This window comes from Oxyura jamaicensis, chromosome 9 (assembly GCF_011077185.1).
Source record: "Oxyura jamaicensis isolate SHBP4307 breed ruddy duck chromosome 9, BPBGC_Ojam_1.0, whole genome shotgun sequence".
Lineage (NCBI taxonomy): Eukaryota > Metazoa > Chordata > Aves > Anseriformes > Anatidae > Oxyura > Oxyura jamaicensis.
The window spans coordinates 18,322,203-18,549,904 of NC_048901.1; the positions used below are offsets into that span (position 1 = coordinate 18,322,203).

At 41.2% G+C, this 227,702-nt stretch overlaps 9 protein-coding genes across 16 annotated transcripts in view; 3 read left to right on the forward strand and 6 right to left on the reverse strand.

Moving 5' to 3' along the window:
• USP13 (ubiquitin specific peptidase 13) overlaps positions 1 to 32,542 on the reverse strand; it is a 46,423-nt gene extending 13,881 nt beyond the window's left edge. The window contains exons 1-10 of the mRNA XM_035334955.1: positions 32,280 to 32,542; positions 22,837 to 22,962; positions 18,680 to 18,740; positions 10,739 to 10,860; positions 10,175 to 10,317; positions 9,768 to 9,952; positions 5,388 to 5,482; positions 4,106 to 4,293; positions 2,638 to 2,709; positions 2,277 to 2,370 (exon numbers count right to left, since the gene is read on the reverse strand). Coding sequence (XP_035190846.1) covers positions 2,277 to 2,370; positions 2,638 to 2,709; positions 4,106 to 4,293; positions 5,388 to 5,482; positions 9,768 to 9,952; positions 10,175 to 10,317; positions 10,739 to 10,860; positions 18,680 to 18,740; positions 22,837 to 22,962; positions 32,280 to 32,432 — 1,239 coding nt within the window. The 5' untranslated portion in view covers positions 32,433 to 32,542. The remainder of the gene's footprint in view (positions 1 to 2,276; positions 2,371 to 2,637; positions 2,710 to 4,105; positions 4,294 to 5,387; positions 5,483 to 9,767; positions 9,953 to 10,174; positions 10,318 to 10,738; positions 10,861 to 18,679; positions 18,741 to 22,836; positions 22,963 to 32,279) is intronic.
• A 2,235-nt stretch (positions 32,543 to 34,777) lies between these two features.
• NDUFB5 (NADH:ubiquinone oxidoreductase subunit B5) lies at positions 34,778 to 39,604 on the reverse strand. The gene is made up of 6 exons (XM_035334972.1): positions 39,446 to 39,604; positions 38,780 to 38,865; positions 37,830 to 37,896; positions 36,975 to 37,036; positions 35,851 to 35,957; positions 34,778 to 35,017 (listed from the first exon to the last, which is right to left on the reverse strand). Exons 1-6 carry the CDS (start codon positions 39,561 to 39,563, stop codon positions 34,897 to 34,899), a joined length of 561 nt encoding a protein of 186 aa, XP_035190863.1. The 5' UTR covers positions 39,564 to 39,604; the 3' UTR covers positions 34,778 to 34,896.
• A 50-nt stretch (positions 39,605 to 39,654) lies between these two features.
• Positions 39,655 to 43,484, forward strand: MRPL47 (mitochondrial ribosomal protein L47). The gene is made up of 7 exons (XM_035334970.1): positions 39,655 to 39,793; positions 40,402 to 40,547; positions 40,817 to 40,877; positions 41,358 to 41,454; positions 41,768 to 41,898; positions 42,666 to 42,761; positions 43,179 to 43,484. The coding sequence occupies exons 1-7, from the start codon at positions 39,693 to 39,695 to the stop codon at positions 43,294 to 43,296; spliced, it is 750 nt and encodes a 249-aa protein (XP_035190861.1). The 5' UTR covers positions 39,655 to 39,692; the 3' UTR covers positions 43,297 to 43,484.
• A 1,247-nt stretch (positions 43,485 to 44,731) lies between these two features.
• On the reverse strand, positions 44,732 to 54,091 carry ACTL6A (actin like 6A). The gene is made up of 14 exons (XM_035334965.1): positions 53,984 to 54,091; positions 53,282 to 53,358; positions 52,916 to 53,090; positions 52,235 to 52,335; positions 50,795 to 50,892; positions 50,040 to 50,134; positions 49,677 to 49,783; positions 49,508 to 49,597; positions 49,265 to 49,326; positions 48,844 to 48,958; positions 48,405 to 48,485; positions 47,368 to 47,463; positions 46,532 to 46,618; positions 44,732 to 46,034 (listed from the first exon to the last, which is right to left on the reverse strand). The coding sequence occupies exons 1-14, from the start codon at positions 54,006 to 54,008 to the stop codon at positions 45,954 to 45,956; spliced, it is 1,290 nt and encodes a 429-aa protein (XP_035190856.1). The 5' UTR covers positions 54,009 to 54,091; the 3' UTR covers positions 44,732 to 45,953.
• A 10,267-nt stretch (positions 54,092 to 64,358) lies between these two features.
• Positions 64,359 to 121,975, forward strand: GNB4 (G protein subunit beta 4). 4 transcript variants are annotated; one of them, XM_035334969.1, is made up of 10 exons: positions 64,359 to 64,504; positions 109,303 to 109,403; positions 111,522 to 111,560; positions 112,277 to 112,383; positions 113,713 to 113,776; positions 114,575 to 114,737; positions 114,920 to 114,986; positions 115,101 to 115,302; positions 116,474 to 116,690; positions 117,026 to 121,975. In XM_035334969.1, the coding sequence occupies exons 2-10, from the start codon at positions 109,347 to 109,349 to the stop codon at positions 117,130 to 117,132; spliced, it is 1,023 nt and encodes a 340-aa protein (XP_035190860.1). In that variant the 5' UTR covers positions 64,359 to 64,504; positions 109,303 to 109,346; the 3' UTR covers positions 117,133 to 121,975. The 4 variants fall into 4 exon arrangements, with proteins under 4 accessions (XP_035190860.1, XP_035190857.1, XP_035190858.1 ...); XM_035334966.1 differs by lacking the exon at positions 64,359 to 64,504 and adding an exon at positions 93,396 to 93,532 and having other exon boundaries at positions 117,026 to 117,169; XM_035334967.1 differs by lacking the exon at positions 64,359 to 64,504 and adding an exon at positions 93,795 to 93,927 and having other exon boundaries at positions 117,026 to 117,169.
• Positions 121,976 to 123,852: 1,877 nt separating this feature from the next.
• MFN1 (mitofusin 1) lies at positions 123,853 to 146,215 on the reverse strand. 2 transcript variants are annotated; one of them, XM_035334958.1, is made up of 18 exons: positions 146,102 to 146,215; positions 145,671 to 145,792; positions 144,699 to 144,834; positions 142,142 to 142,304; positions 141,355 to 141,479; positions 139,950 to 140,058; positions 137,119 to 137,226; positions 136,575 to 136,728; positions 136,379 to 136,446; positions 132,225 to 132,346; positions 130,649 to 130,775; positions 130,238 to 130,342; positions 129,159 to 129,261; positions 127,929 to 128,158; positions 127,265 to 127,420; positions 126,531 to 126,727; positions 125,023 to 125,157; positions 123,853 to 124,210 (listed from the first exon to the last, which is right to left on the reverse strand). In XM_035334958.1, the coding sequence occupies exons 2-18, from the start codon at positions 145,783 to 145,785 to the stop codon at positions 124,141 to 124,143; spliced, it is 2,223 nt and encodes a 740-aa protein (XP_035190849.1). In that variant the 5' UTR covers positions 145,786 to 145,792; positions 146,102 to 146,215; the 3' UTR covers positions 123,853 to 124,140. The 2 variants fall into 2 exon arrangements, with proteins under 2 accessions (XP_035190849.1, XP_035190850.1); XM_035334959.1 differs by lacking the exon at positions 146,102 to 146,215 and adding an exon at positions 145,916 to 146,075 and having other exon boundaries at positions 145,671 to 145,790.
• Positions 146,216 to 147,877: 1,662 nt separating this feature from the next.
• ZNF639 (zinc finger protein 639) lies at positions 147,878 to 161,347 on the reverse strand. 3 transcript variants are annotated; one of them, XM_035334066.1, is made up of 6 exons: positions 154,261 to 154,335; positions 153,374 to 153,477; positions 152,769 to 152,836; positions 152,107 to 152,214; positions 151,100 to 151,237; positions 147,878 to 150,788 (listed from the first exon to the last, which is right to left on the reverse strand). In XM_035334066.1, exons 3-6 carry the CDS (start codon positions 152,824 to 152,826, stop codon positions 149,641 to 149,643), a joined length of 1,452 nt encoding a protein of 483 aa, XP_035189957.1. In that variant the 5' UTR covers positions 152,827 to 152,836; positions 153,374 to 153,477; positions 154,261 to 154,335; the 3' UTR covers positions 147,878 to 149,640. The 3 variants fall into 3 exon arrangements, with proteins under 3 accessions (XP_035189957.1, XP_035189955.1, XP_035189956.1); XM_035334064.1 differs by having other exon boundaries at positions 151,094 to 151,237; XM_035334065.1 differs by lacking the exons at positions 153,374 to 153,477; positions 154,261 to 154,335 and adding an exon at positions 161,343 to 161,347 and having other exon boundaries at positions 151,094 to 151,237.
• PIK3CA (phosphatidylinositol-4,5-bisphosphate 3-kinase catalytic subunit alpha) lies at positions 157,496 to 199,968 on the reverse strand. 2 transcript variants are annotated; one of them, XM_035334062.1, is made up of 21 exons: positions 199,802 to 199,968; positions 184,835 to 185,248; positions 183,074 to 183,283; positions 182,229 to 182,479; positions 180,709 to 180,954; positions 179,890 to 179,975; positions 176,722 to 176,827; positions 175,225 to 175,377; positions 174,981 to 175,115; positions 171,130 to 171,254; positions 170,694 to 170,775; positions 170,069 to 170,233; positions 169,422 to 169,525; positions 168,405 to 168,576; positions 167,942 to 168,048; positions 167,376 to 167,497; positions 166,764 to 166,842; positions 165,956 to 166,126; positions 165,375 to 165,492; positions 165,067 to 165,218; positions 157,496 to 164,379 (listed from the first exon to the last, which is right to left on the reverse strand). In XM_035334062.1, exons 2-21 carry the CDS (start codon positions 185,184 to 185,186, stop codon positions 164,109 to 164,111), a joined length of 3,207 nt encoding a protein of 1,068 aa, XP_035189953.1. In that variant the 5' UTR covers positions 185,187 to 185,248; positions 199,802 to 199,968; the 3' UTR covers positions 157,496 to 164,108. The 2 variants fall into 2 exon arrangements, with proteins under 2 accessions (XP_035189953.1, XP_035189954.1); XM_035334063.1 differs by lacking the exon at positions 199,802 to 199,968 and adding an exon at positions 189,459 to 189,677.
• Positions 199,969 to 201,266: 1,298 nt separating this feature from the next.
• On the forward strand, positions 201,267 to 215,506 carry ZMAT3 (zinc finger matrin-type 3). Its single transcript, XM_035334294.1, has 6 exons — positions 201,267 to 201,409; positions 205,508 to 205,833; positions 207,234 to 207,353; positions 208,894 to 209,060; positions 209,173 to 209,273; positions 210,277 to 215,506. Exons 2-6 carry the CDS (start codon positions 205,564 to 205,566, stop codon positions 210,486 to 210,488), a joined length of 870 nt encoding a protein of 289 aa, XP_035190185.1. The 5' UTR covers positions 201,267 to 201,409; positions 205,508 to 205,563; the 3' UTR covers positions 210,489 to 215,506.
• Positions 215,507 to 227,702: the final 12,196 nt, after the last annotated feature.

Here is a 227,702-nt window from a genome sequence, read left to right on the forward strand (position 1 = left end):
AAGCACTTGAAAATGTTGAGGGCCTAAAATCCTCTGCAATCATATTAGTTTATTTTAAATATCAGTACAGCTATCTGGATGAGAAATATCATCTGTACGTATACTGGTATTTTGGGGGAAAGCTGGCAGGGCAGGAAAACACCCCCAAATCCACAAAACCTACATTTGTACATCCAGAGCAAGAAAACAGAGAAAACAGCTATATTTATTTTTTCTAAATAACTCTTCAGTACAAAGAATAAAAGAAATAAAAAAATATTCAATAAAAAGAATAAATAAAGGCTGACTCAAATACCGGTAACTGCTAGGATTTGCTTGATAAGGACCTCATCTGATGCATGTAACTACAATTTTATTTAACTGACCTTACGAATAATACAGATATTCTTAAAAATGCATGGCTACTACTAACTACCTGACAGAAATGTATAATATTTGTCATTAAAAAGTTCTCAACACCTCATTGCCAGTAGTGGCCGCTGGCCTAAACATGCAGATGTAGGTTTATTCTAAAGGTCCTGAACTTCCAGCACATAATTCCTCATTCATATCCTGTATGCATTTTAAAAAGTGGGTCATCAGTGTATGGAATTGAAGGTGAGGAGTCTGTTGAACTTATTCTACTATTTCTTAGTTATAGTGATGCATTGACAGATTTTAACTTTATTTAACGGAAACATAATCCACATTATTGGTTGCACCAAAACAATGACTAACTATTGTACAAAACAATTGCTTTGAGACATGAGGCTTTCAAATCCCACAAACTACTGTGTACCAGATGTTCTGTCTTTGTCCAGTATCTCCCTGACATTCTTATTTTAGGAGAAATTCCTGTATCAATAACTGATAGAGGAAGGTAGAGGAAAAAAATCTATTTCCATGGAAAACATCATCATGCTTCTGTGACAGAAGCACACATGATTTCTATTGTCTGTGAAATTATGACCTGGTAAGAGAACTTTTCCTCCATAAAGAAAGTTCTTTCCTACGCTATTGGCTGCTAGATCACCATTTGTTTCTAAATATCCCATCTATGGAGTCCGCAATTTGGCTCCACGTGCTGCTCGGAATCACAATAAGAGAGGTTGGCAGGGACACAAACACATTCCAGACAGTTTTCCTAGCATCACTCTGAAGATGTTTCAAAGTAGATAATTTGAATAGTAAAACAAATCTAAACTTCAACAGATTCACTTGGATAGATAACACTGACCAAATAACTAGGATTTTGCTCCAGGTAGTTATTAAATTGGATGACTGTAGGGAAAACAGGCAAATCCAAAAGCATCAGAGTTCAAAGAGACGAAATCTGAACTGGTGTTATTCTCACTCTGAAATGTTGAGGGAAATTACACTAACCTGGACAAAGAAAATAATCTTTCCCAACTCACCACTAAGCTGCTGACAGTTTTTCTTCACAAAAGTAAGAACAGGTACAAAGATTAAAAGGTGAATCAGGCAGTGTCCATGAACCTTGCTGACACAAATACGTCAGTCAGGCCTTGGTCAAAAATTATCCTTACTGCTAAACAATCAAAAGACTGTCAGAAAAAGAATATGAAGAGGCTTTCTAATTATTGTGAAAGTATTCATTGCTGAATGATGAAAGCATTCACAGATAAAGATATAGGTGTATGGATGCCACTATATGCCTTGATGCTTGGCTGTCCAGTGGTTACAGTTTCAATTTATATACAAAATCACATCTACTGTTCAATTTCTAGGAGAGACCCCACTGGCACAGGCGTGCTTCCACATGTTTTCTGTAACCATAAAATACTCGAACCAAGCCTCAGTGGACATAGCTCTGCATGACACCTCTTTCATATAAATGAAAGCCTCCAGCACCACTAAATCTTGCATTACATAGACAGGTTCTCCTAAAATCAGGTGGAATATCGTCACACACTTCTCAGAAACAACTCTTTAGTTCTTTATCCTTCTTTCTGCAATTTAGAGAGGACTTAAAAAATTTCTTTTAAATACTTTGGACTCTCTAAATAACATTTTTTTGTCCCTCAGAAAAGGTAAACCTAAGCTCTGCACTCATTAGTGGAGCAGTACAATGCGTTATTGGCAGAACCAACGGTATCTTTAATGCTTTGCACAAATAGTCCCTGACTAATATATTCCTGACAAGAATCCTGCTCATTCCACCTTGCTAAGCATCCCTTTCTGGATCCACCCGTGCTCTCCAATGCCCAGCACCTGTTCCCTTTTCTCAGGGTATCATTTTTACCTAGTTACCAGGCTGCACAAGCTCAGTCAAATACCTTGTGTTCTTCTTTCATCACCTGTTCAATAAGCTCAGATTTCATGGGTGGCTTAGAGTACTGGCCTGAAAGGAGGCCATGTCCCAGTTTAGCCCTGTAGGGAAGAAAATGGGGAGGAAAAAAAAAAGAAAAACGTGATAAAACAGGTAAAGCACAGACAAATTTCTTCCAAGGAAAAAAGAAACTGTGTTTTTGAACCCCTGAGGAAACATTATCTGTAATTAAGCAGAGAAGTCTTCACATTCTACCCTGTGCCATGTTTCATTTTCAAGCCCATGCAGACATGCTCTTCTGTCCTGCCATTAAATTATTCAGATTCTATATAAATTGACAAAGTAAATAATTGAAAAGTGTCACTTACATCTGAGTGTTGAAATCTTGTGTTGGATCAAGAGGGGAGTAGTCATATATTCTTGGAAGGTTTCCCACATACCTGAGCAGCAAGAACAAAACAAAAACATTCAAATATCACAGCTAGATTTACTCAGAGATATACTAACAGATACTCGGTCCTCAGCAGTGATACATCTGCAAGCTTCCTCTGTGCTAGTAAGTCAAATTTTGCATCATAGCAATGACTTAATCTGTCCCTGGTGAGTGTTTCTATCATGGAAGAAAATGTCCATTTCATAATTTCTTTACTATTAAGTTTTGCTTAGAAGCTTCTAGCTAGAGAGAAGGATACAGCACTGTTGTTCAGTAAGAATTTAAGTTCTATTCCTTGGTTGTGAAGTAGCTACTGGATGGTGTTACTCAAAACCACAGAGGAACAACATACTTCCTAGTCCTCACCAACACTGCTGAATAAATTCCAAGATTCTTTTATTTTTTTATTTTTTTTTTAAGTCAGGCAGGACCTAAACAAGTAAAATAATGGTTCTGTTGAGTTTTCTCAGAGAAACAAATGCTAACTCCTGACAATAAACACTGAAGTATATATTGTTGTAACCAGTTTGTTGAAAAGTGCAGCATTTTGTAGCATGTTATCTGACTATTGCTTCACTTGAAAACAGATGAAATAACAGGCTACATAGGCAGGGCCACACTGAAAGAACACGCCTAATTTCTGCCCGGTCCATCTTTCAAAGATCTTCACTGCTTTGTTAATACTGCATGCTTCAGGCAACTCCAAGGACAATGCTGTGGAAAACCACTTCCCTTAGTAAAGACCATTCTTATGTTTTTCAAAAATGGAGATAGAAAAGCTGTCAATTAGTCTACAGACTCTACTCCATACGGCTAACAAAGTAAACAAACACAAGTTCTCTCCCTCTTCTTCTCCTGAAGGCAGTTGCTACTTGTAAACCTGGGAGGTGTTCCAAAATCTAAAAGCCTTACTTCCGGAGCACACGCTGCCATAGATGTGCATGGAAAATGCACCCTGAACTTATTGCAAACCATAGACTGTATACTTGTATATATATATATACACATATATACATATATATAAATATATATATATGTATATATGTGTGTATATATATATATATATATATATATATAAAGGCTTATCTCCTTGGAGTGATGTGGCCTGTTTTGGTTGGTCAGGAGTATTTCACATTCTTCTGTTGTGCTAATTTTGTATGACAGGCAGACCCAAACAAAAACACTGAATCCAAAGCAAGTTCCAATTTCAAAGGCAGATTAGGTCTGGGGTTCCAACCTTATCCAGAATAGAACAATACAATCACTAAATCCTCTAACTGGCCACTGAACTGACTGAAAGACCTGCTTGCATGTAAGACATTAAAATACCATTTTGCAGAGAAAAAAAAAAAAAAAAAAGAGAGATTGGGGAATGAAACAAGAGCTAACTTGGAGCTACTTACGCTCTCTGGAACTCTGGGATGCTGAAAATGGTTTGCATGACAGCATTGAGGTAGCAACTATTTCCCAGGTTCTTCATGCCGGTATATCCTGGACCATACATGGGCTTGAGTTTCACTCCAGATTCCTGAATCACTTCCCATTCTGAGACTCTTGGTTTTATATCATTATCTCTTAGTCCATTCTCTGTCTGAAAACAACAAGATTTTTTTTCCTTTTAATTTCTACCACTATTATATTGTTGTTGTCATCATCACCAAATTTGTCATCTAATACAGAAAAGAAGAGCCAAACCATGGAAATGGGAAAATGAAGGTAACTTATGCATGCTGGGGAAGAGATCAGGGTCAAAAGTCTAGCAGCTTGCTTATCCAATCCTTTGCAACATCTGAGACTATACCTAAGTTTTGAAGGTTGCTAAATAAAACAGGTTTCCCAGAAAGACCATTGAATAAGAGAGATTTTTTATTCATAATATTGATAAGGAAATCAGTAAACTAAAAATATCATTTATTAGTTACATGAAGTCTTTTGAAACTGGTTTAACTCTTCTCTGTTGCTTTATAGCCTATTTTTAATTTTGTCTTCATTTGGACAATGAAATACCTGTCTTTAAAACCATATTCCATTCAGACTTCTTAGATTATTTAAACAGAACTGGAATCAACATCCATCAAGATACAAATTAGTAAAGAGGAATTTTCTACTGCCAGCCACAGGAAGAGGACCCTGTTTGCCCCAGTCCCTTTCTGGTATACCACATTATAATCCATACTGCCTTCTACACTTGAGTGAAAGTATGGATTTATTCATTTTTAATGTCTGTATTAACAAGACCTAGACTGAAATTTATAGCTTTACATAAAGACCCTTTCAATCACGTTTTACTTGCTATTAATTTATTTTTGCTTAATATTTTTATCTACTTACACAATTAACAGGCTTTCCTCCACTCATTGTAATTAAATATTCAAGATATTGTTATCTAATTGAATGATGTTTTTCATCTTGAAGAAAATGGTACAGAATAAGAGAAGTGACACATATAAACTGCTGACTACAAAGGAACTTTTGGATAGGCGATTCTCAGATCTGAGAGTAACTATTCACTCATCTCAGACCTCAGAAAATAGAACATGGACTGGCTGACTAAACTTCACAAAATTAAACATTATCATAACAGTCTGAAGCAATCACACAAATATAAGCTACAAGAATCTTTTTTCTGTTTCTTCCTGCCCCCATCTAGAAGAGAAAAAGAAACCAAGAAGATTCATTTCCTACCATTTGCATCTGCAGCATATCAATCCCAAAGTGTGCCAAATGCTTTGCTATGTGCGGATCTAAAACTGGCTCCTCTTCATCAAAGGAATAGACATCTAGAAAAGCAAAGAGAACAGATGACCTATTGTATCAAATGTTATTCCTTCTCTTTGTTTACTAACATTGCATTCTCGGTACAGGCATGCCTACGCAAGATGCCTTATTCGTATTCTCTGGGTTTGGTTAGGACCAACAGACAGATGTACACATACAGACCCACATAGCTTAGTAAATGCCTTAAATGTTTTCAACACAATCACTTCAACTCTTCTCCTTAAAACAAATTACATGCCCTCACGGTATTAAAACCTAAGAATATTTATAGCAATTACAGTATTTCCCCCCCAGAGTAAGTAATCTATAGGGAAAAGAAGGAACAGGGAACATGAAATTTTCAGGTTCATAGACAGTCTACATTTTGAGCATGACAGCAAGAGATTTTGATTTTTTTGTGGAGTTATTAGATACAGGCAATCGCATTAAAACTGAGCATGTGGAGCCCACTGACTACTGCCACTGGTGTTCCTAGTACAGTTCAAGGAATCCACTGATTTCCTTTTCCTGTGGAGATGTAGGAAAAACTGTGAAAGTCTTTATTAGAAAAAACTTGGATGGACTTAGAAGATTAATCTTGTGGTTAGGGAGAAAGGCTGCTTTTATTATTGGGGTGTCTGGCTTTATTGTATGAGAGATTTAAATTTCAGTTCTAGCTCTAAAATAAGTCCTTATGGCCGATAAACATTTAGGAAGGGCAAATTTCAAACTGAGGAAGAAAGCAGTATGTCTAGTGATATTTTCTTTATGAAACCAAGTTTAACAAATCCAACAAGAGGGACAAAATGGAGATAAGAACTCATTTTTAGCATTTACCAAGCAAGACTTGTAATGAAACTGAGTATTAACTACTTGAGCAAAAAACAAAGCTGCAGGCATCATATAAAGATAGGAGTTATAAGACACCCACTAGAAAGACTTGAACAGGCCTTCCATCTTCTTTCTCTCTTTTCTACCCTATTCCTCTGTAGTTTATGAATACTTCCCTGTTCTGTCTCTACATCACACCGAACCCCAGAATCCCCTGGCCAATCTGCCTGCACTCCTCTCAGCCAAGTGTCCTTCACACCCAGCAGAGTTTCTCTCAGTAACCTTGCTCCATGTGACTAGATCCAGGCTGACAGAGAAATCTGAACCAGAAGAAAACAGAAATAAACTTAGGAGGAGAGAGCAGGAATCCAGATAAAGGCTGTTCACAGCACAAATACCACCTCTGAAGGGTCGTTATCCTGCTCTCTCCTGGCAGCTACAGACCTTGGCTTTGCCTCAGCCCATCACATGTGTAAGAATTATAAAAGAAGGCAGTCTCCTTGAGGACTGCTAGTAGGAAACTCAAGCTGAAATGACAAGTTGAAGGCTAGCCACCATTCTAAGACCTAAATACAACTTATAAATTTGGCAGCCCTACAAAAAACATTAACTCTCTCAAACTGAGGAATGGTGGTTTTGGGTCGTGCTGCCTTCAGTTGATCAGCCTTCACACCATTGGTTCTCGTGACCCCTCTGGCATGCGTGGGGCTGTAGCTGCCCATCTGCTTGAATTCCACAGCATGGTAGCAAGCGTGCCCAGAAGACATGACACTTCATCCACACACATGAGATCACAACATTCCCATAGTCTCCTGGCCAAGTCGTAGAACAGCCAAAATATCCTGTAAAGCTCAAACACCTTACCCAAGCAAGATTACACATCAACTGATCTCAGGTGACTTCTTTCAACATGGAAGCTTTGATTTTGTTTTTCCTCATTTCTGGTGAACGAAGAGAGAGACTCCCTCTGGGACTGCCGACCCAGAGAAACAGAAATGGAACATGTAACAATCTTCCCTCAGGTTCAGCTCGTCTCATATACTTCAGTACTTTCTGTTGTGCAGCCAACTTAAATTCATGAGACAAAAATAATTCACTTATTTCAAAAAATCAGAGGGCAGCAAATTATAGAAAGAAGATAAGAGCCCCCAAACACAGGTCTGTAGTGCTCTCCTGCAAGAGTCTGTATAGAAGTCAGCAAGTGTGACACACAAAGGCTGATGTCAGAGTAAGAAAGTAAGAGGAATACAAGGAAAAAGCAAGAAAACAGGAAAAATCTGAGATAGGCACCACAAAGCATTATTAAACAGAGAATAATCATTGTAATTTGTACTACAGTAAGAAAAGTGGCCATGCTACCTGTATTTCCTTTACTTCTCGAGCTCAAGATTTATGCCTGTTCTGGCTGTGTGGACATCACACTTTCCTACTTAAAGCATAAAGGGGAATGGTCCATGAAGAAACAAGTTGCACAGGATTCCCCAGAGAAGTATCTGACAATTATTGAGACTGGGATCCACAAAGCACTTCATTCAAGAACCTGTCAGATAGGGCCTCCCACTGCTGAACACCTATTCCAGTCCTCAGAGCAGTTTCAAACACGTTACGTCATAAATACTTCAAATCAAACCTAATGACCTTGTCAAGACAGGTAGCAGGTAGCTCAGACTGCCAAGAAGTACTCAGCCTAGAGAAGCAAACTTTTTCTGTGCATCCCATCCAAGGTCCTACGGTGGAATTTCTGACCTGATCCCAAATCTGTTTGTTGACAGAACACTACAAAAGGGGGCTAATGCCCCAGAAATCCCTCAAAATGCATGCAACAGATTTCTCAAGAAAAGACGGAGCTGCTCTCCTCTGCTCCCTCTGTGTACAAATAGGGTAGATATAAGTGGAGTACTGGCACCACCTCTTTCTCCTTCTTACTGGTGTGAAAAACGATTAAGTTATGTCAGCAGAGGGACCAACACTTATTACTCCTCTACCATTACCTCTTCACCTCCAGCCCAGGGAAGCAGAAACCAGACAGACTTTACGTCACGATTAGCCATGGGGCCTCTTTCCTGAAGCTCATCTGTCATCCAGCCCTACAGAGAGGTTATGATTACCATTGCAATATAGATCAGAGAGAATGATTACTGAAAAGGAAACAAGGAAGGTTGGGGGAGGGAAGTCTTTTCTATAGGGACACCAAGTTAACATCATCCAGAAGAACAAAGGTCTGTGGAGAACAGCTGCTGCCCCTTATTCAGAGGGAAAGATGATAGCCTGTCCTTTGTTATCCCAAAGGCCACATGAGAGAAGAAGCAGCTGATCAGTGGGACGCAGAAGTACAGCAGCTGTAGGAAAGAAGTACTGCTGGTAAAGATGCCAAAAAAGAAAACATTGAAACAAACACTAAAGAATATCGTTTATTTTGTAGATGCAGTTGTAACCTACATCCAGGAAAATCCTAACCACCTTCAGTATTTGAGATATTCAGATAGGAATCATCTGAGACCAGATTCACCCAAGGAAAAATCATTCCATCTGGGAGAGAACTAATTTTGCTCAGTGTTTCTGTGGCATAGCTGGTAGAATCTGACTACAGTCTCCTTTCCCTGAAACTGAATAGGACTTACAGATGAAAAATTCTCAACTATGTGTGTAAATAAATAAATAAATGGGGAGTTGCTGTTCTAAAAAGCTGTTTTTCATCCATATGGCCTCCAGCACTAAAAAACAAACATAATCATGCTGTCTGATATTCCTTTTTTTCTCCCTCCTTACATCTGCAGCAAACGATCTCTTTGCTTATGACTTTTTCTGCTTCTCATGGTTTTATTCCTTGCACTCCTCACACCCCATAACCCTCTCCACAGCAACAGTGCGGAATGTCACACAATGAGAATATGCAAACAAGGATACTCCTATAGCTTTTCCCCCTACCAAGCATGCATCACAGCAGCCCCATGAAGATGAGCATTCATTGCACAGAACAAAATGTTACTAAATGACAGAAAAATATAACACTTCCCAGTAGATTAAAAAATGCATGTTTATAAGAATGGACTTTTATGATTTGATAATCATTACTTTGTTATTGTTTCTATGTTATAAAGAAACGAACCATTTGCCGTATACTATACAATAAACTTAGCTGAACTAAAAATACTGTTTCTCAGGACTATGCTGTCTCCAAAGAACACCATTCTTCCCAATCTATTATGAATATATTATTATACAAAACCAAAGTATTATTTATATCAAACACAAAACAGGAAGAGAAGAACAGATAAAAAAAATCAAGAGCTCTCTCCAAATGGAGTGTGTCATTCTCATCAAATTGATCAAGATTCACAGATTCACAGGGTCTCCCTTTCCATACCAGTTTAACAAACATTTGCACTGGAGGCACAAACCCACTTGGTAATAGATTTACACTGTTAGTCCCATGCACAAAAGACTCCCCATCTCAGAACCTGCCAAGCGGCTGACCTGCTCCATCAGGAGTGATGGTTCCCAACTTCACTGCCAGGGGATACCCCGTCTCCTTGTAGTGCTCCACTGCATGTCCATTCCCTCCACTGCCATCAAAGAACCACTTCCCACACAACACCGAACCATCTGTCAGGTTTAGCCACAGATTCTCCCGCAGGTCACATTTTGAGCACTTCCAACCACTGCGAGAGAAACAAGAAATGACAGAAATGAGTAAGGCAGAAAGCAGTTCTGGATTCCCTGAATGATTCCCCGTTTGAGCTGGTAGGACAAACCAAACATACACACCCAGCCGGGAGCTATGCAAGAGAATTGCTGGCTGAGTTACTGGTTTTAATTTTTATTTATTTATTTTTAACTCTGGACTGTATTAGCCTAAAATGAATAAACCTTGCTATTCTCACCTGGGGGGAATTCTAACACCATTGTCTAACTGTACAAGTGTTTTGGCGTGTTTAGATGCCTGTAGCTCTTCTTCCCAGGAGTCAGGGTCCTGCTTCCTGTAGGGCGATTTTGCGCTGAGGAGTGCATCACAAGCTATCGTCACCTAGAAGGCAAAGGAAGATCAAACTCAAAACCTAACATGGTTCAGTGACTGGTGAGAACTTGACATCCAGCCTAATTGCTAACCACATATGGAACTGGGTATCAGTAACACTATTTATATGTTTAGATACACCAGTATTTTTCTGGATTGCAGTTCTTATTTTAGCAGGAGACTAAGAGCAACATATAATACATGAACTTCCTTGGGACAAGCTGGCATCACAACAAGAGAAGGAATACAGCAGGTAAAAAGAAATCCAAGAAACGAGGACAAAACAGCTTTTAAAAATGCCTGCCTCTCCTAGAGCTGGTGAATATCTATATGTAAAAAAGAAGCACCATAAGTAAGAAAACAAAACTCCATCTTGATAAAAATGGAAACAGGAGAAAATTCCTATCACCATTTGCACACACTCACTGACCAGTGCTGGTAACTCTTCTATGTTTGGTAATGAGATTTCATAGTGATCAGGAAATAGAACAAGCTTTGCTTCATCTTCGTATTCAAAGTCGTCACCGTTCAGATCACCGTTTGTCTCTAGATCTGGAAGAAAAAGATGGGGAACGTTAGGAAATTGTTCCAAGATCCAAGTTCCTAAACTGTGACAGCAGTACTCTATGAAGCATTGCCTGCCTGGCATCAACCTAGAAATTTACACTGTCGGGAGTTTCTTCTGGCTAAAAATATTTGTGAAATCCTCATCTAAACTGAAATCTCACCATCCTGCAAGAGGATGTGCTGAAGACCAACATTTCCAAATTAATCTGATCCCCAGTCACAATCACAGTTGATCTGGCCCCTCTCCAAACAGTCTGCTATTGCAGACACCTCATTCTGGGAGGCAGCTAACAAAATTTTGCTCACTTTGGACAAAATCAGCATATAATAGTGATGTGCATTTCACCTAGAATCTTAAAACACTGTCACAGTAGCTACGTCTAAACTGCACAGCAGAAACAATGCACCTCTGTTTCAGCACCCCATGTTTTCTGGATCACAGACCCAGCTGAAACACACTGTGGCAGTCATTCATCTTGTATCTATGGTCTTTCCTCCCATGAAGATGTCCATGGCTGGAAGTACTCCCACATCTCATCCCTAGCCTCAAACAGCTAAAAACAAGTGCAGTTTATTTCTTACTGCAGCGTAATACAGATAACCACCAACCTCACTTAACTCTGGGCTCCCTTCACAGTTTGTACTACAAGCTTGTGTTTTGATGAAGGAGAAAATCTCAACAGATGCAGTCTGCAACTCTAAGCTCTTCTTTACAAAGCAAAGAAACTGAGCATCTCCAAGCTGATGATCCATATGGCAACACATCACCAATAAATTTCATATAATGCCCATATATGAAACTTGATTGTGGCCACCATGGCAAAAACAAAAGTGTTGACCACCTCCTAAACACTACACAGATTTCAACCTGTGCAGGTTCCTCAAAGATAAAAATCTGGTGGATGCTCATGTAGCTAAAGGCAGCAAACACCTCTTCCATGGCTTGCAGTCACACACACTTCCCTCTGCCACCAGAGGGAACCTGAGGACAGCTCACATCAGCCGGTAACAGTTATCTCAAGACGTGTAAGGCCTGCTGGTATTTCCATTTCTTTATGAGACCAACATTAAAAGCTTGTAGTATTTACAGTCCACTACACAGAAACAGCAGTGATGTGCCTGCCTGGGTTCAGAATTCAGGCACACTCTTCAGCTCACCTCACCAGCCAGACCGGCAGGCAGCAGCTTCTGCTTCTGACCGCAGCTGAACTAGGGATCCAGAGATGAAAGACTGAGTATCCTATTAGCAACCATCCCCTGCCATCTAAGGACATCACATACTTAGGAGCATCAGCCTTTTGCTTGCATTGGAAGAGAAAAAGTTCCTTTTTACCTTTTTAGGCTTCACAGCATTCACATTACTAGAAAAGCAAAACACGACACCCTGTCAGTGTGGCATTCTGAATGTCTGACACAGCAGACATTGCTCTTCTTATTTTACGGAAAGACATACACAGCATCGTAACAATTTCAGGGAAAATAAACAAATAAATAAATAATGAAGATTTAACTTGCAACTCCACTTTTAATGGTGACCATGTAAAGCTGGTACACTTCCATTCCACTTATCTACTACTTCTGAACAAGGATGACAAGGACTGCTAATGATTTTAACTCTGAAGCCAGTTTCTCAGTGTTCATGTCCAGCACGTAAGGGTGGAAAGGACTTCCAAGGTCACATGCTCAAAGCTCTTGACACAGCAGACTACCTCATAAACTAATCCCTTACGTTCACTGTCAGGCAGGCCCCTTAATGATGTCAAGTTGAAAATCCCCAAATAACTACTTACGCTTTCAAATCTTGGCTTGTATGCAGAGAGCCACAGCTGCTAAGTTTGGTAAGAAGTTCCACCTGCATTATATTTTCTGTGTCAATGCAAAGGCCAATGTAGCTAAGAAAGCATGAGCTTAGCTATAATAAAAGCAGGTGACGACTACATTAGGAGGCAGTGGAGCTCACACTAAGTGAGGCTGACCCCGTAGCCACTGGGCATCATGCATAGCCTGCAGGACACTTCTAATGTGGATTTTAAAACCAGTGCAGAATTTGACAAAGAAAAAAGAGTAACTGGGGGAAAGAGGAGTGGGGGAATTCTATTTGCAGATTTGAGCATATTTGACTATAAGATAGATATTTATAACAATAAAGGCATTAAGTAGGACAAACTTTGAAGTTCTATGCTTCATACAAGGCTGTTTCTTAGACAACAATGATCTTCCAGGATACACTGTGTGTAGAAGAATTTCTGGGCAATAAAAGGTTTACTCCAGCCCTATGACTGCCACAACACAACCAAACAGTACACTTTCTAAGGAGCTGACAACTTGGTGGTGAATGTCCACATGACAAAGTTCCTATTCCAGTAGATGAACAGCTTTACAGAGCCCAGTCAGAGCCCCAGTTAAACACTGTGGTCACTAAAGCAGAGCGCACATAGGTCACAAGTGTTGTGCTGGGAGGCCAGGACAACAGCGAAAGCAAAATAACAGACACATTAAAACAGAGGCTCGACTGACGTTATTTTGGGCAAGCAGTCAGTAGAGTAAATTTACTCCAGCTCCCAGGCGTCATTTCAGTGACAGTGAGAAATGCATTGCTGCTGGGCTGACTGACAACAGCAGCTGCAGGTGGAAGATGGGGTACTGTAAACCAACCCACCGCAGGGGAAGGAGTGGACTTGCCCAGATCAGATTTAGACAAGTTACCAACTGATGGCACTAATAATAGGGGCATAAGGAGATTCCAGGCAGGACCTCTAAACAGGATATCCTGTGCGTATGGATGTGTCTGTGTGTGTGTATGAAGGGGAACACAAATGTGAAAATTGAATGAAGGTGTTGACTAATGAGACTGCAATTAATTTTGAAACCCCAGAAAGACATATTAGGAATCTGGGCATAACCCTGCTCTCACTGAAATCAGTGGATAAATTTGTGTCAACTTGGAAGTGGAGGATTAAGTCTTTAAATCAAATAATTTCTTCCTGAAGCCTCTAAATAATAATGAATTGCAGCAGTGCTTTGCAAACTACAAGCTATTCAGTTCATTTGTCTTCAGGCACGTCTCAAAAACACCAGCCTCATCAAATGAACTAATTAAAAATGAAGAAACAAAAAGAAATATTTTACAGCCATAGCATTCTCCTTCATATGAAAAAGAAAAGCAAAACTTTCTACTAGAATCATTTCCATCATTTGCTATATGTAAAAATCACATTCACATTGTTTGCTACATCTCCAAAGCATTAATACCTCATTCTTGTTTCAAGATACAGACCTCACCCATGGGATTTCTGATACAGACATGAGTTAAACAAGCAAAGCTCGTCCACCAAAATTAAAATTCTGGACTACTTTGCTAACACCATTAGCCTCTGTTAAGCTAACGTAATTTCCACAATTCCACCTAAAACAGCAGACTAAGACTTGGTAAGTGTAAGGTATGTGTTCACCGTTCTATACTCAAGCCAGAAGGCAACAGGTTTAACTCATGGTCTGATCAGTTTCCCTGTTACTGCTCAGAAGCTGGTACAATTTTACTGGGCTAAAAATTAAAAAATATTGTCAGGACATAGTAAAATCTTCCTAAGATACTTTTTTCCATTCATGAGTTTGTATATATCTATACGTGTTTACTTACATAAGCATAAACCTCTAGTGGTTAAAGTCCCCTTCAGAAGCTTATAAAACAGAAGCATCCTTACTGAAAACAGGGTCCTGCCATGGCTGCTATGAGAAATTGGAGAGCTAAGTGGAGCTGTGCTCAAACCCAGCATGGCCACTCTTACAAATGGTCTTTACACTTGGAAACCCCAGCTTTTAGTATTACCACTGCCATTCACGGGCAGGTGCCAGGCAGTTTACACATTCTCCCTGACTCCCTAAGTGAAAGTTTTCCCTTCCTTTCCAATGCCTTCTCAGAGACCAGCTGCATGCCATGGATACTCCTCCCCAGCGAGGCTCCTCTCATCAGCAATTACCGTCCTCACAGATTGCTGACAGAGCTGTTCATTTCAGTATTTGGAAACTGTTTTAATTGATGGTCTAAGTCAGCCCTGACTTTGCTCAAAACAGAGCTCTCACAAATTGCTGCACTGGCAGATACAGTTATGGTAACCAATCTGGAAGAGGATATCTGTCTATGGACAAATTTTATGACAGCCACTCTGGCAGCTCTCTTCAGACGGCAGTTTGGTGTCTGACACAGGCCAACAGACACCCACGAAGAATGCACCAGAACATGGCAGAAATGCAGAGATACCCTCCTCAGAGTAGATATCTAGAAACTAGGAGGTGTAACTGGTTGGGTTTTTGGTTGGTTGGTTGGTTTTTGGACAGGGGTCGCCTTGGGGCAGGAGGAAAGAGGGGAAAGTACTGCATGCAGATCTGGTTTCTTGGTTCAAAACAGAGGTTCACTTCTGATTCATAAACTGAGATATAACAGAGAACAAAGTATAAACTATCACTCCCGATTTTTCACTTGATAACTGTGCTGACATTTGCACTGAACCATCCATGCCACCTCCCAGCCCTACCTTTCTGAAGAGCAGGAGCTAATTTAGGCCACCTCGCTGCACACATGCGGTTAAAGCACTTCTCGTCTTTGCATTTTTCAACATCTACTTCTTCTATTGTTTAGTTACTCAGTAACGCATTAAAAATCACTTTTAGATTTGATCTACTGCCTAATTTTAAATCAAGCAGCATATTATTTCTTCATTTTTCAGTTCATTTCCAGATCATTTACAATCACATTAATTCTTCATAATTAGAAAGTTATTAAGGACTCTGCTGATAACTTTCTCCTGTGAAAACTGAGTCTCCAATCCCTTCAATACGAGGATCTTCCCTCTTACTCCATTCAGCCTTTTGACCAAGATCTTGCCGGGAAGATCACAGCACATTCTGTTAATCAACCTGCTCTTATGCATGTAGTGTCTGACTCTCCCCAACTTTTCTGGCAGACCCATAAGCATTATTTCACTTCGGAAAAAACAGTGCTTTTTTTCCTATTATATTTATATGATTTTTTATTAATTCTGATTCTTTTTTTCTTCCACATTGGCTAATGTAAAAATTAAATTTAGTAATTATATTTTTCCTGGTCCCATCATGCCATTTTTGTTTCTCTCTTCCTCAAAACTGGTGTCACACTGACGGTATCATGGCCATTTTAAGCAGGAGGTCAAAGCGCCTTCAGACTTGCTAGCCTGGATAGTACTGCAATGAGGACACTAGTCCACGCACCATGATGTACACAGTCTGCTTCACATATCACCCCAAACCCCCAGACAGCTGGCAGCATCTGAGCCAAAGTTAGCATATCCGCACTGCCTAGCAATACCTAAACAAGCTGGATTGAAGGCAGTTCACACGTTTTTATGCACCACATTGTTGTGCTTCCTGGTCACAACACAGAACTCTCACAACTTACACCCTCCAGCCTCCTCCATAAGAAAAAAAACAAACAAACAAAAAAAACCAATGCACACACACACGTTTTGCTATGGACCTTTCAATGTCCAAGGGAAGATAAAGCTTCCAGTGGATTGAGCCAACCAGTCTGTTTCTGTTGCATTTGCTGGATAGCAGCAGTGCTAGACAGTAATCAATGAGCATCCAAAATATGTTTTCCTAATACTAAGGAGATTGAAAAGGGTTTAATATCCTTAATAGACTTACATCAAAGAGGCTTATTAGAAGCAATGCAGCAAATGCCAAAACTGGACTGGCTTTGTACACAAAGCTTAATTCTCTGGGCCTTTGGGGAATTACTCAGACAGATACACCTAGAAACACAGTGATGTTAGAGTTACCACTGAGCATTCTCCATCCTTGCCTCACAGGATAAACCCGAAATGGCAGGGTACATATATATATGGGCTGATTATAGCCTCTTTGGTGCAGACCACTATCACAGGTGTCCTAGGTCACCATAAGAAAGAGAAAACCAAAACATTCTTTTAAGGCAAGAAGACTGGGAGCTCCACACCAGTGAGGAAAATGATGGGTTAAAAAGAAAAGATGCCAAATTTTGCTAACCACCTCTGCTGCTACCACATGTAGAATGATCAAACTAGCTGACCTCTCTGTGCTTCTGCTTCCTCAGAAATGAAATGTCCTATGAACAAGGACAGGAATAATTTCTGTTTTTTTTAAGTATGGCAATAAATAAATAAATAAATAAATAAATAAACTGCTAAGCCAAAGAAGTTGATACAAAGCATTTGGATGCATGGAAGTACTATCTCAACGATCAGAGCAGAGAGTTGATATGACTTTACTCCCAGGCAGCAGGGACTGCAAAGAGGACTGCAGCAGAACAACAGACAACACGAGATACATTTTCACAACTGCATTAGATTACAGAAGCACTGAAAAAAAGAAAGTGATAGTTCAGTGGGCTAAATCCACCCCAGTGAACCTGCTTTGCCTTCAGAAGTTCACCAGGACCGAGGCAGTTGGAACTGCTGCACCAGATCTATTCAGTGGGAACAAAATGCTCATGCACATGGATGGAATTTAAGGACTCCTCCAACATGGCACATCATTATGCCATGTACACTGTGTGCCAGCATTCCACAGTGACAGGAGCCTCAAAGAGTTATGCAGTACATCAGCAAGAATAAAGTTAGACCACGTTTTTGCACCTCTTGTTTACGCGTACATTTCTGGTGCTGTACAACCACTGCTGCATTGCAGCCAGCTTTGGTTCTGAACCAATCATTATAATCATCCAGTGGTAAGCATTATTTTTGATGTAAAATGACTGTAAATGGCATCTGCAGCCTAACAGTTTCTTCCTATAAAAGAAATTTCATTTGTTTATGACTTATATTAGACTTTTTTGCTCTCTAAGCCCTCCTTGCAAAACTTACTCTAGACATTAACAGCAACAATTTAATTGATCATAATCTGCAAAGGCCTCATAGGGACACATTCCACAGATCAAAGCAATTCAAATGGAGAACCATGCTACTGTTTCCACTTAGCCATAAGAGGTAGAAATTGTAATGAAAACACTTAACCTCTTCATTACCAGGAGAAAAATTCACTATTTCCTATTAATAACAGAGAGAATAAATAATAGATGAAACAGAAAAGTACCACAAGTAGTGGGAGGAGAGAGAATATAAGCATTGCATCAAATTTCCCTCATCCATATTTATGGAGCCCTCAGGTTTTCTGGGTAATCTGAATCAAAGGATATAAAAGATTACATGTTTCTGTCAAAAGGGGTGTGGTAAGAAAACTGCTTTCCATGGAACAAGGGAATGTAATTGTGGGCACAATGGAATAAGAACTGTTAAAAGATGCTCATGATGTACGTACTGCAGCATTTACTACAGGAGAGACCACAACAATCACTTAAAAGCATTTACCTGTTTTTTGAAACGTAAACAACCCTTCCCATGAACAGATGAGCAGAAAAATGCCATGCAAAGCCTTGTTGTATCTAAGCATTAAGTGTAGATAAACATTTTAAGAAGAGGGCATTGTGTGTATATCACAAAGAGCGAGAAGGGACAGAATTGGTCAAAAATGCCTATTAAACCCTATGCTGTTTGTCAATAAAGGGGCTACTTTAGATTAAAATGTTTCATTTATGTATATGACCTATTGCCAAATACGCACCAGAATTGCTAAGCATTACTTGTCTGGACCACCTTTAAAAACTAGAGCCAAAACAGAAAAAGAAAATCCCATTTTGAGCCCCAAAACCAGACACAATGGTGGACAGAACCCAACTACACATGCAGATAGGATCAGGAAAGGATTGTGCAAAAACAGCTGTTCACAATACCTAAAAATAGCTTAGCATTCCTCCTTTTTGGTAAAGCTCCACCAGATGCCCCTGGTACCTTCTGGAAAGAGAAACAAACAATTAAAAACGCATCGAGTGAAACAACAGTAAATCAGCACATACCATCGTAATTTCTGACATGCGTGTATTTGTTCACGGTCCTTCTATCAAACCATAGCCCTTGTTCAGCAAGAATGCAATTTTTTTCACTCACATCTGACAACAGGCCAGCTCAGCACTCCTTACCATCCTCACAGAGTGAGGAAGCAACGTCTGAATCCTTCCTTTGCTCTGTTAGCCATCAAGCAGAGCATGTCTCACCATTCTCATGGGTGACTGCTGTCCTATCAACAAGATGGGGACATCTAGCATCACCCAGACGTCTCAACACTAGATTCCCACTGGTATTTCTGAATGACTAAAGCTGAATTAGAGCAGATATTATTTGCATAGAAGACTCAGTCTTTCATAACTAATTCCAGTACGACCACTTCGATGTGAATTATTAGCTCAGCTAATTTTCTTCTATTAAAAAATAAATAAATAAATGTCCTTTCCATCAGGAACTAAGAGTGCTTACATCAAAGTCAATCCAAGTCACCACCATGTTCTCTTAGTATTAGATAGGAAACCTGATAATGCTCAAGCAATTATTTAGGAGGGATTTTTATTATTATTTTTTTAATTAAACTCCACAGCAAAGAATAGTAATTTCCTGATAACATCCACTTTCAAGCACTACTTTCCCAGTTCAAGAATCTTCAGACTACTGGGGAAAATGCTAGTGGCTAAGGAAACTAGTAAGTTAATGCACTTGCTTCTTAAGCCATTTTTTACCAGGCACCATTAAATGAAATCAAATGAAATCAAATAAGCCTCTGCAACCATAATGCCAACATGCTGTATTATGTAGTGTATGACATTAGTGTAATTGGTGAGGTTGTTAGGTTACTTTTTTGTTTATTTATTTATTTTAAATAATATTGGGATGCAACAGGTGGACAAAAAGCAGCCAAGAACCTGTCAGCCTAGGAAAAGCTCATGTTTGCCTCCCGTGCCTTGGTAGGTGAAAGGGTCGCATATTTTGGGTGGTTCCCTTCACCATGTAAATAAAGCTTTGACCAAAGCAAAGGCTCGAGTCATCAGCTAGATCCTGTACATCATAGATAAGTTTTCCATTCTTACTACCAACTAACAGCCATTGGCTGCACTTCAGAACCAAACATATTATTCATATACATGAACCTTAGGGAAAGGGAGTCACAGATGCAACTCCAGGATTTTTAAAAAAAAGATAAATTAAAAAAGAAATTCCTCAATGAATTAAAAATAACAAGCAGAGCAGTTTTTTTCTTCATACACTGGCATTTAACAAGTAGAAAGGAAGTAGCCAAGAATCTATTTTACAATAGCAGCAGCAAGATACAGAGTAACCTGATTATAAATATATTGAGAAGCTATTGCACATATTCCCAGGATCACAGCTTCAGAACTGAAAAATGTTTCCAATACTGGAAAGCTCCATTTGAATTCAGATGCCTCCAAGTGGAATGTTGTGATAATCATTAAGGCTAGAGATTTCAAAGAGGAAGAATTCATGTACCACATTTCTATTACTGCCAGTCTAACATCTAGCGCTTCAGCTCGATTTTCCCAAGCTGTAGATTACATCTAAACTGGAATTGTACTCGCTCAGTACTCCTGCAAAACTCAGAAGCTGGCAGTATCTGACTTCACTTCTCCACCTGTCAGAAACTACTGAAAAGTTCCCCGTTCACAAAACAACTTTGTCTTCTAACAGATGTGATCCCAGCAAATGGGAGCCCAGGCAATGCACCAGCAGTGGCATTAAATTCCATTTGCAGTGTTTCTCATACCGAGCGTCAACTGGCCTGCTCCGCATTTCCTTTAACTGCACCACTGCTAGATTTATTATTTTTTATTTTATAACAGGACTGTCCTGAATAATATCCAGGAACCCCTCACTGTAAGAAATTTCATGCTTCTCTGCCCAGTGTTTTCAGCAGGGCTGAGGTATTGCCTTAGCACCAAGCTAAAGCTCTGCCCTGTGCTACATATTACCCAGGCAGACCAATGCAACAGTTACGTGCTACGGAAGAGCTGCTAGTTTCAGAATTCTGAAAAGCTGAGTTCTGGAGGAAATAAAGAAAAGAAAAAAGAAATCAACCTTGGTGAATTAATCAAAATTTTCCTGATGATTCATCAGATGCCTCGGCTGCTGCTCTGCCACTGGCAGATATTTGACCTCTACTTAAGCCAATAGGTTAAAGATCTGGCCCTTGTCCTCTAATTGAATTATGAGGAGATACATGACTGATTCTTATTCCAAACACTTTTGGAAGCAAACAAGGATTTCTGCAGCAATGCAGTACATTCTGCAAGGACAATGCCAAGGGAACCACAGGCAAGAATAGCAATCTCCCTAAAAGAAATCTTAAGATAGTATAACCAGTGCCTTTGGCTTTACTGTATCACACACTATCAAAAGCTTGGCTTAAAAACCAAAACCACAATGCAGCATGTGCCAGACACTTCATAAAACTGTTCCAGTGAAGGCCTGATGTTTCACATTGCTCAAAGGAAAATGTGCATAGCACATAAAAATCAAACAGCCATGGTAAACAAAATCCCCAGCTAATGCATGAGGAATCCTATTTATGAGCCTTGTGTTAGGTTACAAAGTCTTCACCTGTACAGTATGGTCAGACACGGTTTCTTACGGCATGATCCAGAGTGTCACCACCTTCAAACACAGATGTCATGGCCCTCTGCTACTCCATGAGTCACAAGGAGAAAAACAGGAACCTCTGAACTACTGAAGGTGTATGCAACACCAAATAACAATCTCACTAGCTATTTCTCCCTTTTGAAGTTCTTCAGCCAAATCCTTATCCAGGGAAGGAACCTGAGGCCTCATTTTAACCCTAGTGTACCTTAATATTGAAAATTCCCAGGTCAAGTGCTGAAAGAAAGTTACATACAAGCAATACTAACATATCATCTGCTCACTTTTCTCTAGTCATAGACAGCATGTTTCAAGAGCACAAAATTCACTCCGAACTGTTGCTAAAACTAGACTAGGTTGTCCATAAATTAACAGTTAACAGTATGAGGGAAAATGTAGTGATCGGCCTCACAAGAAAGGACAGTTCTAAAATATAGCAAACATCATTAACAATCTCCACATGGGAGACATGCAATCCGCCTCTATAATTCTGATAAAACATGAACAGTTTTCTACAGGAAATAAAATAAGCAGTCAGAACATTTTACGTAACTCAGGGCCTTCATCACCCAGGGGAAACATTACTGTAGAATGAGAAAAATGAAATATTCTGTCCCACTCAAAGCAGCTATTTTAGGCCCTCTAACTGGCTGGAAGAGACCAAAAGCTATAAGCAAAGCCAGTGCCTTCCATATAGCTCATGTCAGAAGTCATCAATGGCCCTTCAAAGACAAACCACACAAAAACAGATGTTATGGAGGACAGTTATAAATTACTGTTGATACAAAGCGATATGGAAGTAGAGCAAACAGGAAGTTTGTAAGTACACATCCATATGTGTGGGGGTGTAGGACTGAACAGTGTGCAAGAGCTAAGAACCAGCATTAATTTAAGCTAAGCTTTAGATCACATGCCAGCTCAGGATTAAGGCTCGTGATTTAATTGCACAGAGATCTTTGGATGAAAAGACGTTGTGTCACCCTAAGCTAAAAACTTGTAAAAAATTCTCAGAAGCTTCCAGACAAAGCTGAGCTTAAACCAGGCATTTGACATTTCAAAGGCACCTTTCTAAAAATAATTTAGTTACCCACAATATGTATGTAATACCCACACAATACATATGCAATATGTAGAAGCGTGTAGCAAAAGATCAGTGAAAGCCAGGCAACTACATCCATCTTTGGGCAACAAGCTGCCTTTAAGATTTGACCCTCTGGGGCTCCTCATTCACCTTAGAACAGAAACAATATGATAGTTTGGGATCCAAGCACCTGAATTTGATATTCAGCCCCAAATATGAACAGCTTTACTTTTGTCATTCTAGGTTTGGCCTAGGCCTAAAATGTGTTATCTAAACAAGCAAGAGACCCGAGGACTGCCAGGCTAGTTGGTTGGGAAGCACAAGTCTCACCTCTCTCACATGTCGCTTCAGGTGCAAATAGACACACTGTCCTGTTTTCCGGTAATGCCTTTCAATGTGTTCCCTTCCAAATCCCAGAAACGTGTTCATGCACACATAGAGACCTCCTTCTGAATCCTAAAAGGAATGACACAAACAGTTACAGCACAGAAGGAACTGAACAGGACAGCAAGGACTCAGCAAGCAGAAAAAGCAAAGAATTACAAACCCTTTCTGTTATCAAGCGAGCGCTGAAAATGTGGTTTTCATACCACGTAATAGCATTTACATTACCACCCTCTAAGAGCCTTCCACACCATATCACATACAGAAACCCACTGAAACAGTTTACATTACAATTACAGGTTGGTGAGTGTCCAAATTGGAGGCCTAGAAGTCTGTCCAAAAAAAAAAAAATCCACTTGATTGCCCAATCCACAGGGATTTGTAGGCATAGAAATTTGTAAGGCATAGAAATAGTGAAGCATTTTTGGTTTTGTTTTTTTGGTGCGGTGGGGCATTTGACTGCAAGAACATTCTGAACCAGAAGTGTGGCAGAGCTGGTAGTGCAGGGATTCAGACAAAACTTCCGCTGTTGATCACAATCTTGTCTGATGGAAACATCTCAAGTGATCTTACAGCTCTTAGAAGCGGCTAACAAGAAATTCGACAAGTGTTTTGTGAACACTGGTCAGCACCTGTAAGGGATTCTCTCTAACCATGCAATTAGAGTGCTTGGAGATGAAAGCACTACAAAGGAAATGTAAAGACATATTCCTGGTGGTGATTACAAACACTAGCACTTCTGTTACAGAGCCTGGCAGGAGTCCCATCACCTTTGGCTCTCCCAAAAGCTTGGTATTGACTCCAGTTGATATCAGGAACTCACTCCATTGTATCACGGCTGCCAGCTCTCTGCTACGTCATTCAAAGTACCAGGAGGACTTCTAGTCACCTGGCTCACTGGTGCTGGATCAATTTTTCAAGCCCTCTCCAGCTGACATTGTTTTGAATAGGTGGTGCATAACAAAGATTGAGCCTTTCAGAAGCACTGCGACCTTCCTTCTATTGTGAATGTGTTTGTGCTATTGGATGGTACAGAACATCTCGTGTTAAATTCCCCAAGAAAAACCTGAACTAAATTCATCCATAGGCACCTCGGAGTGAAAAAATAAATAAATAAATAAGTAAAAATCAGTATCTCTAGAAGCAAGTCACCAATCATTCCTAAAAGTCACATTAGGCTTATACATACAATCAGTATTGACTGAAAACCTTTATGGCAACCACTGCTTTGACAGCTACCTGCCTCCAGTCCTGCGGGCTGCTACGAGCCCCGGAGGGCTGATCCCTACTACTTTCCTAGCCAGCACCAGGTGGCTTATTCTCTTCTAGAAAAGGAAGCTGAAGGGCTAGCAGTGCTAAGTAGTTCTTACTCATTTAATACCTGGCACAGAGCAGCTGGGGCCCAACAAGTCTCTCCCCTCCCACCACTGCCTCAAAGTCAGGCTTGAACGTGCCACTCTAAACCCTATCAGCTCTCCCCAGCCCCTTTCAAAGGCTAGTACTGAGTATTTCCGTGAGACTTAAAGGAATTTAAACATCCAGCTAACCTGCAGCCCTCATCCATGAATGAAGTTTTAGCCCAAGACTTTAGAAAATACCTTTCTGCTTCTCTTAATGTGAAGCGAAATAAACAAGCTTTGGCCTTTCAGATTTACCTGAAAGATGAATGTACAGCAAATTCTCCTGCCCTCTCTTTGCCTGCCTCAAAGGTGCAGGAATTTGAATTGAGTACTCCAGGATTAAAATCTGTGATCTGAGGCAGGGGTTTAAGCCATCTGCCGTTCAAACCTAACATGTACCATGAAGTCACTCATTCAGCATCTAGATACCACAATGATGGGCTCTCTGCACTGGAAATAGTAAGCTGGTTAGCCATCTCGCTTCAGAACTGCGTAAACACTACCTGAGATTTCATTTAAAATTAAAAAAAAAAGTTCATTGAATTTGGAAATCTTCTCAGCCAAGGCAAATATCTACAATCGGCCAAGGGAAAAAAAAAAAAAAAAAAAAAAAAAAAAGTTGAAGAAAAAGAAAATTCAATATCTAGTTTTCAAAATATTCATAAAATGCAATTATATTTAAGATGTAATGCACTGATTTTTAAATTCCACATACTCATTCACAGATTCATCTACTTCCAGGCCCATTAAATTTCGGCTGTCTGGTTTTATTGCCTGTTTTCCAAATCCTTTTGTATTATCTCCTCCTGTGAAAAAGTCAAGCATGTCCTCTATAAGAGAACCCTATATGCAGCCAGCCTAAATAAAAATATATTCTAATGTCAAATCCACAGTTTCTGGAACTTAGTTTCCAATTTTGTTTTCTTGGAGACCGCTCTCCCTTTTTCTCGAGGGAACCCACAAGACTGCAGACCCTTTGCTGATAAGCTGCCTATGACAACAATGTGACACTTTCAGCAGCTGAGCTAAATGTAGAACCTGCGTAAGCTGGCTGTGGTTACTGACAAAACAGCCCTTTCTCCTGGAGAACGCTGGCAGGCTATTCCCTCGTGGAACTTGGAAAAAAGATGACAGGATGTACAAAAGCCTAAAAGGCCACAGGAGAAGAGGGACACGGGCAAAAAAGCCACCTTTGCAGAGTGCTGTGTAAAGGATTAGGCCCCTGCTTGGTGCTCAAAGCACACTAGATTGCTATAAGCCAGGCTTTGTGCTGGTGAATTAACCCTACTGAAAACACAACCAGTGCTAGAGGAACGATGTTTTACATAGCTGTGGCACGTAAATCCCTGTAACTGACATTTAGCTTAGACATGTGTGAAAGTTCATGCTGGGGAAAGGCTCTAGCCTCTGGTACTGAAGACATTATTTAAGACTCCATACACACTCATGGCACCAGACACCAACAGCTTTCAAACACCACTAAACCTGATTAGGATTTGAACTAATGAGCTGTATCCCATTACCAAACTCTCTGAAATCCATGGTTTAGCAATTTTAGCTCCTGAATAAGGAATTTATAAAAGCACAGTTGGTGTGGTGGCTCTCCTGACTCGGCAAGCAGTTACATGCTTGGGCACAACATCTACTGCACAGCCGCTCGCTTCAGACCCACTAGGACAACGGCAACGCTCGCTATGAAGGGTGTCAGAGAAGGGAGTAAAATGGCAACTGTATTCCTTCCAAGTCTCCATATCCCAAACACAAAGAACAAAAAGTTTGTTCACCCTATTGCCTATGAAGTCCCGATCGCAACAGACCGTGTGTTCCGCCATGTCTCCATCAGTGTTTCCCTACAAAAAACATGACTCTGTAGGACATTTTTAGGTTCTGTTCAGAGTGTCTGTTCATCAGTAATTGCCATAATTAATCTGGCTGTGTCTGCAAGACTCCTGTTAGACAATGGCAATCCAACCTCTAATATATCTGGAATGGTTACAGCAACATTCCTTGCATGCACATGTTGCACTGAGTCCCACAACAGCACAACTAAATGACACATCTTTCATTTCAGGACAGGCTGAAAAAGAATAACAGAAGTTTCAGTCCTTAATATTCATCTAAACACAGTAAGTTACAATGAAGAGTAAAAAGTGCATGTCTCTGTCATGCACCGGTACTACCAACATCAAAACAAGAAAAAACAAAGTGGCCAACCAGCTGAATACAATGGCACAGAGAGAGGGCTCCAGCAAAACAAAAAATCCACTTCTGAATTTCCACTGCAATAAATATGGCAACTGCCTTGGGGTTGGGGAGGGGTGTGCTGAAGGCAAGGAATATGGCAAGTCACTTTCAAAAGGAATATGGGGTATGAACACTGCATCAGTCTGCCTGTTAGGCAACTGTCCTCTACCGCCCACAGATAAGAAGCAAGCAGTGGTGACAAAAGGAAAGCAGAAAGTGAACAACAAGAAGAGAACAAAATTAGGCATCTGGTAAAGAGGAGGAGGGAGAGGGAACCAACAATTAGAAAAGAATGATCAGAACAGCACAGACAATCAAGCACTGATCGTGAACAAGGAGTGGAGAGGAGCTGTGTACTGCTGGAACTGCGGAAAGATGAGAGAGACGGGAAAAGAGCTGGGTCAGCCAGAAAAAAAAGGACCAGAAAAATCATCCAAGAGTAGGAAATAAAGAGCAGGGCTTGTAATAACTGCACTTTTAGCTTCAAGCATGAAAGAAATCCCTCCCCTCTCTACCTTGAAAAAAAAAGGAGAAAAATATTGAAGTTGTTATTTTATCCCACTTTGAGAGCAACATGCGAAACACTGATCAGCTTGAAGAAAGTACATGCCACTGAAATCAAAACAGTATCAGGACACTGGGGTTCTCTTGTGACATGGACAACTAGCTAAGGTTGTACTAACAAACACTGCAGCTTTGGGGCATTTAAAATTCTCACTATACTGAATGCTATCTCTCAGGCACGATGTGCTACTTCCCTGTGGGCAGATTATTTCAGACTGAACAAAGATTTTTGGTACCTCTCTCCTAGCTTCTGCTGGACACAAACATGGGCACATGGGCACGAGACCAACCCCGGACTTCGAACATTTCCTGGGTAGAGAAAGCTATGCGGGCAAATCAGACCTTAAATGAAACCACACCACCCTTCTAAGAGGTGGGTCTAAGTGCCCACTCACGTGCATAACGCATAGGGGCCTGGGCCAGGGCGTACATAATTCTGAAGCAGCATCACAGTCGAGTCACCTTCATTACTCCATGTAGCAGGAAGTCATCTCAGGTTGTCAGTCATTAATTTAGAGGGAAATGCTAGACACAAACGTAATTAAAATCAAATCCTCAGCAACACAAAGCACATACACATTGGCTGTTCCCCAGTGCTGCATAGTTATTTCTCATTTGTGTACAACCCGCACTGGTTTTACCGTTCTCCAGCTTGGAGGACCATTTAGTCAGCCCGACGAAGCCTTGCCCACCAGATGGATCTCCCTGGGATGCAGCAGTACAACACTGCTCTGATTTTTCAGATTACCACCCGCCACAAACCAATTCGCTGCCTCCATAATTTGGAGGCAGTGAATAGCAATAATTTGCAATAAATAATAACTTACAACTAGGCCAAAGTCATGATAAAGTCTGTTAAAGTCTGATAAATTCTTTGGGAATTGTCCTAACATTACCATTAGAATTCCCAAGCCACAACAATGTCAGCAAGATTCACAAAGGAAAATGCTGTCAGCAGCAAGGTTTTCCAGTGGAGCGAAGCCAAGTTTTAAGCTGCTCAAAAATACACAATACAGCACCTACATCTAAAGGACAGAGCCATCTACAGAACCAGCCAGCCTGGCCCTGTAGCTGTGTTGGACTCAATGGCCTGGGCTGCAGCTGTAACCAATGCCCCTTGTGGAGAATGCCTCTGAGCACATCCATCTAGGACATGCACAGTCTGTGTGTAAGCCTTTCTTACAATCCTGTTTACATCCCTTTTCCAGCAGTCATCTCCCCCTCTGTCATCTCTGGTCTAAAATGATCAGAGGTAGTTGAGACAGGGATCCGATTAAAAGGTGGAATTTCCAGCTGAATACTACACTTCTATTCAAGTAAAAATAAGTAAGAGGACAAACGATTATGCAAACATAACCTTTCTGTCTCCTGTGTTCTACTGAACAGCATAAAGTCAAGTTAATCTGCCAGAAGAGGAAGAGAGAGAACTGCAGAGAAAGTGAGAGAGAAGAAGCCTTCATCACAGCAGCATGGACACAGAAAAATAGTCACCAGAAAGGGCTGTGCATCAGGTCTGGAGACTGTGAAGTACAGGATTTCATCCTTCCAATTGTTTGAAAGGGGTATGAAAGGCTATTGCAGCTTCTGGGCCAGTCACTGGAGGGAGCGATACTCACACTGGGCCTCGCTCGTATTTTGTAGGCAGCCTTCCTTCCTGTCTCAATTCCTGTACAAAGAATCAAAGGCTAACTCGAATAGGAGCCTTCATGAGGGAAACGTTTTTTCTAGAAGCTGCCAAAAAAAAAAAAAAAAAGTAATTACCAGTTACGTCAAAAAGGTATAGTTTCTCATCTTTTGAGACTAGCAGGCTAAGTGTCACTAGTGCTCTTAAGTGCACAGATATTTCCCTTGTGCTTCTGCTGACTTTCCTGGAAACTAACCCTCGTGCATTCTATTGGAAATAGGCCAAATCTAAAGATGTGAATTTAGACTTCAGGAAAGCATCAGGCTGAACTTCTCACCCATCTGGTGATCTTTCTACCAATAGTACCTGAGACCATCATCACGCTAGGGTTAATTCGCAAGGCAAAAGTACACTGAATATCCACTTGTAGCTCTCCTGTGCTCACACTTCTGAAATCTCTAAACTAATGACTCTCTCTGTAGCACAAAAACTCCATTGTTCTCAGATCTTCACCCAGGGAAATAAGATTTAAAACTCAAGAAAAGAGAACAGTGAGTTAACAGATTTTGAGAACAGTCAGTGAAGAGACTGCACCCACTAGAACATGCTCTTCAGTGAGACTACAGTGCTTGAATTCAGACTGTAAGACACGACCAACAGACTGACAAACAGGTTTCTGAAAGCCTGGTCTTGCAGCCATATTAAACTTTGCACAGCTGGAACAATAAGGTTCCCCAGCACCTCATTTTCTTTGGCAGCCCCTGCCACAAACAGCTCTGGTTTTGACCATCCCTCCCCTCCTGGTCCTTCTCATAATTGCTGGAGAACCTTCCTCTATAATAATAATGGTTTGTATCCTGGTGCTCATAGATCTGATGGTGTTTAAAAATCGTATTTCCTTGCAGGGATGGTGACAGTAATCAATTAATATGGAAGAATACTGAAGAAACTTGAATATAGAGATGTCAGATAACTGTGTGTGCTGCTTTAAAAGACACATACAAATACACAGGAAATTTACTTCTTTAGAGGAGGAAAAAAAACACAGATAAAGCTTGAGACAGTCTTATGGCATTAACTGCTGAAATAGATCTGGTATTGATGAAGAGTGACAGAAGAAAACATTTTGCATTGAGTTAACTCCAAACAGAGGCATGCTCGAGTTGAAAGTGTAACAAGAAGCATATTAGAAATGGCAAAGTGAGAAGGTATGAGGAAATACCAGGAAATTACAAGAGGAAAACACCTCCCCCATCAAAAATGTAACCTGAAATCAATCTTACCATAGATAATAAAACCCAGAGGACATGTTTTTAAGCATTGACTATTTGCTTTAACGTTATAGAAAAAAAACACCTGTGTACCATCTTTCAAAAAAGAGGCAGACATCAACAGGGAGATGCTCACATAGGTCATCTGAAGCTGACCTAAGAAAATTAGTCCCTGGCCAACCCAATACAACGCGTACAGAGATCAGCGCCTTCCTTCAGCCAAGTCAGCAAGCTATCTGCATCCTTCGTACACCGTGAAATAAAAGACTAAGAACAAAGTCTTGATACTTTTCTCAAACTTTGTGCATGAGAGTATTTTTCCTGAGAAGTTACACATTTGCTCTTTATAATTGTCATCCTAGAAATAATATCCAAGTATCTGGCAGAGTTAAAAAAAAAAAAAAAAAAGTACAAAATAAAATCTGAAACAAGTCTTTGGCCCAACTAAGTTGAGGAGCAGTATGAGCTGAAAAGCTGTGGAAAACAACAGAAACTGAGCCCAATTGTATTTTTACTAGTACTGCACAGGCTCAGTCTCGCCTTTTGCCCAGTGAATGCCTATAATCCATTTTAAACCAAAAGACTCTAATGGCTGAGGGCAACATTTTCACAAATCTGAAATCTCTTCCCAATGAAGTCAAAAGGACGAAGCATTTTGGAAAAAATAATAATAATAATAATAAAATCACACTGTCACTCTGACCCCCTTTTGGTTAGGTTTATACATAGCTTTTGTTAAGCATACCTAGGTCTTGCTCAAGTGTCTCATTTTGTTCAGGCATTGTTTTTAAACCCAATTTTTGTTGTGTTTGTTGTGGGATCGATTGTTTTAGTTTTTTTGATCTGTAGCAGTATTTGACATCCCTTCCTACTGGTTAATGGAAACTTTATAAACCATAACATTCACCTGAAAGTGACATGAAACATGTGCTCACCTGAGCAGAAACTTGAAAGAAAGATTGTGGTAGACTGATTCCACCCCCCCGCCTCCTGCCCCCCCTGCCCTCCCCCCCCCCCCAAAAAAAAAAAAAAAAACTTATTAAGCATATAATGTAATTAGTGCCTGTGCAGCAGAGTCTGATTTGGCAGTTTTAATCAGACCGCCTCCTGGTACAGTCAGCGCTGCTGGGTGACACTTGAGATCTGAAGTGCGCGGGTAAAAATAACCTGCGTACAACAAGACGTGATGAACACCAGACAGCTGAGTCACCTTTAAAACCGATTTCGATTTTCTGCGTTAGAAGGAATTATCAAAAAGAGGTGGATAAAGGATTCAAAAATCTGTCTGAAATGTGTCTTTAGTTGAATGCTCCGTCATGTAAACCCCAAGCTTCCCTGAGGTTGCTCCCGATGACTTGGACATCAACATGGAGCGCTCAGTCGCCACTGGGAAACCTCAGCTTCACGTGGAGAAGCAAATTTGGATATAACTTCAGCTCCATTTTAAAAGTGTAATTTTTAAACGCGCTCCTCACACGGCATCAACTATTATCATTTATGAAGGCTTCCAGTGGTTTCAACAAAGGGGGAAAAAAACAACTTCAGCCCCAAATCTGCCACCGAACGCGTGCAATCTGTGGAGCTGGTGGATGAGTTGCAAGACAGCTGAAACATGACAGAAAGTGAAAGCCTGCGACACACCAAACATTGACCGAACAGCCGCTGTAGGGGCCTGCGGGGGCACGCAGCGAGCCTTCAAAGCCCAGTGGTGCGATGAAACAAACCCTGGGAGAGGAAGCAAAGAAGCACCTCCTCAGGAGGACTTCCCTGCTGATTTTGAGGTTGACCATGTACTTTGGAAGCTTTCTTAGATCTTAAACGTGAGGATGGAGACAGCGGGTGAGCAAAACGATCAGCGTTTGCCAGCCAAAACGTTCGAGCGAGAAGGCGGCCCACTGCCCCTTTCACCACCTCGCTGTGAGGAAAACGACGGCTCCCGGGGGCTGCCCGCGGCCCGTTTCCCTGACAAAAACCGCCAAGCGCCGGTTTCCAACAGCCTGCCCGGAGGAGAAGGCTGCGGAACGAGCAGCGCTACCGCAGCCACGGCCGCCGGGGAGCGGGAAGGGACTGAGGGGGAGCCGGGGCAGGTGGCGGCGGCCGGGGAAGGGACGGGGGCGACCACGGAGCCTGAGGAGGGGGAATGCGGGAGGCCGAGGCCTGGCGAGGGGCAGCGGGGCCGGGCTGGGGCCGGCTCGCCGCAGGGAGCCGGCGGGGGGCAGCTCGGCAGCGGGGCAGGGTGGGGGGGAGTGGGGGGAACGGGGAGCGGCGGCTTCGCGCTGCACTCACGGGCGAGTCGTAGGAGAAGGCACACTCCGTCTTGTAGACCCGGTCCCCTGACTTGGGCACCCGGATCGTAGGCATGTAGGGGACGAGCAGCTCGCCCAGGTCGCCGGCGGCCATCTGCGCATCGCCGCCGCCGAAGAGCGCGGCCCGCTGCATGCTCGCTGCCTGCCTCCGGCCGGCCGAGGGCAATGGAGGCGGAGGGCACCGGGCCGGGGCAGGGCGCGGCGGTGGCGGTGGCGGTGGCGGCGGGAGCCGGGCCCGGGGGAGGGGAGGAGGAGGAGGAGGAGGGAAGCTGCTATTTTTAACCCAATGGCAGCGGCACCAGCTGCGGCGGCACCGGGGGGTCCCCTCGGGCCGGCCCTCGGCCGGGGAGCGCCGCCAGGTGCCTGAGGCGGGGGCCGCCGTTCGTGAGGCGATGCCGGGTCCCCGGAGCTGTCCGCGGCCCTGACGGGACCGCCCGCGCCGCGCTGCCCCCCTGCGGGGTCCGTTTGCGAAACGGGGGGAAATAGGAGCACGGGTGGGTTTGGGGTGGGGTTGGTTTTTATCAGAAAGCCGTGATTTCCAGGAGGTGGGGATGGAGACTTCACCTCCTGATGTCCCTGGGGGGGAAGATCATCATCGGTAGCCTGAAGCAGGTTTCTTTTTGACCAGTAACGTATTTTTTTTAAGCATGGAAATGCTATATACATATATATATATATAAAAACAGTACCTATTTATTAATTTCATGTGCCTAAATACAAGGCTTTTGACTTGCAAGTCCCCAGCCTATAATTAACTGCATCCATCCAATACAGGTTTCTCTCCGCATGGACAAGCGCACCTGTGACCACCCCGCTACAGGAGGTGTCAGAGGCAGTGTGTTTGAGCACAGCCCCTGCCAGGAGGTGATGAAGGTGCTATGGTTCAGCACGGCCCCTGCCCTCAGTTTGTAATCATCCTGTCCTGCGCATGGTAGGTTGGAGAGCAGGCTCTGGTTCTTGGGGTGCTGGAACAGTAATGATGCTGTGGGAAAGTCTGTGGCAGCAGCAGAAGTCAAACCTAGATTCTCTGTATTGTATCATAGAGATATACTTGAAATAGTATCTTTTTTTTTTTTTTTTTCAAACATTATCTAATAACTATTGCATATGCTTGACAGCAGCAGGATTAAAGATATGGCTGATTCATTTAAAATGAAGACATGAATAGTTCTTCACTTGGAGTCCACGTAATACCCAAGGATGCACAGATCACTTCCAAGTAAGTGATGTGACCCTTTATGGATTTTTTTTTTACCTCAAAATCAAAAGGTTCAAAAGGTGGTTCTATGAAGAAGCAATTTTTCAAGGAAAATTAAAAAAAAAAAAAAAGGACTAGGAACCATGTGAAATACCAAGGGCAGAATATGATCTCAGTAGAAGGGGTTTAGACAAGAATAAAATTTACATCAAAGAACCATACCCATCATTGGATGCTGGATAGAAAACAAAAGTAATAAAGGGTAACCAGACAGATTTATTTTACCTGGAAAGGCTTTGTGCTTTTTAATGGCCTCTCTTATAATTAACATAGCATTTATAAACAATGAGAGCCGCAATGAGAAATACACACTAACCTGAAAGATCAATGCAAACAAAAAGAACAAGTCAAAGCATTGATGAGAAATCAATCCAAGTCTTTCTAATGTTTGGCAGTGCTCAGAAGCAGCTAATGAGGCTGTCTTTGTTTAAGATAGCCTGTGAAACACTGCTTAATGTAAATAAATTGGTTTTCAGTTTTAACAGTTTGAAATCACAAGATGATCAGGATTTACTAATGGATTTGGGCTTGTTTCCGTTAAAAATTGGACACTGCATATGGACAGGTTAGTTCAGGGTTGCAGACTGTAACATACATTATCCTTCAACCTCTTGAGGTATTTAAAACTAGAGGAATACCTTTGCCATTAGAACCAGAGGAAACATATCCCTCTAGTGGCAAAAGTCTGCCAGATAAAAAGAGCACCGTCTTTACTACCCATTTATTTCTTAGAAGTGGTATAGAGGAAAATAGAAAACAACAAACAAACAAAAAAGATCCATGTAGAAATATGTTCTAGAGCGGCCATCTTTTCAGTGATCTGCACGCATAAGGGTCCAGTTTGAAAGGTGAAAGATGAGTCTAGCTACAGACACTGAGAAAGAAAATACTTGTTTAAAGTGATAGATATAACTCCAATATTCCAAAGATCTAAAGGTATTTTTCCACAAGTCATCTGACACAAGGTACTGTGAAAGAAAGAAGCCATACAGTTTCTTGTACCTTTATTTTAAAACTACTAGAAATCACATGATAAAGACTAACATTACCAACTTGTTTCGCATATACTAGGTCACAGAGGCCATTCTACATTGATGCCCTGGAGAAAAAGGGTAAATGTTGGCCACTGACAAAAGGCATTTTATCTGATTAGTAGCTTTAAAAGCTATGAGATAAACTGTCACACAGTTTCTTTCAAGTTATCAGAATCAACACAAGCAGTGTTTTTTATGTTTTTTATTTTATTATTTCCAACAGTACACAGCAGGATGTATATTCCATAGTTAAGCCACAATTTGTTGGGATGCAATTAAAACTGTGCATACTACCTTCAAACTGTTCAATTGTCAGGTGTGGATTTCACAGAATTGTCAGTAAGATTTTTATCAGGCGTTTCATAATGATACCATGGTCCATCTCCCCTCTGCCTCATCAGTCTGCGTGCCTCCAATTCCATCATCCTAGAAAAAAAAAGAAAAAAAAAGCACCATAAACATGAAGTCTCTTGGTTTTGATCAGACTGTTTAACATCTGGGCATTGCTGACAGCAGCAATGAGTTTAGCATCTACTGTTTATTCATACTATTGAAACATAGGTAATACCAAAATACAAAGGGCTCAACTAAAACATGAACTATTCAATCCTTCTATTTCATTTTTTTAGCAAGTCATCTCACAGGAAAGTCATAAAAGTATTCGAAGGAGTTCTGTTATAGGTCCTTGCTTAGTAAGGAGTTCAACAGTTTTTAATACAGCTTTCAGCTAAAAAGAAAAAATAAATAGAACAATGTGATGGTCGAAGGTGCTATGCTGCCTTGGTCCCAGTAGCAATGGCTTGTGAAACTCAAGACTTTCTTCTGTTACCACAGTTTACTCAGAGTAAGTCTAGAATAAACCTAGAACATTGCCATTGCTTCCCACAAAAAATTCAACAGCAGCAAGGAACGCAACCAGTCCTGTAAATTGTGTCATTAAGCTTCTCAAGCCAGAAGCATTAGCAGAGGCAAAAAGAGCTGTCCATTTCCTGACTCAGGAAGACGTACCTATAACTTTATAAATATGAACTGTTTTGAAGAGATACTGCTGTTTCACAAGACTGCCCTTGGATTGTGCCAGATCTGGTAATCTTAATACTGAGAAGGCAGGGATTACAACTTCCAGTGGGGCACCAGCCAGTACAGCAAGCACTAGGGCGATGTAGAAGCAATCAAGCACACTATGTCAGCATTCAACTCACCAATACTCAGCTACAGTATGTACGAACATTTAAATACACCTTAACAATAGAACATACCTCAGGTCAGTTTTCTTTGCTTCAATATCGAGCAAAGCCATATGCTTCTCATAGTTCTTTTCAGGGGGGTCAAAGAAGTAACGAGCTATCCAGCGACTTATAGGGTGCTGGAAAACACAAAAGCAGAAATTATTCATTGAATTTCAAGTAGAAATGCCATCATACTTAAATCATATAACATGTTCCCAGTCCTGAAGACACAATCAACACTACTATTATTGATAGAATGACAACACCCATAAAGTTAAAAGCATGCTCAACTATTTGTAAGATCGGAACCCTAAAATGTTAGATTTCATTTGCTGTTTCTGTTATCTAATGCCAAAATAAGCTACAGAAGAATATTCTGTAGCAAAATGAAAAACAAGTTAACAGAAGACATTCAATTCATTTTCTTTCTGTTGAAGGAAAGTTCTTTAAACTGCCACTGTCATCACAGAAGTGGATTCCAAACCTCTTACTATAATCAGTAGCATTTTGAAGTATTGCTTCCACGTAGAAGTCATTTTAATAGGAACAGAAGGTACATGAGTGGAAAAAGTCATAACAGTATTGCTGGGTTCAGTTGCTTTCTAAGAAAAACAATAAAGTTCTTGCAGTAAGAATGTTGAGCTTTCCGATCATAAAAATCTTCAATTCCAAATTTAAAAGCACAAGAGATGGTGGACTTTGAAACACTAGCAAGTAATACAGAAGAAAGTAACACAGCTTTAAACTCCAGTTTCTTAAGAGTTGTAGCTCAAAAGCTATAAACAAAGACAAAAACTGGATGCTAAGTATAAAAAGTTCTGTATGTGAGATAGTCAGACCATTCTTACTATTTGGGAATGTTATAAAAGAATTTTGGCAGATAGCGTCAGCAGTTTACTTGCATAAAGTTAGAAATCATTTGCATCTACCTATGTCAACAACCAGAGTTCCTACAGCAACATGCACGTTCCATAAAACTGAAGAAAAGCAAGTTTGCCAAAATTGTAACTGGACAATTCAAATTCTATTACTCTGATACCCAGTAGCAAGGATGTATCCATTCTCACTACCAGACCCCATGCAGTTTACTCCCAAAACTAGCATCAAGAGGAAAGGTGTCCCTAACGCATCACCCCTTTCCACGTTACACTCACTTTGTAGTATTCCCAGTATTCTGGAACATAACCTTCAGGAATCTCTGCAAGTTCAGCTTCACCTGATAAGGAATGATCATTTCATTATTACTTCATTTATTTCAAATATTTCATATGCTGCCTTTCACATTAAAACAAGCAAAATCCAGCAACAACAAAAACCAACACTATTTCACATGGAGAGTACCTAATCCCTCATCTTGAACTCTACTGAGAAAAAATGGACTTCTTGTGATTTTCCCCAGACACGGGTCTAGCTCATAGATTTTAAGCCATGCACCAGAAGGGTGAAATGGGCAGACATAAACAGCCATACAGAAGAAATCATTAAGATCAAGTCCACAGAAATGCCCTTTAAAGTATATGAGCTGAAAGCATGTTTTTTCTAATTTCTCTGTTCAATTAATTCCATATTATTACAGTAGATTAAAACAAGTATAGCCAAGCAGAATTTGGATTTTTTTCAAGATACAAAGCTACAATTGCAGCTACAAATTCAGCTTTCTTAAAGAAGTATGCAAAACAAAGTAAGAAAGACTCCTTATTTGGATACAGAAGAACTGTTCTCTAAACCTCGCAGATGTCTGAACTACCAAAATATGGAGCTTGTCAGTTTTTAAAAAGGTGGAAAGCTTTTTAGAAAAACCAACAACTACAAAAAGAAAAAAAAATACTGAGAACGTCTTTTATGAAAATACACAAAATAACAGTAATTCTTAGACCTATTTCATGGTCTTCCAAAGAAGAAGCCTCAAACATTTGTGTATTTTTTTTTCTATCCAGCATGCTTAGCTTCCATTTGTCCATTTAATGATCATGACTGTGTACTTAGCTCAGTCATAACAGCGCACTCACCAATGAAGATGTTGACGTACGTTATGAATAGCGCCACTGGTATCCCTGTCAGAAATACATAGAATCTCTGTAAAAGGCATAAGGAGAAAAAGAATCAGTGTGGAAACTCAGAAGCCTGAAAAATTTTAGATGAAGTTATTTTGAAAATTCAGTAACAGAGACAGTAATTCATAGTCTCGCACTCATAGTTCATATACAAATGTTGCATGTAAGTTACATTGCTGATTAAAATGAGTTAATTAACAAACTAGAGTACAGGAACTGTGATGCTCTATCAGTCCATGGGCCCATTTACTTCAGCACTCAGTCTCCCAGATAGGTCAGTGTCTGCAGAAGCGTTTCCCTGAATGCCGCCTCAGCACCTCGTGATGACTGGCTTCAGCATCTAACTGTAATGAGGCACTCATAGCAACGCAATATAATCCAAGTGAGCATAACCACTGCTAGCTTCGGTAGCTGTGGAAGACAGGTAAAGGCAGCCTGATCGCACAAAACGAGTAGGATCAGGTTAGCTGTTACCCAGCGTAAGGGGTGCTTGTCACGCGTCGAACTCAGATCAGGCTTTCTAAGTCTAAATCTCTGGTGTTATTGGTCTAGATAATTGAAGGCAAACCCAGCAGAAGAGTAACCTAATATGTTTTAAAGAGGATGAATTAGAAAGCATTTGCCGATTATGCATATATGAACACAGACACATAAGAACGCTAATTCAGCGTTAACTTAATTACTGTCTCAGTCTTTGCTCTGATGCCAACCTTGTATCTTCTTACTTCATCATGCTTTTATGACATAAAACAATTTTTTAGAAGGACTGAAAATTCTTGTTTATATGAATAGCACTAACATGTTTCAGATGCTTCACATAAAAAAGGAAAAATAAGATTTTAGAGACTCTTAGACACATTCAGAATAACAAATCTGCTTGTGTATTATGTTTGTTTTAAACTCACCAGCAAACTCAGAAATCGAGTATCATAAAAGCTTGTTGCCTTGATAATAAACATTCTCTTCCCATGGCTGCTGTGTCGGACAGGAGCTGAAAATTGAACCAAACCACGGTTTTTAATCAACTTGTCGGCTGGACCGGGACAAAGTCAGCAATGCAGGCAGAGGACAGAGGAGGGCACGGCAGTGACCGAGCAGCTGCGCGCTGGTTTGCTGGAGCATAACGATGCTCCTAAAGCTTGCCTCAACTAATTTACTATTTGGATAGAATTAACCTGTTTCTCCTCCAACTTCATACACGGATCCATCCCTATGCGTACGTCCCTACAAACACATTACCAAGCCCAATTATTTCTACACAGGGACAATTATAGGATCACAGGATCATTTCTCTTGGAGAAGACCTGCTACCTGTAACTTGGCATTATGGACTAGGAGACAAACCCGCCAGCAGCCCGGCACGACAGGCGCTTTGCCCACCGCCACTTCTGGCTCAGGGGCCGAGCCCCTCGGGCAGGGCCTGGCCGGGCCGTGCCAAGCGCCCCCCGCAGCCGCTCGCTGGCCCCGCGGCCTCCCGCTCCTCACTCGTGTCACCTCCGCTCCCCAAGGTCACCTCGCCGCCGGGTCCCTCCCCTCCATTCCCTCTGTCCCTGCAGCCCCCGAGGCCCTACCGACGGTGCCGGGCAGGCGGGCGGCCCCGGCGACCCAGGGGAGCCGAGCGCTGCCCGCCGCCGCCCGCCGGGCTCCCCAGGCAGCCGCCGCCCGCAGCAGCAGGCTCATGGCCGCCATAGCTGGTGCTGGCAGCGGGGCGGGGCCGGCGGGCGGGCGCGAAGCCGGGCGGGCGCCATTTTGAGGAAGGGCAGAGGGCTCCCTGTGCTTCCGGCGCTTTCGTGCGCGACGTCCGCGGCGCCGGGGAAAATGGCGGCCGCCGCCGCAATGGCCGCCCTGGGCCGGCGCCTCACGGGTGTGCTGCGGCTCGCAGGAGCGCGGCCGGGCTGGGCGGCTGCCGGCCTCCCCGGGTAGGCACCGGCGGGACCGGGGGCTGCGGGGCTGTCTGAAGGTGGGGGAGCGGCGGGGAGCCCGGGAAGCCGCCCGTGAGCTTTCTCGGTGGGCGCTGGGCAGGGGGTGCGGGGGTCCGCGTTCTGGGGCCTGTGCTGAGGTGCGGGGCTGTGGGGCAGCGTGAGGGGAAGGAGCCTGGACGTGTAACGTTGGGAGCTTCCAGCTCTGTGCCACTATTTTTTGCATCCCTTATTACGTTTTTAGTGTGTGTTTCCTTATTCGTGCTTCTACTAGGCATTTACATAAGCTCAGTGTACTTAAACACACGTTCTGCTTATACTAGGTATTTACTTAAACTCACCATCCTGAATGGTGTTGCTCATTTATTTATTCTTAATTTTAAAATCGATATTTGTTTCTTGAGTATAAATAAATGATAATGAAGTGAGACAAGGGGAACACAACACCAAGATGACACCTTCATGAAGAACTGAACCCATGTCTTCTGCCCCTAGACCCTGGTGTTTCTCAGCCTTTGGGGCCTGTGCCTTCATGAAAGAAACATTCCCATCTATCTGGATGGTTTTCTTGTGTATAATATGTAGTTGTTTCTTTAATTGTTATTAAGATTAACACGGAACCTATTCCACAAGAACCTGGCAAAAGTTGAGCCCCCCCATCAGTTGAAGTTTCTGCATACTACTCTGTCTCGGAATGGTCTGGAGGAGTTTTTTGATGATCCAAAAAACTGGGGAGAAAAAACAGTAAAGTCTGGTGAGTTATATTTAGCATTTCTGATAGCAGCCTTAGAGTCACTTAAGCTTAGCTGAAATTTGTCCTGTTCCTTTGAATTGTAGAAAGCTATGTAATGATGACTAAAAGCATAGCTAAATATCCATAAGGATTGCTTTGCAAGAGGTATTATGTTTTTATAACAAAGTATTTGTTCTGTTGATCAGCTGAGCCTGAAAAAGCACACTTTCAGAACAAGAAAACTTTATTAATTTTTGATATATTTTTTTATTTTTTTATTTTTTTTACAGGGGATGCATGGAATATAAAACAGCTAAGGGCCAAGAGTAGCGAAGACTTGCACAAACTTTGGTAAGTTTTAGTGAAGTAGCTTTTCTGCAGTCAGAGCAGCTCTGCTTTTTTTTTCTTTAAATAAAATATGTCTGTATTAGCCAGTAAATCTGTTCTGCCAGCCAACTCTGCATACATTAAGTGTGCTTTGGCCTTGAAGGAACAGAAATCCTGATACTGCTCAGAACATGGAAGCTGTTCTGCAGATAGTTGTATTGTAAATGTGTCCAATACGAAGGGTTCAAGTTCAGTACAGAGGTTAAGTCTGAACCCTGTGGGGGTTATTTGAACGGCAGAAAAGATTTGATTGGAAGTGGCCTGTGCTGGAGCTGACCACAAAATCAGATCAGGCTGCTCAAGTCTGTATCTGTTCAGAGTTTGAAAATCTCCGAGACTGGAGATTGCATTGTCACTCAAGGCAACCTGTGCATGGACTGAACTAGTGAATAATTGCTGGTGTATCTAGAAATTATTTTTGAAGTACTGTGCTTTCTGATCTAGGTATGTCCTACTGAAGGAAAAAAACATGCTTTTGACTTTAGAACAAGAATCAAAGAGACAGCAAAAGCCCATGCCAAGCCCAGAACGGTTAGAAAAGGTAACTTTTTCATATTAGCTAAGAACTTAAGCAAAATGGCTGAGTGAAAGGTGAAGCATTCTCAAGCTTGTTAAAATAACATTTTTTTAGATTTCTCTTTTTTTTAGTACAAGCACAAACAGTGTGCTCAAGTGACATGGGGGAATGGCCTCTTTACCTGTTAATCCACAGGTGTGAGAATACTCATGATGGAATTCCTAGTACATTTGACCTATCATTTTCCTTTAAGTTTAGTCAGGATCTTCATTGGAAGTCTTTAAGTTGTCAGCGTTACGTTTTGTTGGCCCATCGTGAAACTATTTCTTATTTCCAGGTACAAAAATCTATGAAAAATATTGACTTGGTAGTCAAAGAAAGAGAAACTGCTTTGAGACTTTTACAAACTGGCCAAGAAAAACCAGTACCTGGCGAGTGGAGAAATGACTTCTTAGGACGCACCTACTGGTATGGAAAAGAGAAGTTTTCTTGCATATGTTTGAAGTTTTCTTATGGTATTTATCTTGGTCAGAAAAACATTCTGTTCTAATCATTAAAGGACACATACTCCATAGAAGGAAGCAAGTTTTCTAGTCAGCATTCAAGGGCTTCTTGAGTTATTTATTTTTTAATGTGGTTGTAATTGCTCGAAATAATTCTGTGGTTAAACTCAACCATTAACTAACAAAACTAGTTCTGTGTCACTGATAAAATTTCTGCAGTGGAAAAATGTCTGCTGCTGTAGATGAGTCTACACAGGCCATCTGTGCAGCCCATATGCAAGAGAAACCCCAAAGAGAAATAATAGTCTATATTTAGAGGGCAAGACTTAGGTTGCTCAGGCAGATTTGCACTTGACACAGCACTCACAGGCATTCAGAAGAAAACTGTAGTAGAAACAAAGCTCTCTTCACGCACTCTGTTTACATTGGCTTTTGAGAATTCTCTTACGAAGGAGCAACACTTTAAACTATCAATGGAAAGAATCACTATCCGTTTTGGGCCTGCTATTCAGGTGTTTACAATTTTTAAAGTAAGACTACTTCCTACAGAAAGATACTGAGCTATGTTTGAAACGTAGTTACAAACCAAGCCAGCACAGCTGAAAGTAAATACACAAATACAAAGTTCTGTGGTCTACTGATCAGACCATGCTAGCACCCAAGAAGTCTGGTAGAGTTCAAGAATGGAGATAAAGTATACGTTCTATAATCACCTTTATCAATCTTTAACAGGTATACGTACAAGGAATGGCCAATACCATGGTACCTGAACAAAAAATACAAGAAGAGGAGATTCTTCTACTTACCTCATGTGAATCACTTCATCAGGTAAAGTGAAGTTTTTGACACAGAAGAGTATTTTCATATGTTCCTCAGTTTTCCTTCTTCCACTGTGCAGGAAAAGCGTTTTGTTCTTTTTTTTTAAACCATGAGTAGACTGAAAACAAGGCTTTTGTAAATTACACTTTGCTGTTTCTTGTTGCTGTTCTCATCTTAATTATTAGGAGACTTAGCTATCTATCAGGTTGTCCTTTTCATGTAATTTAAACAATTCCTCCCAGAGACTAATTTTTATAGCATTCAAAAGCAGAAGACAATGAGTCTGCTTTGCAGGCATTTTTACCTATCAGAAGCAAATTAATACTGAAATCTTGACACAGTGGGAGCATCTACTTGATCAGGGTGGTGGGCTCATCAAGGATGTTACACACTGCCTAGAAACTAACTATGCTTTTTTTATTTCAGGCTCAGACTTGAAAAATATTTACATGCAAGGGCAAGACAACAAAACCTAGAGAAGAAGAGGCAGAAGGTCTTACAGATGAAGTTTCCTCATCTTGCTGTAAAATCTCAGAGCCAATAATGTTTTCAAAGTGAGCTGCAAGCACTTGGTTGAGCGTCTTTGACTGGAACATGGGAGCAAGTTCTGAAACCAGTGGACAACTTGACTGACTGTTCCTGATGGTTTTCCATCTTTATTTTATCCCACATTTGGACCTAAATTAAATTTGTGATTTGAAATTAAAGAGCAGCTTTAGTATGTAACTCAAATTAATCCTACCATTTTTCATTTTTTTTCTAGAAACATTTGAGAAGTGACACTAACCAGCCATTATAAAAGTGAAACATTACAAACAGTGATGAGCAGCCAGATGAAGGCATAAAGCACAGGGGTGTTTACCTGCTTTAGTTTAACAAATATGTATTGAAACATGAAACATGAGAACCTCTAAAGCTCACATACCATGTTTTGTTCCCAGATCATTTGAGATAGTCATATGTCATCTGAGTTATGCGTGCATTTTACATAAATACAGGGGGAATGGGGCTGCTAGTGAGTTCTGTTCATGCTGTTACTCAGTAAGTGCTGTGAGGAAGTTCAGCAGTCTGCTGCAAGGAACTCTTTCCCTACTTTGAGTCTGGTTTGCTAAAAAGCATTAAGTATTTAACAAATGAACTTTTAACAATGCAGTCTTAATACCTTAACAGGCATACGACAAATTCAAATACTTGCACAGTGTTTTGTGCAGTGCACAATGTTTGTAGGAAGACTGGTAATAGTCTTCTGTAGAATTAAAAAGGAAGGCAATGAACATTTTACTCATTATTCCTGTTCTCACTTGGTGGTAAACACCTACTTCATGAAAGCTTTTAACCTTCAAAGGAGGTTATGTAGAAATTTAGAATGAAGTCCCCCTTTACACAAATATCCTGTCAGGAAGCAGATGTGCTATGCTATGTAATCTGATAAGACACCAGAAACTCCAAGAAAACCTTCATTAGGTACATTCATCTTCATCATCTTGACCTGCTCTGCATCACATGAAATCTTTCCCTCATAGATGAAGGCTCTTTACAATGGTGACAAAACCCCAGAACTTGGTTTAGTACTAGATGAAGAGCAAAACACTCACAGCTATTACCATTGCACCATAATTCTTTTGTTTGATGAAGATAAACAGAAGAAAAGAGTTGATAGTCCACAAAATTTAAGTGCCTGGTGTAGAAGGAAAACTTTGAATTTACAGTCAATTCTCAAAGAGAAACAAGTTAAAAGCCTGCTTTATCTCTTCACCTCTAGCTCCAAGCTGTCCCATCACTTCACTGATGCCACAGTAACTTCATGCTTGAACACAAACTAACTTAAGTCTTTCTTCCAGTGTAACAACAGCAGGTGATTGTATCATGTAGCTGACTTAAGTTTGCCTCCTTTTGAGAGAGAAGCATGGTTTGTCAACAACTTTGAAAGCAACTTGGTCTCAAGAGCCACCTGATTATTATTGTATGACAAAAACAGGTTGTTTTGATAAATTACTTTATTGCTTGGAGGTAACGTGAAACTGTTTTCAACTAGAGGCCCTAGCATTATTTACCCACAAGGTCTTTTAGGATACTGAAAACAGAGCAGTATTGTTTATATATTTTTTTAAATCAGTTAAATGCTATTTGGTTTTCCACAGCTTTTAAGATAAGGAGCAAAACTTCACTATGTCACAATATAGAACATGATACAGTTGTAAATTTGAGTTGCTTCACAGGAGTGCAGAGCTGCATTTTAATAGCCAGTTCCTGCTGAAAAAGTCATCCCACTTCCTTTGCCCCTGAGTGCACGCTCCCCATGCAAAACGCGGGCACTTACTGACCTCGCTATGAGTCAGCCAGAGCTAAACCAGCAATAAACAAACAGCGACTGCCCCTCTGAGTTACAGCTCACTGAAAAATGTCAAGCCACATCCTGATGTCTTTTATGACTATTCCCCTAGTCTTGGAAAGACAATTCTCTGCTTAACTTTCCCTGTCTCTAAGAGGTTTTGCTTCTCACCTCCAAAGGCATTCAGCATATTATATACATTCTTTAGAAATCTAGTGGAAAGAAATGATTGTTTACTGAAACAAAATTGCTCCATAATAGAAAATTAGCAACCAGTGCATAATATAACATTCACTAAATGGAATGTAACACTCCATTCGACAGTAAAAGTTTACCCTGAACTGACTGCCCTATAGTAGATTAGTAAATACAAACTTTCTGTTTTAAAACAGAAGAGCAACTGTTTCTCTGCAAGTACTCACAAAGTTGCTCAAATAAAAAAGAGCAAGTTTTATTAGGAGAGAAGTTAAGCAATTTAAGGCCAAAGTACTAGCAAAGGAAGACTAATATATGAAAGTAGACTAGCCGTTTTTAATAAATTTGTGCAGGCATTTGCAAGGTTATGCCTCTTTCTATTAGCTAACCTGTAAAGCTGTTCCCAGGAAAAGATACTAGAGAAAATAGACATTTATACAAAATTATAAAATGCTCGTTATATGAATTATTGCTTTACAAAGGACAAACATCCTTTTTCTATGATAGTACCACTTAGGTCTCAAAATTTCTAAAGGTTTGTTAAAAATGGAGTTTGAATTATGCAAAAAATCCAATATAAATTTTCTACAAAAGAGTCCATCCCATTCCTGAGTATGCTAAAGCTATAAATCAGAAGAAGCACTGAGGAGGCAGCAGTTTTCACAGTAAGAGGTTTAAGGGCATTTTCTTTCTACGCACTGTTTCCCTCCTTCTTCATATTCTTGTTTAGAAATCCACATCTGTTGAAAAGTACCCTACAAAAACAAAACAGAAAAAAAGAAAAAATGTTAAGTGAAATGTTAAGTTTTCATAGAAGTGAAAACAAGCAAGTCAACTGATGTAAGACTGACTCCACATGCTTCATAATCTTTTTCCTTTCACTTTGATAGCACTATTAAACTAAAGATAGGAATTTGCAGTACCGCAAGCTGATTTCAGTTGCCCTTTCTGATACTGCTAAATGAATCCCCACAAACCTTTCCAATACTCAGTAACTTGGACAATGAAGTTCATGCATGTGATGAAGGAACAGGTTTGCAACTTTCATGATATACTATATACGTGCCATTTTTACGTACCATATTTCAAGCCTGCACTCGCCATTAGAAATGGGAAGCAAATTAAGTTTGGATTGATCAGAAATGCTTATATAGTTATTGCTCCAGTAGCACAAACTCCTAAATTCACGCGTATATGGAATTAAGTTTTTGGGTAACAGTGCTACATAACATAGTAACAGAGGTTTACTAACCAAAGAAGCCAAAATTGAACCGCCAATCCACGAGCTGAATCGCCGCTCCACTGTGGTGTTGTTTGCTATCAATTTCAGGCGCATGCTCTGAATAGAAAAGGAGGTAAAATGAAAGAATAATCAGGTCCAAATTGTAGGCTGGTGCCCTTTGGTCACATGAGAAGGGCAGCACAAAGAACTTGGTGTATATACCAACATGCAGGTGGAAAATACCAATTTTATTCATCTTGCGGTAGGGCTCATCCGCCCTGCATTTAGAATCCCAGAATAGCCACATTGCAACAGAACAGAAGTATAGCTGGCTTTTATCATGTCTCCAACAGGGAGCAGCAGCAAATGCTCGAGACTAAAAACATAGCAGGTAAAGAGCAACACTGCTCACAGGACTACTTAAAATGTATATTGGGTCTAAAATGTCTAACATCATAGACCCTAATTCATTAATCAGTTTTGAACTGACAAGTGACAAGACCTCAGGAAGAAAGACTGTATGTGCCTCAAGCTAGCCAGCAACACTTCAGGAGAGAGGCCACTGAGGGAAAGAGCGAGCAACTATTGCTTAGGGACAATTACAGAACTTGGAATCACAATCTGAAAGTGTAAATGGAAGAGCATACTATTAAAAAAAACAGCTATTTGCTGCAACTCATATTTCACGTTTCCAAGACTTCATGTTTGTTTGTTTTTGTTTGTCTTTAGAGAGGCAGATCTTTTACCCTGCAGAAATCCCTTCAGCTGCTGGGTTCCTAACAAAGTCAAAGGTACAATATATACTTGTGTATTTATGCAGCAGAAAAGTAAAGTGATAAATACAGTGATTTAAAGAGGTGTTTTACCGGTGGAGTTTTCTGAGACAGCTCTCTGTTCAATCTATCTGTGAAACTCTGTATTAGAGTGTTTCCTCCTGCTACAATCACGCTGCCATAGAGGCCCTAAAAAGACAATAAGCAACATATGTTAATCCTGAAATCATTCTGAAAACAACTTTCCCAGAACGTATTATCACCAGCAATAATCCATCACTTGCTATCAACAATACTATATCTCCCAATCCAATTAATTGTAATAATGTGAAAAATATTTCAAGAGATCTTAATGATGAACTATGCAAGGACGACAGAAGCTGTGTGATTAAAGGTTCTAAGTGATTTCACCGAGTATTTTCTGCTGTAGAGAGCCCTACACCTACAGATACCTTCTCTATCCAAGCTGATGGCTTCCTTTCAGCTAGATGTTCCAATCACAAACAAAATGCTCATGGCACTGGAACAGTTTTCCATCTCATTAATGCTGCAGTTAGTGAATGCAAGTCATGGTCTGCCCTACGCAGTCAGCCTGACTCTCCATTTAAGAGGAAAAAAATTTAAACTAACCCCCATGCAGTCCACATCAAATTGGAATCTTTTCAAACTGACACCCAAAAATGGGAGAACACTGTTTTAAGTTTTCCTCTAAAACCCCCTCCTTCTACTTGCCCCAAACGTCCCATACGATTGGTTATGTTTAAGTAGTACATTTCAAAAAGCCCAGAAATCTGAAGATAACACTCAAAAGTTATGAGTACAAAACGCTCATCTCATCTGTAGCTAACAAACATTATGCACTTCTAGCCACAAAACGTAGATGTTAGCTACTTACTCAGTGTTTCTACCTCTATATAGAAGTCAAAAATCCCAATTGAGCGTTATGTAAAACAAAATGGGAATCCTACATGCTCTTATATACAAGCATGTAATATTTAGAGAATTATTCAAATGTGTTCATCATTATCCTAGGAAGTCTGTATTTCTTTATCAACCACTTTCTACCCCCCCCATAACTCTATCAGTACAAGAAGCATCTATGCCTTAACCAGTACACATCTAACACTTACCGGCCTGATGTCTATATCACACATTCCAACGCTTGTTGTGACAACATGGCTCACACCCAGCATCGTGTTACCAGACAGACCCTAGAATTAAAATTAGTAATTCACACATCATCACTTCAAAAGAGCAAGGCATATCAAAGGCCTGAATGAGCTGAATGAACAAACATTATTGAAGAGGGAGCAAAACATTTTTAGGGAAAGAAAGAAAGAGTATTTCGATTTTTCCATTCAGCTAGCTCAGCAATGCCCATTTTGAACTACATTTCTTCCTTTGCTATCCTGACCCTACTAAAACAACACAGGCTAATTTTACTGCCCCAGGAACCACATGAAATATGCACATACAAATCAGGAAATTAGGAACATCATACAAAAGGAAGCCATGTGATAAACTAGTGATTTAAAGCCTTCCAATTATTACACATCACAGTTGTTTTACCTTTACATTAGAAGGGTCAAATAATCCCTCAGGGATTTTTAGACGCTCGGCACCAAAGTCACAGTTATAGCCATTAGGGAACTCATAATGAACCGTTGGCATCTGTGCTGCTACCCTGGAGCAGTCAGAAAATGACACATTAAAGTACAATGCAAAGTACAATGTCACCTAGGTAGCATTATAAACTAAGGTTTCAATGAGAGTATTCTGATTGGTATGAATTACACTTTGGATAATATTATGATGTCATGCATCTTCGAATATTAAATAAACTATCACCTGAGCGTATATTGCATTTCTACTTTCAGAAATAAACAGATTTATCTAATTGCCTTCTGTAATAAAAGAAGCTAACAGCAATGAACAAGCAAAGTTCATTGAACAACTGATAATTTTACAAGGATGAAAAATAGTGACGTACTGTTCATCATAGGTTGAATCTGATACTTGGAGGACAGAAGCTTGGAAGTCCTGAATGACACACTATGGAGATAAGAATTAAATGGTTACAAGAATCTCAGTCTGTATTTCAACAGAATTTATAGGATCAATACTGTCCTTTTTAACATTTTCTAGTTCTTTAAGAGGAAAATCTGATGCACTTGTAAACAAGACTTCTTTATGGGATGCCCAGGGGAGTTTGAGAGTTGGAGAAATGACTTACATTACACATGTAGTTGTGCCACGATCTAGTGACCTGGGGTAACTTCTCTTTTCTCTTCCAATTTGCTGGCGACCCCTCACGAACTGCCTCCTGAGATTGTAGGGAATATGATCATCAGTTCACCGTTTGAGCCCAGACAAACACTTAGTAACAGAAGTTCCTTTCCTACCTTTGAAGCAATCATATATGGAGGAATTATCTCAATATTCATTTCCTGGAACAGTTCTCGGCACTGCATAGTAATAAAGTCTCCTGCAAGTGGTGATTTTACAATACCTAAAAGAAGAGAGGAAAAAAAAAACCTGAAAACATCCCACCAAGCTGGAATGAACTGAAATCAGGATGAACTCTTCCAACACACTCTTACTTGTCAGAAGGTACTGTTGGGTGGTGTTTATTGTTGTTGGTTTTTTTTTACCCCACATTTAAGGGGATAGATACACATTTAAAAATAATTTTAAAAAACTTAAAAGCAGCAAGCAAGCCAACTTGACTTCGATGCTGCTGTGCTATTATCCATGGAAGTTTTTACCTTGTTGAAGTACATATCCATCATGCACTGGAATAGCAGTGGTGTGTGTTGCCCCGCTATCCAAGATGAGACCTGTAGATCTCCCATTAGCAAAACTAGCCACAACGATTAAAGAAAATATTGTAATTTTCATCTTAGACAAAAAAGCCATACAACTGGGGCATAACCAGGAATAAGGACTCTAAAGTTTCATTACTTGGCTCTACAAGTTTTCCCAGACACATCAACTTTCTATGAAGTGCACAACCTCATAGAGACAACATTTAACTTTGACCTATGAACTAACCTGAGCTTTGGATGCACAAAGATGACAACTCAAGTCAATACTATGAGCAGTGAGCTCAAAGTACATCCAACTTACTTAGATTCTAAAGGTAAAAACCTGTTATTAGTTTAAAATAATTACAAATATTCATCTTAAGGCCATGGGAACTTCAAACTCTGTATTACTGTACCTCGTCATCCGGACAACACCGTTTCAGTTCTGTAACATTTTTACCAATACAATGAGAACCCAAAAATAATAATAATAATCATTGCCTGCATGTACAACAGTCAGAGATTGGGAGAACTTCAAAACTGAGATCTAAAGTTAAGAAATGGAAGTTGTTTACTTCCTCCCAAGATGTTCATGGAAAAAATAATTTGAAGAAGAAAATTTAGACATGCTGTTAAACTAGGAGTTGCCTAGAATAGCTTTACTGTAACTTTCCAGGGGAAAAAAAAAAAAGGCAGCACAAATTTCCAAAGGATACGCTGTTAGGACAGCGGTTTTACACAAGAAAAATGCAGGGATGTTGTAGTGTTCAAACATCAATTCAGTCAGTTTTTCTCGCTTTGCTCTGGTATTCCACTAGAAGAAAAAAAAAACACAATCATGTAAAGAAAAAGAAGATATGCTCATTGTGCAGATCATTAGAGCACACTAAAAGAATGCTGGCAAAATGAGGAAATTAGGAGTTACAAAACATTAATGCTTATCTATCACTTAGAATTTAAAAAAGTATCAATGTAAAAATACAGAAAAGTAAAGGGCAGAAGTGATACAATATTTCACTATTATAATAAAGAGTTTTTTGCACTTGTATGGGTCTTCCAGTATCAGTCCTTCAAATAGCTTTCCAAAATAAGTGACACGTCCGTTTACAGGGGAAAACAGTAAATGAAGTAACTTGCCCAGCTGAAAGAAAAATAAATCTAGGTTTTCCTGTTTTTGAAACATCTTTCTACAGTTCTACTTTACCTGTGATTAAGTCCAGATATATCTCAAATAATCTACACATTACTGAAAAAGTGCCTTTTTTCCCTAAGTTGATAATTAATATTAGGACTGTAAGGAAAATTACAATGGAAGCCTCTATACAGACATCACTGAGCCGCCAAACAGGAAATAGCAACTGCAAACTCATCCATACTCCACCATGTACAATCGCCTTCTCAGAGGGTGCATGAAGGCAGTTCTGTTTCCCTGTTAATTTAGGGATTCTTAAAGCTATTACAGAGGAAGCAAGAAATCCAAGACTTCACCTCACAAACATCAGCTAGCTACAATTCAACCCAAGGGAAAAATGGAAGAGAAATCTTACTCAGAAAGACTTTACTGAAAGTATGCAAAACTTTTTTACGGTCATCTACCTTATGTCTTCAGATTTTAAGATCTGCCCTTTGAATACTGAACATTACTAACTGAAAGAAACTGTGTCAATATTTTATTCTAGAAATTTGCATTCATCCACCTCTCTTACCCTACACAACCATTTGCAGAAAGGAAGACAAAAAAAACAAAACTTCTCTCCTCTACGTATTATTCTGTCACATAAATATTAGATAGAAGACTGAATGCACTGACAAGTTCTTATTAAGTGTCAAGTATAATGTAAGACATCCATATATCTTTTTGCTCTTACTTTAGGCAGTAAAGTAAGATTTTTAATTTTTTTAAATTTTCAATAATTGAAAAACAGTAGTGCACTCTAAGTACTTTCTAACTCATGCAAGTATTTCAAATTGTTGTCTTTTTAAGACATTTTTAGTAATGCAATTATTTTCCAGAACCCACAAGGTATTTTTAAGTTTGTTACTTCTGTAATTAAATTTTAACACTTCCTAGCTACCAGCCAGTATCAAATTTCTCTAAGACTAATGTTTGTAGATTCAGTTAAAACTTCTCAAAATGCAAAGCTGCTTTTACTCACTGGTGCTTCAGACATAAGGACAGGATGCAGACTTGCTTCAGATTTAATATGCATCTTGTAAGTGTGATCCAAAATTGCCTGGAAACTATCCCAGTCTTCAACTGTAATGACATTGAAGCAAGCAGATTAGTTACTTCTAAGTTCTGATCCACTTCATAAATACATAAAGGTTTCCTGATGCCTTTTTTTTTTTTTTTTTTGCATAGAGCTCTTCAGTCCAAAGCTGTCCTCAGCACACCTACACCTCCTGTAGCACCTTCTGCTTTGCAGAATTCTATCATAACTCTGAACTGCAATCATAACACTTAGAGAAGAAGTCCACCAACATTATAAGTTACCTGCACTTTATTTTGTAAATCAAGTATCCGTTCTTATGGCCTATAGCTTCTGTTCATATATATTACAGGAACAAGGTTAAGAACCATTTCCAAAGAAGATGTCTAAATCAAAGCCATCAAATAAGGAAGAACTCTACAAGTTTTCTCTTAAGACAGGAAAACGCCCAATATCATATTAAGATTTATTTAGCGAAAGCAAATCATTTTCTTTATGGTCCTGTTCTCTAACCCCCAGATGAAAATAAAGTTAACTTGTATAGCATCTGTGCAAGTGAAAGCTATGACTTTCTGCAGCCTAGCAATGCAACATTAAAAACATGTAGAAAAATACAGAGCACCATACTCATTCCATTTTTTAAAGGTGAAATGGCCTCCATATTTTCCCTTGGAACTCTCAGGGCATTGGTGTCTATGTAGTAAGTCGGGCCCCCTTGTTTGCCCTTGTCACCATCTATCTCCATCAGAGTGCTGCCATTGTCCCTTTCCAGCACCACACCAATCGCTGTTGGAAAATCAACCTGCAATGCAAAAGATAAGCCATTATATGAAAACGTGTCATGTTCTGCTTCGATTTTTTGCTAACAGAATTCAGAGCTTAACTTATTGGATACAGTAAGAATAAAATATATATGTATATTCTGAAAACTCATAACTAATAATTAAGTTCTAAGTCCACATTACACCCCCGCTGGGCCACGCAGCTCCTCACCTTTGGACAGTCCTCGCCTGCATAGCCTGCCCTCACTGTGTATGAGCCGATGTCAAAAACAAGAGCGCCGACTTCATCTGAAAAGATTGTTAAAGACGAGGCAGTGAATGGTTATTGCACTCCACTACAGTCCTGCCTTGAGCTTTCTCTGCCCTGCTTTGCTTGCAAGGAAAGAAAAGCAAGTTGAAGCATCTTTTCCAAGGCGCAAAGAAAGTTCTGTGTTGGAGGGACTGGACAGCCACCTGAAGGATGCTGAGCGGCTCTAATTGGGATGGATGAGGACAGGTTTGAGCCGGGACACCGCTACACCTTAACTATATATAAGCAGAAGGATGATTTTAGGAGGAGAGGAGCACAGTGTCACCCAAACAGGACACCACACACAGCCTTTGCCTTCTCTTGACGGCGAGGCGAGCCCGGGACAGCTCAGACCCCGAGGGCCGGCCAGGACCACCGAGCAGAGAGCAGGGCCCGCAACCACCCCCAGCGCCCCTCAAGGCTCCCTTGGGCCCCAGCCCTCAGTGGGGCGCCCCACACACCCCAAAAAAACCCAAACCCCCAAGGGGCCACCCGGCGGCCGCCTTCCTCTGCCTCAGGAAGTAGCGGGGGAGGTCGGGAGGGCTCGGGTCGGGCCGCGGCCCCTGAGGTGCGGCCTAGAGGGGGGGAGCCGGGCCGGGGGAAGGGGGAAGGCCAGGGACTCACCGCCCCCGTACACGCCGCCGCTCATGGCTGCCGCTGGGCCCGCACCGCGCCGCTCCTCGCCTCACCGCGCCGCCCGGCAACAAAAGCGCCCCGGGCCCGCGCCCCGCCCGCCAATGGCAGCGCCGCTCCCGCCCGCCCTGCCCAACGGCCCCGCTCGACGGCCAATCGGAAGAGGGGGAAGGAGGGGTTTAGGTGGGGAGTAGCCAATCCTGAGGAGGGATGGGAGGGATGGGGAGGGGAGCGTGAGGGGAGGGGCGAGGCGTGAGGGGCTGAGAGGCTGAGGGCGCGGAGGGGGCGTTGCTGCGTGAGGGGGCGATGGCGGGTTGGGGGGCTTGGCCGGGGCGGGCTGGCTGTGGAAAGGAGCGATGGGTGCTGCAGCTGGCCCTTCACACAGACACAGAGTCATTAAATCATTAATCATGGAATCATTAAGGTTGGAAAAGGCCTCCAAGATCACCTGGTCCAACCAAAGGCACCCACTGAGCCATGTCCCCAGCAGCACGTCCAACCTTCCCTTGAACACCCCCAGGGACGGGGGGACGCCACCACCTCCCTGGGCAACCCGTCTCAACGCCTGGCTGCTCTTTCTGAGAAGAAATGTCTCCTCATTTCCAACCTGAACCTCCCCTGGCACAACTTGAGGACGCTCCCTCGAGTCCTTTCATCAAGTTGTTCTATGCCTCTCCGTTGGGTGCCCCCACTGAGAATAAAATGTGGGTTTGTTTCTTTTATCAAGTGTCTCTTGGTAGCCCAGCCTTATCTCGGGACGCTCCTTTGCACGTCAGTGACTTCAGGATGGCTCAGTGGTGATGTGAAGTCATGTAATCAAAGGGCATGCTACGTGTCTTTGTAGTGTGCTGACTGACATTAATAGCGAATAATGAGTGGAATTAGAAGTATAAGAGAAAAAGTACAGACTTTTGCCTTAAGACAAAAAATAGTGCTAGCAGTCTCACTTCATCTTGTTTCTGTAGGTATTTCAGTACTTCCTACAAAGCTTTGTTTCTAAGTTGTGACCGAGTTTCAATTATATCTTTATTTACACTGAGTTTAATCAGTGAAGTAAGAAGAGAGAGAGAAATAATGTTTGGTGCACCCAATAGTTTTATTCAGCAGGTTCTGTAAAACCGTTGTGAGTAGAACAAAGACTACAGCAAGTATAAGAGGCTTCAGCAAACATTATGCTAGTGAACGAGAGAAGCAGGCTAGATGTGTTCATTTGGACTACAGCTCCGAAGATACTGCAATTAAAGTTAGACCGATCACCGGCAGTCTTCCCGTGAGTTTCATCCTGGACCAAAGCACTGAAGAATAGTGAACTCCAAGAATAATGGACAACCAGTTGGGTGGTTTTATTTTAAGCATAGTTATGAGAATGTCAGGACATGGTTGGACGTATTAGCTCTCAAGGGTAAGGAGTTTAATTTACACATAGTCTGATTCTCTGTTTCATGAATGAGAACTTCATAATTCTATCCTGTAATTGAGAAATTTGTAGTTTTTACATAAGTTATAATGCAGTAAAACTACAAAACATAGATGCTAGTATTAAGAGAATAAATATAAATCTTGCTTTTTCACTACCACATAAAGTCAGTGCACTTTTGTGTTAAGAATTTTTTTAATGTTAATGTGTTATCATGATTTCCAGTATGTGGCACTAATACTCAAGGCAGAGTTGTCCAAGAAGGAGGAAATAGTTGCAGTTGGGAAAAGCAGTTCAGCAAATTTGGAATTAGAATTCCAGAGGACCTTGATTTAGCTTGTGCTTGTACTTAGGTTTTGTTGTAGTAATGGTTCATCATATTCATACAGTAATTGACACTTTGGGCCAGATCTTGCTTTCTCCACAACAGCTGCTCATGATTCATCCGCTTGCCAGAAACAAAGACAACCTTGTGCTGCTTTATTTTTCTGTAGTATTCAAAATAGAAGAATTCCCAGTGATGCCAGGAGAACACGTGACGGAGTAAAGAGGTGCACGGATGTGTGAGGACATTCCTGTGCTTGACTGCTCCAGTGGCTGCTCAGGACCAATGGTAGGAGTTGCAAGGTAATGCACACTGGAAATCACACTGATACCTAAAAGCCTTGGGTTTTGATAGGCATAAATCTGTGTACAGAGCCAAAAGAAAAACCAAGTCTGTATACAATAAGTCCAGAGGATGTGGGGAGGGAAATTTAGGCTGTCAACTGCCTTGGTCTTTCTTTTTGCTGTCTTGCATTTTTATAGGAATTTACATCATTGAAAAGTGTGCAGACCATCATCACTCTCTTTTGATAACATTTTATGTGACTTTGCATCTACTTTACAGCAGTGTGGATAGCCTCACAAAATGTACTGATTTACTGCATGTGACCTATTTAATAACTCTAGAGTTGGACGTTAACATAAATTGTCATCAAGAATAAATGGAAGAATCATTTTAAAAGTCAGGCACAAATCAAGACACCAAATGATGATACTTACTAGTAAGCAAAAGTTCATTTTATCAGTGATAGTCAGGAGAACGTGGAGCTTCCTGATTCATGCCCTGAGTGCTTTAAAACTTCATTAAGATGTAATTGGTTCAAGCAAGTGCATTCACCACATACTCACCATGTATAAAGCAATGTAGATAGTGATGTATATGTGAAGCCAGACCTGAACAGAATGGTACTTTGTTTCTCAACAAGCTGTATTTCCCCACTGGGTTGTTGGTGGCCTGTTTTTGAACAGCACCATACAACTGATGGTGAATCTCCCAGACTGCAGTGCCAACTTTCAGACTGTGGCAGCAAACTGCCTGTGACAATGGTTTATTCATAATGTCTGTCCTTCTTCGTTGATTGCAAAATGCGTGTTAAAGGTTTTATTCTTCTTATTTTCAGAAGAGGTCTTAAATGTTTATGTGAGCTGAAAAAGTATCTGTAGATGAAAAAGCAAAACAATTGTTAATACTCATTCACTCAAGAATTTGTGTGACCTCTCAACTTTCCGCTTTTGTTGCGGGTACTTTGTTAGTTTTATCAACATCCCTGTAAGAAAGGGAAGTATGAGAATAAATATGCTATCATCCTCCTGCAGAGAAAGAGCTAGGACACAAACTAAATGCTATGTCTCACTAAGGGGCCTCAACGTTGCCACACTTTACCTTTAGGTTCTTACCTGAGACTGGAATCTGAGCACTGAGTTATGTTTCATATAAAATGTACTACGGGCAGACACTTAAAAACTGTGAGAGCGTAGCTACTGTACAGGATCTTTGGGCTTAACAGTTGAAAATACTGAGGAGAGGAGCTATGTCTGAAATCTGTTAACCCCACCAAGGGAGTCACAGGAATATATGTCCTAGAATCCTCTTTTGGAGCTGGTGTGTCCAACTTGGTCATTTGCAAAAAAAAAAGATTTATGACTCACTCTCACTGTAGAACGTGATTGAAGGAAAAGATGATGGTACTTGCTGTTAGTATACCATTAAATTTCCATCACCGATAGATGGCCTGACTAATTTTTGAGGGGGGGGAAAGGGTAGAAAAAAAAAAAAAAAAAAAAAAGAGGAGGCATGCTAAGATGCCATCTGATTTTGGCTGGAATAATAGGAGCTAAGATGCACTAGAGAATAGAGGAGAAAATAATTATATTATTGCTGATTTATTCTTCTGAACATGAAGTGTTTTATGTGAAACCAAACTGGAAGACTCTTTCCTTGTTCTCAACATGGTACAAATTCACAGAGACAGCTTAAATGTGAAGCAACACTTGCCTGGAACTGCTCCTGAGATAAAAGGTCTGCTGTGCTAAGCCAGTTCCGGCCAGAACCATCTTAACTGTACCTGTATTGCCTTTCTCAAATGAGTCCCTTGTGTATGGATGTCTCATTTGGCTCAGATCTGGCAGCACTTTCTGTTTCAGGCTTAGCACTTGGTCTATATTCACTTTGGATTCTTGTTGGGCTTATTAGCTTGGCAGCTGGGCCAAACCTGAGCTGGCTTAGTATATCTCATCTACACAAACAAAGCTACTTAAAATTGGGTAGCCAGCTCCGGCTGGTAAACAGCAGATCTTTGTATCAGCTGAGTCTTACCATTATATGGGGCATTTTGATCCCCTGGGCTTCCCATTGGCAGAGTGGAGGTTTGGCTATAACCAAACGGGTAGTGTGGCGTGCAGGTCTCCTGTTTCTTGAGCAGGTGTTCTGTCTTCTGCCTCACAAGGTTCAAATTCCCAGTGTCCCAGGAGGGTGCTGGGTTGCCTCACAAGTAGTTTTGAACCGTGATGCTGTGCAGCTAAGAATCATGGCTTTGTGCAGCCAGAGGCAAGGAATCCAAAAGGAGAGAGTGGTAATAAATCTACTCCTTTTCAAGAGAAGGGCCCTATTTCTGCATATACATTCTTCATTGAGTGAAATAAGGCAGTCCTGGGAGTAAGGGTGTATGGATGTACCAATCGAAGATCTCATAGGAGTTACAGCACTTTATACGTTACCTTTCTGGAGCCAGTTAAGTGTGGATTTTTGGCCTGTTTTACTGTCGAAAGCTTGATTTTCAACTGACATCTGAAAACAGTTCTTGTGAGGGGGATCTTTTGGTGTAACCATGTCTGCTCTGTGCTACATCGGTTCTGTCACCAGAAGAGGGCATAGTCAAAGCAGGGGGCAGAGACTCAAGCAATCAACATCAACGTGGCAGGTTTTGGAATACAGATCAGGATTGCATTATTTATAATGGGTCTCAGAAAACAAGTTGTTGGCTTCATTTTCTAGATCTACGTATTTCATCACAGAGAAGATATTATTATGAACTTAATTATTGGACAGTATTTCAGAGAGGAAAAAATAACAGTGTATTTACTGTATTTACTGAATAGACATATTTTCAAGAGTTTATCACTTTTTTTTTCCCCCTAACTTCATTCAGGTAATTTCTATGACAAGTATGTACTTCATTGCACCAGTCATCCAAACTAAGTATATAGAACTATGCAATTGCACTGCATAGAAATCTGACGCAGAATAGGGTGTGCTTTTTTTTTTTTCTTCAGGAGACACTGATCTATACAGGGAAGCTTAGGATTGCAGTTCTTTGTCCATTTATTACAGAAAATCTGTATTCTAGGGCAGTCATGCTCCTACTGTTTGAAAGTATCAGCTGCTAAATTACAGATCAGCAGACCCCTGTATTAATATGTTCCATTTTTAAAAGACTTTGGGGTGTTAGATAAGATCTGTGCATTATTTGATGATGTTTATTGAAATCACTGTAACATATATGTTCATGGCATTTTTAATAACTATGAGAACTCTGATTGTTACATCACGTGCAAATTCTTAGTTCTTTTTTCTTCCGTTTATGTGGTTATCGTGGAGCCTGATTCTCCTCTCACCACTTTTACACTGGCACATTGTACACAGCAGAAAGTACAGCAGAATTGTAGCCAAGGGGTGCATCAAGCCCAAGACATCTTCATTGCAAGTGAAATTGAGAGGAATCTGTTTCCAAATGTTGTCAGGAAAAGGTGTGGCACAGTGCAGAACTTGACAAGATCTGCAGATGGTGAGCTTTCCTTGAGCTCTGAACGTCAGTTTATGCATGTGGGTAGCATTCACATTTACTCCTTTATATGAAAATTAGCTAGGGCTTAGGGCATACTGGCTAGGAGGGTGGTCAGGGATGTTATTTCTGGCACGACATAAGCAGCATATAAGATCACCATTCCATGACAGTCTTGGTATTTTATATTCATTTTTTGCACCTTTTCATTATAGAGGGATTGGGGTGAGGGAGAGAGAGCTTTGCTATCAGTCAGTACTTGTTGGTTGTTTGTGTTTTGTTTTTTTTTTTTTGATCAACCAAGAAAAATTAGAAGTAGAAAACTGTCTAGCACTGTGGATTGCTGATAGTAGGGCAAATCTCATGTATTTTTAAACAAGTGCCTTTAGGAAACTGGCCTTATGGTACCTTTTTGACTGCTTCCACACTTGATAAGGTTGCAGCATAAGCTATATTATATGACAACAGATAATCCACCTAGAACACACAGTATGAATATCTCTATCCTAGTAAGAGCTCTGATCAGATTTTGCTTTTTGAGACACATCTGCCTTAAAGCTGTAAACATGGTTTCTCATGGCGTATACCACTGCTTTCATGCTCACTGGTGGAAGCACAGGGACAGCCAGTCCTAGGTGCTTAAAATATATGTTTATTGCTAGTAGTTCAAGGGCTGTATGGATCCTGAGGCTGTGTCATGGATCAAATGTGTGGCTGGGCCGACTTGGTAGCTGCTGGTTAGTCTAAACTACCAGCTCTGAAAGGAAGTCAGCAGCGATTGCAGGTGTCACCATCACTGGTGGCCTGTATGACCTTCCCCTGTCTTGTGTTGGAACGATTGGACTTGCCACTGTCCTCTCTTCTTGGAACTTCTCAGTTTGCCTTCCCTAGGGTTCCCCAGCTAAGGTTGTTGTCACCTCTTGGAATAGTTTGGTACATAGACCAGTCTCCAGTGACCCCATAAACTGAGTGGCAAAATTGCAGGACTAAAAATGGTGGAAGTGGGAAAAAAAATGGAAGGAGAACAATGAATTACTAGTTTTGAATTCATCTGTGTTAAAGGGCAGACTGTGTCTGTGAATTTCATTAAAACTGAATAGTAACTGGTGCTAACAGCAGTGTATTCATATTCAGATGTTCGCATTTTCTGAGTGTTGGTACTTTCTATTCTTCAGTTTATCTCACTGATTTTCACTGTAATGTTCTGAGTTAAAGCCAAATCATGGGAAGGCCAGAGAATAATGAAAGCCCATAGTTCCTGCTACTGAAAAACGTTGTTATCTTTCGACATGGGCATCCTTGACATCAGCCAGTCTGGCTGCAATATGGCTAACCAGGAAGCACAAGAATACTAGTACAGGGTTTGGAGTCATCTGACAAGGCAAACCTCAGTCTTACAGAAGAACATAAAAACAGAAGAGATTTTTATTCTTCTTACTCAACAGTGTATTTTTCGGAGTCGCATCAACTTAGGAAAGAAAAAAACATCCTTCACCCCTTCTTGATGTTCTAATGATTAAATAAATTGTTTGATATGGTTTTTATTTCCTGTAAGCCTCTGGCATATAGTGTGTTGGGCTTGCTAAAAACCATAATATTACTTGAGCTAATTTTCCCAAGCTAAAAATCAGATCAGAGTAGACACACATAAGAGGAAGGACAGAACTCAGAAAGCATAGAGAAGGTTGTGTGCGATGGCCTTTTATACCAGGTAACTATAAGCATGTTAACATGGCTGGATTCTGCAACATGATGCATTTTACAAGCATTTAAGTGGTTGGTTCAGAACGATGATGATGAAGACTTCCAACTCCCACAGGTTTGAGTGAGCTGATTGTTTCCTAGGACGACCTACTTGGAATAAAATCACTAATAACTTATCAGACTGTTTGTCTCTCTCTTTTTTTTTTTTTTTTTTAAATGTACTGACCATCTTTAATTTAATTTTCTAATGTATTGTCAAGTTTTATCAGTGCATGGGAAGGACTGCTCAAGGCCTGGCAAACCAGTGTTCTCTCAGGTACGACGTATGTTAGACTTAGCAGCATGGCTGACACACAGTCATGAAACGTGCGTAGGAGTCTGTGACTGTGCCTCCTTCGAAGACTCCATTAGAAACCGTGTTCCCTGACTGCAGCTCTGCACTGGTGTCTTCCCCTTTTTCTCATTCTCATGCTGCCCAGAACATTCACTTGAGCCAATCTCACGTGTTGAGTCAAAAGCTAGTTGGTATGGGTAAGCTGGGATTTGGACCCTCCAAGAAAAGATTTATGGGAAGCACGGGGTATGTATTGGCCATCTACATAGTGGTGAACTTTGCCTTCTGTGGTTTATAAACATGAAATAATGCTTACTTTCCTCATCAGGAAAATGTAATAGCAAAGATAATGTTATACTGAGGCTTCACTTTGCTCAGATCAAGATATTTCTGTAAATTTTAACCCAGTAGAACATTTGCTAGTATAATGTCAGCATTTTAAATAATTAAAAATGAATTGCATTTAGCAAGTAAATAAAGTACTTGTAATGGACCATTATCATTTTTTGAATATCCTTTATTTCATTATTGTTTTGTCATAAAGTTCACTCACTTGCAATGGCTCATTCAGCCTTTTTTGTAAATTGTCATGGTACAAGTGTACTGTCATCTCCCTGACTGCAGGGGGATAGCTGATTTTGAAAATAATAAAAATGAAGCCCATTTTTGTATAATGCTTTAAAAAGCACTTTTTAAAGGAATTAGTGTCTTCACTCACAAACTGTTTGCCAATCTGTGCAAGGTATCAGCTCAGCCATCGAGCCAGTAGTAGAGCTAAGAATTGAACTTGAGTCGCCTTAAATCTTAGCTCACTGCCTGCTCATGGGGACAGCCATGGGCCCTGCTGCTTATCTGGTCACATTTTCTCTCAGATAGGTGGTAATTGTGTATCAGGCTAACACTGATTAGGAACAAGTGAAAAAGGAATGAATGAAGACAGTTGCCTTCCCTCTTGTTACTCTGCTTTTACATTGTGGAGCTGGACAAGATTCAGTCAGTTCTCCTGTCTAACCAGCAGAGAGGATCAGATTAATATTAATTCATGTCAGTCAACTTTCCAGGTGCAGAGCAGAGGTGCAGCAATGTCCTGCCTTTGCCACATCCTAAAACTGAGGGCTGTCCCTGTTATGTCCAGAGCAGTTGATCTGGTAAAGATTTTTCTTTTACATCAACTTCAGTATTTGGTGAAGTAGTGCATGTGCTTCTTGGTACAAGTATCAATTCAGAGTTTTCAATCTTTTGCACTTAGAAATCCTGTTAAAAAAGTGAATTTCTATTTTAGAAATGTATATGCTCTGCTTAACATGCTGATTTTTCGTGCCTTTATAGTTTGTTTGCTTGTGGAAGGACCTGGACATATTTTTTTTAACTGAACTGCTGGTAAAATTTCTTGCCTTCACTCTTGTATGAACAAGCTGGAATTCTAAAGCCTGTCTATTCTCTTCTTCAAAGACACCTAGACTTGTATCCATCTAAATTTCAATTAGTGCTAAATTTTACTCCAGAAAGTATTAATTAATTGAATTTAGGCAGCTAGGTACAGAAATATCCTAGTTGTAGCTGCTAGCTACTTAGATTTGTCTCATTTCAGGGTTGGAGTAGGGCAGAGTTCAAGTATATCTAACATGTTTTCATCGGTTCATCACAAAATTCAGTTGTCATGGTAGAGCTGTTCCCATCCAACTTCTACGTAATAGCTAAGTGGTTAGAGCAGCTACCTCAGTTCACTTACTGCTTCAGCTCTTATTTCATCTCAGAGAAGTGTGCCCTTTCCTTGAGGTTATAAAATGATCTGAGTGCTAACGCTTTCCAGTATGCTCTTTGAAAATTGGCTTATGTGCATTTAGGAATCCAGAAATTCTCACGTCTAGAGAAGAGCAAGTAAAAGGATGCCTGATCCTGCATTGTAGTTGGTAAGATATTCATGCAGGGGTGGAAGATGCTTTTCTTCAATCTTCTATCCAAAATTCCTCCAGTTTTATTTAACATAAAGAAGAGTGGTGCAGATGTTAAAGAATCTCCAAGCAGATACTTTCTTACCTTGAGATTTTTTTTTTTTTTTCCATCTAGCTGTGGAAGGATTAGCCACACCCAAATTTCTCTAGCTCTGTGATGTACACATCGCAGTGATCACAAATTCACTGTGATCATTCTGTGCAAAAATAACAAAATGCCTCTTCATTTATTTTGTGATGCTTGGCTGGAATCAGAAGCATGTCATCTTTAGGCAGAATGTGTTGAATAACACTAAATGTAATTGCTAATGTGTTTATTTCTAATGGCATAAACACGAGATCTCTTGTACAATTTGTACAAATGCATTATTAGGGAAAAATTAGGGTATGAGAGCTAATGTGAGCAAATGCAATAATAAGTAACTACACATAACAGTAAATAAAGTGAAAAGGAATTGTGAAAAATACATCCAGTTGTCTGAATTCTACTGTGAGCTATTTTAATAGGAAATTTTAACAGAACTGAAAAAGAGAATAAAAAACAGTGTCTGAATTATTAAAGTCACCAGCAACCAATTTGCTTCAATTAAAGACTGGAAGATGTTCCCAATGCTTTGATTAAGAAAAAATTAGAAAGTTTCTTATTCACATCGGCAGGCATCTTTGCAAAATGGAAGGTCCCTTGTGCTCCTCTGAAGCCATTTAATGCATATATGAGCATGGATTCTCAGAACTATCTATAATGCATATAGTGCTTTCTGCTCTCAGTGGCTTTTTTCCCACTCTCTTTACGTCATTTGCCATTTGTGAGGGTTGCCAGGGTAATGACCAATCATCCCTGGAGAGATGCCTGCTAGTAAGGACAACATAGGCTTTCTCTTTTTTGGTATTCTGCAGTATGTATTTGAGAGCTATTCTAGCATCAAGATCGCAGAACTTTAGTTAGTAGGGAGTGAAAGTTTACAGAGCATGAAATAACAGCTTACAACCATTGAGGTAAGTGAGGATTTTTCTTCTTTTCTCTTTCATTAACATCTCTGTCTGGATTCATTCAAAACACTGAGCATCATTACAGGGTTTTTTTCCCTATATGTACAGCTGACTTTGAAATTAGTTATAGCAATGGGGTTTTGCCTGATTTGAACAATGAAATCTTAGTAGTGCTATGTATACAACAGGTCTTGATTTTATTCTTTTTAATTATGAATCTCACAGCCTTTCCCACCTCTACATTCACCAAAGGCATCCAGTCATCCCAGAAATATTTTCAGAAGAATTAATTAAAAACAAACAAATAAAAAAAAATCCCACGTGTTGTAATACAAATTACACAGCACTAACTGTGGTTGCCTCTAAGGCAAGTGGCAATTTCTGAATAGGCTTCACTGTACTGAATGCATATATGTACATATAGAAAACATAGAACAGGACACATTAACTGGAAAACTGAAAACCCAGAGTCGAGCCATGTCCTGTAAGATGTTGAGGACATTCAACTCTTGTTTTTATTTTTATTTTTCTATTAGACACTTGAAAATGTATAGACTAACTCTTTGCTCACCCGTGGGCAATAAAAAAACAGAGCCTCCAGACTGCAGGTATTTTTCTGATGCTACCAGTGGAAGATGGTGATAAATGCTTCACAGACTGGGTTCAAATGTTGTTGTTTTGCAGGTGAGGGTACATAAAAATAATAATAAAAAAATCTGTTTGGAAGTTCCCAGTGACCTCAGAAGCTTCTGTGAAGCATTTGTGTGATCTGAGTAATGACACACATGACTCTAGTGGTTGGTTTGGGGTGGTTGTTTTTGTTTGGGTTTTAAATGAACTACACTGAAATTATCTTGAGTCAAGTGCATGTATGTTGGTGCAGCCACCTGTTTGCGTGCTGGCTTCCTGGGAGAGAGGGACACTTGGAGAGGCTGTGTTGTTTTTCTGTAGAATTACTAAGGTATTGAAGCTCAAAATAGTAATTCTCATCAAAATCTCTATCTGCTGCTTAATGTATTCATAGCTACACATAGCTGCCATGTGTTTTTACATCCTGACATTTTTACATGTCATGATGGGCACGACATATGTAGTAAACAGAAGAAAGCATGGATATTTATTTCACTCTGTTTTGTGCTTATTACAGATACATACGGAGTGTGAGCTTGACTCATGTGGTCCCCCAATGGAAATATACATTCAGGACATTTCATTTAGCATGATATGTTCCAGTTGGTAAATTTTAGATGTTACTAAGGATTCAGATGTGTTTATGATAGCTTTGTAGTACCACGACGACTGGTGCATAGCAGTGAGTCTGTATGTTTGTATATCAGAGAGAAGAAAATTGAGTAACAATTTTAGTCTGAGATGAAAATGATCTTTTCATCAGGCTATACAGGAAATACTTTTATTCAGAAAGGAGATCCGTTTCCTCTTTCTAAAACTATTACTATTTTTGTTTTCTTGTTTGTTTTTGTTTTTGACATCTCTTTTCTGGTTATCACTTTTAAACAGTTTAAAATGTGTAGTCGTTAAATAGTTACACTGAAAGAAAAAAAAAAAAATCAGTAAGTCCAGAGACAGTGCAATATTATCTATATCTCTGTTTTAGCAGCATTCCGTACAATTCCACCATTCTTTAGTAATCTAGGAAACAAAACCACAAATGTATATATAATATATTATTCTAGGTGGTATCTTATAACAGAAAAGTGACATGATTACAATTAGATAATGTTAATTAGTAAAGTAGGTTGTCAAATGAGAGATTCAGAGAGAAACCCATCTGGAGAAGATGGTGGGTACCAAACCTCAGCTTTTGTCTTTGTTTGCCTTTTTCATGTCTATCTGCTTCTTTCTCTGCCTCTCTCTAACTTGAAAATGCTCCGTGACTGTGCTATGCAGAGAACAGCATTCACTTTCAGACAGTGTGATAGAGAAATACAACGTGAAAGGAGAAGGGAATAGTCTGTGATGTGAGTTATTCACAGTGTAATGTCTTTCAACAACTTGGGCAGGATATTTGTGGCTCTGAGGAGCTGCATGAGGCAGAAGACAGGAAATTCTGCAGCAACAAGTCTGAGAAAACCTGTGGCAAATATACTGGGAGTAATGAAGGAAAGCCACAAGGGCGGGTGGAACTAAATGGTTTAGTTGTGCTTGAACTGGAAGCACAGTAAGCTAAGCAAGTAGCAGAGAGCTCTAGGAGGCAGGCTGGGAAGAGACCTCATTCCTAGAGCATGCTGATAAAACTGGGGTGCAGGATTTGTGGTGGAAAGCTGAGGACAACAGGCTGAATAGAGCCAGACACTACAGCTTGGGATACGGGATTTACCCACCATCTGGTATAAGTGCTATTGAGCCGTTTGCCCCTTTTAGTGCCATGTCTATTGCTGGAAGCTTTGGAGAGGTAAATTTCAGTTGTTTCTTCATCTTCTACTTTTGAATACAGAGCAAAGAGGAAGAATAATTAACAGCGCATTGATCCGCTGTTGAAAAATCAGGCCTCAGACCAGGATGGAAAAAATATGGCACAGGCTAGAAAATGAGTAGATGCTTACAAATGGGAAAACAAGTTAGGATGACAAAAGGAAAGCAGGGCTTATCCTAGAAAGATTGAGACATGCTGAATAAGTGCAAGAATATCTGAAAACATCCAGTAACCCAAATTCATCATCCCATGAGAAAAAGAAGGCAGAAAATAAATGAAGGTGAATAAATCAGTTGACAATAGTTTCCAAACATTGTGTACAATAATACAAATCATTATTGATAATATGGCATCACTGCAGTGGACAAATCAGACTAAACTGTAGCTTTTGCTGTTAGAGGTTAATTATCCTGAGACCTGGTAGATTATTTTTTTTCTGATAGGCATCAGCTATAAATGATCTGTCATTAAGTTTTTTGTTGTTGTTGTTGTTTCTGATGAAAAGTTTACTAATTCATTTTTATCTAACCAAAGTCGTATGGTTCTGCATTTTGTTGCTGTTGTTTGGAATCCAACTTCTTATTGCATTACCTGACCCTGACTATCCACTGCTATGAATAAGCATAGCTCTATTACTTCGGGGATCTGGTGACATAACTCCAAATTTCTGATGTGCAATCATAAAATGCATGTATTCAGGGCATTAGAGAAATAATTTAATTGTGTGGACTTAGTTAAAGTGGCACCAGAAGGGATAGGAATAATTACAGGAGAAATGTCTGATTTTAAATTGCCATTTACTGGCATTTTTTGAAAGAGAGTGGTGAAAATGTGCTTTATCATCCAAAGCTGCAATCATGTTCTTACATAGGCACAATAAAGGCGTGGAGAAGCAAGGTTACTGTTATTTGACCAGAAGTATGCATGGTTAGGAAATTTTGAAATTTAGGATGTATTACAGTGCTTTTCAAATTCTCTTTTAAATTGCATTTTAAGGTTCAATTTGAACAAGTAATTAGAGAGAAAGTGTCTTGTGGTTTAAAACAAGCAGTTGTTAGAAGATGGGCATCTTTAAACCTTTTACTAAAAGCTTCCAATTCATATTTACAGTATTATTTCCAAAAGATTTAGCTTGAGTTTCATTGCAAGTTTGTAGGTTTCAGGTTTCAGAGAGACACACATGCTTCTGAATATAGGATCACCTATTCCAGAATTGTCCTGTGTTTACTGCATGATGCTGGATGAGTTCATTAAACGCTTCAGCGCTTGCTTCTCCCATAGCTGGTAGTATTTACCTCATAAGACTAGGGATGTTATCTATGATTCTTTGTGTAGGGTTATGAGTAGCCATGGTGTTCAGGGCCTAACTACTTAGATATGCAAAGTATTACACAGCCCTCAGAGATCCCCCAGTTCATCTTGTTTTTCTATTGTAGTTACAAGGTCAAGTTGAAATAATCCGTATGATTATAAGAGCCTGCATGACAAACTTTCCTGGAGAGCAACATCTGTTATCTGGTGATAACAGTGACTCAAAGGAGCTCTCTGGGAGGAGAGCACTGTCTGTCGCACATGAGCAGGATGATTCAGTTCACATTTGGAAAGAGAAACGTTTTCCAGGCCTTGCGAACATGGTTCTGGAGGCTTGTTACATATGCTGATCCATGCTCTGGTGAAGCTCTCGGGCACTGCGTGGAGCGAGTGCTCCTGGTGGCCATGGTCCCGTTTTCCCCAGCAGCACAAGTGACGCTGAAGCAGCTGGCTGCCACTCGCCCACCCAAGTTTCCTCCTCAGCACGTGGCTCCCACTGCACGTGCCTGCTGATACAGCCAGGTGAGGGTGCAACATGAAGGACTCCAACAACTGCCAAAGTCCGAGGCCTTGTGTATCCTGACACAGGTTTCCTTCATAGAAACCACCTTGTGACAGGACAGGACTCTGCATGTGTGTGTTCATGGGTGTTTAACAGCTGAGGGTGTAGCTTGTGTTAATGTGTTTAGAGAAATTATACTGTGATGACTCAGAGCTGTGGATATACACATCAAATCTCTCAGGGATTCAAATTTATTTCCCATTTTATCTAAAGTTTGAATCAAATTCAGCCCCACTGTAAGATGGTTGACTTTGCTGCGTCAGGCCTTCAAGGCACAGCAGCCTTTGAGCTTCATTTGCATCGCTGCATAGGCCTCCTGCCCTGGCGTGCTGCTGCCTTATGGCAGTTCAGCTGCGCTGACACTAAACCAACTAAATGTGGGTGATCCAGGCCAGGCTACTTGCACAGAGCCTTGCACCTTGCAGACATTGCCTCCTACAAATAAAACTGCTCATAGGTGCTATGTGGTAACTTTATGTGAAATGCTATAGACCTGAAATACTGTACAGCTTAATTGAGTGCAATTCCTATTGACTTCAATGGGTGTTTTATTCAATTAGGGCCTGCAGAATTTAGATCATTGCCTTTGGCTTACATCATTGCAAATATTATTGATGGTTATAAAGCTTTCAGGGCTCTTTCAGGCTTTTAGTCCACAAATTGACTGCAATGTGAAGTCTTGCTTGGGGGTGAGTACTTATATCCATCTCATCTTTCATGTACTTATTCCTGAGTCTTTTTCTGCTATTCCTTTGGGAGTGCTCATATAAAATATGCAATTTAACAAAGAGGGGGAAAGGAAGGTTGTCTCAATATAGTCAGATTCAAATTTCAATTTGGCACATTAGATGTGTGCCTTTCTTATTTTTTGTCTAAAATGTAGAAGTGAATCTGATTAATTTTAATTCTCATAGAATGATAAAATTAAGGCACAGTAAATTTGTAATGGATATTGAGGAAAATTAAGTTTCCCAGCGGCAAGGATGGATACAGTTCTTGAAACTTTACAACTACCTTCCATGGAGCAACAGAAATTTTAACCAAAAAAAAATAACCTCTGTTGGCAGGAGGAGGAGCTGGATGGTTTAAAATATTTTTTACCCTTATAATCTGCTTGCAATATACTAGTACTGCAAACACTATCCCTCAAGACACTGCCTGAATTGCTCCATGTGAGTATCACAAGCAGGGCTCATATCACATAGCTGCGACCACTCAGCCTCTGTTTGCCTTAGAAGACAGGCAGTGTGGAAATCAGTGTACTGGCTCTGCATTAGGCACTGAGAGAAACAGGATGCAGTTTCTACTCTTTTTCCATTCATGCTTTGGGGAAAAGTGGTGAATAAGCCTCTTGGTGTACCGTACATGTAACTGCATTTCATTGCTGATTCTAAATCAGCATATATAAATATATATATAACTTCACTAAATGAAAATAAGAGATGTTAATAGAGATGGGCACAAGCAGTTTTAGGAGATTTATTGTTGAAATCTGACTGCATTTCAGGTAATAGATTCTTTCTATTGATCTTTCCAAAATCATCTGTAGAAAGAGGTAAGAAAAGTCACACACATACACATGAATATTTTTAGGTCTAATTAGTAAAATTTGATAAATGTATCCATGGGAAAATTGATATGTGTACTGGCTAGAACAGTGACTTTTTATTTAATTCTGTCTTAGGTGAAATGAAATCAAAATAAAATAAAAAAGTATCCTCCCTATACAAGGCATTTTTTTCGAGCAGAGAGCACAATAAATGTTATCTGTCAGGGAAAGAAACAGGCTGTTTAAATTCAGGCAGCGTAGCATCTTCAGGCAGAAGGGCTATTTTTAACTTCAGATGTAGCTTAATTTAGAAACTGAGCAGTTGAAGTCCCTTTTTTTTTTCCCTACTCCTCTGACTGGAGATTTTTTATAACGATTGTAGATATCCTTGTGTGAAGATACTGAATAGAATAAAAAATCCATTATCCTGAGCTTCAAGGTCATGAAAATACACAGCTAAAGAAAGCAGCTGTATGGCAATATTGTCACGCGTGTACACACAGAGCTCAGATTGATGCACTGGTTTGTAAGCATACGGGCCACTTTGGCAATTTGCCAAGAGGTTGCATATAATTTTTATATCACTTTATGCAAGATTTTACCCAGGTTTGTATTTTATATAGGAAGTAGTGTAATTGCATATAACCATATACAACACGTGGTAGAGAGTAAATTTCAGTGGTTTCTAAGGGAGAAATATTTATGAGGGAAGAACTGGCACTGCTTCCCTGCATTGATTTTTCTGAACCAGCTTCTTCTGTTTGGCTTTGTTTGTAAGTTAATCACAAGAACTAAGAAGCTCATCTTGCCAAGGAAGATATTCAAAATTTAGAATTGCAGACTTGACTCTATTAACTGATTACAGGCTTTTTAATGTATTCAGTTTCAGAATATGAAAAAAATCCTCTCACAAATGGAAGTACTTCCAAGATGGCTTGTTGCAAACAGTCTTCTTGCATAATTGCATACTCTATGTCACTCAACAGTAATCTACTGAATTTCAATAGCATTTCAGCATAGAACTTGATTCTTGCTGAATTTTATAGTTTACCTCTTCAAGCTCAGCCGAAAGTGATTCTGAAAGCTATTCTAGTTGCATAATAATAACAAAAAGCAAAGAGAGAGATGTGCCACTGCGACAGAAGTAATTGGGTTATTAATAAGCTGAATGTGACATGGAAAGTCGTTTCTGTTTCTGAGCATAGTGACACCTTCACCATCAACTCTTAAATACCCACAGGCACACACAACTTTCTTAAAGTCCCTGAAATTTTGCTTAAATGTTTGAGCAATTGTTCAAATACAGAATAGTTAACATTTTTTGTAGCTACCTAAAATCCTGCAATTATAAAGGAAAGCTTCTGCTGCCATTTATTCTTTAGCTTATGACAGCTAAAATTAGAGGGTTTCATTCCATTGTTTTTATACACAGGGTAGCATGACATAATGTAGTAAGAACATCTTAAAACAAGGTAAAAATTTAGAGTTATTAATATTCAATAGAGGTTAAAAAGAAATGTCCTCTTCTAAAGCTGGACTGTTCCTTAAGTGCATACATTGGATGGGGATTCTTTCATCTTCCATCAGAGTATTTGTTTTGGAGGAATGCTCCTTTCCCTGGCTACTTTCTGTGTGGAATATAGGAGTAAGCATAGAAGCTGTTAGAGCTGTTAGGCTCTGCTAAGGGGTTTCCCTAATCCTCTGCTGGCCAAACAAATCAGAATTTATGCTGAATTTGGTCTCTGGGAGGTATTTTAATGGTGCTATCAGACTAGGAAATTCAGACTATGACGCACAGTTTGGACTGGGAATTTGAATCAGAGTCTTTCCTGAAAAAGGATTTCTTTGCAATAAAGCAGATATATTGCACCAATATTTGCTGAAATGTTTCAGCTTTATAGGGAAGATGTTTTTTTCACATCAAAGGCTTGATCTGAAGCTTGTAGCAAAAGAAACATTCAGAACACATTATAATTTCTTGTTTTGGGTATCTTGGTATGCTGTCAGGAGACAGGATTCAGTTTGCCTATTAAAGTGGTTTAAAAAAAGACTAAAAGGAGCCATGGAGTTGTCAAGAAAAAGTTGAAATCTTATGGAATTGAGGGTAATATTTTTGTTCTTACAGAAACACAGGATATATTTGAAATAATTTTCCAAATGGCTTTATAAAATCTAATCAGCTTGAAATGATAGATGTCTATTTGTATCTGATTTGTTTTCACGCAGTCTGTAGTGAAGAGAAAAGCAATTGTTTTGAGAGCAAATGGGATTTCTATTTTCAGCTATTCTTGCTTTTAAATAGCAAAACACAGCCATGACGAATGGTGGTGACATGTAGGTAAGGCTAAACTTTGAAACTTGTGCTTGAAGTCAAGCTAGGGGTTCTAATATAGCAGCATTAAAATGCTCTGAATTTTTCTTAGGAGATTTCTGCCATTTTAGGCCAAACGCTTCTGATGATATTAAAGTTGCAAGTAAGGCTGAACTAGAAAACTGACTTCTTTTGGTTTTGGATCCAGCCTAATGATAAGTAGTTCTTATTTAGAATCATAGAATCATAGAATATCCCGAGTTGGAAGGGACCCATAAGGATCATCATTTAGTCCTTTTCATCCACAGATCTCTGTGTTTTGTAATTAAGGACAATATTGTGGCCTTATTTTACAGAAGTGAAAGCATAGAAAAGCAATTTGAGTACCTAAGATTCACAATTAGATTAGTAACAGACCTAGGAACAGACCCAGATCTTATAACCCTGGTCTGGTCTTGTGTTGTCCCCATTAATCAAACCAAAGCAGTATTTATATTTTCATCTGAGCATCTGAAACCAGCTTTGTCATGGCTTGAACTTTAATTTCCAGTAGTGTTTCAGGTGGTGGGGATATAATCGAGAAAGGAAATGTAAAGAAAAACAAACAATGACAAACAACAACAAAACAACAAAAATACCTTTTTTTTTTTTTTTTTTTTTTTTCTCTACCTTGTGATTTCCTGCTAAATCTCTGCATAAATGTCCAGGTAGGTTTGTGTCCCAGAAGGATGAGTAATCAGAGCAGGGATTCAGGTACCACCCCACAAAGAAAGACAGAAACCCTTCCATAGGAGGATGGCTGGATAGAATTGGAAGCCCCAGGGTTCCATGTGCAGTCCCCTAGGACCTGCTCAGTACCTGTGCAAATTCTTCACTTCATCTCTAGAGGGACTTAGTTAATGATATTCATAAATAGGTGTTATTCAGCTGTATATTGTGTGCCTTTACCTTGTTACAAATCCTTAGCATGACACCACGTTTCCCTGTACTAAAGAGACTGCAGTGGAGCTGGGAATGTTTTCTGCAGCCATTTACTTCTCTGACCTCCCTGAGGGGCACTGACATCTGCTCCATGACAAAGCAACCTTGGTTTCCCTCTGGTGGAAATCTGCAGGCTGGATCCAGAGCTGATGTGTCCAGTGGGGTCTGTGAGAGAGGTAGAACCCAGCTGCTGGAGCCTCCTGACTTATATTTGTCCGATCCCAAAACGGTGATTACAGTCGTGATCTCCACCCTTTCTTGCCAATCTATACAGTTTGTGTTTTTATTGGCAGAGAATCACGTGTAGTGGCTGTTCCATAAGAATTTTATTACAATTTTCATGCTTCAAGAAATTTAATCCTTCTATTTCATGTGACTTGTTCTTACAGAATTTGTCACTCAGCACAGAAAACACATTAATGCTTTCCATGCCCGCAAATCACAAGAGGACATGTAGATGATGAGTTTTTATTAATCAGCATGCTGTCTTCTCAGAAATGGGAAATTGATTTTACCAAAGTGTGACAAACTACAAGAAGTAAATGAATTGATATTCAGGTGAAATGCAGGAGACTGTAACAAACATGTTATATTTCTAATTAATTATAAAAATACAATATGCTATGCCTGCGTAGGGGTTTTCACACACCAGTATGTAAGCAGTTCACAAACATGTAGGCATCGTTATTCCATGTTGTACAGGCTGGGACAGTTTTCATCTTGGAGAAGACAGTCATAGATGAGGTACTAAAAATAGACAGATTTAAGAGTGCGTGCTCACTAGAGGGGATGAAAGACCAAGATGTGTTGAGATATGCGAAGAATCAGAAGTATCAGAGCAGGAAAGAGTGTGGTCGAACCAGTTAGTGCACTGATAAAATCTGCTACTTCTAGCTTCAGCAAAATTTGAAAATGTGATAGAAATGGAGTGCAGAAACACAAGGAAGGAGATGTGTAAGTAGATGTGTTCCTTTTGCCTACCCTTGCATACCTAACTTAGGTGCCTAGATGAGGAAGCCAATTTTCTTGGGCTACGGAGAGTTTAAATGAGGAAGTTGTTTCATAAAGTAATTCAGAATCCACAGATAAGGCTCCACCTCTGAGGCACCTCCACAGGAGCCCAACGTGCTTCAATGTCTGTATCAGAGACTTCAGTTAACTAACCGCCTGCCTTAAGCACCTGAGATAGCTATGAAACTTAGGCAGTGGTAAAACCCAGTCCCTGTAGGGTCACTGCAAAGACAACTTTGTACCTAGGACCTCAAACCTATTACTGACAAGGTATGCCTTGTATGCCGTCCCCTTGGGAAAACTCAGATTTCCCCTCAGTCTTCTCTTTCTGGTCTTTATGTGACGTTCAGGTCCCATGTGTGGAGGCTGAATAGTTTGTCTGAAAGGAACAGAAAGTCAGTGAAAGGGAGTGCCTTAGACCTGTGCGTTGCATTTGTAACAGAACCTGAAGTCAGGTAGACCCAAGGACTCTCTTCTATGTTCTTTCCTAGAGATGGGAGGTTATTTCCGTAATCAGGACCGGCTTCTGTAAAGTCCCTGACAGAATCATAAATTGTGCTGTTTAATTCAACAAGATCTATTAAAAAAAATAAATAAAATGAAAAACAGAGAAAAGTTCATAATCAAAGTGGTACTTTTTGTGCTGAATTTGATGTACTAGGAAAGCAGCATTTACCTGACAAGAAATGTAAGTAAAATCTGGCTGTTCATTCAAATGAATGAAAAAAAAAAAACAACTCAAAAGGATTCAAATTTATTATTTATGGTTAGAAATATTTTTCTTCAAGTGTTGTTACCAAATTTTTTTTGGCTAAGGCCTAGCTTCCAAAGATCTTTTGAATTCTCCGTCCCTTGCATCTGACTCGCAGCACTATTAACACTTTTCATGTTTCCCTGTCGCACTTGTGTTGTTTTAATAGAAGACACGAAGGCATGCTGGTGACAGCTCTATACCAACAAATCCTGGCAGGCAGATGCTACGATTTGATCCGGATACTCCCTGTATGTTTTACGCGCTGCTGTAATATTTGAAATACAAGCCTTGGCTTTTTTTCCTGTATATATCTCCATAAGAATCCTGGTCTGATTTAATGTAGCATTAATAGGAAACTATTTTAGCCTACATAAGGCAGGGGGACAATGACATTAATATGTTTCATGGTGCAAAAGAAAGGATTTCTTCTTTTTGGCCGACATTCCACAGGTTCTTGTATGAGCTTTCACCATACCTACAGAAATTTTCTTCTTAAGAGAAACTTCCTCCTCCAACTTAGTAGACCTTTATGTAGAAAAGATAAAATGTCGTCAGAAAATTTCTCTCCCCCCAGTGCTTATTGATAAACAACAAATTAATCCAAGCCCTTGAAAAGCACGCAGCCTATCTGTGTTGGTGCTAAACTCTTCTGATGACAGAAAATACATGCACATAGAAACCTACTGATTGCACCGTTGTTAAGCTTTAATACTCTTTTGAGTGTTTTCTTGAAGTACTTTTTGACTGTGAGGAGAGAATGAACAATGGCAGCTACAAACATGTTCTTCTCCAGGCAAAGCCCTTGGTGAGCAGCGTGCTCCCACATCCCCGGTCTCATCGCGCTATTTCAGGAGCCGGCGTTCCCCTGGACGTGTCTGATGTGGGTGCTCCTGCGCGGCGGCTTGGAAGCCTTTCAGCTGCGTTTAGACAGACCCTTTAAATGTCCCTCTTTGATGTCCGCCCAGCTTTGGGGAGTATTTGGTGTTTTTCATGTGACTCATAACAGGAGGCTTCCTGATATAGCCTTTCAAAGGAGTGGGCAAGAGAAGCACAGCGTGATTCTCCAGGGGACATCAACTTTGATAGTTGAAAGGGACCTTTTCATCTTGGGCTTGAAGAGACAGCGCACCCAACATGCTAAGGAGATTTAAAACATCCTTGTTTAGATTTTTTTGCCTCGGGAGATTACTGTTGGATAATTAAGAATGAACAAAATCCAAGGTAAATTCAAAGTAGTTAATTGTTCATGGAGGAAAAAAAAATACATGAATTTGAGCAATCTGCATGAGATTCCGGGTGCTCAAGGTGTCAAGTGCACTTAGGAAAAAAGTAAGACTGTTAAGGAGGTATTCCTGAATGAAAATATCACACAGAGTTTCTTCAGTAATTATACTCCTGGCTAGCTCGTTGTATTAATGCTTGTCATTTACATAAGCAATGATTACAACTTCTGTGCACATACGAAACAAAGTGGATTACACTGCATGTAAACTTTATATAAAATCTAAGGTAAGAAGGTGGGGTGTATCCCATGAATGCCAGGACACAGATTAACAGTTTGCTAGCTGTGACCCACACATCAGATCAATGTTCTGCCCCAGTTATCAGCAATGTTCATGGTAGTGGTAAGTAGTGGGGTTATTCTTGGGACTTGTATTTAGTATATTTGCTGATACGTTGAGATGAAATTCCTACATAAGAAAATGTTGGGAGGTATTGCCAATACTGAAAATAAGTAGGTTGTCATTCATGAAGAATTAGACTAACTTTTTGACTAGCTTGCTGGTAAATTGATGTGAACAAGTAGCATACAGTGCAAAGCCATACAATTTGGGCTTAATAATAACAACTCAGTAATAACCTATAAGGTGAGGGTTTATGAACTGGAAGTAACAGAAGAGGAAACAAATTTGAGCATACTTGTCAGTGGAAGGATGGATATAACTAGCCAAAGGGATATTAATTATGGTAGCAAATGCAGTGATTACGGTAGAAATGTATGATGCAATCCTGGAAGGTGAGAGCTTTTTAACTGAGAGAAGGAAATATGAGTACCATCTTGCAAGGAGTGCTAATTCTAACTCCTTGTGACTATTTCTACAGTTGCATTTTGGTATATTCAGACAAATGAACTGTGAGAGGTGCAAAGAAGAGCTACTAGGAAGAGCAAGGGAAGGAAGCTCTATCTTGTGAAGGGAAATTAGAAATGCCTCGTTATATCCAACCAAGCGGAGGTTGCTAGGGAGAAGGATCATTAAATATGATGAGAGCAAATATTGGTACGAGGATAGGTTCAGTTTCCAGGCTCACGGCATGCATAGCCTCTGCTGAGATCGCTGGCAAGGCTGCCGGTGGCTGCCTGTTCAGAAGGTTACAGGTGTGATGGGAAGAGCTGACCGGCGTAAAGTCCAAAAGAGCCCAGGCCTCCTGCCTGTGACACTGGCAGAAGGATTGCCACTAAAGCTGTGTTTTTATTAGTACTGTAAAAAGCATTCAGCAACCTTTAAAGAAAAAAAAAACACATGCAATTTTAAAAACCCTGGCTGCAAATTGCTTGCCAAAGGGAGAGCTCTCCTTCATTTGAGATCTTACTGAAATTCCTCCCGGTTGGTCTTTTGAACTCGGCTCTGGCGGTGCCACTGCCTTACCTCGCCTAATGAGCTGGCTCAGCGCCGTGACAGCCGCTGGCTTTGCGAGCCCCGCAAGTGCGAAGTGCGGTGACATCACGCTCCCGAGGGTGTCAGCTATTAGCTGCTAAAAATAGTTGCAGGCAAACACAGAATAGAAAAATCAAATGTCTGTTGAAGCCACGAGTGAATGGGAAGGTGAGGAGGGAGAGCTCAGCTGAGGGGCTTTTTGCTTAACCACGAGGGCAGCGGCGCTGTGCTGCGATCCCGGCTGCTGTCGCGGATGACGCTTCAGGACTGGTGAGCTGGGGAAGCCCACAGAGACAGGCTCATCCCTGGTGTAATTCCAGCACTGTAATGGTAAGTGAGTTTTTGTGTCGATTTCCCACTGGTTAGGTTATCTGATCTGAGTAATCTGTGTTCTGCGGTTCTTAATGAAAGTGCGGCTATGGGATGCACAGCGCTAGGATGATGTCAGCGTTACTGCCAATGCAATCACTGCTCTATGCAAAAATGAAGCACGAATCAATATTAATATTGTAAAGTGAAGCGTTCGGAGGTTAAGACAGAAATAACACACAATGCAAACCATATGCAGGCATAAATGCCTGTGCATCCAGTTTCCAAGTTCAGGTAAATATCCTGCTCAGTGTGTGTTCTGGGGCTCCTCAGTGCAAGTTTTTCAAGACTACTTGCAACCTTTAGGCCTTGATTACAGTCTGTGAGCTAAGACGTGCTTAAAGACAGAGGCCGCGCTTTCAGGCTCTGGTTTTGTAATGAAGACTTCTGTTTAATGTTTCTGTGTTTCTTAGAAACACAGCAAGCAAGGTGCTTCAGATAAAATAAAGCTTAAGCTGCTCTAAATTAAAACCGATCTAATAAAGCACATATAAATACAGGAGCAATGTAACATGAAAGTTAAGATTAAAGTCAGGCTGGGTGTCACACAACCTTTGAAAATTGCATCCTGGAGTTTTGATACTAATTAGACCGTGAACAGACATGTTCATCTAGGCTCATCAGTGTGGTCAGAGTTTTTCACACCTGAGCTACTCATTGCAGTCTTTTCTATGCTTCTTAACTTACTGTCTAAGGGCAGGACGTATTTAGAAATATGAAGACTGGGACTCCAGCTTTACACCAGAGATACTCATTCCAAGTTACAAAAGCTAACCCATGGGCCTGAAACTCCCTTGGCCAAAGTATAATCCTTTTCTCACTTGTTTGGAGTCACCTACAACAGCTTCATGGTGATTCACAAACATCAGCATCTGCTTGTAAGTAGCTCGGGTCCCTTTTTCAGGGAGAACAGCTTGTTCTCCATCCAGCGTTTGCACCCTGGCCCCCAAACTGCTTGGTGTTCTTATTTGCAGCCGGTACAGTGGCTGAAAACACAAGTCTGCTGATCCTGAGCCTGACTCACGTCTCTGACAACCACTGGCAGCAACCTTCCCCAGAGGGACTGAAGAGCTTGATGGATGTTGTACTGCGGGTTATCAGAGCGCGTGCTAATGAAGCAACAGATCCATTACAGTATTTATCCATTTTGCAAGATCCAATTATGTGAACTTTGCAAGGAATGGAATAGTTTGATTTTACCCTGTGTTCATCCTGTAATGATGTCTCTAAAAGATATTTCCATCCTATCATTATTTCCTGGTGCCGATTCTTCTGTGTTCAAGATTGCTTAGAGCCTGGATTTGATTCTGCTTTGTTTCTGATAATGTTTTTTTGGAAATCTGTTTGATAATTGTCATGGATAAAACCGAAGAATCCCTGGGTCCTTCACTTGCTTGGTGAGAAATGGAAAGTAGAAGTTCCTGCTATTACAGATCAGAAGGCAGGGGACTGACGTCTGATTTATTGTGTTAAATTACATTGTCTCTGTTACGTAGGAATTAGACCATGATTGTCATAGTCCCTTTTGCTCTTTCAAAATGGGAATTTATGACTTAAATGATGCTCCTCTGTCAGCCACAGAATTTTTACGATTATAGTGAATCTTATTTTTAATTGTCTGGTTTTTAGTTGCAAGTTTGGTGTTTTGGATTCAAACAGATTACCGTCATTTTCTTCAGTCTGCAAACAAACCAGAAAAAAAGATGGAAGAAAATCTATATTTGGTGGTGGTGGCTGGAGGGTCAAAACAAAGTAATAATAATAGACTGTTATTGAAGAATTTTTCCTCTTTGCATGAGTTTGTCCTTTTATTATTATTTTACGAGGACTATTTTTGGCTACTTAAAAATTACTGGAAGAGTAGAGTCTGAAAGATATCGTCAATAAGGAATAGAAATGCAGGGAAGTTTTTAAAACACAAAATACATTTTTTAGCAAGTGGCTGCCTTCTTGTTTAGCAAGATTTTCTGCTGCATTATATTTTCCTTGCTCTATCCCCCAGAAGGCTGAACGTTGCTATCTCCTGCAGACAATGCAGCAACGCCCTTATTTTGTACCAGCAAAAGATTTTTCCATTCACAAGCTACTTCAGTATTCCAGAGCGTCTCACCGCTCTAGCATGCATTTATCTGAATTTAAAGTAATTTTATTCATAAAAAGATTATTCTCTCTTGGTTTGGGGGATGCTGTCAGGGATAAAGGCACATGCAGTAGCACAAATAACTGAGATCTTCTGGCAGACTTTTTGTCTGCTTAATGCTTTCACTGGTGGCCTTGATGCTGATAATAATGACCATAGAATAAAATATCCTCTACAAAATATAATTTCCTGTTGGAATGCTGACTCAGTAATGCTGATGTGACATACACTTACTGCATCATCTGGGGGGGTGATGGTACCGTATCTGACATGTTCTTTTCTCAAGGTTAAACAAAGATTTCTACACAATATTCTTGGCAAGAGGTAGAACTACCTGGGCCTTAGATTTGATTGTAGCTGAGCCTTCAAATCCTTGTGCTATGCTTTTTGGATTTACCTGCTTTTTGCAGAAAACCTAAGGAGGAAGGACCTAAATCATCATAAAAATTAGGGTAAAAGTCTTTTGAAAATGCCTGTGGAAGTACATATTTACCAGTTTTACATATCCCGAGCTAAACCACATGGAAATGATGGACAACAAGATTTAGTGGTAGACTTGGCAATGCTAAGTTAACGGTTGGACTTGATGATCTTGGAGGTCTTTTCCAACCAAAGTGATTCTACGATTCTAAGATATGTGCCTGGAATATATTTAGATCCAATAGCAGGAAGCTGAGTTCAGATAGATTCAGACTGGAAACAAAGCACTTGTATTTATTAGCGTGGGTCATTAAGCATTGGCATATCTAGACAACAAACATGGGGTATTTCACGTGCACAGTAAATTGAGTGTTTGTCTACATGAGGCTACACACGTAGTCCAAATTAACTAACGCTGACAAGCTAAAGGATCTGATGTAGAAACTCCTTAGGGAATGAAGTTGACTCTTTTGCTGTAAAATGTCAGACTGAAAAATTAGTATAGTCTATCTGGCTGGAAAACAGATGAGCCTACATCATTAGCTCTGGCCTGTTTGTGCACAGCAGACAGAGAACAAGAAAAGTTTTTTCTTGTTGCATAAGAAGATATTAATGGCAGTGTCTAACCACGAATTTTCACACAATTAGTGTTGAATGTTGGCTCGTCACTGAGACTACTTGCCATAAAATTTCTGACTTCAGAAGAAGGACATCCACATTAAAAAGAAATGTGAAGATTGTCTAATGTGTGAGTTTGTGAGACAGAGTCCTTACCCACAGAAACAGTGTTGTCAGCAGCACTGTTTGTTTGAATTAAAGCTGCAGATTGGATCTAGTCATTCATGCTGATCTCAACTTTTATGTAGGACATAAATTGAATACATTACATTTTCTAACACGCCAGGCCAGCACTCTCTGACGCAGATACCAAAGCTGAAGTAAATAGGAGCTGGCAGTGTTTTCCAGCTCGAGGTGTCAGACCATTAGAGATTTCAGGTGCCTAAATGTAAATGCAGTATAAATGTCCAAGTTGGAGGATGTCTCGAGAATATATCCAAAGATATTATTAATCTGAGAATTTCTTCTGGAATCAGCAATTACTGCTGGCACTGGGCCAAGCCAGTGAAGAAGTCTTTTGATGTATTTTAAGAAGCATGCAAGTTCAGTGCCCTGTAACTGTGTCTTAACTACCAGACTCTCACGAAAAAGCTAGAGAAGGCTTTTTTTTTTCTTTCTTTTTTTTTTTTTTTTTTTTTCTCTCTCTCTAGTCGTTAACTTTGCACTCTTGTGCCTTCCTTCCTCTCTAAGCTTCCTTTTTGTGAAGATGAAACCTAGTGATGCAGTGTTTGCCTACAGGCGTCCTTTTTCCTGTGAACACAGAGAACCCTGAAGAACAAATAAACTTTTTAAGTTGCTGATGCTGCACGTTTGCAAATTCATTGGGAGATTTGGCTCACATATAAGGACAGAAGGATCCCGCTCCTAGGGAATAAACGTCAAAGAACATGAAAAGAAAAGTCTTAGCCGGCATTGGGACTATAAGAACAAAGAGTGCTTCCAAACTGCACTAGTGAAAACCACTGGGAAATGTGGAATAGTCTGACAGAAGCAGCAAGAATCATGGTACTGAGTCAGGCACTGAATCAGAAAAAAAAAAAAAAAAAAAAAAAAAAAAAAAAAAAAAAAAAGGCTTGATCCAAGTGAATTAAAGCCACTTATATTCCTGGAAATGAATTATTTCCTCTTTATCAAAAAGGAAAAAAAGCCAAAGAGGTTAAGAATGTAATTATATGTTGCAGAAAGAATTATATGGCAATTTCTGTCTCCCAGGCTCGCAGTCAGGGTACTAACCGATACTCTGACACGCTGACTGACTTTTTGTAGTGAGTCTCAGCAGCACTGCTTGCACTGCCTATTTACTTTTCAGTACTTCCTCTTGGAGGCTTTCTTTTACTTTACGCTCTCAGCAGGCTGTTAGAGGAAGCTCTGGGTATTATTTTGTGTCCAGAGTAAACAGAAGGCGCAGTAGTGTCTTCTGTGCATAAGCTCTCTCCTTTCTTTGTGAGTTTACAAACATTGTACAAAAACAAAACGATCACAGAAATAGTGTTTTGATACACGATCATTTGAAACTGGTGCTGAGGACTTGATTCTTTCTTTGTCAGTGAGTTCAAGTGTATCAGTTACATAATTTACTATTTATGTCACGAAGGCCTTCAGTGAAGTACTGGAGCCTATGAGCCATCTCCCCCCTTTCCTACCTGAGGCTGAGAATATTTTCATTCCATTCATCTCTGCTTGGATGTGGAGTGTCTGTAGACCATTGCAGAGCATCTGTTTTCAATGCACGCTGACGTTTTGCCAGTCATATGTCATGAGGGAACATCCTCCCATCGGTATGAACAATATGACCATGAAAGAAGGCGAACAATAACTGCATTATGTCCTCCAGAAGATGGAGAGAAGTTGGAAGGAATATGTTTTCGTGCACTGTATTTCAGGGCCTTGCTCATCCGTTGCACAACACTGCTGAATTTGTTTCCTAGCATTTACAAATGAAATTAAATCAAGGTTGTAAAACAGAAAATTGTATTCATATCCTTTGTGGATTGACGATGACAGACAGCAAAAAATGCTAAAAAAAAAAGAGGTCAGCTGAAATTATTTGATAACCTAATCACCAATACAACCAAGATGCCAAATAATTAACTTGATTCTGTCCTGTGTACTTACTAAGATTCTCTTTTTGTGGGTTTTCTTGATGGATGGAAGTTGGAAATAATTATATTAAGATTCAGTTATTCATAAACCTCTATCATTTAATAATAAAAATCAATTTGCTTATGAATGCATTTTGGTTGCTGTACTGAACATCAACGTACCCAGACTCCTGTCCTCCAGCCTCTGAAGAGGGTCTCTGTCATTGGTAATTGGTAGAAAAGGGCTGGGGCAGTGTCCTACAGACTTTTTTCTGACTCTTCTGGTATGATGCCCTGATGTAGATGAGACACTGCTGCATCACGCAAACCACCAGGTTAAATTAACCAGAATCTAATTAAGATTACAGAAACAACCCCAGAAGTTTTATGGGGTTGCAATTAGTGTTATCCCTCCTTATCCCAAAGAAAGAGTTTATTTCTGCTGTTTCCCTTAAGAGAAGAGTTAAAAGTTGTCCTGTTCAGGATGAGGGCTGCTCAACAGATAACTAGAAAAAGCAATCTTGGAACGAGCAAGGCCAGCTGGAGCCCAGCCAGCATGGCTGTGAGCAGTGATCCCCTGAAAGAGGAGTGTGCTGCAGAAAGTGGGCTGCCCGCTGCAGAAAGCATAGCCCCTCGGGTGCCGCCTAGAGCCGGTGGCAGCCTGGCCCAGGACAAACCGAAACAGTCAAAGACAAAGCAAGGTGAATGTGAGTGAAAGAAGAACAGGAACAGTGGGAAAAAGAATTAGCCTTTGTATTGTGTGTGCTTGAGCATAGAATTGTAGAATGGCTCAGGTTGGAAGGGACCTTAAAGATCGTCTGGTTCCAACCCCCTGCCATGGGCAGGGATGCCAGATCAAACAGCATAGCTCTGTTCCAGTGTTTTGAAGTACATTTTGTCTTTGGACCTGGCTCTCCTGATGCCAATTTAAGTCATCAGTTTAATACACGGTGATGCAAACAAAAGCATCAGCCACTTGCTTGTCGACTTGTACAGACAAACATTTATGTTGGATGGTTGCTTTTTAGCACAGTAGTGAACCAACAATGCTAAAATACCATTTGTTTTGCTGTGTCAAAAGAACCAGCTATCACGGTAGCCGCGTCACTAAATCACATTACAACCCTTGGTCTAATGACATTTGTATAGATCTCCAGCTCCCTACTATTTGTCACTAATCACAGTAGTCTGAAGATAATCATGCAGGGACATTATCCCATTCGATGCTCTTTACCTCTACCTTGGCTAATAGCTTCTAAAATACACACACAAACCAGCATATTCTGGCTTCTCCGATTGCTTTTGCTATCTTTAATTTTCTTTCTTTTAGCAGAATAATTGAGAGATCAATGGGGTTATTGTGCCAGCTCTATTGCTCAACTCCCCAGCTCCCCGTTGCGGTGGGATCTAGCAGGAAACTTCAAGAAATCCAAACAACAGCCAAACTCCTTGGCGTACTTCATCTCAGAGGCCTACCCTCTGAGAGCTGAACAAGAGTTAGTCTCAAAGGATTAAGTATCTTTTAATTACAGCATGCCTTGTCCCAATGGACATACTGTTATGGTTCATATTAGCATTGTTGGGTGTTCTTGTTTTCTTTTACTGCTTTAGTAATGGGAAAAAAAATCTCTTGCTTGCTACAGGTGCTCCAAACTGCGACAAGTTTCATGAAGTGAATGGAATGGTTTAGGATGTTAATCAATGTCACTGCACAATTCAAACAAGTATCTTAAAATCAATGTTTTTTTTTTAAGATTCAAAATGTTATATTGGTAATTTAAACAATTGTAGGGAATATCTTGTTATATTGACCTTGAAAATGTTGTTAAACAGAAATACAACATTTGCTTGCTAAAGTGGAAAGACTAGAAGCTCAGTCACTTAGTGCTTCATATGGTAATCATCAGGAAAACAGCTCCTTCCTTAATGGAGCTGTCAGACTGATGGGTTACAAAAGAAACATTCCCAGCTATTCGGTAGTTATAAAAGATCAAATGATCTGGTTTCATCAGACCATCAAAGAGGGAGACTCAAATTCATTGCATTCATTTTTATTTTTATTTTTTTTCTGTTTGCTCACTTAGGCTGGTCCTAACCACAGGTTCATAATAAATTTGTAATTAACTCTTGAGCTGTTACTCATTCCAGGATGGCACTGAGCATCAAATAGCTGTCACCTATAAGGCAGCAGAGACTTGAATAAAAATGCAACTGCCTTTTCTGAGAAATGCTTTAGGTTCATTAAAACACATTGACAGGAGATATAATTCTCTCTAAATGCAGACAGCAACTGATTCTGGCATTTTCCCTATGGATTTTTTTTTTTTCCAGGGGTATTTGATGTAAGCAAATGACTGAAAATCAGCTATGGATGCACCAGGATTTTGTCTGAAGTCTTGTCTGCAAAAAGCACCTGTGTGTGTGCTGTGGCTTAGATAAGATGGTGTAACTTTGCCGATTCCTGACCCTTTGTCCCTGTCTGTCTCTCAGCCTCCACCACTCTAAACCAGTCTTTTCTTCTTCGGAGCTCTGGGAACTGTGGTTTTCCAGCTTGCCAAGATACTGGGGGCTTCTCTGCAGAGGTGCCCCTGCTCCACTGATTGGCATGGGCAGGCAGAGTGGGCCAAGGAAAGAAGCAAGCAGCCAGAAAGGAACAAAACCCTTCATTTTTTTTGAGTTCTTATTCCAAATGTCTTTGAATCAGCAGCTCTGGGCCCTCCCCAGCTCTTGAAGGAATGCCAGTTCAGTACTGTGAGTGAATAAGGTGTGTGCGGGGGCGACTGCTTCTCTGTCACTTGTGAGAAGCTTTATTTAAAAAAAAATGCCTTTTATTTTTTTTTTTTTTTTCCCGTTTCTTTTGCTGGTATTACAGAGATTTGAATGGGTCAAAGGAGCTGATAATGCTTTAGGGAGGTTTTCTTGTCTGTGGCCTCTCGCCCAGGCAAATCCAGCCCAGGTCATTAGTGACTAGAAACTGTTACCATGTTAACACAGGCAGATGGATGATGCAAACCGTGCCCGAGTCCAGTTTCTAGCAGAAGAAGCGTCACAGACACCGGTGCTGCTGCTGTCCCTAAGTGACACTTGTGCAAGCACAGGGGACGGGGCTGTGCCAGCAGGCTCATCGGGGCAGAGCAGAGCTGAGGCATGCAGCTGCCGTATCGTGTCCTGCGCACCGCGCATCCTTCCCTTCTCTGTGAAGAGAGAATACGAGCCTGCGAAGCTGTCAGGCTCATGCTTTCAGCAGCACTGAAATGACACGCAGCAAAAACAAGCAGGCAAAATGAACAAAAGTAAGGAACACCTTGGCTAAGGAACACCGATATCTCCTGGTAAAAGACACACAGAAGAGCGCGAATGGTTTCATTCAGAGTTTTGGACCGAAGCCCTACGTATATGAGGAAAATCATTAGCACACAATTAGCAGTTGTGCATTAAAAATGGGAATTACTTCTTTATTGTAATCCCTAATTTATTTTATAATTCTTTTATAATTTGCTCTTACTGTTTATTTTTTCACATTTTGCTTATTTGGAATCTCATACAGGTCATTTTCACTTGGCTTATATTTAATGTCACTCCTTCATTTGCTCATTTGTTCTGCGGTCTGTAAAGCTCTTGTGGTGGGTAATTTGCTCAGCAGCAAGGGGAACGGGAAGGCAGGTGGGCTGGCAATCTGAATTCTGATTTTGGCTCTGCCACTGCTTCCTTGGCAAGCTGTGTATGCCACTCCATGCCTTACCTTCCCACAGAAAGAGACTCATAGCTGAAGAACAGTTTACAGTCTTCAACTAAATCACTGCATCCACCAGTGCTATTTACTAAAGGAAAACACAAATGAAAACAAGCATTTTATGCCATGTGCTCCTTGAAGTGTGTGTGAGTTCATTAAGCCCAGTAAGCCTCCGTTCTCCATTTTCTGTTCCTAAATTAGACCTAAATATTGACTCATCATTGATGTACACATCCAAACTGCTATAGACATCTCAGCCTTTGAGTTCTAAAAAACCTGAAATGATCTAGCTTCTTCAGCCCATTTAACAGATGTGATATGCAAGTAGCGAATCTGGTGACTCGTGAAACGGAGTTAGCATTCAGATCTGAACCAGTGCTGCAGTGAGCAGGTGCTGCTCCCTCCCTCAGCGTCAGCCTTCTCTCTGTCCTCCCCTTCCCCTGCTCCTGATTTAATTTGGATAAAGTATCCATCACCAGGGTACAGTAGTTTGTTGAGGGCATAGTTGTATAATTTCATATCATTTGCATTTTCTTTAAGGCTGTTGCCGCTGACAATAGAAACAGTGTAGTTTCTCCGTCTAGGCCACAGTGGCATTTCCAGCATCATTAATTCACTGTATCTGAAACGCTTTTGTCTCAGGAATGACTAGGGTTATAGCAACAACGTCGATGCAGATGCAGGTTAAGGGCCAGTAGCAGCAACATGCTGAAAAGCTTATTAAAATGGTCTCTGTCTCTCTGTAGACCTGGAAACCCACCCTCTTGTATCAGACTTTCTCATTTATGGCCACAAAACTCTTCAGCTACCAAAGATTCTGTAAGTTAAATGGCAAGACTTAAAAATTGCAAGGTTGAGTAATATTCCTGACAAGTCAGTGTAAGCTCAGCTTCTTAAAGTTCACGGGAAGGTGAAATACATCTGTATGCAACACTTAACTGCAGCGAAAACGTGCTTACTGCACCTGGAGCTTACATTTCAAAACTGAAAAATAAATGGCCTTGGCCATCTTCATGCAACTGCAGCTCAGAGAGTTCAATATTTGGTTCATTTCGTGATCTCCTCCAAAGCCTTTGCCGACGTGACACCTGATAGCTTGCTATTCTGCAGCCTGCAATTAGCAGCTGTGTTCAGTGGGACACTGTTGCAGTCGTGTACAGTAGGCTCTGGCTGTGTCAATGCTTTCATTTATTGGCGGCATTGTGTGAATACGCACACTGATAAATGTTACACCTATTATTTTCTAAGAGGCTGGACAGCAGTGGAATGCAAGAATCTCTCATTGTAAATCTGAAAAGGAGTTTGATTTTGTTGTGATTGGAAACTAGTTCATATGTGTACGAATTTCTAAAGCTAATTAATGAACATGATTATGCTTCTTCAGTTGGCTTCCTGTCTTCTTCCACACAGGGGCCAAACACTGAACAAAACAAACAAAATGCTACTCTAATACTTCTTTCTTTCTAATTCTACATGCTTTTACTACCCAAGTCATTACTGAATGTTCTGTTAAGCTCCTTTCATGACTTTTCACATCTTCTTTTTTGTCTCCATTTATTCCACTTTATACCTGGAACACAACATTAATGCACATTACACTCTTGCTTGTTGAAGTAAGAGAAAACTCACAAAAAAGTGATCACCTGCTGTTCTGCGTGCAGCTAACCAGTCCTTGCTTGTTCCCTGTTGCACACATTGTGAAATCTTTGGGGAATTATGCTAGGTATAAGATAAAGTAATTGTAATTTCCAAAACAGGATCTCGAAAATACCATTCATAATAGTCAGAAGTACCGTTTGACTGAAAAGAGTTGGGAGATTTTTCAATCTGAGAGTTAAAAAGGGATCTTCATTGTTTCTGCCCCTCCCATCTGCTGTTCTCTGCAGCTGAAAATGGGGCAGAAAGCCAACATCATGACATTTGAGCAGACAGCAGTTTATGGAAGCGTCTATTACAATTCCACACCCACACCCTTGGTAGAGTGGAGCCTTCTCCCCGGCCATTTCAAGCAGAGCTGCTGCCAGCGAGTTACAGCTGATTGAGGCTTCATCCCGACTCTGGGATTTGTAGGCACGTTCATAAATTTCTCTGTGTAGGTTTTAAATACAGATTCCCCTTCCTCTGCTTGCCTACTCTTCTCCCCGCCCAAGAAGAAATCAAAAGAATTTCCAAAACATGCTATCAAAGTTTCTCAGCCCTCACGTGCCAGCATTGCTAGTGGCAGGACTGCAACATCAGAGAACAGGCAGAAACACAGGGATGAATGTGAGCCCTGCCTTTTGCCTCACTCGGTGATCTTAAACACTGGTGAAATACCTCACAAATTACAGCAAACCCGTGAAACCTGCTAGTGATCTATCAGTGTTGCAGCTGGTCTCAGAAGGGAACAGTATCATTTGAATGGCTTTTCCAGCCCATTTGTTTGTTTGTTTGTTTTTCTTTTTATTTTTTTCTGTTCTTTTATGATGAGCATTTTCAGCAGTTCTACAAGTATCCTTCATCCTTCCATCTGAAATAAATATTAATAGATATTTTTTCTAGATACACACATACATCTAGGCCATATGTAAAGCAGCTATGCATATGTATCCACTCTCCTTTCTTCTATTTAAATTGTGTTCAGTGACTGTTCAGTTCTCTCTAAAGGATGAGTCACCTGGCTCACGCTGGAGTCAGGAATCTAGGCTCCAAATCGTAGCTGCAAAATGATCCAACTGTGTAGCTTGATCAGTTGTTTTAAGAAAGTAAACCAAATCTCTGTCCTCTACATCTGCGTAAATCTCTGTCTTCAGTCTCCTAAATAACAAGAAAAATGTTATTACTGTTTCTCCATACATTCTTTTTCCTTGTTTTTGTATTTGAATTAAAAAATAGAGAATAAACATGCGGGTACAAGAGGAGCTGAACTATTTTGGATCGAAAGCTCTAGAAACTGAAGTTTACTGTTTCTTGGTAGCACACAGATGCTAATAAAAGAGCAGAGGTGCTCCCCTCCCTCCACCCAGTTCAGCAGCGATCCAGGACCAGAGCTGGTGGCGAGCCCCTTGCGCAGTCGCTGTCCTCATTCCTTCTTGGGCTCCTGGAGAGACTGGTGGGACACAGAGGCAGCGTGAACTAAGCTGATGCCTTAGATGCATGTCACGGAGAGCATCAGCTGGTGTGCAGGGAGGGCACGGCTCCATGGTGCTGTGAAAGGTCACCCGTATGTAAGCAGAGTCTCTGACAGGGTGACAAAGGATGGTCAGTCATGCTCCAGTTGTGCAGCTGAGCAACTGAAGGGGTCTTGACATGAGTGAACGCTAGACGTCAGTAAGAGTTAAAAGAGTAAGTTGTAGGTAAAGCAATGAAACTTTTGCTTTCATATTTAGGCAGACATTGAGGAAGGGATATCTGAAGGTGGACATGTTTTCCCTTCATGATATAGAATGCAAATATAATACGTGTAATCCTGCTTAACAGAGTAATTAAATTTTATCGGTAAATCATGTGAGCTTTCAAGTCCCTGGATCTTCATAAGACTTGAATAAAAACTGTCATGAGATGACTTACTTATTAGTAAGGGGTTAATCATTCTAATTCCTAGGTCTGAAGGGAAAGATGTAAGGGGAAAAAGATGTGGATTGGCATCTCACCTGAACAGCATGGGCTGCAGAAGTGCTGCCAGAGATAAAGCATGAGGACAGAGTACATACATACTGTGGGAGAGTTCTGATTTAACCAATAAATAATAATATTAAAAAAGATGAAAGATAAAGATAAATAATTTTGCTATTACTGAGGTGTCAAGAAAGTGGATTGCTACACTGATAAGTTAATTCTGAAGTTGGAAGGGGCATTTTTTTTTCTGTTTGTTTTCCTATATTCAGTCAAAAGGGTTGTGTGATTCAGTCACACCAGTGGAGGGGATTCCCTCTGGATCTTTGTCTCTCGGTTACCTGGGGTTTATTGTTTTTTTGTTTTTGTTTTTGTTTTTTTTTGCTTTAACTTGCCTCTTGAAGAAACATGATTACTTCTTGTATATCCTGAAATGTTCTGGGAAAGAATTAGATAATGAGCTGAAGAAAGGTGGGGACTTTCTGGAACACGGAAAGTACCAAGCTGATGATGAATTCTGTGTTTTTCTGGAACTGAGAAAAGATGTACATGGACTGTAGTGGTATTTTTAGCTATTTAGAGTATATGTGTGCCTGTCTGTCTTCTGGTCTCAGGCTCTGCCAAGGCTGGGGAGTATTAGAAAACATCTATCACTTCCTAATACCAAATCACAGTGTTTCACAAAAATTGCATCAAAGGGGTGTTTAGGGTGCTGCTGGAGCTTTCTTGGCAGATGCTTTTAGTTACAGCTGAATCAGCAGGATCTCTGAACAGGTTCCCTTTCTCTACCTTCCCATCCAAGATATCTCAGACTCATCAGGCAGGAGTCCAAGCAGTGGGGACCTCCAGTAGGGCTTAATCTATCAGAAACTGAATTGCTGTATTGGCTCAAGTAACTCATAATTCAAAGAGAATGCGTTAGAGAAAGTGATCTAGAGATTGATTTTAAAAACTCATCTGGCATTGTATCTCAACATTTCTTGATCACCGCAGAACAAATTGATTCCTTTTATAAATTCTGAAATAATACAAAGCATATTGCTGAACTGAACTGGCATAAGAAAAGCTCCATTGGGGTAGCTCCATTTTGCAGAGTAGGGTTTGGCATCTGAAACCAGTGCTGAGAAACAAAAATGGATAAAGGCTGGATGTAAAATATTGCCACTAGCTGGACTGGGGATTTCTGTTTCATTAGGAATTCATAACTTCTTTCTATAATAAATGACTAAGCAGACTTCTCAATAGGTGAGATGAGTTTTATAGGGAGAGGCAATTTCTTTTATTTGTACCAGTTTGTCTAAGAAAGGATATTCCTTCTTGCAAACCTTGCTTTGCTTTCAGCCTTGGACCATCACAGCTGCAGTGATGCCACTCCTGCAAGATTGAGTTCCCCTGCTGAGACCCATGTCCTGTGTGCTTCATTTTCCCAGTCTGGTAAGGAAGAAACTTCCCCGTCTCCCAAATGAGTCATGAAGATAAATTATGTAATTTTTATAAAATGTTTTAATTTGCTCTACTGGAAGGACAAAGACTGATAATTTCATAATATGTAACTACCTAAATACCATCTGAACTTTTCAGGGGCTTTGTTTACTGCCTGTGATTTTCCAGAGCAGTTTCAAAAGAAAAGATGAGGAATCATATGCTCATTCTGGGACCGCATCTTGTCAGTAATCACTACTTTGAGATCTGAAGATTGAATTAAGAAAAACGTAAGGGAACAAGCTTAGTTTAAGGGAGAGCTATCTTTGTACCAATTTATCCCTTTTATGAAAAGTTAAGCAACTTTTAGCGATACAGCGACTTCGAAATAAGATTTTTTTTCCTCTTCAGCCGTGGTGCAACAACATAAAGCCCATTCCTCGTTGATTTTTGCTATGTGAGCACCCACTAAAAGCAAACACGTTGCTGACTGACAGCTGTCCTTCGAGCAAACGGAGGCCAGATGCGGTGCCGTGGGGGAAAGCGGGACCTCACAACCAGGACAAAGTCACAGAGATACTTAGAGATAATTAATTTTGGGCTTTCGGGGGAGGTTGGTGGGTGATTTAAGGCACTATGTGAGGTAAGCAGCGGGCTGTTTTATTGCAGTGTTACGGCGTGTGCGGCCATGGGCTGCTCGGTGTACGTACGGCCATTAGCGGTGAGCCGTTTAGTGGTCACACTAATATTTCGGCGGGTGCTTTGCCACAGTATTTGTGATAAAAATATAAGGTCTGCCGCTGCACCGCGGCTGTGGCGATGTAAATTCTGCCACAGGGGGATGTCGAGGCCTACAGGCCCTCAGCTCCAGAGGGAGCAGCCGCCTGGCTGCCGGGGCGCTGTCCCTTTAAGCGCTCTGACGTCAGCGTAGCGCAGCCATGGCAACGGCCCGTCCCGGCGGCCGGGGCCATGCGGGCGGGGGAGGAGCTCCGGGCGCCGCGACCGAGCGCCATGGAGGCGGCGGCGGCAGCTCGGTGACACCCGCGGGCCCGCACCGGCACCGGCACCGGCACCGCCCGGCCCGCAGGTACGGCCCCGCGGGGCGCGCCCGGCCGCCGGGGCGCGGAGCTCCGGCGCCCTCAGAGCCCTCAGGGCGGCGGCGGCCGCCACCCCCCGTTCGGTCTCTCCCGGGCCCACGGAGAGGGGCAGCGGAGGCCACCCGGGAGTCGCCCGTGCCGGTGGTGGTGCTGGGGGAAGCCCCGACCCCGCCCGGGAGCCCCGCGGGAGCCCCGCGGCCGCCGCTGCCCCGCCCCTGGCGGGCGGCTCCGTGCTGCGGGCGGGGCGCGGGGAGGATGGGGGGGGAGGGAGGAAGAGGAGGGGGAGGACGGGGAGGAAGAGGAGGAGGCGGCAGGGCCCGGCCCCGGGGGGGAGCGCGCAGCCGGGCGTCGCCGCCAGCAGCGGCCCCAGCGCCGCCGCCAGCAGGTAACGCCCCGGGGGGGCCCGGCCCGAGGGGCTGGGGAGGGGGCCGGGGGGCACCGGCTCCGCCTGGGGGGGTCCCGGGGCTGTGGGCGGGGGAAGGCGCCCCCCTGCTGCTCGCTGCTTGTTCCCCTTCTCGGCCCAGCGCCTGGCGGGGTCGGGGCCCTGGCACCTCGCCCTGCCCTGCCCTGATGAGGAGCGGCCGTGGGGCGGCACGGGGGGACCCGCGGGTGCTGCCCGGCCCCGGGAAAAATGCAAAAAAAAAAAATGCAAAGTCACGAGGGGCGAGCCGGCACCCGCTGCCTGGCACCTCGTTTTTTCCACCGCCAGATTTTTTTTTTTTTTTTTCGCAAAATCTGCTTTTTTTTGCCTGCACTTATTACAGAGGTCATCGCCTTCTTAAATTTTTATTTTCCTCTCTGCCAGAAACTGAAAAGCGCCTGAATTGCTTCGAGCCAACAAGTTTGGTTGGCGTAACGCTACGCGAGCGTAACAAGCTCCCGTCGCTTCCTCGTGCTGCCTGTACAGGCGGGCGATAGAGGCCGTGTCCTTTATTAGGCCAGTTGTTGCAGCCTGGAAAATAGGTGCTTTTCCAGGCTCGTTTTCAGTCCTGAAGTAGGAGCGTGGCACATCTCAAAACTAAGGATGAGCTGAGGAAAAAATTGCTTAGAGTTTAATCTGATTATCTGGCATCAATTTGTGACATACTCTGAGAGCAGCTCCTGCCCTGTCATTGGGAAGGGGAGGGAAGCGGTCGGCAGAGCGCTCCGGAGGGACCAGGCAGGTAACCAGCCTCTGAAACCCCGGGAAGGCGTTGGGAGAGGTGAGAGGCAGAGCCTCCGAGTCCAGTGGGTTATCTGCGTGCAGTCCAGTTCTGTGCTCTACTTCAGTCTCTTCCTTAAAAAATCTTGGTCTGTTTTCTGCCGAGAATCTGGGCTGGGAGACGAGGGCAGCTGCGTGGCACCAAGTGCTCCCCGGTGGTCGCTGCGTCGGTGCCGGTTTGCAGGGCCCCTCGCTGCACCGCGGAGCTGCTGTCAGCGGGCTCGGTGTGCCCGCCAGACCTGCCTGGGCTTTGCCTATGAACGGGGGCTCCGGAGATGCCAGTAGTTGTGGCAGGGAGTCGGTGGCGGTGGGAATACGTGGGGACGTGCGCCTGCAAAGTCATCTCGGCTCGCAGGGGAAAACCGAAAACTGCACTGACTGCTGGTGGAAACGGCAGTGATGTAAAAGGTGATCGCTCATCTGACCGTCAGATGACAGGCGCGATAGATGGAGCTACCTGTTAAAAATGGGAGAACTCAGGAATAATGTTAATAGTAATATCAACAATTTTTTTTTTAAAAAAAAAAGAACACCTTAAATTATGAAGTCTTCTAGCGGGATGGCAGCCTTCAGTGCTTTTTCTGCAGTGTTTGTGATTTTTGTGTGTGATAACAGCGGTGAAGTTAACTTGTGCTTCCACAGGACAGGCTGATTTTTATCTTGGAAGACGAGGGCTAGGAAAAAGAGGGAGATCTTATATTTATATATATATAAAACTTACACAAATATAAAATCTCATTGTGTCTAATACAGTAAATATAGGCAATATTCAATTATGTATTCTTCAAAATAGTTTTTACAGTAGGTAGTGGAGATGAGTTAAACTCATCTTTGAGAGTTAGGGCTATGTGATACCTCTTCTCTGTTAGGCAGGAAACCCACATTTTCGTGATGCAGGGATGAATTTCGCTGTGTTCTGTGAGTTGGCATGGTCGAAGTGGCCCAGCAAGTAACTGGTGCTCTGAATGTTTAGCCCTTCCCGAGCACTTGAAAGGTTGGTCTTGACTGACCGTCAGGCCATTTAAATCTGAAGTGGAAGATAGTTGGCCTCGAATGTAATCTGTTATATTTATGTTGGATAATGGAAGTTTCAACTGTCTTAGTGTTCCTCAGTCGAGCACTAACATAGCTAGTGTTTAATTTGTTCAAGTAGTTCAGTTTTCCACACAGTTTCTAAAGAAAAACCTGGGATTCAAAAACATCATTAGAAAACCTTGCAAAATATTTTTGAATACTGAATAGTGCCTAGTTCCATCCTAGAACATTACGCAACCTTTAAAATGCCACAGAATTTATGAATATAGGATCTTGAAGGTGAAACAAGGAATAAAAAAACACAACTATGCAGTGTATCGTAAATCTTCCTCAGTTACTGTCTTCTCTGCCACAGCCATAAATTAAGACTGCATGTCACTGAAGACAGGGTCACTTGATTTATTGTTTCTAATCTCAGGAGTCACTTTAAAAAGTCTCATCAAGCTGGTAAGAAATCCAGAGTCTCCGAGCTTGCCACGCAGCGCTTGCTCATGGAATGTAGATGCTTGCGGACAGTGATAATGCAGTGATCGTGGTTTTTCCTTAACAGTGTCTGAGAACATCGATCCGCAGATTAATGCAATTCCTGAGTGCCTTGAGCATGCTTTTTAGAAAATAAGCATAATGTTGCTAATGAAGAAAAATGCTTAGTTCCAACATTTTTCTTCCCTTTAATTGGGTGCAGACCTGTCGCTTATTTCATCTGCCGAAGTGGGTAATTAAGGTTGTTGTCGTGTTCTTGTGTGAAACTTCTGTATTTTGTAACCTGGTGTTTTGTAATAGAATTTATGTGAAAGATGCTAAACAGAACTAACTAAAGCGAATGATCATGAAAACCAAGAACATATGCAGTTCTCTTGAGGTTGTGGTTTGATATCTGATCCTAGGCCAGAGAGCTCCATAGAGCTTTCTAGATAACAAGAGGCACTGCTATACAAAGCTGCAACTTGTAATTTTAAAAAAAAATCTCTACTGTTTAGGGTTGTGCTGATATGCTCAGCAGTGTTTGAACAACAAAATGTTCCAGGTTTGAAGAGAGCCTGAAAGAAAAGACCAAGAGGTGAACTCCTCCAGGTTTCGGACGGATCCCAGCTTGGAGGCCATCTATGTTACTTAAAGGTCTGATCGTTGGGAGTTGCTGCAGTTAGTGTGGGGAAATGCAGATGAACGAGAGCTGATCTGAAGGCTTAACTAATAAATAAATAAATAAAAATATATAGATGGCCATCTAATAGCAAGCAGCTTTGTCAGTGAAGACAGTTTCACTTCCTTTAAGATGTCTCAGCTTCCAAAAGCATGTGAAATGCTGACATACAGTAAAGCAAATTCTGGGTCAGTTAGTATAACTCTTGCAGGCTGTCGCCACGTGAAAGGACTTCCCCTGGAAAGGAGGGGAGAGAAAGAAGCACCTGGCTGCAATGTAGAGCAGAAGTCCTGTTCAGGTCCCACCTATCACATAAAATTAGTTACTTTGAGGTAAGATAGGTTTGCTAATTTGGACAAACTCTAGTTTTTCCTTCTTCTTGAGTTGGATGTCAGACAAATATTAATCATATGGACCTTCAACATAAGCCAAGTGTTTGAGTCATAGCGAGTGCTGCTGTTCTGAAACACTATTAAAAGAGCTGAGTAATGTTAAGATTTAAATTATATTTGTATGACTTTCATTTTAAACAACATCATAAATCTTAGGATTGAATGTTTCTCAAATGGGACTGAAGATCTTGGAGCTGCTCTTGATGACTGGCTTGGCATCTTTGAAAAGAACAAATAACCTCCTTGCAGCTGGCTCTGAGAACAGCCCCTGGTGGCATTAGGTTTGCTTTCGCAGTGCAGTTACCAGTTCAGGTGGGCAGCATCTCTGCTCACTGGTCTGTGTGGAGGGCTCCTGCAGGTGAAATTGTATTTAATTGTTACTGCCCGAAAAAGCCAGACCCGCCACACTGGCATCAGAGCACGCACTCTGAGGCAGTTAGCACTGAGATTCTCCTTTGAAACCAACAGGTAAAGCATCCTAGAGTTCACTCCTTTGGGGAATGCCATGTGAATTTCAGTAGGCGCTGTGGGGTGCCTCTTGGCACTTGGAAGTCCCGATGTCCCGGAGCGGGAGCTGTGCCGCCTGCGCTGCCAGCGCTTGAGTAGAGCACCTAAGCAGCTTCAGGATAACTTGCTTTGATTCTTAGAATCACAGAATATCCCGAGTTGGAAGAGACCCACAAGGATCAACTCCTGGCATCCACACAGGTCTACCCAAAAATTCAGACCATTCTTGCTGGGTTAATGTGTGCATATGTTTTTTGCTGCCCTCTATTATTATTTTTTTCCTGCTGCACTAATCACTGCTCCTGTAAGTTGTATTTGTGTCATTTTCTGTTTGGATGGAAATTAAAAAGCAATTTTTGACCTACTTGTATGAATTTAAAATCATGCATTAAAATAGAAGATGCTTATTCAAGATGTATAAAATGGTTAAACACATTTAGTATCTAAAGTTGATTTAATTAAAAGAAGTAATATTGGATTGGAGTCTTCTTCTGGTGGCCCTTTCTGTCGACTAATGGCTTTAGGTGATTGTTCATATAAACCAATTTTATCCCTAGCTTAGAAAAGGAAGACATTTTCTTTCAGATTCTTGATTTAAATTGAGCTTAGTTGATTCTGAGCTGAAACAAATATTCAGACCACATATATAGATGCGATGCTTGTCAAAATCTCATTTAACACATTGTATATTTGGAGCCTTAGTGTGTATCTAGTGACTTTGATCAGTTATGGTGATTTTGACAGCACAATATAATGTACTAAAAATTAATAAACCTACAGTAAATTAGCTTTTAAGTAGGGTTATTCTGTTAAAGCTTCCCTATTCCCTCCACCAAAAAAAAAAAAAAAAAAGGTTAAGCTTCCCTATCCTATCCACCAAAAAAAATATAAAGTAGGTTTAAGCAAAGATGTTCATCTTGTATATTAGAATGTGAGTCCTTTCCTTTCCACGTGCGTTTTGGCGGTGGGAAGCAAAGGAAGTAGAACATCTCCAGGAAGACATTAGGTCTAGATGATCTAGAATGTCAAGAAACTGCTAGTGTTGGTGACGGTTTCCTTCCGCTGCAGAGGTAGGAAGGAGTTGGCAGGGTGCTGGCTGCCCCTAGCCGTGCCAGAGCAGAAAAGCAGCGGTGCCCACGGCGGTGTCGGTGTGCTGTATAGGGCATTACTTGCCTTTAAGTACCGCTGCTCGCTGCTGCTTCTAGGGCAAGGAACTTCTCCTTTGTGGTTGCTCTTTCTGGAGTCTTCTGTTAGCCTGGAAGCAAGGTATCTAAGCAAAAAACAATCCAAAGCACAGCGAATGAGGTGGCCAGGAAGTACGACTACAGTGCTGGGCCCTGCAAGCACAGTCTTTATCTCCAAGATATGCAACAGAAAAGGGGAAACTCTTTTATCTAGGGAGCAGCCCAAAAGAGGGAGCTGGATTGTTTTAGCGCAGCAAGGTAAGGTGCACTACAAATCCAAAGCAAAAGCCCTGCAAATGACTACCCCGCTATGGCAGCTCGTCAGCACGGCTCCCCTGGCTTCAGTAGGAAGCAGCTCAGGTAGCAGGGGACAGGAAGTCGTTTAAAACTGCTTTTTTTTTCCACTGTCATCCATTATATTTCATTGCAAATGCTAATAGAGGGCATCAAAAGCAAAACATGCACTTTAAAAAGGGATGAATGGAAGAAAAGAAAATTGACTTTTGCCAGTGGTGCTAATTCAGGAGCTGGAGCAATTTTCTGCTCTCAGTCTCTGCAGAAGCAGTGTGGCCCTGCATCGCAGGCTTTCACAGTAACTTTCACAAGATGACAGGTGAAAGGCGAAGGTCCTAAGCAAACAGTTAAATTACTCAGGAGTTTCATCGGTACTGCTAATGTTTGCTTTTTCATTGAGTCACGGAGCATTTTTGCTTTCCACTCAGCTTCTGGAACTGTGAGTTTAAGAACGTTTAGCCACTTCTACTGATCTTTGGGCCACAAATGCTGAAAAAAAATCGAAAATGATCGAGCGTGCATCCCAGATTGTAGAATGAGAAGATTTGTGGGAACAGGGCCTGCTTCTTGGGGAGGGTTAGAAGCCGAGGCAGCGTGCTTCACCAGGTTGTTGTGGACCCAGCTCTCTTTTACTGAGATACGTGGAAAGTATTTATGAGAGCAGAAGTTTCAGTGGGTTGGAAAGATAACCTCTGGCAAAGCACGCTGCGGACCCAGGGGCTCTTCTGTGGCAACAGTGCCTGGCAAATACATTCCTGTCTGTAACCGTAGGCTTTGCCTCCGCAGGGGAATCCTGCTATTTATAACCTAAGGAGTGTCATGCTTCCGTAAAAAAGTAGTTCTCTATTTTTTCTTTTTTTCTTTTTAACTGTTACACTTTTAAGAAGATTGCTCCTAGTGGGAGTGTTGTACTTCCTTCCTTCCATTTTTTTCTTCCATCCTCTTCTGTTGGAAACTTCATCTAGGACCATTTTCCTTCTGATAACCAGTTAGGTAATCTCCGACTTTTGGCAACTACACTCTGTAAATTAATATTACCTAAGCATATCTGTTCTTTTTTCTTGCATCTTGGGATAGGGACTCTAAAAATACATTTGGATTTTAATGCATCACAAAAGCGTGAAAAAGAATGAATTACAAGCTTGATTTACAACTTCCTTTTAGTATAATGCCAGCTTTCTCTAGATAGTTTTTTTTTTATAAGAAAGGTTTTTATCTTGCCTAGAAGTTTTCTGCTAGATATAATCAGTGCGTTAAAAATACTCTTACTATAAAGACAGGCGTTATTTTGAGAACCCTGTGATTGTGAAGATAGTTCAAAAGCACAGTGATACATAGCATCTTCCTTAAGTATTCAGTGTAGTTTCTTTTTTTTTTGGAGTGGCAACACTGCATGAGACACATCAAGAGTAGTTCCAAAGAGGATACATTCAGTATATGAAATTGCGTCTCATCACAAGTGGTACGGGAGGAGCTACACAGTCTGCGTACTCTTAATCCCATATGTGCAATAGGAAGGGTGAAAAACACCCTTCATTTTCTAGTATGGGTTTTCCAGTCATTCAGTGATGCTGTGTAAAGCTGAGGCTATGGTTAGATTTTAAAGGCCTATGGTAGTAGTCATGTCTTAAAAAAATATTTATATATATACAAACTACTAAAGTAGCCTCAGCTCTAGTCTGGGAGACAGCTTAATTTCTGTGGCTTTGAATCACAAATTGTTGACCAGAAATGTGTTGTGAACCAAAAGCAAACTCAAAATTAGACGTGAGGGCAATAGCTTTATCTGATCTATGGATAATCAGTATAAAACCCAAATGTTTATATTCCCTTGTTTTCCTCTGAAAGAGTACAGCTGTATGCTAAACATTACAGCTGCGTAATTATGAGCGCTGCATAATGCCTCGCTGTAACTCCGGTACCAAGGGAGCGTGTGTGTCGGGCTGAATGGTGAGGAGGAGGGAAGGGTGCAGAAGCCTATCTATAGATCAAATGCGTTTTTCTCCAAGCTGGTTGATGCGTTTGAAAGGAAGCAATGTGTATGTGTAGCTGGTACTGCTGGGCTTTCTGCTCCTGAAGTGTGCGAGAACGCGCTGCTTTGAAAAGCTGTCAGCCAGGAATTAGTTGAGTCAAGTGAACAATCTGGTGGAACCCAGGCACTTCTCTTGTTGACAGCATTTGTTTCTCTAAGCGTGCATCTTCACTGACTTTGAGCCTTAAATCTGCTGTGTGCTTAGTGCCTGTTGTGTGTCTGTGCAGCCTGCACACCCTTAAAAAATGGGGCTGCTCGGGTGGTGCTTTGTGCCTGGGGGTACAGCACCAGATTTTGTGTGCCCAGCGCTGCTCGGCCCTACAGAGTGAAAGGGTCCTGTGCCACTCGAGTAAGTATCAGCGCACCAGCCTCTTAAAGTCCCAAATCCAGCTTGTTGAGATGGATTTAAGTGTAAGTAATTTCAAACGACTTTGAACTGGCCTCTCTTTGCTAGGGAAAGTGCACTGGACAAGTTGATGGAGTAGTGTCTGGGTATAGCTGAATATTTGAAGAGGGAAGTAAACTCATGGCATACATGGTTCACTCTGTGCGTCCACTTGTCTTTCCAAGGAAAAAGTTGGCCTGGAACCGTCTCTGTCTCGTTACTAAGCGTTGTATCTTATTGCTTCGGTCTTAGACATTTTGAATTGCAAACCCAATGACACTTCATCGAGCAGGGGAGTGCTCTGGGGTCACTGCACTAGATTTTCACGGGTCATTATTTTTGTCACAAGGGAGCATAACGTGAATTTCATGTGAAATTCTGGTTGTGGGGAGTGTGATTAAAGAAATTTTGCTTACATGCGGAAATGTTTTGACCTGGAAGTGACATCATGAATATAAGATGCAAGAATTCTACTTTTAGAAAAATCACTATTTTGGACTGACGTTTAAAAATTCCTTCTTCCTGTGCTTTCGTCAGCCTTGTGCTTAACACTGAATTTCTTGTTGTTTTTTTTTTTTTTTTCTTCTAGAATCTAGCTTGTGTTGGCAAAGAAGAGTAAGGGATTTGGGGCTGTTTTACAAATGAACTTGGCTTAGACCTTAAGTTGGGTTTTAGGAATAAACTCTCATGTCTCTCAGCCTAAGACACTGCTCTAGTAAGCCGGCAACCTGTTGTATGTAAAAGGCTAAAAGTCTGCAGCCACTGATCATTTTTTATTTCACACTAATGTCTACCCTATGACTTCCTTTGCACATTTGGTGGCTGCTGTCAACGAGCTCTGTATTGTCAATCTATTTGTACTCCATGGAGACTGTAATCGAGGCGGAGGTCGGTGGAGGAGGCGCGGCGGGAGCTCGGCAGGCTGGGTGTGCGCCGTGTGCCCGCGCGGCTCGGCTGGCGGCGGCTGAAACCCACGAGCACGGCGTGAGGCGTGTTCGGGCTGCCGCTTCCTCTGCTCTCCTGTAGTAGTGACAACTGCTGTGGGCTGATACAGTACTGGATTCTGAAGGTGAACTTTCACGTATTTGTCTGACTGAAGTTGCTCCTGTTAATGTTTCCGGGCAGTTATTGCAGTAAATAGGAACTCTTTCTTGTGCCAGGCTTTGCTCCAAACGTACATGAAAACCACAAGCTGAGTAGCTGTGTGTGTGCAACGACAGAGGCTGACGTTCCTCCTGATGTGGAGGGGCTGGAGTGTGTGGCTGCAGGAAGGAGAGCACCCAACATCTCCAGCCCCACGCGGCTGGTGGCGGCCTTGTGCCCCGGACGTCGCTGCGTGCCGCCTGCTGGAGTCGCACCCAAAGAGACCAGGCTGTTGTCTTACCCTGCTGATTTTTTGGTTGCTCGTGGGTCTCTTTTGTAGCCTGTGCTTTCCAGCTGTACACCAAGCGTTGAGCACATACGTTCAACAGTTCCTTCAAATTCAGCATGGTATCTGGTAGAGAAATGGCTGTTTAAATAAGTTCTGCTAGTCCTCTTCCTCTTAGAGGCGTTGGTTGATTATTTCCTGTTTTTGTACCAAAGCTATAATGGAGACATATCGCTTTAAAACACTTCCAAAATGTGCAGAAGTGCAACAATAGCGGTGACCTCAGAGAACAAGGTCACACCCAGGCCCGTTTCCTGTTTTGTTCTTGGGGAAACCGGAGGGCTGTGAAACACTGGAGAGCCCCGCTTTACACCTATGTGTGCGCTCCGACAGCTGGGCAGCAGCTCGCCGGGGCTACAGAATGAAAACACAAAGACGTAGGCTTAAGGAAGGGATTTGGTTAGGATTTGCAGACTTACTTTTTGAATGTTATTTATTTTAATTGATCATTATTCTGCTTCTCTACTGAACTACCTGAGATGGTACGCTGCAGCTAACGTGAAGTATTTGTTAGAGGTACAGAAGGGAAGGAAATGCGCTGAGGAGGTTTGGGCGGAGAGGACAAAGCACACAGTGACAGGCCTCGGGTACTGCGATGTCAGGCCTCTCTCTGCTTGCATGTCAGAGTATTTAGCTTTAGCACAAACTGGAGCACGGGAGGTTCTGTCTAAGCACCAGGCAGCACTTCCGTGCTGTGTCTGTGACGGAGCTCCGGCACTGGCTGCCCAGAGAAGCTGCGGAGTCTCCTCCTTGGAGACCTTCAGAACCTCCTGGACATGGTCCTGGGCAGCCTGCTCTGGGTGTCACTGCTTGAGTGGGGGCTGGAGCAGACAAATTCCAGAGGTGCCAACCTCAGCCATTCTGTGAGTCTTAGTGACAACATACAGCCAACAAACAGTGCCAAACAAACAAAAACAAACAACCCCAAACCTTAAATAGTTAATTTTACTCGGTGGAGAGCATGTGATTTTCAAACAGCTCTATAATAGTAATTATAATATATAAAACTCAAACTAAAATACTTTTTATATGTGAATATAAGAATACTTTTTATATGTTTATATGTAATTACAGGATAACATCGATGCATTTATTTTGAATGGCTGTTACGCAGCCAGAGATTTTACTTCATGTAAGGCTTTGTCCACTGTGTCAAAGTCTATAGAAGTTGAGCAGTTCTTAAATATGTCAAATCTGTTCCATTCAGAGTATAGGAAACAAAACCTGTGGAGTTTTCTTCTCCATTCGTGGCTTTGGGGGGATATAAATGAATGGGCAGAGCTGCCAAAGTCTCGAATAGTGTCACCAGATGAGGAAATGTTTTATCAAATTCTTCTTCGGCACGTCCTGAATATATAAACTATTACTCTATATGCTGCCAGAACTCAGCTTTGGAGACAGAATCCCGTCGCCTAACACTGTTGAGACAGCAAAACGTGTGTGCGCTGTCATCTGTTCCAGCAGAGGGGCAGGTAGCTTGATCCAGGCAACTTCAGCGTGCAGAGGTTTTGTGAAGCTTGAATTTGAGTTACCAATATAGCTCGCTTGAGAGAGATGCGGAGTATTTCTGGTGCAGTTTTCCTATATTTAGTGAAGTGCTATAGTTAGCATTCCTTATGTTTAGCCACCTGTGTGATCACTGGTAGGGATGATCACATGAAAGCTATGTGAAACCTCCTGTCTTACTTTCTGCTGCTGCTGTGTTTACCACTTGTGAGATCTTGCTGCATATGCCTTGAAAAGTTGAGAGCTGGTATGTATAGCTAAGCACTTATTTAAATTCTAAAAGACTGTTTTTTTGATCCAGAATCCAGTTATTGCCTGAATAATCCTTCAGTGGATAGCTTTTAAGACTCCAGGCAGCCAGACTGTTCTTTTTTCTGTCTCGTTAGTCTCTTTATATTTGGTACAAAAATAGCAGTGCTTTGTTGTGGGGAGGAGCGTATTTACACTCCTCTAGCTGTTTTTTTTTTTTTGCCTTGTCTGTATGTTTTTTTTACATGGGAACAAGCTAAGCTTACTGTGGCAACTGAAAAAGTCCATTTTAAGTCCATCTTTTTCAGAAACCAAATTACTTAACATCTTAGTTTGTAAACTGTAATCTTCTCTGAGACAGAAATAGCTCTACTTTGTAGAACTAAAGGTTCTTATCCTCACACGCCTGACTATTCTTCCAGCAATCTGCCAAGGATCAGCCCATTTCCTGGCTCTCCGGAGCTGAGTCTGTTCCCTGCCCCTGACTCAGCTCCCCAGCTCGGAGCACGGGGGGGTTCCCTTTTGGCCCCCAGTTGAGACCCCGCAGCCCCGCTTGTGCAGGTGCGTGCACAAGCAGCCCCATGCAGCGCGTCCTCGAGTGCGTTTGGAGTGAGCATTGCAGAGAGAAGAGCTTTGCTTGAATCCATGTGTTACAGAGAAAGTGCCTTCAGGATGAGAACTTCGGGTAATTTGCCACTGCCTGCCCGTATAACGAAGAATTAAACCATTAGCAAGTGATGCAGGTGCTGAATCAGGAACAGGGCAAGGAATAATTCATCTTTGGAGCGCTCAGCCTGGCCGTGGCTGTCACGCCTCTAGACGAGCTGTGGAATCCTTAGTTAACTAGATTGCCTCGAGGAGGGGGAATTTATTTTGGTGTGACTGAATTAACTGATCCTTGCCCACTGAGGAGGAATCGCACAGAGGCACAGGGCAGCCTGCCAGTGACGCCACATTACGGAGGCCAAGATGTGCCGCCGTGGTTACACGTAGCTGCTCCTCGCAACGCTCCCGCTGTCGGTTCTGATGGGAAGCGCGGTAAGCCCTTGACCCCATTTCCTGATTGCTCTGGATATTAGCAGCAGTGCACCCCCTGCTAGCGGTGTTATTAAAAAGTTCTTCCACTTCCTGTTGCTCATCCCCTCAAGGCCTCTTCACCGTAGCAGATGCCATTATTCAGAGTGCATCGTGGGCTGCATGCGAAGGGAAGCATCTGGCTTTTTTGTAAGCGTTTCTACCTGCAAGTGCTGAAAAGCAGCTTCCACTGGTCTTTTGCATTTCATTTAACTCAGAATATTCTTTCTCTGTCTGGACATTTATTAAAAATTTAATAAGTTAGGGAAGTAGACGTCCTGCTCCCCTCTGTCCCTTGAGATGACGACAGGAATCCATTCCTGCTTGTGGTGAGGGCGCTGATGGCTTCGTTGAGTGCACATCAGAGCATGGTACGGCTTGGAAGTTCATGTCTGCAATAATGAGTGCACTAGGCTGTGGAGCAGTACTCCTTCCTGGCTGGTAGCATTTCATTTTCTGGGAGGGGAAGAAGAACAGACATGTCCGATGTAACCTTTGTCCAGGTTAGATCTGAATCCGAGGAGGTTTTCACTAATCCCTTGTGTGAAGAAGAATTTGTGATACCGATCACCTCTGCTCTTTGCAATCCCTCAGAAAGCAGTCACAGCATTTAATCTGATAAAAAAACAAATGGTTTTTATCTGATGGCTGGCAGCATTTGGAAATAGTCTACTTGAAGATTGTGGTGATGGCATGCTTCTTCACGCAGCAGAGAGATTTACAGGAGCCTGCCTTTACCACTGGGCAGCTCAGCTCGTCTTCTTGCCGTGGCTGGCTGGTCACCTCGCTGATGTGCTCAGAAACAAGATCACAGCACGTACATCTCGTCTGGGTGGTGGTCTGCACGCACAGCTACGCCATGGCTCTGGTTTCCTGTCATTTTCTGTCTTCAAGCATATCTCTAGCACCAGTAGCATCAAAGCAGACACAAACCCACGTGTGCGTGGATCTTCGTACCGTGCCGTCGGGATCGTGGCACCGGTCAGGAGAGCTGCTCGTGGAGATTGCCTGCGTCTGGGGAGGAGTCTGAGAGCCTCCTCCCTGCCCACTCCATTTCTGTAATTTCCTCCGGGCATCTTGAAATAGTGGATATAAAAAAAAAATCCCAAGTGGAAGCATTGTGCTCGCAGTCCTGGTAAATATTTGGTGGTGGGTGATCATTTGAACATGTGTGCAGCTCAGTGGGAGCTGCAGCCAGCCCGGCCAGCAGAGAGCTCTGGGTACGCTTCAGGTCAGTGGTTGCACTGAGCTCTGAGTGCGTGCTGCAGTGTCCCTGTGTTTGTATATGGCTTAAGAGGTTGCTGTTCAGCTGCTGCGAACTGGAAAGGAACTTTAAAACCAGGTTATTCTAGCTTAAGTTAATCTAGATTCCGTACTAATTCGTGTGACTTGGAGCGGCTGTATTCGTCGAGGTGCAGACTGGCCTCGAAGCACCGACACGTTCCCGCTGAGCAGTAGCACTAGCGACCTTGCAGACTTCAGAACATGCTGACACTGCCAGGGCTTCTCAACTTTAACCATGGTTTTGTAAATAAAATAAAAAAGTCGTTGTCCTTTAATTTGCTTAGGGATCAATTCTTAAGCTTGATACAGGTGAGTGAGAAGGGGTCAGAAGTTGGAGTATGCCCACGTGGCAATGCATGTGTACAGGAAACACCATCTGAAGCTGGCCAGCTGCTGGTGCAGCTTCATACAGAAGTGGCGCTGGGGATGAACAGTACTGATACTAATGACATTAAAGTCATTAACGCTGCCTTTATGGTTGAAGTGCCGAACGTGCATGCTAAAGTGATTGCGGTTTTTAACATTTCAGTTTTGAAACTGGACATCAGCGTATTGATTAACTTTATTTTATGCCTGCTGTGAACTAAGCATCATTAAATAGCCTGGGCTTCTGAAATAGGACATCTGTGGTAAATAAAATAGTCTCCTAGAATATTCACACGTGGGCGATAGTGTCTTCTTGGTGGGCATAGGCTTAAGGAAGGGGAAGGTAGGGTTCACAGTTTGCTTAGGTATAGCTGAAAGTATTGGTTAGACCGAAGTCACCGCTGCGCTCTTGGTGTAGGGTGTTTTGGATTTGGAGGTGATCTGGTTTTACGTGTCGGTGGGTTTATTTGGAAAAAGACTTTATTTCCGTCACTTTTCAGTGAATTAAATTGGGTGGGCACTACTGTATTCTCTCTCATGTTTAAATTAAAACACTTAGAACAACGTTTGGAGTAGCTTCTCTTTCCTCCCTCAGTTTGCATTTTGTGAGTAGTGGCTTGGCTTTCTTCTTTCTTTTGTAGGCTAGAAGTGTGCTCGGTTTACTTTAAAGATAACGCAGTGGGAGACCTGGCCCCACCACCTCCCAGCCTTTCTGGTGTCCTTTTGCTGTCATGGAAAAAGAGACAACCACGTGCTTGGCTTGCTCCCCAGCAAGAGTCTGGCTGGGTCCCCTGTCACTGGGAGGTTATTGGAGTGCATGTGGGTAGGCTTGGGAGGTCTCCCTTGTGTTGCTTGGTTGCGCTGCTGTACTGAGGGTAAAGAGGAAAATGGGTCTGAGGAAATTGTTCAGCATACTGCAACGTACCACATGCAAAATGTGATTAAAAAAATAAAAAAAAAATCTAACCTGAAATTGTGCTTGCATCTGGTCTTACTGTTTTTTGGCCTTTTCTCGTAAGGTTACTTTATGTCCCTGTTGAGATGAGAACTGGTGTTGGCTGTACCCCACAGCATGAAGCTGCTTTTATGGATGTTTCCCTCTTTATTTTCCCTTTTCACTATGTGTGTGCTTTTGAAATGAAACCTACGTTGTGTCTTGCCCAAGAAAATACGGTGAAAATTGTAGAAAACCTGTTTCAGCTGTAATCTAAGGTTCAAGATTTTCACCTTTAACATGAAAACTGCCTTGGATGCCATGTAGAAGGGTGCTTGTATCACAGCACTGCTGAGCTTAAAGTTAAATGTTTTAAAGCCACCGCCTCAGCCTTTGCTCTCTGTTGCCATCTTGGGGTGAAGCCTGACGTTCCTGGAGATTTCAGGGTGGGTGAAGGCTGAAATGCAAATGCATTCCGTAATGTTTTCATAAAGTACTACGGGTGTTTCTGTTCACAGTTCCTTCTGTATTCAAAATGCATGTAATTTAATTGTACTTTTCACAGTAATTCGGCAATAGCAGTACCTTGGGTCTCACTGAATTCACTGGACACTGCACTAAAGGGAATATCTGTTTGGAGCCTTCTTATAGGCACAATAAATACAGGCCTGTAGTTTTGTTCTGCTTTTTTAAAAACAATAAACAGCGTGATACTGAAAATTTTCTCCTCCTCCTTACTGGCAGGTTTTCTTCACCAGTGGAGTGCGAGGAATAGAGACTGAAGCAAGATGAGTGAGCTGGAACAGTTGCGGCAGGAGGCGGAGCAGCTGCGAAATCAGATCAGAGTAAGAATTGCTAATTTCTTATTTTTTATGATAACGTTCCTGCTTTTAAAGGAATAAAGTGTAAAGATCATCTCTATTACTTGCTCCCGTTTAAATTATGCAGAGTTTAAATACTTTCAGAATATTTGTTTAATAAAGAAATCAGAAAGTAAGCCATTGGTGTAACGGAACTCATTCCTAGCATCTCCTTGAACAAAATGTTTAGTTTCCTATGGAAGTGTACTACGTTCTGTTGGGTTCTGTAGGGGTGTGTGCCTCTTTGCAAATTTTGTGGTTATGATTTAAAAAAAAAAAAAAAAAGAAGTGAGCAGCAAACTTCTAGAACTCCGACATAACAAGTTGGGGTGAAGGGTATTAGAAGATCTTCTGCGCTAAAAGTGAGAGACATCTTGATAGACATGCAGATCAAAGCACAGAGAGTGAGAGAGAACCTTCCAGGAGTGGATGGCATTTTTATTTTTGGTGCTATGAAACCAATGATTCTATCCAAATTTAAAAAAAAAAATCTGTAAAAACAAATCTGTAAAAGTCTAAATCTGATGATGCATATATAGAATAGACATTTAAAATGTGAGAATTAAAATGGCCTGTTAAAACTTCGTTTTACGTGCAAATTTGCCAATCATTTGGCAAGTACTGGTCTCAGTACAGGTGTTGCTAATAGTTCTCTTTAAGAAAAGTTGCTATGTTGAGTTAAGATCACATTCAGAATTAATTTCATGTTGAACATCTTCAAGTGTTTTAGCTAAAGTAAACAATTAAAGTTGTTTAAAATCCAGCATGTTTCTTCCTGTGAGCGAAGTAAGTCCCGTGTGCTAGGGGATTTACTGCTCTGGTATTTTAAACCCCTCCTGATTCCAGACGTCAACATTTTATAAATATTTCCACAGTTCAGACATTTTAAAAATAAGTTGAGATGACTTAATCCACTCTCAAGCTTGCTTTCTGGGAGAAAAGCTATAAAGGGTAGTCAAAGTAAACACTAAAAGTTATTAAAGTTGCCATATCAAGGAACTCTCAAGCTAGATATTTTAAAGTTTTAAGAGTCTAGTTTGAGTGCATTAATTCAGTTCCAAAATGTCTAAGCAAATGTTTCTGTTCCTCCTCTCAAAGATGACGTTACCGTTAGCGTACAAGTAGGACACTTGTTTGGGGTGAGGGCCACACGAAGTGGTAAAGGCAGCCGTGCATGCTTCGTTGGTTGCAGAAGTTGAATGGTATTCAGGGAAATTACAGGGAATTAGGATGGTTCTTGTGGCTGATCCTTCAGTACTGCTGTTGATAGTTTTATTTCTAAATGGCACTATAGAGTTTGTCTCTGATTTTAAGCCAGTTATTTTAAACCATGCTTCTCAGAAGAGGTTGCTGACTGTGTCTCTGTATTTTGTTTTGCAAAGACTGAAGTCTGAGTTGCAGGAGTGCTGTGCGTTAGCAGTTGTAACCAAAATCTGGTTTTGCGAAATCTGGGCATCGCAGGCTAGGCCCAGAAGTGCTCGCCTGTTTCAGGTGTCCAATCTGTTACTGTGCAAACAAAAATAAAGTCTGTCTCTGGGTAGGGTTGAATAATACGCAGAAAGTAAGCCTGAAGTAAAGAAAAAAAGCCAAGTATCTGTATGGAGATCTGAGCACCATCCTTTCCAGGAAATTACTGAAATTGTAGAATAATTTTTCTTCATTTAGTATGAAATACATCAGCAGCTTAAGCTTCTGTGAGCCCGCTGTCTGTCCCACTCCCCAGATCCTGCCCTTCATAACTGGCGTCGTCACACCTGCGATGCCAAGGGGGGTGAATACAAGGGCCTCATCTAGCACAAAGACTGCTAAATATGTAGAGCAAGTGGTTGTTTTTTCAGCTGGACCAGTTCCTTCCCTGGGTGCTCAGTGCACCCTGAGCAGGCAGAGCAGCACCAGGGAAGGGATACAGGGAAGGGGGTAGGCACTGGAACATTAGGAACAACACAGAACTTCAAATGCTGTTGAATCATGTATTCTGTAGAAAGGGAGACTCAAAGGTTACTGGGACATGGCTCTTTGTAAGTCCCTCTTCTTCTCCTACTCTTCAGTTTGATGCTCAGTGTTGTGTTTTAGATTCAAATTGTTTCTGTTCTTTTGTTTCAGGATGCAAGGAAAGCATGTAGTGACACAACTCTTGCTCAGGTATGTTCTTGATTCGGTGTACAGGCTGTTCCTTGACATTTAAAGAAGAAAAAAGGACATGAAAACCACACAACCCTACAGTTTGTGACTGTAATATGTTCTTGTTTGGTAACTGAAAGAATAAGGTGGAACAAGAACTGGGAGATGTACCGTATATTTATATAGTTAATTAAAAAACAAACAGCCACACCAGAAAATCCAAGTCAATCAAAAAAACACCACCCCACCACCTTACTATGTCCTGCTTCCAAGTTACCTTCTCAATAGAGTGTGTTAATTGTATTTACTATATTTAGAAAACTTGGAAAATTGTCTTTTTGCTTTATTTTGCAAACAAATGTACTTGGTGTTTGAAGTTTGGCCGTGCTTGAAAAAGTAACAATGCAGTAAGTATTGGAGGATTTTCTTCACTTGGTTTTAATAAAAAAAAAAAAAATCAGATTTGATAATCTGAATTAGGCTCAGTATAGCATAGTAACATCTTCAAAAGATTTCTGAAGCTCTGGTTACAGCCATTAGGAAGAATGGTATTTTTGTAAAAATCTGTTTCCCCATTGTTACATGGAACTAATCCTGGGTTGTACACTAGCATGCTTCTTTTTATATTGCATTCCAAGATAGCTTTTATTTTTTTAATCAAAGTTCAAATGCATTCAGTTATCTTGTATATTAAAAATAGTCCTCAGTATCTCAGGGGTTGTTTTATTTATTTTTAGATCACAACAAGTCTGGACTCAGTGGGTCGAATTCAAATGCGAACGAGGCGTACGCTTAGAGGTCACTTAGCCAAAATCTATGCTATGCACTGGGGATCTGACTCAAGGTTTGTACAATTGATCTGTAAACCCGTGACTTCAGTGTTAGAAATAAGATGTCTACTTGAAACAGTGTCAGGTTTTGTGAGCCACATGGTACAGTCTTGATGCATTTTGGGGAGGGATCATAGGCCTGGACTGTGGGATTTTTGTGGGTTTGTTCATTTGTTTGGTTTTGGCTATGTTATAGAATGGCTTGGGTTGGACAGGACCTTAAAGATCACCCAATCCCAAGCCCCTGCCATAGGGGGTTGCCACCCACCAGCCCAGGCTGCCCAAAGCCCCATCCAACCTGGCCTTGAGCACCTCCAGGGATGGGGCATCCACAGCTTCTCTGGGTGGCCCGTCCCAGTGCCTCACCACCCTCTGAGTGAAGAATTTCCTCCTAACATCCAATCTAAATCTCCCATCTTTTACTTTAAAACCATTCCCCCTTGTCCTGTCCTTGTCTGCCTGAGCAAAAAGCTTTTTTATGAGCCCCCTTTAAGCACTGAGAAGGTGCAGTGAGGTCACCCCAGACCCTTCTCTTCTTCAGGGTGAAATCCCCAACACTCTCATTCTTTATTCTATAGTTTGCCTTTATAAAGCTGATGAGGATCGTGTAGTAATTATAGAAAAACATAGAGTGAAAGGAGAGGTGCCTTGCTAGTTCTTAACACAGACATTTTGCCTTTTCCTTTAGTTTTGGCTGAATTCTTTGAATCTATTTAAGCAGAGAAGGGTATGTGATGAGGCGTATTTCTGGAATGATCAATATTGCGTTTTCCATGATGTTAGATAATAACGTAACTTCTGTCATAAGAGTTCCAAGACTGTACAAGCTAACTGAAAAAACCCTTTTTATTAGCAAGGAGAAGGTACAAAGCTTTGAGGATGGAGTTATGTTACTCTGCCTTAGAGTAACTGGTAGTCAGATGTTCACAGAGCCGTGGGCTCTGTTCTCCCACGTATAGTCCGGAAAGAGACATCCAGAATCTGCTTCCAGAATAAGGCTTCTTTTCTGCTAAATTTATTTATGTTTATTTTTTAGCTTTATAGTTAAAATACTTGTATGCAAAAAACAAAAGCAGCGGTAGAGAGAGTTTCTAAAATGTATTTTAAGTTGTTTTTGTCCATCGTTAATCATGAGCCCCTTTGGATGTGGGTTTCTTTAGTGATGTAATACATAGTTCTTTGCAGATTATCCAACAAACATTGTACTTAAAAAAAAAGGAAAAGGCAAATGTCAATAGTGAAAGTCTTTCTGAATCACTTGATAATCATGCATGATATACGTCTATTTTGAGAAATTGTTTTTTGTTTTATATTAACTTATTTTACTTTGTGTTTATGTTTAGGCTACTAGTCAGTGCTTCACAAGATGGAAAATTAATTATCTGGGATAGTTATACAACAAATAAGGTAGAGTTATTTATAATTCACATCAATAATTCATGCATAATTTGCGTGTTTTAGGGAGGTTGTGACTATTTTTTCCATGTTTGCAAGTCAAAAACGAAATGAAGCAGTCTACATGAGAAAAACAATCCTTTTTCTGCTCTTCGTGACTAGCTGCTTGCTAGAGATACGCTGTAGGCTGTTCCTCAGAAGTAGTACTTCTTGGTAATAAGCAAGGTCTTTACTCTAGTTTGCTATTCTTATCTGTCCCTGAGTTGTTGCTTACAAAACTAATTTGGTTTTAAATCGTAGAAATATACAACCTCAGAATTTACATTAATGCTTTGCTTGTGGGGTCAGAGAAAGGGGGAGGGAAAAAAAAGGCTATTCAAGGAGGAAAGCTTAGGTAGAGGGTGGGGAGATGATCTGTTGCTGTAAACTGACTGCCTCCCTGGACACAACCATCCCATTTTACCATCCCATTTTATAACCTGCAGTTCAGAGACAGAAGAATTGGGTAAAGAAATAAAAGTAGAATAAACACATTTTGTAAATGTTTAAGTTTAGAGTAGCTTTGCTATTAAATAATGTCGTACACAAGTTCTGTATATGTTCACAGGAGACTTACCGGTATTTCTCCTCCTTGTATGTGTACGAACGTAGGTTGTTGTATATAATCCTAGAATCAAGTCGCTGAACTTTACGGTACACAGTCTGATCGGTGTGTTTAATCTGCTGTAATTCATGAAATGACTGAATGAACTCAGTAAAACGTGAGAGCAAAGGTGTGATGTAGCACTCATGTGCTCTTTCTTTCTGAAGATGCATGCCATTCCTTTGAGATCCTCCTGGGTGATGACTTGTGCGTACGCACCGTCTGGCAACTACGTGGCCTGTGGTGGGTTGGACAACATCTGCTCCATATACAACTTGAAAACCAGAGAGGGCAATGTGAGAGTGAGCCGAGAGCTGCCCGGGCACACAGGTCAGCCTTATTCTTGCTTCAGATTTTTACTATTGGATCAAATGAAGCAGTCTTGCCTTGAGATGTGCTGGAGTGTGAAATGTTTTTTCTGGCCCACAGACCAGCTGTGGGAGAACTGCAATAACTACTCCTGGATTTTAATCTTCAGTTTAACTGAGTCTGAATCTTTCTTCTGTTTTTAGGATATTTGTCCTGTTGTCGCTTCTTAGATGACAACCAAATTGTCACTAGCTCAGGAGACACCACTTGGTGAGTTTTGGGGCTTTTGTTAATTTTTGTTTTCTCAGTGCCTTAATTTGCATTTAAAACTTAAGCTCTCAAATAAACAACAACCTTGTGTTAATGCTGTCACTTTATCTGCAGCGCTTTGTGGGACATTGAAACTGGTCAGCAGACCACCACGTTCACTGGGCATACTGGTGATGTGATGAGTCTCTCTCTAAGCCCAGATATGAGGACTTTTGTTTCGGGTGCCTGTGATGCCTCCTCAAAGCTCTGGGACATTCGAGATGGAATGTGCAGGCAGTCGTTCACAGGGCACGTGTCAGACATCAATGCGGTTTGTGTAAGTGATCATTTGTACTTCTGCATGGGAATCGGGGGAGGATAAAAGTTATAGTGTCAGGAATCTAACTCACAGTCTGTTGAGGTGCCTTGATTTAAAATCAGTTATCTTGATAGGGTAAAGATGGTTAAATTGTATGTAACTATTACCATTATCTGTGATGCAGTGAAGTGTTCTTGGAATAGTGTCAGCTACATTCTTGTTCAGCAGCTGAGACCTTACTTTTTTAAGACACACAGAACAGAGGACAGGAAGTTTTAGCCATGTGACAAAGTGTTAAAACTGAAATTGTAGATAAATGTGATATGCCGGGAGGGAGCGGAATAGCCAAGCATCCTCCTCTTAAACCTTTTTGTTAAAGAAAAATGTACTTGATATTTTCTGTTGAAAAGAGCTTTCAGTGAAATGTGTTCAAGGCAAAGTTAAAATCAGTGCTTATGTTGAATATTCATCCTTGGAATCAGTCTGTAATATTTATAAACTGGATTATGTTTCTCCCCTGTCATAGTAACACTATGTTCTGATCTGCAAGATACAAGCTGTGACAAATAGGGAATGAAATCTAAGTCTTAGCTGCATCTGTTTTTGATAAACATGAAAAATTATTAAGGCTGAGAGAATACCAAAGGCATGACCTGTAGAAACATGCAGTTCCTATACTTAGACCTGAATCCTGAGATGCGTTGAGCTCTTTTCATTCCAATTTCAATCAATATGGCTGTTGTAAGACTGACTGATTTGGAGTAGATTTTGGAAATTGAATTGCTTACTTGCAATCTTCTGTCTCGGCTCAGCCAACCTGGCTGACCATCTCACGATGGAACATTGTGCACCGCTTTGCCCAGGTCTTCCCGGCCCACAGCCAGGACACCAATAACTACGTTTTGCTTCGTTGTACAGGAGTTGGTTACATCCCCTTTGACTCCCCTTGCACTGCATGCAGGAGCTGTCTGGGTAGGATTCCAGTCATTCAGGTGTTACAGTGCTAGTCTAGAAGTGTGTTGTTGCATAGCTGTGTATGTGCAGCTTTCAACAAGCACATCTTTTCTAATACATCATTCGGCCTTTGTCAGGTCAGCCTGGCAAAATAATATTGTGATGTTTCTGAAATAACGCATGAGCAATGTGTTTTTCTGATGTCAAACTCCCGTCTCTCAATTAAAACTTTCAGTTTTTTCCCAATGGACATGCGTTTGCCACTGGGTCTGACGATGCCACTTGCCGACTCTTTGACCTGCGTGCAGACCAGGAGCTAATGATGTACTCGCACGACAACATCATCTGCGGAATCACTTCTGTAGCCTTCTCAAAAAGCGGTCGCCTCTTGCTAGCAGGTTACGATGACTTCAACTGCAATGTGTGGGATACTCTGAAAGGGGAGAGAGCAGGTGAGTGCATGGAGCTGCAAGGAGCTGAAGCTTTTCATTTCCTGAGCAGGAGGTGGATAGTCAAAATCTATGCAAAATGCAGGGGCAGCTCACTGTCAGGGCTTACTGCTGGTGTAACGGGTTCTGCTTGGCTCCTTTTAGCACTGTGACACCTCGTTGCTGTGTTCCCTGATACGGCTGCTCTGGTTATGGTTCCTGAGAGTAAAGGAAATAGCATGCTTGGATGTTGAGTTACGTCTTTTAGCATGTGTGAAGATTTATCTGGGAGGGCAGAGCAGCAGCTGAAGTCATGGACATCCCATCAATGTTAACTTTTAATACTTCTTCTTTTCCAGGTGTCCTTGCTGGCCATGACAACCGTGTCAGCTGTTTAGGTGTAACCGATGATGGCATGGCTGTAGCTACAGGGTCTTGGGACAGTTTTCTCAGAATCTGGAATTAACTGGGAGCCAAACATGTACATTCTCCATTTGAGATCTGGAGAGATCAATGCTGCAGCCTATAGCTGTGAAATAACATTTCTACCTTGTATTTGCAGGTGAAGTTTTTCTATTCACTGATTATTACACAAAAAGGCTTTCTGTAAACTAGAAAAAAAATCAAGTGAAGAAATAGGGGAGGGGGGAAGAAATCACTGACTTTTTAAAAGGGGCCAGCACACATAATCATGGTGACCGACAAACTAAGAGCCAGTCTTTTTGTTTTTGGTGGTTTGGTTAGATTGTCCTTGAAGGGTTTTTGCTTGTGCTCAGTCTGCTAATCCTGTACTTTTTTTGTACATAACAGAATATACACATTATAGCAGCCGATCATGTAACATTTGTCTGTATGTAAAGAAATATGTTTGCATTTTTTAAAGAACTACATTTATAGCTTTGCTTTAACCTGAGATGTCACTTCTGAGTTTTGTAGTGGATAAACTAGATTGCTGTTTTAAATGTTTTTGTGAATTTACTGTAGATAAAGTGAAGCCAATGGTATGTATGTGTTTTTATAATGGAAGGCATTTGAATTTTTTTTAGAGGCCCTGGAGACTCCCAGTTAATACCTACCGCCTTATTCACTCACTTCTTGACCTGCTTGCCTATTTTTAATCGTGGGGGTTCTTCCTTAAGCCAGTGGTTCCTGGTTCATCCATTGGCAGTCATGGCCTCCAAACACCAAGGAGTTAATGCCAGGCAGACTTGCAACAACAGAGAAAATATATCTATAAAAAAAAAAAAAAGTCGAGTTCCAGAAGTGTTAGCTTCCTTACTGCAGCTTTCCACATCAGTTATGCCACCCAGGCCTTGGGTATGGAAACCAAGTGACCTGCATTGCTGTTGTTAAGTGGCTGAGTGCTTTTCCTTTTGACAGTTCAGCTCTAACTAACTGAGGTAGTTTTGGCCCGTCACAAGCTCTAGCTGATTTGTGCTAGCGAAATGATTTGGCGTGACACTCGGTGTGCAGAAAGCAGCGTGTTAGCAGAGCCTGCTCAGTCACCACCGTGAGCTGAGAAATTCAAGAGGACTTTGCTTAGAATCCTAAGGAAGATTTCAATGTGCAGTTAATCCCCTGTAATTCCCCTCCAAACTAGGGAGGTGCCAAAGCATACCACAACCAAAAGCGCTTGTTGTCAGTTATGTGCGGTGTGAATTACAAAAGGAGTTGTGTAACTTAAACCAAATAACCTTACTTACCTGCGTGACCCTTCGGAGCTCGGTACTCTGAAGTTAGTGACTCGCTTGTTCCGCTGTGGTCGCAGCGGTCTGCGCCACGGTGGCCTCTTAGATGCCAATCGTTCTGCAGTTCTGCTGCTGTAAGGAGCCATTGCCTCTCCTCCTGATTTATTCTGATTTTGGTGTCAGTTGCTTATAAATGATGGGTTCTGGCCAAGTACAGCTGAGTGTAGGTGCAGGAAAATCGGGTGACTGACGTCCATCTGAAACTACCCAGGAAGGGCGTTTAACTTTTTGGTGCCTGGCAGCGTGTCTGCGCTTGCAATGGATGTTCTCTGGGGAATCTAAAAGTCTGTTGGCTTTTTTCAAGTGACTTATTTTAAATATATGTGAATTTTAAATTACCAGGTTGGAAGGTAATGTTCATCTGCCCTCATCTGAAGATACGGGGAGTCTGGGTATCTCTGGGTCAGGTAGTAAATATAAGTGCCCAGTATTTTGTAATATACCAAAACAGATTTTTGGCTGAGGTGACTATTTGTCAAGCTTCTGACGTTTGTAATCCTAAATTTCAGTACTTCCAAACTGTGCCTGTAAACTTGCCATGTCTGTAATGGTGAAGGTGCCAATAAATGTACCAATCACAGTAAATTCACTTAAAAAATAAATTAAAAAGAAAAAAAGCACATCTTGTGCTGAAAAAGTGTACATTTACTAACAGCAGATTGTGGTGTAGGACCAAAGTCACACTATATTGTATGTCACAGGAATTCCTCAGCATTTTGCTTTATGATTTGTCTGCAGTACCAGAACTACTGCAGATACTTGTTCCTCTTTTAAGTGAGCATCTCTTTGGGATCATGCAGATTTGGTTTAATTTTTAGTGGTGCATTTAATTATTATTTTATTTTTTTTTTACTCACAGCTGCCTTGAGTGAACTTTGAAAATTTGTTACTATGGAATTTTAAGGAAATATTCTTTTTCTAAAAAAAGTGTTTTCCATAGAAGTGTGTTTTGAACTAATTTCCTAGTCAACACTGTTGCCAAGACAGGTGCCATTTTTACATTCAGGTGTTAGAACTAGTTTCTATTTGTGAAGCTCCAAGCCCAATTTTCCAAATGTATATAACTTTTCTTACAAGTTTGGGTAGACTGTAAACACGGTAATGGCTCTTGTACAGGTATTACTGCAAGTAAGTTCACTATCGGCGTCTGATGAATTGTCTGTTGGATTCAGCTGCTTTTAAAATAGCTCATAAGGACTGCCAGCCACTTGCTGATGAGGTTTCCAAAAGCGTCATATGAATATCTGCCAGCTTTTGCTATTTGCTTAACCAGTTTCTGTAGTGCTGCAGGTCCCGAGGTGCCTCTTGTATTGGCGCACAAGGAAGGGTGGAAGAAGCCTCAGCACAGCTGTGGAAACAGGATCTGGGATGCTGCTTGGGAACTTGTAGAGCGCTTGTGATAGATCCTGCCAAGGTGATGTTTGCTGTTTAATAACCGTCCTGTTCATCATTTAGAACTTAAACAAAAGCCTCCAGGCTCGGTGTAACACATTGTTACCGTATGAGGCCAAATCATGACCTTGCACAAGCTGTGGTACTTCCTTTTTTAAATGGTTATCATGGGTGACCTTGTAAGGTGGGTGCACTCCCTGAAATAGATGTGGCTTAATGGTAAAAGCTCAAACTGCCTCTAACAAGAGCAAGTTAAGAAAATGACCCCTGGTAGGTTTTACTTAAAAGATGTAATTCTGAGCTTTGCATCTCACAGAAAATGGTATATATACGCCTGTAGTTTAGTGTAAGCTCAAGAATGCAGCTTGTGCCATTTCAGCCGTGACAGCCAACTCCACGTACAACAGATAACTGCAGCACTGGTGGGTTCATCTTAGGCTGTAAAAGTTTGTTGCCAAACTGCATCATTAGCTGAATTTCAAATACCTTGTGTAATTACAGAAGTGTAGTGACTGAGACCATTGTGCCAAACGGTAGCAAAGTAACTTGTTCCCAGCCTCCCTTCTATCTAAGTCTGTCGGTTATGGCTTGGAAGTGGAACTACCTGCTTTGTGTAGCAGGATTGATTTTGTTCAGGTACAGTTATTTTTTGTTGGCATATTCTAATGTTGATTTAACTTTGCACCAGAGAATACTAATTTGGCAAGCACCCAACTTGGGCTTGTTGTCATGTAAGTCAGACATCTATTTATTGGTGGGGATGTTGCTGGTTGAGAGTCTGGAAACCACAAAAAGCTTTTACATGGCATCTTGCTGATGTACACTCACTCACTAGTGATGTGGGCCTGTTTCCATCTGTATCCAGACCTTTTTTCTTCCAAGCACTGCTCTCATCTGCCTTGCTAAATTGCAGATACGCACGGTATCTGGCAGAACCGATAGTTACTAAGTTGACACCGATACAGACCATTGGAAATGGAACGCGGAGTCAATAGGCTTTTCCCCAGCCTAAGGAGGGCCTGACCTTGACTTGGCAAAGCTGAATCGCTGTACCAGCTGGTCCTCGTGTGCTTACTGTAATGCATGGATTGGAACTAGTTAACTCTTCAGTTAGTGTAACCGCGTGTCCCACGATGACGTTCACGTTACTTTAAGGTGGAATGAAAACATTGTGAAAACATTCCAGGCGTGCTTAGTCTTTCCTCTTTGAGGACACTGTCACCTCCACTAGGTTTAGTGCTGTGCTTTAAGATGTTGGTGAGAATAAGTATTGGCTAATTCAAATAGTTGGTATAAATGGTTGTGTAGCAGAATGACTGATTTTTGAGATAGCATTTCCTGTAAAAGTAATTAAGCATGGGTTGATGGTGCACTTTGTATACAGTAATCTGGCATGCATGCTGGTAAACTACTTCCTACACTTCAGAGGCACCACAAGCCTTTTTATCCAATTGCTGGTTATGTAAAATACATGCAGAATGTTAATGCAGTGTTGTTATGGTAAATGTGTGAACAGTGTTACTAATTGATATAACTGATAACAGATTACATGTGCCTGACATTCTTATACCACACAGTATGTTTAGGTTTAACTAATATGGACTTCGGTGGAATAGTCTTAGATATTTCAAGCCTTTGTTTTACTTACACAATGGTGCTCTATTTGTGTTTTTCTCCTTTTTTTTCTCTTAAAAAATAAAAGCATCTGAACACTTGTAGTACATATTACATCCAAAGGAGTCCAAAACAACAAAAAAATGCTTCTAATCATGCTTGATTTTAATTTGCCTTTAGTTTCCAGCATTTCTCATCAGCTAGGTTTCTTTTTTTTTCTTTTAACTTGTTGCTGACTACTTTGGAAAACTTCAGTAATGTTACCAATTATGAAGTGATTCTGCACTGCCTTTGGATCGTGTATGTATACAGAAACAGTCTTAAAGCTTTTATTTAAGCTATTAAAAAAACCAGGGACTTGTGCCATTTGTTCTTTAACAGTGCTGTTGTAAAAAGACTTCCCTGTGAAAAAAATCACTTGCTATGAACTCTGTTTATAGCTTTTTTTTTTTTTTTTTCCACAATGGATCTTTTCTTTGTATTTGTACAGTGGCTCAGTGAAAGATGTTGCCATGAGTTGATATTGTAACCAATAAACAAGTGCTTTTAACCAGACTGTGTCACAGGCAAATGCTTTATTTAATGGCAATTGTCACCTGTCCTAAAAATTAAGATTCTTGCAGTGGCCGTGATGTGGATAGATCAACGACATCGACTGTTCTTGCTTTTGGTGAGCTTGCTGCAGTGACCTGTTGTGTATGCATGTTGAGCAGAAGAATCTTACGCAAGTAATTTGCCCTTATGAACAACTGATTAAGGTGATTTTTTTCCCCTCAAAGGACTGTGGCTTTTTTTTTTCTTCAGCCCAAGAAAGAGGCTGAATAAACTCAAGGGCCTGATAATAGTACAACAAAGGGAGCTGGAAGTTAGCCACCAGTCCTGGAGTGGAAAAAGTAGGCTTTACTACATTTACTCATTCTTAATATCAGAATTCCTATTTCACAGCACTGCTCTCTTAATGAGCAGCCACTTTCTGGTTCTGCATTTTGTCAAGGCTGTAACGCTAATTATTTTCTCCAAACCCCCAAGTACAATGCACAGCTTGCTTGTCTGCTAGATGAAAAAAACAACATAAAACTTAACCTCAAAAGTTCTAGGTTTTGTCCTATACTGTGCACATGGAAACAGTGGCATCAATTTTCATATTTGAGACAGCCGTCAAATAATTTTACTAGAGCAAAGAGGGACAGTATTTTTTTAATAAATAGTTGTAGAACACATGCAGTTAAAGTTTTACCTTCATACAATGTCCATTAAAAAAAATGCTCCAGAAAAGAGCATTAATACAGATCTGTAACATACAAGAAGGCTGGGCTGGTAATCATTTTCATATTTCACAATTTCCCTCAGAGAACCTGAGACACTTCATGCATACTGCTAAAGACGGTTTCAAAACAGCCATGCTTCTGCTAGCACAGTCAAAAACAAACACCAAAATACATCATGGTGGAAACAGTGTTTTTAGTCTTCAAATTACTAATAGTCTACCTCTCTAGCATTAGATTTTAAAAACATATTTCCTTTGAGGATAGCCCTTTTAACCAGAAAATAGCAAATCCCTACCTCTTAGTTTTGAAGTGCTATTACTCATTTGTAAGTATTTCATTTAGTCACATATTACTACTTCCATAAAAATATATAAATATTCTGAAAAGGCTTTCTCTTTCAAAATAAGTTATTTTTAAAAAGTCTGGTTAGAAAAAATGAAGGTGTTAAGTGACTGCCGATGGCAGCAGCAATTTTAAGAGGCTTTGCACTGCTGGGGGTGAGCAACAGTAAAACCACTCGAACGTACCTGTCACAGGTCTCACCTAGAAGACCTCTGCGCTACAGCAGAGCCAAGGAGCTGTTCAGGACACTACATGAGTAAAAACCATCGAGCCCAGCCTCCACCTGCTCTGTGCCCAGCACCTGAGGCTTCCCTACCCAACACTCACAAGTTGAGCCCAGACCCCTGGCTACGCTACCTCTGCGTGGTGGTGCCACCACCGACCTGCAGCTCACCTGAATGCGGGTTCCAGTAGTGCTCAAAGAGGCAAGTGACTCTTCCACCCCTTAACCAAGTACGTTTACTCCTACTTAATCAAGGCCACCTTACCTAAATGCAGTAGCCAGCAGGGAAACTGGAGCCCACTGCATTGCATTAGTGAGTGCTCTACAGTTTATCTTTCATTTCCATTCAAAGAAGAGGAACTGCTTCACAACAAAATTCCACTCGCTTTTAGAACAGTCAAGAGTCCTTTCCCCATGCTAGACTTTGTACTTCCCTCCAATAAAACACAAAACCTAAACAACCGTAAGTGAAAGAGCAGCATCCTTCCTCCCTGGCTATTCCTCACCAACTGGGAACAGGATACAGCGATAACAGCAAAAAGTTCTCTCCCTGCAGAAACCCCTCCTGGATGCCAGGAAGTGAGTGCCACCGCTAAATGTTAATGAAAACCAAAAGGGATATGAGTTTTTATTGACAAGTGCCCAAAGGAATTTAGTGTTTAAAGATCATTTTTAACCCAAAATCTGCAAAAACAAACAACACTCTAAGTCCCACAGCTCTTCCGTTTGGTTCACCATCAGAGTTCAAAACAAGTTTTATAATACTTAAGTGTAATCAAAGTAACATTAAAAATAGAATCATTCCATGCAACTCCACAGAGAAGTGTCATCTGTAAAATTTCTACTTTGTCCTACAAAGGATCACCAGGAAAGTTACCAATGATACTTTATTTACTCTTTTGAAGAAAGTGTTTTGTAAAGCGATCTAGTTCATTCTCAAGGTGAATGGCTTTATTTCTGTAAAACAAACAAGAGCAGTGAATTTAGGTCAGTGCAGCACCATCACAAGATATATCAAGTGTTTGATTTCTATTCCTGAAAGCCACAGCGCTGAGAAAACCTGGTCAGAGCCCTGCATGTTGCAAGTGCAGGTCCAGGCCAGGCAGCAGAAGGCCGCCAGCTGTCTGCCACAGGTGGTTTCTTCCCCCAGGCCTACCCTGGTACCGGGACCTTTCCCACCCTCAGCATTTAACCTGGTAGAGGTTCTGCAGCGTCAGGGAGGTGCTCAGCACTGTTCCTCACACCACCCCCTCAGGCCATTCTTGCAGCACTAGGCATTGATCTGCTAAGCATTGATCTGATCGAGCTCTTCAATGCCCAAGATCCAAGGGGCAGCCCACAGCGGGGACAGGTTACAGCAGGGAGAAAACAACGTGAGATTAGGAGTGAGGCTGCTCCTGAGTCCCTGAACCACTCATTGTGGGAAATTTCTGTACTCTAAACACCTGCTGCTGGTAATAAAAGAAAAACGGTATCGAACTGAATGGCTCCATGCAGCGTGGCTGCTCCTATGGGACGAGTTCTTGGGGAAGGTGCCACAGCACTCTACCCGCAGAAGACACATTCCTGCTGTCTCCCATACAATACAGTAGGGTAAAGATTGTCTAAGAGAGCATTTTGGGAGCTCTACACAGCCACCTAGCTACAGGGCGCATGCCCTTCAGCCCCGGTGATGACCTCACTTTTCAGGCTGAAGTAAAGCAAGCCCCAGCCTCACAGAGACCAGCAGGGCTAGGAATCGGCTCCCGGCCAGTCACACCCAGACTTACCGTAGATGCTTGGAGTTGCTCTGTATGTTCTCCAGCTGATCTATTTCTTTGGAAAGCCTATCGATTTCTTTTTCCAGGTTTTTCTGGGTAATATCCACCTGCTGACAGAGCCGAGCAAAAGTAGTTGCCATTTCCCTAAAAGAAAAAGAAGTTTGTAATCAGAGTTTAGAGATGCCTGCCACCAAAATAATACATGACAAATCGCAGCACTGCAGCGTGCGTAGAACACAGCAATCAAAGTCTCCAGCTGCCAGGAAGATTACAGTACAGCAGAAATCAGGAGAATTATGTATTTTTCAAATTTAAAATCAACCTTGAACATAAAAATGTACCTCAGTCTACGCCAACATCACGCCTGGCAATTTTGCATTGAGAATCTACAGGTATTGAGGCTGAGACTGGGACTCTGCCAGGAACACGTGCTGGAGCAGCCAAGTGCTCTCTCATGCAACAGCCCGTGCCACGCCGAGCACCCTGCTCACGAGGGGCATGTGAGCACTTTGCAGGGCGAGGTGAGTACGAGAAGTGCCCCAGACGCGCAGAGACACTCCGTCCTACTCTCCTCTTTGGTCCCGTGTTCCCAAGCTAGGTCCCAAGACACAAACAAAGGAAAAAACAAAACAACAACAAAACACCGACACCACCCCAGGACAGCAAGTAGGCTCTCCCACAGAGGAGACGTTATCTTCTGATCTCTACTTCACCTCACTGGTGCATTGGTTTGAGTCCAGCTCGTCCATGTCCTCACAGAGACACAATGCTGCTGGACACGGAGATGATTCTCTTTCCTCATCTGAAGCTGAGCTTTGTATTAGTAAAGCATTGCCTGGGCTACACAGGAGAGGTGTTCTGCACCCTGCTGGTTAGAGGTCTCATTTAGCAGGCCTACTCTGCTGAAATAACAACTGCATCAAAACAAACTCTTTCAACAGGGGAGGCTGAGGGAGCCAATCACCCAACATTACTCTGCAGACAGGTGGAAAAGCATTTGGCAAAGGCACAAAAAACTTTGAACAGTTCAGAAGGTCTCTTAAGTTCCTTTTATGCGGAGCAGAAGAGCCAGGACCAGCTGCTTAAAACCTGGCCATACCAACGTTTGAGGCAGAGAACAGAACAAATGCTCACAATTAAACCGACTCGGGGCTCACAGTCTTAAGTGATTCAGTGCTAATCTCAAAGCAGACAAATTCAGCCTCCACTAGAACCGAGCTAAGTCCCATGTCTTTGCAGTAAAGTGTTGCACAGAGCCAAAGACTAATTCTCACGTGTAAACATACACACGAAGAGGCATGCGCTACCCTTTTCAGGCACTAAAATTTCACACTCTAGAAACTCCCTCCTAACAACATTGTGGGTGTCCCTCATGATGAACGCCAAGGGACCCTAAAGCTGCAAGGACATTCTGCTGCCTCCCCACACCACGTACAGCCAGTGCCCACCCTGGGGCCAACCCCTCAGCACCGACAGTTTCCTACCTGGGTGACCGACAGCACCGCTCTCATACTTACTGCTGCACCTGATGGCTGCAGTTTGCACTCGTAAGACTGACGATCATCTGCAGCTTTTCAGTAGCATAGTTCACAAACTGCTGCTTAAAGGCTCTCTCCTTTGCTTTAGTGGTCCAAGTTAGCCTCTCGTAGAGATACAATAACCCATACATACTTAGGGAAAGAGAGATGAGCTTCCATCCTACTGTTCTCCAGATCTGAAAAAGAAGACTCAGTGTAAGTAAGAGTTGCCCTATAGAATGCAATCAGTATCAGGACTATAAAGAAATCTATTTCCACCCCTTTTTTTTTTTTTGTCATCTTCATGCTGCTTTCACCAGATTAGTCTGGGAAATGTCTTACCGTAGAGCAATACAGCTATACCCAAATAAGCTGATACCCTGCTGGCACGGGGCATATTCAGGTCACAGAAGCCTCACTGCTTTCTAATGAAGGAGGAAGGAGAAAGTAAAGCTCCCACCAATTCCGAACTATATAAGGCACCATCAAATCATCCTGCAATTCAGACGCTAACACAGGGAGATGGAATACAGCATGTGTCCAACTACACTCAGAGTAATTAGAGCAATTTTCTCACTACAAACCGATTCCTCATATCCAGTGTACTCATCTGGCCCAGCTGTCAATAAGCCATTACGTGCTTCGTGCTGCACACTACAAAACCCCACACAGAAGAGAATGGCCTGATCTTTGCCATCACTTCCAGGACAGTGAATGGTACTAAGACTACTTGCCACTCCGCCAACAACGATGATGCTCATAGAGGTCCGTGATGTCAGTGAAGCTAAACTCATTACCAAAGGAACCATAAAATCATCCTGTGGTGCGTTCTCTGGAGTTAGGGCAGGAAGGCTGGCAGCAGACGGGGTGGTAGCTAAAGGACGAGGGATCTAGAAGAGTGGAATACAGCAGCCTGAGTAAAAAGCATCATGGAACTACGCAGCAGATTGCTTTTACTTTGTTTTCATATATTCAGGGTTTGATTTATTTAAAGGGAACTTTTCAGCACAAAAGTCTGCTCCTGATAAGCAGAAGAGGTTCTGAGAGTTCCTTGCCAAATGGGGACCAGGTTGGAATACTATTTCTGTCTAGGACTGCCTCTGCTGTTAGAATGTCCAAGTTACAAATAAAAAGGTTAATCAGAGGGTTCAATCCCAAGGAAAACAGAACTCGGTTAACATCTGCAGAAAGTTTAGGAAAGGTTTTTTGTTCCCTTTTAACCCTGAATATAATCAAATAAAAACAACCCTCATCAAAAGTATTTCACACAACAGGGCTAGGGGGAAGTAGCAGCAAGCAGGTAAACAGTAGAAGCAAATAAAGTTAAAAAAAAAAAATCAATATATTCTCATTAAGGTAAAACAAGGCACTTGTAAGTCTGGTCTCTGAAACACTCACTGGTAAGTTTGGATCTGCTAGTCCCAGTAGTACTCTCTGAGCATGTTTAGGACCCAAGAAACGGTTTACAAGTGAAGTCCACCCCAAGGAAAAGTGGAACATGATATCCTCTTGGAAATCCGCACAAAGACTATGACAGTTTAGGTCATAGCTAAGGTCAAACCTCCTGCATGGAATTAGCAAGTGGAGCTGATTCTGAGTACCAGAAGGCAACAACGGTTTCAGGTTTTCTAAAAATGAAATAGAAGAGTAAAGGTGAGGTACCACTGAAAGCTTCAGCATATTCACAAGTCCTGCTGACTCGCACTGCTGACTAGCTTAGTGAACTACCAAGAATCTAAACTGACTTTTTAAACAAAACAAAACAAGGAAAAAAAACATCAGTGGGAATTGTAGCGTCTTGATCCTAACAGAGCAGGCAATTTATTACTCTGATAAAACAGCCACATAAAATCAATGTGCAGAGGAAGCACCATGGGAAAAAAAAGGACAAATTAACTAAAAGACCTCTAACTCTGGGCAAAAGATAAGGACGGACTAAGCCCGTTGGTGGCACCATACAGAAAATGCATTGTTATGGAGTAAGATGGCTTCGTGTTACTGTTATTGAGTAAGAAGGCTTCAAGTAATTCAATGATCTTGCTCTGAGTCTTTTATTACCAGAAACACATCAGAGCAGAAGAAGTGGGTATGCAATAAAGTTCTTACTGAAACAAACCCAACACCTCAGAAACACAGAGTGCCACATATAGGACTCTACCACAAAGGTTTTGTGAAACTACCCTGTTTTGAACTCAGAATCCGGAGGGACCCGGAGAGAAGACTACTGTAAAAACATTATCTGTTAATTAGCATATTTCATAAATCTGTTGTGGAAGCCAGAAGTATAAATGGGTTTACATGAGGATTAGGCGAGTTCCCAGAGGACAGGTTTATTATTACTTGCTAAAACCCTTAATTCAGATGCAGTATTCTGGTTCAGAAGTCCCTCAGCTGGGGATGGATTACTCTATTTACCCTGGCTCATTATTTTTCTCCCCAGGGAGCTGTGCTGGTTAATACCAGAGACAAAGTACTGAGCTAAATACACAGTCTTCATCTACAATGGCTTTTCCTTTACCATATTTTAGTGTTTACGTTAAATCATGATCAGAAAGATTTTTTAAAGCACATTTTCTTAAATCGTCTTCCTCTAAACAAAAAGTCAACATCTTGTCTTCCTCCTATTACCAATCATCTCCTGCTGTGACTGATGCATGGACTGATTGACTTCACTGGAGCAACGATCAGCCAGGTTCTTTCCCAAACCATCTTCTATATGTTTGTTGAGTTCCTGAAGTTTGAGAAAGAACACATGCTCATCAATTTCTGTTTAGCTAATTAATTACGTTATACAGTTCAGAAACATGTTAAACACTACGTGTTATTATTATTTGCAGTGGCAAGAAAAGCAGGTTACCATGAAAATACCCTACTTTTAAATAGCACACCGTGACTCAAAATCTAATTAAAGTGACACAAGGAAGATTTCTCTAGGCCTGTAATCATTAAAAGGCCTATGGAAAAGCTTATGTTTTCAACACAAATGTGCCAATGAAGAGCACACCACTACTGTATGTCAGAGCATTTCCTGTCGTCATTTGATGGGAGGCGACTTCACACAGAGACAAGCCAAACCCATCAATGACTACAAAGCTCTGCTCTGGGCATTTTGCAGAGCCAGGACAGGGCAGACCACCTTAGAAACACAGCATTTCCAGTTGATCAACAAGGTTGAAACAGGTGGGAGTTATGACGTTCACTGGCAGCAAAGTCTGAGCAAAAGAGGCAAAAGACTAAACTTAGAGGTGTGTGCTTTTTTAAAACACTACGTTTGAGCAGGAAATTTTAAATTAATATTTAATAAAAACTCTTTTTTTTTTTCTTTTTACAAAGCTTTTTGAAAAAAATAAAGCATCAGGTATTTGCAAACTCCTTTTATTTTTTGATCTATTTCATTTTAGGAGTGCTGAAAATTGTTTATGTAAGGTCTTAATTTAATACAAGTGAAGACAAAATCAGCATTTCAGTGAAATAGTTTCAGTAACAACTCTAGTAAAAAGATGGTTGAAAAAATCTTTCTATAGACAAAGCAGAAAATATTTTCAACCTGTTGTAGCTTTAAGTAAACAAATATGGGTGTCAAAGTAAAAATCATGTAGTGCTTAAATGAAGCATCACATAGAATGATATGCAAATTATGAAAATACAGAAGTAAAAATTAGAAGACAGATGAAGAGCCTGGCTTCAAGCCATGCAAGAGAACTTACTGTCTTATAGAGCTTCAACACGTGAGGAGATGGGTGAAAATCTGAACAAAATTCATCAACTAAAACTGAAAGTCTGCAGATCTCATCGGTCATGGCAGAGGAAACCTGAAAGACAAAACAACAGTGTTTCTCCTACCTTTTCCAGCCAGAGTGAAAAAATACAATTCAGTTACCTGATATTCAGGAAGGACTGTCATTTTCTTTCCTTTTTTTTTTTTTTTTTTTTCTTTTGAAAAGGCACATGCTACAGATCTGATTAGTGTTAGTAGAAGACCGGATGTATAATTCACTCCCCCTTATGGAAACAAACCCACCTGATCAACCAGGTTTCCTACCAATTAAACTAGAAGTTGAAGGGAAATAAATCTCTTCCTTGCTTGACCAGAAAAGTGTCCTCTTTGTATTACTTACTTTATTTTCTACTTCCTCAGTCACACGCTTGATTTTTTCCTTAGTATCTTCCGTCAAAACGTTCAGCTGATTACGAACAAAGTCCAACCGATCCTTCTGATCTTCTCGCTCTTCCATTGAATGGACTCTTAACAGAGCAGAAAGGAAATCACCATCACAGCAGCTATTCTCCCCCAAATGAAACAAGCATGTATCATCAGGCACGAACCATCTAGTTTATGGTTTACTGACAGCCAAAGAGAATCCAAAGCGACAGTGGCTGAACAAAGCAAAGACACTATTTCAGAACGACTGAAATTTGGATATTAAATTTACAGGTGCATTTAAAGGCCGCATTGATTGAGTAACGCTGATGGCTGGGTTTTGATACACCTTAGAAAGCAGCATTTGGAGTTGGAATCATTGCCATTGTATGTAATTACAACTAAATAAAGAGGGAGGAGAAATCAGGGCCTTTAATGATTAGCCTTTCCTGATCTTAAAAAAAAGAGAGAAATCTATCAAACTTCTAACTGTCCTACTGCTGCTCACCAGCATCACTCAGCTATTCCTTAGCAATGATGTGAGGGGAGGCAGCAGAAACTAACCTTGTCACAAACAACTCTCTTCAGAAGTCCTGGACCTATCATTTAAGTGAAAATTGCTTAAAATCTAGAGCAGCTACATCTTGAAGGATGATCAGTAACATCAATTGACAATTCAAACTAAGAGGGGTCACTACGCAGGTTTTGGCACGTCAACTGACAGATTTAAGTAGGTATCAGAATATTTTCCAACAGTCTCACAGCATGTTTTCATAGCATCTGACAACGTGAAACAAGCTAATATGTAAACACGCCATTTGTAGATGCTGATACACTCAGGAAGATGAATGTTTGACAGGCACAGTGGAGTCTGTTGGAACAAAGACACTCCATTAACAGACAGCAAGGAGGTAGATGGAAAGGATTAAACACAACAGCACAGCAAGTTCTCTGTCTACATGAGAGATGAGAGGTAGCAACAAAAGTGAGGAAAAAACGTGCTCATGAAAATCTAAAAGCACACATGAAAATACTTGAGAGATGAGCTACTATCATAAGCACTAAAAGGATTACATAAGCAAAGAGAGAAAAAAAGAGATATTTAAGGATACAATCTGACAAGGGCCAGAGGCAAGGCCCAAACTGTTAGCATGGGCTCTTCCCATCCCTTACAGTATTTTTACCACTTGAAAATTAGAGCCTCCCATATAGCTGCTCACTATTACTGTAAAGAAAAATCTATAGGTAATGCAGGCCCAAACAAATTTCAAATAGTTTTGAAAAAAAAATGGAAAACCACCAGACTGCAAATCAGTAACAAGGAATAATAAAGTAAACCAAGAGCCCTACACAGAAGTCGCAGACACAGGGCAAGACGGAGCACTGCAGGTGAACAGTAGTGAGACTGACACACCAGAGAAATTCTTTATTTCTTACCAACAGAGAAAAGGGAATTTTACAGTCCATAACGGCCCAGGAAAAACACCAGCATAGAAATGGCTCCTTAGAGGATCTGGAGAAACCACAACCAACCAGCCCTCCAACCCACCTACCTTTTCTCTGCTGCTGCTACGTTTATGGCGTCCATAATGTTTTTCACAGTATCTATTATCTGTTTAGCTCTGATAGTGTGCTGTTCAAACTTGGTTTTCACGGCTGACTGCGAGATACACTCCTGCGAGGGGCCCAAGCCACAACACATTACTGCAATTCCATACCAACACTTTCTGGAATTTCTCTGTCAGAAAGCACTTGCTGCTACTACCACGAACTTAAACCCACGGCAAATAAAAAGAGAGAAAGTGTATAGAAATCAAAAGAGAACAGAACTGAAATCTCAAATTAATCTACAGCAGCAAGTCTGTACCTTCATGTTCATTCACAGTAATGTGCATAGGTGTTTTTTTTTTGTTTAAAATAAATAAATAATGGAAACAAACAAACAAAAAAAAAAAACAACAAACTTAGATGTCTACATAAGATAAACCTAGCTCTTCTGAAAAAAAAATCCAAACTATCTCTTTAGAGTTATGAATCTCTAACACAAATGCTGGCAGTATTGCCTAGCTTGAGCTTTTGTGTTTTTTTGGCAATAAATATTCTTAGCTTCCAGTAGCACTTCAGTGTCAATACAAATTTTACATGCTCATGTCATACTGACTCTCCAGGCAAAAATACACAATTAGGAATAGGAAACAAAGATTATCTCCCAAGTTGCTAAGTAGTCCTTAAAATATTAGCTCCTTCCCAGATTATTGACGTGCTAAGCATATCAGCAGATAATGCTCTGAAGTGAGAATTTCTAACTGATCTGCAACCGTGAATATTGTTCAGCAACAGTTACAGAACACCGATTGAAAAGATATGCAAATGTTCAATCTGGGCAAAAGCAAATCAATTGTTGTAAACCATAAATTAAGACGTCTTAGACCGTTTTAAAGCAACTGCACATCATGAGTTATGTAGGCAATAAATGGTGTTGGAGCTCAAGCTGCTCTAGGTCACAAAATAGCAGCATCTTCTGTATTCAGGGGAAGGAAAGCAAGCATCTAGTTTCTTTGCATCAGATCTGTTGTTGGTGGTGCTGGTGTTATGCTTTTTGTTTGTTAATTGCTCTTAATCTGTGGGTGCACCTTTCAGAGCAGCATTTAGGCTGCTTTGAAAAGATTTGCCTATGACCTTAGCATATGCTGTGAAAACAAATTTCAGCTAACTACAAATAATAGATCAAAGCAAAATAAACAAAGTGGGTGAAATACATTCCCTGTTCCTCGATGAAGCAGATCTAGAAATCAGCAATGAAAGGCCAGTTTCAGAAATATCAGCACATTGTTAGAGCTAGACTAGACACAGAGGAAAGTCTTCCCGACATTAGTATGTGGTAGATAAAAGGACGACAGTCACTCACAACACAACCAGAAAATCCAAGTTAGAGCACTAGGAAAAACACAGAGGTTAATTATATGACTGGGAAAGATAAGAGGAGGACAGTAACATTTCTGCTGATAGTCTGTAAATAAACATTTACTGAAATAAAGATAGAAGCTGTGCTTCAATAGCATAATCAAAACCAGCTACCTTCCAGCCAACATCCAGTACAGCAACAGAGTCTTTTAGCACGCAGCCTGCTATAATCCCACACAGTGTTAGGGAAGGATTCAGCAGCAGCACGCTAATTCGGGCTGTGTTATTCACTCCAAATTACAGCTGGAATTACTATTCTGCCCTGTCTCCCTATTTCCCACACCATTTCTGTTAGCAGGTTTGTGAAGCAACTTGACAAACACCACAACCTGAGGTACCGTGGGCTTTGTTTCTACGCAGAATAGCCAATAAAGACTACTATGTACAGTGAACTATACATGCACTTTTGTCATTTTGATATGGCATTTCTACATATCTCATTGTAAAATTTCAGAAGAAATATACACAAATCACTTTCCATTATTCCACAGCATAAGACTTCAGAATCTCCTAATGTGGTCCAAAGCTTAAGACTGCATCCTTCCCTTCTTTGTTGTGTGTAATACAACCGGGATTCAGTAACAGCACTTCGTAAAGCTGCTAAATTAATATCTAAAATCTTAATTTCATTTCTGCTTCCAACAGGTATTTCCAGTATTGCCTGGACCACATTAAATTCTGGCCACTTTTTCTTTTAGCAAGTTTAACCACCCCATGCTTTGCAGAAAAATGTTACAGTTATTTTTTGAGATGCCTTTTGCCTTCACACACAAGTCTATATAAAGGTAGTTAGAAGCCTTTCAAAAATGGTCCAAATTTTCCTAGTAACATAGCAGGCTTGCACTGAAGGGTTGCTTCTAGACTCTTTGATTCTGGCAATATTAAGCTCCTACCAGTCTTGGGATGGACAGGCTTTCCCACTGGGGAACTGGTACTGAAATCCTGCATGTGGGAGTACTGGCGAAGTAACAGTTCCTCCTCTCAGCACACGTGGAAAAGAGGAAGAAGCTGGCCAGTTTTTAATGCAGTGAAGACAAAAATCAGGGTGAGAAAACCCAGGAGCAAACCCAGCAGACAGTCAGTGGGAACAAGCGGACAGGTGCATAAATGAAGCAAGGAGACAGCTTGGAGATATGAGCTGGATCAACAAGTGCAAGAGATGCGGGAAGTCTGAGCAGGGCACCCGAACAGGGGTAAGGAGCAAAGGGCAAAAAAGATAGACTGAGGCAGAGAAGGGTTAATTGTTGACAAGAGACAGAAGCATTCTCGCTCTCGCCCTTTCCCTTTTCACCAATCGTAAGCCGCGATTCTTGGGACCTACAGCTCCTCTGTCAGGAAACACAAGTAAATCCAAAAGGCTTTAGCCAGAAGCGCTTAGGCTGTACTCCCAGCTAAACACCATCGAAATTTTGTCTAGCAATGCATAAAGCATGGTATCGAGCAGGATTTTGTTCCCAGACTGAACACAGAAAATTCTACCAGACGTACAACATTTCTGTTAATACATGACCTAGTGCTGGTAAACATCAGCACATTTTTGTTATCAGTGACCTAATCAGCTCAAATGCCAGTAATTTGAGAGTTAGATCTGAAGATTTCAGAGCTGGTAAACCACTTACGTATCAGCCTTGCTTGAAAAGCAAATGAAATGCCATTATAACTTAGGAAACTGCCCACATAACTGTAACTATATGAGACTGTAGAAAAAAAAGTGCAAAAATACATGGCAGTAATTGGGTTATAAGCTTCATTTCCACTTTTTTTCCTACTGGTTTGAAGTTTCCTACTATAATTCTTTGGGACTAAAATTGCAAACAGAAACGCATGCTTGGCTACAACTAGCAGTTGCATTACAAAACCAAGAAATGTTTGGCTACAACTAGTAGCTGCACTACAAAACCAAGAAATGTCATGTTAGAGCAATCTCTAGCATTTGCTGGATAGAAAGTGCAGTCATACCTTTCGAGCTCATGTTGCATTACATATGCTAACCCCCCCCTCCCCCCCGAAACAATCGAGGCATATCCAAGATGCCACCTTCAGATAACTAAGAATGGCTTTAGAGTTACCACATTCCACAAGACAAACGGGGTCTATCACACAGAAATCAACTGATTGTCTGGCGAGACCTACTTCTGAAGAAAGTATAAACTATGAATGCGGCTAAACTGAGGGTGAAGGATGGATTCTGAAGAGCAACAATGATGCAAAAATAGTGTTAGTGTTCAGAGTATCAGAACTAAGAGGTGGATAATGATGATAATTTCAAAACTCTGGCTTTAAAAATTTATAAATAAAAATAAAAATGTAGTTTTACATTAGTGAAACACAATACCTTACACTGTTTGAGTCCTGAATTACAGTAATTAATTACACAGCAACAAATTAAGAATAAGGCTTACTGTGAGGCAGAAACTTCTACCAGCTACTGGCCACAAGCCATTAAGAGCACAGTCTCTTTTTATATCTTTTAGACTATATTGGTATTGAGATCTCCAAACTTGAGCTTAAAGTCCAGTTTTGATCCCTTCTCTCATGAAAAAATACTTCTTTCTAACCTGCTATTCGAGGTGAGAACTCATGAACAGAGATGAAAGATAAAGCAAAGCTGTCACACGGCTTCAAAACCTGACACTCCTCCACTTGTTCACACTGGTAACGTTCAGTAAAATTAAGCTAAGCATAAACAAAAGTTACCTTTGCATCAATAAAAGAGGTAGTCTAAAAAGCCCATCATAAATACCTCAAATATCTGCTCAAAATTTTGAAATTCCTGGAATCTGGTTTGAAATCCCTCAGCAAGCGCTCCACCTGTGAAACAACAGAGACCATAAGGAAGAGAACGATACAGCATAACAATGACTGTATCTTAAATATTTATCAGGTTTTATGATTTATTTTTTTTTTGCATTTGAGGAAAAGTGAGAGTTCCTACATACCACCCTCTGGCATCCCTTGGGCCTTCTGTCTCCTGGCACTCAGAACTTCTTTTGCTGAAACAAAAAAGATGCGATTCCTTGCTTCTACGGGATCAATAACTTTGAGCTCATCAACTAGAAAAGTCAGGCAGCGCTCCATGTGCTGCCTACGCACCTGAGGAAAAGGTAAAAAGCTCATGAGAAAAAGGCAAAAATTGAGCCACTGTCAAATCAAAACGTCAGAGCTGCACTACCATTACAAAACTTAAAGGCAATACAAAGAAGATTTTTTTAAAAATAGCTTACTGTGGAAAACAAAGGTTCTAAACAAGATTCTCATTGTATTACCTGTGTGCATATGCTGCAGTTTGAATTGGACCAGCACGTTATTTCCATTTTCTGATCTAATAACTTATCCTGTTCCCACAACACAAAGCTGGTGTTTTCATTTTAATAGCTGTATTACATAGGCAATTTAGCATGCTTATTGCCTGTGCATGTCTTTTTTTTTTTTTTTTTTTAATATACAAAAAGCATTCCAAATAAGAGCCATCAAGTCACTTACATCTTCCATATATTCTGGTTCTGACGCAGAGGCATCCCATCTATTATTCAGGATGAAGATGTTTGGTTTAGAAAGTCGTTCGTTCACTTTATGGAAAAAATGTTTTTCCTAAGAATTAAAACACAAATAGAAAACTTCCCAGACATCCAAAACAGTCGTGCATTTTTCTGTAACAGATTCTGAATATAAGCAAGCTTTTTTTAGAGATTCATATTAAAAATAATTCATTAGCATTAAAATCCACAGATAATCAGCACAAAGAAGGCTTATGTTAGTTCAAAAGTCATTAAGTATCTTAAAACTGATGCCAATGCTAAGAATTGACATCAATTAGCTGCAGTTAGTTTCTCTAAAAGTAGGTACAATTAATTAAATTTCCAAAACAAATATTTTAGAAAACACTGGAACCAAAAATATCTATTGTTCTATAAATCTGTCACATCACTTGCTTTCTCTTTTTTTCCTTCTGCTTTCACTCTTACAAAACTTTATCTCTTTCAATTCTTATAGCTTTCTGTTAAATTTGTTAGCAATTGTGTGATACACTCACAATATTTGTTGGGGAAGAGAAAGGGAAAAAGCACACAAAAACATGACTGTATTTCCTTTTTTTTTTAATATATATATATATAAGTAAGGTGCCTGGATAAAACTGATGTCTTCCTTTTCTGTATGTACTACCAACATGCTCTTCTCCATCCCACCAAATTTTGTTTCTACACCCATAAACTATATTCTTCATCTCTAATTATAATCTAGTTGAAGAACATATTAGCTTGAACTACAGGTTAGATTTCCTGTTTGAATTGCATTTTATGGCTTGAGCCACAGGAAAAAGCCATTTTTAAAATGGAAACATTCAGCAAGAAAACACGCATGTGCTTGAAAACATAATTTAGGTCATAATTTAGGTACCTACCACCCATCATTGCTATTTGCATGGTAAAAACCATGATGGAGCGAATCCACACTCAGCACAGCTCAAGCAGAAAAGATCTCTGCTGTCGTAAGAGTTTTGAACCTGCAGCAGTACACCACCACATGATCTGGACACCGTGCTGGAAATATGCCAGTCTCCATCATTTGGGGATTAAGTGTGTGCAAACAAGATTACTGATGCAGAAACGAGAACTTAGTTTAAAGAAAATTTATGAGGGAATATCAGAAAAATCATGTTTATGCAGAGAACGTGTGGCTGTATGGCAGCTGCCAAATATTCTCAAACCTCTTACAGCAAGAGGTAAAAATAATGCCTAAGCAGGATGAGAACATAATTACCATATGTTTCACCTGAAGGATAAACTTGTGTAGGCAAAGAAAGAAATTACCGCTTGCCACAATGCAAAGCAAAATGCAAATGCTTTAGAGCAGTTATACAACTGTTAAAGGCAACTTTGTGTCTACCAAGCTGAGAAATGAAAATTTAAAAAAGGAGAAAAAGAGCTGTTTGCTCAGTCAAAGCCTCACAACCACAACTAAGATCTACTTCCTTCCCCTCCAATATACACCCTGGACACCAGTCACCTCTGGGTTCTACTGGCAACAAGGTGCTCTGTATTAAATGAGGGTTTAGAGGCATGGCAATTGTAAAAGAGTTTTATGCTTCAAAGAAATTGCAAGACTATAGGCCAAAAAGTGCCCTTCGTGTAGCATAATAGAAAAGATACAGCCACAGTTGTGCCAAACCCTGTCTTTGCCTTGGATATTGCCAAAATTCTCTTTTTTTTTCCTTTTTAAGTCAGATCTCTTTTGTATTTAAGTCTTTGTGGATTCAGATCAGAAACTGGAATTGGTTTTCTTTAAACTCACGTTCTCAGATTTCTACTCAACTGTTCTAATTTGCTGGAACGCAAGGAAACACTGTCTGCACATTCAGATCCTTATTGCATTAAAACGGCCTCAATAATTAGAGAGCTCAAAACACTAACTGCTAGAACTATGCTCAGAACAATGATGAGCATTTTATTTATCTACAGTAAGCTTAATAAAAGTCTAAGATTTCCCAATAGCGTTGCACAACTTCTTGGCAGTCACACTATCAACACAGAAACCAATAACACAGAAACCATATACTGAAATTGTTCGCATTCATAATACTTATAAAAGTTTAGTCAAAACTGGAGATCACTATAAAATTAAAGCAAATCCCTGGACATGTGTTTTGAATATCACAGCAGCTCATTTGGTCACCTAATACGCTCTCTTTCTACAAGTCATATAATATTCAGGCTGCAAGGTGTACAGAGGTCCTCTCTATCTTGAAGCAAGGCTTTATAAAATAAAGGTGTTAAAACATCATCAGCTATTCCATGCAACATGACTGCTTATGGCTAGCATCTTCCTGTGAAAAAGCACACAAGGCAACCTGTAGCACTTCTCCTCAACACAAGGTATATTGAGGGAATTCCCCCTCTTCTGAGGCAAGAACATGAGGAACAAGAAAGAAATTTCCTTAATCTACTTTGTGTATATTCATGAACTTCTGGATGTGAAATACTTTGCAATTAATTTATTTGATTACACATACGAATGTCTTTAGCTGATAAATATGGACAAGCTGGAAAACAAAAGAAGTGCTGCAGCCATTTACCAAAAGGGAAACTGAAAGGACAAATTTCATGCTCAAGTCAGAGCAAGCAAAGCTGGTAAAAACCAGCTTTTCCCTAAGGAGGGATACACGTTGTTTCCTGCCTCGCACTCCCACATCTTATTCACACGATCCACCTGCAGTGCTCCATGGAGCTTCTGTAAAGGACTAACAGAAGCCTTTCAGTTGTGGAATTGCTGAAAATTTAAACGAAGAACTACTGTAAAATCATTGCACACCATACCGTGTTCATGAGAGTCGATTCAGAATTGGCAACCAAGACAAACACATCAGCATCTAAGCAGAATTTGTCGATCCAACTGTCGAGCTCTGTAGTGACATCTGTGCCAGGGCTGTTGAGAAGGAATAGAGACCACAAACTTGTATTCATCCAGCAAAGGAGTAATTCATTTTTAGAAACTGATGAAAATAGATTGGGATTGCCTAAGAACCTTAGTGTAAGTTATGAATTTTTATATCTTTAGTCTAATGCTTAACTCAAGCTTAAGGCAAACAAATAAAAAAATTCATTACCATTTTTCAAAACTAAATAGAATATGATCATTATATCATGTTGGCAACAGCTCAATTATTTCTGGTTCAAATTTGCTTTATTTAAAAGGCAATTTTCTTCTTACAAGTACCTGTTCTTTTAGATTTCCAGCTGTTTTAACATTTCACCTTTAGCAACCAAGACTGTGCAGATCAAATCATGTCTTGTATCATACCTAAGCAAGGATCACTTCTGGGCTTCCAGCACACCTCTGCTATGCAGATGTCCCCAAGGAAACAGCACAACTGCATAAGCTCTGAAGTCCATCAGTATGCCAAACAAAGCAGCACCACCCTGTGCCAACCAGGCTGGCGTTATTACTGGCACAAGATCTGAGTTTGCACCCAAGAAGCACTGGCAACCTCCAGTGATTTCAAAGGTGCAAGTTTAGAGATGCAACAAAAAGCACTACTTACAAATTCCCTCCTAAGAATAGAATCTCTATTACATTCACATAGTAGGTATAAATCACCTGGCAGTTTGAAAAAAGTATTTTTTTTTACCAGTTTATAGCTCAGAGAGGCCTGGAATGCTGACATTTGACATGGGAAATCAAGTCTCTCAGAATTCTTTTATACACAAACAACGGTAAACATAATCCCAACACGTGGGCACACAGAACTGACAACAATTCTGTTTTGAGGGCACTCATTACTGTGATATGTAGGTACTGCAACTCTTCAAAGAAGCTTTAAGATACGAAGTCCAGACTGCTTACACTTCATGTGATCAGTCTGAAGCACTTAAGGACAGGGAATGCGCAAAAGGTTTACAGCTGCTGCAGCAACCCTATTCATGCTCCCATAGCGTTTGTTTTAAAAGTGGCAGCATGCTCAGCCACAAGCTAGTCCTTTATACAGCTGATCACAAGACACCTGTGTGTTCCAACTGCTGCAATGCCAAGAGCAGCGGGGTGATGACAGGCAGCACTATATACAGAAGAACAAACTCTCGACTCTTCCAATAAAAAAAAAAGCCTCTCAGTAATTTTGCAGCCTAATAACCATACCACAAGCCATCAGTAAACCAGTCTCTTTTATAAATATTACAGTGGGTTATTTATCTGAGAAAGTCTTTATTAAAACAGAGAACATACCTGTCCACTAAAACCAAATCGTCTCTCAGCAGGGCACACTTCGACTTGGGCCAAAAGACATGGACAAGACAGCCAGCTTTCAAATCTTTATCCATGTGAAGCGCATGAGCAAGCTGGTTGACTGTCTATAAAGAGCATAGAGAGAGAAGACCCACATGCAATATGCACTACAAATGAGTCTGTAAACAACCCTAATTTGGTTCTCAAGCAAACCTGTCAAGCAGGGTAACAGAGTTCATACTTGGGGTGAATATTTGTTAATTTATTTTTTTTAAACCTCTTCAGACTCACTGCCACCTAAAGAATGAGCTGTGTTTTGAAAACCAAACAGGAGTTTCACTGCAGCCATCAAGTGGTATTCCTTACAGGGCTAGAATTTGCAATACTGAGAGTTGGCATAAATTTGCCTCAGAGGTTTAACACATCAACGTGAGCAATTAAATAAGGTAAGCGCCGTAAGGCCAAATGAGAGCAATGTTCCTAATCTTTAGCAAGTACCAGAACTTACTGTCAGTCTATAAAAATAGATCTCTCAAAATAAGCTATGCCACAAGGAGACACACGCTCGTTGTTTCCCTTGAAATTTCCAGGAAAAATTTTGAAGTAGAACAGTTTCATTTATTAGTTATTCCTTCCTGATAAAAACTTAAAAATATGTCGTGAGTTAGCTTTATACTTTTATTAGACTCGAAACTGTTATTAACAGACAGGTCTTTGGAGAAATGGTTACCATGATAAGTACTGAAATAATTCAAAACCATTCACAAAAGTCATTCAAAAACTCTACCTTGACACTCTTCTTTTCGTCGGATCCTTCTGTCATAAGATAAGCCTTGTCTCCATCAGTCCCCTCCACGCTGAGGAAGCAGTTAGTTGTATGGCCAATCCCACTGGGAAGCACCTTATCCCACAGCATGGCGTTAATGACCGAACTTTTTCCACTGCTTGTTCTAGAGGGAAAGAAAATAGCAGCACTTGGAGCAGAGTACAGCAGCATTAAACGTACCTTTGTTTTGTACTGAATGCACCCCCATTTAACCACGTTGCAACCACATTTTGCAAGCTGTTTGGAGCAATTCGGCATCAAGCCAGTACAGCACAGCTTGCCAGAAAAGAGTAGAAAGCGCAGGAAAACTTCAACTGAAAGCAATTTGAAAAATCTTTCTTGATATCAACTTGCCTACCCAAGCAAGAAAGTGAATTGCCATTTGCATAACTCACACGAGCTGAACAAGCCCAACCTGTACGGGGAAGCATGCCTTCATCTGGCATACCTGAATCTACATAAGGCATTTGTAAAAACAAACAGAATGTTGGTTCATCTTTGCTGCACCAGAAGCATCTAGTCTAAAATGATGCCTTTGATCAATTTAAAGCAACTGTTAAACAACAGCTCCCTGTCCCACATCAGGGGGCAGCCTGCCCGTTTCTTTGTGCCAGCACTGGCAGTCCTGACTGAAAACCTGCGTAGCGTTTTGGGCAGAATCGTGTTTTGATCAGGTAACTATTGCACATCCCTCGCACAGCAAAGCTAAGGGAATTCCAGGGATGCCAGAGAGGGACATGAGGAAAAGGTTGCATGACAGGGGCGAGAAGGACCACGCTCTACGGTGACTCCTTAAAATGTCCGTGCCATTACCACCTCAGTAACTTTACCCACTGCCTTCAGGAAACATTTGTTCTGTACCACTCAGGAAGGAACCACTGCTTCTCATGTTGCCTTCTAAGCATTAGATATGGTGCAAAAGTATCACTGTCTGGGAAGTCTCCTCACAGCCAACAGGGACAACTCAGAACAATTTAACTGACAATAACCTCAGCCTAATGAGGATCTCCAAAGGACGACGTGAAGCAACGTGCAAAAAATAAAAATTCAAGTTTATTTCTCACTTGTAACCCTTATAATGCAAACACTGTTTCTAATCACAAAACTTAAGTCTTGTCCTTAGTTCAGAAGGAAAGAGAAGCTAAATTAACCGAAATCTTACTGATCAAAAGGAACCATTCACCAACTCATCAACTCTGCTAGAACCTGAAGTTCTCAGCAGTGCCCTACTTTGCACTAACCCCGTACCCCTCACCCACAGAGACTTGAGGCTTAACTCTTACACAACAGTACGAAGCAAGCAAGGACTGTAATTCATTTCTGGAGCTACTTCAGCGCTCATTGTACAACAGCTTACAAATGTATTCAAAATGCTGGGGAGGGGGGTTAAGGTTACGTTAATTCTCTCTTTCCTGCACTGAACTTGCAAAAGCATCTTTTAACAAGCATCACAACCTGTAAATGTATTCAGCTTTTAACTTTGTGAAATCTCAAGGCTCAGATAAAAAACATTTTTTTATCCCAGATCCTTTTATTGTTTTTCTTTAAATAGCTGAACCCTTTTTAGCAAGGTGAGGGTACAACCACTGCTGTACACATTTTTTCCAACACTATTACAAATTTTTAAAAATTAGAACATGGGGAGTCATATTCCAGAAAATACACGTAACCTCATGTTAAATTTAAGCACAGGAAAAAATAAATAAATCCTGAAGCAAACTGGGCTAACAGACACCAGGCTAATCAGTCACACAAAGGCATTTGAAAACACTGGAACCTTAATCTCTTAGAAGGATTTCACTCTCTAACATATGACTTTGCATTCAGTAAGGCCGATTTTCAGCCTATTTCTACGCATCAAAAAGATTTGATACGCTGTTTGTAATAACAGCGCCAAGGACTCTGAACTAGAACTTGTTCTGGTTAGTAATTGAGGACAGCAGAAATCTGTATTATGTTCAGATTGATCTGTGAGCCATATAACGCACTGCTGCTATTATTCCTAATGATCATCACTCAGACCTACCAAACCAATGACACAACCAGCAAGGCACGTCTCTAACAGTCTGTTTTTCTTCAGTTGCTCATATGTAGAAACATAAACAGCTCAAAGTTTAGCTTTCAGTACTTACAATAAACATAAACAAAAGTTGTTAACAACAATAATCCAGTAAACAAACAAAACCACCATGTTAAAAAAAAAAGGCCATTGTGAAGCAATCCCCTCACATCTTCTTAAGTCAAATAATGGCTCTAAAAAAATAATTTTTAAATAGTTTATCAATAAAAACATGTAACAAGACACACCCAATTCAGTTACACAAATGACACAAGACTGCATCAAAGAAACCTTTAGCACCAGTTAGGTAAGAACGAGCATGTTCTCATGTATTGTGTTTCAAACGATAATCCTGTAATGAAGAACTAATTCCAATGCATATAACCTACAAATAAGAACATTAAGCTCTGAAAGAGAAGGAGAGAGATCAAATTAAGTTCTAGTAATTTCATTCATTACCTGCCAAAAAATGCCACTTTCATGTGTCTCCGTGAAAGCACCTCACCGATGACTGCTAGCTTCTTTTTATATGCCTGTATTTTGGCTAGTTCATCTTCTGTTGCTACATGTTCAAGCTCAGAGTTCCTGTATGTTGCTGCTCACAGAAAAAAAATAACAGATTACATGCTTTTGGACACAAGATCGAGATTATCACCTTACATGCCAAAGATCTGTCTAATTTTTTATTGTACAGTGGTAAAACAAATTGAACAAAACCCTTTTACAGAACCTGCTATTAGACCCTGTCATTTGACAGGTCCACACAGCACCTGTGAAATCACAACAAACCGCTTCAAGTGAATCTACCGTCTAACTGCTGAAAATAAAACTGATCATGACAGCATCTCATGATCTGAACGACCCTTTCAGCACACCAGGCCACGTTCACAGGCTTTCTGACTTGCCCCGCTTTGTGACGCCTGCCTCCAGAAATCAAGGCCAGGACCTGTCACCCAGTGAGTTGGGGCTGTCCTCTCGCCACAGAGCTCACTGGGGCCATGAGCAACCAGATGTGTGTGGCAACACATGTGCCTCCACGCTGCTAAAACTTTAGAGGGCGTAACCACGGGTTCTTTGTGCCATATCGTGTCAATCTACCTTCCTTCTGAATAATGGAAAAGCCTGTTTGTCCTTTTTTCCTAAATAAAAGAAACTGAAAGAAGGCTGTAAGTGCAGAGGTGGTTCCGCTTTGACCCTCATGGAAGGCTGGCCAAGCTACCTGCCACATGGTGCAGTCAGATTTTATTAGATGTAACCATCCTAAGTGCAGCTGCTAGCACGAGATGAAAACATCAAGTGAAAACGTGATCATTTCTGAAGGTGCACGTTTACCCAAACAGCACACGGAGGTGTACGGTAACACACACTGCAGTACTGTAAAGTAAATTCAAGGCAATAGACTAGGTCACTGTGTCAAAGATGGAAACTAACCTTCCACGAAAGTCGCTCCTTCGGTGACATAGTCCAGCAGCTGGTCGAAGATGGCAGTAATGGTCTTCTTCGCCAGCACGAAGTGCTTCAGCGGAGACACAGCAGCTTCTGCCATCGTGTAACTGGGGGAAAGTCACATGAAAGTGACCAAACACCCAGGAGCACCCGTGTCGGTGCGAAACCACGCGTGTTCTCACCAATAATTAAAAAAAGACACGACCAAAGGAGCGCACCGAGGGGCACTGGCCGCTCGCTCACGCCGTCCCCGTGACGAGCCCTTACCCCCGGGCACTGCCACAGCAAGGACAGCCCCAACGCGGAGCGGTGTCCCGGAGCCCAGCGGTCACCCCGCGGCACGGCGCTGCCGCCCCCGGCCGCCTGCAGGCCGCAGCCTCCGCCCGCCCTCAGGCCCAGCCCGGCCCCGCCGTTACCTGGCAACCGCCGCGCCGCCGGCGGGGCCCCCGCGCCGCCACCGCCTCCCGCCCCGCCGCCACCGGGCCGCGCGCGGGCACCGCTTCCGCTTCCGCCCGCTCCCGGATCCGCCGGTGGGGGCGTGGCGGCCATCTTTAGTGAGGGGCCGCGGGCGGGGCGGCGGCCGCCATCTTCGGGCAGGGCGGCGGGGGGCGGCTGGGCGCGAAATGGAGACGGGGCTGGGCTGAGGGGACGGCCCGCAGCGCTCCTCGCGGCTGACGGGATTTTTTTTCCATTTTATTCCATTCCATTTTATTTCATTTCTTTCTTTAGTGTTGTGATCAGAGCCCAGCCTCAGTTTGGGACTTTTGCACCCAAAAGGTGTCTGTGCTCTAGCCCCGAGTTACAAACCAGGTCCCCTGAAAAGCACGATAGGAATCCAAGGCAAAGGAAAGGAGCTGTGACTGTGGGCCCTGCATTCTGTCAGCACCGTGGTTTAATCAGTCAGCCGCCAGCTAAAATGACAAACGCCAGAGTTGTTCCGAGAGTTTCAAGCACTGGAAATTTATACACGTGATACATCGCCGTAAGCGCACAGGAAAATGTGAACAGCCACGAACAACAACAAACATCAGTGACACTTAATAAGCGTTGTGGAAAACACATTAGAGAACTAGTCATCCATTGTATTTATATTCCTGCAATAATTCACGGGATTTCAGTTTTGAAGTCCCTAGAATCGTCTGCATAAAGAACTTGCCCCATTTGGTACCCAACATGGTCCCAGAAGCTGAGATGCTCGACGTACCTTTAAACTAAAGGCTCAAGCGCAAAAAGCAAATAAAAATTACTTCCAAAACCTGTGCTGTAATTTTGGGTAACTGCTAGTTAGTTGCCACTGAAGCAGAGGAAGCTTGCAGGTATCGGTATAAAAAACTGCTGAATTTGACACACACTGAGCATCCCAAAGGAAAACATGCATTGACATACATATTACTACAGTTGATGTCTCTAATCCAGGACTCAGACTAACTGCTCAAACCATAAGGTTTAGGAGAAGACTCTCTGGCAGTGCTCCTGTGCTCCAAGTTCACGCCGACGCACCACGCCTGACCTTCCACCTGCACACTTCACATAAATAAGCCCAACTCTTCTAATTCACAGCTACCACGTAGTGCCCTTATTGGGTACAATGTGCCTTCCCTACACATACAGTCCTTCCTTTCAGCATTCCAACTTCTAGACACACTCCACTCAATACCTATTTTTTCTTCTACTGCATGCCTTTCTTGTTTCAGCCCACTGCTCACGTGGAAGCAAGTATTCTTCGTATTTGCATTCCTGTTAAGGTAAAATGAGACCAGCTGCCCACATAAATTTCCATCTACTTTCTGATAGATTAAAGAAGCAAACCTAACATTAGTCCCTAATTTGTAAAATCCACGCTAAGTCAAACTTGAATATATTTCCTACCTAGACACTGTGTGCATTTTAGTTAGGAGTTTGTCTTCATACCATTCCTATGGCATGTTCTTTTAATCCCCCTTTTAGAGATCAGAAATTGACACAACTTAAAAGTTGACATGAAACAACCGAGGAGTCAAAACACAAATTTTCTGTCCTAAGTTCCATACCTTAACAAAAGAGCCTTTTCTGTGAGAAAAATACACCTTTCCTGCATGGGACACTGCTGGTCTGCACAAACACACATCTCTTCAGCCTGCTTTTAGAAGAACCAGCATTCCCCAGCCCTTTATCCCCATATGAGCAAAATTAACCTTCCATATTTAAAATCATTCTCGTTAGCATTTTGTTAACTATATTATTGCTACCATATTAAGCCAGCCATGATGAATGAGCTCAAAATAGGAAATTAGCAATTCTACTACAGACAGTGTCATCCTCTATACAATGACCTAAAATACAATTAGGATACAATCAGGTTGTCCTTTTCAACAGTTACATGTAAGATTTGGTACTAAATCAGCATTTCAAATGATGAAAATGGCCTTGCTCTTACAAAGCAACAAGTGCTAACTGGCTAATTTTGGGAATTTCTAGAAATACTTCTCTAGAAATCAGGACTTCCATAAACTGACTACATAGCCAATTTTTATAGCTTTAAAAATTCTGTGCGAAAGCCCTTGCACACCTGGAAGCTGATAACACCAAATCTCACCAATCAAGAAACGTTTTATACATTAATTATATCTATACAACACTCGCATTAGACAATCTTACATTACAAATTTACAAGCAATACAGCAATCTAAACTGCACCACTATTTTATGGGTTATTTCACTCCAATAACTAGCACAATCTAGATGACCTCACCCTTATTATCTGTCCAACTATCAGTCACTCAAAAATGCAGCTACGGAATGAAGCTTAAAAATTCATTTGTGAAGCCTGTAACACCTGAACAGCACTATCTAATCAGAACAGCTGTGTTAAATCATTTGAAAGTGATTCAATAAACTTTTATACCATACCAGTATTTTAAAGCAGAACATAGTTTAAAATTTACTGATTTAGAATAACTTTCATCAAATTACTATTGGTGGAAAACTTATTTTTAGTCTACAAAATAATTATGTAGTTATAAACTAATTTATAGAGGCTTTCTCCAAATGAGGTTGGTAACGTATTTCAGTGAGAGAGAAATTATGAAAATCATGCTCTTTAGACATTCTCATCTGGATTACTTGACAAATTCCCTTACAATTGGCTCCTTAAAACATGACCCAATCCACACACAACCAACGCCTGTCATAGAACCATAGAATGGCCTGGGCTGAAAAGGATCTTAGAGATCATCTAGTTTAAACCCCCCTGCTCTGGACAGGCTTGCATCAAGAGGAATACAGGAAATTAATATAAATAAAGGAGATAGAAATGATGTGGGAGGTCTGTAGTAATGTGTGGATGAGAGCGTTGTTGGGTGGTTCCACAGACAGGAGCTAAAACAGAACACTGAACAAAGACAGGAAGCAAATAATGATAGGGCAGGTACCCCAAGAGAAAAACAGGTCACTTTTAGAAGCTTATCAGGAGTACAAGGTGGTAAATGCAGGCTGACATATGGAGACTTGCATGCCTGGGAAGTTTTGGAACGCACTTATCTTTGGCTGGTTGATGCAACGTGAGCTCAGTGACCTGCTGCTGCTGGGGGTAAGATGAATAGGATATGCAACTGAGGTCAGTGCGGTGTTTAAGCATGGACCTAGATGTTGGCCTTCTCTTTGCCCCTTTTAAAACCCTAAAGAGCTGCTCTCGTACATGAAATGTGTAAAGTACAGGGTGAGCATCAGAACTGCTATTATAACATGCACCTACTCCCACCGTCCCTCCCCCCAGAATGTGACCCATCACCTGTAAATGTGATCATTTCTACCGAACCTCTAGGTAAGGAAATTCATAACACCAAGTTGTTATACATGCTTTGTTGATACAAAAACATTAGAATTGTACAAGTGCTGTTAAAACTGTATTTAATACATTTTAGTGACTGAAAATTAATTTGGGTTCTAACAAACTGATTACAGGGAATGAAGGTAATCAAGCTGTCTCATGTATCTGAAGATGACTTAGAAGATCTTTCTCATTTCCAAACCTCATTAAGCAATCAGTACATTTATGAGGTAAATCTGCCGAATGCCTGAAATCCAAATGGGTTTTAAGGTCTTCAATCTGTCCCGTTGAATATTCACAGTACTGACACAAATAAATCCCTTCAGATAAATGAGAGCTTAAATGCTTGCAATACTCCAACATACCTGAAAAGCCCTTCCCACAGTCATCACAAACATGAGGGAATATTTTGGTGTGTTCAATAGCAACATGCCTGTTGACATTGGTATGCAGCCTGCTCCTAAAGCCACACACTTGGCATACAAAAAAGTTTTTGCATTTGTCAAAACTAATTTTGTTTATGAGACTGTACTGTCCACGCTCCTTGTTATTATAGCTGTCGCTTAACTCTATCAGCCGACACGCATGTTCGTTCACCACGTGGCTGTGCAGATCTTCTGGATCGTTTGTTTCATGCTCACAGAACTGACACAAGTACTGTTCGTCACAGCTGTGCTCCTGGAAGTGCAGGTACAGCTCACTGCTCGAGGAGAACTGCATATCACACTGCTCACACCAATAAAGGTGGTCGTTGAAGTGCGTGTCTGCTATGTGCTGACTCAGGTTCTCAAATATCACTGTTTTGTAATCACAGTATTTGCAGATGTACGGATCTTCCTCATGTAGCTTTACATGTTCAATTAGCTGCATTTTGCTGGAGAAGCTTTCTTTACAAACTTTACAGACATGAGTGTCTGTACATGTCTTGTGCTTCAGGATCATGTGCTGCTTTAAATCAGAGAAGTACTTGCTATTAAACTCACAGAGCTCACACTTGTACAGGCCACTGCTGTTGGCTCTCAGCAAAGGCCATTTCTGTTGAGCTGTGATGTTCAAAGCCTGGTTCTTCTCGAAGATTTTACAGGTTTCAAGAGGGATCTCCTCTAGATCCTCAGCTTCTAGCTTCTCAGGTGACACAGTTTGTGTTTCTATATCATGAACTTCTACAGCATTAACTTCCGTTGTAGAAATTTCTACAGTTTGAATATCAAGAGGTTTCTCCTCTTCTGTAGGGATGTCACTGAATATCGGTGAATCACATATGTCTTTACACATTCCATTATTAGTAGCTTTATCTACAGAAACAAACAGGTAATACAAGCAGAAGGTTAAAAACAAATCCAGAAAAAAATCTGGGTCCGTATTTAACTTTTCAGTTAGCTGTAGTAGCTAATAAATACAAAAAGCAGCTATTGTTCCCCAGCCACTAGGGCTACATATTAACTAACTCATAAATAACGTAAACTACAACTTTTTGTTGTAAACTACTACTATTTTTCATCTCTTATGTCAAACCAAAGAAGGAAAATAACAGCTATATTAAAAGCCAACATCCACGCTCTCCAGCTTCCCAGCATCCCAGCTGCAAATACACATTTACCTTTACCTTTATCCTTCTTTTTAGGTTCGGTATAGTGCAACCCCACGACGTTTGAATGTGACGTACTCCAGTGAGAAGTGCCAGCATGCACTGGACTCCCATCATCATCTGTGTCTATGCTCTGCACGGGACTGTGGTATCTACCTGCAAAGATCAAAGATTTTCTTGTCATTATTCATGCTTTCAAGCATCATCCTGACTCCCTTGATTTAACCTAGATCTTACTATTTACTGATTCCAGCTGCATAAATTGATCTTTACATACCCCTTACGTTGTAACCTACATTGAAGAAAGTTAACAGTAAACACTGCAGAAATTATTTCCATACATACAAAAGTCAACAGAATAATTCAAAAGGTGGCAATGCTGTCTTTACAATTTCAGAAGAAAAAAAAAAACAAAAAAAAAAACCAGTCAGTTGATTATGCTGGGGAAAAAAATAAAATTCTTAAATGAAGCTTTATGTATGAAAGATGCACCTTTTTAATATCCTTAAATATTTCTGGTCATCAGATTTTAAGGTATAATACTTTGTGAGACTTCTGGATACTTGTTGGACAACTTATTAGAGTGAAAGGAAAAATAAATATAATAAAAATCCATCCTCAAATTTACTCTGCCCAGTGTGTTAAACTCTACATCAGTTAGTGGATGCTGCATTAAAAAGGCATTTTCCTGAGGTACAGGTTACTATTGCTGGTGTATTTCCTCTCAACTCATAGATTATTTACATCAGATTTATGTCACCTAGCCAGTGGATATTTAAAGATTAAAAAATTCATTCTAAGTGCTATAAAATTGAAGTATCTTTTTGTTGTTGCCACTTTTTACTTTGAAAATTATATTTGAATTATAATGAGTAAACAACCTTCCACTAGTCTAAGGCATAGCAGATGAGAACGATGCACAGAAGTCTGCCACTACATATTTCGTATTCTACTTACTTCTATGAATACGAGTATAATGCTTTTAGTTAAGGATTATAGAACAAGATTTCAAAGTGCGCTCTTACCTCTGTTTTCAGAATATTTTATGTCTGGTTGTTTCATAGAACAGACACTATAGCAGTGGTCAGAAAGAATCCCACTATTATCTATGTATTTGGTCGCACCGGAAGAATCTAGATTAGAAATAAAAATAAAAATGAGTATTTACACTAACAAACTGATGTAGCAACATATGGATTTAACATTCACCAGAGTTCTTCTCACTGGCCGCATTTTTACTTCTCATGTTGTGACGATTCTGTGCCAGCTCTGATAACACCACTGTTTTGATTTGCAGATTTCAGCTGCTGTCCTGATGTTCCGAGCATCAGATGCAGTTGTTATCAAAATCTGCTTCCACTGAAGACAGTGATGGGAGCACAGTTAATTATGGACACCCCCAACCCAACTTTAATGAAATTTCTCCCCTTGTTTGTTAGTAAAACCTTCACCTCATGGTTTGTGTAAGCTTTCTGATGTGCAGGGAGTACAGAACAAAACCAGTCAGATGCAGTGACCAAAAGTGGCTTGACAACGGAGCATGCGTAGCGGTTATACATTCAGAACAAGGCTCCTTATCCTACCCTTTAAGTTACTGATTTCCTGATATAAGTACCCTTTTCGTAATAATTATCTGAAACAAATTAAACTAATTGAAGTGTGTACATAACTCAAGCTCTAGACTGACCTGAATATCGAGAAGGGTGTAGAGTCTTCCGTTTTCTCTTTTTAGGGTGTTCATTCATTTTGAATAGTCTAAAATAATAATGAAGTGAAAAGGTTCAAGAGTTAGCTTGACTTACTTTTAACTAATTCGTAATTTTCACGAGTTTATGAAATAACTCAAACATTTTGAAAATCCAAACACCACATGTAAGATTGCTCTTCATAGAATCCTAGAATGGCTAGGGTTGGCAGGAACCTTAAAACCCATCTAACCCCAACCCACCTCCATACGCAGGGACACCTCCCACTACATCAGGTTGCCCAGGGCCTCATCCAGCCTGGTCCTGAACACCTCCAGGGATGGGGCATCCACAGCTTCTCTTGGCAACTTTTTCTATCCCCTTGTCCCATCCAGCCCATTCTGTTACAGTTAAGAACACAACAAATGCACATGGTTCATATTCCTGCCTTGGAACAAAATAATAAGGAGGTTTACTATAAAGACAGGCAGGTCGAGACTCCAGTCACTCACGTACTCATTAGAAGCAGTTCTGCATTCTGTGGCCTTTTGTCAGACATGGGATATTCTGAAGCACATTGAAAATATTAACTGAAATGTTATCTTACCAAAAATCCTAGACTCTTCAGTATCAGCAAGTAGAGCAGCCAGGAAGCTGACGGCTGCACAGCTCCCAGATGTAGTGAACGCATCAGCACGGGAAGATTTACATCTACAGAATGACAGAATTTAAAACACTTTAAACCAAAAATAAAAAAACACATCAGAATCAAATACAGAAGCATTACTAACTGTGAGGCTACAGAAACTGACACGAGAAAACAATATACGAAGTTTAGATCCACATTAGTGTAAAAATTCACAAAGTGTGTGCTGTTTATTCTCCTTTTGTGCTGGGTTTGCTGACTTTTGCTGTGCTTGGCTGCTCCTGGGGTCAGGAAAATAAATGGAGGTGGCAGCAGAAACACTCGGGTGCTTGGCTGCCAAGCAGCCTGAAGGAGAGCTGAAAGCGCAGGCTCCAGTATGCTCTGCTGCGTTAAAGCACTTACAGGCCCAGCACCTTGTCGAGCCAATGCTGCCCATCAGAACCCTCAGCAGAGGCACCACGGCCCCGCACCACACTGACGCCGTCCCAGAGACCGGCCTGGATCCCGGCCCTGCTCCAGCGGCACAACAACGGGGCCAGCGCTCCTCCAGCACCACATCGCAGCCGGGCACCGCCGGACACCCGCCTTCTCCTCTGTCCCCCCCAGACTTTTATCCCGACGGCCTCGCGGCTCCGCCCGGTGCCCGAGAACGGGGGCACGGACACGGGCTCGGGCTTCAAATGGCGCCGGGGCAGCGCTAAGATGGGGGCGGGCGGCAGGCGGCGGCGAGCGGGCGCCGGGCCCGGCGAGGCCAACGGCAGGCGGGAGGCGGGCGGGAGCCACCCCGCTCCCCGGGCGATGCCGCCGGCCGCTCCCCCGCCCGTGCAGCCGCCGCCTCCGGGACTCACCTCCCGCTCGGCTCCGCTCCGCGCCCAGCCCGGGCCGCCGCCGCCCCCGGACGCGGCGCTCCCCGCGGGGGAAGGGGCGGAGCGGGGCCGGCGGCCGCCGCCATGGCGCCCCCTGAGGGACGCGGCGGGAAATGGCGGCTGTGAGGGGCTCCGCCGGTGCGAGGCCTCGGCCCCGAGCCTTTCGCTGCGGGAGGGCTCGTTGGTACAGGGGCCGTTTTCTCAGCCCTGAAATGTGCTCCCAGGGCCCTTTTTGGCCGCTTCACAGCATGGTTTCACCTGCAGGCAATAACCCCTGGCACTACTGAATCCCCCCCCAGGACTGACAGAGTCATCACCGTAGGGTTAGGCCTTGGTCCTGTTTTACACAAGAGGCAGAGTACGATTTTCATAAAGCACAAAGCTTTTTGTATCAGCTGTTAAAGCTGCTCTGAAGAAGAATGAGTAAGAGTCCTTTTTGCTCACTTAATCTTTTCTTTTTTATGTCACAATGAGGTAAAAATAAAAGAACAGTGACAGCCTGCCCTGGCATCTTTACAGGTGATCTTTAAGGTGCTGTTCTGTGATTCTGTATCTCCCCACAAAGCTGGATAGTTCAAATGTCACCTTTTTGCTTTGGAAAATAAAGAGTCATTATTTATTTTGAAGAGACAAGGCAGACTATGACAGTCACTCAGTTTGATTACTTAAAACAGATCATGGGGATTTTGCCAAACCTTCCCTTTAATGAGCTATTATGCTCTGGGTTAGGCTGAAGCTACTAATTTTAATATCAAACTTTCAATGAGCAGACAATCCACAACATCCCTAATGCTACTGTTCCAGTGATTAATTAAAAGTTATCTCACATTTCATCTGTTTTATTAACCAGGAGGTGGAAGTGGACATCCTCCGTTTATAAAATCCTACCTTTAGCCTTTGTCTTGAAAGTTGGAAAACATGTCTTTAGGGCGATCTGGTTTGGTTACAGCCACATAAGAAGAGCTCCATCATATGATCACACAAAAGTTTTGATGGCAAGCAGCATGAATACAAGCAGACCGATCCTTTTGAAGACATACTGCTGAGTCCTCAGAAATTAAATAAATGTGATGCATCTAATATCTCCTAAGCTAACTTACTAATGAAGCAAGGTACTAGCATCCCAGTTCAGTTTGTTCTCTACTGCTTATTCCAGATACAGAACCTGAGCTTACTCCAAGATAGTTTGTGATAGAGTTCTTATAATTGGCTATAGCCACCCAAAGGTGTAGTTGCCCACATATTTCTACCTTTAGCCACTAAAAAGTTTTCTATGTAAGTATTTGGGAAAGAAAGAAAAAAAAAAAAAGCACTTTTCCCAGTGGAGGGCAGTAATGGGAATTGATACTTTGTAAAGGGAAAAAGAGAGAAAAAAAAAAAAAACCTCCTTTGTTTGAAGTAGTCCTGCTCAGTGAGACAAAACCAGCTAACCAAGTCACTGTCACAAAGCACAATACATCGTCTGTACCTTTTGACTGATTTCCTCTCCACACAGAGCAGCACAGCCCAAACACACACCTGTCAGCTAGGAAGCCAAGACTGAGTCAAAGAAAAACGTCTGAGGAGAATCCCCTTTGAAGCCGTAGATCCAGTTCAAAGTCACAGGCACCAGACACGCTCATCAGACAGAAAAGTCTAAATTAATCTCACTTGCAAAACCCCCACGTGCTTGGGATGTTCAGACAGATCTGGGTCAGCTTTTAAACATTCAGAACCCATTCTGACCAGATATATAAAGAAACTCATGGGTAGTCACCTTGTGGTTTAAACAGGCAACACAGATGATGTTTGTTTTCATTAGCAGGGATGTATCCATACTGAAATAAGGAAGAATGGGATAAACTTTTTCTCAATGAAAGCAGGATGTGTTGCTCACAGGGACAACTTTTACCCACCAGTGAAGGTGAGGCTGCTGTTGGGACTCAGAGACACACTTCAGCTTCAACCTTGCAAACTACAGAGGCAGAATATCTTGTTTTGCAGCCAAGGAGGTGACAAATCCAGGTGACTTAGCTACTTGTAACAAGACTTGATTTCCTTCCTGGAAGGCCTCAGCCTCACCCACATTTCACAGAGTGAGGGAGCTGCAGAGCATGGGGATTTTGGGGCTTCCCTTAAGAGCTGCAGTGAGAGGACAATGAGAGTGCTCTCCAGATTAGAGCTCAACTTGAATTTCAAAATAACTAAGGATGATGAATGTCCATCTTTAATTAAGAGTTCAGATCCGGGGTAGACTGAGCATTTGCTGGCCCACAGCCCTTTGCAAAACTAGGCAGAGGTCATCTGAAACAGAACTGACCAGTGCACCAAATTTAAAACTTACGGAGGGCATCAAAGATGCTTAGCAGTGATCTGATTACATCTTGATACTTTTCTCATCCCTTCAAAAAAAGTGAAATTCTCATCAGAACTCACATACCTCCCACAATAACAATTTGTTGGAAATTGAAGTCTAAAATAGACCAGCCTTTCCACAGATGAACTTAAGCAATTCTATTACAGCCTCATGGTCTTATTCTTGCCAATGAGTAATTTCCCAAATATGTTTCTCAATCTTTCAAAATCAGTACTGGATACAAAAATACAACCTAGTCTTCATTTTAAATATAGTTTTGGTGATGAAACGCCAAGGATATTTTTCAGAACCAAACCAGATTGACTTAGCAGAGGCTTTACAACCATTCAGCTGAAACACTTAAATATTGTCTGCTCTCTTCTCACAGCTTTGACAGACCACATCTAAAATAAGTTACTTATTTTGAGGATCGACATGTACAAGAATGAATGCCATGTGCCGTTAAGACCTCTCACTTGGCCATACCCATAAATAATGCAAATTCTATTTCAGTATTTTTCACCCCACCTAAATTAACAGATGCACAAAATTTCTGTCTCCTTTTCAGAAGGGATGAAACATCAAATCACACCTCCAAGACTCAAGTTTCCTTACATTCTCACTTCAGGATTCACAAGTGTACCAACCATATTATTTTAATTTAGTTGTTAGTATATACATTAACACTCAAAAGTGTGATAAAAACCAAACAAAAGTAGTTTTTTTTTAATAAACAGCATGTGATACAGACCGCGAAGATAAATAAAAAGCAGACTTTTTACAGTTTCCCATGAACATGAACTACAATAAGTGTCATAGGCCAAACTTGTCTTTAGCACAGCAGAAGGGAAAAAGTTTTTTTTTTTATTTTCTATTTTTTTTCTTAAATGTACTGCAAGACTATTCTCAGTACGACAACACATGCATCTTGCTGCATCTTAAATATTTTTTTGGCCCATTATTACTAAAAATGTCTTGCTTCCTAACTATTATACCACAGGACCTTTATTACAGAATGACATACACATTGCAACATTCCCCCCCGCCCCCAGTAGTGGTTATTTCAAAGATAATTGTCTCATTTTTAAAAAGGTATTTCAAGCACTGGTGGGTGTTCATACTCCCTTTTCTGATGCAGACATGTAACTGCCACTAAATTCAACAAAGTAAGATAAGCATCAAGAGAATGCACCCTCCCGGGCTCTATCCATGCAAAATGCCAGCAAGATCCTGGTTAAGGGAGGTGATCCTTGATCCTTCCCCTCTGCTCAGCGCTGGAGGGACCAAGCCAGCGGTGCTGGCCTCCCCAGTATGAAAGACACACCGGGACACTGGAGCAGGTCCAGCGAAGGGCCATAAAGACAGGAAAGGGATATGAGGGGAGGCTCAGAGAGTGAGGATTTTGTACACCTGGTGAAGGGAAAGCTCAAGGGGCATCTTGTCAACATATACAAATACCTGATGGAGAGGTGTAAAACAGACAGGCAAGGCTTCTCAGTGCTGCCCTGCAAAAGGACTTTAGGCAATGACATAGATGGAATTTCATTCAAACATCGAAAAAAAAAATTAACTGTGGATTCTCCTTCCCTAGAGATTCTCTGAGCCCAGCTGGTGGATGTGCTGGGCAGCCTGCTCCTGCAAACAGGGTGGTTGGACCAGAAGATCCCGAGGCCCCGCGAACCGCAGCCGTCCGTGTGATTCTGTGACAGCTCCTGCCATCATGCTGCCACTTGCAACAACACTTTCAAAACTTCAACCCTGAGAATCCAGGACAGACCGCAGCCATATATTCATTTTTCAGAACCCTTTTCTCCACAAGGCAAGTGGATTTTGATAGTGTATGTGGCTATTCACACTTAAAACTTTCAGAGGTGAGAGGGGGCAAGGAGAAAGGATGATACTTCCAGCTGATGAAATCATGTTTATCTTCACAAGAGGTGATGAATAATTTGGGTCACAATGGCTCTATGATAAGAAGGATTCATCTCTTTCTCCCTTCCTCTTCCCCGTGTCCCAAATCAAACACGAAGACAACTTTGGACAGCCTGGAACAGCTGATAATTTAGGCTATAGAACACTATTAATAAAGCCTGAGAACAGATTAAATATACATAGACCAGAGAAACAAACAGAACTGGATTCCAGCTGTGAATATCCACATTTTGGCCTTCACAGATTAACTACAGCAGACAAAAGATTTGTAGGAGAAAGTTTCTGCTTGAGTTAGGCTTTCTGTAACTTCAGCAATACAACTATCAGGTTTAACTGTGATTAATTCTAATACTGGAACAGGTTCCTAACCACGTTGCTATGGTTCCTAAACCAGTTTACAGCTACCGAGAAATTGGCACCAGTATTTCAGGAGTCAAGATAGGGTAGAATATTTTTTTTGGCCTTCTTCATGCTGAAAACATTTTGTGTCACATACAGAAGTGACAGTAAGGGCACTTAAAACACATTTATGCAAACCAATGGGAAAGCCAACAGACAGAGCATTGCTTCAATTAATCTTCTCTTACAAATAGTTCAAGTTGCCCTTATGCCATGGGCATGTCGCTTTTTGGGGAGGTGGGTGTTGGAAAGGGAAAAGAAGAGAGATGGTGGGAGGGATCCACCTCTGGATTCGAGTCAGGAATGCTAACATAGTAAGATCTCATCCTTTTACAAGTCTACCCCATAAAGCTCACAAGTCAAGAAGACGACTTGCAGATATTGTACTAACTACTGCAGATAATGTATTAACTACTGTGTTTTTCCTGAGTGTGGGTTTGCAAGTCTTAATACAATGGAGTAGAAAGAGGAAATATTTAAGAGTTTTCTCTAAGCTAGTAAGCAATAAAAATCCTGGAGGTCTCACAAGCAAAGGCAACTACAGACAAGACTACTGTAGCTATGAATTAGAGAGCTAAAGGCTAGTTAATAAAGAAAGTATTTCAAAATAAAATTGCCAAGGGTTTAATTGAGCAGCTAGAAAACATCCCTCATGAAGAGAACAGCTCTCACACTGAATCATATGATTAAGCAATCTGGGGCTTTAATACCCATGGAGCCTAATTCTGATTTCATATGCTATTGTGAATCCAGAGTGATTCTCACGAAATCAGTGTTGTATCAGCATAAAGTGAAATCAGATTTTCTCCAACACCAGAGCACCTATAGATTTGGTTGGCATATGCAGACAGAAAACCTCTATAGCCAGTTTCCAGTTGGCTTCTTTCATTAACACAGATTAAAAAAACAACCCACGCGTGATCAGCTGCAGGGGTGCATGCAGGGTCCACAACATTTTGGACAGATAGAGCCTTAGCTGAACTGAGACAACTTTCAGCATGAAAAAAGGTAGAAAAAACATTTGTATGGAACATGTATTGCAGAACTAAAATGGAGATTCAACCATCTGCAACAACAGATAAACAACAAAAAATAAACCCAACAAAAGTGTGGTTCTTCCATTCAAGTAAAACTAGAACAAGAGAAAGAAGCATGGAAGTTTAAAAAAACTTAGAAGCAGCAAATTACAGTTCTCTGTAATTCCACACCATTTTCATTAACTTGAAGATTTTAAAGATGTCAAAGGCTTCAACAAAATAGTAATTTAAGTGGCGTTTGTTTTGAATGGGTCCAGCCCAGGTCTGCAACCTGTACAGACATGCAAAACAAGAAGAATTCACAATTATGAACAGACGCTGGAACATGCCAGTTATAAAATGACAAAGCAAAGAAAATGCCTTCAAACTGTCCATGAACATGGGCTACTGACTGCTAAAGGGCTTATAACATTTTACATAAAAAGCAAAGTTGGAAACAAAAACAACCCTCCAAAACACCACCAGCAGGGTCATCACATACAAAGTTCTCTACAAGCTTGGTTATTTCTATATTGCCCTTATTACGCAGGCTTACATCTTCCCCACAAGATACTAAACCACTAACAGCTTGGGTTTTATTTAAATGCTTAAGAGTTTTTTTTTTTTCTTTCAAATTATACTGAACGCATGTCTGAAGAAACTACTAATGCACTCCTTCAGAACAGAAAGGCGTGCATAAGTCAGAGGTGCTTTTTCAGCTACCTTCAGGAAAGCAAATAATATAATTTACAAAAAACTAATCAGCAGCAACCTGTTTTGTCACTAAACCAAACATGAATAGCTTCACAGTTGAAAAGGTTAGTCTTTACATTTCACTAAATCGCCATTTCCTAATGCTTTGCAATAAATTGGATGGCCCAGTCCTGGGCTCCTTGCTCCAGCAGTCCTCCTATGAAATTTTGCAGGAGCAAGGTGTTCAGATTCAATTCAAGCTCAAAATAAGCTACTTGGCGTTTTGTGCAGCTGATTCTCAGAATAAAGGGAACATTTTTAAATCTCCATCGTGTGGGAATAGCTAAAGAAAAAATTCAAATTCCAAGCAATCTGTAAAAACATAGAGCTCAGCTATAGGTGCATTTACAATCTGTAAGATCTTGTTTCCGATACTGAGAATAGATGAGATCTTATTTACACCAACGTAAGTCAATATAATTCCACTATAGTGAAATTACATTAGCACAAAACTGGCATACCAGGATAAAGTAATTAGTGTTAAACACTTTGAAGCTGTAAAAAGGTGTTCCCCCCCCCAGGAACACTGACTGGCACAATGTTTTCCAAATGCCCATCCTGGTTGTGGTAGGAAGAGTAGCTTGAAGTCCATGATCTTACCCTATATTATTTTTTAAAACTGTAATTACCCCAAATCATATTATGTCTATATCACTATGGAGTTTCCTTTCTTTTATTATTCGATGTCTATAAGAAATTCTACAGCTTGTGCACAGCATTTAGTTGCAAGAACTTTTAGAAACAGAGCGTGATTCCTCATACCTTTCTGTTTGTGCAAAAAGGGTGCAGAACACTGTATGCTTGAACTGAAAGATGCGTATACCCATATTTACAGAAGTAAATGGCTAGGAAGGGGTAAGGTACAAAAGAAGTTGGGCTAATAGGATGCAATAAATTTGAGTCGATCTTTTCATCCAGACTGGAGAAGTCCAACCATCTCTTATATAAAGAAGGTAAAACATTGTTTCAATAATAGATAAATAAGGATAATATAGCACCTAATATGGCATTTGTGCAACAAATTTACTCTACTAAATCAAGAGTAACAGCCAACAGGGTTTCAGATTTTGTGACCTAAACAATTTAAACTCATTGAAACAAAGATGTGTTTTCAAAGAGCTACTCCATTAGTGTTGACTGCAAAGTAGTATGTACAAAGGTTAATTTTGCTCTAGAAAGTATGACCAAGGTTAGCAGGAGTGAAAATATTCATCTGAGCAAAAAGGAATATGTAACAGTCAATAAAGAATAACGGGAAGTCTGTTGGACTATTCCAAAATGTTTAGTAAAACTAAGGAAATAAAACTTCACATTCCCCGTACTATTCGTGGAACTTCTATAGTCTTCACAAAAACAGGTTTCCCCCCACAACATTGTCAAGTATCTATGTGTACAGTAATTAACTGCAAGAGCTTGACTATGAAAGTGTCTTGAAAGACCTAAGTCTTGGCTTTACAATCCCCAAAGTCTTTCATAATGTAATCGATTGCACATTTTTAATATATTACAATTTGCTATATGAAGCCAACCACTCATTACCTCATCAGTACAGCCTGCACAAAGTACAGTTTATTTATATACTTATATTCTAATCTAACACCAGCTGTCAGCATATTTTATATTACATGTGGTATTGCACTTTTTGAGTGGCACCTCGGTGTGTGTTTGTAAGTGAATGAGTTAAACCCCCGAAAGCCCCCAGACCTTTGGAATTTACTCCAAGTGCTGCCAATCTAGCAAGTTTAAAATGTTAGGGTGAACGTCACCCTCAGAATCCCGTGTTTCACTAAGTAAAAAACCTGTTTAGTAGTTAGAAAAACAGTCCTACCTGAAGTTGTGCATACGGGCAATCTGACATCCTTGGTACTCTGAACAGTTTCAAAAAGTGGTGCCAATTTAATTGATTGCACACATCATAATTGTGTTGGAGGACAACAACTAGATTTACAAATATATATCACACACACACAAAACAGACAAAGCTATAAAATGTTTGGTAACTCCACATGCTTTGAGCTAGCCAAATGTATCTGCTGTATGTTGAACTGCTTATTATTGATCATATTGAAAATCTAAACAGCTATTTCTGATGTATCAGTTACTGGATTAAACAACCACTTCCAGAGGAGGAAGAAAGAAGAGAAATGGTGGACCCAAAGGTTGAGGGTTTAAACATACGTTCCTTGAATAGCCAGCATACCACTTCAGTAATGTGAAGAGTATTGCCCCAATGTGTGTTGTTTTTTGTTTGGTTTTTGTTTTTTAAAGAGAATCAGGCCAAGTTCACCTCTGGCATTAGTGGGTGTCTCCCCCACTTCTTCAATGCTACTTGTGTCCTCTTTCACCAGGGTTGAATTTGGTCCTAGGAGTATATCTGGTCACCTTCGGTGACACTAATGGAAACGGGAGTCTTGGACAGATAGAACTGGGCTGCAAAATTAAGAGAGTGAATATTGGACAAATCATGTAAATAAAGAATATATATTAATAATAGTTCCTATTATATAAATAGCCTTTATAAAAAAATAATCTTTCAATAATTTTAATAACTCACCTTTCTTTAGGTTCTGGAAAACATGTATGAAAAAAATCTATTCAGTTCAAGTTAGATTAAAGGAAACCTAAGATGAACACTACAGCTCTTTGTTGCACTAAACCCAATTCTGACCATTCAATTTCCAGGTTAGTCAGTTTTGGGGGATGATAAAAAGAGTTTCTTTGTGAAGGTATGAATTGCACCCCTAGAAATACTGAGCAGAAGAAACACCATACTGAATGGGCCTATTTCCTACTGCTTTCAGAAACTGTGCAGATGACAGACCCAGAAATCAAAGGTTCATCTAAACCCCATATATGTTAATGCCTCTGAGCACATTTTAAAAGGCACTGTCCTCTCACTATTATTTTTAGATCTTTGAGCTTAAACTCCTTCCCTTCAAACTATGCTGCATTTAAATATCCACTATCACTCGAACTGTCTTTCAATGCTTTTCAGTCCAGCATAGTCTCTAGCTGCTGTACCAGATCTAAGGTAATATGTGATGGACTCTATATTCATGCTAGCACTATTTTCTTTTTCCTTTTAATTTATCCTATCAAATGAAAAAAGGAAACATTCTTCCAAGTTTACCTTTTTGGGCTTAAGGCATAACATGAAGTCACACATCATACTAAAGCTTAAGTTTTGAAGTGTACAATTTTAGTGCTATCTGAAACCCTGTTTTACATTATTTTCAACAGTTGTCTGTACAGTTCATCTCTTATTTTTGCCATAAGTTCTAATGTCGTTCATGGTTTGTGCAATTCCTATGCAACCAGTCTTTGCTGCTAACGGGTATTAACAGTGCAGTACCCACAAAGCGGGTTGTTCAGTTCTTGTTTTCTTTGCTTTCATCTCAGTTCAAAGCATGTTGCTTTATTGTGTGGAAGATCCAGTCCATTTTTGTTGTCCAGCCACCATGGTGAGCATCATTCATTTGCTTCATGAAGTACTCAAGAGCTTCCTGCTCAGTTTTGTCCAATGCAAGGGTCTTTCGAATGTATGCAATATCGTCAAAGGACTGCAGTTCTGGCATTCCTGAGCCAAGCATCATGGAGAAGAGATTTATGAACAGATTGGCATGCTGCCGAATTGCTAGATAAGCCTTATAACACATCTCTTGAAACCTGGAAAAGATGGGGAAGAAAAAAAGCTCAGTGTAGATGCCTGTTAGATGCATATTTAATCTCTTAAAATATTTTCAGGGTATTGGTAGACATTTTTAGTTTAATAATCTAGTAATAATCAAATAATAGCCTCATAAGAACATCAAAATGTTGCTAAGAGATATCCTCGTCTTCCTACTTAGGTGATCTTAACTTCCGTAAAACTCCGTAGGGGTCAGACTGACACAATGTACAAATTGCAGACAAGCTTTCTAGCCTCAGTCCTCATTTGCAGTTTGTGCAGATGTTCAACACAAGTCTAAGGGAGTTCACAGAGACATTTTAGTTATTGCTGCTGCCATTTCAGACTGTAAAGCAAGTTTCCTGATATGCTGCTGCACACACAGTGCTTTCCTGGTTATTATCAGTGACAGAGACAATTCTCTCCTGTAATTTTATGGGGGAGGTAACTGTTCCTCCTTAGAGATTCTGCAGAATGCACTGATGGGCACTTGCCTTATTACAACATTGGGTGAGAAATGCCGGTTTATGCTGAAATCACTAATGTAAGTCAGGTTAACACAAAAATGCAAGTAAAGCTTCATTGCAGCATTCAAACAGGCAATATAATTAAAATAACACAATTAAAGTGCATTTTATATACAAAATACATACTCCAGAATTTAAATGCTTAAAAAAGTTGCTCACCTTTCAAACTCTCTTGTTTTGGTGCATTCTTGGGCTCCTTTACTAATCACTATTAAAAAGTCTTGCGTTAAGACAAATGGCACACGCTCTCTTTTATAACCAAATTTTTTCTTCTTATGGTCAAGGAAGTGGCCAAAGTCAATGTGAAACAGCTTGGAAAGAAAAAATTATTTAAGGATTAGTAATCCTTGTTTAAAGGATGTTATTGTAAAAATTAATTACTTAAAGTTTGGATGGATTTTTTTTTTAAACAAACTCATATCAAATTGAGATTATATTATGCTATGTTCCTGCAAAAAACATCTTACTTGTCCATCATCTTTCACCATGATGTTACTGTTGTGGCGATCACCAATGCCCAGTATAAAGGTAGCAACACAGTAGCCAGCACAAGAACGTGTAAACAAGTCAATAGCTGCATCATACCTATTGAAAACAAACAAAGGAGACATTTTCCTACAGATATTCTAGTAACACAAAATTGCAGGAACTTTTTTTTTTTTTAATGGAAGAACCAACTTTACTACCCTTGCTCAATGAAGTGGAGTTCCTAGACTTTAGCAAAGTAAGGAAGGAATTCAGCATACTCTGAAAACAGAAGTACTTACAGTTAAGATCATGGAACAGTAAGCCAGCTAGTAGGACTGTCTTTCTTCTAAAGACAGGCAGTAACTTTCATTTTGATGACCTACTGTTAGAATACGGGTAAGCCCTATCTTCATAATTCTACCTTCAACTTATGCTTTACTGTTGAGAAGTCACACAAACAATGAGGGCAGGGAAAAATACCGATGGATGTAATTTCCCACTTGATAAATTTTAGTTCTCTTGAAGCTTCAAATCAAAAAGAGCAAGTGAACACAAAAAAACAAGCATCAAGAAATCTCACATTTCTCCTTTGTTCTTGTCCTTGAGCCACTGATGCAATGTATGGCTGTTGAACTGCAATGCTCCCTTTAAGCCTCCTTTACACTGGATCTGCATAATTGTATGAGAACTTCTCACTACCTCAATGAGTCCCACGCAGTCACCAATAGACAAGCAACCATAAGGCAACATCCTGTAAGAGAAAGTTGTTTTTATAAAACACATTTTAAGATAGCAAGCAACAGGTACTGTTTAATAATCCTTACTAGCTAAATTTCACATTACTGACTTTAGAATATGAAAATCTATTTTTAATGTTTTACAGGTGTATTATCATTAGCTCCATGGAAAAAATGTACCAGGTACAGTCTTGTAACATGCCAGCCATTGTATTCACCATTTCTGTTCTTTAGTTTTGTATCAAGGCAAAAGGCTAAGGAAAAACTGTATAGACACATTTTTGGAGACTTTGGGGAATCCACTGGAAAAACTTTTTAAAGAAACATTCAGTGTGATTCAACAGCATCTATTTGACTATATTCAAAATGAAATATTAGAGACAGAATCTAAATACTCAGAGAATGAATGTTAGTATTTAATGGATTACTACAAACAAGCAGCAGGTAACTGAATTAGCAGCATGGAACCTTCAAGATGATTTTCTGAATAGTGCCTGAACATAGTACAAAATTGTAACTGGAATCAACAGTCAGGAACATTACTATTTATCCAGACATTAATGGACTAACTGTACCCAGAAACACAGCTATTTACTCCTGCACTCTTTAAATATCATAATTTGTTGCTTAAGAATGACCTCTAATGCTTACCGAAGATCAAGACCCTGATTTTGCCAGATGTTTTCCATAATTCTAATTATCTGTAGTGTCAGCATGTCCTGACGTAAGTCTGGAATAGTCAAATACAAAAGAGATTGCACGTTTCATAACATGGAACACTGTTACACTTTACCACCTAGAAGTATTTCTAATGGAAATGAGGTTTGTATAGTTTAATGTAGGTTTTGTTCTCCCAGAAGAGAGGAGAAGATTTTACATAGCTTGAGAATGAATATAAACTTGTGGTGATTTAAAAGCCATTTAAACATATATATTAAAACCAACGGAATTGTCATGTCAATCTGATAAACATTACACATCTGGAATGAAGTCTTGAGAACATTTTCATGTAAGAAAACAAAGTATTAAATAGTGTCATGTTCCACCCCAACAGACTGAACATTTAGGAACACAGACACTTTGCACATGCCTTTGAGACAAATATTTATTTGTGCATGCTCAGTTTTTCTGGAAAAGAAAATTTCTTTGGTCATTTTTTTTTTTCCTTTTTTAATGCATTTTTTTTAAGCTTAAAAAAATACTACAGTATGCCAGGAAAATAAACAGATGCGTAGGTTTTGTATTACACTTATTTTTCCTTACCATCTCCATTTTTAAAGATTATCTCATTGTTCTGAAATAACAATTCAGACATAATATCTGGGTTTTCCCAGTTCAACCATAGGGGCCTTTTTGCAGATGACATTATCCTGCACTCCTCAAGCCTATAAAGAGATAAGGTTCATATGAAATAAACATATTCATAACATGTTTCTAAAATACTACGTTCTCTGTTTTCTTCAAAATAGTATCAAATAAGATCTTCATGGGTACCTGACAATCAACCACTACTTCCAACTTGAAATTTAAATTACTAACTTCAATGCTAATCATTTGATAAGCACAAAAGAAGAACAAGCTATGTCATACATTTTCCTTCGGTAGTGTGCATTCTTCACAAATGGATTCAGTACCGCAGTTCCTGCCACCTTATAGGAACAGCTAACTGTCACGTTGTTCTCTAATTTGTTAAATCATTACATTGAAATTACTTCACTCTGCTACATATTCTATTCAGCTAACACTGATAATACTAGCATTTAGTATAAGTTAACATTACTAGGAATTTACTTAAGTATCTGGACAAATTTTAAAATTGAAGACAATACCGAAGATTTCCCAGTTGATGAGCAGGATTAAGAGGAGAGATAAAGCCTTGCAAAGCATCCATAAAATCTGGCCGTCTCATTTGTTCAACAAGAAACTTCATCTGCACCTGATAAATAATCACATTCAGGTTTTGAGAACACTGACTACATATAAATGAAAATAAGTATTAGGTTTCAGCTTTTGTTTAAAGGATGGTTTTGCACAGTTCCAACATCAGTAACTCCACTTAGCCACACATTACGCAAATGGAAGCTCTTAGCTTTGGTTCTATTGCTTTAAAAGCTAGACAATGGCAACGAACATAGAAATGGCAACTAAACATAGAAAACACTACAGCTTCCAAGTAACATGCTATCTACCAAAGTAGGAGCATAGATACATTGCAAGTTAATCAAATAAAACAGGTCTAGTAATTCCTATGGCTAAAAGCAACAGTTTTGGTATGTGGACAGCTTATAATACCTTCTGGGTCTCATCTTTCTTTTCCTGCTTGAGAATATCTGTGAGGTTAATCAGCTTCTCCATAGCCTCCACCTGCCTGCTCAGATGCTTCAGGTACATTCCACATGCTCGACAATAGGACTCCAGAAGTAAACCAAATCTCTGACTTACAGTTTTATTGTGCATTTCAGACCTACACAAAGAGGAAGAACAGTTACAGCTTCAAGATAAGACCACTTAGAGGTGCTAATAACCCATAGCATCTTCCTCAAATTGGCTTATGGGTCCTTCTTCCCAAGAAAGTAATTAGTGCTGACTTCCCACAACTCATCTCATTTTGACTGGACCGATCAGAGTTTGGTATCCTTTACAACTAATTCAGCACAGAGTTTTCAGGCTTTCCCCTCTTCTCTCCACCCCCTTCCTTGTCGCTCCCTGTTCTTTTCTAACACCTTCCTTAATCAAAAATCCATGCTTCTCAGAAATGCTGTACTAAGCCTCAAGCTTTCAACTCATGTTCCAGATTTCTTGCTCAGACAAAGGCTCAACAATCACGTATGAACTGTAATTTTCGAAGACTTACGTGGTCAAACTGGGTGGGTCGCTTTAGGCCTAACTATTTTGTAAAGCATGAAGGTGTTACAGACTTCTAAAGAGAAGTCTGCAGAGATAGAGATTTTGGTTAGCAACATACTTTTCCATATATTTCTGGCTTAATTTCAGAAGTAGCTCTGCTTTGGCAAAATTTTCTGGACGACTGGGGAGGGTATCTGGCATACAACAAAGTTCAAATAGCAGAAACCTGTCCAAGTTGTAAACAGCTAACAACATGGGAAGTTTCAGCACTCTCTTTTAGGCTACCTGGTTTTAGAATAATCACCATTAGAGGACAAAAATAAAATTAATCATCTAATAAGTTTTTTAAACTGCAAGGGATGCATTTGATTACCAAACTATGCACTCAAACTCTTAAAATAAAACTCGCTTTGTTTAAATACAGTAGGTATCTCACCACCCCAATCATGATGTTAAGCTTACTTTAAATGCCAAAAGAAGAAGTGTCCTATCCTTTGATTCGTCAGTGCTTTCTTGAGTAAAAATCTCACAAGCTGATTATCTAAATACTGTTCATATTTCAGAACCTAGATAAAGGATAAAGAAAAAAAGCAAATATTATTTCGATTAATCTACATATAGATTAAGACACTTAGAGAAAACACAATGCAAGTTTTACATTAAATTTTGTAGATCTTGGTATTTTAATACTTGCATGTGTTAGCATTTGAACAATATCTGTTAACAGCACATGGACTGCTTATATTTCAGAAATTTACCATTTGAGGCTTCCTTTACTGTTATCAAATATTTTTCTTCAACTTGCTTCAAATTTTAAAAAGATGCTTCTGTTCATACTTTCCCATATGCAAGACAGCTGAAATAGTTGCCTGTTCCAGCTGGTAGAACAGTTCTGTATCTGTTAAATTTTGGCATTTAATATGGAAACAGATACCAAAGCACTACAGAAAGTGAACTACGTTTTATCTTAAAGAGCTCCTCCTGCTAATATAATCTGCAGTACAGATACTGCTGATGACCTCACAGTGTCTCAACTTCTGTTGTACTTTAAACCTCTGTAATTATCAAATATACATAAGGCATCAAGTATACCAAAGTATGTTATATACCTGTACTAGCTGGATTAAGTACTGCGACAGTTTGTCATCTGTTAAGTACTTCTCTAGACACCGAACTGCAAAAGCTCGCACCATTGGATCTGGATAATTACAATCCAAGAGCTCCATTGCTTGCTCTGGCTTGATTGGAGGCCAGTCTTTTACCAAACAGTACATCTGTGAACAAAAAGTCCAAGGACGTTACACATGATTAGGAAAAAGTTATAATACACACTCAGCAGAAGGTATCATCAGACACAAACCGCTTCTGAACAGTCACCTCTAAATAAACAATTTGGTATTAGCTGCCAGCTGATGTTGGTTTATCCACTATAAAAAGAATAAAAACAAAACCTCATATTTAACTAATTGACATAACAAAGATTGAAATAACGCCATCAGAAGAAAAAAAAATAGGACTCAGACTGAGCTAAAGAATGAGAACTGAGGACCTTTTCTGGACCAGGCAAATGGATCACGTAAAACAAATACAGACTGATCAGCCAGTACAATGGTAATTTGAACCATCTAAGTTTTCATTCAACATATCATACACACAGCTTCTGGAAGTTTTCTTGTAAAATAAGATTTTCAAACTTCATCAAAACTTAAAACTTCTTCAAATGTTTTTTGTTACCTGAGCTACTTCATCTCTGGAATTCCATTTAACAGACAAAAGTAATTTGGGCAGAATTTCTGGTGTATTTACACAATAGTGCCTGCAAAAGATAAAAAAAAAAAAAGGTTGTTTGTACAGAGCATCATTTTGTTTTGATAACTGTCTACCGCATCCCTGCAGTCCTATATCTTTTTCTCCCTTTGTCAGCAGGATCCAACTGATATCATAAATCGTTGTCTGGATCCATGTATGAATGCAAGACTACAGTAATAGGGAAAACAAATTAATTCAACGGCTTAGTTCATAAGCCTTTTCTAAAACACAACCTAAGCAATATAGAATAAAGAAAAGAGACCAAAGCCCAAAACAATCAAAATCAAGTAAATGAAGTTTGACTGTGACGATAAATGATTTTCTGTTTTGTGCGTGTTTTTTGTTTCTCCCCTCCCAATACCTGTGGCTCCAAAGGAAGTCCTTCTCTTGCTCAGTGATTTCAGACAAAGGATCCCGCGTACATATGGCTCGCAGTTGCTCCTTGTCACTTTCTCTTAATTCATTATCTCTAGCTATTCTGTTACTCTGTAGAGAGAAAGTGGTTCATTAACCCTCCACAGGTTTCCTTCTGTTGTCATGCATCATACACAAAGAAAGTATTTTAACAACATAGGAACATTTGTACACATGCCATACTACCTTGCTGTTTCCTTCTATTAAAAGTGAGGACTTACAATTAAAAAAGAGAGAAATTAAAGACTGCTTTTAGTTGCTACTGGGACAAGAAGTACATTTCACAAAATCAGCTGTGTGGAGGAATAGCTGCAGTTGGCATCTGATGAGCAACAGACTCTAGTGTGGTACAAAATGAAACAGGTCATTTCTGTCTCCAGTTTTGACATCGCTGAGAACTGCTGAAAAGGTTGAAAAAGAATCAGAGCTGAAAAAGCAGAGTATGGGTGTTGAATAATAGAATCATTCAGGTTGGAAAAAACCTTGAAGATCATCTAGTCCAACCTTTAACCTAGCAATGCCAAGTCCACCACTGAACCATGCCCCTAAGGTCTACATCTACAAGTTGTTGTTTTTTTAAGACCTCCAGGGATGGTGGCTCAACTCCTTCCCTGGGCAGCCTGTTCCAATACTTCACAATACTTTCAGTGAATATTTTTTTTCCCTAATGTCCAACCTAAAGCCTCCCCTGGCACAACTTAAGGCCATTTCCACTTGTCTTATCATATGGTGTTTCAGAGAAGAGACCAACCCCACCTCACCATAGGCTCCTGTAAGGCAATTGTAGAGTGCAATAAGTTCTCCCCTGAGCTTCCTTTTCCCCAGGCTAAGTAACTCCAGCTCCCTCACCCGCTTCTCATAAGACTTGGCCTCTAAACCCTTCGTCAGCTTCATTGCCCTTGTTTGGGCAATGTAATAAACAAGTGTAATAATGTAATAAGCAAGTTTGACAATTAGGAAGATGCTATCCCAAAAGCTCTACTCAGGAACAGTGTTTTTAAAGCAAGCTCATGTTTTGATGTCTGTACAATACTGACTTCTACAAAAGAAAACGAGCATTAACCCTCTTCAAAGTTCAAAATGCTTAAACTGTATAACTTCAAGAAGTGAGAAAAAATACCACAGTATTTGATCTCTTGTTCTGCTCTCCCTGTGTAACTTCTACTGAACACATTAAAAAAAAAAAATCAGTAGACAAGAACGAACCGGGCTTTATCCACCAGTTTTGCTGACTGTAATTTTCCACTGGTTGAACTAGAACTTTAAAACAGAAACATCTGCATGTCTTTTACAGAAAGTCTTTCCAATGCATCTAGCTTAAAAAACAAAAGGCAAAAAAGAACAAAAGGAAAAAAACACACCCAAAACAAAAACAAATAATAATAATAATAATAGAAAAACACAAACTGAAGAAAGGAACAATATGAAATTTCCAGGTAGGAGATCAGGCACCCTTTAAAAAGTGAAGTGGTAATATTTCTAAGAACACATGCAAATGTAGAACCAGTTGTTATATTATGCCACATGATACATACTAGCGGATTCCGAGTTCCCTACTTTATATTCACTTCTAATTACATAAATTACATGCTCCCATGATGGGCTCACTACTATCATATGTGATAAGAATAGTCCAGCTCCCAAGCTTCCATCTATCAATATTACTTCCCAGATTTTTTAGTACCTCTATCTCTTGTTAATGGAACAGTCTGAAGCACATGGACTAGATTTAAAACTGGGTGAATTCAGGACTACTCTTTGTGTTGGCATAGAAAGATTTCTGGAACACATTCTTAGATACTATGTTAACACACAATGCAAATAGCAAAGGCAGAGCCGTTCTGTAAGGAAGTTAATGGATAAATAACTCTACAATCACTCTACTCCTGATATAAAATCAAGTAGTTGATATTGATTGTATGTATTTATCTTGATTCTGAGTTATCCTAAATTGTAATTAAATGTCAAAAAAGTATAAAATGTACCTGCATAGTGGGTCAGAAAGATCATAGATTAGGTCAAGCCCAGAAGGAAAATGCATTTATCCTGTTGCAGTCAACACCAAAAACTTGAAATTCTCTGAATTGTGGGACAGTAAATGAGATTTAATATTTGAAAATTCTTTCATATGCAAGATAATCATGGATCTATAAATGATCCCTTATGCATTAATTTATTTAAATGCAGTGTAATGCATTTCAAGGTAAACAAATAGATGTAGTTACAATCTCTATATTATAACACATATAGAAATCAAACTTCAGTGACTGCTTTGCTGATTTTGACCATTTCAGGCATATAGCTCTTTCAGGTATGGCCAATGCTAGCAATCTAATATCTGATTTTAAATGTGTAATGCATTCTCTTTTATTTCCCTAAAAACATTTAATGTTAAAAATAGCCATAAATATGCACAGTACTTGAATATAAATAGTTTGGCCCAAAACCTGAAGTTATCACACATTAAAAGATACAGAACAAACAATACTAGGGATCACTAGTGGTGTTAAATATCACACAATGAGATTTAAAAAAGGATAAGGGGATTTTTTTTCAGACAAGAAGGAGGGCTGGAAAAAAAAAGCATCATGAATAAGGGTAAAGGAAAAGATGGAATAAAATACTGGAATATAATTTCTCTGTTTCCCTATCAACTTAGTCATTTATGCAAATAGGCTTTCTTCGTATTTAACCACTATGACCTGCTTTTACAGTCTTGTAAGGTTTATCACTAAAAAGGAAAGGCAGCAGTTTGAGACATTATTCTACCTCAAATATTTTTTAATTCTAAAATGCAAGTTGATCATTACTTTGTCACTGGCTTAATCTCCTCACCCTTTTCAGTTTTTGCCTACATAAAAAAACTAAACAATGAGTTCAACATATCAAAGCCTGGGTAACAGGCTGTGTAACAGCAAAGGAATGTCATTTAACAAGATGCCAGCTGTCCTTAAAAACTTACTGAGAGCCCCACAGCACCTCTCAGTCACAATATGTACTATAAGCAGATAATACCAGTCTACAGTGGACTTGCCATAGAGTATCAAGAGAAATCCAATACCTACAACTCTTTGTTCAGCATGTTTTGAGAGGGGCCTGTTGTAAATATCACCAGAATTCCCAAACTGGAGGTTTACACAATTTACACCTACACAATTTTTAGTACAGTGGAACTTTTCACGCAAACCACAAAGCTGTCTTGGGGAACTCTCCAGTCTCTAAACCAGCCTCCGTAAGAAAATGCAAACATAGCAACTAATTCCACAGCCTTGTCTTTAGCCTCATAGAAGAGGGGACTAAAGGACTAGTCTCGTGTACTAAGTATGCCAATCAATTCCTTTAAAGTTCATGGTACTTATGGTCATAACAAACCCATTAAACAAGCAATGAAAAGTTATAAGCACCTTTACACTGCACAAAAAAAGCCTCTCTATAAACATAAAATTGCAATGAAGAAAAACAGTACCAATGAAGGAGAATTACATCTTTTGGAAAGCAGTTTAGACATTTGAATCCCTAATTTAAATATGTCAAAAAGGTCCTAACAATCTGCACAGTAAGACAGTTTCTCTTTCAGGCATGGATCAGTTATGAATTAAGACAGTTTATTGGCAATAGAAAGGAAGGAGATTATATTACTCTGTGCTAAAAATAAAACAAAAAGTTGATTTTTGTCTTACAATAAAGGAATCCTTCTTCCTGTATCCTGATTTATCACTAGCATACTCAGAAAAAAAGAAAAAAAAGTAAGTACATTCATATTTTAGTGGCTATTCTTGGAAGGTAAGTTTGTCTTACCAGCCCCGCATAGCTGTAGTTGAACCCCAGTTCACGTGAGATAGTCCAATTGGCATGTTCTTCAATCACTGTCATATCTGGAAACTTAACAGGATTGCTAAACCAATCGAATTCCAGCTCTAAACATGGAGTTTCCTATGTAAAGGGAATTTAAATTATTTTTTTCAGTCCAATGATGCTAATTAGAATAGAGCGTATTTTGAATATGTACTCCCGAGAAAGAAGTTCACATGCAAATACCTACCTTATTAGGATTCGATCCAGTAACACCAATAGGATTCAACAAATCTTCCAGTCCATGAGGTACTGCCCAAAGATTCAAAGCCATTTTCCCAGATACAAGAGTGTCTGTGTAATCAAACATGTTTATATTTCCCCAAGCCAATGGGCAGTGCTCCTGAAAGAGATTAAAAGATGATCTTTCAGTTTCACCTTCTAATTACTGCACAGTAGTATATTTTTAAAAAGAAACAGTAGATTAAAAAATTAAAAAAATAAGAATATGGATTCATCATAGCTTAAAATTCTATCTTTGTAGGTCCCTTCCAAATGAACTATTCTGATTTCTAATGTCTATCTGCACAGTAGAAAGATTATCAAAACCAAGCAATTCTGGTTTTCATAAAAATAAACAGCAGCTGTTTTCCCTACACTTAAACTCTAGCTAGTAACAAACCAGTGGGTCTAATCAGAGAGTTAAAGTTATGTTAACAATGAAAGGTATGCTCCAAACAGACTCTTCTGCTAATTTTTCAAGCAGTTGAAGACACGGACGGAAAAATCAGAAAATGGACTCAGGAGAACAGTAACGTACATAATCTTGCTATTAATGCCATCTCACTTGGTCAATTTAAGCTAGCAATGAGAGCAAATAATTAGAGAAGTATCATTATATCATAAATACATGATAAATCATGTACCAAACAGACCACTTAATCTACTGGAATTTATTGTTGTGAAACTACTGAACTCCGTTTCTGACATCAAACCTTTGATCGTGCATCATGAGAAATAACATTTTTATCCAAGAACAAGTTGTTACATTTCCAGATTACCAGAAAACAGGTTAAGGAAATTGAACCATATTTTTCTTTCCTTGCACACAACTATGACACCTAACCTTTGTGCCAACATAATATAATGGCAATTATTTTGCAGAATGATATCCAAACACTTGCAATCACACGCTAACATTGTCCCCATGCCCAAGTAACTCACGATTTGTAAGCCTAGTTGTAGATACAACAACTACAAAGTACCTGTGACACTCACACAAATGCAGAATTTAAAGATGTTAGTGTCTACATTTAGGTGCCATATTTAGATTCCTAAAAAATGGTTTGGGATCTTTCCTCAAGTACTAAAGCAGTGCAAATTTTAAAATAAACCCTGAATCTAGATGTACTGTCCTTCTTTAACTAGTAGCAAGTAATTTATGGGTCTAGAAACTTAAAGGCACTTACACCTCAAAAGACTAACACTGATCTTTTTGACAGGCAATATAGTACAGATATGATTTACACTTTTGAATGGTTAAGCTTTTTCAGTTGTGTTTGATTTCAAATGACAAAAAGTGTTAGTCTGAATAAATTAAAAGAAAAGAAAAGAATATATTTGAATCAGATTCAAATCAAACATTTCACTAAGACTCATTACCAGGACAGTGCTTACGAAGTATCTTCCCAAAATTGATTTGAGTAACTTTTGTTTGAAAGTTTATTAAAGCTATGAAGTATTTTACCTCTTTAGCACCCTTTCGGCCTTTAACAGAACAGATAGAAAGGCAGAGCCGAGCAGCACGTGGAAGATCGGGAATGTACATGTCATACAGCAACCACTCGTTCCATCTGAAACATTTACAAAGCAGAATAAAACCCAGTTAAAAGAAGCCACAAAGAGAGCTGTATGCAAACAACAGTTGTACTAAAAAGAGCATTATATCCTTATCTAAACTGTGCATATATGTAAAGAATTTCACTTTCTTACTGTAGAGCGGTCCTCCTACATGCATTTGACCACACTGACTGCCTTTGGGAATTGAAGCTTCCCTGATAAGCATTCTACCATCACCACTGTTTAAAAAATCACGCTAGGTTCAATTCCTGCAAACTGAGTAGCAGGTTCATTCATCTATTTCTTGAATATCCAGAAGCTGCGACTATCAGTGTAGGTTTAACCAAAAGACAATGACTTTGCAAGTGTGCTACCAACATAAGGGTTTGCTTGTGAAATTTTTCACTTCAGCATTCAACTAAATTAGAACCGTTAGAAAGAAAAAAGATAATTGCAAGATGCAATATTCCTAATTTCATGCCATATTTTTCACATACACTAAACACTGTACAGACTAACAATTCTATTATATCAAATGTAATGTATTAGCAAAAATTAGAAGTTGATTGGAGAAAAGTGTTTTACAGCTGCCATTTAGGGAGCTAAGCAAAGAAAAAGTATCTTGCAATTTTTTTTCCTCAGTTTGAGGAGAATCATTAAATATATGAACGGTAAACTTCAAGTATTAGTGTTCTACAAGACATTTCTGGTTCCAGTTCCTTTGCTAAAAGTCTGAAACTTAATTTACACTAAAACATGAAACACTAGGGACCAGTCGTTAGGTACAACCAAACCAGAGATTCCTCAGCAATGGTGATAGAAAATAAGAACACTTCCACAGCTGCCTAAAGAAAGGAAAACCGAAATTGCTGGCAGCAACTGGACACTTTCCAAATGATTGCTTAACTCTTCTAACTCTATTAGCAGCATTGCTGCTAAAATGTAAGTAAATGAAACAGGAAGCAATTAACAATTAAAATGCAAGGAACTGCAAAATCACAGCAGACTGAAACGTTACCTCTTTAAGTGACAGTATTCCAGCTACAAATGTCTCATTTCATTTTGAAAATAAAGGTTTCCTCAAATCCTTCTTTACAGAGTGACCAGTTTGCTATTCCATGAGCTTCTAGAGCATTAGCAAAGCGTGCTAAAGAAAATAAGTATTTCTTCCTGCAGTAATTCCTCAAGCACTCCAGTCTTGTGCATAGCCACTGTTTCTCATATTCCATTACCTTAAAAATCTCACCACTATTACTAGTTCAAGTAGTATGAATCGTAATAAATAAAAACAAGTGTATTCATTCTTCTCTGTTATGTTGCTCTAGAATTAGACTGCTGAAACAACCGAGGTATTACTCAATTTACCATAGAAATAAGAGCACAGGTTAGTGCTAGAGAAATATACATTCTGTTTTCATGAACTTCTTTAACTAGAATTTCTCTCTCAACTGGCAGAAGTGTGCTTTTGAACTGCTGAATACAGTTATTTTCTTAAGTATTTTCTTGATTTTCCTCAGCTGGGACAAGCAACAGCTTCCAAGGACAGTATTAATTTTTCCATGTGTTTGTAGCTACTAGAAGCAGCTTTCACAAAGAAATAACTGCCCCAAGCCCTTCTCTCTGAGTAACTAAATTGGCAGATAAACTTTAATTCACAGAATCATGAAATATCCTGAGTTGGAAGGGACAGACAAGGATCATCGAGTCCAACTCCTGGCTCCACACAGGACCACCCAAAAATCAGACCATGTGTCTGAGAGTGTTGTCCAAACATTTCTTGAACTCCAGCAGCTCGGTGCCATGACCACCGCCCCGGGGAGCTTGTCCCAGTGCCTGACCACCCTCTGGGTGCAGAACCTTTCCTTAACCCCCAGCCTGACCCTCCCCTGTCCCAGCTCCATGCCGTTCCCTCAGGTACTATCCCCAGAGAGCAGAGCTCAGCGCCTGCCCCTCCGCTCCCCTCGTGAGGAAGCTGCAGGCCGCCATGAGGCCTCCCCTCAGCCTGCTCTGCTCTGGGCTGAACAAACCCAGGGACCTCAGCTGCTTCTCATACATCTATTCAATTTTCTTAGTTTGTTAATTTCATATAACATAGATGTGTGTGATGATATCCATGTTTTCAAATCACACCTTTCACCGCCTTTCCTAAGAGGTTTTCCCTCTAAAAGAGCTACACTTGAACTGATGGTTTAACTATGTGGGGGATAACTAGGAGGGAGAAGCTATTTTTCAGTAACTGCATATATTATTAGGTGTTATAATTAGAGAGCCTAATCATATTCATATAAAACATACCTTGAGACTTCCAAAGACAAAGTCAGAAAACGCAAGCCAACTTCTGAACACCTATTTTATATCTAATCCTACGAGATGATAAAATTGCACACCTCCTCCTTACTCAGAATTACAGGCAGAAATTTAACATCTTTTAAATACTAATTCTCAATATGTTTATGTATGCTCAAATAAAACTTTGTTTGGCACATTAATGGCACTTTCAAGTTCATGTGATTTATTTTTCCAGATAATATTCGTGGTAGGTCCTGAAAACAATCAGCCCAGAGCTGGCAGTCACTGCCACATTAGCAAACGATTCCCATCTCTCCCCTCTCAGTGCTTCTGCTTTAGTACACGCTATGCAACCTCACTGGAACAAATTTGTGGGTTACATTGCATCCCATTGCCTCATGCTGAAGTTGGAATCCGTACCTGCAACCGGAACACCAGCTATTGATAGACCATAAAAAAGAGAGTTCAGCTGCCCAGAGCTATGCTGATTTCACAGTACCAATGAGTAATTTTACTGGAGCTTCAGAGGCAATTGAGAATACGTATGTAAAACAGACCCGTTCAGTACAGCAATTGTACTATTATACGTAACATTATAAGACAAAATACCTGTGTTTGAATGAATTCAATGCTATTTATATATACGTAAAAATGTTCTTCAGGTAAGGGATTGCCAGCAAGTAGCTCTACCTGAACAATGTTAAGCAGAGCCTTTACTTCTTCAGTACTATCATTTATGATGCCCTGGAAGTCAGGTTCTCTATAGTTGTTTTAGTACCTAGCTTACCTGGGATTAGAGCAAGGTACCCTCTGAGTATTCACATTGTCACACAAAGGTTCCCCTCCATGGTAGATACCTGTTCGAACATATATCTGAAAATAATGTTAATATTAGTAAAATCTTCCAAAGGTTACTATAAACAAAATTTTTATTCCTATCAACATATGATTACAACATACTATCCTTTCATTTCTATCAGGCTAAAAAACACCAAAAAAACCCAGCCCCCTAAAAAACAGCATCATCACCCCTCAACCCAAATTTTTTTCATGCTCCGCAAGGTGTGAAGTATAGTATATATGCACAACCTTCTAAGAAAAAAAACAGGTTTGGGTATTTTTCCTTACTGTTTTTGCTAAGCTACTCTTAAAAATACAGTAATAAACCTGAAAGGAACTTCTCCCCATACCTCCCTTTCTAAAAAAAGATAACAGCTCTTACCAAATATATTCCCAATTACTGCAAGAAATCCTTAAATGTACTCATTGTTTAGAATGTGGAAGATAACATGGGTTTTGTTTTTCTATCCATTACATACTCAGCTGAAGTGAACTACACAAACTCAGTTCTGCTCCTATCAGGAAGGATATTTAGCTGAATACTACAACTCATGCATTTTTCAGTAGTATACAGAAGTTTGTAGATGTTAGAACATAGCTATATTTTTCAGAATTGAATGCTTAAATTTAAATGGCACAAGGATATAATTTTCTAACATGTTACATAACAACTGTTTCCCAGTTGTAAACATGGAACAAAAAATTTAGGAGGGAAGCCATGAGCTGTTGAAAACCACATGTGATTCCATAACAACATTTTCCTTACTTTGTCAATGTCTCTAATGTTCACATTTACATAGGTTGCACAGAGGATTCTTATTCTGAGAGCACTATTTATAGTCCACAGGGATTTAGCTGTAGCTTCTCCATTCATGTAGGGTGTAGCTGTAGAGATACGCCTGGAATAAGATGGCATTGTAAAGGTATCCAGTGGCAGCTGGGTATATAAGCTTTCTTTAGCCATCAGCATCAGGTTGGGCATGCGACCAAGCATTATACAACTTCTTATGTACTGCAAGAAAACAAAACCAAAATTCAGTATGTTTTCTAAGCGTATGCTCCTGGTAATCAATGTGTAAAGGACTCCTAGTCACAGGTAGAGAGCACAGGACAAAGGGTGGGGATGTTCATTTTTGGTTCTGTTGTACTTATCACCTTCGGCTCAGTACTGATCCTGACAGACTCAAGCTTTAAGCCTGTGTGGTGTCCACTCAGGACTCACTGCTGAGAGCATTTAGTCTGGCAACAGTACTACAAAATGCAATGTGTTAAGACGAGTCCAGCTCTGGACTGTAATTAGTAAGCTCTCCTGTGGCACAGTAAAGGCATACCAGATACTTTTGAAGAAACCACACTAGATCAAATAGGTCTAGCGTTTGATCTCCTGACTGCACAAAATTATTCACGTATGCTTGCCCTTGTTCCTCAGCTCCCGTAGTATAAAGTTTCTTTTCCCATTATTCAGGATCCCCCGTCCCCCTTTTCTCCTCCATTGCTCTGGAGAGCAGATTTTCAACCATTTTAGATGAAGGAATGGAAGCTGTTTATTACAATACATTTTTCAAAGAGGAAGCAACTGCAGTCAGGAAAGCTACAGAGTAACATTGTCGTCTACTCTAGAGAGGGCTGCTGGGATGCTCTTCTGTCAGCAGTTCTGTCACACAGCACTAACAAAACCAAGGCACTGAAGGACGGACAGCCACAAGGAAGATTTAACAATGATTAATGCAGTGCTGGCAGTTCACCACGCCCCTTTCATAAGATCAAAAAGTTTACTGATGTAATTAACAGTAAACCAAGAAAGTTTGCTTATTTTTTCTTCCAACCTCTAAAGGAGGAAGGGAGAAGATCCACAGCTGCAATGGTTGCTTTGTAATTCAACATCTGATCAAATTTCCTTTTGCATTACATCAACCCCCTTCAAACATAACTCATCTCTTGCCATCAGAAACATGGGATATTTCTGAAATCACCTGCCACTGATTTTATCACTAATGTTAGAGGTAAACTCCTACTTCCTTTAAAGAAGAAAAAATAAATGAGTGATCTAAATCCTAACTTAAATTACCTTTCCCTGACACATTCGAAATATACACAGCAACAAATATGCACACAAGTCAAATGCACATGCATTAGCCAATTAGTTTAAACACACATACACTTTACTTTCTATGTTTTTGACTAATTTAATAAAAAAGCAAGCCAGTCATAAAACCAATCACTTTTCTCCCTCACAAATTTGGATTATTTCAATGTCCTTCAAAATAAATCCATTATGTTACTCACCTTATACTGGCTCAGCGGATATTTTTCTAGCAAGTATTCATCACAGCCGCACACCTTTAAAATATACTTGCCCTGGTACTCCAACACACAAAGCTTCAGTTGTTCAGATGACAGCAACATACTTCGTGTTTTCTTCCTAATGGCTTCAGCAATAACTTGCTCAGGCACACAGTCGTGATTGATTTTTAAGGTGTATTTCTGCTTATCATTGTTTGGTGAGACTATTACCCAGATCACAACTATAATTTGCCCTAGGATAGATGTGAAATAACGTTATCATTTTCAACACACAGTTTCAACAGACATACAAACCATCTCCCCCTTCCCAAAACTACAGAGAATTACTTGCAATACTACCGCAAGGAACTAGGTGCCCTCAGCTTATTTTTGATTCCAGTGTAAATTCAACAACTTTTACTCCTAAAGGTTAGGAATATTATAATACAAATACTGACTATTCATTCGGCCTTCAAGAAAACAGCACTAACTGTTCCATCCTTGACGTCTGTAAGATAACTCAGTGATTCAGTATCATTTAATTCTGAATTTCTGAGCATTGAAGAAAAAGAGCCAACAAGCTGTTTCTGCCCATTAAAAGGGATTACAATTTACCAAGTTTAAATAACAAATGATAAGTTATTAGACCAGCAAAAAAATAAGTTTTGCTGTTTGCCTTTTGAACCTTCACTTTATTAAGCAAGTTATTCTGAGTAACTCAAGGTTATGATACTGATGCAGTATACTAAATATACTACATAAAACAGTCATTTACCTAAGTCACCAGCTGTATTCTGATTTCAATCACAGAAAAACCATTGTGTGTCTATAATAAATATTTTTCTTACCTTTATCTAGCTTATTGTATATGTGTTTGGGTAGTTCAGGTGAAGACTCTACATTTGGAGGACAGACGTACAGTGCTCTACTATGTGGTGCATTGGCATCTCGAAGATCCACTGCTTCTTTACAAACATTAAGAATATTTCTTCTGAAGTCCTGTACTTCAGGATCCTTAACCATGTCAAATTCACAGACGGGCATACCAATAGCAAAACCTACAATATTGCAGAAGCATGAGGAAGTAATTGCAACTGAAAACTAAGTTAAAGCTAAAGATTCCTTCTACCACTGACAAAAAAGCATGTTTCAAGCAAAATATAACCTAAAGTAGTTCTGTGTTAACCACCAGCTTCCACTTTGTACATAATTGCTTTGTCATTCGAGAACAATGCAGTTCTGAAGTTAAGTTCACTCAGCAATCACAGAAAAGGTTAGAAACCAGGTGTGTGTTCACTGAGAATCCTGGATCACCACACTCACTGCTAATACTGCTCGTGGAGGAAAAGAATCAGCAATAAACTTCTTTTAAAGTCAGCACAAAGATTTCCGAGAGTATCAGAGGCGCTGTGGTGCTGATTTTCTCTAAAACCCTGACAGGATTATTAGTAGCTATCAGAACCATTACCAAATTTGCTTACAACTCAGTGACAGCTCTTCAAGTTTTTGATCAACTCCACTACTTAAAGAGGTGACAAGCACCCCAAGAGGTACTGAACTTAGCTCCTTAGCAAAGATTCACATAATAAGGGTCTATTCCTCTCAAGTCTTCAGTCTTACATCTAATTCCATTTACTTTCGTAAATTATTATTTTTGCATGAATGCTCAGATCTGAAAGCTTTCCAACTATCTCCACGCACAGTTAGGTAAAACCACTGTTCTCTCCAAGTCCTGAACAGGTTAGGTTTTACAAAACAGAAGGAGTTTATCTGTGATGTATTCATAACAATTAAATAATTTAACAATTAGGAGCTCCCCAGAACAAGTATTTCCAGTTGACAAATCTCTACTACTGCAATATACATCTGTTAGCAACTACGAGGGAGGGGATATGCTGGCCCTGGCTGCATTTAGATACTTAACCTAGATACCAAAACATATGCTAGGCTCCCTGTACTTTCTCAATGGATAGTGGAAAGTGAAAAGCTTCTCCAGAGGTGATTCAAAATACTACAGTTTGTCTCCTTCACTTGTTTTTGTTATGTTCTCCCTCACCTACCAATGCTCTTTTTGCAGGAAAGGGGGGACAACCCCCACCTCCTTCCTGAAATTCTACTCTAAGCAAGATAAAACAGTACCAAAAACTGTGCTATTGCAAATGTGATTTAAGGTATGTAATGAAATCCTCTTCTACAGGACTGTGATAGCCAAGAGAAGGTAAACTTCAAAAAGAAATTAAGATTGATTTCCCAAATAAAGCAGGTACCATTAAAGCTTTGTTCTGTAATAGTGTGAAATCATTCTAATTGGAGACAAGCAAAAGATATGGTCTAACTCATATACAGCTGCAAATATGCATAAAGTGAAAAATTTGTACGCGAATGAAACTGAGAATAGCAAAAAAGAAATTAATTCACGGTTTACAAATGTTGTCGTAACTATGATCAGTATCTTTAGACATTTGATACACCACCTAACAATTACGAAATGCAAGCTTTGACACACAGAGCTGCAAGAGGTGACAAACAATTCATTTCAATTGTTTTGTATTTTGAAGAGGAGAAACCAGCTAAACAGATTAGCTATGCTTAAATACAAATAATCTCACCTATTTCTCTGTTAAGAATCTTCTCTTCTCTGTTACCTACTGGTTCAATGACTTTTAGAAAAGGTTGAAATAGCCGCAGGTCACAAAGCCTCCGTGTTTCATCAAAAAACTCTTCTCTTTCTGCTTCTTGCGTAACACTTACAAAAATGTAAGAAGATTCATCTTGAAGGAGCTGATAAAGAGGGTATTTTCTCGCTTCTTTAAAGAGTTCGTGTTTAATAGTTAGTAACGTGGCCTCACGGAGGCATTCTAGAGTCACTATCATTCCGTTTGGGAGAAGACACTCCACAAGGATCCTTGGTGGCATCAAGTGGATGCCCCATAGTTCACCGGATGATGGTCGCGGAGGCATTTTTAAGTCTTTTGATAACTTTGTACTGGAAGTTTTTCAAGCAGTGATTTGTATGAGTAAACCTAAGAAGAAAAATCAGAAATTTAAACATTAAAATTTTAAATACTAACACCAGAAAGAATTACCGATATTTTTTTCAAACACTTCTCGCAATCATAGATCCATTTCACAGCTATGTTTTACGTCATAAAAACAAACTTGATAAAACCAGTAAGGAACATGCATTTAACGTAAACATCTACTCAAATAAAATAGTTAATAGAACCACATTGGCTTGGGAAAAAAATGCCAAAACGCATATGGTTTGGAAAAGAAATTAGGACTAATTTTTCGACCCACAGTTTATATGCTTGTGGTTAGAACAGTTAAATAGCACAGGGGATGAAAATATCTAATATTAAGCTATTTTACAGCAAGTTTAAGCTTCTCCAGTGCTTGTAGAAACATCTTTGCCAAGCCAGGGGGAGGGAGGGGACACGCCTGACCTTCCAGCAGCACTGGCTCACGCTGACTTAAAACAGGTACAAGAAAAATTGTGTTGTATAGCCCAGTGGCCAATGATTGATGCCCAACAAGGAGCAGGCAGACAGTGGTATTTCACAAATAAACTCTCTTAGTCTTTGTTTATTTTTTTATATTTTTAGCCAGGCAATGTTTCTGCATTCATGAAAGAAATCTACCAAGTCCAATTGAGCTTGTCTGGGAAGTTCTCAAGCACACACAAAACGCAGCCATCCTGTGACTAGAGAACAAGATCCCACGTTGTACAGTATCTGCTTTTCTTTGTTCTAAAGCCTGCTCCTTTCACCAGATGCCCTAGATTTCTTGCAATGAAACAAAGCTCCTGATCTCCCATTCATTGCTCTCAACTTTTACAGAGACCTATCACATGCTCCCCACTACCTCTTTTCCGTACCAGCCCCAGATTATTCAGTCCTTCTCTGCTCCGAAGTCATTCCATAGTTTTGTTAAACGTCCTCCTCATCTCTGTACCTCTTCCAGCCTTATCGTACCCTTTTTGCAAAGCAAAGGGAGAACAACCCCAGCTGCACAGCATAGTCTGGGGCCAAACTACGCACACATTTATGTACTGAGCACCTAGGCTGCTCAGAGAAGCCGTGGGTGCCCCATCACTGGAACTGTTCAACGTTCGGTTAGATGGGGCTAAACCTGATCGAGTGAGGTGTCCCTGCCCACGGCAGTGGCGGCTGGACTGGATGATCTGTAAGGTCCCCTCCAACCCAAACCATTCTGTGATTCCACTGTTTCGTTTTCCTAATCGGCTGCTTTTCTGACTGCCCCGAGCACTGAGACATTTCACTGTGCTATCACGGGCCTAAGCAGTCACCGCAGCGCACCGAACTGCCTCCGAGGTCATCACACATTAAGCGTCTATCTAACAGTGCATCACATACACTTAGGCCGTACCTTCATTACATTCAGCATGTCCATTATGAGAAGAGGCACTATCAACAGACATCTAAAGAGCAGGCCATCACGCCTCCTCCCTCAGCCAAGTGTCCTGAAAGCACAGGGCCAGGAAACCACCAGGCTGCTGTTCTCAGATGCTTCTCAGCCCTCCGCCACCTTTCCCCTTTCCGTTAAAGAACCTCCTCCGGATAGACCCTCTGTCTTGGATTCTTCTCTTTAATAACACAAGGAGGGAGGGTATTGACAACAACAAAAATGAATTTTTGGAAGTGCTTTCTTTTGAGTACGCCCAGTACCTACTTTTGCTACATTTCAGTGTTTTACATGCATTCGAATGAGAATGATGTTTTCCCACTGCTTCCTAAGCAACTCTCGCTAGCAATAGGGTTGTCATTTTTACTTCCCTTCTTTGTAGTTGCAGTTTGGGCTTTTAAAATTATCAGCAGAAGTATTGAAGTGCCACTGCAGGTTTAGAAAAACGCTTTTCCACTAGCACCTCATGCATATTTAGAAGGGCTTTGCTACCGACTTCTTTTTGAAAAACAGCTTAAAGAAGCCGTTTTATTTTCTTCATCATTGTAACGGCCAAAGCGAGCAGACACCAAAATGGAAAGGTCTAGGCACACTCGCGGTGTATTTAAGGAGACAGACCAGGAAAGCTTTCCAATTACAAAACAGGACAAATGAACCCAGATAACACCACTCAGAGCAGCTTGGAGAATTATGAATTACTGATAACCAGCCTCAGTCCACAGATAAAAAGAAATACACAGAAGGTTAAAAGCCGTCTTTTTTGATCAGGTGAAGCATGAGCAAGGCTCCCTCTCCATACAGCTGACTCACATGTTTATATTTACATTTCTTAATTACAAGCACAGGCAAAAACACGTTACTGTTAACACATACACCAGCATGAAAAAAACAAAGCAAGGATATGCAGTCGTAAGAACTTTTCTGTCCCCACATACAAACAATGATAATACAGAGGGACCACAATCAAATTAGCTATTCACGGCACAGACTGAGTTTACACCAGCAGCCTTTTAAGTTCAGTTCCACAGCCCTGGTTGGGCTTCTCTGAACTGACGGCTGTTGGAGCCCATCTCCTCCCTGCCCAAGGCAGGTGTTCTCATTCTTCGTCACGCTGGCACCCTGCTCCCTGAGCCAGCTCCTTACAGGCTCAGATGGATTGAAGTGGTGAAGAATTACTCACTTTTCCTTTCTCAGTTTGGGTTCTGCTGTCTCAGCTGCCTTACCGAGAGCACATTGGAGTCTGAGATGAATGCCGGGGTCTATGCAGGGCAGGGAGCAGGACTGCAGGGCACATGTACATATTAAATCCTTCCAGATGCTATCTGTTCCAAATAAATGTCATCCTTGACTTTTTTTTTTCCAATCAAACTAACTGCCGATACTTTTTCTCCAAACAAAGACTTGCAAATGGGCCAAAAGGGACAGCCCAAAATCGACACCGTTTTTAGAGCAACTGCACCAAAACAGCAGCTTTGTTTTAAATTGGGAAACGGACATGTGCCGGAGCTGTGGGTATAGTCATTTTGTGTGCACATTCATTTTACTTGTGCATGTAAGCACGCCTCCAGGGTTTGGATTTGGAAAGCAAAAATGTAAACAGAAACAGTTTTGAAGTATAGTTGGCAGCTTGTGTTTCTGTGTACACTTTCAAATCTGGAAGGCTGCCTCAAATAAAGAGAATCAATTATGTTCTTCGACAGTCAAAGGAGTATAATTTAAGAGAATTCTAGAGAGATTTAGATCCAGCTATGGCTCCATGCAAACACATCAAATGAACACTACATCGCACCTGCAATCTCTGACCTTCCAAAAATACCTTAAACCTTGTTCCTCTGCCAAAAGCTTCAGGACACCACAGATGGTCAGAAAGCCAAACTGAAAGCACCCACTGATCAGACCATATTCTTCTGAAGTCATTACAGCCCTCCTGATCCATTAAGCACATTCTCCCTCGCTAACCCTGCTAAGCATCAACAGCGATCAGATTTTGAAACTCCATTCAAAAATAATATACGTGGAGGAAGAAAGAGGGAAGTGAAACAACATGCCTCTCAAAACACTGACTTTTGCTTGCTTCCATGCTAACTTATACAATCTATTTTCTTACAGAAGTCAGCTCCAGTCCAACAACCACAGAATTTAGAATAAGGGATTCTAAGACAAAAGGCTTCAAAAGTTGCTTTTGGTAAACTAGGAGACCAAAATCAACGCAAACTGGCAGACTAAACACTTGATACAATTTTATCAGTCCGTACTTGGAACTGAATTAGTCATTCAATCAACTTCTAAACTTTCCTTGAAGTCTATTAGCCTTTCCAATTGTAAGACAAGTCTCATTACTTTGCTGTCATAAACAGGAGGTAGTAATGTCTTATAGTAATTGGTGGTATCTTTGGTATCAAAGAGCTGCTCATTAAGATTTGTATGGAGATTTGAATTCTTTTCCAGTTAGAAGTTTCCTCTAGACTCTTACCGCTGGCTTCAAAAGAAAAATTCTTCTGCTCATTAAACAATCCAACCACATTTATAGATTCCAATTCACCGCACACTCATGAGTGGGTTCTATGATTTACTTGCTTCCCAAATTGGCAGAAGAACCAGCTACAGCCAATTCCCCCAGACAAGCTATTTTTATTTCTATGGAATCCCCAAAGCTAAAGTCATGAAAAAAGAAATAAAATCCTGCAACAAAAGTAATCCTTTTCAGAACACAAACATCTATATTCTGTTTTGTCCCTGAAATTTCAGACTTCCTAACGCCCAAAATGTTTTATTGTCATCGTCAGACGCAGTCATTCCAAAACTCACCATGAAGAGAACTGGGCAGAGTTGCCTGTCTCATTCTGCTGCTGTCCAAAGCTGCTGCGCGGTGACAGCACGACTGCCTCAGACTAGATATTTTCAGTCTTGTCCTTTTGTTCTTCCTGCTTGCCAAGCTGGCATCTTTCCAAACTGCAGAAAGACTAGTACAAAGATGTCTGGGACTGTCCTCCCTTACAGCATTGTTACACGCAGTAGCAACATCGCTTTGTCTCTAACAGAGAGCAGGAGACTGATGCATTGCAAGTTACGTGTGTCTCTCTCTCATGTATTATTTTTGTCTTGATTCTTTCATAGAAAAGGCGCAAATACGCAGAATTGCTTATCTGATCACAACCAGCAGCTCAAGGGAAACGAGCATGCAGAGGAATTTAACAGTCAAAAACACATCTTCCTAGCGTTTTGTTTCCTTCTGAAACAGACAGGCAAGTACTTCTAAATATCAGTTTTGCTTGGAGTTACATACTTCTCTCCCCCACCCCAAGAGTGCTGAATACTTTTGTCTTGTTCTGGACTGAGCTAAAAAAAAAATATCATTATTGGTAGCATCCGTAGAACTGTAGTACAACTGAAATACTTCTTTTTTTTTTCCTGGGAAGGTTAAATCTTCCTGGAAACTAGTGAAACTCAGTTTTAGTTTAATCAGAGCTATTCATTCAGACCTATATTACATGCAGATTTTTATTTAGTTAGTTAGTTAGTTTCAGAAAATAATACCCTTGGATTCTGGTTGTAATGACATCCAGGAACCGCAAGTAAAATCAATGGTGAGGTCATTCAGAAAAAAACTCACTATGTAGTATTGCCAGCCAATACTGAAAAATTACTGGGAAAAATATAGTATCAAACAGCTGGAAAAAAAAAACACAACAAGATGAACAGATTTATAAACCAGAAATATTACTGTTAGAATCTTTTTTTTTTTTTTTAATAAGAAAAACAGAACACCTTCATAAGTTCTATGGTCTTGACATCGCATTACTTCCCAAGCCCCCTGACCGCCCCCACCCGTGCCAGCACGCTGTGCGCAGTCCCCACTCGCTGCCTGGGAGCCACGCAAACAGGAGCACGAGAAAGAGGCATGTGCAAGTCGCTGGTGACCTCTGCGACTCCCACCACGATTGTGCTTTTTCCCTAGGGATCCCGTGACATACCAAGAGCAGAACGTCTGTCCTAGAACATTTTCTGCCAGTTAAGGGCAGATTTGTTTTCTTTGTTAAACAAAGGAAAGCATGGAATTAAATCTCTTCTTTAGACCAAAATCATTCACTAATTCCACTTCTAGCTTTACCTCAAAGGAAAGGATCCTGTACTTACAGACACTAGCAGTCACAAAGCACAGTGCAGAGGCAGAAAGGCACTGCTTCTCCTCTTTACTCTCCTTATGTGTGCTTACTCACTAGTTTGACCACGGCTTGGTTGCAGGCACATAGGATGAGAACTACTCCCCTGTCTGACCATGCTGAGGCTGTTCCTCTGCAGCTAGGTGTGCGCCCTGGAGCTCGGTGATCAGCACTCCCATCTTTTCAAGGTGTTTAAGTCAAAGTTAGGCAACAAAAATCAGAGCAACAAGCCATTTTGTACCAACAGAAAGAAGGTTTTCCCATGATTACGTATTTTCTTTAATACTCTTTTACATCGGTGGCAAAACATACAAAGGGCTTCTATTTCAGTTTTTGCATGCAGAGTCTTCTGCTTTTGGGAATCAGCAGAGAATGATGTAAACAACAGATTACTCCAGAATTTCTCGCACGAAACTGAACTAGATAGGTAACAAATGCTATATATACACACACAGACGTAAACGTTAAGCTCCACCTTAAATAACACTGTTTAGTTTTCTTTCTGTTTCTTCCCATCCTCCCCCCTTCCTGGGATATTTGGAACCCAGACAGTAAACAGGATCTTTAAAAACAGGAAGTGCTGGCACAGGGACAAGGACAAGGAGCCAGAGCGGGACGAATCCAGGTGTTGTGTGCTGCTCCCAGCCTTTGCCCGAGCAAGCAGCTGGGCAGGGCTGCTGCTGGGACACGGGGGCTTCCTGGAGCTGCCCCCTGGCTTTTGGGAGTAGCTGCGCTGCAGCAAGGTGAACCTCTAGTCCTATGGATAATAAGGGAAAATTTCCTACTGATACCAATACCTTGAAGGTCAGGGAAAGAAACGCAGAGGGACACTGGGGCAATGCAGCCCCCAGAGCATGGCACTTTCCCCTCTGCTGCAGCGAGGGGACGCAGGCAAGGCTCTGTCTGCTGGGCACCCCACCGGCTCGCGGGGATGGGGGCACAGGGAAACGCACGTTCCTAAGAAAACCGGGCTGAAATCAGGCCAACTTCTGGCTATTAATTTTATCTTTCCTCAGCAGACCCACCCCACAAGCCCTTCCTTTACTAAAGAGAAGCTGAAAGTGCCGAACTCAACAGATTTTGACTTACAGCACGTTGTGTATACAGCCCACATCACGTTTCTTAGAACAATGTCTGAGAGCAACGGTAAATTGAGATAAAAGGTTTCTGCTGCACTGAAGGAATTGCTCCACACCCTGAAAGCGACAGTGTAAAATAAAAAATACATTTTGTGGTGGCACTGGCTAGCAGTATTTCTGCAACTCTGCAGGTTTTTAAAATATTAAATATAGAAGAGTGAACTGGAAGACAGAAGTTTCTGTTCTGTAATCCAAATATAAGCTAGTTTTCCATTTCTTCTATCTTCACTCACTTCTGTAGCCAAACAGCCTTTGTAGAAGCATAGGTTTAGTTTGCATAGACGTGCTGACTTCCCTTAAAAAAAAAAAAACACATTACAATTTATTTACTGGCATACAGAAGTTGGGATGCAGCTTCTCTTTTGACAGAGCATTTATAAAAAAACATGCCTCAGCAAAAGCCATAGAAGTAGTGTTTCATTTTGTTTTTTTTGAGCTCCTAAACTAAAACCAAAACAACCCCCACGCATTTTCCACTGAGGTACTTCCTAACTCTCCAAAATCATTTGCTGAAAGAAAGTCTGTGACGGAGTTACCACAAAGCCACAGCTACCTAGGTGAAGAATTTAGATTTTGCAGCTAACCCCTCTTGCCCTACAAACAGCTAAAATTAAGCCAGCCCTCAGGAAGTTAGCCGACCCAGACAGAGACACGGAATTAGACAGGAGGCAAAGGCATCCCGTTCTGGGAACCCTGCCCTGCGGTAGTCACCTACTTCTTCACGACCTACAGCCACCACAGGAGAGTAGCAGGGCTTTTTGAGTCAGTTAAAAGTAGCGAGCATCACTGCCAGCAGCCTGCGATGCAGAGCCAGCTGCTGTGATGAGCTAACTATGTATTGAGCAGAAGATAACCCTGCCGAAAGGTAAGCACCGGGAGTTTTCCACAGAAGGTGATGAAGACCTTTACTTAGCAGAGTCAGGGCTTACCTTGTGCGGCACCGTAGGGTGCTCCTGGGCTGCAAAGCGTTCAGCACCCATGGGTGCTCCTGCAGGAGGTTACCCCCCGCCCAAAGCTCCCTTAGGTGTGGTGAGCCTAAGGGTGCCAGGAAACGGGGCCTCTGTGCGGGACAGCTCTGTTGACTGAGTTACTGAGGACTTTACTTAAGCTATAAATAAAGCGAAGTTTCTGTGAAACCTGGAGGAGCATCCATGTGTTTTGATTCCAGCTGCTGGCCCTGGCTGCGAAAGCACTAGTTCCAGGGAGCGCTGACCAGGCGTTGAGCTTGCTGCTGGTGCACCTCCTGCCTGTACTTCAAGCTGCTCCCCAAACTGTTTCCCAATTCACCTTTACGATATCTGAAAGGAACTGCCAGTATTTGCCCGAATAGATATTTACAAATTACATGAACTTTCCTAAGAAGAAAGTGACATAAGCTCATAGGCATTTAACCGCTGAATACCATCAACTTCTCCACAAGAACTTGAAGATTTCTCAACTCCCCTGCTTGGAAAGTTGCTTTCATTTTCACAGCAGATTAAACACGTGGATACGCTGGGATGTGTTTCCTACCACTATGATCAGAGCTCTGCTAGAAGGGCTGTATTGCGGTGACTGAACTTTCTCTAAAAAAGCCAAAACACCACTAGTGGTAGTCAGTGTCTGCTATTAAGAACACTTTATATGTCTCAAAGAACTATTTTTAATACGAGGTGCTTTGGAAATGTTTTGTTAATGTTTTTGCAAGTGTATATATTCCAAAAGGACTAAAAGCCTGGTGAGTTTAACCTTGAAACAGAACATCACACAAGCTTAAGTGTCTTGGATTTATTTAATTCTAGCCCATGAGAAACACCAATTAGGGAGAGTAACCGCACTGGCAAGTCATCTAACTCATCGTTATTTTGTTTTTATTTTTAGTTTTTTAATGAAACCTGCTCACACACAAGGACAGCAAGAAGAGACCAGACGCTGTAATAATGGTTACACTTCTCAAATCACCTTGCGGGTGCTTGTGGTACCACCCTGTCTGCTGATGTACAATGAGGGGCTTGGAAAAGGGGTGGTGAAAGAAGAGCTGAAGAGCTGGATTGCAAAGTAATTTGACAACACGTTCAAGCAGAGACTCTAGAGTCAGGGATAGCTTTTGCTCTCCTTATGTTCATGTAGTTTTGTTGTTCACCAGTTCACATTTTCATCCTTTATCTCTCAGTAGTAGTTATGCCACCTTCCTCTACATGTCAAAACATTCCAGGTCGGAGCTATCTAAGATCAAGGGAGCGCTGCTCGGCAGCGATAGGGCTTTCTCCTCCATTTCGGAGCAAGTTGAAGACAACTTACTAGGGTTTTACTAACAAGCAAAGTAATTAAGCTTCACCTATTGAATTAAAATGTTAAAGTCCACTTTAAATACATTATTTTAGATAATGACCACATCAAAAAAAAAAAAAAAATCACAGAACTTGTTAAGTGTACCCTCTAAAAGACAGCATCTCAATTTCACATACTTTTTTACACCAAAATACACACAATTTATTATAAATCCCCGTAACGAGCTTGCTAGACTAGAAGTGGCACTCACAGGCACAGGCCTGGATGTTGCTTAAGAATTAGCTCTTTCACTTAGACAGAAGAGGTTTCCTTGGGACAAGTGCTCTTCTATAGTACTTAACATCAAAACTGAGGATCTCAGAGGTAACAGCATGAAATTGTAAGAACATGAAATACAATTTGTTAACTACTTCCCTCCCAGCAATGGAGACTGCCTTGATACACTGATAAGCAGAACTGGATGCTCAACAGCCACATACACTTTTCAAAACCCAGAAGAAGAGAGGTTTGCAGTTTTACTAATTCCATCTCCACTTCTAAAACCCAGCCGTAGCATTTGCTGATTATTCTGCGCAGAGCTGGGAACATAAATACAAAAATGAAGACTAAGTGGTATGTTTTATAATCTAAGCAGTTTAATGACCACAACATGCATATTTTAGAGTATTATTTGGAATGGAAGTATTTACTTCCTGTCTCCCAAAGGGAGCTCTATCTCGAAACTTCTCCCCATGTTAGCCACATTAACTTGATTTTAAAGCTATGCCTGTAGTTAAGAGTCACTCTGTTGTTTTCCATCCTTAGCAAGAAGTTACTTAATAGCACAAGCACCCAAGTTAGGTAATAACATATCTCACCACACAAAGGATATTTGTAAAGTCTGAGAAAAACAACTCATCTCCACTGTGCTTGCACAGAAAACCAGCCTTCGCTCTCTGGTCCGTGCTACTTTATTTGTGCCTGCAAGCCCAGATGGTCAGTATTTAGCTTGCTTACATCTTTATAAGAACTATTCTCATCACTTCTCTAGCAAGTCAGATGCCAAGGTCTCAAGGAACAGAAAGTTTTGTTCTATTATATTCAGATCAGAGAGCAGCTATTTCTACTTATGGTGGATTAGTCTCAGCTGAAATCCTGAATTTTGGATATTTTCTTTTTAGTCCTGCTCAAGGCTTCTTGCATTTTCAGGATGTTCAAGAACTGCTTGTTTCTTTATTGACTGCTAATATCTTAAAGACTGAATTAGGTTGCAACAAGGAGTAACCTTTTGCTCTACTGAAAGAAAAAAAACAAAGGTCACGTCCACCACAAGGACTATCAGCTGTTTAGCAGCGAGTTTAAGACATTTCCCAGACAACAAATGCAATCACAGCAGAAAATCTATGCTTCTGGATGGGGACCATGACCCAGGTTAACAGCAAGAATCAAAAGAAGTCAGGAAGAGTCTTGGAAGAGGCATTCATCATAATTAACTGCCACATTAAGCACTGGCAAAAGACTGACTGGCTTGCACCTTAAATAAATAATTAGTGTGAAAAAAAAACAGTTAAGTCTGAGCCACAGATAAGTCTTTTGACATGCTGTACAATCTTGGAGGCAAACTTCCAGTTCCCTTTCCTTTCTTTTCTGTTGGGACTTTGAAAGAAAATACACAAGGGACGTTTCTCTACATTTCTTTGCCTTAGAAGAGGGTCATAATGTACAGCCAGTAATGTGACTCAGCTGTCTCAATTTCAGGGAGCTTTACGGTAAGTTTTAGTCCATTCAGTAAGCCTCCTGTATCTGACAAACATGTTTCACATTTCACAATCCTCAAAAGCTCCACTTGCACCTATTTCTTTAATTGGAAGCCATAAGTAAATCTGCCAGTTTCCCTACAAAAAAATCCAAGTATATAGGTTAATTTAAGAAAATTAACCTGTAGTGTGGACAAAAAAAAAAAAAAAGAAATAAAAGATCTGAGGTATACCTAACCTGCTACCAGTAAAAAGCAATGACGCACAACACAGGAGAACATTGAACCTGAAGTTCTACGCTTGACCCGACTGCTCTCACACTAGACCGCAGCAGAGCTGATTTACTTCTGCTGCCGTGTTGAGTTTGAAGCATGCCAGCGAGGTGAAGGCTTCTGAAGGCCTCCATCATTCTCTCTCCTTCAATTTTGCGAACGTAAGTTGGTTTTCTTTGAACTTCATTGTCTTGTTTCTAGAGTTCAGGTACTCAGGCGTAACTTTCTGAGAGCAGACCGTAAACATTCCCAGCGCTCGTACTTGCTCAATCATGCCTGCCAAGGGCTTTTATTCCCCGCTTTACCAGCTTTGAGCACAGTATGCTGTTAATAGAAAACAAGCGATTATTTCCACTGTCCCTCACACTCCTTGTTTGAAATGCACAGGGTTTAGAGACTGCCTCTCACAAAATTTGATCCAGAATTAAGTAGGAAAATACTTTCCAAGAAGCAAAGTGTAAATGCATGCTATATAAAATAGAAAGACACACTGTTTGCAAAACCATTGCTTAGACAGAGGGCAGATTCAGAACTACAGACACTAGTCAGTCTGCAGCATTCCCATTTGCCCACAGTTCACTTGCATAATTTACAAAAAATGCAACTTTTTAAAACAGTTTAACTCCCCTCAAACCCCTCTTCTTTAAAAAAAATATATTTTCCAGTTAAGACTACAGCAGTGTTACAGGGGAAAAAAAAGAGTATTCAGAGTTATTTCTGGTTCATTTAACACTCCATTAACCATTCAGAAATAGAATTATAGAATAACTCAAGCTGGAAAGGACCTCTGGGAGCTATCTGAACCAACCCTGAACTCAAAACACTTCACATGTTTGATGCCCAAATAAATACTGCGAGAAACAAATCTATTTTTTCTCTCCACCATGCACATCGGGATTAGGATACTACAAAGAGAAACTTGTAACAATTCTTTACCATGACACGTTCAATTTAAAGAGTAAAAATTCCCATCCAGTTTTAGCTTAAATATTTTTATACCTCTTCTAGTCTTAGCTACTATTTCAGACAGCCATCATCACTTGGAGCAACTGGACTTGCGGCTTTTTAAAAGGAAGAGACAAAACTCCTACATGGATGGAACGCAATGCATGAAGAGCTGAAAAAAACAATCTCTACCTTACCTTACACTTCAAGCTATGAAGCTTTTTTTTTCCACTTTGCTAAGTACAGACATATTCTCTCTCTAGCGTTCCCCCTCCAACTCATCGACACACACAAAACACCCATATGTCTTCGATGAGGAGTCTTACTAGATCTCAGACATTTTCCAGTAACTACAAAACTGTAAGTAGTACGACAAAACTCAAGTTTTATATTAATACTAAATTAAAAAGACTAATTTTGAAGTACTATTCCCTCTTCAGTTACGTATCATAAAATAATCAGTTTTAACTGTTCTTTCTCACCTGTATCAAAGTTAAATAGAAAAAAAGCTTAGCTTCCTCTCATCCAAGCACAACATTTCTCATGCGTTTTGTCAAAGTTAACACGTGTTGTAGTTACTGTACTCAACTAGATGAAGCAAGCAGGTGTTTGTGCATATACACACATACGATACCCATCTATGAGACGCTAGTGTTCCTTGTGCGATTCGGAACTGATGCCTCAGCATAACGAATCTCTGGAAAAGATTCTGTACGTAAAACATCCATTCATTAACAAAGCTATTTCTGCAGACTAAACGTCACCCTTAAGTTTATTGTTTAACTACTTACAGATAAGTCTCTGACTTAAAACCTGTGATGATCTTCAAGGTTTTTCAAAACCGTATTGCACACGAGCAAGGCACTAACAAGCACACTGCGTATTTGAATCTGAGGAACAACTGTTTTCAGAAAGAAGCCTGTTCTTCATGCAGTAACACCTTTTAAAGATATGATTTCAAGAGCTTTCAATAATACTCTTATGATCTCATTGGTTTCGTGAGACAGTGTGACATTAAGTGCAGAGCCCTTGCTTGTAGAAATTCCTAGTCCAAAACTTCCAGCAACTTTTTAGTAGTTACCCAGGAGGAACTATTCCCCACTTGCTTTCAGAAAGCAGCAATAGTCTGGTTGACAGAGAAACAGTTAACTAAGCATTGAGCTGGTTTATGACTTCCAATAAAGCACAACTGCTTTGTAAACAGCTCAGCTACACCAGCTTTTCCAAAGAACGCTCCAGGAAAACACACACACACTCAGTTCCCTAACTAGTGAACGTAACCTGTAACAAGAAGCAAAACAGTTTTGCCATTAATACAAAATGAGTAACTGAAGCAGCAGAACAGCTAAAACATCTGGGCATGGATATGTAGGCTGGGCTCAAGCACTCTTTGAAAAACATGAAGTGTCTGCAGGTTGCTAAGTTTGGTATCAAGTTAACGCCTCTGAAGCACAGGGCATCTGCTCGAGCAGAGCTCCAACTGCAGCTCTGAAGCTGTCGTATTTATTGTCTTAATGAAAAAGCAGAGCACTTCACGGATCACAGGCAGAGCGCTGTGGTTTCATAAATCCCCCTGTAAACACTATGAGCTTGGCTAACGCGGGGTTTGTCCACATGATGACATCGTCTAAAATACACTTCCAAATAACTGCTCTGGAAGAGCTTGCCATGGTTATTGTTGGAGAATACCATTATTTATTGTTATATTTTATGTTCGCATGGGGCTTTATTTCAGCACTGATTATCTACTGAGATCCCTGCAGTAGACGAAGCATTAAGCCCCACCACCCGGAGCACTGGAATATCCCTGGGAACTCACGTTGTTTATGCACAACAAGAGGTGGACTTTGATTATTACAAGGCACTACAGCACTGTAACATAGAAACAGCTGAAGCAAGCGCTCCAAGAACATCTCTATAAAATAACGGGCGGGGTGTTAAGAATGATGCTGATAGCGATGGCAAGTTAACTTTTGCCACATGATGAATGTGAAAACTTGCTAAAGTAAGTTGGGATGTAAGGGAACAAATAGGTAACAGAGTTGAGAAGCAGGTTTCCTCTATGGAAGCGCTATGAAATCCAGTCAGAAATCAGCTTACCGCTCCTTTCAGGCTCCCTGGAGGATGAACTGAAGCAAAGGTTTATAGCCGAAACACGCACTTCACTCACACTTATCCCGAATACGCCGCGCTCATAAAGGAACCTCCGCTCAGCCACATTTTCAAAGCCCTCAAGAAGAACAACTGGCAGAAGGAAAGACCTCACAGAGCAGCACCAGAAATCACAGCTCTGATACCTCGAGGAACACTGAAAGCAGCACCAAAGCCCCTCCGGGCGAACAAACCAGCTCCGAGCAGCGGTACCCCCAGCCCCACGCACACGACCACCGGCGACAAGCCGCCAGCCCCGGCCGGGAGCAGCCCCGCGGGCACACGGCCCGCACCGCCACCGCCCCGGGGGAGACCCACCCCTGAGGAGGAGGAGGAGGAGGAGGAGGAGGAGGAGGCGGCGGACGGACACCGAGAGGACCCCGGGGACCCCCCCACCCCTCACCGGGCCGCGGCGGGCTGGGAGCAGCCCTGAGGGGGAGGCCGCGGCCCGGCCCCGCGCTGCTCCTCGCTCACCTCACGGCCGCTTCCGAACCGAGCCGAGCCGAGCCGGGCAGGGCCGGGCCGGGCCGGGCAGCGCCCCCACGGCCCCCGGCGGCGGCAGCCCCGCGCCTCCCGCCCGGGCAATAACAGGAAGGCGGCGGGGCCTGACCCCGGACGGGGAAGGCGCCGCCCGCCGGAAGGGAACCGCGGCCCGCGGGGGGAGCGAGGCGGAGGGGGGCGGCCGCAGGGCGCTTGCGCTGCCGGGGGGGGGGGGGGGGGAGGGAAGGAGGGGGTGCGGTGTGGCGTCACTCGGCGTGACGTCACGCAGAGTGATGTCACGCCATGCCGCGTGACGTCATGGAGAGGCGAAGCAGGCCCGCAGGGGCGCTGAGGGGGGTAGGCCCCCGCCCGGCTGTCAGGCTGCCCCGAGCAGGCCCCCGGGAGGCAGCATCGGGAATAAAGTTTTCTCTAAAAGGTGTTTAAAATTGTAAAATTAAAAATTAAAATGTTGACGTGAGGCTGTGTGAGCTGCTGGAGTCGGGGCAGTTCCAGCTGTTAAAAAGGGGTGAGCACACTGAGCGAATACCCTTGGCTGGGAAACAGGAATGAAAGGCGGCGTCGCTTAAATCGTGTTTGGTCTTCTCGGGGTCTGAGCCCAGCGCTGGGCTGCAGTGAGGGAGGGCCGCGGGACAGATCAGCGGGGCGTCCTGAGGAGTCGCGCCCTTTGGGGCCCACACGTGTCCCTGCAGCAGGAAAGGTGGCGAATGGGAGTTCGGGGCCAGTCCCAATGCGCTGAGCGCATCGGTGACAAGCGGCATGGCCAGCTGCAGGGTCCCGGAGGGCTGGATGATGGCTGCCGGGAGCCTTGGCCGCAGGTCTGACTTCTCAGCTCTTCCCTGTTGTCTCCTCTTGGGCTCAAATGGGAGAAAACCAACAAAAGCTGAATGTACCCCAAAATGACGGCTGGTCTGACACGTGCAGCCTGCGCCGCTCCTTGGTGGCTCGAAGGGAAACGTAACGCACTTCGGCAACCCCTGGCACCAGTCACCTCTGTGTTTATATGCACAAACACAGGCACAACAGTGATTTTGGCTGCTGACGGAAGGCGCGGTGACCAAAGGAGATGAGATAACGTTGTGGGGGCCTCCAGCTCAGCATCTGCCCGAGCTGCTACACCTCAGGGGCAACTTTCAACACCTTTGTCCGCGTTTGATCCACCAGCGCCAAAAACCTTTGCAAGACCTCGCGGTTCTACCGGGCAGCTTCAAACCGAGCTGGGGCAAAACAAAAAAAAAGGGGGGGGAAAAAAAAAAAAAAAAAAAGCACGAGGGGTTCGGGCTGCTGGCTGCACGGGCAGCTCCTGCCCATTCCAGCCCCGGGAGGAGGACAACGAAGGGCTGCGGGAACTGAGGCCTTGCACGGGGAAGGGTGGCAGCCGAGCCGAGCCGTGCCGTGCCGAGCCGTGCCAAGCGGTGCCGCTGCCGCAGCCCATGCGCAGTCCCCGCCCCGGCTTCGCTGCGGTCACTTCCTGCAGCTGGGCCCGGCCGTGCCCGGCGCCCCGGCCTCCGGCGGCCTCGGCGGGCGGCAGCGGGTGCGCGGCGGAGCGGCGCTGGCGGCCAGGGGCGCCGGGCCCCGGCTGCGGTAGGTGCCGGGGGAACGGGGGCGGGCGGGACGCGCCGGGCCCCGGCCTCGCACAGGGGGTGTGCGGGGGGGTTCAGCGCAGGGTTTGGTGCGGTTCGGGTGCTTCTGGGGTTCGGTGCCCGTCCCTGCGTTCCTTTTGTGCTCGTTTTTTGGGGTGTTTGGTAGCTGCGTGTCCGTGCTGTGCATTAGTGCTCACCTCGCGGTTGTGTCGGGGTGGTGGATACCGGGCATTATTTTTTTTTTTTTTTTGATTAGGATTTGCCACTGAGACCGCAAGGCACGCAACTTTGCAGAGGTGCCTGCTAAGATGCCAGCATTGGCACCATGGCCTCAGAGACCCCTCTGTCCCTGGGAACTTGGTACTCATTGTCATCAGCAGAGGGTCAGCAGGCCCTGTGCATTAACATACAGCTATGTATGGTGTGCATTTGCTTTAATGCACTGTATTCAGCCCCTGCAGCACTATAAGCCTCCCCCGGGCTGTGCTCATGGCACCAAGCCCGCTGGAGTTCAAGGAGAGTTCTTAGACACATGCTCTGGTATTTGGGTGGCCTTGCGTGCAGCCAGGAGTTGGAGGCGATGACCCTTGCGGGTCCCTTCCAACTCGGGATATTCCACAAATCTATAAAGTGACCGTGTCTTTCAGGGTAAATTCTGCAGGTGGCCAAAGGTAAACTTTCTGGCAAAGAGATTAAGTGATGGCAGTGTTATAAGATGGCGTTTCCTGTCTTGGAAAAAAAAAAAAAAACAAACTAACAATTTTTCTTAATTTCTAACTATTTTTCTAAAACTAATTCCAGTGAGAACACTGCTCTGCATGTGGATGTCTCGTTGTGAGTTACATCTATGGCTAAGGAAGGTCATATAGTGTGTGTGCCTGCTCTGTCACATGGTGCCCAGATTTTAAGACCCAGACCAAATCAGTTCCTTCCCCAGACCCGTGTTGATGACAGCTGGGGACATGCTCCCTGTTAGCTGTGCCACCAGCAGCACCTAGGTGCTACCACCCTGTGGCACTCAGGGCAAGGAGGCCGAGTCTCCTCCTTCAGTGTTGTCCTTGGGCTGCCCCAACCTGAAGGAGCAGGAGAGGAGCGTACCTGTCCCTTGCACCCACCTGAGGACAGCTGGCACAGGGTGGAATTATGTCCTAGTCCATGCAACGTGTAGGAGGAGGCATGGCTGTGATGTAAGAGATGCTGTGGTGAGGCAGAATGCCTCCTGAGCTCAGCCTGGAGAGCTGCAGGTCCTTACCTTGCTTGGGGCTGCAGTGCTATGTGCACAGGTCTTTCACGAGGGAGGCTCATTGATCGTTTGCTCTTTTGTAAGGGTAAAAATTTTGCAGCTTCTCATGTGAATGGAAAGGAGGAGTCAAAGTGTTCCTGTTAACTTCTGCACAGGTATCTGTAGTGACCAGCAGTGATGTATTAAAGGGACATGTATATAAGTAGAATTTGATTTTTTTTGTTTTGTTTTTGTTTTTTCCTTTTAAATAATATCCAGACAAAAGAAGTGAACATAATCTGAGCAGTTTCAATGATGGAAGATCGCCATGAGAAGAACATCAGAGTTACATACGCAAAGTCAAGAAGTTCTAATTCTAAAATTGCCCATGCAGCCTTAATTTTATCTTCAGACTACTGTTTACTTTGAGAAACAATAAATGGCCTTATAAATAAAGATTTTTCTAAGCATATTACATTATATCTTTTCCCCTGTGGATGCATATTCTATAGCAGTGTCCTATTTTGTGCCTGACAAATCTCATCCGTGCCAGGTACGTATGGAAGATGCAGCAGGCACTCATGCATAATTAAGTGGATGGATTCTGATTGCCATTTACTGTAGATAACTTTATATTCTTCTCTGAAGTATTTAGCTATAATTTACTCCCTTTTTAAGGAAGAGGCCCACTGTGGTATTGAAGCAGAACTCTGATGGTATTGCTTGGCTGCTTGCATAGCTGATGTAAGATGCCTTGATAGACCTATGGTATGATCCATTTAACCATCTACAGTATGAACTAATTCCATCCATATCCCCACTGAAATTCATAGACAGAGTACTAGTTGAGGAAACTAAAGATAGCAACATCTTTTTCCATAATTCTGTTTATCCAGGAAAACGTATGCTGAAAGCTGGAGAGAAGTTAGGTGACAGTACAGAATTTACACTGCTGATGAGTGGTTTACACCATGCTGTTCCTCTATTTCCTCTTCTTCATGATGGATTTCGTTTTATCATGTTTCAATTAGTTTTCATAAACTTGTATTTGATTTTGTTTTTATGGCCACCTTTTGGTTCACGTTAGATTCATGCTCTCCTGGAATTTCAGTGTTTTGACAGTGGAGGGCTATTTAAAAACACAGAAACTTCTAGTGGCTATATTGCTAACTTAAAAGCTTGTTCCCAAGATAATGTGTGCTCTTTTCTTCTTTGTTTCTCCTTCTTCTTACCTTTAGTTGCTAATAATGGAACTGCAATTGCTAGTAATGGAACTTTCTCCAATCTTGTATTATTTAAAATCTGTTTTTAGAGGTAAAGATTTCAGAAATGCTTTTGTCACTTGAGTGCTTTAGTCCTACTGATTATTTTTTTTTCCCTAATAGTATATAGACCTGTCTGGAGCCAGAATTTCAAAGGTAATAGAGTATCTAAAAATGCAGTCATCAACTAGGATTTTCCAGAGCTTGAATGTAGCAAGGTATTTATCTCCTGCTAATTATAGCAGATTGAAAATCACAGAAGTTATCCTAGATCAATGCTATCTGCTTCTCCAGGTTCCTAAATGCCCTTGAAGTCAAATTCTATTCTTAAAAGTGACTCAGGATCAAAGTTCCTAGGTGGCATTTCATCTATCTTTCCCGTAATTTTACAAAAGTCTCTTAATTTTACAATGTAGATTTGGTTCACTATTTGCTTAAACAAACAAAGCCCACAGTGTAAACATGGTTGCTACCAATGCAGTCTTAGCTGGAAGTGATCTGCAGAGGCCCAAGATAATGCTTCTCTCTACCCCAGTGTAACAGTGAACAGGATTTGTTATGATAAGAAGCTAATAAGACATTAGCAGAAGTAGCTCTGCCTTGATGTATAGTATCACTGCTCTGCATTATTCTGGGAATGTTCATCCCGGGGTTTAGATGTGATTTATAAACTTTAATTAAATAAGCCTCTGAGAACCCCTTGTTGGAAATGTAGGGCTAGTTCTAAGAACTTGAATTAACAGAGAAATAATTGAATAAAGGTTAATATGGGATAAGCTCTCCATTCTTGCAGAAGAAGATACAGCTTTAAATGTTGCATAGGTTGTAGTTAGTAAAGGAAATGCAGAGAAATAGCTCAAGGTCATTCAGCAAGACCACGGAAGAGCTGGGAAGAGAACCATTGGGGGATGACTGGGTACAGCAAGGTGTTCTTGAGTCATTTAGCAGTCCTCTGCTTTTGGTTGACTTACAAGAGAAAAGTTAACTTTAGAATATTTTTCCTCAGAAAGGTCTTTATGAGTATTTGGGGGATGTATTCTGTGTGTAGGTGTATTCTATATCTGTCTATATAAAATAAATCTGCTTTGAAATATTTGTGTTCTTTTTCTTTTTAAGTCATCAAGTAGTGGTAATAAATTGCAGTATTTGTTTAGGCCTTAGAGCATAAGCTTCTCCTTAGGCTGTCAGAAAAGGATGTGGCTGATGGTTGTATCCCTCTGGTAGCAGTTGTATCCCCTCTGTTACCTCAGCTCTGTGCGCTGTGCATGGTGGAGGTCACATCTAGCAGTCACGGAGCAGTGGGGTGGGCGTGATGGGGCAGCGTTTGGCTCTGGGTCAGGTGCTGTTAGGAAACTTCACACCTCCAGGAGGGTGCCACGGAGTACTAACAGCTGTATTTCAAGCTTCGGTCCCCTTCTTGTATTCGTATTTTTTAATTTCGCCCCGGTTATCTGGGATGCTGCTGTTCCTGTGAGTGCTACAAGTTGCCTTTATGCCTGCTTGGCATTGTGAAAAGGCATAAAGGAGAGGCAGAGAAGTTACAGAAGGTGTCCCCTGGGTTGTTGGTGTTCCTGTTAGTGCGGTATGTTTCAGTGGTTGTGTTTCTCTGGTCTAGATCTGAAGAGGACTCCTCATCCTTCAGACATAGCATGCCCACAGTCTTCCTGGCCAATGATTCTTTTACAGCAAGCAGGACTTCTTCCTCATCCTGAGAAGCCTCCATCTCTTCCTATGTCAGTGGCTACAAGGCCCAGAGCCACCTCACCGCTGTCCCCACCCAAACCTCTTGGACTGGGGCCTTCCCTTCACCACGCACAAGACGAAGAGCTTGCAAAGGTGGTGGAGCAGGACCCTATGCTGGAGGAACTATGTAAGCCTCTGTGCTGTAAGCTTTGCAATGTCACCCTGAATTCAGCACAACAAGCCCAGGCTCATTACCAGGTAAGCAGAGCAGCGGGGTCACAGCTTGCGTGTAGCTGTACCTGTGCAAGCACGTGTGCTGCTGGTAGCGCTGCTGTGGTGGCACAGAGCTCAGTGTGGGGACTAACGCAGCTGCTTCAGTGGGTTTTGAGTGCTATACTGAGGTGGCTGCACACTAGCAGCTTCGTTTGAGTTAGCTCGTCTGAAGGTGGCCTGGCTGGAAAGGCAGACACATGTCCTCTTCCTTTGTTTTATGTGACCTGGTTTCCACCTCTACACCCTTTCAATAAAATTGAACTTCTGTTTCCACAAGCATGATTTTGTAAGGCCTGGATAGATGTTTTCTGCTGGCTCTAGCTGTGCCTTTAGGAAAGGAGGCTGCTGCCGTGTGCTCGTCGCTGCCTCCTTCCCGAGGCTGTGTGCACCACTGGTCTGCTGGAAGGGCTGTTCATGTGAACTCTCATCTGCTTCGGACAGCACCAGCTGGGTTGGCTCAGACCAGATAAAATTTTCTTAAGCTGGTCTGGTTGGTTTGTCTGAAATAGGTTAGGGACTGTTTGCATATGTTTCTTTGCTGACATTGAATATATTGTGGTCTTACATCACTCCATTCTACTAGTAGCCTGTCTGCCCAGTGTATTTGTGTGAGATGTGGAGACAGTAACTTTCTTCACCAGCAAATACAAGAGAGTGGTTGTCCATATGCTCAGGACAGCAGGCCCAGATCTCAGGTTTGCTGTTGGCCATGAAAAAGTGCCCAACATTGAAGGGGTAGGTTGCATTAGTGTTACAATTTAACATCTGATTTTTGCAGTATTTCTGTCATGAGGGGACAAAAAATATATTTAAAAAGGTGTAACTTGTGTTTATACATGTGCCTTACTATATATCCAAAATACATATGCATACTCTCATATACCTCTCTCAAGTTTTCAAAACACCAAAAAGAACTACAACATATATTTTCCAAGAGAAAATGAAATATGAAGCAGAGGGTTTTTTTTTTTTTTTAGAAATTCAGTCCCATATTTGAAATCATGCTTGAAATCTCATGAAAAGAAATACGTGTGTATGTGTTCAGGCTTATCAAAAAACTATGTAAAGCAGTTAATGTTTTATGTTTAAAATACAAAATACTGATTTTAGGTGAAATGGAAACAGATTGAAGAATTAATTGTAACCTTACAGGTTTCAGAAGATTGGTTGAAAATTAGGCCTAAAATGCTACCTGATGAACATTTTGGAGAAAAGGGAAGGATGTCAGCATCTCTTAAAATCAGAGGTGCTGTGTTCCAAGTGACAGCTCCTTTACCTGAGGTGCCATCTTCATGGCCACTTTTTCCTTTCTGGCTCTGGCTCTGCTTGCTTTCAGTGTAAGGTTCTATTACTGGGACAGTGATTAATTTTAGTTCTCTTTCCAGGGTAAAAACCATAGTAAGAAACTCCGAAATTACTATGCTGCCAATAGCTGTCCGGCACCTGCCAGGATGAGTAATGCGGTTGAGCCTGCCCCGCCTCAGGTTGTCTCCCTTCCAGCTCAGGTAAGGCATGGCAAGGTGACTGAGATCATGCTGCTTGCTTCTGACCTAACCCCCAAGAAGGATAACTAGATCTCGCACCTGGAGGATTGCTGCAGGAATTTGGAAAGACTTTTCCTCATGATGGCACAGGAAGGTGGACGTGGCTTGTTGTGAGCTGTTTGCCTTCCTCTGAAGAAGCAGATATTGTCTATGGAAGTTTGACGTGCTGCTGATTAAAGTTGTTTAAAAGCAGGTATAAAACAGCATTTTCAGAGCAGCACGTGGACACGAGGGTGTGGCGTCCACCCTGCACAATCATCCCTCCATTGCGTGAGTGAAGCAAACATGGAAAAAGTGCCTAGGTGCTCCTGCACCCATTGCCCAGGGCTGTTGTCTAATTCCTCTTTTGTTGCTCCTTTTGCAGTGGTTATTCCTGTGTGCAGGGTGAGTGGATGGATGGGTCTCTCTGTGATCCAGATTCATTCGATCTCAGGCATGTTAGAAGCAAAAGAGATGGTTTTTACTTTTGCTTGTTGAGTTCATTCCTTCTGATTTCTGTGGGGTGTAGCAGCTGACCTGTCTCTTGCACGTGATTGTGCAGGGAACCGCAGCTGGGCTGCAGGGATCAAAGCTGTGCCTGCCACCTCCGAAAACATTTGTCTCTGTGGTCTGTACAAAAGAGGAAAGCATTTGCAGTAAGTGGCAGGTTGCTAGATGTGCTGTTGGGGCCGCCAGAGGGAGACTCAGTCCCGTGTAAAATGACTTTGCGGCTCAGGGAACTGAATCAAGGTCTCGAGAGGGCTTTGGGTCCTGTCCTAGGTAGTGGGATGCGGGTGAGGCAGCTGCTAGGTTGTCTGATGCTTCTTGCACTGGAGAGAATGTTTCACAGCAATAAAAAGGCCACTGCAGGGCTGTATGAGGATTCATGTTGTAACTTATGAGTCAGAACTGTGTGTGTGTGTGTCTGTAAGCTTGCAGTTTCAAAAGCGACTGGACTTGGCAAGTGCTGCAGTGACAGGGCTGTGTGAATCACTGCTGCGCTGTTTGCAGAGCGCTTTTGTCTGGATGACACACAAACACTGAGGAGACCTGCTTGCTGCCCCAGTCAGCGTGCCTGGCTGACTGGAAAGGCAGTGCACCAGTCAAACAGCCAGGTCCTTCCTCGGAAATCATGGTCCAGGTGTCCTCATACCTGAAGGGTAAAATTCAGAGGTCTGGCAACTCAGCTATTGCCTGTGTCTCTTAGGGAACTGTGCAGAGATGGGGTATAATGGAAACAGCAGAGAGGAGCACCGTTACATTTCAGTGAGCGCGAGCCTTCCTTGGTATGAAAGTCACTATTAATTGCATGTACCTCAGGGAATTTTCAGGTTCTCTGGAAGGATGAGGCAGAGAAAACTAAGTTCTCGTAAGAACAGTTGAGGGAACACCAAGAATGTCCTAAACCATATGGTCTAATTCCAGCGCTCAAACACGCTACTGGTCTCAGTCCCTGGGATTCAAGGCTTTCAGAGATTTAACCTTCTTGTGTTTCACATGCTCTCTCTCCCTTTGCTGCTAGATGGGATCCAGTAAACCAGGTGGCCGAGTGATCTTGGCCACAGAGAATGATTACTGCAAGCTTTGTGATGCCTCGTTTAGTTCTCCGGCTGTGGCGCAGGCTCACTACCAAGGGAAAAATCATGCCAAACGGCTGCGTCTTGCAGAAGCACAGAATAATTCATTCTCGTAGGTATTGTTCAACTTCACGCTCAGGCTGAAAGCATGTGGCAGTGTCTCTGGCAGTCGTTTTCCCCAGAAAACTCTGAATTGCAGCTGTTCATATTTGTTTAATTTCCAGGGATGCATCGGAACTGGGCAAACGGAGGACAAGGAAAGAAGGGAATGAATATAAGATGATGCAGAACAGAAGAAATATGTATACAGTTCAAAACAACACAGGTAATCAGGAGCTTGCATCTGTTTTAGTCTATAGTTGGAATTATAATGCTAATACTAAGCAGACTTATTTTTCTTCGGTTTCTGAGCTCTTTTCTAGCAGAGACAGGTTGTGAAAGGAGCTGGTTCTAGCTCTGATCCTTCAGGTCTGCATCTATCTTCCCAGCTGCTAAAGTTACTTTGTTTTGTCAGCCCGCCTGTTAGTTTGGTTTCTCAGTTTGTAACTTAATTTACCATCTGCCCATCTGTAAGGCTGCTGTGAGTGGAGGCAATTTTCCTGCTTTATTTTCTTGGCCAGTGGCCAGATGCTTTGTCTCCTTCTGTAGCACATCAACCTATAGGTGCACTCCTCTGTCCCGAACAAGAGAGCACGTTAGCCTCCCTCCAAGAGCCCATCCTCAGGTCTTAGATACTGACTTTGCCTCTTTACTGTAATTTAAAGCGTGTTTTATAGTGTCCAGCCCAGCATCTGTTTCTCTTTTTCATTTTAAGTTATGTTATGAGCACGTTAGCTGAAACCCTGCTTCCTGGTGAAGCGTGGTTTTATCTTGTCATTCTAACCACCGTAATTTGCAAAAAAGGTATGTCTCTTAAAATTCTATTAAAACTCATTTTGTGATAATTTTTAAAGTGAGATAGGCAGCTTACTCTAATCAAAAGACTGCTCTGTTCTGGAGCTGAATGGTTTAAAAAAAAGAATTGGCTCATTACTTAAATGGTTGGACTCTTAATATTCTAAGACCCTATTGATTCTTCATAAAACTGGGGCACTAGGTCCACTCTCCCGCTTTAGGAAATACCCACGAGTACTGCTGCCCTGTGTGCTATGCTCCCTGTAAATCTGGATCTCAGTGGAGAAGTCATGAAAAAAATAAATTCACCCTAATCGGTTAAAGAAGCTGATCTTTGGCTGCTCTTTAAATATTTGTTGGACTTGGACATTGTCAGTGAGGGGTGTCAAGTTTTTCTTTTTATAGATAAATAAGCGTTTCTGTTGTTTCCTCAGGTCCCTACTTCAATCCCCGCTCGCGGCAGAGGATTCCTCGGGATTTGGCCATGTGTGTCACCCCCAGCGGCCAGTTCTACTGCTCCATGTGCAACGCCGGGGCCAGCGAGGAGATGGAGTTCAGGCAGCACTTAGAAAGCAAACAGCATAAAAGCAAGGTGTCCGAACAGCGGTACAGAAATGAAATGGAGAACCTAGGCTATGTACAATGACGCGCCGCCCTCGGTAGTAGTTCGCAAATAGAGCAGCTTGTCTCTCGCCTGCTGTTTGCCACATGCCCTGCTTTGTGCTCCATTTGATAGGAGCATGCTCTCGAGCTATACATGTAACACCTGCAAACTTAATGGTATGGTTAGATTTTTTTTCTATCATAGTTGGCAGGATGACGCTGTGCAGGACATGAAGTGTTTTTGATGTTTGTTTGCTAGTTATCTAAGGCTCTTTGTTGTGTTGAGTGGCTGGGGTGACTTTGGTCTCTCCCCGGCCTTCTGCATGAATATGCAAAGACCAAGAAGTGCTGGGAACTTCTGGGGTTCCACCACACAGGTGAACCATGTGCAAAGCCCGCTCCCCTCTTTGTGTGCCGCAGAGCTGTGCTTCTGAATGTCTCCCTACAGCAGAGTGAATCTCTGGGCAGCTTGTAAAAGAGGGGTAGGAATGGGGCCTGTGAATGTCCGAGCTAGGGGTGTATTTGTCCACAAATTGCTGCTTGTGGCCCTCATTACAGCCTGCAGTAAGTTCTTTCCACATGCCTGTAAAAAGGCTACGCACACCTCTCCACCTTGGAGGGTCTTGCCTCTTACCCATTTCTCTGTGATGCAGATTTCATTCTGAAGATCTGACAGTAGATGCCAGCTGAGAAGCCACATCCAGAAATGCTCTTCTACCAAACAGTTATCAATGAAAATGGATTTTTGGAATTGTTGGCTGGGTACCTTAACGCACCACGGGTGTAGCTCATCTCCCTGAAGAGAGCCTGTGGGGGTTTCAGTGGCTTAATGCAGTGAATCGAAAAGCAACCCAGCTCAGGTGAGATGTGCTGTGCTCTGATTCCACGTTAGCCAGGGTAGGGTTAAGGATAGGTTGCAAGGAGCTGTCGGTTATAATTTCTTTGCGTAGCGATGTAGAAGAGAGCGAGTATTAGTGTTTGGTGCACAGCCCTATTCCTTGGGAGAGCACGGCTGCCTGGACCCCAGGAAGCAGATGTCAGTGTGTCCCACTTCCACGCCATTCCTCGACAGAGCCCACTCCGTATTAAAGAAGAGAGGTAAAATGTTCATTTGAACTAGGGCTACCAATACTGGATAAAGATTTTCCCCTCTTTGTTTTCCCATCCCAACCCGGGTTTTGATTCCATTCCTAGATGTGAACTTCACTGTTATAGGGACCATAAAAATCCAAAGTTAGGGAGGATGTAAATGTCAGGAGTAATGATTGAGTAAGAGCTTTTTGGCCATGCAGAAGTCCTCATGAAACTTGTTAATCAACTTTTTAAATGTCATCAAAGGGTGTGTGTCTGTTTTGGTGATCCTCAGTGGAAGTGGAAAGGGGATAAAGAACAGAAGTAGGGCTGACGTTTTTCTACTCATTTAGGTAGATGTGAAGCTGTGACTGGAATCCAGTTCACAGTTTTTCTATAGTATTGGCTCCAGTGGCAAGTGCAGCATGTAGCTAACCTCTCCTGAACCTGATTCCCACTGTGCTGCTATAGCTGTACGCCAGTATAGCTTCATTGACTTCAGTGGCAGGTGCAGAGAGGGAGTAGAGGAAGCATCATGCCTTGACTCTCGCTCCTCTTTAGGCGGACTGAATTAGATGCAGCTCCATTGGTTTCAGTAGCATTTTACCAGGGATAGATTGTACCTAGTGCATGATGTTGAAGGTAACCCTGCCCCTTCTCCCCCTTCTCCCCACCCTTACCTGTTTTTACCATTCTGATCCTGCTTCTTGCATTCCAGAAGGATTTTCTGCTTGCCTTAAAAAATGAAAAATGACTCAACAAACAAAAAATCCAGATAGTTTTTAGTAATTTTTCTAGTCCACTTCAAAAATGCTTGTCTCACTTGGCTGCTCAAAAGAGAAGGCTGCTCCCCAGGAACCGTGTATTGTTCTCTCTACCTACCTGAGCGTGAGCTATGCATGCAGCCTTAACACAGCCTTCTTAAATCCAGGCAGAGTGAGCTCTTGCAAAAAGAAAAAGAAAAAAAAAAAAAAAAAAAAAAGGCAACCCCCTGCATCGTTGCAGGCTGTTTCTTGCCTTGTGAATACGGGCAGGGCAATGCTCATCCTTTTGAATAGGATTCCCTCCCCTCCTTTGTGCAAAGCCCAGTTTTGTGGGCTTTGTGCACTTGAGCACATTAGAAGGTAGGAAGGAGAACAGGTGTCCAGGTTGAAAAGCACTCATTGGGCAGTTTTCACAGCCTCTAAGTCTGTTTCTCCTGTGCTGTTCTGCCCTGGCTCACCTTCTTTGCAACCTTGAAGAACATTCCCCTTGCAAAAGTCTCCCGTCAGCCTTTACCCCTCATCTTTGCAGTGAAAGGGTTGGTTTTCTCTTTGTGTTCTGACTTTTGTTTTCCTAGCTGGACACCACTGTGTAGGGACAGAAGGAGCTGGGTGAGCCTTACCACAGGTGTGTTTGACCAGCGTGGTCCCTGCATCGTGCTTAAACGTCCCTCTTGCTGTCAATTAAAGCGTGGTATTTTCCCACATTCGGGAGGCTACGCTTGGGATGCTGTTGGCTGTGCTTGTGGGCTGCTCCCCTGCAAGCGAGTCTGGTTTGGAGGAATGGCTTGAGTCTCCCCAGAACAGAGGCACCTAGCTGGTTTGGTTTTTCACAGGAAAACAAGCAGTGAGTGTCATCATCCTGAGAATTTCAAAGCGGTGTGTTACGTAGCAGGCATAAAGCGGGTAGTGGGATTCCAGCAGCAGGAGGAAGATGAGTTTGCTAAGCGGGAGGAAAGCAGCTGAGGATTAATTGCTTTGCCCCAGCCCCCTGTTGTGGCCCTTCTCTGTGAGTGACCAAAGCTTGACTCTCCCTTTCCAGCATTGCTTAATGGTTTGTGTTCTTCCCACTCTCTCTCCAGCACAGAAAATTGTTGACTACAAAGAGAAAGCACCTCGCCCCACTAATATCTGTAGGGTCGAGCCAATCCAAACTCATACTTTTCAGCAGGAGAAGCAGGGTGGATCCTGATTTTATTTTTCTATGAAAGCTGATCTCCAAATCAGCATTCAGAGCGCATATTGAAAACATGTCCTGGCAAAATCCTATTAGTCATAGGTGGGACGGGGAGAATAGCATACAGCTGTAGTACCGGGGAGAATAGCAGTCAGCTGTAGTACCATTTTCCAGACACAGTCAGTATTTTTCTCAAGTTAGTCGAAGTACCAAACTCAAGAAATAGGACTTCTGTGAAACTGTCACGTTGGCCAGTAGGTTAATGACCTTTGCTGCTAGAAACAAAATATAAATCAATGTGTTCATATTTATTTTACTGCGCTGACCACTAATTGACTTATTGATATTTAAGGCATTATTATGTAGGTTGTTTTTGTTTAAATAGAAAACTCTACATCGCACTTTGCTTTTGGATCAGAAATGATATTTATTGTATTTGTGAAAATGTTTTCCTGCCCACGTTATGTACTTTTTTCTTTCCCTTGATGCAAAAACCTTGCCCACTAAAAAAAAAAACAAAAAAAACCCACACAAACAAAGAACCAACACAACCTACAGATTTTCTTTGTTTCTTTTCATGCCAAACAAATTTGGAATTTCCATGCAGCTCTTTCTTAAATGTCCATTTGAAGTTTGTGTTTTTTGTTGTTTTTTTTTTTTCTTCCCTCCAGTGGTTCCTTTGGTAACTTGGGATGATATTTTTAGAGACACGTGAAGTTTGTACTACATTTAAGCATTTCTTTTAAGGCAAGGAAGTAAACTGTGGAATCCATGTATTTGTGAGAAGTATGAAGATGATACTATTTTGTTTGTATTAAGCATTAGCTGCATTAGCTGTCATTTCGCATTCTGCACTAATGGGAAAAGGTGTTAGAATCTTGCCTAACGTTGCTCTAATTTTGACTTTTTGCTTTTTTTTGGTATACATCAAAAAGAACCCTGAAAACTTCTGTGGAGTTGCTTACAATGGTCAGCAGTGTAAAAAAATGCATTTTTTTCTATAAGGCTTCTTGTCTTTTTTTCCTTTTCTAGGTGCTCATTATAGGGCATTAGAAGGGAAAGCTATCGCCATGGCACGGGTTCATATTTTGGCTTACTAATGCATGAAGTCCTTCTGCTACATTACTAAAGTAATGCTCTTGCTGTAACCAATGGAAATCTTGCCCAAGTCTGGAGTAAATGAAATACCCTAGCTAAATACACTATGTTGGCTAGGGGCAGGGAAAATACATAGCTGAAATCTGTGTCTTTTACTTCTGTGTTTGGGTTACAAAACTCTTAAGGTTATGCTTTTTTTGAGGAATGCGTATCTTGTTCTGTAAGGATTTGGTCCTGCTCCATCTAAAATAGTTTGAAGTACGTTGACTTCAGCCAACTAGGAGCAAGCCATGAAACCCTTCAGGAATTTCATACTGCTGATGTTTTCTCATGTGCTTTTTTTTTTTTATTATTTTTATTTTTATTTTACAACCATGCATACAAGGATGCTCTGGATGACAAGGACATCTGTTGCCAATTACGGAAAACCAAATGTCAGGGTTTCTAAAGGACTGACAGACAAGGAAAAAGAATGCACCTGGTTTCTTTGAAGTTAGTGGCTATGCTCCTGTTTTGAGCTGGGCCAGTTTCTTCACTATTTGTGTGAAGTTGGGAGTGAAGATAAAATCCACTTGCAAATAAATGTGATCAAACAGTAGTCTGGGGAATCTCTCCTTTAAAAAAGTATCACGATTAAAATCTTTATCTTTTTATCTAACGTATCTGCAGATACAGGCAGGACTGTGGATTTTTATTTTTATTTTAAATAAAATCGGGTTTCAGTCTGTATTTTGCAGGGGAGGAATGACTTGATTTAATATCCTTCTGCATCTGTTCAGCAACATCATTTGCAAGTGCTTTGAACGTGTTTCATCTAGAGCTGCCTTGTCAGGTTGGTTTTGTACATTTGTCCTTCTTTTGTTTATGTTGTACTGATCCCCCTGCGGGAATAGTTGATGAAACTGATTTTTTTTTCTTCAATATATAATAAATCATCTTGCTCTTATCATTGTACAGCCTTAGTGTTTGGTTTTGCTGCTGCTTGTGATATGGCTGGACTATGCATGACTGAATTGATTTCAGCCTAGCATTGAGATGGAACTACGTGAGTAATATGTTTTAATACACTGATAAAGCCTTGTGCAGGAGCTGTTACTCTGCAGGGGGGTTGGGGTACTTTCAACTGCTACTGAAAGCCAGCTGTGGGCTGAGGTCTCTCTCTGAGCTGTGCTGGTTTCAGGAGGGTTGAGATGGGAACCAGTAGGTATGGGAAAGATCTTTTCTGTGCTGTACTTTCCCCTAGCGTAGACATCACAAGCTCTGGAACAGCCCCAGGCTGAACCATGGACTTGCAACTCTTTAACTGTTAAAATGTGGGGACAAGCTGAGCCTGATACTTATATTTGCTAATTTTCAATGCTCTTTCACACTTCCATTACTTGAGGGCTCTAGAACAGCATATTCTTAGGCAGCACAAATGACTTTCCAAACAGGAAACCTGAACATTAAAGCAGAGAGGATCTGGGGTCTGATAGTTTGTGCTCAGGTGAGAGAAAAACCTTGGTTTTCCTCAGAGCTGCAGCCATGCAGTGAGTAGGGTGAGCTGTTGGCCTCAAGGGCAGCGCCTCAGGGTATACAACGGCTGCTGCAGCACAGCTCTGAGTGTAGATGCCACTGTCTGAACAGGCACAAATACCTGCACTCCTGTGTCCTTTGTTATTCATGGGACTGGGCCACTGCAGCCAATAGTGGCACCATGGTGAAATTATCTTGATTTAGCATTTTGTGGGCTGGGAGCTGCCCGGGCACTTAGGCCACTTCTGTGATAACAGTCAAATGCAGGAGCTTTTATGTGTTCTCATTTATAGTAAATAGGATCATAAAAAACTTATAAGTAGAGCTTTATGTTAAATCTGACCCCAGTCCTTCATTGTCTTTTGTTCAAGTGGACTCTGTTACTTTCAGTCATTTTAGGAACCAGAGAATAACAAGCCTCTAGCATATCCCCATTAGGGGATGTTAAAGTGCTGCCTTAAATCACAAGATACTTTTTAATACTCATATATGGTAATTGCATCCTGTAGTAATTCCATGGCGATTTGGTATAGTCAAGCCTTAGTGACGTGCAGAGACACCTGGGCAAGCTAATTCAGAATCACTGGCATTTGTTAAATTATGCAGCAAATAAAATTATACAAAAATGAAAATCTAAGACTGATCGTATAATTTAAAAGCATAAATAACCCTCCTTCTGCTTCTCCCGTTACCCTGGTATCTAAGGATCTTTTTTAGTTGTCTTGCAGTATTTTACAGCTGAGGAAGGGAAGTTTGGAAAAAAATAACTGATTCACCCGGAAAGTCTGTGGCTGAAAAGGATTGAACCTGAGGCCTTTAAATACCAAGGTACTGCCACTGCCACTTCTTCATTCAGCCTCCCTCTTCACAGGCTGATGAAAACGACTGGATTTTTAAAACAGTTTGATTAAGAACTGTTCAATTTTCTTTTTTCTTTCTTTCCTTTTTTTCTTTTTTTTAATATCATGGCTTTACAGAGCATTAGAAAATGGACTTTAGCATATGGTTTAAAAATAATGAAGCTTGGCACAGAGAACTCTCCATATTGCTTCTGCCATTAAATCTTAACAGAGTGGTGAAAAAAAATCTGACAGCTTCTAGGAAGATTGTAGGGTGGGCATGTTTGCAAAGAGCAGGTTCTGGATGCTCTTCTGTGTTCATTTATGTCCACTTGACATAAATTCTTTCTGTTCTGTTCCTACTGCTAGTTCTCCTAAGGCATTTGGATCAAATGCGGCTTGTCTTTTGGAATGGTAAAGAGCTGTTGTAACAGATAACACCTAGAATTCAGTTGGCCTAATCCCTCACTGAATGACACTCTTTCAATTGGCCTTATTCCACTGGGCTTGTTTCACCTCTCTACCTGTATGAAACAAGAGCAGATCTATTTAAAGTCGGTGGAATTACACGAGCGTAAAGAGAGATAGGAAGATTATCCACAGTATATTAGCTGAGACTAGAGACTGCCTTTGGCAGGTGTTTGGCATACATATAGAGATGTTAAAAGTATTAATCTAACCCTTGTTTTTCAGTACCAAGCCCTCCCCCCTTTTTTTTTAAAGGAGATGCTGTGAATGAAAGAACAAAGTGTGTGGCTGTAAGGAGAAACAGGCAGTTGCACAATAAGCTGTGTGTACTGCATTCAATGTGTCTGTGGCATTTTAGGCATGAATGCAGCATTTACCTGAAGAAGGCAGACCATGTACTTTGCTAAATGCAATGAGACCAACAGTGTGAAAAACACTGTCCATTACCTTGGGTTTTAAAAGATGAAATGAAGGTATGAAACACCTGTGAAAGTCAAATGGCAGAATTCTCATTACCAGGAGAGATGAAGACATATGGGCTAACACCTGATATTTTGAAGAGTCTATAAAGAATATTTCAGGCTTAAGGGACTTGCAAAAACAATAACATGATGACAAAAATCTTTGATTGCAGCTAACTAGAGAATCTGGGAGCTGAGAGGTCGTTTTTGACAATGGCTCCTTTTTGCTCTGTGTGAACTTGTGTAGATAGGGAGTAATTGAGCAGAGCCTGGAAGCTGCAGTGCAAGGCAGGGCTGGCTGAGTCTCAGCAGCAATGGGATTCACCCTTCTCTGCTTTGACTTGCCACGTACGTGCATGCATATGTATGTGTGCACAAGTGAAACAGACCCTCTCAGGACTCTTCCTCCTTGGTATTTAATACCTGCTATCCATTAGAGATCACTTTCCAGTAGCTACCTATTGCAGCTACCTCTCTTGCTGTCTGCAGCAACTCAGCACCGGCGTGTTGGGCTGATTTGGGAACCAGCCAAACTGCAGGGTACAGGGTAGCCGTAGACAAGTGCCTTCTGTTTGTAAAAGCTGGTGAGCACCTGCTGCTGATGTAACAGCCAGTGATACTCAGAGCATATTTGGATTAGTAGGTCCAGATTTAGACAGGAACAATGCAATTCACCTCCAAGATTTGCATTTGGGTACGCCAGGTGGGATTGTGGGCTGCTGTACCTTTTGCTGGTCTGTCTGGTAGCTGGCACCATGGTACCCAGGCATGAGAGCTGGGTGTTTCTCATGCCTCCTCTGATGAGTGGTATCTGTGACTGTGTCTCCGATGGTCTTTTTTTTAATTAGTCTATATTTGGTTTATGTTGTCACGCAATCACAGAAATGTAATTAATAGGACAGCTTTTATAATGTTTGCTTAAAGACTTTGGTTGATACAAAGTTTGATTACTTCTGTGAAGCACAGATTCTTATTAAGCAAAAAACAAATACTTTCTAATGAAGGTTATTGAAAAGTGCAAAGAAAAATGGCAACAAGAGAATATAAATAAAAACAAGACGGCTGTTTCAAGGTTGCAGTGGCCTCAGGATGAATGCAGCAGCACACAGAACCGAGGAGGTAGAAATGGGAGGCAGCAGTGAGTAGCAGCAGTCTGTCTTTTGCCAATTCCACAGTCCGAAGACACATGCTGGATATTCAGCTGCCATATTTGCAGTGATACTCCTGAAATAATGTTTGATAAAATCCAAGCTATACTGCTACCCGTTTGTTTGAGCCTTCCCTTGAGGCTGACACACTGCAGGCAGGCAGGCACAAGAAGCACGCTGCAGGAGGCTCGCGGATGGTTACGCACGGCTGAACAGACTGAGCCTTCCTCTTTGCTGTCTGCCCCCAGGGCAAAATGCAGCAGGGCTGGGCTAAGCCCACGTCTTTAGGGTGGGCGGTGTGGTAGCCCAACGTCAGCAAGCACTTGCACAGAAGATATGACAACAACTGTTGGAACATAAGGTATAGCCACATACCTGAGGCTTTGAAGGAAGCACTGGAGGTTGCAGGTAAACAGAGTACAAAGAGAGGCATGGAAGTTCGGGCTGGATGTGGGTGCTTGGAGCAGCATCTCTCCTCCCTACAGGTGTCCCAGTGTAGAGACAGTTATATCAGCCCGGAGTCCTTCCGTGCATTGCTTAGCGTCTGCTGCGTGAGGCAGATTTCTGAAGACACAGTGTTAATCTAGCTTAACATGGATCTTCATGCAGCTTCTCACAGCTGCTAAGAAATTCGGGGATGGATCAGATCACAGCTATATGTATATACGTGCTGGGTACATATTAGAAAATAGTCAGATTCCAAGGGAGTTGTTCTTAATTTGGGTACAGATATATGCTAATTATATGGCAACAGTCTTGACAAGTAGCATGCACACTTTTAACTTGCATTTCTGATTACAGTAAGAAAGCCAGCATTGCTTTCTCCTCTCACTAGCTTAATGGCATTGTCTTGATTTAAGAAATGGTATCCTAAGCTGTTCCGAGAAAGTGAAGCTGTATTCCCGTGATTGCCAGGCTGCCCATTTAACAAACTGCATGGTAAACGGATGAGCAGCCAAGCTCTCTGAATTGGTTCATGAAAGCTTTGAAGTTACAAAATGCCAGCCTATATTTATTGTCATTGGCATACAGCAGAATATTCCCATGTTGAATGCAGCACAGGTGTTCCAAATCAGAGTATGTGTCACCAAAATATTAGTACCCAAAGATATATCTTGAGCCTGGATCATAGGATGTAATACATAGAAGCGAATATAAGGTACACATCCCAGAGGAATAAGTAATATTCAGTGGAAGAAAAAGGAACAGAAACAGAGACAGAAAATCTGAAGCTCTCTATGGTGATCGTTCCAGCCCTTAGACACAGGAGTGGTGGCAGAAGTCATGGACAATGGTTTAAAGGCATTTGGTTCCTTGATATGGTTGGGTGATTCATAAATCTCAGCAGACACTTTAAATTACTGTAGCATTTTTATAAATCTGACTGCAAGTCCTCTGAAAACAAGGCTTAAAAACTGAAGTGAGTTATTCTTTTACAAAATTTTACCCTCCAAAGAGAGTTATTAGCATGTGGTTGCACAAAAACAGTGGGTGCAGTTGTAGCCTTTGATCCTGGCTAGAGCTATCCAGGACAATATCCAGCACAGCCCTGGGGTTGCCTGAGCTGCCTACATGAAAATTAGACTACGATCTCCTGTGTCTGTAAGGGTGTAGCGCCACTTGCCAGACTCAAGCTAGATGTTCCATATAGAAATCCATTGTCTCAGTGCTGCAGTGCCACAGTCAAATTATAAATATCTGAATGTCTTCCTGGAGACTGGCTGGGGTCACCCTGTGCTCAGCTGACCCTCCTGAAGATGATCTAGATTTCTTCCAGAAGGAAATGAAGCTGTATCACATCACACAGGAGCATCGCTTATGGTTGGCATTTGGGATAAAACTTAATGTTCTACAATTATAGTGTCGGATGGCTGGCAGCAATTTTGCCAGACAAATACCGCATGTCTTTCCCAGAAGGAATCAAGCTTTAATATTGTTTTGATGCTGGAGGCTTTTCCAATTTCTGTTTATTAGAAATGACTTATCTTTGTTGGAAATGCTGCCTTTAACCCAATACAGCTGGTGCCACCTACAGCACTCCAGAAAACTCATGGCTGCGGTGTTTTGCTTTCATGGAGCTGCTGTGTGACCAAAGTAAGCTGTCACCTTACTGAAATTAAACCTTTGAAGGGCTAAACGTGTGTTAGTTCTTCATCTGTTTCGTCTGTGTGCTCTGAGGCTTTTTCCAAATAGCTTCCCTTTTACATTCTCAAAGAATGAAAATCTATTTCTGAGACTGCAGGCAAATGTTGCAGACCTGTGTGTGCCTCTCGTCAATGCTGTGGCATTGTCCTGCTCTTTGGGTTGGGGATAACTGTCATTTCAGAAAGGATTTTATTCTGTACAGCCACCTTCGGTGAAGACCAATAGTTATACCCACCGGCTCCACCTTCAAGCTCAGCTGTTGATAAGGTCTGGCAATTTTTCCACTGGCTGTTGTCAGTCCTGGCTGGTGCTTGACTCTGCAGCTGGGCCCCAGCCCTCAAAAACACTCAGTACATGTTTAAGCACCAAGCTAGAAGTCACATTTGGAAGTACAGCCCTTCATCTCTGTCTCTGTTCCTAGCCCACCCTCTCTTCTCTCATCAAAGCCTTTGTAAAGCCAAATTTTTATCGGTTCGCTATTTGCTTTCTGTAACAGAGATGGAAAATGCATACCAAATTTGTACTTGTAATGGATTTTGCTATTGAAAAAAGTTGTGACTTGTCTGTGAATTGAAGTTGCTATCACAACACGGCCCTCAGTCCTCCTTCCCACAGCATCGATCCTCATTGCTCCGTCCGTGCTGTTAATAAAGCCTGTGAAAGTCAGTTAGCGATTGGGTGGAGCAGAGGACTGGGAGCGACTGTTTGCTCGGTTTTAGCCAATTCTAGTCACCACTTGGTCGTTAATGTGACCTTGGGAAGCTGTGACATTTCTCCGTTTCAAGGGAATCTTGCCTGTTCATCTGGTAAAGAGTAGATGTGAGGTGATTGGATTCATTGATATTTCATAAGATTATGAATAATGGACAAGGTGTAATATGTGAGAGAGAAATCTGGCTGTGCTGTGTATTCATTGAACTGCAATCATGCAGTTGATCCTTCTTCTAAGGGTTTTCACTGGGCAGCTCAGATGTTTTCCTGACACATTTCAGGAGGAGGAGGCGAAGGAACAGCCACGCTGAGAGATCACAAGTCGCCTTCCTGAAGTGCTCAAACCAGCACTTCATCCTTGCTCCCTGGAGGAATGGCTGTAGTAACTGAAAAGTCAAAAATAGCGCAGAACTGTGACCAGATTTGAGGAAACAGGTCACAGTAATTCACAATTTCAGAACAACTCGTATCACCTCCCCAGGCTGTTTTCCACCTGCCTGCTGGCCCAGCAGTTTTCCTGTGGGCTGCGATGTGCTGCGCAGTGAGCACCAACCAGCCTCAGACCCACTGCAAACAGAGGCCAAGGTTTCCGGTTAGAAAACTATTTTTTATGTGTTTTGAGCCTTCTGGTTGCAGAAGTCCCATTGCTCTCCAGCCAGGCTGAGGACCCGGAGTCTAGGCCGCAGCTGGAGGGGTGGTTGTGGAGGTGGCCGTCCCTTGTGGTGGCTCTCCGGGGTGCCTGGAGCTGTCATGATGCAGTTGTCCCTGGTGCTACGTGTGCAAGATGCTCGTCCCCATGTCCACACTTCACCGTCCGTCTGTCCTGGCAGCCGTACTCCTGCCGGAGCCCGCTGAGGCTCAGCTCTGGCAGGCCTTTACGTGCTGTGTTCACACCTCCTGATGGCACTGCAGATGTACTTTTAGAAACTCCAGACAATTACCTCCTTAAACTCATATTTCAAGTTCTTATTTAATATTGCCCCATTTTCAGAGGTTTTTAGAAAGGTGCCAGTGCTTTATTGATACTGGTTTGTTGTTTTGGCAAGTGAGGTGATGGTATTTTATTTTGATTTCAGCAGCACACCCATTAGGATTTTGAATGGAAGCAATATCTGCTAGAAACAGAAGAGGGCAGCTGTTTTTTGAGAAATGAAGAGAGCATTGACTGTTTTTGAGAATGAAATAGCAGTCACTCAGATCTAGGCGAAAGGGCTTTTTTTTTTTTTTTTTTTATGAATGAATAAAAATAGCACATCATTCCAGGGGCCCAAGCTAGTGTAATTAGTGTGTAAAATAGCTAGACCCCATCACCTTCTGCTGAGTCCCTGGGCTTCGTCTGGAAAAATTAGATTCCTTGCAATTTTATTGCAATGTAATTAAAAAGTAACCAAGGGAATACAGAACTCAGTCTTCAGAGATGTTCATCATTGGACTAAAAAGAAACAGAATAAAAAGGATTCAGCAGCTTGCTAGCTTTATAGATGATTTATTTGTTTACTGCCCAAACTGGGAAAAAATTGCTGTGAATTGCCACACTGTACATAGGGAAAAATATGGAAAAAATCAGATTTAGTAAAATATTATTCAAACCTCTCTATGTATATTTTTATTGAAAGTTGTTTTCAATCTGTATTTAAAAACAAAAGCATGAATTCCAAAACAAAACATCCTTCTTGTGTGAAATCATTCTTCTTATCCAAAATAAGGCATTTTGTGACTTCTTAATTTTCAAAGCTTTCATTTTCAATGAATATCATGTGAGGACCTCATTAGATGATGTCCATCTGAATCTTTATTTCCTGTCAAATACTTAGCTGAAAACCCTTCAGCTGCTTTGGCAAGCACCCACAAACCCCCTAATCTACCCACAGAGCAGCCACATTCTGGCAGCAACAGCATCAGCCTGCATCCCTGTCCAAGTCTGCATACCCATTTTCCAATGCCTAATGACTTTGTAAAAACAATATAGCTTCGTAGTGCAAGGTGGATGGTTTATACAGAAGAAATATCCTAAGTTTGGTTTGCTGCATGATGCCCATTCCTTGTTCAAAACTAACGCCTCCACGTTGCCTGGTCCCCCATGGCTGGGGCTGTGCTGAGGTGTGTCTAGACCCAGAATTAGGAACCTGGTTATATTTTTAAAGCCAGAACAGTTATATTGGTTCACATGGAAATGTGTATCCTTGTATAAGGTTCTTAGTGGGAGGGACAGCTAATTTCCATTCCCCTGCATGGTGCTGCCAGCAGAGCAAGGTGACAACCAAGAGGGATGGTGATGTAACCACTGATGTCGAGGAAGGCTAAATATCTTCATGAGACTTCCACCTCCCATTGCCTTCGTTGGTCCAGCCAGTAGATAATTTGGAAAATTCAGCAGTGACTCCTTCCAGTGCTTTCTCAGTGTCCCTGTGCCTTTCTGGCTCTGAAAACAAATGGGAAAATTTTGTATTTGGCTTCAGTGAGGAACATGTGAAAAGCAAGCTGTCTTTTTAAATAGCTTTGAGGCAGAAACAATTAGAGACCCTCTGTAATGAAACTACTGACTAACAGGCTAACCCAAAAAGACAACTCTTCTGATGCAGAAAATAATAAGGGCTGCCCTAAACTTTTAATCAGGAACTCAACTTTTATTTGCAGCTCCTGACAAGCATAGCATCCCTAATAACATTTCTGACAGTTCCAAACTCCTGAAATTAATATGAGAGCAACAAGAATTTAATGGAAGTGCTAATTACAGATGCTGGAATTATTCTGCTGCAATTCAAACCTCTGATGTGGAGAAACTCAGCATGGATGGGCTGTCATCTAGTTTCTATGAGGTTTTGCTGTGAAAGGTGACCCTGGCTTTACGCACCTTTGTTCTGCAAGGCATAGGCATCTTTCCCTCCCATTGACTTCCACACATTGTGAAGAATTAGGATGCAAACAATTAATTCCTCTTGCCCTGGAGACTGTACTACTCATACCCCTAACACGTGCTGTTTCCTCTGTCTCCCTCTCATGATTAGTTATAATAGATTGCATCCAGGCTTTTTCTGAAAACCACCGACTGATTTCAGCGGATCAAGCCCAGGTGGCTCTAGCATTTTGTTCCTGGGTCGCCACCTGTGCAGCAGGAAAAAACAAATCTCACATGAAAGATTTGCTTGGCTGTACTTTACAGTCTAATGTACTGGGACAAACTGGTGCCACGAGTCTGGGGCTGCTGCCCGTGGTCATTCATACATCACTGGTGCAAGGGCTGGAGGCTGGGGCCAGGCAGCCACAGGGGACATGAGAGAAGACCAATTCGTGAGAAGTGGCCATGTCAGTCTTTGATCCACCTACACTCCTGCGTGAACATCTCCGAAATCTCAGATTTTTGTAAACGTGGTTTGACATTATCAGTGGCTCATTCATGCCTTGTTCCAGAGCCAGTTTTCACCTTGGGCTTCCTCCAAACCTCACAGAGGTGCATGGGGACGTTGCTGCGTCCCTGGACCCAGCTGGCTGCTGTTTTTATTATTATTATTTATTTATTTATTTATTTATTGGAAGCTACACAGCAGCAGCAAGCCCACACTGCTCTCTTTACATATCCTGAAAAGGCTCCATCAGCTGGTTGTTTAGCAGTCAAGAGATCAAGAATTAAGTCTGAAGGCTTCAAAGGGAGGGCTTCTATTTCATACTGCTCGTTAGAGACCAGAGGAAGTCACAGACCTTGGGCCTGGCCATGGATCTTTCCCTAAAAGTGAACAAATTGTGATGTGTGATTTTTTTCCCTGCCTTTTTTTGCAGCCAGCTGTGAAACCTGAACCTTGATATTAGTTCCAACTGTTGAATGGCATTAGATGATTCATCTCTTCTATTAACACAAAAAGTAATACTGCTTTCTGCTTTGTACGTAATGCCTTTTGAGAAATAGATGAAGACATAAGGGGCATCGAAGAATTATTTAATCTAAGCCTTTTTCTTTGGGCCCACATTTTCTCTCTTTATTGAATGATTACACTCTGGTTCCTGCCCTTGCCCAGCTCCGCTGGAGACACAGCAGCAGCAGCCATCTCGCCCTGCTTCAGTGCCCCTCTCGTGACAGAGAGGTGTGCATCTTCCACAGGCAGTAATAAATGCCCCTTGATGGAAGAGAGTGAAAAAAAAAAAAAGAAAAGGAGGGGAAAAATACAAGCTGGTTTCACTACGCTCTATTAATAAGCCAAAGCCAGTATCATTAAAATGTCAGCATGAGCAATGAAAATTGAAGTAAGTCTCGGTGATTGGGCTGAAAATCTCATTCAGCCAAGGAGGTGGCTTGGAGATTTTCCACGCTATCTGGTCAATGTTCACGGAGTCATGTGCATAGATACAAATGTTCCCAGGAAACATTGCAATGAATCAATGTGCTCCGCGGCAATACAGATGGAGAAGTTTTTGCTGGGGTGGTAATGCTTGGCAAATGACGTGCGTTTTGCAGCTGAGAGCTGATGGCCCATTGTAGGGATTTCTGAGCTCTTACTACGTCGTGAGGACCTTGAGAAAGTGGATTGGCACATCCCCTTCCCTTCACTCCCTCTGCTCTGCTATTAAGGGAGTGACAGATCAAATATGAAATGTGAGAAGTGAAAATGAGAGTCAAGAGAAATCTTATGGCATTAAATTTAAGGGAGGGATATTTGTAAACCTAATACTTAGTTCCAAATATCACCGTAGCATAACGTTCCCTCTACAGTTCCCTGAAATCGCAGCTCACATACCAGGAAAGCCCGAACAAACCTCCCCTGCCATCAGAACCATGCACTGCAGGCCCTGGGGCTGAACCCACCCAGAGCAACGGGGCTGTGGTGAAGCCACGCCAGGACCCATGAGCTGCCAAGCAGAGGTGGCTGCTCTGCACGTGGCATCCTCATCAGCGGCTGCCTCTGGCCCCAGGTGACAAAATCATCCGGCTAGTTTTTCAGGGAGAAACACCACTCTTCCACCTCTCATCCCCTCGCTCCTCTCATCAGGTGAGGAGCTTTGCCGAGCTTGTGGGGCTGGCTGCTGCTCGGGTTAAGCTGTCCCAGAACCATGTCTCTGTCTCTGTACATGGTTTCTCTGAATAAATGAATGCATTTTCAAATACATATTCAAATACCTATTCATACTGCTTTCTCTTGCCCTCCTTTTATTTTCTTCCTGCATCTGACAGTAGTCCCTTGCCCTGCTTTGAGTGCAAGTTCCCCTGGGCCGTGACCTTCTTTTGTGTCCCATCTGCCCTGACCCTGCTGTGCCACATCCAGACTGATGGGAGGGGATGGGGGCCCCTGCTTCGTTTCATAAAAGCTGTCTTTGGCTTTGCTGGGTGCTGGGGCAGTGCTGCCAGAGGAGGGCTGGCACCCGCTCGCACTAAAAGACACCTGCATGCTCTGGGCTAAAGAGTTTTGGGTGCTATGAGCTGCGGGAGAATGCCGTTTTTTATATCAGCACCTTATAAGTGCCAGTCACCTGTGTAACGCAGTGGTAAGAGGCCTCCTAACAACACATTTGTTGTTTATTGGGGCCTGCAAGTGCTATTATAACAAGAGTAAATTATACAGAAAGGAAGGAGCTAGCCTGCTGGGGCAGAACATGAAGCTCCATCTCCTCCAGCAAGGTCCTCGCTGCTCTCCAGGGTATCGGCTTTACCAAGAGGAGGCTGCATTTTCCCAGCACATCAGTACTGTGGTTATTTCCCCAACAGTGACAGCATCCTCACTACTTTCTCATTATTTAGTAGGTGTGTAAGAGCCTGGTCCATCTCCCATTAAAGTCAATAACTATCTTCTTTAATTAACATTCAAATTACTACCATTCTCCTAACATTACTGTCACCGAGGTGCAGCACGGCCATGCTCCAGCTCTGTTCTTC

What these genes read in the sequence shown, in the direction of transcription:
- NDUFB5 (XM_035334972.1), bottom strand. Translation starts at nt 39,563, where the DNA reads ATGGCGGCCATGAGCCTGCTGCTGCGGGCGGCGGCTGCCTGGGGAGCC. An exon ending in CCGCCTGCCCGGCACCGTCG is followed by an intron (nt 38,866 to 39,445) that starts GTAGGGCCTCGG and finishes TTCAATTTTCAG; the next exon opens with CTCCTGTCCGACACAGCAGC. An exon ending in GTACGTCAACATCTTCATTG is followed by an intron (nt 37,037 to 37,829) that starts GTGAGTGCGCTG and finishes ATTCCTTATCAG; the next exon opens with GTGAAGCTGAACTTGCAGAG.
- MRPL47 (XM_035334970.1), top strand. Translation starts at nt 39,693, where the DNA reads ATGGCGGCCGCCGCCGCAATGGCCGCCCTGGGCCGGCGCCTCACGGGT. An exon ending in AGAAAAAACAGTAAAGTCTG is followed by an intron (nt 40,548 to 40,816) that starts GTGAGTTATATT and finishes TTTTTTTTACAG; the next exon opens with GGGATGCATGGAATATAAAA. An exon ending in TTCTTAGGACGCACCTACTG is followed by an intron (nt 41,899 to 42,665) that starts GTATGGAAAAGA and finishes AATCTTTAACAG; the next exon opens with GTATACGTACAAGGAATGGC.
- ACTL6A (XM_035334965.1), bottom strand. Translation starts at nt 54,008, where the DNA reads ATGAGCGGCGGCGTGTACGGGGGCG. An exon ending in CGGCGGCGTGTACGGGGGCG is followed by an intron (nt 53,359 to 53,983) that starts GTGAGTCCCTGG and finishes CAATCTTTTCAG; the next exon opens with ATGAAGTCGGCGCTCTTGTT. An exon ending in TCCTTATGTCTGAAGCACCA is followed by an intron (nt 50,893 to 52,234) that starts GTGAGTAAAAGC and finishes TTTTTCTTCTAG; the next exon opens with TGGAATACCAGAGCAAAGCG.
- GNB4 (XM_035334969.1), top strand. Translation starts at nt 109,347, where the DNA reads ATGAGTGAGCTGGAACAGTTGCGGCAGGAGGCGGAGCAGCTGCGAAAT. An exon ending in AGCTGCGAAATCAGATCAGA is followed by an intron (nt 109,404 to 111,521) that starts GTAAGAATTGCT and finishes CTTTTGTTTCAG; the next exon opens with GATGCAAGGAAAGCATGTAG. An exon ending in AGCTCAGGAGACACCACTTG is followed by an intron (nt 114,987 to 115,100) that starts GTGAGTTTTGGG and finishes CTTTATCTGCAG; the next exon opens with CGCTTTGTGGGACATTGAAA.
- MFN1 (XM_035334958.1), bottom strand. Translation starts at nt 145,785, where the DNA reads ATGGCAGAAGCTGCTGTGTCTCCGCTGAAGCACTTCGTGCTGGCGAAG. An exon ending in AAAGTGGCATTTTTTGGCAG is followed by an intron (nt 142,305 to 144,698) that starts GTAATGAATGAA and finishes CTTTCCCTCTAG; the next exon opens with AACAAGCAGTGGAAAAAGTT. An exon ending in GATTTGGTTTTAGTGGACAG is followed by an intron (nt 140,059 to 141,354) that starts GTATGTTCTCTG and finishes CCTTCTCAACAG; the next exon opens with CCCTGGCACAGATGTCACTA.
- ZNF639 (XM_035334065.1), bottom strand. Translation starts at nt 152,826, where the DNA reads ATGAATGAACACCCTAAAAAGAGAAAACGGAAGACTCTACACCCTTCT. An exon ending in AAAATATTCTGAAAACAGAG is followed by an intron (nt 151,238 to 152,106) that starts GTAAGAGCGCAC and finishes TGATCTTTGCAG; the next exon opens with GTAGATACCACAGTCCCGTG. An exon ending in AAAGAAGGATAAAGGTAAAG is followed by an intron (nt 150,789 to 151,093) that starts GTAAATGTGTAT and finishes TTGTTTCTGTAG; the next exon opens with ATAAAGCTACTAATAATGGA.
- PIK3CA (XM_035334062.1), bottom strand. Translation starts at nt 185,186, where the DNA reads ATGCCTCCGCGACCATCATCCGGTGAACTATGGGGCATCCACTTGATG. An exon ending in ACATTAGAGACATTGACAAA is followed by an intron (nt 179,976 to 180,708) that starts GTAAGGAAAATG and finishes CATTATTTTCAG; the next exon opens with ATATATGTTCGAACAGGTAT. An exon ending in TGGTGAAAGATGATGGACAA is followed by an intron (nt 165,219 to 165,374) that starts GTAAGATGTTTT and finishes TTTCTTTCCAAG; the next exon opens with CTGTTTCACATTGACTTTGG.
- ZMAT3 (XM_035334294.1), top strand. Translation starts at nt 205,564, where the DNA reads ATGATTCTTTTACAGCAAGCAGGACTTCTTCCTCATCCTGAGAAGCCT. An exon ending in TTGTCTCCCTTCCAGCTCAG is followed by an intron (nt 207,354 to 208,893) that starts GTAAGGCATGGC and finishes CTTTGCTGCTAG; the next exon opens with ATGGGATCCAGTAAACCAGG. An exon ending in TACAGTTCAAAACAACACAG is followed by an intron (nt 209,274 to 210,276) that starts GTAATCAGGAGC and finishes TTGTTTCCTCAG; the next exon opens with GTCCCTACTTCAATCCCCGC.